The sequence below is a fragment of the Diospyros lotus genome, chromosome 5, assembly GCF_014633365.1.
Source record: "Diospyros lotus cultivar Yz01 chromosome 5, ASM1463336v1, whole genome shotgun sequence".
Lineage (NCBI taxonomy): Eukaryota > Viridiplantae > Streptophyta > Magnoliopsida > Ericales > Ebenaceae > Diospyros > Diospyros lotus.
In genome coordinates, this window is record NC_068342.1 from 28,903,898 (window position 1) to 29,192,255 (window position 288,358).

Sequence of the window (288,358 nt, forward strand, 5' to 3'; positions counted from 1 at the left end):
TGGAAGCTAAAGATAACTCGTACCCAAATGCAAAACTCATGCAAAGCATGACAACCAACCATACATCACATGTCCATGAATCTCATAACAGATATATAAATATGTCGCATAATAAAATATGTACATACTGGTCCTTGGGACCCACATAAGACACACGACACCTAAGTCCCTATCACAAACCTATCATTTCCCTGAAAGATAACTGTACTTGAATCGCGAGCCAAAGCTCTCTTGGGTGGGAGCGACCAGCACCCATCTCTATAACTGGAATTGAAACTTTAACTGGAGCCGAAGCCCAAACCGAAAAACATCCACACACATCCACACGACGATAGTAACCATGCAATGCACAAATATAATGTAGTGGCATAATAAGCATAAACGATGATACATAGCCCTTATAAGCCATGCATTAAGCTCTGCTTACCCATATAAGAAATCACATACGTTGGAGTGCTCGTGTTTAAGTATGATGTAGAGGCATAATGAGCATAAATGATGATACATAACGCTCATAAGCCATACATGAAGCCCTGTTTGCCCATATAGGAAATCACATATGATGCAGTATGCCCGTGGCCAAGCACACTAGTCACATAAGACCTCCAAATGCATATCCCAAGCCCTTGTATGCATATGAACTGACGATATACTGGAAATAAAAGAAAACACATGCAATTACTTTTGGCCACAACAAACCTAAACTAGGCACTACCAATGATGGCCTAGCTTCATTCCATGAAAGAAATGGAGAGTGAACAAACCCTCCCGAGCCAATGCAAAGACTCAATACATCATCTAGATTAATCCTCGAAGACATAAGAATGAACTAAAGAGGAAATCTCCCAAAATCACCTGTAAATCTCCACTGACCCAACCAAATCAATCCCAAACTGACAATCACCAAATTGAGAATTCAAAGATTGGCTACTGTCCAAAGTATACACAAAGACCCATTTTTACTTAATTTACCTGTTCATACCGAAAATAATTAAATACTTAATGTATAAAAATATATATATATATATACACCATAAATTGGACCCATAGGGTCTCGGCTATACATAGGGTCTTTAATATATCTACTAAATTTTTGTCTTTTTCATTACTCACCCTATTAATAGCCACTTGCATGCATAACCCAACCTTCTTCCACTTAACCCTAAACATATGTAGGCTCTCGGCCATATCCATATATATATATTTACATACATACAATCCTGCATAATAGAGAACTAGCCCCAAATTGGCATATACATAACCATATACATATCAGTGCATGCATAACAGATGACCAACCCCAAAATCGACATATATATATATATATACATATCCACACATGCATAATTGAGTATAGCCCGATCACCAAAAAAAGCTAACTTGGTAAGACTCAAAGAAGTCAAGAGAAGGGAAAAGGGAGAGAGGGCTTTCCTGAAGCAAATGATTCGTACCCTTTCTTCTTCTTCTTCTTCTTCACTGCGCACACCCTACCCTCTTTGTAAATTAATTTTATTCCCTCTTCTCTCAACACCCACTATTATATATGAGAGATAGATGGTAGTAGGGAATTATACATGGCAAGATGGAGAATAAATTCTCCAACATGCCTCTGAAAAGCCAGCTTCTAAATTGAGAAAGAAAGTGACATGTGTGCTGCTGAAAGTGGAGGATATCCGGATATGGAAAGAGTCATCCGGATGCAAGAGACAAGGCTGGGTCAAGCTGATGTGAGTAACATCCAGATGTAAGGAGGGGCTATTCGGATATGGGAGGCATACAATGAAAAAAATGGAAATTTTGGACAGATTCAACATTTTTTCGTATTCTAGGCCTAAATCGCTAGTTCGAGATCCGATTGAAGCGATTAAAGATTCTATGGAAAGAAAAGAGAAAGATCTACAACTTTAATTTTTTGAGTTTTTTGAGATTCTGACTAAATCTATGTCAAAATAGATTTACAAGGTGGAAACTGCATTGCTAAAACATGGTCATCCGAATGCAAAAGCTTATATCCGAATATTACCAAATCATATCCGGATGCTACAGTCCCATATCCGGATATTACTCAAAAGACCCAAAGAAACATCTGGATATGCCTTCATCCATCCATATATCACTCACAGAAACTCAAAGAAGCCATTCGGATGAGCTACTGAAGAATCCGGATATCACTCACATACTCTAGTCTCAATTTCAATTTTGACTTCTTGCATTCGGATGTCTCACCCCACATCCGAATGTTATTCAAAAAAAAATTAAAGAGACATCCGAACATGCCTCAAACCATCTAGATGCCTCACCACCACATTCGGATATCCCAACCCTCTATTCGAATAGAAATTAAATTCATCCGGATACTCCAAACATAAACACAACACTTAATTAATAATTGCCAAAAAGAACATATTACACCTCACGACTAACCTACACCTCACGACTAACCCACACAACCTCAAGAAAAAAATAAAATAGTGCATTACTAAATCTGGGTCGTTACATTTTCGTTCCCATGATTCAGTTCCAACAGCCATTTTCCCCTATGCCATATCCTATGGGTTATACTGTAGTCCCACCCACTTGAGATTGCACCACAATCTGTCTCCTCTCATAGATCTACTTTTCATCCCCTAGGAGGTTCATACCCATACTTATTTATGCCGACACCACATGCACATCATTCGCCCTCTTTTCCTGCGTAGAATGTTGAGCCAACTCCATCCGATCTAGTTGATACCGATCGAGTTGATTACCGAGTAAAGTTATCCTGCAATCAAAACTATGATCAATGAGTATCTTATATATATTATTTTTAGTTGATTGTTTGTAATTGTTATACACAGAAATGCATGTTCTTACTTGATAAATATTGGTTTTACAATTTTTTTTCCTGAGGTTGGCCCATCAGGTGTACAATCAAAGATTTGGAAAAGACAGTACACTGAAACTTGGCTTCATTGGAATGACGTGCCAGAATTAACACGACGGATGTGGCTGGAAGAATTTAGTGTTAGTATAATTACAATTCTTATTTATAGAAAGTTTCAATTTAAAATTTTATACATATTTATTCATTTTTAATTTCTTGTAGAAGGAGTTCAAGTGGCAACTTGATGAGAGTGATTATATATGGATCACTTGGAATAAATCTAGTCGGAGAAGTTTCAGAAATAATTTGAAGAAAATTAAAGGAGGTACTAATAAGGGTGAGTGGATGGATCCAATGGTGCGGCCAGCATTGCAGGCAAAGTGGGATGAAGACGAGTACAAGAAATGAGTAGAACAAAACAAAAAAAATGATGTCTTCGAGACTGGTGGGTCAATCCACACAGGCAGATCCATTCATTTCACTAAGAGCCGAAAAAGGGTGATAATTAGTTTTCCTCCTTAAATGTAAATTTTATAAACTTATATAATAGTTTATATTTTATTTTATTTACTTCATATATTTGTCCTGTAGGCAAAGGAATTAGACCGCGAGCCCAATGAATTTGAGATTTTTAGGAGAACCCACACTCAGAAGGATGATCAAGGACAAGAAGTGTAGGTTGATAATAGATGAAATGCCATCGCAAGAATTGTATTTATGTACAATTTAATTAACATTACAATTTAATGATTTTTTTATTAATTAACAACGTCAATGTTTTAATTTATATAGGAGGCATTCGAGAAATTAAGTACAGAGACATCTTCAGCATCAACCGACAGTAGTGAGTCGTCCTCTCTACCTACAGTCGATGAGCATCATATTTTTTTATCAGTCTGTCTCTAGTAGGAACAAGAAGGTTCGTGTCTAAGGTCTCGACTCTTAAGGTAGGCAGTCATACCTAGTTGGATCTGGTAGTAGCTCTAGTGGTTCATATGGGTTGTCGTCGAAATTAGAACAAATGAGAGTGAGGGTCACCTAGATGAACGAGGAGTTGCATTCCGCTTCGATCCAGGTAATCGAGGTGCAAAATGAGCTACATTCCGCTCAGACCCAGTGACAGAGATGCCAAAGAAGAATGTGTAGCTGCATTAGTGGCAGCAACAAATGATGGCATGACAAGAGTAGATGAATAGACAGATGATGACGTTATAATAATCTGGCCTGTCGACTCACCCTTATTAACAACTTGGACTGTCAACTCAACAAAATGATGATTTTAATGATGATGATTGTAACGATGATGATTGTAATTGAATATTTATGATTATATTTTATTAATTAAATTAATTGGTTTGAATTACATATTTAGTTTTGTTATTTTATAAATTTATATGAATTTTAATTTTTTATTTTCACATTAATGATTATATAGATATATTTTTAATTTCTATTTAATTAATTAAAATAAATTGTTAATTATCATCAATTTTATTTATATATAAAAAAATTATTTTTAAATAAATATAAAGTATAAACAATTTTTTGAATATTAATTAAATATGAATTTTTTATATTTAAATTTTTATTTATATAAATTTTTAATAATTTTATTTTTTATTTATGTTTAAAAATGTTAATTTTATTTTGTCTTTTAAATTTATTTATTTTAAAAATATACTTTTTAATTTTATTATTTTTTTGTTTGGCGATGGGGCTTGGCTCGTCGCTGAATTAGCGACGGGTCCTAACCTGTCACTAAAAGGCCCTGTTGTTAAATTCTAGAGATGTCATCTTTAGCGACGGAGAGGCTCTCGTCACTAAATCTATTGCTAAAAAATTTAACAACGGATTTTGATATTTTAGCGACGGAATTGTCCGTCGCTATAACTTTGATTTTTTATAGTGCGACTTGGGACATTTAATGATGTTTACAAATTGTGATGTATCATCTCACATCTTTATAGATTAATTATAGTATACATCATATGGACTTTTATTTAGTTTTATCAAGTTATTACAACAAGAAACTAATAGAATGACTTTTTCTGAAATTGAATAACTTCTTGTGAAATTGAATAACTTCTTATTCAATAATAAATATGATTACAATTGTTAGTGTAGAACATGCCCAATCTGATTGGGTATAAAACACCAACACCAACACCCATATTCATTAGGGTCTAAGAAACCATAAGAGGCCTTATCCTCTATAAATACCCCCTTAAGGGTTGCCCAAATTAACGAATTATTTTTTGTGATTTTTCAAGGGTTGAAAAATCATTATTTTTCGTTCATACACAAGCAACGAAAATGAGAGGGAGGTAACACGCCCATTTTGCTTTCCTCGCCAATGGACGTGTGCCGCGTATCATGAGTTAGAGGCCAGACACTTAGATGGATCTAATATGTAAATGACTCAGAAATTTAAATGTTAGATTTAATTTTATGTGAATGTTTTTATTTCGACGTTGATCCAATCACTCATGTATCTTATACCTGATGATCGAACACAACTTTCATGTTTCTCCTAGGATAGAGCTTTAGTCAAGGGATCTGCGACATTGTCATTCGTCGACACTTTCTCTATATATGTCACATTGGCTAATAATCTCCATTATCAAATGGTGATGCTGCAATACAAATTTGGTCTGTTGATGAAACCGTGGTTCATTCACTTGTGCGATGGCTCAATTGTTGTCACAATAACTGTTATTTGATTAACAATACTGGACACTACTTTAAGTTCATCAATGAACTTACGGATCCATACAACCTTTTTAGTTGCTTTGGAGACTTTTATATATTCGGCTTCAGTTGTTGAATCTGCCACTATCTCTTGTTAAAATACTTCCAACCATGGCCCCACCGTTTAGGAAAAATATGAATCCCAACTGTGACTTAAAATCATCAAGGTCAGACCGAAAACTAGCATCCGTGAACCCCTTCACAGTATGCTCTCCTTCTCCATATACCAAGAACATCTCCTTAGTCATTCTCAAGTACTTAAGGATGTTCTTCACTGCAATCTAGTGTTTCTCACATGGATTATCCTAATATATTCTACATATGCTCAAAGCATATGCGACATCAAATCTCGTACATAACATAGCATACATAATCAAGCCAATGGGTGAGGCATATGGTGCTCGACTTATTCTATCTCTCTCATCTTGTGTCTTCGGACACATAGTTTTGGAGAGATGTATTTCATGTGGTATGGGAAGATTTCCCTATTAGAATCTTCTATACTAAACATTTTTAGCACCTTGTCAATGTACGCTTTGGGAGAATCCTATCAACCTTCTGGATCTATCTCTATAGATCCTTATTCATAGAATATAGGCTGATTTTCTCGTAATGGACTCTACCTGTAACACTGGAGATGAATGATGTGTTTGAAAGGAGGAATAAGACCTTGTTGGACATAGTCCGGTCCATGATGAGTAATTCTCTTGCCTTCTAAACAGTGGATTGCAGTGAAGAACATTCTTAGTGATCCTCTTACCTTCTCATACTCAACTCATGGGTCATTAGTGATCTTAATAGTTTATCTATCAACAATTTTTCTAGGACTTGTGCTTCATGTATAGTGACCTTAGGATGCCATTCATGAGGTAAGCCTTATAAGATCTTTTCAACAATATCCTAATTTGATATACGTTTTCCTAAGTTCTTTAGGTTTGATACAATATTATTTAACCTAATATAAATATCCTTAATAGATTCTCTAGGTTGTATTAAAAATAATTCATAATCATATTTTAACATTCTTATTTTGGACCTCTTTACCTTAGGGGTTCTTTCATGATTAGTGGTTAATTTTGTAAAATGTTATTATAATTATACTCCTATTTTAATTTTAAAATTGGGTTTAATTAAATAGTTATGCACAATTTGTAGTTATATGCAAGTTTAGATGAAAATAAAATTTAAAGAGAAATTAGAGATAAATTAGAAATTTTAGAAAAAAAATATTTCTCTTTAATTTTTGACAAAAGAAATTAAATTGAAAAGAATATGCAATATATAATATATAATATAATATAATACATATACATATACATGCCATGCTATATATAAATATATATAATATTACATTTGAATGCAGCATGCGTAACATACATATATATTCAGATTATATAATACATTCTAATATATAACATTATATTTGCATGCGTGAAGCTTGGAGCCGCATGACCATCAGTCCAGCTAATTCAAGTGCAAATTGAGGCCCATTAAATTGGATTAGAAGCCCAGCCCAGCCACATGCGTGAAGCAGCAATTGTTTGAAGCCCAAAAATGAAGCAACCCAGCTCGTGGCCCCTTAGGCTGTAATTATACGCAATTTCAAGGGTAATTGGGGTGTGGGCATTATATATATATATATATATATATAAAATTCGGACAGCAGATGGGTATTTTCTCGGCCACAGCAAAAGCGCACAGTGAGGAGAGGAAATTGAGAGCGCTGGGAGAGGGAAGGAATTTCGCACAGTGGCTGAAACGGAGGCTGGAGAGAAATGAAGGCTCTGGGGATGCTGCACCGCAACACAGCAACACGGAGGGGAGGTCCTCTTTAATTTCCGCACAGTAGAAATGGTTTTTAATTTATGCATAGCAGTAGGGATTAGTCTTAATTTTCAGCTTCAAGAATATTGTTTCTTTAGTTTCTGTTATGCATTACTGATTACTGTTTCTATTTTTATTTTTTGTCGTTGCTTATAAATTTCTGTTGCTGCTTACATTTCGTTATAAATTTTTGTATTAGATTTACATTGATGCTCTATATTCTGTTTGTTTTTTTTTTTTTTTATTTCTGATGCTTTTATTTTCTGCTGTTATTAATTTCTGTTGACGCTTTACAATTTTTATTTATTGTAATTAATTTTTGTTCTTTAAATACTGTCATTTAATTCTTGTATTTTAATTTTAACATCTTTAATTTCTGTTATTTAGATTCTCGTCATTTACTTTATATCAATTAATTTTTAAATGAAGGTGTGTGACTAAGAAAGTCTTAAAAATTTTTATGAAAAATTTCTTCTACTTATCACTCTCTTTGATATTTTTGGATAGAAGTAATTTCAGGTGGACCAACTCGACATCCTACACTTGGGAGGATTATATGGCGGGAATACCTATCGGTGAAATCGGATTTCATCAAAGAGGTAACCTTTTTGTTTTTCCTTTAATTTGTTAAACTATAATTTTTGAAAAATGGGATACCTGCAAACTAAATCTTAATTTCGCTGCGCATATGATAAGATCTATGTAATCCCAACAATTCTTGCAATATATAACAAAATGTGTTTTTATATTTTGAGGTCATATCTTCATTTATAACTCTCAAATCATTATATAAGAATGAGTCTCTAGATTTCCTATTGAAGGTCTTATTTTTAAGTGTTAAGAATATGTAACAATTAACCTTTGTAATAAGGATATCTTAATGATAGTTTCTAGTCCTTAGACTTCTTAGAAGGGGACTATGATTAGTGGAGTACGGACTGGCACATGGGATCCTACATTTGATAAGTATGAGATGCTAATGATAAATGATGGTGAGTCGTATGCCATAATCCATGAGATGAATATAGTATATATGTGGGTAGGTGTTAGTGGAACACTTATTAAATGTGATGCACGTGATAGATCACATGACTGAGAAAGAATCTATGAACTATCACAGGCTTCGATTGTGTTACTGATTTTTTGACTGGAGGCAACACAGTTGTCTTGTGTGTTGGTGCTAGGAATTTGTTATTGCTAAGAATCATTTGGTTACGAGGTGGGAGATGCACTGCGTAGTCCCTGTGTAATGGCATATAGAGGCAGGTGATTGCTGATGAGATCCATTGACCTCTAGCGTGAGGTGAACATCCTATGTGATTAGTAGCCGTTTTGATTATAGAAACCCATGCCCAAGGTAAACTTGATTGGAAAGTGTTCCAATGTCGGAAAGAGTTTCGATGTGTCATCTCAATCTCACCATACTGATTTTGGCATAGTCATCGAGTCAGTGAGTTTGATAAGTCCATGACTCTCACTCGATCGGGATGATAATTGATGGTGAGATTATAGTACATGGGAATCAAAAGCCCAAATAGGTTTTATTCTGAAGTAAGACTTCATTACTAGTAGGATTGCCCTAACATAATGCTAGTTGTCACTCAGGGTCTTTCGGGGTACATCGAGGAGATGGATATATCCTCGTTGTAGACCAAAATGTTTGGTCAACATCAAAGAGTTTGACATGTCCTAATTGCTACTTAATAATGAGCCTAGAAGTTCACACTCATATCTGGGTGTGATGGTTGACTAAGCAATTAAGGCTGAAACTATCATTAAGAGTTAGTGAAGTTTACCATTAAGAGTTAATGGATCGGATTCAATGATCAAATTAATAAGGAGCAATTGTCAAGATTTGACGGGCATGCCATTAAGAGTTAACGGGGGGTCTCGATTTCATCATGAGATGGTGAAAGCGTTATTAAGTGTTTATAGCGGGGCTTGGATGCAATTTCTGGAAGTTTTGGATAAGGGGCTAAAACCGTCGACAATTTCTTTCTACCTCACTATCAGATCGCACAATCAATTTGTCGTCTTTTGCAATGGAAAGCTAGGGCACATGGTAATAGCGGACGAAAGGAGGATGACGTGTGTCCCTCTAGTTTCCTCTATGTCCCCATCACGATTTGCATGTCCCTTGTTCGTTATGAGGATGATTGGGCAACTCGGGTTTTATGTATTTGATATATAAGGCAAAAATGGGAATGCAACTGTTGCATTGAATTCTCAAAAACCTTGGCTCGCTTTCTTCTCCCCATCTTAGAGCTTAAACATTCTTTGATTTCCCTTCTTCCTCGACACCTTATTCTTTCATTGTTATAGTAACAGCCCAAGCAAAGCAGTGAGACTGTTTTGGTTATTAGGTGTTTCATTTTAAACCCACTTTCATTCCTAGCCTCGATCTCCCTTACTCTCTTTGCCTAGCACAAAGAGAGAGTAGTGGGATTCACCATCTTGTTGGAGTGTGGACTGACTAGGCCTCTCGTGTTTTCAGTAGTCGGTTCGCTCTAATTGAAAAGTTGTTCGGGAGCTATTTGGGGCAAAAAGTTGCTACTATAAGAGGATTTCAGCCTTTACATCAACCTTCAAGAGTTGAAAGGTATACCTACTAAACACCCTATTGCATGGTTTAGTTTTTGGATAGCATATGGACATAAAAACGAGTCTTACAAGGTGATTTTGGTTTATGTTTCTGCTGCCATTTTATTTGATTTTTGAAATTTTTTTGAAAATCTAGTTAAACCCTTGCATTGATACTCCAATAGTTGGCGTTCCTCATCAATATCACATGCTGAGATTCGATTGTATTCTTAAGGGCTAAGGGCACACTCCAGCATGTTCTTTGCTGCTACATTCAACTTGATCACCCTTATGTCATGTTCATTCCAATCTTTTTTAGGTTTTGGAATGATTGTGTTTCTCACAGCTACTGTTGGCATTTGAATCCAGACACGATGATCCTCCATGCTTCCATATTTCTTGAGAGGATAAAGGTCTTCATCTGGTTCTTCCAGTAAGCATAGTTGCTTCCATCAAAGTATGATGGCTTGTTGCAAGATTGGTTTTCTTGGAACATGCTGCTTGATGTGTTAGCCATTGATCTTTTCTCAAGGCTTGTTAAACTTGTTAAAGAGACCTGTTTTGATACTGCTTGTTGAAACAATTAGCTTAAGAGAAGGGTGAATAAAGCCTTTTTCACCATTTTTAAAACTTTAAAGAAAAAATGGAAGTAAAGTAAAAATATAGCACTAATGATTTAATGTGGTTTAGCTTTAAAGCCTAGTCGACTACCTCAGTTCCTCACTAAGAATTTTGGCAAACACAAGTTTTACCTTTGTAGCTTTTAAGCAGGCTTAACTACTTAATCTTTACAAGTTGGCTTTCAATACTTGGCTTAGCAATAACCAATGCCTTTTACAGGTTTAGTCTTAACATTTCCAAGTTTCACAAATAATGTGAAATGATTTCTCAAGAGAAAAATATAATATAATATAGATTACATATTTTTCTCTTAAAAGAAAGAGAGATACAAAATGTAAAAATTTGATACACTCTCTTAAAATTCTCACAAGGAGTAGACTTTGAAAGCATGAGAGTGGAAGATCAAAAAGCTCTTGAGTATTTGCTGATGTTTTACTCTTGTGTTGGTTTTGATGATGAAAAACATTTAATTTATATCTTAAGTCAAGTATATGATTTGGAAACAAAAATCAATTTCAAGTCCTTTGTGAAAACCAAATGATCTATGCAAAATGTTTTAAAGGCAAAAGATCATGTTGTTAAGCCCAAGAAATGTTATTTCTCTAAGTCTAGAAGATTAACACATTATAAGGAGACATATATGAAAATGTTTTCATTTTGAAAACTATCTCCCGGTATTTTGATAGCTAGTATTCATTGTTGTTAAAACGATTTTTAATGAATAGAAGGTATGTATTTTGAGAATGACAAATTGGCTAAATATCGAGTTTGTACTAAAACCAAAATTCTATTTTCTTATGATTATGGATTTTAATTTTTTAAATATTTTTATTGAATCCAAATAGGGGGTACTTTCTTATTTACATTCATGTATTAAATTAAATGGAAGGTAAAATATAAATTAAAAAAAATGAGGACATTTATTTAGACTAAAGAAATGGAAATATGTTGTAATGTATTGGATTGAAATTTCTCTTCATCTGTCGACTAAATGTTTAATCTATCGACTAAAGTCATTGTATTTGTCGACTATCTCTATGCTTCTGTCGACTAAACTTCTTCATCTGTCGACTATGCGCCATGTATCTATCGACTACGCCTAAGCATTTGTCGACTATCAAAATTTCTCTGTCGACTATTTGTGCGTATGATGTTATAAATTTTCTTCATATTTTTGATCTGTCGACTATGGGTATAGTTTTGTCGACCATGTCTTGTTTTGTTACTTGATTCCGTTGACTATCCATTCTATTTTCTCGACCAACTCTTTTGGCAGAAAGCCATAACGACTAGTTTTTCAAATTTCAATAGTCACAAAACAGCCAGTTTTGGGCAAGGCTCTTGGGATACATATATAACTCAAGGATGATCAAGAGAAGGCTAATGGACGGGAATGAGTTGATCTAAAGATTACGAATCTTTTTATTCGAGCTTACAGTGTTTGTGCTTTCATTGTTATATTTTTCTCTCCGAGGCTTAGTTCAATTATTGTTAATATATTCTTAAGCCTTGTACTTATTGTGAGAGAACTTGTAACTAAGAGTGTTAACTCTTAGCTTCTCTCTTTCATTTGTATTGTTTTTATTTTCCTAGCTTGTGTAGCTAGAGGGCCCATTTGAGTGGGAGGTTTTGTAATTTTCTTAGTCGCGGACTAGAGGGCCTACTTGTACAAGTAGGAGGTTGTATTTCCTAGCTTGTGTAGCTAGATGGCCTACTTGTGTAAGTAGGAGGTTTTAGTGAATTGGTTTCAAATCATTAGTAGGAGCTAAGGTAGTAGATTATGCTTGGTTTAAGCCGAACCACTATAAATCCTTTGTGTCATTTATTTTTCTTGCTTTACATTTGTCATTTCATATGTTCTATGTTTTAAATCACTAAAATCTCAATTGGGTCAAAAAGATTTCAAGTTCTATTGAGCATTTAAAATAACTAATTCACCCCCCTCTTGGTGTGTGCCATAGCACCTCCAAATTCTAACATTTGCAAGTTTCATTCAAGCTCTTGTAAAGTGGTTAACCTTCTTCAGCATGTTTCATCTCATATTTATATATTTTCTGCACTAAATGCTGCTAACAGTTTAATGAACAAATAGAATATTTTTTTTTGTCTCATAACTATCATATTTTGTCTCTGCAAACTTTAAACAAATGGTTAGTCAATCATAAAATATGTATATGTTGTCTGAAGAATATTTAATGCACTGAAAAGTAGAGATTGCCTTCATTAAATGCAGTTAGCGGCTATATTTTTCAAATTTTGACAAGTATTACTCAAGTATAAAATAGCATTACTCGACTAAGTTTGATCTTTACTCGACTATATATACTATGTAATCGATTAATTTTTATGCTTACTTGAGTATGAAGATACCATTACTGATTATTTTTAAGCCATAGAAAAATGTATTATCTACTCGATTACAAGGCAAAGTTTACTCGATTAAACACGATCCTTACTTGAGTACACAAATCATTACTCGATTAAATGTTAAGTCTAGAGACTTAGCCTATTTTCAGTTTATGTTTACTTGATTATAAAGGATATTCACTTGAGTATAGAAATAACATTCCTTGATTATACTTCACTAGAGTAAAAAGATACCCAAAAATTTTATCTTAAGATTACTCAATTACAAAGAAGATTCACTCAAGTACAACTAGCGTTGTGGGGTATTCATGTAGGAGAGAACTCGATCACCAACTACAAGTCCTTTTAGGGATTCACGTTTTCACTTTGAGAAGTGTGGGATTTGAAAAATTGAGTGGGAGGTACCATTTGGTTTGAGACCGAAACTAAATGGATTATGCAAGATTAAATCAAACTAACAATTGTTTATTTATTTACTGTAGTTTTGTTTTTAAAAAATGACAAGTATTTCAAACCCAACCTCGCGCTCATTGGATATAGTCCTTTTAAGTGGACCTAACTATGTGGATTGGCTAAGAAAATCAAAAGTTGTTTTAAATAAGAAGAATAACGGTGGTTCATTTGAGAGGTTTATTTCTGCCTTGTTGCCTGAGGGTGTAAGTGAGGGAAAGTGTGCCTAGTAGGAGCAAATGAGGGAGTTTTATGAAAAGAATGAAGGAACAACTAGATATGAGATATTTAAGTAGTTGTTCGAGTCTATAATGGCAAATGACACAGATGTAGATGACCACGTCCTTAAAATGATCAATTGGATCCATTAATATTCTGCATGGATGCTGACCTACAAGTAGACCTCATCCTCCAATCACTTTTAGATTCATTCACCTTGTTCATTTGGAACAAGGATGTGCACACATTTTTCAAGTTGTTAAAGAGTTTAACAACAACCTGAGCCTATGGAAAGGGAAAGGGGAAAGAAGGAGTTCTTGTTGGTGCTTCCTCTTCTAGAACTTCTATTAGAAAGAAGAGTTCTTTCAAGATAAAGAAGTTGGGCCTGGAAAGGAAAATCTCTAAGTCTAAGGAAAAGGGATTGAATGGAAAGTGTTTACATTGCTAAAGGGATGGACATCGAAAGAGGGATTTCCCGGTGCTTCTTCATAGCTTGAGATTAGGCAGGTGAGAACCAAGGGGCAAATGTATCATCTCTTCTTGTGATAGAAATGATTAATGCGATTGGTCATTCTCCTATTTCATGGATACTTGATTCAGGTGCAACCTCTCATATTTGTGTTTGCATGCAAGATCTAGAGGGGAGTAGGCCGTTTGAGAAGCGAGATGTTTCCCTTAGAGTAGGAAATGGTGCCACTATAGAACCCTTAGCTATAGGGATAATTTTTGTCACTCCACACTCTGGGCATGCGTTAACACTCAAAGACTTCTTATATTTACCAAATGCATTGCAGAATGTATTGTCCATTCCAAAGCTTGTAAAAGATGGTTATGAACTTTCTTTCTTGAGCAATGAATTCCATATTCATTATCGTAATGAGATTTTTGGCAATGGTATTATGGTAATGGTCTTTACATTTTAGAGTTGCATGAAAGTATCAAATAGAGGGATGTAAATGCTGCATCTAGTAATAGCGGAAAGTGTTCTCATGGCGACGACGTTAACATTAAACCATTATGGCATCATAGACTATGTCATATAAATGAGAAGAGGATAAGCAAATTAGCCAAAAGAGGATTGATTGATCTAGTAGGTTCTGAATCGGGACCAACTTGTGAATCCTATCTTCTTGAGAAAAAGGTCAAGTTACTCTTTGTTGGACAAAGTGGGAGAGCCAGTGAATTGTTAGAGTTAATCCACACAGATGTTTGTGGGCCGTTCTCTGTAATGGAAAGAGATGGTTATAACTATGTCATAACTTTTACCGATGACTTGTCATAGTATTGTTATGTGTACTTGATGAAGTACAAGTCTAAAGTCTTTGAAAAGTTCAAAGAGTTTAAAGCTGAAGTGGAGAACCAGACTGTAAAAAGTATTAAAATATTTCGATAAGATTGAGGTGGAGAATACTTAAGTACGAAATTCAATGACTACCCCAAGACCAATGGCATAACATCCAATTATCTCCTTCTCCTACTTTATAGTTGAATGGTGTTTTTAAGAGAAGAAACCATATCTTGTTGGACATAGTACGTTTAATGATCGCCTTTTTCAATCTGTAACGCCCCAGCCCCAACCCCTGGGGTCACTGTAACCCAAGGTTACACTAAAAGGTCTACTTTGGAGGCTGACAACGCCCTCACAATAGGGGAATAAAATAATATGGGTGCCCAAGGTGGGGTCCAAGCTTCGCAACCTCCGGCCATCGAGAACTCAAGGTCTAAGACTCATAAGCAACAGAAGGACGCTCGAGTCTCGCATCTAACTTGGCCTTATAAACAAGTTAATAAGCTGCAATTTAAATATATTTTTGTCTCACACACACAAAGTGTTCATTATTATAAAAATAAGCCCAACCGACAAGCATAAGTTATTGGTAGCGTTAACATACACAGACGGTGTTCGACACAACTATTTAACATAATAAAATATAAGCCATTTAACTCGTACCCCATCATGGATTGCCATCCTTATCAACTGGCTAGTTGTTAACACACACCACCTTTCCCTTACAGGACCTTGAGCTATTTGTGTGGTTAGTGGGGATAGAGGGGTGAGTCTTGGGATTCAGTAAAGGTAATATGCAATGCAATAAATTAATAAGTATGACATCATAGATATATATGAAGTGCAACATGCATGCAAACTTGTCTACTGCACCTATCTCAGACTCTTGGTGGCCCCTTATGGTTCATTCTAAGACCTTATCTTGAGACTCTCACGGTTCATTCTAAGACCCTTATGGTTCATTCTAAGACCTTATCTTGAGACTCTCACGGTTCATTCTAAGACCCTTATGGTTCATTCTAAGACCTTATCTTTGCAACATGCATGCAAACTTGTCTACTGCACCTATCTCAGACTCTTGGTGGCCCCTTATGGTTCATTCTAAGACCTTATCTTGAGACTCTCACGGTCAGAAATCCACATTCCTATGCCTAGGAACTCTCTCAACATCTTATGCAAGCCATGACAAAAATAATTTACATGTAAAGCATATTAACCCTTTCCTTAAAATATTTGCCGTCTGTTAACTCATTAGATATATCCAAAATTACCTTAACAAAATATTTTTAACATAAGGTTCAGAGATTAATTAAATACCCATATACTAAACCCACTAAACCGCCTTACTACTAAATTCACCAAATTAATTTACTAAATTAGTTCACTGAATTAATTCATTAACCCACTAAATACACTATTATTCTAAATTAATTAAATTAACTTATTACTAAACAAATTATTTCTCCTGAATTGTCCAATGAGAGTTATCTCACTATCAAAATCTCTTCCTCAAGCTCACAACCAACTTCTTCCAAAGTCCTCTCGGTCCTTGCTTCCCTTGATCTCAATTTCCTAGCCAACCCTCTTATTTATAGGCCTCGGCTGCCCCTGTTTCAATTTCACAATGGTTCAAATCCACCATTTCCATCTCCAAAACTCAAGGTTAATTATGCCTCCCATGATCCCAATGCACAGCTGGTATATGATTGAAATTAGTGAGGCTTGCATGGCTGGAAAATCAGCAAAGTGAAGGAGGAGTTAGCAGCTGGTGGCAAGGCTTTAGCAGCCAACATGTGGCTGCCATGTAGTAGCCTTTGGCTCCCGTTTGGGGTGCTTGGAACGGTGCTATTTGGCCCCTCATTTGTGCTGGAAAACTCCAGCTATTACTCCAGAAAATTTAGCTTACAATGCCCTCAAACCCACTAAATTCACCCTATTACGTCAATTGCCCTAAACTCAATTTCGTGGCCAGTTTACGGCCATAATTTTTCTGCAATTAGTTTTTTCCAAGGCCATCATTTGGCAGCCCATTACATTAATAATTTTAATCCCAATTCACGTGGCTGAGATCAGCGCCAAAATTTAAGAGAAAATGAAGCATGGTGGGCCAAGTTCCTCTTCTTCTAGTCAAATCCAATTTTGCTTCCATCTTTGCTTTACTGATTCTTGTTTCTTCTCCCACGAACATGCATATATATTGTATATTATATTATACATATTATATCTATATATAATATAAATAGGAAAATTCTCCAAATATTTTTCGTACTTTCATTTGGCATTTCTTTAATTGCTACTACACCCTTAAATATTGAATTAATATTCATTGAGATATTTAAGATACAAAATTAATAACTTAAAGTTACTTGATAAGTACAGTATCGTCTTTGCACCCTCATAGGACATTTGTTTCATCTTGAAACTACTTTAGGGTTGTTCTTTATGTAAAACTTGAACCCTTTCAGGGTTTCATTGACTTTCTGAAAGTCCCCTACGATTATTCAATTTTTCAAGATGTATCTTAGTTGTATCGAAAACTGTCCCTGCTCTGATTGCTTTCATTGTCATAAATCTTGTTTCAAGACATTCGTCAATCATATATGTAACCCCCCCTTCTCCTAGAATTGCCCGAGAAGAGGCGCTACGGAGAAATAACATAAAGCTAACTGATAAATTGAAGTCTGATACCATGACTGAACATCTCAATCAATTGAAATAAATACTCCAAGTCAATATAAACTGAAAACCATAAACTCTGATTAAGGAACAATTCTTCAACTGAAATATAAAATAATACTAAACTGACAAATACTATAAACTAATAAACTCCCAGACATCTTTAATCTTGAATTGCTTCAGGTACACGCACTATTGACCACTGCTGCTAGGCCCCACATTTGATACTTGTAACGCCCCGTTCCCACTCGCGGGTGTTACCGACGATAATCTCCTAGATTCCTCGCCCGAAAGCCCGGATTTGAAGGATAGACTATGTTTCATGACGAAACGCCCTAGGTGGGAACTAGGCTTCGTCTGACCCTTCGCTTACCTAGGATCCATAAACACCCTAGGACCTCGCGGTTACTTATGAACTAAGAAATAACCCGCTACACCGCCTAAGGGCCTCAAGATGCTTCTTAACATCGGGCTAGACTAAGGGGAAACTCATACTCAGAAAATCCTCCAATTTTCCAACATTTCATCACTCGGGGACTCCTTCGTGGAATTTTATAATTTTTTTTTATAGCCTAAAATCTCCCAAAATTGGGCTTAATTATTCCCCTAATTTCAGAATTTCCCCCCCTTTTTTTTTTCTCCCGCGCGGGCCCCACGGTCGACTGGGCCCTCCTTGGGCCCGGCCGCGCGCCTGCGTGCGGCTGGCAGCGCTTGGCGCGCCCGCGCGCCCCGGAGCCCGTGTGCCCGCGCGCCCCGGCGCCCGTGCGCCTCTGCGCCTGTTGTGGCCCCGGCGTGGCCACGCCTACTGCCGGCGGCCCCAACTTGACCCAAAATTATTTCTTGGGCATTTTTGCCCAAATTTTCCAGATTTCCTATACAACTTACATACATAAAAAATACCATTTTTTTTTCCAACAAAGCTTGTACAACCCTCTTGATGCTTAAATCCCCTTTTATTAAAAATATAGCTTTACAATATGTTTGCTACATCATACATCAATAAAAAAAAAAAATAATTTACAACATGCTTAGGCTTCCAAAAGCCAAGCTAAATTACATGAGTTCCCTAGGGTCTTCATTTCATCAAGCATGCTTAACCTTCCAAGATCCCTTCCTTCTTGCACATGAGATACCTACATGGTGAGGATAAAAACCTCATGAGCTATTAAGCTCAATAAGGGTGCAATAACAATAGTATGAACATGAAAATAAATGTGATGCCAATGCATGTATGCAACATGGTTAGGGCTTCCACATCCTCACAACCACCTTGGTTTGAGGCTTTAATCTACCCTACCCCACTCAACCTCATGGCCATAGGTTCTAGAACACAACAACATGCCAATGCACACATAGAAATTCATGAACCATACTTACATCCCTTGCTAGCCACCATCCCGTGGGGCTATCCCTTACCTTTTCCATTTCTTTTGAAGCTTTAAGAATTTCCTAGCTTCACTTCTAACTCTTCCCATTGAAAGAATCTAGCCATATAATGGATCACAAAGTATTAAAGAAATTTCAAGAAAGGAAATTTAGCCTTAAAATGGCCAAGACACATACTTTCTTACCTTTCTTTCTTCTTTATTCTTTCTTCTCAATGGAAGACTTCTTCATTGCTTTCTTTCTTCTTTCTCTTCAAATGGGGAAAAGTTTGAGAGAAAGGCTCTCCTTCTCCTTTTATAGGCAATTATTTCCTTTATTCATTTTGATTTAATTCTATGGCAAGAATAAATCCTAGCCCTTGGATTTAATGTGAGTTGGAAGAACCCATCCTAGCCATCCAAATAAAGCACAATCCATGTGCTCTTGTCTTCTTTAATCTCCACCATTAGATTTATTTTACTTTTGAAGACTAGATCTCAACCATTCAAATCCCTTTACATGTGGCAATCCATGCCACTTCTCTTGAATCATCTCAACCATTAGATTTTCAAGACTTAATCTCCACCCTTGGATCAAGTCTTCCATTCCATAAATAGATTTTTTTTCTATTTATTTAATTTGAGAAATTTTCATGCCATCAACCTTGAAAGACATAATTCAAGGCTTTTCCAATTTATTAAATCCCCATATTTTCAAGACTTGATCCCAACCATTGGATCATGTAGTCTTCCAATACCAAAATTAGCCATTTCTCATATATTTAATTTGACTAATTTCACCCCATCACATGAGTGACCACTTGAGAGATATGTATAATTTCTTTCCCATTTAATTTAATGGGACCATTTTCCATCATTAATGCTTGACCATTTTCCATTTCTTTTGCATTTTCCTTTTTTTTTGCAACATAATCATGTCTCCCATTAATTGCAAGAATGACCATATTCCAATTTCTTTTGCAATTAATTTAATCTTCCATTTATCTTGGACACCACTTTGCTAAGTGTCACTCCATGCCACCAACCTTGGCTTCCAAGACTAAATCTAAACCATCCATGTGGCACCCCCATATAAATACACCAATTTAGGAAAAATTAATTATTTTCACTCCCATAATTAATTTCCTCTTTTTCTCATAATTAATTCCTTTATGGAATTTCTCTCCAAAATTACCAAAACACCCTTTGTGAATTTTCAATCCCATTTATCTCCACATAATGCAAAATGGGAACTAATTCACTTCCATACTTAATTCCGCCTTGGAATTATCTCCAATTTACCAAATTACCCTTTATTGGACTTCAATATCCAAATTACCAAAATGCCCCTCTCATAGGGCACCATCATTCTCAACGATACTTCACTTTCTCAAGGGTATTTTTGGAAGTCTCTAACTTCCTTTTCTTATTCTCTTAACACCAGTAACACCGGGTGTTACAGTACTCCCCTACTAGGACCTGGAATGGTGAAGAGTACAAGATGAGCTACAAAGCTCAGCAAGTATAAGTTGGAAAGAATAACTGAAACTGAATCGGGAAATATCGATACTCATAAAAATACTAATTGTCCTTGCACTAAGAGATATAATAATCATTGTAAGGTTGCATTTATGAGATGCAATGCACATAAACTATAAAATAAATGCAGGTATGCAACTTTGGCTCATAGACCCACATAACTGTAATACATACCTGACTAATTTGAATCCTGCAAACATAAAAGTTGTAAGCATATACTATGGACAATATGCCCCTAGCCCCTTGGTGGCCACCAGACAGACAACTCATAAACTGAGCTGAAATTGAAATTAGTGGGATCCCTGTGGACTAGCCTAAAATTGATGGGATCCCCGCGAACTAGTCGCCTGGCGTGCATGCTGTAATGCAATGCTCATATATATACTAGCACACGATATGATGTACTCCACGTAATAACATGCTCTATGCTCACACAAGATGTATGCACATATATTTACATCATAGCAAAAATATGAAATGCACAAGTTGTATTCACTAATATTGGAATCCAACATTACTCGTATTTTTGCTTAAAATATAGAATTTATTGATATTTAATTAATTATTTATTTTGAGGGTTGTCCCGTGAGATTGTTGGACCCTTGACGCAATACAATGGCCACTTAAGAGGGGGGTGAATTGAGTGATTAAAAACTTATTGAACAGGTTCTTCCCTTTTTAAACTCTTGAGATTTTCTTATACACAAAATACACTTGTTATAAATATATATGTTGTTTGGAAATGATAGCAATATAAATACACAAACAACCACATTATAAACATAAGATATATAGTGGTTCGGTGTCTCCAACACCTACTCCACTCTCTCAAGGTCAACCCGACACTTGAGGTTCCACTAAAATCATAACACTAGGTTTCTCACAAGATCACCTAGCAAACTTGTACACCCCGAGGTTTTCCCCTTAGCTCACCTTGGAAACTAATACAACAATACAACAACAACAACAACAACAACAACAACATCTAGATTACAATAGGCTTTAGGATGCCACACCACAATCCAATGCAAATAAATCAATCCTATGTCCAACACACTTGGACTAAAATGGATATCAATATAAGAACAATATACAAGGCAAATGAAATAATACAAGTTACTAATAAGAAGAAAACTTCTTCTTTGCCTTGAGACTCTAATGGATAGATCTTTGAAGCTCCTTGGGCCTTGGATTGCTTTGATTGAGTGCTTGAGAGTGCCTTGAGAAAGATTGATCTTGGTTGTGCATTAGCTATCTCTAGATTTCTCCCTTCCATTTAATAGATTTGGCTTCCAACGGTTAGCAAGTCCTACCATTGGAGTCTAAGAGTTGACTTCTCTAAAACAGGAGTTGACTTCCATTTTAAGTGGGAGTCGACTCTAGTTATATAAGAGTCGACTTATCTAATACTAGAGTCGACTCTTCGAAAAACACCAATGCTGCCAGGTTGACTCTGCATAACATGCTCTCGGTTGGGTCGACTCTAACTTTGCAAGAGTCGACTTCAGCTTAAGGGGAGTCGACTCCGTTGAACCAAGAGTCGAATTTTGAGGCTAGATTTTACAAAAAATAGTTTTATACATATAACAATTGTTTGAAGATATAAACCATATAGCATGTATACATTATAAGATATTTACATGTTTAAAGTAAATGTCCTCATTTTATTTTATTTATATTTTACCTTTCATTTACTTTAATACATAAATGTAAATAAGAAAGTACTCCCCATTTGGATTTAATAAAAATATCTAAAAAATCAAAATCCAAAACAATAAGAAAGTAGAATTTTGGTTTTAGCACAAATTCATAATTTAGCAATTTTACCACCTCCAAAATATATACATTTTATTTATTGAAAAATTCATTAAAAATCATTTTAACAATAATGAATATTAGCTATCGGAATACCGAAAAATAGTTTTCCAAAATGAAAATAATTTTTTATATATTCCCTTATAGAGCACTAATATTCCAGACTTAGAGAAATAACATTTCTTGGATCATTTTGATACACAAAATACTATAATACTTAAGATATATAAAAAATCCATTAGGGGTTTTAAATATACCAAAAATAATCTTACTAAAATTATGTTTTGTCAAACATAAAAATACACAATAGGTTGATTAGAGCAATTTGGCTCAAGAAAGACTTCCTAGGGGGTTACCCATCCTATCATTACTCTCACCCGAACATGCTTAACTTTAGAGTTCTGGCTTTATTGGTTGCCATAAGGAATGTGGAGTATGGAGAATTTGGTGTGAGTGATTTGCACCTTAGTGCCATTCGAATGCCTCATAAATTCATTTGAATGAATTTGACAAATCTCAAGCATTTGAACGAGTAGAATGGAACACATTCGAATGCAATAGTACCCTATTCGAATGAATGAATGGAATACACATGGTCATTCGAATAACAGGGAATCTCATTCGAATGCTAGATGATGCAAAGCAAAGGCTTATTCGGATCTTACAAGGACTCAATCGAATGACACAATCAAAACTTTAAGAATACATTCGAATGATACGGTAAAACTGAGAACTCATTCAGATAACTGCCAAAACTCATTCGAATGACGTGATACACCAAGAACTCATTCGAATACCACATAACTCATTCGAATGACAAAAAGGCTCATTTGAATGTCTGAATCTCATACGAAACAAAGCTTACGATAATAGAGACCACATCTTGAATTAAAGACTTAACATTACTACACCGTTTCGAAAGAAGTCTTGGGAGAACAATCCCAATTGATATAGAATAACATCAAGGTGAATCAACAATCGCTTTGGGAAGGAAATGCCTGTGAGAAAAATTATTCATAGCTGATCATATCTCATTGTACACTAATATACTGCATGAATATTTATATATATATATATATGCACGAACATACTGTCTGATTAAACTGAGAACCAAAACAAAGAGTCTTGGTATTCTGAGATCACTGTAAACATGGATCCTGAGTTAAAAATTGCAAGAAAGTTACTTGCTCATGACTTCACTGTATACGCAATATATATAGATATATATAAACATATCTGTTTACTGATAAAATTTTGAAACTTGAAAGAAGAGTTATTGAATAACTTGTAAAATGAACTAACAAGAACTTGTAATGGAAGGGATTACTGGGAAGATACTTGCCTTGATAATTCTGATCGACTCAACGATTACAATGCAAAACTCCCATGGATTGCACTCTTGAACTCTCTAGTGCAACCTTCTCAACTCTCTATTCTTTACGGCGTGAAGAAAACTAAGTGCTACGAATCTATATATACAATGGAGAGGCATCCCTAAAGTTCCAGAGCATTCCCTATAGTTGATTCGGTCATTTATTAATTCAGTTCTTATATCGACTTTAGTTCTTTGAACCACTCAAGAGTTACTTGTAAAATCTTATTATCTGAATCCTTTCAACTCAAAGATTCCTAAAAAAAAACTTCCAAAATTAATTTCTTTTAATTTCTTGCATTACACTCCAGTGACTCTATCCCATATACTCTTCCCCACCACTTGCATGTGCAACCACTTGGTTGCCACCATGCTTGTTGCTTTCTTGCACAAAACAAATCCATTTCTCTCATTTTGCACGTAAAAATTTTAATGCCCTCAATTAAATTCCTCAAAGCTACAATTCATAATTAAATCATAAGTAAATCATTCCAACATACCAACTTCCTTATTATTATTTTTCCAAAATGCAGGGGTGTTACAGTCTCCCCTCCTTATAAAATTTCATCCTTGAAATTTGAATAGCCCTTGATATCACATGGACTTTTAGCACTAACCATAGCTTTCACTAACTTCTAGTATTTACTATGGCCTTCAAATAGGTAAGGATATTTCTTTTGCATTTCCTTCTCCATTTTCAAAGTTGCTTCTCACTCCAAATGCTAGCTCTATCGCACCTTTACCGTAGGGAGGACTTTTCGTCTTAGTTTGTGATTTTGATGTTCCAATATTTGCATTGGTTTCACCTCAAAAGTCGTATCAGGGTTATATATATGTTTCTGTAATTGAGAGACATGAAATACGTCGTGCAGTCCAGCTAATGCTTCTAGTAACTCCAAATGGTAGGCGACCGGTTCAACTCGATCCCTGATTCGGTATGACCCCAAATACATGGGCCCTAATTTTCCTCCTCACTGATGTCTAGATGTCGGACGTAAAGGAGTAGCTCGAAGATACACCAAATCTCCCTCTACAAACTCCAAAGGTCGAGTCCAACAGTCCGCATACTTTTTCTGTCGATCTTGGGCTACTTACGAACTACCCCTATTTGTTTCATTGCTTTATCCACAAGATTTGTCCGAGCAAGCTATTTCTCTTCTACTTCAAGCCAGCACACTGGTGATTAACATTATTGTCCATACAATGCTTCATATGGTGCTATTCCTATGCTTAGTTGATAGCTGCTGTTATAGGCAAGTTCTGCAAACATAAATATTCATCCCAATTGCCCCCAAAATCTCGCATACAAGCCCTAAGCATGTCTTCTAGAATTTGATTGGCGTGTTTGGTATGACTGTCTGCTTGGGGGTGATAGGCTGTGCTAAAATTCAGCTGAGTTCCTAGTTCTTCTTGCTTAGCTTTCAAGAATTTTAACATGAATTGACTATCTCTATCTGACACAATACTCACAGGAACCCCATGAAGTCGAACAATTTCCTGGATGTAAAGTCTAGCAACTTGTTCAGCACCCATTGTACTCCTTATAGACAAGAAATGCGCTGACTTTGTTAGTCGATCCACAATCACCCAAATAACATCATCATTCTTTGGAGTTTAGGGTAAACCCATGATAAAGTCTATCGTTACATGCTTTCATTTCCATTCGGGAATATCTAAGGGTTGCAAACTCCTTGATGGCTTTTGATGCTCGGCTTTTATTCGCTAACAAGTGTCACATTTTCTTACGAACTCCGTTACGTCTCTCTTCATTCCATGCCACCAATACACTTCTCGTAGATTATGATACATCTTGGTGGCTCCAAGGTGTATTGTATATGGTGTCCGATGTGCCTTGTTCAAAATTTCCTGTTATAGCTTGCCAAGGGTCGGCACATATACTTGTCCATTCATTCGAAGTATTCCATTACGATACTCAAATCCCAGTTGCTTGGGTTGTTTATTCTCATATATCCATTGTTCCAAATTCCTTTCCTAAGCCGTAGCCTGTTTAATTTCATCCCATAGGCTTACTTGCAATCGCACCTGCGCTATAATTGCCATTGTATCATATGGTTTTGTGTTGAGAGTCAATCCTACAAATTCCTCAATCAAAGTTTGTAAACTGATAGCCTAACATGCTCCCCACATAAAACTTTTCCAACTTAGTGCATTTGCCACCACATTCGCTCGCCCAGGTTGGTACTAGATGGTATAGTCGTAATCCTTCAAGAGTTCCATCCACTAACGTTGACAAAGGTTGAAATCCTGTTGGGAGAAGATATACTTTAAACTCTGATGATCCACATATATAATGAATTTTTCTCCGTTAGATAATGTCACTATAGTTTCATGGCATGTACAACAACTGCTAATTCCAAGTCATACACTGGGTTATTCTTTTCAAGAGGGTATAATTGTTGAGACCCATATGCAATCACCTTTTTGTGTTGTATCAGCATGCATCCTAACCCTATTCTTGAGGCATCTATATATACCTCATATCCTCTAGAACCTTCAGGTATCCTTAGAATCAGTGCTGTGGTCAATTTGAATTTAAGTTCCTAAAAGCTCTTTTCATAATGCTCATTCCAAACAAACTTGACCCCTTTTTGGGTTAATTGAGTCAGTGGAGTGACAACATTCGAGAATTTCTCAATGAACTTGGGATAATATTTTACCCATTTAGTCTTATCAACTTAGCTACTTACTGTAACGCCCCGCTCCCACTTACGGGTGTTACTCGTGAACAATCACCCGAATTGTCCACCTGCCCGGTCTTTGGCAAAGGGCGGACCATGTTTCAAGACGAAACGCTCTAGGTGGGAACTAGGCTCGTCCTTCCCTTCCCTGAACCCCAGGATTCATAATGAGAATTGGGCTTTAACCACACCGCATAGGCTATAAAGAAAATCTCCTTCAGACGCCCAATCGACATTTTCTCACTTTTATTTAATTCTTTTCCGACCAAGAATTTTACCGGGCTCCAAAAATCACCATTTAAACCAATCCATTGATGCATAACCAATTTTAGAGAAAAAACTCATCATTTTCAATTTTTCAAATTTTCGGCATTTTCTCCAAAAATGCCCGAAAAATCCATTTATTTTGAAAATTCCTCCGGGGACCAAAATTGATTTAGAAATGCCCCTTAATTTCCCAAAATTCCAATTTTTTAAAAAAATTTGGTCGGTAGGGCCCTCTGGCACGCTCGGGACCCGCGCGGGCTGGCCGCAACTGCTGCGCGCACACCCCCGCGCGCGCCTGCGCGGTAGCATGGCCTCCCGCACGCGGCCACATGTCCGCGTGCGCGGCTGCGCGCCTGCCCCCGCGCGCTGGCACGGCTGCCTGCCCGAGGTCGCGCGGCCGCCCATGTGGCCCTGCCCGCGCGCAGGCTGCAACCTGCTGCTTCCAACAGCCTCCTGCTACTCCTTCACTCCTTTTCTCTTTTTTTTTTTTTCCTTTTCTTTGGGCTATAAAACCCCAAATTTCCAGAAATTAAAAAGAATAAAAATACTTCACATGCTTTCAATTTTTTTTTTTTTGCCTATTATTCTCCATAATTAAGGCTTAAACAATATTCTTGATGCTTCCACAACATACATCAAACACCCACTAATTTTTCCAACAGAAATTCCTTTACTTACATCTTTGTTGCTTCTCACAACATACCCAACAATGAGGCTTTCACCCAACCTAGGCTTCAACATGCCTTAAGCCAATGCCTCATTTCAACATAAAATCAAGCATTACAAAAATGAAATACATTACATCTCATAAATCAAACACATCAACATAGGCTTCCATAAGCTATAACATACACTTGAATCTTCTTTCCATGCTTTCCCATGCCATTTCACTTGGCCTTGACTTGATCATGCTTTCACAACCTACATGTGAGGGTAAAAACCTCATGAGCTATTAAGCTCAATAAGGGTGCAATGCCAAATAAATATGAACATAACAAGTTATATGATGCCAAATGCATGCAAGTGTGGCTAGGTTTCTTTGCCCTCACAACCCTCCAAGGTTAGAGGCATCAACCCACCATTTCAACCATGTTCTCAAACTAACCTATGGCCATAAGTCTCATGAACACAAAGAACATGCCAAATGCAACATATACATTTATGAAACATATTTAAAAACTCATTGCAAGGCCACCCTCCCATGGGGCCATCCCTTACCTCTTCTTGAATAATTAATTTCCATTTCAAGAGAGCTTCCATCTTCATTTCTCCCATCTAAAATGGCATTCAACAAGCTACTTAATTTTTTTTTTGCATACAAGCACACCAAAAATAAAGAGGAGAAAGAATACTTGCCTTGATTTTCTTCATCATCTTCTTTCTTTCTTCACTTTTCCCTCCATGGAGACTTCTTTCTCTTTCTTTCTTTTCTTCCCTCTTCATTTCTACAAATGGCCAAAAGGGAGACAAGTCTCCCACACTTGCCATTTTATACTCCCCTTTCCCATTTTCAAGAATGCATCCTAGCCACTCACTCAAGGCACAATCCATGTGCTTAAGGGAAAACTAATCTCCACCACTCATTTCAAATAAACAAGACTTCTCTCTTGGAGAAAACACAAGAAGCACAATCCATGTGCTCCTTTCTTGATTAATCTCATCCATTGGATCACTTTCCCAATTCAAGAATTAATCTCATCCTTTGAATTATCATTTCTTTCCCATTTAAATTTAATGGGACTAATTTCATAACCATCATACTTGAGAGACATAAATAATTTATTTCCCATTTAATTTAATGGGACTAATTTTCACCATCACATGAGAGGCCACTTGAAAGACATAAATCCCTCATTTTCCATTTAAATAAATCACACCATTTTCCAAGCATTAATGGGTGACCATTTTCCCAATTTCCATTCCATTTATTTAATTCACCATAATTTCAAACATTAATGGTGACTATTTTCCCATTTCATTTGGATTTTCTTTAATCCAATACCATAATGCCTCTCATTAAATGCTTGAAAGACCAATTATCCTTTCTTTTTGCATTTAATTAATTCCTTCTCCAACTCATAAATCCACACACATATATATATATGCTCCCACATTTCTAATATATATAATTCCTCTCAAATTTCCAAGATTATGCCAAGTGTCACTCTAAGACACAAACTTGGCTTCCAATTCTTTATCTTGGTTATCCATGTGGCATTACCACATTAATTCACTAACTTAGGAAAAATTTAATTATTCTCCTCAAATAATTTATTATCCACCATTTTCCCTATTTCCAAAATTAATTTCCTTCATGGAATCACTCCAAAATTCTCAAATACTATTTGTGAATTTATTAATCCCACATATCTCTTCATAAATACCAAATTGGGATTTTTATTCACTTACACACCTAATTCCACATAGGAATTATTTTTAATTTATCAAAATACCCTTTTATTGGATTTCTCTATCCAAATTACCAAAATACCATTCTCATGGGCATTCTCAATCTCAAGGATCATCACTTCCTCAGGGGCATTTTTGGAAGTTTACTTACTTCCTTTCCTGATCTCTTAACACCGGTTACATTGGGTGTTACACTTACTTTCCATAGTCCAATTGAGCTTGATACCGGAACAAGAAGTCCATGCCTAGTATGATATCAAAATCCCAAATCTCCAATAAATTCAAATCCACTAGAAACACGATTTCTTTTATTAAAATCGGGCACTCCGGCACTACTCGGTGTGAATGAGACTAAGTCCCCATCGAAGTTTGCACGCTCATGGGCACACATGACTCCTTGGTACATAAATTTACACAATCTACTATGGCGTATGATATAAAAGAGTGCATAGCCCCTGAGTCTATCAATGCATGCATGCATTTATTTTGAACCAGGAGCGTACCTTCAATTACTCATGGGTTCATTGTCATGTAAATCTTCGTCAGGTTGAACATTCTTCTAGCAACCATTTGTACCTTTTCTCCAATCTGCTTCATTTGCTCAACCCTGCGACGTTGAGGCATTGGGAAGTGATATGCCCTGGCATGTTGCAATTAAAGCACACCACTGGCTTTCTTTAGGTGCCATTGGTCGGTGAAGTAGGCGTGGACTCTGTCATTTCTGTCCTCTTCAGGAAATTTCTTACAATGTGTCCCATCTCACCACTGTGATAGCATCCATTCGCAGCTCTTGCAGCCTTACATAGAGAATTCCATTGGTGAGGTTTGTGGTAATAAGGGCACACTCTCATTCCCTTCTTAAATTTGTTTTCCCTTGGACGGGCAAATTGATACCCGCCTCATTATTGCCTTTTTTTCCCCATCATTAGTTACTTCTTTCCCACGAGTAATCTCTCCATAATTCATTAGTTTCTTCTCAATATTCACTGCTTTCATGACCGCTTCCCAAAAGGTGTTCGTTTCCACATAACTCATCCCTCGTTGCATGTCAACACGTACTTCAATAACTTCACAAACTCATTCTCATACTGTGATACTATTAAATGAGACGACTGCTTCAACTCCATACAGTCTCGCTTCTTTTGAAGCTGCTAATCATGTGGATAATAATTCTCATTGAAGGCCTCTATAAATTGCTCTCAACCAATTGGACGTGGTTGTTCCCTAGGCCCTACCAATTGAGCATTATGTTCCATTAACATCTTGGCCATTGGCCACCACCACAGTCTGGCCTGCTCAGTTAACATGAAAGTAGCGCACCTCATCCATTGCTTTTTCGGGCAGTCCATATATTCTAACAATTGACGAACATCCTCCAACCAATACTTGGACACACTTGGGTTAGCTTCGAGTTGCCCCTTGAATGTCGGAGACCTCATGTCCATGAGTGCCTTTAGATAGCTAGCTGCTTTTGTGTCCACCCGTCAATCATTTGGTGGTTCTTCCTCCGCACGACGACTTTGAGCTTCTTCGGAATGTTCTTATACTTTTGTTGAGGGTCTCTGTGTAGCACTTCCTAACTGGGAGGCATTTGACATATGAGCATTTTTTCATGTCACCGATGCCATCTGCACACCGCAACCACTTTCTTTTTAATAACAACACAAATTTACTGAATGTAAAAGCAACCATTATCTGTTTCTGATAACCCAAATTTTACATTGTGGTAGTAACACCACTCGTTATACTAGTACATTACACTAGTTAGGTTAGTCTCCTGTGCCACAATGACATCCTGTCAACTATACAAATCAAAATTTGGCAGTATGCCTACTGTTCGCTTTTTCTTTCCCGCAAGTGAACGGAATCGTAACTAGTAATATAATGATGAATCAAGTATCTTCCCACGAGGATTAGCTTTTAATCCCTACTTTAACCACTATTAACTTTTAATAAGCCACACACAATTAAAAAATACTCAATGGAAGTTTTATATAAGTTAAAACTAATTCACCAAAAGGAAAACACAAAATAATTCTTTAGGTTTTTGAATGTAGAAATCTAATGCACTAGGGTTCATGAATCCACCATAGTTCTATAAATGGTTTAATCTTTCAGTGATTGGGTCTTATAATTCTTGCTTTGAACTGCAAATCGATGATTCTAATTTAATCAAAAGCCTCTCTCGATGGTTGATTGAATCTATGCTCACATATGAGACTAATTACCTCTAATTAATCTGCAAATATACAAACATGCATTTATCCACAATGATCATCAAAATAAGATTTCACAAGGCATAACGGTATCTCTACATGTTATCGAACCTTATGTCATTTATTATCAAGTTCTAATCTATATTGAATCTCTCAAAAGCAATATAAATCACAAACACATTCTAATGACGGCCAAACATCACAACGGAATTAGTGTATAATAAATGATCAACCCGAAAGACAAGAATATAATAAAACCCAAATACTTTTAATTAAACCAACATTGAACTAGGTTTCATCAATCACCCTAGCCACAAAGTACTTAGCCTAACATAGTTTCAACCAATGAAAGAATAATAAAAACAAAGTTCATGATGTTGTAGAGAAGAAAGAACAGAAAAATAAAATCAAAACCGAAGATCTACAAGAAAATCTCCTCATTTTTCCTTGACTTTCGTCTTCTCCTCCTTCCAAAAAAAACCCTTAATCTTTCTTAAATAAGTCTTTATATAGTTCTTTTTAGGTTATCAAAGTCCTGCACCTTGAAGGAGTCTATCTCTCTTTTATTTGGATTGAAACGGGCTTAAAACGGGCTTAAAACGAAGCTTTGAACCTTACCGCGGTATGCTTGTTGCTGCAGACCCGTGAGCTCCAGAAAGTAATTCCTAAAGCGGTCCTACAGCAGTTGCATTCCGCTGTAAGACCGTGAGCTCCAGAAACTAAGTCTTGTAGCGGTCCTACAGCGGTATGCATTCCGCTATAAGCCCGCTAACGTTCTTATTTGGCCTCTTACTTTATCATCTTCAACTTCTTACTCTTGATATTCTTTTGTTTTCTTTTAATTCGATACCCGACCATTCCTCCAAGCTTTATTTCACTCCCATCATGCACCAAAATCACTCTTTTTTGCTCCATGTCCACTTTGCATGTAATGTGTACCTATATTGACAAAATTAAACCCAAAATGAGTAGCAATCATGTTCATTGAATAATTAAATGCTAAGCTCGAACCACTAAATAATAGTGCAAATTATGTTGATCAAATACCCCCAAACTTAGCCTCTTGGTCATCCCGAACAAGATTATCACTCACTCACATATTGGATAGCCTTACCATTAGTCTCAGATTTTGGTATCTTTTAAAATTCACAATGAGTTATCATGTAATGCTCCACCATAGTTTTTTTTTTGGACTCATTCCATGCTTGATGTGTGTGTGTGCATAGTCGGATTCTTTATCATGCATTAGGTTGTTGCTACCGAACCCCTCAATGGTCATGTTTTCCTTTCCCTCTTATAACTTGCACACCACCCCCAAACTTAATACCTTTATTCAATCCCGAGGTATCTTATGGTTACTTTCATATATATATATATATATATTTTTAGTCTAGTTGGGTCCAGCTAGAGATAATGCTACCTCAGTTTGTGAAGATTCTTCTTAATTTTGAGTGTTTTGACATTCTAACCTCTACCAAGCAGTCAAACCCACTAGTTTTCTTCATCCCTCACAATATAAGTGTCAGCACAATCATCTTATTTTTTTTAGCAAAGCCTTTCCCCATTAAGCTTTCTAGAAGAACCTTGTAGCGAGCTTTTAGCCGATGACTCCCAAGTCAGATGACCTTAGGACACCAGGTGTTGAGACACCCCTACGGACTTAATCACCCAATTCAACTAGGCTACGAAGAGAGGTGCATAATAGATATACATGATGATTGATATAGTGTGCATGACATAATAATAGAGGAAAAAGATTTCTAGCCTTTGGTCATTGCTTAGCTTTTGTTAGTTTGTCTACACACTCCACACAAATTTTAAACATGCACGGAATCAACACATTCCTCAATAGACACTAACACAGCTTGACCTTTCCCAAACTTTTTTTTTTTATTTTTTTTATTTTTTATGTGAGCTCCAATACTAAGTCGAAGGGGAGAGTCCGCTAGTCATCTAGGTAAGTGTATTCAACCTATGCAATGAGTAACCCGACACATGTGCTCAATAGAAGTCATCACATGGACATATGAGTAATTCAAACACTATGAGGGGCATCACTATCAACTACTCTGTGAATCATAAAAATATCATGTAGTGTTCATCATTGATGGTAGAGCTATCCAACAAAAAATTTTATTTTATTTTATTTTATTTATTTATTTATTTATTTTTAAATGGCTACAAGCAAGTAGGCCAACACATCATGCATGATTGGTTCATCAAAAATCTTCCCCCAAACTTAAATTGAGCCATTGTCCCAAGGGCTCGAAAGGCATTAAAAAGGAAGGAAGGTACCTGGGCAGATGAATCGGTGCAGTGATGGCCGAAGTAAATCAATGGTCTTTAGGAGGCGGCGGTGGCTGGGACTGGAATAGCTGGGCAAACATGGATCTCACCTCCTCGCTCTGGGTACAAAGGTAGGCTCTGAGAACATCCAGGCCGGCTTGCAACATGTGGAATTGTCGATCTTACTCCTCTCGATTTTCTTATATTTGTGCTTGCATAGCCTCCAATGTGGGGCCGAAGTTGACCCCTGCAAGTCGGCGTCGAGGTGGTGGTCTCACTGCTGGGGGTGCTTTGGGTTCCATGTACTCCTCGGCTTCATCTTCTTCCTCAGCCTCTGCTTCTCTGTCTCGCATGCGAGCTGCATGTCGGTGTTGGGTAATCTGAGTATGTGATTGCCGGATAGTATATAGATTGATCAGTGCAGGCTTCGTCTTGTCGAGCTCAGATGTGGATGTAGAGACTTTGGCTTGTTTGCACAATGCCGAGATGAGCGCGGGAAAGTAAATCCTCTTCTTACTACCCTTGGCCAAGGTGAGGGTGACGATTTGTTGGAAGATACGCTCGCCAAAATTCAATTCATGTCCAGTAGCCAAGGCATAAAGAAGCTGCATCCATGGAGGGTATATCTCAGTCATGTGTGAAGATGGAGCGATGTTAGAAGATAATATGTAGTGGAACATCTTCGCCTTGAGGTTAAGCTTATTATGGAGCACCACATTATGGCGTGGCCACACGGGTGGAATATCTTCATTAAAGCAACAACGAGCCACTCGATTCCAGTCTTCTATGTCCGTGAGATCTGTCCCTGATGACACTTGATAAAAGTGCTGGATGACGTCAGGACTGAATGGTACCCATACTCCTCGCACATATGTATGGAAAGTGTGAGCATCCTCATCTTCATCGTCACCTCCAAGGATAGTATCATTGAAATTAGCCAGAAATTCTCGAACCACAGAGGGATAGATCTTGTGAGGTTTGGCACAAAGTTTGTGCCACTGCTTGGCATGAATTACTTTAGAAACTCCAGTGATCTCAATGCTAGCAAGGTTAACTTCTCGCTCCTTGTGGAGAGGCCATGACTGTATCACTCGGGCCCTTTCTTCAGCTTTGGTAGTGAGGTAGATTTGGTATGATGGAGGATCAGCCCACGGCCACTTGGAAGTGTTTGAACTCGTTGCAATGGCTTTACCCTTGTTTGCGGCTGGAGTGTAGCGAGTTTTGGGTGCCATCTTTGCTTGAGCTCGTTCCTAGAAGCACAAAATCAAAAATGAGAGTGAATAAGAGAAAGAATCAATTAATGTTTTGCTTGTTTGTTCTTTTTTTTTTATTTCATTTATTTATTTATTTTTTTCTTTATTAATTTTTTTCATTGATAAAGCCTAGGCTCTAAATGTTGAACTCTCCTAACCAATGCATTCTTTACCCTAGTACCCAACACTCTAGAACAAATGCAAAAAATAGAGAAAATAAAATAAACAATTAGTAAATAAAGATGAAAGTATAGGAAGTTGGGTTGCCTCCCAAAAAGCGCTTGTTTAGAGTCATTAGCTTGACTATGCGGCTGCTCATTCCAGATTGCTCAATTCGGTGGATGTCTTTTCCTTGGCAAATTCCTACCCAAGATATGGCTTGAGTCGTTGTCCATTTACCTTAAAAGTGCCCTTGGTGTCGTGAGTGACATCAACAGCGCCATGTGGATAAACTTTGGCAACAGTGAACGGCCTAGACCACCTTGAGCGCAACTTGCTTGGAAATAATTTAAGGCGTGAGTTGAATAACAACACTTTTTGTCCCACCTGAAACTGTTTTCGGTGTACATGCTGATCATGCCATTTCTTGGTCTTCTCCTTATATAACTTGGCATTCTCATAGGCTTCCAACCGAAACTCATCCATCTCATTTAACTACAGCAACCGTTTCTCACCAGCTTGCTTGAGATCAAAATTTAACTTTTTCATTGCCCAATATGCCCGGTGCTCTAGCTCAACAGGTAAGTGACATGCTTTGCCAAAAACAAGGCGATATGGGGACATACCAATCGAAGTTTTGAAGGCTGTTCTGTATGCCCATAATGCATCGTCCAACTTCTTAGCGCAATCTTTTCGAGAAGTACTCACTGTAAGCTCAAGGATCTTCTTTATCTCTCTATTCGAAATTTCCACTTGGCCACTCGTTTGGGGGTGATATGGTGTAGCAACTTTATGCCTTACCCCGTACTTTGCCAAAAGAGATTCAAAATGCCGGTTATAAAAATGCTTCCCCCCATCACTGATAATGGCCCTAGGAGTTCCAAAGCGAGTAAAGATGTTCGTTTTCAGAAAACTTACCACTGCTCAGCCATCGTTAGTAGGTAATGCTACTGCTTCGACCCACTTGGAGACATAATCCACTACCACTAGGATGTATAAATTGGAGAACGAGGATGGAAACGGCCCCATAAAGTCAATGCCCCATACGTCAAATAATTTAACCTCAAGAATGGCATGTAGTGGCATCTCTTGCTTCCTAGAGATGTTCCCCATTCTTTGGCATTTATCACACTTTTTTACCATGGTATGAGCATCCTTGAATAGAGTTGGCCAATAAAACCCAGATTGGAGTACCTTAGCTGCTGTTTTTGTTGCTCCAAAATGTCCACCATAGGGGGAGGCATGGCATTGCTCTAAGATCATCTCCATCTCATCTTCTGGAACACACATTCGAATTACTTGATCTGCTCCTCTCCGATAAAGGATGGGATCCTCCCAAAAATAGTATTTGAGCTCCGAAAAGAATTTTTTTCTTTGATGGTAATCATAATCATGAGGTACAATGTTACTTGCGAGGTAATTGACATAATCAGTATACCATGGTACCTCGGTTTCATTGCTTGCTCGTTCCACTCTTAGAAGCTGCTCATCTGGAAATTTTTCATTAATATCCCCTGTTTCAGATTGATTTTGTTGCTCCAATCTAGAGAGGTGGTCGGCTACCACATTCTTGCATCCTTTCTTATCTCAAATTTTCAAATCAAACTCTTGGAGAAGTAGGACCCAGCGGATTAGCCTTGGTTTTGCCTATTTTTTTGAAAGTAGATATTTTAGTGCGGTATGATCCGTATAAACAACCACCTTTGAACCAATGAGATATGATCAAAATTTTTCAAAAGCAAAGACCATTGCTAGGAGCTCTTTTTCTGTAGTAGCGTAATTCATTTGGGCATCATTGAGAGTCCGACTAGCATAATAAATCACATGTAAGACTTTGTCCATTCGTTGTCTCAAAACTGCCCCAAATGCATAGTCACTAGCATCACACATTACTTCGAACGGCAGATTCCAACCTGGTGCCACAATAACAGGTGCTGAAATTAACTTTTCCTTTAGAGTGGTAAATGACTTTAAGCACTCCTCAGAAAATTCAAATTTTGCATCCTTCTCTAACAAGTTGCATAAAGGCTTTGTAATATTGGAGAAATCCTTAATAAATCGTCTATAAAAGCCAGCATGCCCCAAGAAGCTGCGGATACCCTTGACTGATGTTGGCGGAGGAAGTTTCTCAATCACTTGAATTTTTGCCTTGTCAACTTCAATACCCCTAACTGAAATTCGGTGTCCCAATACAATTCCTTCTTGGACCATGAAGTGGCATTTCTCCCAATTGAGCACCAAGTTTGTTTCTTCACAGCGCTTCAAAACAAGTGTCAAATTTTTTAAGCATTCATCATATGAAGAACCAAAGATTGAAAAATCATCCATGAACATTCAATAAATCTTTCTACCATATCGAAGAAGATTGACATCATATAACGCTGAAAAGTGGCAGGGGTGTTGGACAAACCAAACGGCATCCGTCGGTAGGCGAATGTACCGTATGGACAAGTGAACGTTGTCTTCTCTTGGTTTTCTAGAGCTATTGGAATTTGATTATATCCCGAATAGCCATTAAGGAAACAATAGTGGGAATGACCTGCTAAGCGTTCCAACATTTGATCAATGAATGGTAGGGGAAAATGATCTTTTCACGTTGCATCATTCAACTTACGATAGTCAATGCAAACTCGCCATCTGGTAATAGGTTGAACTGGAATGAGCTCGTTGTTTTCGTTCTTTTCCACTGTAATACCTCCCTTTTTAGGCACCACTTGGACCGGACTAACCTAAGCACTATCTGAGATAGAATAGATAATCCCAGCATCCAGTAACTTTAGTACTTCAGCTCTAACCACCTCTTGAAGATGAGGGTTTAGTCGTCGCTGATGTTGCACTACCGGCTTGTAGGTGTCTTCCATTAATATCTTGTGCATGCAAAGAGATGGGCTAATCCCTTTTATATTAGCTATAGTCCATCCAAGAGCTGACTTATGTTCTCGAAGCACCTGGAGTAACTTATCCTCCTCTTCTTGGCTAATGGATTTAGCAATTATAACTGGAAGAGTAGAAGACTCACCCAAATAGGCATACCGAAGATGGGATGGCAGCTGCTTTAGCTCCAATTTTGGAGCATGTTGAATGGAAGGTAAAGGTCATGGAGGCCCCGAGTCCAATGCCTTGTATTACTTTCCCTTTTGAATAAGTTCAGATCCTTGCAAATATTTGACACATTTTTCAATCGTAGCAGAGTTGGTATCTTCAACTTGTGAGTGCATCACACGTGCTTCCCAAGGATCTGATGGTTGGTTCAAAGTGAAAATGTTTGCTATCTCTTTATCCACAATATCAATCTGAAAACAAGAATCTAAAGCAGTAGGAAATTTTAGTGCTTCAAACACATTAAAAGTGATTTGCTCCTCATTTAGCCTTAATATGAGTTGTCCTTTTTGCACATCAATAAGTGCTCATCCAGTAGCTAGGAAAGGCCTCCCCAAAATAAGAGGAATATCCCTATCTTCAGCCATATCCAAAATGATGAAATCTGCTGGAAATATAAACTTGTCCACTTTTACCAAAATATCTTCAACAATTCCACGGACCGATCCACTAGCTGTAATGATACTCTTGTAGGCTTTGCTTCGCCTAGCCCAAGTTTTTGAAAGATAGAAAATGGCATCAACTTAATGCTAGCACCAAAATCACATAAGGACCGTTCAAAATATAAGCTGCCAATGGTGCAAGGGATGGTGAAACTTCCTGGGTCTTTCAACTTTGGTAGTAATTTATTTTGTAAAATGGCACTACACTCCTCTGTTAGCATCACGGTTTCATGCTCCTCAAGCTTCCTCTTGTTCGATAGCATCTCCTTCATAAATTTTGCATAGTTGGGCATTTGAGATAAAGCTTCAGCAAATGGTATATTGATATGTAGCTTCTTGAACACCTCCAAAAATTTCTCAAATTGCTTATCCAACTTGTGCTTGCGCAATCTTTGAGGAAATGGAATAGGTGGAACATAAGGTTTGATTGGTGATGAAACCACTTCCTCTTGTTCAGCTATATCTTCGGGCTCTTTATTCTTAGTTGTTGTCTCATTTTCAGCATCAGTTTTCTTTTCCACACTTGGTTTTTTAACATGAATTTCTGGTAATTGCACCCCACTCCTTATAGTGATTGCATTCGCTTGCTCCTTGGGATTAACTTCAGTATTGCTTGGCCATGTGCCTTGTTGCCTCTCAGTAAGAATTTTAGCTAGCTGCCCAATTTGAGTCTCTATATTCTTGATGGCTGCATCGATTCGCTCACTTCGTTCTTGAAGTTTTGAAATTGCTTATTCCCATCTTCCTTTTTCCTCATGTGGTCTCCCTTGTTTTGGTGGATTTTGAATTCCATGATTGTTGCCATATGAAAAATTAGGATGGTTTCTCCAGCTGGGATTGTATGTTGGAGAAAATGGATTATTCTGTGGACGTTGGAAATTTTGTTGACGCGGGAATTTTTGCGCATAAGCAGCTTGTTCTGTGAGTGAATGGTCCCTAACGGTCAATGGGCATTCAGATGAGAGATGGTTCACCCCACAAGTTGTACACACTGAAAGAGATCCTTGCATCATATTAACTGATGAAAAGTATTTCAAGTTTTCCATCTGTTTTGAAAGAGCATCAATCTTGGCCAACATCAACGTATTCATATCCACTTCGTGTACTCCAGCTGTTCTCCTATGTGAACTCCTATCTGGCCACATTACAAATTGCTCACTCATTATTTCATAAAGATCATGTAACTCTCCAGCTGATTTGTTTCTAATAGAACCACCTGCTATAGAATCAACTGCCGAACGACTGTAAGGAGTTAACCCGGCATAGAAATAGTGATTTTGAGCTGGTAAAGAGAACCCATGATTCGGACACTTCCTTAGAAATTCTTTATACCGTTCCCACGCTTCATGAAAATTCTCAGTTTCAGCTTGCTGGAAAGTTGAAATTTCATGCTTTAATTTGCTGATTTTGGCTGGTGGAAAATACTTTAATGTGAACTTGTGAACCAAATCAGCCCATGTAGTGATGCTACCAGGTGTTAGTGAATCCAACCACTCCCGAGCTTTGTCTTTCAGAGTATGAGGAAAAAGTCGCATCCTCATTGCTTCTTCATTGATCCCTTGATACTTAAAGTTGCCACAATACTTCAGAAAACGAGAGAGATGGTAGTTTGGATTTTCATCACTTCTCCCATAGAATGGAATGTTGTTGGAGAACAAATTTATCACATCCGGCCTCAATTGGAAGTTATCGTGCCCATATGGAGGATAGACTATGCTCGTCCGGTTCTCAACAACAAGAGGCATCATGAAATCCCCCATTAAGATATCTCTCTCATTGATCTCAGCAATACGCTTTATTTGAACAAGCTGATTTTCGTTGTCGTCCATTGTGCTTTGTTGTTGTTCTCTTTTTGCTCTTTGTTCACGACGCATTTGATGAAAAGTTTGTTCAATCTCTGAATCAAACTCAACAAGATCAAGACACTTTGTTGTTGTTCTCTTTTTGCTCTTTGTTCATGACGCCTTTGATGAAAAGTTTGTTCAATCTCCGGATCAAACTCAACAAGATTAAGACGTTCTGAACGCCACATGCACTATTTCAATCCTACACAATAAAATTTGAAATAGTTCAGCGTAAAAAATAAAAGGAAGTAACACAAGTATTAAAGCTAATCTTAATTAAAGTAGTAATCAAAATAACCAATCCTGGGCAACGGCGCCAAAAACTTGTTTGCTTTTTCTTTCCGGCAAGTGAACGGAATCGTAACAAGTAATATAATGATGAATCAAGTATTGTTCCCACGGGGATTAGCTTTTAATCCCTACTTCAGCCACTATTAACTTTTAATAAGCCACACACAATTAAAAGAATACTCAATGGAAGTTTTATATAAGTTAAAACTAATTCACCAAAAGGAAAACACAAAATAATTCTTTAGGATTTTGAATGTAGAAATCTAATGCGCTAGGGTTCATGAATCCATTGTAGTTCTATAAATGGTTTAATCTTTCAGTGATTGGGTCTTATAATTCTTGTTTTGAACTGCAAATCGATGATTCTAATTTAATCAATAGCCTCTCTTGATAGTCGATTGAATCTATGCTCACATATGAGACTAATTACCTTTAATTAATCTGCAAATATACAAACATGCATTTATCCACAATGATCATCAAAATAAGATTTCACAAGGCATAATGGTATCTCTACCTGTTATCGAACCTTATGTCATTTATTATCAAGTGCTAATCTATATTGAATCTCTCGAAAGTAATATAAATCACAAACACGTTCTAATGACGGCCAAACATCAAAACGGAATTAGTGTATAATAAATGATCAACCCAAAAGACAAGAATATAATAAAACCCAAATACTTTTAATTAAACCAACATTGAACTAGGTTTCATCCATCACCCTAGCCACAAATTACTTAGCCTAACATAGTTTCAACCAATGAAAGAATAATAAAAACAAAGTTCATGATGTGGTAGAGAAGAAAGAACAGAAAAATAAAACCAAAACCGAAGATCTTCAAGAAAATCTCCTCATTTTTCCTTGACTTCCGTCTTCTCCTCCTTCCAAAAAAAACCCTTAATTATAGTTTTCTTTAGGTTATCAAAGTCCTGCACCTTGAAGGAGTCTATCTCTCTTTTATTTGGATTGAAACGGGCTTAAAATGGGCTTAAAACGAAGCTTTGAACCTTATCGCAGTATGCTTGTTGCTGCAGACCCGTGAGCTCCAGAAAGTAATTCATAAAACGGTCCTACAGCGGTATGTATTCCGCTGTAAAACCGTGAGCTCCAGAAACTAAGTCTTATAGCGGTCCTACAGCGGTATGCATTCCGCTATAGGCTCGCTAGCCTTCTTATTTAGCCTCTTGCTTTATCATCTTCAACTTCTTGCTCTTGATATTCTTTTGTTTTCTTTTAATTCGATACCCGACCATTTCTCTAAGCTTTATTTCACTCCCATCATGCACCAAAATCACTCTTTTTTGCTCCATGTCCACTTTGCATGTAATGTGTACCTATATTGATAAAATTAAACCCAAAAAGAGTAGCAATCATGTTCATTGAATAATTAAATGCTAAGCTCGAACCACTAAATAATAGTGCAAATTATGTTGATCACTTACTATCTATTATTCCCGAGGTCAGCCCGACACCATCGGCTAAGTAGTACTTGCGCCATCCCCCACGGCTTGTGATGTGGTTTTATTGGCTAAGGAGGTCAAGTCCTTATTACTTCCTCTACTAGAGTGGGTTCCCCCTGGCACTTCCTCAATGGGCCCCCATATAACTGCCTTAGCTGGTAGTACAGTGGGAGATACTCCGATCCCCATTACATCATGAGGTGATATGCTTATTCATTAGCTTGATGCTCGATCGGCTAAATGAACCTACCATAGTTGAAGAGAGAATTTACATCCCACACCTAACCATCAGTCAGCTGCCTCTATGCATCATTCATGTATTTTCTTGCAAATAAGATCTGCTTCTCAGGTAATCCCCATATGCCTACTTGTATTGTGTTCCAGAATATTTGGTTTATGTGGCATAACGAACTAATAACAGCCTCATTCTTATGCTATCCATCTCCCATTTGGGTGAGCAGCTCATATTCCCATTGCTGAAATAGTGGATCTAGGAGTAGAAGGGAGGGTTTAGGGTTTGCCATGCCAATACTTGATCCCCTAAAATCCATGAGGGTAATCTGCATACACAAAGTTAGGGATGAAGTCCATAACCCAAATAAGTCACCTTCCTGAAAGTAAAGCATGATCGCTACGGGGCAAACAACGTAGTTCAAAATTTTTGAACTTACCCCGATCCCGACGATTGGATCAACGTCGAAATCAAACCATTCACATACAAATAAATAAATCTAACCTTTAGATTATCGAGTCATTTGCGGATTCGAGCCGCCCAAGCGTCCGGCCTCGAACTCGTGATACGCTACACGCGTCCGTTGGCAAGGAGAGTGGAATAGGAGTGCTAGCTCCTTCTCCTTTGCGCGGCTTGTGTATGGATGGAAAAAGAACTCCCTCATTTCATATTGATGCCAAAAGAAATGGGGAAGAGTGAATGACAATACGTTTTTTCAACTCTTGAAAAATGACACCAAAAACTCACTTAATTTGGGCAACCCATAAATGGGTATTTATAAGGAGCTCTAGGGTTTCTTAAACCCTAATGGACATGGGCCGACCCATTTAATTTAGTCCAATTAGGAACTTAATTAAATGGGTTTATTCTAGTCCAACTAGGAATATAATTAAATGGCCCAATCCTTTTATAAGTCTAAATAAAATATTTTGGCCCAAATCTAATTTAAGCCCAAACATAATATTTAATATTTGGTCCAAATCTAATTTGGTCCAAACATAATATTTAATATTTAATATTTGGCCCAAATCTAATTTAGTCCAAATATAATATTTATTTTAATATTTGACCCAAATCTAATTTAGTCCAAATATTAACTTAAGCCCAACTATATTTTATTTCCTATTTGCCACTCCAACAAATAGAAAATTATTAAATTAAAAACTCCTTTCTAATTTAATCAATTGCCATTTTAGGAAACTCTTTCCATTATGACAATTCCTCATCATATCAACGTCATTACGTCTATTTGTTCTTTTTCCGTGAGAACCTACGACGACACAACTTCTTGCCGAAGTATCCCACTTAACCATACGTCCACTCTCCTAGTTTAAGCCAGGGACCGTGCCTATTGCGTATAACTCATTAGGCTTCCGAATATGTTGGCAATGTGTCGGTACAAACACATAAGACAAGATTGGCCTCTAGCAAGGCATCATGCCTACCCAATTATTCAGAAGGATTCATAATCCACAAATAACCTTTCACGAGCATGGTTACCATGTAATATGATCCTCTCGTCAATGTATCTTATGTGATCTCAAGAATGGCGATGTGTTGCTTGATAACGATCACATGAGTTTTCTTCGGTCTTCCGGATATCTTCACTTAATTAGAAAGTAAATCAATAACTCCTTATTGATCTCTTTCACCATGGCCATGGATTTAAAGTGAATATCCACCGAAGGTGCCTTAGATACATCATCCTCTATCAAGGGATAGACGAGTCCCATCTTGGTTATGCATCCATCTCCATAAGCCTCACGATATGCCCAACGATCGCCCATGTGCAGCCTTTATCTAGGCCCATCGAAACGATGTCAAAGCATATCGGTCTTCTTTTGAGATGATCGCGACAACTTCAGGTCCAAGGATTAGTTACACCCATCTCGTATGAGAATTCCATCAACATATAACCAAAATGGATTCTCATGGAGAGTCATGTCCAGTGACACGTTCTCCAACATTGGTCACCTATGTACTTGTCTAGGCATCCCCATGCCTATGGGTGTGAGACCCCCGTTGCTATCACATAGCAAAAACATAGCACATACAAGTCTTACAGCAATTGTCAATGTCCATTCTTGACATTGCTACGACTTGGGACGTTTAATGATGTCTAGAAACTGTGATGCATCATCTTACATCTTTACAGATTAATCATAGTATACATCATATGGACTTCTATCTAGTTTTATTCGGTTATTACAATAATAACAAGAAACTAATAGAATGACTTCTTGTGAATTTGAACAACTCCTTATTCAAATAATAAACATGATTACAATTATCAGTGTACAACATACCCAATCTGATTGGGTTTAGAGCACCTACACTAACACTTCCCCCCACAAAAGCCCAAATCCGAGAGACATACATCTCACTGCTTGCTATTCTGGGAAACACATTTTTCTAAGAAAGCCTATATGATGACACATGCCCATACCAGGGAAGTATTTCATTTCCAATTACAACCTACCCTACTCTAGGTATGCATTCATAATTCCAACACCCTCATCTCAAGATCATCAAATTTTACCAGCCTAATGACACCTTTCACTGCCCCCAACCTCACTTTGATACCACCTTGTAACGTCCCGACCCCAACCCCCTAGGGTCACCATAACCCAAGGTTACACCAAAAGGTCATACTCTGAAGGCCAGTTATGCCCTCACAATAGGGGAATAAAATAATGTGGGCGTTAGGGTGGGGTCCAAGCCTCGTTGCCTCCGGCCATCGAGAACTCAAGATCTAAGACTCATAAGCAGTGGAAGGACGCTTGAGTCTCGCATCTGACTTGGCCTTATAAGCAATTTAATAAGCAGCAATTTAAATATATTTTTGGCTTACACACACAAAGTGTTCATTATTATAAAAACAAGCCCAACTAACAAGCATAAGTTACTAGTAACGCTGACATACACAGACGACATTTGGCACAACAGTTTAACGTAATAATTACGAGCCACTTAACCCATACCCCATCATGGATTACCATCTTTATCAATTGGCTGGTCATCCACACACACTGCCTTTCCCTTATTGGACCTCGAGCCATCTATGTGGTTAGTAGGGATAGAGGGATAAGTCATGGGACTCATTAAAGATAATATGCAATGTAGTAAATTAATAAGCATGACATCATAGATATGTATGAAGTGCAGCGTGCATGTAGACCTGTCCACTGCACCTATCTCAGGCTCTTGCTGTCCCCTTAGTGGTTCATTCTATGACCCTATCTCAAGACTCCCACGGTCAGAAATCCACTATCCCATGCCTAGGAACTCTCTCAACATCTTATGCAAGTCATGACAAAAATAATTTACACACAAAGCATATTAACCCTTACCTTAAGATATTTGCCGCCTGTTGACTCGTTAGATATATTGTTAACGCACCCAAAATTCCCTTAACAAAATATTTATAACATAAGCTTCAGAGATTAATTAAATATCCATATACTAAACCCACTAAACTGCCTTGTTACTAAATTCACCAAATTAATTTACTAAATTAGTTCACTGAATTAATTCATTAACTCACTAAATCAACTATTGTTCTAAATTAATTAAATTAATTGATTACTAAACAAATTATTTCTCCTAAATTGTCTAATGAGAGTTACCACACTGCCGAAATCTCTTCCTCAAGCTCACGACCAACTTCTTCCAAAGTCCTCTCTGTCCTTGTTTCCCTTGATCTCAATTTCACAGGCAACCGTCTTATTTATAGTCCTTGACTCCCCTCTATTTCAATTTCACCATGGTTCAAATCCACCATTTCCATCACCAAAACTCAATTTTAATTATGCCTCTCATGATCCCAATGCATAGTTGGTATGTGATTGAAATTAGTGAGGCTTGCATGGCTGGAAAATCATCAGAATGAAGGAGGAGTTCGCAGCTGATAGCAATTCTTTAGCAGCCAACATGTGGCTACCATGCAGCAGCCTTTGGCTTCCATTTGGGTGCTTGGAACAGTGTCGTTTAGCCACTCATTTGTGCTAGAAAACTCCAGCTATTACTCTAGAAAATTCAGCTTACAATGACCTCAAACCTACTAAATTCACCCCATTATGTCAATTACCCTAAACTCAATTTCATGGTCAGTTTACAACCACAATTTTAATGCAATTAGTTTCCCCAAGGCCATCATTTGGAAGCCCATTACATTAATAATTTTAATCCCAATTCACGTGGCTGAGATCAACTCCAAAATTTAAGAGAAAATGAAGCTTGTAGGGCCAAGTTCCTCTACTTCTAGTCAAATCCAATTTTGCTTCCATCTTTGCTTCACTACTTCTTGTTTCTTCTTCCTCGCACATGTATATATATGGTATATTATATTATACTTATTATATCTATATATAATATAAATAAGAAAATTCCCCCCAATATTTTATGTACTTCCATTTGGCATTTCTTTAATTGTTATTACAACCTTAACATTGAATTAATATTCATTGAGATACTTAAAATCCAAAATTAATAATTTAAAGTTACTTGATAAGTACAGTTTCATCTTTGCGCCCTCACAGGACCTTTATTTTAACTCGAAACCACTTCAGGGTTGTTCCTTACGCAAAACCTGAACTCCCTCAGGGTTCCATTGACTTTTCGAAAGTCCCTTATGATCATTCAATTTTTCAGGCTGTATCTTAATCGTACATAAAACTGTCCCTATCTGATTACTTTCATTATCATAAATAAATCATTCCAACATACCAGTTTGGGCATGTTGTACACTGACAATTGCAACCATATTTATTATTGAATAAAAAGTTATTCAATTAGACAAGAAGTCGTTCTATTGGTTTCTTATTATTATTATAATAACTAGATGATACTAGATAGAAGTCCACATGATGTATATTGTGATTATCTATAAAGATATGAGATGATGCATCACAGTTTGTAGACATCATTAAATGTCCCAAGTCATAGCAATGTCAAGAATGGAAATTGACAATTACAGTAAGACTTGTATGTGCTATGCTTTTGCTATCTGATAGCATTGGGAGTCTCACACCCATAGGTATGGGGATGCCTAGACAAGTATATATGTGACCAATGTTGGAGAATGTGTCACTGGACATGACTTGCCATGAGAATCCATTTTGGTTATATGTTGATGGAATTCTCCTACGAGATGGGTGTACCTAATCCTTGGACATGAGATTGTCACAGTCATCTCATAAGAAGACTGGTATGCTTTGACATTGTTACGATAGGCCTAGACAAACGTTGCATATGGGTGATCGTTGGGCATATAGTGAGGCTTATGGCGATGGGTGCATAACCAAGATAGAACTCCTCTATCCCTTGAAAGAGGATGATGTATGTAAGGCGCCTTCGGTGGATATTTACTTTAAATCCATGTCCATGGTGAAAGAGATCAATAAGGAGTTATTAATTCACTTTCTATTGAGTGAGGATATTCGGAGGACTGAAGAAAACTCATGTGATCCTAATCAAGCAACACATTGCCAGACTTGAGATCACAGAAGACACATTGACGAGAGGATCAAATTACACTGTAACCATGCTTGTGAAAGGTTGTTTATAGATTATGAATCATTTTGAATAATTGGGTAGGCATGATGCCTTGCTAGAGGCCAATCTTGTCTTATGTGTTAGTACCTACACATTTCCAACATATTTAGAAACCTAATGAGTCATACGCAAAAGGTATGGTCCCTGGGATAAACCAGGACAAATAGACGCAATGATGTCATATTCACAAACATAATGAGTCATATGAGTCATGTGCCGTCATAGATTCTCACAAAAAAAGAACAAATAGACACAATGACGTCGATTTGACGAGGGGTCGTCATAAAGGAAGGGGTTTCCTAAAATAGAAATTGATTAAATTAGGAAAGAGTTTCTAATTTAATAATTTCCTATTTTTATTAGAGATACATTTCTTAATGTTTAATTCCCGGTCCTTAGATTTCTCAAAAGCGGGCTATGAGTAATCAATTACGGATCGACACATGGGTTAATACTTTTGATTAGTATGAGATACTAATAATAAAGGATGGCGAGTTGTATGCCATAATCTATAAAATGGATATAGTAGACATATGGGTAGATGTCACTGGTCCATAGACCGGAGGTAACACAATTATCTTGTATGTCGGTGCTTGAGATTTTTCTTTCATAAAAACCATCCTTTTACCAAGTGGGAGATGCTCTGTGTGGTCTAAGTGCAGTGGTATATGTTGGTTTTGGTGCCCTAATGTTAGATTTAGATGGCATATAGCATTTATTATTATTGGACTAATGATGTAATTCTTATAATATGTAATAAAATATGTTTTCATATTTTAAGGTCATATCTTCATTCATATCTCTCAAATCATTATATATAAATGAGTCTCTATATTTCCTGTTAAAGGTCTTATTCTTAAGTGTTAAGAATATGTGACTAAGGACCTTTGTATTAAGGATATCTTAAAGATAATTCCCAGTCCTTAGACTTCTCAAAAGGGGATTATGATTAGTCGAGTACAAATTGGCACATGAGATACTACATTTGACTAGTATAAGATGCTAATGATAAAGGATGGTGAGTCGCATGCCATAATCCATGAGATTGATATAGTATACATGTTGTAGATGTTAATGGAACATCTACTGAATGTGACGTAAATGATAGATCACATGGTTGAGAGGATCTATAATCTATCACAGACTTCGATTGTGTTATTGGTCCTTAGATCGGAGGCAACACGGACGTATATCGGTGCCAGGGATTTGCTTTTGCTAAGAACCATCCAGTTATCGGGTGGGAGATGCACTGTGTGGTCTTTGTGTAGTGGCATATGGAGGCAGGTGATTGCTAATGGGATCTATTGACCTCCAGCGTGAGGTCAACATCCTATGCGATTAGTGGTGGTCTTGATTATAGAAACCCCTGGGTAGGGTACACTTGATTGGAAAGTGTTCCAATGTCATAAAGAGTTCTAATGTGTCATCTCAATCTCACCACACTAATTTTAGCATAGTCATCGAGTTAGGGAGTTTGATCAGTCCATGACTTTCACTCGATCGAGATGATAACTGATGGAAGGATTATAGTACACGGGAATTGAAATCCCAAATAGGTTATATTCTAAAGTAAGACTTCATTGTTGGTAGGATCGCCCTAACAAAATGTTAGTAGTCGCTCATGGTCTTTCATGGTACATCGAGGAGATGGAGAGATCCTTATTGTTGACCAAAATGTTTGGTCAATGTCAAAGAGTTTGACATCTCCTGATTTCTACTTAGTAGTGAACCTAGAAGTTCACACGCATATTCGAGTGTGATGGTTGACTAAGCGATTAAGGCTAAAATCATCGTTAAGAGTTAATGACGTTGTCGTTATTAGTTAATGGATCAGGTTAAATGATTAATTAATAAGGAGCAATCATCAAAGAGTTGACATGCATGCCATTAAGAGTTCATTGGGGCCTTAGTGTCATTATGGGAGAATGAAAGTGCTATTAAGAGTTAATAGCAGACCTAGATGCAATTTTTGGAAGTTTGTTTAAAGGGCCAAAACGGTTGACAACCTTGGGAAACTGTCAACCATTTCGAGACTACCTATCGACAGCTCATTGCGAACTGTTGACAGTTCCTATCAATAATGATGGCAGAATGCACGGCTATTTGTCATCTTCTATAATAGAAAGGGGACGCATGGTGGCGTCGGACGATGGGAGGATGAGGAAGGACTGTGTGCATCCTTGGCACACCCTCTTCTTCTCTCTCTCTTGTCCCTTCCTAATTCCCTTGTAGGATTTTCCCTTTTTGTGTGTGCCCTAGGGTTTCTAATTTGAGAGATATATATGTTTGTGTTTGTGCTGAAAAATAAAAAGCTGATTTGTGTGTGCTAGCTCATTTTTCTCGACCATCCTTTCTATTAATCTCCTATTCAGAAACCCTAACTCCCATTGCTCCTCTTTCTTCCTCATAGGTATTGTAGCTCATTGTTCTTGATAGTGAGACTATCAAGTTTGAGAAGCCTCCTTTCATTTGAACCCATTCCATTTCCCAACCTTAATCTCCCTTTCTCTCTTTGTCTAGCATAAAGACAGAGTGTTCAGATTCACTATCTTGCTAGAGTATGGACTCGATAGGCCCCTTTTAATACGAAGGATGGTTTAATCTAACCGAAGAAGTTTCAAGAGCTATTTCGGGAGCAAGGAGTCGCTGCCATTGGTGGATTACAGCCTCCACATCGGTCTTCAAGTGTTGAAAGGTATACCTATTAAACTCCATTTGACATGGTTTAGTTTTAATTAGCATATGGACATTGCAAACGAGTCTTGCAAGGTGATTTTGGTTTATGTTTCCGTTTCCATTTTATTAGTTTTTTGAATTTTTTTTGAGAATCTGCTTAAACCTTTGCATTAGTACACCTACTAATGGTGTTTCTCATTGATTGATGCTAAAAAATTTGTTATATTTTTATTACCTCTTAATCCATTTAATCAGCTAAAAAATATCAAAGATTGCTTGTTGCAGCCCAAAGGAAGAAAAAGAGATTAAGGGTTGAATCAATTCTTCAAAGGCATGATCAAAAGAGGAAAAAGAAGCCAAGAAATAAAGACATTCTGACAAAGTCAAATTCATTCGAATGAAAGCTGAGTAATTCGAATGAGTCTTCAGAAGATATTCAAATATGGAGCAAATTGGATGGAAGCCAGTTAATCATTCAAATGAATCATTCAAACATTCGAATATGGAGACTATCGGGAATGTATTCGGATGAGCTTGGCCCAATTCGGATAAGATGCAGCAAATCAAGAACTCCAAGTAAAATTGTATATATTCCAATGTCTCCTAAGTCATTCGAATGAGCTGAGAATGAGAAGATATTTGGATGAGCATATCCTATGGAAATAATGAAGATATATCCGAATGAAGACCAAGTCATTCGAATGTAATTGAAGGAGGAAGAAGAACTATTTGAATGAAGGCTGAGTAATTCGAATAAGAAGCAACTCAAGAACTCAAGGTGATTCGTATTATCCTAAGAGCATTCAGATGAAAATAATAGCATTCGAATACTTCTCCAGTCATTCGAATGTTATGAGGAAGTAAAGAGGAAAATTAGAAATTCATTCGAATGAAAGTACTATTGCATTCGAATGATAGAAGAAATCACCGTGCAATGAACAGTAAAGTGTGAAATTCATTCAAATGAGGTTAGCATTCATTCGAATGATCCAAGAAGCCAAGCAAAACTAAGTGTACATTCGAATATCCCTGCTCGCACATTCGAATGAAGATCTGAAAAAAGCTCTGACATAAACAAATGAACACGGTGGCTCTAAGGTAAATTCAACGAACTCTTTAAACAACTTTTCACCAAGTGGTCCCTTCTTCCATGCTCGACAAGATTAAAAAGGAACCAACATTCTTTGGAATCAGGGGTGTGGAGAGTAGAGAATACTCATAAAAACACAAAAAGAAGAGGATCATTGGAAAGTTGCAAGTCTTTTCATTCTTTCTGTTTTATTAGTCTTAGTTCTTGTCTGTATTTTAAACTGGTAGCACTTCAGTTATTGTTCTTTGTTCCTAGTTCTGAACTTTTGCTCCAGATATATTACAAGTCCATTTATTTTCTTTTCAAGTTGTAGTTTGTTTTAGTAATCAATACAACAGTAGTTTATCTATTTCTTATTGTTTGTTGCCGTTTATTTTCTCTGTAAATCTCGCAATCATTTGTTGAGATTAGTTTTAGTCGTGCACTTCCCATGAAGATGTGTGGCTAATTCAATCCTTGGGTTAAGGCAAGGATAGTGCCCAAAGCCACTGATGAATCGATATAGCAAAACCTCAGATGTTCAAGTAACAAAAGAAAAAATAGTTTGAGAAATGTTCTTAATGAAAACCTCAGGCTTGGATTGGTTCGTATGCCTAACTTAGAGTTTCCATGCCACGTATGGGAATTGCTTGACCTGGAAACGTTCTCATACCCAAGCCCCGAGTAATTATTTTGTCAAAATGTTATTTATACACTGATTTATGATAGTTGCTTAACATAGAGTCACCATGCCATGTATGGAAGTTGCTTGAACAAAGAGTTATCATCATCTTAGTAGTATATTTAATGGTTAAGATCCAAGCTATTTGAGTTTTTAGTTACATCAAAGAAAGCTATATGGTGAATCAGTTAGGTTTGGCACCAGATTTGTCTTGACCCAAGACCTTTCCATATCCAGATTACAATAATATTGCATTTAGTTTGATCTCATCTTATTATCTTATTAATCAAGAGAACTGGTGTGGTTATCTCCTTCCATGAGTAATCTCCTTGTGAATCGACCCGGTCTTGCTCGGAAAAAAAATATGTAAATTTTTTGCTACAATCACACTCGTGCACTGGCGAGTCTAAACACCTCACCCTTTCTGTGAACATAAATAGCTGCTAAATAAGTTGAGTTAATGTAACACTCGGTGTTACCGGTGTTAAGAGAATGAGAAAGGAAGTAAGAAAACTTTCAAAAATACCCTTGAGAAGGTGTTGGATCCTTGAGAATGAGGGTGCCCTATGAGAGGGGCATTTTGGTAATTTGGATAGTGAAGTCCAATAAAAGGGTATTTTGGTAAATTAGAAATAATTCCTATGTGGAGTTAGGGATGTAAGTGAAGTAAATCCCAATTTTGTATTTATGTGGAGATATATGGGATTAATAAATTTAGAAAGGGTATTTTGGGAATTTTGGAATTAATTCCATAGAGGAATTTAATTATGAAAAATAGGAAAAATGGAGAATATTCAATTATTTGTGAAAATAATTAATTTTCCCTAAATTGGTGAATAAATGTGGAAATGCCACATGGATGGATGAGATGAGAACTTGGAAGCCAAGGTTAGTGTCTTGTTATGACACTTGGCATTTTGTGGTCCAAGTTAAATGGAGAGATTAAATTAAATGCAAAGGAAATTCAAATTAGTCTTTCAAGCTTTTAATGAGAGGCATTATGATGTTGGATTAAAGGAAAAATTCAAAAGAAAATAAATTAATCATGCATTAATGGTGGAAATGGTCCCATTAAATTAAATGGGAAGGAAATTAATTATGTCTCTCAAGTGTGATGGTTATGAAAATAGTCTCATTTAAGTAAATGAGAAATAATTGGGAAATTTAAGAGATTTAATGGGTGAGATGAATTCTTGAGAAAGAGAATAAATCCAATGGTTGAGATTCAAAGAGAGGAAATGGCATGGATTGTGCTTTCTCCAAGATAGGAGATTTGTTTATAGAAAATGGAAGGTGGAGATTTAATTCTCCTTAAGCACATGGATTGTGCTTTGAATGAATGGTGGGGATCTATTCTTGAAAATGGAGAAGAGTAGTATATAAGGGCAAGTGAGGAAGAATTGTTTCCCTTTGGCCATTTGAAGAAAGAAAGAAGAGAGATAGGAAGAAGTCTCTTATGGAGGAAAGAAATGGAGAAGAAAAGAAGAAGAAGTCAAGGTAAGCTTTATTCTTTCTTCTCCCTATTTTAGTATGCTTGTATGCAAAGTAAATTTCTTTTGGAATGCCATCTTAGATGGGAGAAGATTGTGATGGAAGCTCTCTTGAGATGAGAATTTAAAGCTTCAAAGAAAATAATGAGGTAAGGGATGGCCCCATGGGAGGGTGGCCTTGCAATGTGTAGTAAGTATGGTTCATAAATGTATATATTGCATTTGGCATGTTCTTTTGTGTTCATGAGACTTATGGCCATAGTTTAGTTTAGGAACATGTTTGAAATGGTGGGTTGATGCCTCTAACCTTGGTGGGTTGTGAGGGAAAAGAGACTTAGCCACACTTGCATGCATTTAGCATCATATAATCTTGTTATGTTCATATTTATTTTGCATTGCACCCTTATTGAGTTTAATAGCTCATGAGGTTTTTACCCTCACATGTAGGTTGTGAAAGCATTGTAAAGTAAAGGCAATGGTGGAATGGCATGTGGAAGCATGGAAAGAAGGTTCAAGAATAGTGTGTAGCATATGAAAGGCCTATGTTGTTGTGTTTAGTTCATGTCTTGTAATTTATTTAGTTGGAAATGGCTTTTTAAAGCCTAAGATCTTGTGTGTATTTTATATTTTGAGAATGTTTAATCTTATGGTGAAAATGAGATTGTGGCTTATGGCATGTTGAAGCCTAAGTTTTGGTGAAGGCCTTATTGTTGGTGTGTTGTGGGAAGCACCAAAGTAATTAAATCAAATGATTTTGTTGTGTAATGAGGCTTTTAGAATGAGAAAAATGGATGTTTTGATGCATGTATGAGGGGTAGGAATTCTGGAAAATTTGGGTTAGAAGGGCCCAAGGAAAGAAAAAAAAAAAGCTAAAAGCGAAGTGGTAGCAGCCGCGGCCCGCGTGTGGCCTGCAGAGGGCCACAGCGGGGGCAGCAGGCGCTGGGGCGCGCAGGCAGGTACGGGCGTGCGGCCTGCGCAGCTGGTGCATCGTAGGGCCCCGCGCGCACCAGCAAGCCCTGCCGGCTAATTTTTTTTTTTTTTAAATTCTGAAATTTTTGGGATTTATGGGGCATTTCTTAATTGATTTTGGGCCCTGGAGGAATTTTCAAATTAAAGGAATTTTTCGGGCATTTTGGAGAATAATGCCGAATTTTTGAAAAATCGAAAATTATGAGTTTTTCCTCCAAATTTGGTAAAAAAATCAATGGGTTGATTGAAATGGTGAAATTTATGGAGCCTAGGGCATTTCGTCTTGAAACATGGTCCACCCTTCACTTAAGGCTAGGCAGGTGGACAATTCGGGTAATTGTTCACGAGTAACACCCGTAAGTGGGAGCAGGGCGTTACAGTTTAGTATCAGAGCATGGTTAGAGCATAAAGTAGAGGATGCTTGGAGAAATGTGGTTGAAGGTTGATCAGAAGGCCTTGGAAGTAGAACCACAATTGATCGAGGACCCTAGGGGTTGGGTCAAGGCATTGAGGTCTATAGTGATGGAAATGGAGTGCTCGGATATTCCTGCTATAGGAAGGGGAAAATATTATGGTTTGAGATGATATTCCGTAAGAGATACACGGGACGAGCAAAGAAGAGTCAAATGCCCAAGTGTGGGTATTGGTATCAGGAACCCGAATATGAAAATTTAGGAGTAAGTGAAGCGTTTTAAGGATGAGATTTCCTTGTGATTGAAGTATTGAGGCTTGTGTGGGGACACGAAGCCGAATCATGACAAGAGTCATGAAAGGGCCTGGAGGGCTCGAGGTATATCTAATCCGGGAAGGGGTTAACGGAGTATCCCTATGTTGGGGATATGGTCAAGCCCGTATGAGGGAATGGAGTGGTTCCCATAGAGGTGGTGCGATAAGGGTTGTGTGCTTGAAATAGAGTGAGCTAAAGTGGGAATTAGCTTGAAGCCCAAGGAAAGAAGTCGTCAACGGGTTGTGTGACGAGCTCAGAAAGAGAGTAAGATGATGTTGCTCCAGTGAGGCTTTAGGTGGAGCGAGCATGTGAAGCATATGCTTGTCATTGCCAGGGTAGGCATGGCGTTGATATCTTGCTAAAAGACACCGAGGGGAGTCAGGTGTGTGTTATGTATGAAGGATACATATGGTGCCATGTGATTGTATCGCTATGGGGATCCCGGAGGGGACGTGCCTAGGGTATGAGTGGACCCTAGTTGGTTTCATGATGAAATGAGATATATCCTAAGAAAGGATAGGTGTGTGGCAAATGAACCCTAACAGGTGTTTGTATGAGATGGAAATCCCAAGTGAGTCGAGCTGGAATCCAGGGGAATCCAGATTTGGGATAAAGGAGTTGGGCATGCGTAGATATGCGCGTGGGAGCCATGGGATTGGAAGTCCTGGTTGGGAAAAACCAAGTGATCGTTCATGTGATTGATGGATGAGGGGCCAATCTAAACTCTCATTGACGCTTGGGGTCTGGTGGGATGCCTAAGGTTGGGAAATGAGAGGTGAATAGACCCTCATTGTGATGCCTGGGGTCGGGATGACACCTAAGGTCACGAGACCCTTGATGGGAGACGCGGAGGTCACCCAATGAAGGATATGAGCGGTGTGTGGGCCAAGGGTAATGAATTGTGGTAACAGGACATCCGTGGACTATGCATGCACAAGAAATGCCAACTTTGGATGCCAAGTGGGCAGGGGCATGATGAGTAATGTGGAGGCCCCAGAATTTTAGTTCCAAGTCATGGAAGACCGAGCGAAGCGTGCGGAAAGGCCAGGCTGGGCGTAGTGACTGAATGCATTCAGGAGGTGCAAGAAGAGACGAGAGGTCTCAATTTACCTAGAGGGTAACGGTGGGTACTCTATGGTTATGGGTACTGGAGCTTGAGGTAGGCTCAGTATGTCGGTTGTGGATTGAGATAGTTGATACTCGAGCTCTCGGATGAACTGGGTGGCGAAGTGAATCCGGTGGACTTGAGTCCATGGTTATGTAAAGTAGGGGCTTTCAAATGTTGAGTGAGAGCCGTGAGGTATGATCCTGTGGGGTAAGATCATAAGGCCTTAAGAGGTGGAGTGGTTTGAGAGTCTCTTAAGCGGTAAGAGATGTGGAGTCTTGAGGAGCGGGGCTCATGGTATGAGCTTGAGGTTATCAAGGCAAGGATAACCAAGTAAAATGGCTTTGGTAAGATGGTGGTGGAACCATCGTAGCTCGGGGAGGCTTTAAGTAGCCTTGATGCTAAGGGTGCAAGGCTCGATGTGACGGATCTGATATTATGGACCGTGTGGTAGAGGACTAATGAGTTGGCTCGCGTTGAGGGTAAGTGGCCCATGGGCCTGAGCAATTTAGTGAACTGCAGGTGACGGTCAAATGTCAAAGATCTGGAGCAACACCTTAGGAAATTGATCAGGTGAGACCGATAATCTCCCGTAAGGGATAAGACATCTAGAGTATTCCTAAGGAGGAAATGCGGAATGCGGTAATGATCCGATAAATTGTTGCAGAGTAGGACGCCTGGTAAGGATAATGGCTGCGAGCGTGGTGTGGTAGTCATGCCGAGTTCGATATCGGAGGTTGGATTGGAAGATTGAAAGTCACACTACGGGGTGCGAAGCAGATCAGAGTGGGACCTGAGCCATGCTGTAGGAAACTGTTGTTGGGACAGTGTAAGGGAGTAACACGGTAATAATGATTGGGTGTTGACTCTCCGAAGCACAGGGCAATACGATGGGGAACCAGTGTTGGGCCAGTGTATGGGAGTGACACATGATTGGGTGTTGACTCTCTGAAGCATAGGGCAACATGATGGGAAACCAGTGTTGGGCCAGTGTATGGGAGTGACACGATTATGATGACCAGGTGTTGGCTCGCCTAAAGAACAGGGTAACATAGTGACTATGCAGATGGTCAGGGACTAAAGATCGATGAGATACACGATAGGGGTGCGAAAGCTGTGGTCAGTTTCGCAACTCAGCTGCGAGTAATAAGTGGTGTTGAGGCGGTTTAGCGTCTCGAGATGTTTGAGAAAGAAACCCGGGGAAAAGAAACGGGTCTAGCGTTGGAATAACGCTACGGTTGACGCCTATCAGTGACGGGTCTAATGCTAGGGACCACTGGATACAGATGGTTAGTCCACAGGAGGGACTGGAGCCGTCTACGTGGAGTAACCCATCTGTAGTGGAGACGATTAGACGCCGAAGACTTGGGTAATGTTGTAGGTTATGCCTGAGCCAGACCTAAATTTTCGTGAGGGTTGAAGTATCGTGGTAATGCTGTTGTTGTAAGGGTAACAAAAGGTTGGTGAACCGATTGGGTGATATCTTGTGGAGTGATAACAAGATGGGTGGTGATGCTACTTGCTAAAGGATGCTAATGTAGTTGTGGTTAATTTGATCGAAGTTGATCTGGTAAATTGTGTTGATGGACCCAGTGTGATCTTGTAGTAATGCATGAAGACGGGATTGATTGGTCGAGTTAGTAAATGGCTCCTAGATGTAAAATAAGTGCTGTGGAGGGTGAGACTTACGAGTTGGAAGCCAACCATGAGATGGGAATATTAAAGCGTGTGAAAGTTTCAAGTAAAGGGATCTCAAATCCTATGATGTGAGTTGTGGTAGGTTGAACGTGTGGCTAAGGCACGGTTTGAAATCCGTGAAGGCTCGGAATGGCACAGTCTGGTGTTAGTCTTGGTTGTGTCGATACAAAATAAGGAAATATCCTCATGTGGCACTGGAGGGGTTTCTAGTTGATGACACATGATCAGTTGCCAGGTGGTAGCACCTGATGGCAATGATGGGAGCGTGAGGCTTGAGGACTGTGAAGCAAAGCCTCGTTGGGTGCCATGTATGCCTTTAGTATAAAGGTTCAGTGGGTCCTGGTGGTTAGACCAAGTGAATTTTGAGAAAGAAATCTAAGGTGATAAAAGATGGTTGGTCAGGGTAGAACTTGAGATGTTCTCCCAAGAGAAGTTGAGCATGGGGCAACTGTGTGGGACGGACTTCCTAAGGCGTTACAACTTTATATGGAGAGATCACTTGGGAAGAGCCAGCGTAATGGTGAATGCCTGAGTAGGAAGATGAGTCCTAAGGCATTAAGTGGAAGTGTGAATTTCATATGAATGGCAGTGGTGATTTCCAAAGGATGGAGTTTACATCGAAGTGGTAGTCGACGATTGCAGCTATAGTGCCTGGAGGAAGGTTGTGTTGGTTGTGAGCCGAGCGATCCGGCTAGAGTTAATCAAGTCGGCTAGATGGAAGAGGAAGGCGAGTTTAAGATGTCGCCAATAGGTGACAAGAGCTCGAAGGAAGAGCTTGTGGGACGAGATTGGTTTTCAGGAATGGTGTTGAGGTGATGAAATCGCCTAATGGCTGTGAGTGATACAGCTCGAGGGATGCCTTAGTGTGTGGGCAATTGATGAGAATTAACCTCGTGTCTAAGGTTAATGGTTGTGAAAGGAAATCGGCTAGTGAAGTTGTAACGACCCGTTAGTGGGTCTAGGTGTTATGGGTATTTTAGTTTGCACATTAGAGTTGTTGCCTTTATTAATTAATTGTTAAAAATATTATATGAGTTGGTAATGGGGGTAAATTAATGAAAATAATATTTGGTGTGAAAAAGTCTCAAAGTTGTGGGCTAAATGGGTTTGGGCCTTATTTGAATTAGACCATTGATAAATAATTAAATCTTAAGTGTAAATGAATTGGGTTGAACCCAAATCTCAAGAAAAGTCCATTGGGCCTTAGTTGGATTGGGCTATATATATATTTTGACTTGGGCTTGGGTTATATATATATTTTGACTTGGGCTTGGGCTATGGGCATAGAGAATGATATCTTAATTAAAAAGAAAAAAGATTAAGAAAATGGTAAAAAGACCAAAATGGGTAAGAGATATGTGAATTGTGTGTGTTAGTATGAAGGGCAAATTAGAGAAAATTAAAAGGGAGATGGATTGAAAGGAGTTGGGAGACAAGTCTCCCACATTTTTTTTCCTCCTTTTCTTCTTCTTACTTTCTTGTTCCCTTCTTCTTCTCCCTCTCCCGATTGTCTCTTCTTCCTCCATTGTTCTTCTTCATTAGAGCTTCAAGTGGAGAATTTCCAATTTGAAGGGTGTCTTCATCTCTTTGGATTTTTGCAACCATCTAAGGCAAGTTCCCTTTCTTCTTGTTTCATACGCAAGATCTTCTTCTTCTTCTTCTTCTTCTCCTTATGATTGTGTAAGTTCTTCTTCTCTTGTTTATCTTTTAATGCAAGTTCTTCAACCTTGTTTCCATCTTAGAAGGCTTGTTTCATTCATTTTTAAGTTGTTGCTCTTAAATTCTTATTCTCGGATTCACTGACCATGTTATGTTCTTTGGTCTATAACTCCTTGTGTTTATATCCAAATTGAGATCCGTTTGTTGGATTGTAAACTAGACATCTTAAGCTTCATTTTAGACACAAGAATCAAATTTTTTGACTAAGATTTGATCATGTTATAGCCTTGTAAATCCCTGCTAAGATCTGGAAATTTTACTGCTTTCGAGTAAACTGACCTTGTTGTACTCTTTAGGGTATAACTCTCTGTGGTTATATCCGATTCAAGATCCGTTTGTTTCTGTATAAACTAGACTTGATAATATTCATTTGGTAAATTTTTTAGAATTTTTGGCTGCGTTTTGAGCCTACAGTATCCTTGTAAATTCTTGCCCAGAATTTGGAAATCTTCTGCTCTGTTTTTGAATAATCTGTTCTTGCTTCGGTTTTTGGGGTATAATGCTCTGTGGTTATATCCAAATTGTGATCCATTTATTTTTCTATAAAATAGACATCATGGGCTTCGATTCGGTATAAGATTTGAAATTTTTGGTTATGATTTATACCCATAATAACCTTGTTGAATTCTATGTAGAATTCTGTAAATTACTGTTACAAATTCTGCCTTGTTTCGGTTTTTGTGGAATATCTCCTTGTGGTTATTTCCGATTTCAAATCCAGTTGATATTCCAGAAACTAGACTCATTAGGCTTTGATTTGGTATATCGTTTGTGGTATTTGGCCAAATATTGAGCCCGGATTGGATTTTTGAAAATATGCTTGAAATCTGGAAATTTCTGAAATATGTTGTTATTCAACTCTTCCTATGTAGTCTATCCTTCCTACATTTAAAATTATGATTTTTGTATAGTTCTTCCATTTTTTTTGAATTATTCTTGATAACCCTCATTTTTTGATAAAAGGGTTTTATTCTCCTTATTTCGATAAATCTTGCAATATTAATTCGTTTTCTTGATGAACATTGCTAAAATCTAAATAGGGTTTTTGTGTAACCCTACATTTCTTAAGGAATGACATTTATTCATTAGGGTCTAGTGTCATGCAAGATTTGGTGTTTTTTGCATGTATAAATTTTGATTCCTTGAGATTCTTATTGGGGTAAAAATATACCGTAAATATTGGTTGGGCATTTCTATAAGTATGAGTAAATAAATGTATTAAAAATTTACCCTGTGATCATAAGATAGTGCACACTTTAATTTATGTAATTGTGCATGTTAAGCATGATTTGAGATTTCTCTTAATCATTGAGGATTGACATGAAATGGGGATATGCATATGTGATGCATGATTATACTGATTTGCGCACCTATTATTTTGCGCGACGGCTAAGTCCGTGGATGAGAAAGAATATCCTATGAGCGCTTGACGCGGGTGAGGTGGCCATCAACCCAGAAGGCGTGGCTCAAATTATTATCATTTGTTGATGTATTTTCATGATGCATATATATTCATGAATGGATATATATATATATATATTGGCCGTGAGAGCCTTGAGAATTATGCGGAAAAATTCCCTACTATTGGTGTATATGCATGAGCATGGGAACGAGTACATAATATATGTAATAATCACGGCATGGGAAATTAATGTAAACGGAGAACTTATGAGTCGCGTTATACTAATATCTTCTCATAGAGTTGTTTATTCTATCTTGATTATCCCTGCCTTTGATTCTATATCTCCATGCTTTATAAATACACTTGCTGAGCCTTGTGGCTCACCTTGTTTACTCTCATGTCATTCCAGGTACAAGTAGAGCAGTGGTTGAGGGCGAGCCCAGTGGGGCTAAAGCCTAAGGTTAGAAGTGTACAGAGACCTTCCAAATTAGATGGTCTATGTTAGCATTTGTGATGAGGGCAAGTGTGAGGAAATTTTATGTTGTAAAATTTGTTAGTGCCCTTGTATTTCATTTTGTTTAGACTATGGTCTAAGATTTTGTAAACCTTTATGTTAGCTTCCGCTGAGTTTATCTAAGGATAGTATTATGGTGTTGTATGTTATTGTTCTATATCACACTTGTGATGACCTCCTTTCGGATATCCTATGCTAGCGGGACTATCCGGTAATGGGCCACTACAGAAGTTGTTGTGGTGATAGAGCCCTTGTGGTCGCTCACCGAGTGGTGTGAGCTGATTGTAGCAAAAGTTATAAGAAGTCTGGGAGAAGCTGGAGTCTCCCAGGGCATTAGCTAGCTGCTACAAGTATAGCAAAGTGATATGAGGAAGGCAGCCTAGGAGTGGGGTCGTGTTGGTTGCTATGACCAATGGAATTCGAGCAGAATTGAGTCTTTTAAGATGACATGGTGTTATCATCATCGCTGTCGGGGAAAAGAGGTTGTCAAGAAGGTCAAAGGTACCATGGTGCATGGTAGGACCTTGAAGCCGAGTGTGAATGGCCATGAAGGCTGGTGCCTGTGAAATTTGAGATGCAATGACCATGGGGGAGAAATTCATTGATGTTGTGGTGTTGTCCTTGCCGAGGAGGACAAAGGGAACCATTATGCATGGTTGAAGTCAGGTGTCTATTATTGAGAATGAACCTGATTTAGGATGGCTAGAAGTGTAGTGCCTTAAGAGTAAGAGGCTCTATTGAGAAATTGTAATACCCCAAGTTTTTCTAGGCATTGTTGTTCAAGAAGTACAACGTTTTCTTGGAAATCGAAGGATACGGTTAGTACATGTGAAGTTCTTAGGTAATCGCTGAGGAACAAATGAAGGATTTTTTGAAAAATCATGGAAACTATCACAAGGGGGCATTATCTAAGGTATTTTGGAGAAGTTTAAGGAGTTATAGGGCTCAAGGGATATAAGTGCAAAGAAGTTTTGTGCTAAAGAATTATTTGGAAGAAGTTCAAAAATATCTTGTGACTAGTTAGTTAAAGGAACCAAATAAGCTAACTTAGTTAGGAGACATAATCATGAGGAATCTTGAAAAAACTAATTAGCATGTGGTGGCACATGTTTCAAAGGACACGTGGCGCGTGAAAGTAAAGCAAGATTGCTACGCGACAAGCAGCATAGTTAAAAAATTTTGAACCTTACCCCGATCCTAGCGATTGGATCAACGTCGAAATCAAATCATTCACAAACAAATAAATAAATCTAACCTTTAGATTATCGAGTCATTCGCGGATTCGAGCTGTCTAAGCGTTCGACCTGTAACTCGTGATACGCGGCACGCGTTCGTTGGCAAGGAGAGCAGAATAGAAGTGCTAGATCCTTCTCATTTGCGCGGCTTGTGTATGGATGAAAAAAGAATGCCCTCGTTTCTTATTGGTGGCAAAAGAGATGGGGAAGAGTGAGCGGCAATACATTTTTCAACTCTTGAAAAACAACACCAAAAACCCCTTTAGTTTGGGCAACCCATAAATGGGTATTTATAAGGAGCTCTAGGGTTTCTTAAACCTTAATAGATATGGGCCGACTCATTTAATTTAGTCCAATTAGGAACTTAATTAAATGGGTTTATTCTAGTCCAACTAGGAATATAATTAAATGGCCCAATCATTTTATAAGTTTAAATAAAATATTTTGGCCCAAATCTAATTTAAGCCTAAACATAATATTTAATATTTGGTCTAAATCTAATTTGGTCCAAATATAATATTTAATATTTAATATTTGGTCCAAATCTAATTTAGTCCAAATATAATATTTATTTTAATATTTGGCCCAAATCCAATTTAGTACAAATATTAACTTAAGCCCAAATATATTTTATTTCCTATTTGCCACTCCAACAAATAGAAAATTATTAAATTAGAAACTCCTTCCTAATTTAATCAATTGCCATTTTAGAAAACTCTTTCCATTATGATGACTCCTCGTTATATCGATGTCATTACGTCTATTTGCTCTTTTTCCGTGAGAACCTACGACGGCACAATTTCTTGCCGAAGTGTCCCACTTAACCATACGTCCACTCTCTTGGTTTAAACCAAGGACCGTGCCTATTGCGTATGACTCATCGGGCTTCCGAATATGTTGGCAATGTGTCGGTACAAACATATAAGACAAGATTGGCCTCTAGCAAGGCATCATGCCTACCCAATTATTCAGAAGGATTCATAATACGCAAATAACCTTTCACGAGCATGGTTACCATGTAATTTGATCCTCTTGTCAATGTATCTTATGTGATTTCAAGTATGGCAATGTGTTGCTTGATAACGATCACATGAGTTTTCTTCGGTCTTCTAGATATCTTCACTTAATTAGAAAGTAAATCAATAACTCCTTATTGATCTCTTTCACCATGGCCGTGGATTTAAAGTGAATATCTACCGAAGGCACCTTAGATACATCATCCTCTATTAAGGGATAGATGAGTCCCATCTTGGTTATGCACCCATCTCCATAAGCCTCACGATATGCCCAACGATCGCCCACGTGCAGCCTTTATCTAGGTCCATCGAAACGATGTCAAAGCATATCGATCTTCTTATGAGATGACCGTGACAACCTCAGGTCCAAGGATTAGTTACACCCATCTCATATGAGAATTCCATCAACATATAACCAAAATGGATTCTCATGGCAAGTCATGTCCAGTGACACGTTCTCCAACATTGGTCACTTATGTACTTGTCTAGGCATCCCCATGCCTATGGGTGTGAGACCCCCTTTGCTATCACATAGCAAAAACATAGCATATACAAGTCTTACCGCAATTGTCAATGTCCATTCTTGACATTGCTACGACTTGGGACGTTTAATGATGTCTAGAAACTATGATGCATCATCTCACATCTTTACAGATTAATCACAGTATACATCATATGAACTTCTATCTAGTTTTATTCGGTTATTATAATAATAACAAGAAACTAATAGAATGATTTCTTGTGAATTTGAATAACTCCTCATTCAAATAATAAACATGATTACAATTGTCAGTGTACAACATACCCAATCTGATTAGGTCTAGAGCACCTACACTAACAATCTCTCACTTGCACTAGAGCCAATCACTCATGTATCTTATACTTGATGATCGAACATAACTTTCATGTTTCTCCTGGGACAGAGCTTTAGTCAAGGGATCTACAACATTGTCATCCGTCGATAGATAAAGAGAGATAATAAACAATGAAAGCAAAAAAAAAAAGGATAGATAAATACCCGATTTTAGAGCCAAACCTCTGATACCAACTGATGTGAACCCGTAATGGGATAAGGCCAAAGAACCCACAAAAGATTGAAACGAACCCCAGAAAAGCCAAAATCGGAAAGAAGGCAAAGAATTCTCGACCCGTTGATTCACGAACCAAGAACCTAAACTATATTAAAATCTAGACCTGTTGATTATACGAAAGCAAGAACCAAGAATTGTTGAACGCCACAAAGATTGCCCAGATCTTTGATAAGTTTGGGTTTTGAACGCCACAAAGGAATCACTCCATTGATAAGTTCGAAGTTTTGTTCATTGAAGAACAAGATAAAAGAGATAAATCTCTCAAATTCAAAAATTCATAATAATCTCTGTCTAATGTTTACAATGGAAAAGCCTTTAAATAGGCGAATAATTAAATCCTAATTCTACATGGAAATAAATAAAAATCCTAAATTACATAGAAAATAAATAAATGACTAGATCTGGTCAATCAATCAATCATTCCTTTTATATTCCAAGATCTTTTCAATCAATCAATCAGGCAATCAATCAATCATCCATTCTTGTTTATGCTCTCAAATCTTGTCAATCAATTAACCAATCAATCAATCAATCATGAGCCCAAATCTTGCAATCAACCATTCAATCAACAACCATTCCTTTTTATGTGCAAATCTTGTCAATCATCCAATTCCGACATGGTTGACTAGGTTGACTTGTCCGATTGCATCATTGTTAGTCGCCCCTCCATGATTCTCATCATGTATTTCATGTGACATGAGAAGACTTCTCCTCTTAGAATCTTCCATGTTAAACCTCTTTAGCACCCTGTCAATGTACGCGCTATGGGAAAGTGCTAGCAACCTCTTGGATCTATCTCTATAGATCCTTATTCCTAGAATATAGGCTGTTTCTCCCAAAACCTTCATGGAGAAAATATTTTGAAAGACATATTTTAACTAATTGCATCATGGGAACACCATTCCCTATGAGCAATATATTGTCCACATATAGGACTAAAAGGACCACCACGCTCCCACTAACCTTCTTGTAAACACAAGGATCAACTTCCCTTTTGTGAAAAATCAAACTTTTTAAAATTTTCATCAAAACATTGATTCTAACTCCGGGATGCTTGCCTTAGTCCATAAATGGACCTTTGCAAGTTGCAAATCTTATTTGCATGTTTATGAGTAACAAAATTGTCAGGCTGTGTCATATACACATCTTCGACCAGGTTTCCTTTAAGGAAAGCTGTTTTGTCATCCATCTGCCATAACCCAGAGTCAATGTCAAACATTGCCTCATCATAGGTAGTAGGCTCATCATTCTCAACTAGAAGCACATCTCCATGTGTCGAGATGAGAAATCCATATCTCTCTTGCTCGCGAGAACCCTCATCGACCTATGAGGTTCTTGTGTAGAAGGTTGGGGAGTTGACACAACTTCTTGTGTGTGATCTTTCTCAGGTTCTTGGAGGGGAGTATTTGTTTGTGGTTCGACTCAAATCTTATTCGAGCTTAACATTCCTCCCACTAGCCATAACATCTAAGAATTCATTCTCAAGGAATACCACATGCTTGGTAACAAAACTCCTTTTGTTCATATGGGTGGTAAAAGTAATATCCATTTGGATATCCAACAAACAAACATCTCATTGATTTGAGTTTTAACTTATTATTGTCAACACGCTTGACATAAGCTTCACAAGCCCAAATCTTAAGGAAAGATAGATTTAGCTTCTTTAATTTCCATATCTCATATGGAGTCTGAGTAATTGACTTACTTGGAACCCTGTTCAAAACAAAGATCGTGGTGAGGAGTGCGTATTCCCAAAATGAAATAGGGAGTTCAGTGCGACTCATTATGGACCAAACCATGTTCAACATGGTCCTATCCCTCCTTTCAGACACACCATTCATCTCTGGTGTTCCAGGTGGAGTCCATTATGAGAGAATCCCATTCTACTTCAGATGATCTAGAAACTCACTATTCAGGTATTCACCACCTCGATCTGATCGAAGTACTTTGATACTTTTCTCAGTTTGTTTCTCTACTTCAAATCTGAATTCTTTGAACTTTTCAAAAGCCTCAGATTTGTGTCTCATAAGATACACATAACCAAAACATGATCTATCATCAGTAAAGGTTATGAAGTAGACATATCCGCCTCTAGCTTGGGTGGACATGGGTTCACACACATTAATGTGCACAAACCCTAGCACTTATGTAGCCTCCTTTTACTTTAAAAAGAGACTTAGTCATCTTGCCAAGTAAACAAGATTCGCAAGCACCATATGATTCATAATCAAATGTGCTAATTTATCCATCTTTATGCAAGTTGGATATGCAAGTCTCATTTATATGGCTAAAACGACAATGCCATAAATAAGTGCTATTTAAATCACCTGATTTAAGTCGCTTAATATTTATGTTATTGATAGGAGTATCAACATTAAGGACATACAAATTGTTACGTACTGTTGTTTTACCAAAAAACAACTCATTTTTATCAAACGAACAACTATTGTCCTTAAATAAAAATGAATATCCATCCTTGTCAAACAAAAATTAGAAATTATATTCCTAGTCAAACTAGGATTGTAGTAATAGTTATGTAATTCCAATACAAGCCTTGTGGGCAATGTCAATAAATAGGTCCTTACAATTAATGGAACAACTTTTGATCCATTTACCACGTGTAGGTACACTTCTCCTATTATTAATCTCCTCGTACTCCTAAGCCCATACATGAAAGTGTAAATATGAGCATTAGATCCAGTATCTAATACTCATGTGGACTGATCAGAAGTAAATAGATTAATTCCAATAACATAAATACTTGAAGTGTCCTGAGTAGAACTCTTCTTACTCTACACCTCCCAATTTATTATAGTGGAGATAGATCGTATCCTCTTTGCTCTTTTGAGTTTTGTTTTTCTGGACTTTTCCAGATGCCGCTATGGAAGAACTCTCCTTCCTTTTAGCTTTCTTACTCTTGGACTTGCCCTTGTGCGCCTTGGGCCCTTCAACTAAGAGAACACTTCCCTTGGCCTATAATCAATTTTAGACTCGATCTCCCTTAGTATGGTCAACCATTCTCCAAGAGTCTTTTCCATAGCCGTTAGGGAGGGATTATAGCACTAAGTCTAGGGTAAGTTTTGGCATCCATACCCAAGTTCAGCTCTAGCAACCTATTGATAAAATGTATCATCTCCATGACATGCTTCTCAATAGATGATCCTTGAGCCTAGCCATGATCTCATAGGCATCATAACTCTTATGTTGCGACCTATGTTTCGGGGTCATGGCAGCCAAGACGATATACCAAGCGATGATCATATCACCTTTGTGCATCGCCCAGGCCTAATGTGCTACTATTTCCTTAATTGGATGCTTCATAAGAAAAGGTTTCTCTATCGCGTAGAGAATCTTTATCATGTGTGAGGACTATCCTCAAGATGATCTCCCAATTATAGAAATTAGTCCCGTTGAAGGTATTATTGCCCTCGAGTATCGATCTTATCGATATGTTTCCAGACATTCTGGATCAACAACTGAATAAAGATATTATTATAATCATATTGAATTACGAAATCATAAATTGCAAGAAGTAATATTTTATGATTGCTCCCACTATTTTCTACGAGTTTGCCACCCTCGAGACATAACTCGGGAAATCCTGTTGGAAGATTTCCTAGCGGGCTGGGATCCCATCTCCCCTTGCACAACCTTGAGTGACTCAACAAATTGTGCTAGGATCGATTAGGTAGGTACTTGCTACCAATTGCATCTCCATGCAACTCCTAGATTCATTGGGTTGACAACTCCTTGTCAAGCACATCTTATGTGACTCCCAATCTTTGCCTCTATACTCAGTAAGGCCTTGAGTGACTCAACAAACCCCACCTTTCTAGTTAAGTCAAACCCATCATTTAGGGACATCTCATGACCCATTAAGCATAGGAATCATAGGTGACACATGACCTTGAGTGACTCAACAAATCAAGCGCCAGCTAGAAACCTAATGCTTCATAATGATGGAAGGCAAGTTGGCTTAATATTTATGAGGGATTTATTATTTATTTATTTAGGTCTCATCACATACAATTAATCAAATTAATAATGCATAATCAACGACTCAAACCGGTGTATGGTATGGATAACTATGGTTAGCCCCCTCGAGCCATAGAAGGGAAGCTAGCAGGTCAAACCTAGATGAAGAATCACAACTTGCTTCTCAAGCACATTCTTCAAGCCTTCGTTAGTCTTCGAATCTTGTCTTCAATTTAGCTCCATCTCTAGCTTTTCATACAAACTACAACTATCATTACTCTATTCTATTCTACATACATTACATAGAATTAGAAACCCCGAGTTACATTCGGGGGGAGTGAGATGAGAAGAGAATGTACATCAGAGTTTAAGAGAGGCAGGACACGCAGGCCCTATTTCAAAAACAAAATTTACAAGCATTCATTCCCAACATAAAATAAATGGTCGACTCGATCCATACCATACACCCATGCAATCAATCATATTGATTCATGTAGATTATGTTAATTAATTGTCGCATCTATTTTAAACTTAATGAAACACTTTCAATAAATTGAAAATTTGTATAATTTTGGAAAAACAAAATTGTTTTAATTGTGTTGAGCTTGGGCTCCATCCATTAGTCTAACTAACAAAGCTCGACAGGCCTTGGATCAACCAATACATGTCAAACATACACTAGCAGCCTAATAATTAATAAATAATTCAATTAACGGCCCTGACCCAATTTTAATCACGGCCCATAAGTGTCATACACTCATGGATCGGATAAAAATAATAAAAAATAGCCAAACAATTTGGCTGGGCCCCATGTATGGGAATAGAACGCACTGGGCCACCGAAGGGTCGGCTCGGGTGCTTCACGTGAACTCTAGGGACGGGTTAAACTGAAGCCCATGGGAGCGGGAGGGGCCAGGAGGCTGCTGAGCAGCCTAAAAAGCCAAGGGGAGCGGTTGGGGCTGCATGGGGGGCGGCTGGCGTGCGCTGGGCGAGCTTGGGGGGGCAAGCGCTGCCCACTAGGGCTGCGCGGGTCAGCTGCGGCCTAGCGCGGGTCGCACCCGCGGGCTGCGTGCGGGTCGTCTGTGGGCATGCGGGTCACACCCGCGGGCCGTGGGTCGCGCTCGTGCCCGGCCGCCCCATGCGCGCGCGTGCGGGCCTGCCTGGACGCGTTAACGCGCGCGTCCGCTCCTGACAGCGCCCCAGCGCGCGCGGTCGCGCTTGGCCAGGTCCTGCGCGCGCCCAGGCTGCCCTAGGCTGTGCCCAGGGCGTACGGGCCCCGCTCGACCTCTTCTTTTGACCTTTTTTGCGTCATAGACGATCTTTTGCCCTTTACCCAAAAATATTTTGCAATCCAAAAAATACAAACGCAACAATTAATTAATTATTTCACAAATAACAACATAACTGAATTCGCACATAAGGAATTGAAATATTTCGACGATGGCTCTGATACCATTGAAAGTAAAGTAAGATCGCTACGGGACAAGCAGCGTAGTTCAAAAATTTTGAACCTTACCCCGATCCTAGCGATTGGATCAACGTCGAAATCAACTCATTCACAAACAAATAAATAAAACTAACCTTTAGATTATCGAGTCGTTCGCGGATTCGAGTCGTCCAAGCGTCCGGCCTCTAATTCGTGATATGCGGCACGCGTCCGTTGGTAAGGAGAGCGGAATAGGAGTGCTAGCTCCTTCTCCTTTGCGCGGCTTGTGTATGGACGGAAAAGGAACACCCTCGTTTCTTATTGATGCCAAAAGAGATGGGGAAGAGTGAGCGGCAATACGTTTTTCAACTCTTGAAAAACGACACAAAAAATCCCTTTAGTTTGGGCAACTCATAAATAGGTATTTATAAGGAGCTCTAGGGTTTCTTAAACCCTAATGGATATGGGTCGACCCATTTAATTTAGTCCAATTAGGAACTTAATTAAATGGTTTTATTCTAGTCCAACTAGGAATATAATTAAATGGTCCAATCCTTTTATAAGTTTAAATAAAATATTTTGGCCCAAATCTAATTTAAGCCCAAACATAATATTTAATATTTGGTCCAAATATAATATTTAATATTTGGCTCAAATCTAATTTAGTCCAAATATAATATTTATTTTAATATTTGGCCCAAATCTAATTTAGTCCAAATATTAACTTAAGCCCAAATATATTTTATTTCCTATTTGCCACTCCAACAAATAGAAAATTATTAAATTAGAAACTCGTTCCTAATTTAATCAATTGCCATTTTAGGAAACTCTTTCCATTATGACGACTCCTCGTCATATCGATGTCATTACGTCTATTTATTCTTTTTCTGTGAGAACCTACGACGGCATAATTTCTTGCCGAAGTGTCCCACGTAACCATACGTTCACTCTTCTTATTTAAGCCAAGGACCATGCCTATTGCGTATAACTCATCAGGCTTTCGAATATGTTGGCAATGTGTCGGTACAAACACATAAGACAAGATTGGCCTCTAGCAAGGCATCATGCCTACCCAATTATTCAGAAGGATTCATAATCTGCAAATAACCTTTCACGAGCATGGTTACCGTGTAATTCGATCCTCTTGTCAATGTATCTTATGTGATCTCAAGTATGGCGCTGTGTTGCTTGATAACGATCACATGAGTTTTCTTCGGTCTTCGGGATATCTTCACTTAATTAGAAAGTAAATCAATAACTTCTTATTGATCTCTTTCACCATGGCTATGGATTTAAAGTGAATATCCACCGAAGGCACCTTAGATACATCATCCTCTATCAAGGGATAGACGAGTCCCATCTTGGTTATGCACCCATCTCCATAAGCCTCACGATATACCCAACGATCGCCAACGTGCAGCCTTTATCTAGGCCCATTGAAACGATATCAAAGCATATCGGTCTTCTTATGAGATGACCGTGACAACCTTAGGTTCAAGGATTAGTTACACCCATCTCGTATGAGAATTCCATCAACATATAACCAAAATGGATTCTCATGGCAAGGTGATTGCAACACCTTGGCATTGTTACCACAGGGGTAGATTTCATAGTGACCATATTGCATCTGCACGCATGTACTTCATTGTTTGATTCACTCACTTAGATGTAATATGTAATTTGGGTTGATGCCCCTGGAACGTTCAACGTTCCAGGAATGTTGGAAGTGCCAGGTGTTTCAGGTTCCAGTTCGAGCATGAGCAAGGAGTTGATGCTTGGCTAGCTTTGGGGTTTATTTTTGAGTTATTACGTACCCATGTAATTGTACCATAATGATGTATTGTAATAACAGCTAGGGTACTCAAGATTGTAGGAGATGTGCGTATGTGGGTGTCCTACAGCTGTACCTATGATTTATGTGTTGAGTCACTTTTAGAGTATTGGATGTCATGAACTTTTCTTATACTTGTAAAGGAAATCTAGTAGAAACCCTTTTATTTAGCTTTGGTTAAGCTTTCAGCTTCGATCCAACGCTTCCATTGGTAAGGGTTCCATAATGCCTATAGGTGATGTCTGCTTATATTCCATGTTGTTGAGTATTTGGAAAAGTGGGGCGTTACAGAAATGGTGAGATTTGAAAGGTCCCAATGAAATTGAAGCCGGGAGAGTAAATTTAGCTAGAGGACCACTACAAGAATGGGGGTGTAACCGTGTTAACTTGTTGTGGTACGGACCAAAGGCACGAGTCATCCTATAGGTGCGATGCAATAAGTGATTGTGCAGATGGTAATAAGCTAATCACTTGTGCCACGCACCGTGGGTGATGACGAGGGTCGATTAATGGTTCCATGACCTTAAGCACAATGGTAGGATCCTTGACTCGCGGTAGGGTTTAACAGCCAAGGTAAGGCCTAGCATGGGGCATGATTATGAAAGCTGAATTGGGTGAAGTATTGAAGGGGGTTGCTCAGTGAAGAGTTCCCTGTTATGGGTATGAGACCCTTACTAGCGTGTGGTATCGGCTAGTAAGTATCTTTGTGTGCTTAATGCGAAGAACTCCTGGTTGGGAGAAGGTTGTGGCCCGAGTATGTTAAGCTCGAGGTGAGATTGTAATGGTGCGTGCATTGCCAAGCTTGAGGTGAACTCGAGTAATGCACGTACGATTGAAATGTATAAGTACCTGGCATGGTGTTGGGTAGGTCGATTATGCATAATTGTATCGATAAATGAGGATCGACTGGTCAAGGTAGAAGACCATGTATGAAATGGTCGAAGTTGGCAAGGTGGGCCAAATGGATGCTTTCCATGTAGTGCTAGTATAGTTAGTTGATCGGTAATGAGAGGTTGCCATGAGGATCGACACAAACTATGCATGCTTGTAATAAATGGTGGTATGCCATGGTGAAATGGGTGTCAGGGTGTCTTGTGGGTGATGTGGAAATTTATTCACACATTTATTGGTCACAATTAAATAGTGTTTTAAGTATTTTATATGTGTTTTATCTATAATTGTCTAGTATTTTGAGTTTCTTTTATACATGTTTAATTCTTAGTATTTTTTGTTATTTTACATGAATGTTACTTTGTGCTTGGGTTGAAAAAAATAAAAAAAGATATTATAAAGTTAATATTAGAAATTAATATTATAATATAAATAAAAAAATAAATATTATAAATGATTATAATTAATAGTATATTAAATATTAATATTATGTTTTATATTATATAGTATATTATGTTTATATATTATATTATATATATATATAAAGTGGCATGAATGCATGAGTGTGTGATCTGTGTGTGTATAATAATATATTATATAATAAATAGAGTCCATGCCCTAAGTATATATATATGATAGAATTGCAGAAGCTGGGGTGGCGGACTCAAGGGATTGGAGAAATTGAAGACCTAGTGCGGCGGAACAGTGAAGGCAATAGGGGAGATTGAAGGCAGTGAAAAGCAAGGAATTAATTGGAGAAGTAAGTCGCACACAAGTACAAGCCGCGCACAGCAACAAGCCGCAAGGCCAAAGCAGACGCATGCGCTGATTTTTTAACTCAGATCTGTTTTAGATCTGGGCTAGGGAATTTTCTCTTCTTCTTGATTTAATTAATTCTCTTATGCTTTTGTTGTTACTTTGGGCTTTAATTAATTCTGCCATGAACTAATTAGTTAAACTAAGGCCATGTATTGACTGAAACTATGATGATGCATTTTTTATAATTTTATGTGATTGAATAATTTGAGTTATGTCGAGTTGTGTGGTATTAGATTTAATACTTGTAAATAATTGGCCACTATTTACATGATTTGATGCCTAATCTTGAGATCGAAAGGAAATAGTTTGGGAATTGCATCGTAGGTATCATACACCATAAAGTAAAACTGACTAGAAATAGAATTCGGTTTCTTTGTGCGGCTTTTAATGATAAGCTAGGAATTTCACAATTTTTAATGCGTTTTCATTTAATTAAACTTTCATAGAAATATAAGAAGTTATTAGATGAAAATAGACTCGTTATAGCCTAGAAATAGGATAATGAATGCATTAGGAGATTTCGCCGTCACATATCAATTGACCAATTCATTCCCATAAAAATCTATTATTTGCATTGCATATCTAGGTTCATACATATGCCTTAGTTATTAAAATCCACTAATTTCTTGATTCAAGTTTCCTTCCAAATCAATTTTATTTTATTAATCTAATTTATTTATTTATTTTTCTGTTCTTTATTAAATCTGAAATTTTTATTATCTAAATAATACAGAAAGTTTATAAATTTGGTATTTGAAATCTTTCCTCGTGGGAACGATATTCTTACTTACTATTATATTAGTTGTTCAACCCGTACACTTGCGGTATATTTTAGGGTGATCAGTGGGCACTAGAAGTGACATTGCGGTGGGTGATCAGTGCTAAGACGTTGCTGGTTAGACCAGCGTAAAATCTTGGCCATGTGTGATTGGCTGTGGGAAACGTTGCCGTGTGTGATTGATCGGTGCTGTCGAACAACGATAGATTAGATGAAATATAGATTCAGATTTGCAATAAGGGTGCAACCCAAAGTCGTCTCCCAACGAACCTCAAACGGATCTGTCAAAACAAGACTAAACGAGGGGGATTGTGATGAAAACTGAAATATAAACGTTCAAGAATGAAACAACGATGAAGTAAAACATAACCCGCTACAAACCCTACCTCCTTACCACGGTAATCCTCGTCTCATTTATGAAAACAATCTGTTTTGGTTTGATTTTCTTTTGATTTGAAAAACTCTTCTACAACCGTAAAAGATTAAATCCAATCGAGCAATCGCTCATACAAATATACTGTTTCTTTCTAATCAAAGCCTCAACCGAGTACATCAATTAAAACCATCCAAAGATCATGCATGCATTCACACAATCGCGTAAAAGAAACATACATAAACTTAGAGAAGGAAAGAAACAGAATCATCAATTAAAACATGAAAATTGAGTTTCAAACTGGATTCAACAATATGACCGAGACTCAAACCGGGCAAGGGGTACGAGAATGTAGCGAATCAAAAACGAATTATCCTTCCATCTTCTTGGTTGAAATCGTGAGAATTTTTTCAAAATCGGCCACTTAATGTGCTTAAATAGAGCTTAGAAAGGAAACCCTAGGTTACCGCAACTTCATAGCCGATTTCGAATAGGATAAAGTGCATTCTGGGCTTCGGCCCCTTCATCAAAATTGTAGATCAGGAAGAGTATATGAATTTGGACTTTTAAATCACTTGATTTAGATGTCGGACGCCCAAGTTATGGCCTTTTAAAGATTCAACATCTGTGCAGCTTTCGTAATTTGACCCAACTTTCTGGTCCCGACTTTGAAGCGATGTTTGGAGGCCCAAACGAACTCGGATTTGGGTAAACCTTATCATTAAAGAAAGCCCAAGAAATCCTCTGCAATATCTCTGAAGACATCATTCACGTTATGGGATTATATCTTGGCCAAAAATTTGAAAGAAGCACAGAAGGTCAAATTTGTCAGCACATTGTCTCCAATCTCCTTGTTTCTCTTCTGTCCAAAATAAAATAAAATAGTGTGAAGCTCAATTCCTATAAAATAAAATAAAACAAAATCAAGATGAATAAAATGACACAACGAACGTGCAAAAAGACTAAATATGAGGGCTAAATAATATGAAAATATGTGCTCTATCAAATTCCCCCATACTTAGACTTTTGCACTCCTGGGAAAAACACTAGACACTAACACTAAATAAAAAAATGGATGTGAAAAAATGCAAAATGAGAGGCACGACAAGTTTTATAGGAATTCAACACTCAAAGATCATCTTTCTTACACTTCCCAGACAAATAAGTAGCATGGCAATTTTACTTGGCAAGACAGGTCAAAATAAGCAGACCCTCATAGAATAAGAATATGCTCTCAAGTTCCTCAAATGCTATGCCTCACTCCACTCAATCACAATTCCACTACCAGATATGCTCATCTTCTAAATCTCCACTCTCAATGCTTTTTGCATGCAAATCAAAAGGACTTTTATTCATGGCTCTGAAAAGGATAGGAAGATAACAATGAAAAGTAAAGTAAACCTTAGGAAGAAAACATTCAAGACAATCCAAGATCAATGAAGAACTATTAAGCAAGCAGAAAATAGACACATTTTTTTTTTTTGAGTGGTGGGTGCGTTTTACGCTCCATCCCAACCTTTGTGAGTGCGTTTTACGCTCCATCTCACCTTAGCGAGTGCGTTTTACGCTCCATCTCACCTTGGCCTTTGGCCTTTCTATCTATTTTTCTTTTGATTCCAAAGGACTTGCTTAATATGCTGCCATAATCAAGGGATGCAATGAATGTTCTTCAACCTAAAGAAGGGGAAAGATTTTTTTTTTTTTTTTTTAAATTGCGAGTAAAATGAAAGAATGCCTTAATCATCTTTTCACATGCACGAGCACTGATAGCTTCAATAAAGATTCAAAACAAGCTCTGGAGTGATACCCATAATTAGTGAATGCACGCATATCATAAGAAAGAACATGCATGAGCACAAATATCCTCACAAAGACTACCTCAATCAACCTACCAAGCCAAACTCATTGCCAATTTACTTGAGAGCCCAAAAAGATAAGATCAACTTTCTAATCATGCCAAATTCTTTCAAACTCAATTTGCCTCATTTTGCCAAAGATCTTTTTTTTTTTTTCTTTTGAAAAGAAACATCTATTCTAAAACTCCCCCCACACTCAAACATTACATTGTCCTCAATGTAAACATGCAGTATGCAGTAAGAATCAGGTATAGGACAAGTAAGAAAAGTAAGGAGAGAGAAACAACCTGATGTATCAAATGGAGGTGGCGTTGAGGAGATGCAGCTCCTCCACAATGTGCTCCTGAAAGTCCTCATGGAATGGCTTAAGGCGATGCCCGTTCACTGTGAATTGCTTCGCATTGGACGCATCCTTGATTTCAACTGCACCAAAGGGAAAAACATGAGTAACTATGAAAGGACCAGTCCAACGGGAACGTAACTTACCTGGCATCAACTTAAGACGGGAATTGTATAGCAGAACTTTCTGACCGACTTGAAACTCCTTCCTCATGATCAGCTTGTCATGTGCAACCTTTGTTTTCGCCTTGTAGATCTGTAACGCCCCGCTCCCACCTACGGGTGTTACTCACGAATAGCCAACTTACTATTCACACGCTAGGGCAAAGATGAAGAGACGGCTACATTTCAACGGGAAACGACCTAGGTGGGAACTAGGCTTTGCCCTCTCTTCGCTCCGCTCGAGGGTCCGGGAATTATCGATCGACCTATTAAACCCGAAACCTCGCAATCGTCACCCCTTCCTGAGCTCTTTAATGAAGGGCTAAGGGTGACTTACCAGGATCGAAAAGGAATTAAGCTAACTCTCTAGCTTAAAATAATTTATGGCATAACACCTTAATTATAAGAAAATAGGTTTTTCTTATCTTTGCCCCAAGCATTAACCCATTTATTTCATTTCTAATTCCTTAGGAAAATATTTGGATTAATCTTCCTTTAGAAAAATTTAAATAAAATTCTCCTCATTAAGGCTCAATTGATTTTCCCTTTAATTTATTTCAAAATTTCCATAATTTTTCAATCATTAGGAAAATAATTTTTGAAATATAGATCTCAAGCATCCTCATCCAATTTCAAAATTTAAGGAAAATAGCTCATTATTTAATTTCCCAAAATTTAGAAATTTTTCCCACAATTGCCTCAAATTTACATTAATTTAAAAAAAATTAATTTAGAGGCTAAATACTCATTTAATTATTTATTTATTTAAATTATTTCATAATTTCATAAATGTCAGAAATAATTAAATAACCCACAAAAAAAAATAATAAAATAATTAAAAAAAAAGGAACTTCTCAGCAGCACGGGGGGGGGGGGGGGGGGGGGCGCGCAGCAGCAGCCGCGCCCCCCAGCGCGCGCGCAGGTCCCGCGCGCGGGCCGCGCAGGCTGCGCGTGCGGGCCGCGCATGGCCGCGCGCGCGGGCCGCGCCTGCCCCGCGCGCGGCCGCGCCAGCCCGCCCAGGCGCGCCTTGGCTGCCCAGCCCACTGCCTGGCCATTTTTTTTCCAAAAAAAATATTTTTTTTTTTAAATAAAACCATAATTTCCAGAATGCATTTCCATATCAAGGGGCTTCCAAAACACTAATTTTTCCCCCTTTTTAACCACATTTACATACATTCCAAGTTTAACAAAATAATACAACACAAAATACAAATTACATAACCATTACACATAGTTTTCCTCTTTGCTTCAATACCTTCACCCTTGCAAAACTCCCTTTCCCTTGGATGTTTCTCCACCTACATTGAGGTCAAAGGACCTTATGAGCCAATGCTCAGTAAGGGTGCTATGCAAATGTAAATGAAGTATGAGAAACATAACATGTAATGCAATGCAATGCATATCAAGGGTAGTTCTCCATGCCCTCATAACCACTTAGGTTAAGGCACCAACCAACCCCTCACTCCCCTCACAAGTCCTCCTTATGGCCATAGGTCCACTTGGGCACAAAACATGCAAAGAACCATCACATGCAACTCATTCATACATGTACAAATGCAAGCAAAACCCCTCCACTTGGGGCTATCCCTTACCTTGTTTCCTTGAAGCTTTACACTCTCACAAGCCAAGAATCCCTCTTAGACTTTGAAGCTTCAACACCTCCACAAGCTAATACTCACCCTTAAAGAAAAATAATAAAAGAGACTTTAGCTCTTAAACACATGCCTTAAACTATAACAAAAGAGAAAACTAGATTACCTTTTGCTAGACTTTCTCTTCCTTCTCTAGACTTCCTTGCCTTCTTACTTGCCTTCTTGCTTCTCTACTTCACAAATGGGAAAAAGGTTGGAACTAATTTCTCACTTCCTATTTATAGAGTTTTCTTCTTAATCCATGCCAATTCTCAAGATCACATCCTAGCCATTGATTTTTTTCTTATTTCAAGAGACCTAATCTCTACCTTTGAACATTAGCACAATCCTTGTGCTTCTCCCAAGTTAAATCCTAACCCTTGATTTTAGGAGAACTCTTGCCTAGATACAAAGGAAACACAAATCCAAGAGACTTATCTTGTTAAATCTCCTCCATTGATCTCTCTTTGGAGACTAAATCTCCTCCCTTGGATCAATCCCAATTTTTCATAATTCTCCATTTTCCATTTAATTAAATCATGACTAATTTCCAAGATTGACTAATTTCCCAAATTTGCATTTAATTTAAATCCACAACTTTTCAAGCATTTAATGGAGACTTAAATAATTTCCTTTTTTATTTAAATTTAAAAGCTCTTGAAAGACATAATCTAATTTCTTTAGCATTTATTTAAATCCAACATTTTCCAACATTAATGCTTGACAAATTTCTTTTTATTATTGATTTTCTTTTTAATCTTCTCCATAATGGCTCTCATTAATGCTTGAGAGACTAATTTCTTTTTCCTTTTTCATTTATTAAATATCCCTCTTGATTCATAAGATCATGTCATGTGTCACCAAATTCTCTTAATTAAATAAATCTTTATTCTCCAAATTAAATTAAATCTCTTCCATAAGAACTTGCCAATTGTCATCAATCTAACCATACTTGGTTTTCCAATTTAATTCCTAATTATCTATGCACTTAATCAAGAATTAAATTCTCCAACATTTATTCTCCAATATAAATAATTTTCTCCAAAAATAATTTATCTTCCCTTTGGGATGAAATTCCAAATTACCATTTTGCCCCTCACAAGACATCCAATATTTCATGGCATTTTCTTTAATTCAAGGGCAATTTTGGAATTTTTCATAGACTAAAATTCTCTTAATTGACAAAATTTATCATGACTCTTTAAGGGTATTACAAGATCCTTGAGTTCTCATATGCTTCCAGTCGAATCTCTTCAAGTTCCTGGAGTTGGAGCTTCCTTTGGGACCTCGCTTGACTGATGTCCATATTGCATTGCTTCACCGCCCAATATGCCTTATGCTCCACTTCCACCGGCAAGTGACAGGCTTTTCCAAAAACCAACCTGTAGGGGGACATGCCAATGGGAGTCTTGAATGCGGTACGGTAAGCCCATAATGCATCCTCCAATCTCTTGGACCAATCTTTCCTATTGGGCTGGACTGTCTTCTCCAAGATGTGCTTGATCTCTCTGTTGGACACTTCAGCTTGCCCATTAGTCTGTGGATGATAAGGAGTCGCCACTTTGTGTATTACCCCATACTTACGAAGTAGGGTGTCCATCTTTCTATTGCAAAAGTGGGATCCTTGGTCGCTGATGATGGCCCTGGGCATGCCAAACCTGCAAAAAATATGAGATCTAACAAAATCTGCAACCATAGAAGAATCATCAGTCCTGGTGGCTTTAGCTTCCACCCACTTAGAAACATAATCCACAGCTAACAGAATGTACACATAACCAAATGACACAGGAAATGGACCCATGAAGTTAATGCCCCAAACATCAAAGATTTCACAAAACAATAAGGGTTGTTGAGGCATTTCATTCCTACGTGATATAGTGCCTGTGTGTTGGCAACGTGTACAATTCTTACAAAACTCATATGAATCCTTAAAGAGTGAAGGCCAATATAATCCAGAATCTAGGACTTTCCTAGCTGTACGTTGGGCACCAAAGTGACCACCATATGCAAGTGTGTGACAAAATTTTAAGACAGAAGCAAACTCATGGTTAGGCACACATCTCCTGATGACCTGGTCACTACACATGCGCCACAGATATGGATCATCCCACACATAGTGCCTAGCCTGACTTTTAAATTTATTTAGTTGTTCTTTCTTAAGATATGCAGGTAATTCAGAAGCAACTAAATAGTTTACCAAATCAGCATACCAAGGCTCAGCACCATGAATGTGGTAGAGTAACTCATCTGGAAAATCATCACTGATGGGTTGGGAGTCCATGACTGTGGAATCTGAAGAAGGGATGCGACTGAGGTGATCGGCTACCAAGTTCTCTACTCCACTTCTATCCTTGATCTCAATGTCAAATTCTTGGAGCAAAAGCATCCACCTTATCAAACGAGGTTTGGCATCAGGCTTCTTCAAGAGGTACCTAAGAGCTGCATGGTCAGAAAAGACAATAACTTTAGAACCAAGTAAATAGGATCTAAATTTATCTAATGCAAAAACAATAGACAAGAGCTCTTTTTCCGTAGTGGTATAATTAGCCTGTGCCGCATCCAATGTACGCAAAGCGTAGGCTATGACATAGGATTTCTTCTCTACACGCTGGAAAGGACGGCACCCACTACAAAGTTGGAGGCGTCGCACATCAACTCGAAGGGTAACTCCCAGTCGGGTGGCTGTATGATGGGTGGAGAAATCAATCGGCTCTTCAGTTTCTCAAATGCCCGCTTGCAGGGCTCATCGAAGTGGAAATTCACATCTTTCTGGAGTAGGTGGGAAAGTGGAAGTGCAACCTTGCTGAAATCCTTGATGAACCTTCGGTAGAATCCTGCATGTCCGAGGAAGGAACGCACCTCTCGTACAGCAGTGGGGTAAGGCAAAGAAGCAATAATATCAACCTTAGACCGATCCACTTCTATACCCTTCTTAGACAGAACATGCCCTAAAACAATTCCTTGTTCTACCATGAAATGACATTTTTCAAAATTTAAAACAAGGTTCTTTTCAACGCACCTCTCTAGGACTCTACCCAAGTTAACCAAGCAATCATCAAAAGATGAGCCATAAATTGAAAAATCATCCATGAACACTTCCATGCAATCCTCTAGAAAATCTGAAAATATACTTACCATGCATCGCTGAAAGGTACCTGGAGCATTACAAAGACCAAATGGCATCCTCCTATAGGCAAATGTGCCGAAGGGGCAGGTGAAGGTGGTCTTTTCCTGATCCTCCGGTGCTATGCAAATCTGAAAATATCCAGAGAAACCATCAAGAAAACAATAGTGTGACTTACCTGCCAGCCGCTCCAACATTTGGTCAATAAATGGGAGAGGGAAGTGATCCTTCTTCGTGGCGAGGTTGAGTCTCCTGTAATCAATGCACACTCTCCAACTATTTTGTACTCGCATCGGAACAAGCTCATTCCTCTCATTAGGCACCACTGTGATGCCCGTCTTCTTGGGAACTACCTGTACTGGACTCACCCACTGGCTATCAGAGATAGGATAAATGATACCAACTGAGAGTAGTTTACTTACCTCTTTCTTTACCACATCCAGGATGGTGGGGTTGAGTCTCCTTTGGGGCTGTCTCACAGGTTTAGCTCCTTCCTCTAGATGAATCCTATGCATGCATATGGAAGGGCTAATCCCAGGTATGTCTGCCAATGTTCAACTTATGGCCTGCTTGTTCCTCTTTAGCACATCCAATAACCTTTTCTCTTGGTCAGGCTACAAGTTATTGGCGATGATGACTGGCAGCTTCTCGCCATCCTCCAAGAATGCATACTTGAGATGCTCGAGCAAAGGCTTGCACTCAAGGGATGGTGGCTGCTGCAAAGAAGGGACTAACCTGCTTGCCTTTATCTCAAGGGTACTGTCTACCTGTTCAACATGGTTAACAGAAACACTATCCTCCCTATGAGATGTATAAGAATCAGATTGTGCATGCTCAATATGAATATCAGAATCATGGCTATTCAAAAATGCAGCAATCTCAGAACATGCATCACATGGATCACTCTCATTACTACAATCAGGACAGATGAAGGAATCTGGAAGGTCATGAATAGTGGGGAATGCATCAATTAAATCACAAGATTTAGTGCATGCTTCATCAACCAACAATTGAATCAAGTTAACTTGCAAAGTGGAATGATCTTCAGGGGACATTTCATGGCATCAAGTATGTTAAAATGAATGGTGCTACCAGCAAATTCCATGGAAAGTGTACCCTCATGCACATTGATAATAGTCCTTGCAATTTTCAAAAATGGCCTACCTAATATAAGAGGTGCATGCTTATGCAAATTATCATCTTCTATATTTAAAACATAAAAATTAGCAGGGAAGATACAATCCTTAACCTTAACCAAGACATCCTCTAAGACTCCAGAGGGGTAGGCTGTGCTTCTATTAGCTAGCTGGACAACCACTCCTGTTGGCTTCAAAGGATCACACTACAAAGAAGCATAGATAGAGTTAGGCATAACATTAATGGATGCACCTAAATCTAGCAAAGCATTACTAAATTGCATGTCTCCTATAGTACAAGGAATGGAAAACGTCCTTAGATCTTTGCACTTCGTTCCCTCTTAATCTCCTCTTGTGCGTACACAAATCTTTGAGAAATTTTGCATACTTGGGGATCTGTCTGATGGCTTCAAGGAGGGGTATATTGACTTCCACTTTCTGGAATGTCTCCAGAATCTCTTTATCTAATTCGGCCTCTACTCTTTTCTTGTTTTGTGTTACTTGATGTGGGAATGGCAGGGGCTGGTTGTTGGAAGGCTCTCCTTGTTCTTGATAGCTGGAGTTGGGCTACTTGGCTTCTTGGATTGAGGAGGGCTGCTGCTCATTGCTACCCTCTACATGCTGCTTCATATTTGATGATGGTGGAGGGGTTGGGACGATCACTTCTTTCCCACTTCGAAGCATGATGGCACTAACATTACCCCTCGGATTGGCAACTGGTTGTGAAGGAAGCTGCCCCGAACCTTGACTCCTTAACTCATTGATGTTTGTTGCTAGCTGGCCTATTCGGGTCTCCAAATTTTGAATTGTGGTTTCTATTTTTTGCTGGAATTGGATTGTATTGGCTGCTAGTTGCTTAACAAGATCATCCAAGCTAGGTTCTGACTTGGGCCTTGGTGGGGCATGGTTGCTGGAACTTGGACCTTGAGAATGATTTAATCTTTGTGGCTGCTGAAATTGTTGCTGCTGTAAGTTGTGATTCTGGTATGGATGCTGCTGGAATGACTGGTTTGAAGACCCTCCATATCTGAAATTTGGGTGATCCCTCCATCCAAGATTATATGTGGCTGAGTATGGATCATACTTATGTTGTGGCTGGTGCTGAAATAGTCTTCCAGGGAAGATTCCATTGCATGATTCTGTGTTATCCTGCAATTGTGAGCACTGATCAGTTACATATGAAGATAATGAACAAATGCCACATACTTGTTGGGGCTGGTTTCGATCAAGGGCTAACTGGCGAACCATTGAAGTGAGTTCCTCCAGCCTATTTTCTATTCTCCTTTGGTCCATAGGTGCAGCAAAACCAACCTCATTGACAGTCTTCATGGGAGTGTTCAACCTGGTACCAAATTGTTGTACATTTTGAGCCATCTTTGAAATTAAGTCCCGGGCTGCAGCTGGTGTCTTTTCCACTAAGGCTCCTCCAGATGCAGCATCCACTAAGTACCTATCCATGGGGAGCAAGCCTTCATAAAAATATTGAATGAGGAGCTGGTCACTTATCTGATGATGAGGGCAACTAGCACACAGCTTCTTGAATCTCTCCCAATACTCATGCAAGTTTTCTCCATCTATCTGTCGAATGCCACAAATGTCCTTCCGGATCGCTGCTGTTCTGGAAGCAGGGAAGAACTTCTCCAGAAATATTCTCCTCAGGCCATCCCAATTGGTAATGGCAGCAGGTGGCAAGTAATATAGCCAATCTTTGGCGGCTCCATCAAGAGAGAAAGGGAATGCCCTTAGCTTGATTTGTTCTTCATCAACCCCTTGCGGCCTCATGGTGGAGCATACCACACGAAACTCCTTCAGATGCTTGTGTGGATCTTCACCTGCAAGACCATGAAACTTAGGAAGCAAATGTATCAATCCAGATTTCAGTTTAAAGTTTGCCTCCAATTGAGGATACTGAATGCACAAGGGTTGATAATGCACATCAAGGGCAGCCAATTCTCTAATAGTTCTGTTAGCATTATTCCCATTATTCCTATTCTCATTGCCATTATTTTCATAGGCAGCCATATTGATCAGTTTAGGTTGAAACTCAAACACAGTATCAGAAACAATGGGAAAGACACTATTAGTCACTGCCCTATCTTGGGATCTAAGTTCTCTTGCTTGTCGCCTAAGGGTTCTATCAATTTCTGGATCTAAGTCAATTAGGTCACCCTTAGATGATCTGGTCATGCATTAAATATCAACAAGAACAAAAACAAAACAAAACACACAAGGAAAAATCACATAAACACACCAAGAAAACACAAAATGGCCCAAAAAGTGGTCTAAACATTGGAATTTGGCCAAAATACGCCCTTCTCACCACAAACCAGTGACTATTTCTCCCCACACCCCCATTCCTTTGGACACCAAAAATCAGGGCATTCCGAGATAGTCGTCGGCAGTGAACAATGCTGGTTGGCTGAAAACAGAAAACAGAAAAACCAAAAACAGAAAAGAAGAGAAGAACAAAGAAAACCAAAAAGGATGAACAAAGAAATAAAAGAACAGAGAAACAAAAGAAGCAAACACAAAGAACATAAAGAAAACCGAAAACAGAACAGCAAACACAAAGTACAGAACGAAAAAGACAAAAAACAGAAAACAAAGAAAACAAGAAATAGAAAAGAAGAGAACCGAAAAGAAAAACAAGAAGAATCAATAGAGAAACAAAAGGAAAGAGAAACCAATGAGCAAGACACAAAGAAGCAACAAAAGAAAGCAACAAAGAATGAAAGAGAATTAAAAAGAAAAAGAAAGACAGAAAACAAATCTTGTTATGGCAGAAAAGATTGACGGTTCCCCGGCAACGACGCCAAAATCTGATCGGTGCTGTCGAACAACGATAGATTAGATGAAATATAGATTCGGATTTGCAATAAGGGTGCAACCCAAAGTCATCTCCCAACGAACCTCAAACGGATCTGTCAAAACAAGACTAAACGAGGGGGGTTGTGATGAAAACTGAAATATAAACGTTCAAGAATGAAACAACGATGAAGTAAAACGTAACCCGCTACAAACCCTACCTCCTTACCATGGTAATCCTTGTCTCATTTATGAAAACAATCTGTTTTGGTTTGATTTTCTTTTGATTTGAAAAACTCTTCTACAACCGTAAAATATTAAATCCAATTGAGCAATCGCTCATACAAATATACTGTTTCTTTCTAATCAAAGCCTCAACTGAGTATGTCAATTAAAACCATCCAAATATCATGCATGCATTCACACAATCGCATAAAAGAAACATACATTAACTTAGAGAAGGAAAGAAACAAAATCATCAATTAAAACATGAAAATCGAGTTCCAAACCGGATTCAACAATATGACTGAGACTCAAATCGGGCAAGGGGTACGAGAATGTAGCGAATCACAAACGAATTAGCCTTCCATCTTCTTGGTTGAAATCGTGAGAATTGTTTCAAAATCGGCCACTTAATGTGCTTAAATAGAGCTTAGGGAGGAAACCCTAGGTTACCGTAACTTCACATCCAATTTCGAATAGGATAAAGTGTGTTATGGGATTTGTACCCTTCATAAAAATTGTATATCAGGAAGAGTAGATGAATTTGGGCTTTTAAATCACTTGATTTGGATATCGGACGCCCAAGTTATGGCCTTTTAAAGATTCAGCATCTATGCAGCTTTCCTAATTTGACCCAACTTTTTGGTCCTGACTTTGAAGCGATGTTTTGAGGCACAAACGAACTCGGATTTGGGTAAACATTATCATTCTAGAAATCCCAAGAAATCCTCTGCAATATCTCTGAAGACATCATTCACGTTCTAGGATTATATCTTGGCCAAAAATTTGAAAGAAGCACAGAAGGTCAAATCTATCAACACATTGTCTCCAATCTCCTTGTTTCTCTTCTGCCCAAAATAAAATAAAATAGTGTGAATCTCAATTCCTATAAAATAAAATAAAACAAAATCAAGATGAATAAAATAACACAACGAACGTGCAAAAAGACTAAATAATATGAAAATATGCGCTCTATCAGTGATCGGCGTAAAATCATGGTAAACTGATCAGTGACGCAATGTTAGTGACATATTGTTCGATCGATAGGGAAAATGGGAAGTGGAGTGCAAACTGATGTTTGAGGCAGAGAAAATCCATCCGGAGATGGACAGCGTTGCAGTAAGCGTGACCAGCGACCAAAGATGCGGTTTGGTGGGAGACCAAATGCGATGTTAGATTGTTGAATGTCCTCGAGAGTTGGGGGGAACCAAAAGCCTAAGCGAAGCCTCGAGGTGAGTATAGCTCGAGGTAAATGTAAGAAATGGATAGGCTATTAGATTCTCAAGCATGAGAATTTTCCCTATAGCCCGAGAATGTGATTATCTTGGGCAGGAGTTTATGGTAAAGTGAATTTCGAGGACGAAATTCTTTTAAGGGGGGTGGAATGTAACACCCGGTATTACTAGTATTAAGAGAATGAGAAAGGAAGTAAGAAAACTTCCAAAAATATCCTTGAGAAGGTGTTGGATCCTTGAGAATGAGCGTGCCCTATGAGGGGGGCATTTTGGTAATTTGGATAGTGAAGTCCAATAAAAGGATATTTTGGTAAATTGAAAATAATTCCTATGTGGAGTTAGGGATGTAAGTGAAGTAAATCCCAATTTTGTATTTATGTGGAGATATATGGGATTAACAAATTCACAAAGGGTATTTTAGGAATTTTGAAATTAATTCCATAGAGGAATTTAATTATGGAAAATGGGAAAAATGGAGAATATTCAATTGTTTGTGAAAATAATCAATTTTCCCTAAATTGGTGAATAAATGTGTAAATGCCACATGCATGGATGAGATGAGAACTTGGAAGCCAATGTTAGTTTCTTGTTGTGACACTTGGCATTTTGTGGTCCAAGTTAAATGGAGAGATTAAATTAAATGCAAATGAAATTCAAATTAATCTTTCAAGCATTTAATGAGAGGCATTATGGTGTTGGATTAAAGGAAAAATCCAAAAGAAAATAAATTAGTCATGCATTAATGGTGGAAATGGTCCCATTAAATTAAATGGGAAGAAAATTAATTATATCTCTCAAGTGTGATGGTTATGAAAATAGTTTCATTTAAGTAAATGAGAAATAAATGGGAAATTCAAGAGATTTAATGGGTAAGATTCTTGAGAAAGAGAATAAATCCAATGGTTGGGATTCAAAGAGAGGAAATGGCATGGATTGTGCTTTCTCCAAGAGAGGAGATTTGTTTATAAGAAATGGAATGTGGAGATTTAATTCTCCTTAAGCACATGGATTGTGCTTTGAATGAATGGTGGAGATCCATTCTTGAAAATGGAAAAGAGTAGTATATAAGGGAAAGTGAGGAGGACTTGTTTCCCTTTGGCCATTTGAAGAAAGAAAGAAGAGAGATAGGAAGAAGTCTCTCATGGAGGAAAGAAATGGAGAAGAAAAGAAGAAGAAGTCAAGGTAAGCTTTATTCTTTCTTCTCCCCATTTTAGTATGCTTGTATGCAAAGTAAATTTCTTTTGGAATGCCATCTTAGATGGGAGAAGATTGTGATGGAAGCTCTCTTGAGATGAGGATTTAAAGCTTCAAAGAAAATAATGAGGTAAGGGATGGCCCCATGGGAGGGTGGCCTTGCAATGTGTAGTAAGTATGGTTTATAAATGTATATGTTGCATTTGGCATGTTCTTTTGTGTTCATGAGACTTATGGCCATAGGTTAGTTTGGGAACATGTTTGAAATGGTGGGTTGTGAGGGCAAAGAGATCTAACCACACTTGCATGCATTTGACATCATATAATCTTGTTATGTTCATATTTATTTTGCATTGCACCCTTATTGAGCTTAATAGCTCATGAGGTTTTTACCCTCACATGTAGGTTTTGAAAGCATGGTAAAGTAAAGACAATGGTGGAATGGCATGTGGAAGTATGGAAAGAAGGTCCAAGAATAGTGTGTAGCATATGAAAGGCCTATGTTGTTATGTTTAGTTCATGTCTTGTAATTTATTTGGTTGGAAATGGCTTTTTAAAGCCTAAGGTCTTGCGTGTATTTTATATTTTGAGAATGTTTAATCTTATGGTGAAAATGAGATTGTGGCTTATGGCATGTTAAAGCCTAAGTTTTGGTGAAGGCCTTATTGTTGGTGTGTTGTGGGAAGCACCAAAGTAATTAAATCAAATGATTTTGTTGTGTAATGAGGCTTTTAGAATGAGAAAAGTGGATGTTTTGATGCATGTATAAGGGGTAGGAATTCTGGAAAATTTGGGTTAGAAGGGCCTAAGGAAAGAAAAAAAAATAAGGGAAAAGCGAAGTGGCAGCAGCTGGATGCAGCCGGGGCCGGCGTGTGGCTCGCAGGGGGCCACAGCGGGGGCAGCAGGCGCTCGGCTGCGCGGTGGCGCGTTGGGGTGAGCAGGGCCGCGCGAGCGCATGCTGGGCCACACGGGTGGGCAGCCACGCGGGCGCGTGGCCCACGCAGCTGGCGCACCGCGGGGCCTCGCGCGGGCCCGGGCATGCCAGTAAGCCCCGCTGGACAATTTTTTTTTTAAATTCTGAAATTTTTGGGATTTATGGGACATTTCTTAATTGATTTTGGGCCCCAAAGGAATTTTCAAATTAAAGGGTTTTTTCGAGCATTTTGGAGAATAATGCCGAATTTTTGGAAAATCGAAAATTATGAGTTTTTCCTCCAAATTTAGTAAAAAATCAATGGGTTGATTAAAATGGTGAAATTTATGGAGCCCGGTAAAATTCTTGGATGGAAGAAGAATTTAAAATAAATAAGAAAATGACGGTTTGGCATCTTCATGAGTTTTCTTTTCAACCAAATGCGGAGTGGTTGAAGCCCAATTCTGCTAGTGAATCCTGCGGTTGAGGGAAAGGAAGGACGAGCCTAGTTCCCACTTAGGGCGTTTCGTCTTGAAACATGGTCCACCCTTCACCTAAGGTCGGGCAGGTGGACAATTCGGGTAATTGTTCACGAGTGACACCCGTAAGTGGGAGCGGGCTATTACAGTTAATCCAAAAAGAATACAAAAAGTGACAAATGCCGGGGAGATTGAGGTAAGCCAAATAATCATCCCTAGTTTTTTTTTCTTTTTGTTTGTTTCTACTTTTTAGTTTCTCTTCTCTGTTAGTTTGGCTTGGTGTATGAGACTTAGATCCAGTAGAGTGGTGGAACAAGTGTTGCATTTAGAAAATACTCCTTCTGATTTTGAGTTTTCATTATCACACTCATTTATGGCCCAACCAAACAACATGTCTGAGCATGGGAGTGACCATGGTGATCTTGATCCCGTTGATCAGGAATTGATTATACCTCTTAGAGAGTACCTTCACCTTCCAAGACAAACAACACCCTCATGGATCATCCTTCCCATCAATCACCAGAGGTTTAATTTCAAACCTGGCACAATCCAATTGTTGCCAACATTCCATGGCATGGATTCTGAAAATCCATACATTGATATGAAATAATTCGAGGAAGTATGTAGCACTTGCATGGACCATACAGTAAATGAGGATGTTATAAGGTTAAAACTCTTTCCATTCTCACTGAAAGATAAGATAAAAATGTGGTTAGGTACTCTTCTGCCTAGATCTATAGGAACTTGGAGAGAGATGCAAGCAACTTTCTTAAAAAAAATACTTCCCTACCAATAGAACTGCCACTCTTCAAAGACAAATCATGAACTTCGCCTGTAAATCAAATGAAAACTTTGCCCAAGCATGGAAAGGTTCAAAGACCTTCTTCACACTTGTCCGCACCATGCCTTCGAGCAATGGAGAGTGGTCAGTTTCTTTTATGACTCACTCATGCCCCAATTGAAAATGTTAGTTTCTACAATGTGCAATGGAGAATTCTACGAGAAAACTCCAGAAGAAGCTTTTCACTTATTTGACACATTGGCTGAGAATACAAGAAACTGGGAAGTTGGCTTAACATCTTATCTTGATCTAAGAGAAAATCCACAACCTAGAGGGAGATATCAGTTGAGTGAGAATGATGATTTAAATGCAAGACTAACTGCCTTAACAAAAAAAGTTGAAAACATTGAGCCCAAAAATGTACAATTTGTTAAACAAGTGGAAGCGAAATGTGCTGTGTGTGAAGCAATAGATCATGCAACTAAAGAATGCCCTACTCTACTTGCTTTCAAGGAGGTATTGTATGGGTAGATTAATAACAACCATACACACAATTTTGAGGGGAGACAAAATCAAAATCAAAGTGGAACCTATTACGGGAACAATCAGAAATACAATTCATACCATCCCAATAATAGGAATCACTCCAATTTTTCTTGGAGACATGATTCTAGAAATCATTCTCAACCTCCATTCCCTGCACATCAACAATCCTTCTAACAAAATCAAGGTTCTTTGGAAGATACCTTGCTTCAGTTCATTCAAAATCAAATAGGCATCAACAATCAGGTTGCCCAGCTTACAAAAAATCAAGATCAAACAAATAGGGCCATGGAAGATATGAGAAGCCAGATAACAAAGTTGACCCAAACCCTAAGTGTGAGAGAACCTGGAAGATTTCCTTCTCAAACTAACCCTAACCCTATTAGGCAAACAAATCAGGTGGAATCTTCTAGTGGTGAAAATAATACACATGAATAAGTGCAATCAGTAACTATCCTAAGAAGTGGAAAGGTAATTGAAAAACTAGATGATCTTAGGATAAGCCAAACTGCTAATGAAAAAGAGAAAACAGAAGAGCGTGAGCCAATCATAGAAAAAAATGAAAACAGTGAAAAAGAAGAAAAAATCAAGAAAAAACAAAAAGAAGATGGAAAAGGTAAGAACATTGAAAGAGAAAGTCAATATCCTCCTAAACCTCTTTTTTCTCAAAGAATGAGTGTTACAAAAAAGGAACAACAAAATGCTGATATATATGAGGTGTTTAAACAAGTGAGAATCAATATCCCATTGTTAGATGCAATCAAACAGACACCCTTATATGCAAAATTCTTGAAAGATCTTTGCACTATAAAGAGAAAAGTAAATGTGCATGGAAAAGCATTTTTGACTGAGCAAGTGAGTTCCATTTTGCAATTTAAGACTCCTCCCAAATACAAGGATCTAGGCTGTCCAACCATCTCATGCATAATAGGAAGCCAGAAAGTTGATCAAGCATTCTTAGACTTAGGAGCAAGCGTAAATCTATTGCCTTACAGTGTTTATCAACAATTAGGTTTAGGAGAACTTAAACCTACTAGAGTCACTCTGCAACTAGAAGACAGATCAGTCAAAGTTCCAAGGGGTGTTGTGGAAGATGTCTTAGTTCAGGTGCACAAATTCTATTTTCCAGTAGACTTCATAGTTCTAGACACTCAACCCCACCATGGTCCCCAATCTCCTGTCCTAGTCATTCTTGGTAGACCATTCCTATCAACTTTCAATGCAATCATTAATTGTAGGAATGGAGTTTTGAAACTGTCGTTTGGAAATATGACTGTGGAGATGAATATTTTTAGAATTTCCAAACAACAGAACACTAAAAGTGAGATAGAAGAGGTAGATTTGATTCAAACTCTGTTTGAAGAGTATTTTGAGAAAGAATTTTTGAGTGGAGCTGTGGAGGAAGATAATAATTTGGAGAATAGCAAAAAGGAAAGTGATATACCTATGACTCAATGGATTCCTAAGCTAGAGCCTGTGGAGCCTTTGCATAAACCATCAACCTCTATGAGTCATCCACCCATTCCTGAAAAGAAGCCACTGCCGAATGAGTTAAAGTATGCCTTTCTAGGAGAAGGAGAGACATACCCAGTAGTCATTTCTTCCATCCTAACCACCCAACAAGAAGTGCAATTGATTGAAGTACTGAGAGCACACAAGAAGGCTTTTGGATGAACCATATCATACTTGCATGAAATTAGCCCTCTGATTTGCACCCATAGGATCTTCTTAAAAGAAAATGCAAAACCAGTGAGGCAAATGCAGAGAAGACTAAATCCCAATATGAAAGAAGTGGTTAGGAAATAAGTGCTCAAATTACTGGATGCATGTATCATTTATCCAATATCTGATTCAAAATGGGTTAATCCAACTCAGGTCGTTCCTAAATGGTCTGGAGTTACTGTGGTGAAAAATGAGAAAAATCAGTTAGTCCCAATTCGCCTCCAAACAGGTTGGCGTGTGTGTATAGACTACGGAAAACTCAATTCCATGACTAGGAATGACCATTTTCCTCTCCCATTTCTGGTTCAAACACTTGAAAGGATAGCAGGTCAAGGATTCTATTACTTTTTGGATGGATATTCAGGATATAATCAGATTGATGTAGCACTAGAAGATCAAGAGAAAACTACCTTCACGTGCCCTTTTGGGACATTTGCATATAAATGTATGCCATTTGGGTTGTGCAATGCTCCTACCACATTTCAAAGGTGCATGATGAGTATCTTTAGTGAAATGGCTGAACATATTGTGGAGGTGTTTACGGATGACTTCTCTGTCTATGGAAGTAGTTTTAACTTGTGTTTAAAGAATCTAGAGAAAGTTTTGATTCGATGTAAGGAGACTCATCTTGTGCTGAATTGGGAAAAATGTCACTTCATGGTTAACCAAGGCATTGTCTTAGGACACATAGTCTCATCTAGGGGTCTAGAAGTAGACAAAGCCAAAGTTGAAGCCATTCAGAAGCTTCCAGCCCCTAGAAATGTCAAGGACATTAGATGTTTTCTTGGTCATGCTAGTTTTTACAGGAGATTTATCGCCTCATTTAGCACAATAGCAATACCTTTGTGTTGTCTATTATCTCAGGATGTTCCATTTGAATGGACTTCAAATTGTCAAAGTGCCTTTGAGAAGCTGAAACATACACTTATCTCTACACCCATCATACAACCTCCTAACTGGACTTTACCTTTTGAATTAATGTGTGATGAAAGTGATTATGCCATAGGGGCCGTGCTAGGACAGAGCAAAGAGAAGAGGCCCCATGTCATTTACTATGCTAGCAGAACCTTAAATGAAGCTCAGAGAAATTACACCACCACAGAAAAAGAATTGTTGGTTATGGTATTTGCGTTGGATAAGTTTAGGTCATACTTGGTAGGATCAAAGGTGATTGTGTACACAGATCACGTTGCTTTGAAATACATGCTCACCAAGCAAAACACCAAACCACATCTCATTAGGTGGATTATGCTCCTCCAAGAGTTTCATATAGAAATTAAGGATAAAAAGGGAGTAGAAAATGTTGTAGTTGACCATCTGTATAGAATCCCAGGTCAAGATCTTACTGAGGGTCCCATTCATGATAATTTTCCTGATGAACATCTTCTTCATGTGAGCACATTGACTTCTGCCCCTTGGTATGCTGATATAGCCAATTATTTAGCTGTAGGTTCAGTTCCCAGTCATTAGACTAAGCTAGATAGACAAAAGTTTTTCAGGAAGGTCAGAACATTTTTTTGGGATGAATCATATCTGTTTAAATATTGTGCTGATCAGATCTTGCAAAAGTGCATTCCAAAACATGAGCAACATAGTGTAATGAACTTCTGTCACACCCTTGCCTGTGGAGGTCATTTCTCCACCTGAAAAACTATAGCAAAAATCCTTCAAAGTGGATTTTACTAGCCTACTATGTTTAGGGATGTACACTAGTTTTGTTTGTCATGTGATAGGTGTCAGAGGTTAAGAAGTCTGACCAAAAAGAGCATGATGCCTTTGCAACCCATTCTGGTTCTTGAAATTTTTTATTGTTGGGGAATGGATTTTATGAGCCCTTTTGTTAACTCACTTGGACACGAATACATCTTATTGGCTGTAGACCATGTCTCCAAGTGGGTTGAGGCAATCCCAACAAGGACAAACGATCACAAGATTGTAGTGAAATTATTGAAGGAAAACATTTTCAGTAGGTTTGGTATGCCTCGAGCCATCATAAGTGATGGGGGGTCTCATTTTTGTAACAAACCTATGGAAGATCTAATGAAAAAGTATGGGGTAGTTCATAAAGTCTCAACGCCATACCACCCTCAGACCAATGGCCAAGCAGAATTAGCAAATAAGGAGATCAAACGCATTTTAGAGAAAGCTCTAGGGCCTCAAAGAGGCAGAAAGGAAAAGAACCCGCTACCACCCCAACCATTGATTTGAATCCTCCATATTCCAATGTCAAGTTAATTAGCCCCACTGCTGAAAAGAATTATAGTGAGGGATATGCTAAAAGACCAGTGCTTTGTGAGAGGGGAATCATGTTGGAACGTTTTGAAGAGCCCCCGTGTGATTTGTTGTCATTAATTACTGCCAAAGGATGGCAGTCTTGGGTTAAGTTTCAACATAAGGCCATAGTTCCCCTAGTCAAAGAGTTTTACTCAAATGTAACTAGTGACAGAGATGACTCAGGAAATAGGTGCTTAGTTACTGAAGTGAGAAAGGTGAAAATAGAGTTAAAGCCCTCTGATATTGCTAAAACCTTCCAAATCCCAAGAGAGGCATCACCGAGGGACCTTGAGGAAGCAAGTGTGGACTTGAGGAAAGAAAACCTGGCTAGGATTTTAACAGAGAAAGAAGATGCTGTTTGGTTAGGTCCTACCCTCCCAAAGAAGAATTTGTCCCCTAAATGCATCATCTTGCATAGACTTCTTTGCTCTCATTTCATGCCCCACGCATTCACTGGCAATGTCTCGGTTAAGCAAGCCATGTTCATGGGAAAGATGATCCTACGAGTACACATAGACTTGGCTAAGCACATTTTTGATACTATAGACCTAGTGTCCAAGCATGCACATGGGGGTGGAGGACTACCCTTTGGAGGACTGATTACCTACTTTGTGTTGAGAAACGGGGTAAAAGAGAAGATAACTTTTGAAGTCATCAAGCCAATGGATAGGATCAGCCCAGCATCTACACGAAGAAGCAGTGGGCAGTTGAAGAGGCTTGAGGCAACAACACTCGAGAAAGGAGAGGCATCAGGTCGGCAAGCTAAAGGATAAGAAGAACCATCTCAGGAACTTCCACTGCAAGAGGACCAGATAGAGAGACAAGAGGGAGATCATTCACTTAGAGATTTATACGAGTTAGTCAAGGAAATGCAAGAAAGGCAAGAGAGACGTGAAACCTTAGTGGAGCAATCATTGAAGAAGATCCAGGAGAGACAAGAGGCCATTTTTGAGGAGCTACAGGTGAGGCAGAGAGTCATCTATTCAGGAGTGATGGCCATGAATGAATGTTACACTGTATTGAACCAGAAGGTAGGTCAGCTCCTGAGCACATCTATAGAGGAGCCACCACAGAAATCCTTAAATGCCAAGTTGGCTGATGCTGAGACTTGCATTCAGGAGACCATTGCAACTTATGCACCTTCCACATCAAGGACTCATCTACAGCCTGACCATGCTGCCCCTTCACACTTTGACATTCCATCCTCTTCCATTATTCCTCCTCCTGCCAAGCCTTTATCAAAGACCCTTTTTAGAGACTCCATTGAGGAGAACTCCACTTCTGATGATGCCACTGATGGCACTGAGTAGTCATATGATTTGGTTCTTCATGCTTAACTTCTGTACCTATGAACTACAAAGATTAATTATATTTTCCTTTTCCAATAAAAGTGACTTTGCTTACTCTGTGCTTCAGATTATTATGCTTGATGCTTTAGATTCACAACTGGTTATTTATATATAATCTTTTGTTTGAAAATAGAACTATATGAGATTTAGAACTAGGACTAGGACTACTTAGGATGCTTTATTTTTGTTCATTTGTTTGGATGGCATATAAAAATGGTAAAATGGTCAGCAAATTGCCCAAATTCTCAAATTAAGTGGAGATTTGTTACCCAAATGAGTGTTAGAGCTTCATAACTATTTATTTTGAGTGAAATAACACCTATTCATAAAATAAAATACTTTGTTGATTCTCTCATCTTTCAATAGCTTCAAAATGACATTTTGCTTTGAGTGTCTTTAATGATAACAGCTAAACTTAACTGACTCTAAGGTTGGAACCGGTTGAATGGATAGTACTATTTTATGGAACATCATAGAGGGATCATTTTCTTATCACTTGAGCCAATTGACCTATTACTTTTTGATCAATTTCCATTGAAGCTCTACATAACCATTTGAAAAATTTCTCATTGATTAGTTAGGTCCCGGGAATTATTCTGTAGGCTTAGTCTAAGTATATAAAAAAAAAAAATTGTCTGGGAATCTGACGTTAAAAGACCAATTTTCCATTTAAGATAAATAGTTGTCTCTAGGTCTGGGACATTAAAAACACCCCCGTAGCCATTGAGGGTGAAGCAATGGAGGCTTGGTCATTATCAATTGGAATAGCAGTTAGATTCAGGTTCGGATGCGACCAATTAAATTTAGATGTCCTGATATGATTTCAGCTATTGATGCATGAATGCATCACATGTGTATATTTATTTATAGTTTATCTAAAAAAAAAAAAAAAGAAGTTCAAAGTTATTTATCTGTTCTTAGCTGAGTTGAAAAATTCCCGAGACCTAAACACTCTTTTGATTTCCATCATTCCCTTTGCTATCCCACATCACCATTTGGCCCTATTACTTCCCAGTAAGATCCCTCTTGGTTCTATGAATCATGCATTTCAAGATATAATTTCAAGAGCAAGGAAATATGGTTAATTTTAGATGTTGTTCATTGAGACACTATTATGATCATGAAGCTATTTCAGGTCTTTTCCTTCCTTAATTGCATTCTTGATAATTGATGATACCTTTTTGAACTTGAATTACATGTAATGACCCGAATTTAGTTAATTAATGTCGTGTTGTATCTTGTGGTTGAATTGATTAGCCTGGATGTTTAATATGTTATTTTTAGTGTTTATTAATTTAGTGTTGCATATAAGTTTGGAGTATCGGAATTAATTTAATTGATATTCAAATAGGATAGCGAGTGTGATCTGAATTGAGAGAGAGTGATTCAAATTGGGTGTAGGTGATTCGGATCCGACAGAATGCATTTCTGGGAGCGAGTTCAGAGACCATTATCTTTTTTTTGATGTGGTGGTAGAGAATTTTGATGTGGTCAAGGCATGCATTTAGGCCATTAATTGCTGTCTCTTGCCTTGCCTCATATTTAGAGAGATTATAGAGAGATTGGGATGTTGTTGCAGAGAGTTATTGAGGAAGAGAAATTGCAGAAGTTACAGTGAGTTACCGAGATCTGGGAAGAAGAAGGAGTCGTTCGGCAGCCAGCTTCTAGAGAGATTTTCTTCTTCCATCAGGTAAGCTTCCCTCTTTTTTTTCTTCTCCTTGGGTCACTATTATTTTTCCAGTGAATGTGCGAGCTGCAAGCTATCCATTCCATGTAAACTCTATTATTTCTTATACATACCTATATATATATATATATATGCGGGTGTGCTGGTCCAGCCGTGAGTGTGCAACCTCCATCTTGTTGTTTCTCCTTTTGTTTCTTTGCTTCGGTAATGGCTTGCTAATGGCCTGGTTAATAGCCTGTTGCTGGATAAATGTAGCATGGATATGTATTTATGTATCGTAGCAGGTGGGTTGTGCAATAGGGGAACTTGTTGTAAGTGTATATGCGTGACCGTGGGTGAGGGACTCTACTGTGTGAGTGTTTGAGTGTGTGTTTAAAGCTAAAGAAAGTGTGGTGTGTGTGTGTGCTCAAATTAAAGAAATAGCCTCTGGCTGAGGGGCTTGCTGTGTTCGTGTGTGTGTGTATCCATCACCATGCGTAAGTTTATATATATGTCCAGGTGCACAGTGAGTATTTGAGTATGTGAGGAAGACTAAGTGGCCTTTGGCCGTGAGTGCAAGGGATGAATTGATCACTGTGTGTGTGTTCTAATATAATAATAATAACTATAGTGTGTATATATATATATATTCATATTTAATATTAAAAGTTGAGTGTTAGGCTACAGAAGATGGCCTTTGGCCGTGAGTGCAAGGATTGGGGGGATTTTATTAATAATTAATATTTTTATTATTATTACTACTACTATTGTTATTATTATTAATTATATTATTATTATTGTTATTATTTTGTTTCTTCTAATCCTCAATAATTGTTGATAAATTGTCCTTATCCTTATATGGTTAAACCACGATCGGTCGGGATAAGTTTTGATAAATAGTAACCGGGTCATGAATAGTAATTGGGTCGTGAATAGTAACTTAGCCGTGAATAGTAAACTGAGTCTTGTTCTTGTTTCAATGGAGAGTTAGTTTCCTCTCTTATTCTTTTGTTAATGAAGCTAGGTAGCTATGGGTAGGATCTTGTTAGAGGTGGTTGTGGCTGAGAGTATTTGCATGTGATTCTTTTATTTATAGTATCTTGTTAGTTCATATGCATGCACGGGCTTGGGATATGCATATGGGGGTTTCATGTGACTAGTGTGCTTGGACATGGGCATATTGTTGTATATTTGTCTTCCCTTCGAGGCGAGCAGGGCATGATGCATGGCTTATGGGGGTTATGTATCATCGTTTGTGTTCATTATGCCTCTGCATTACATGAGCACTGCATTGTATATGATTTCCTATATGAGCAAGCAGGGCTTGATGCATGGCTTATGGGGGCTATGTATCATCGTTTATGCTCATTATGCCACTGCATTATATTTGTGCATTGCATGGTTACTGGCGCTGTCTGTGTGTGTTGTGATGGGTTTACAGACGCAGATTGGCGTGCTGGATTTTACGGATGGTTATGCCATGCTGGGTTTATGGACGTTATTAGCATACCAGGTTCTTGGGTTTCGGTAACGCCGGCCTAAGAGAGCTTCGGCTCAGGATGTTTCTTATACTGCCTTTCAGGGCAGTGACAGGTTTGTGATAGGGACTTGGGTGCCGTGTGTCTTATGTGGGCCTTAAGGACCAGTATTTGCATATTTTATTATACGACATTTTTATATACCTATCATGTGATTCATGGACATGTGATGCATGGTTGGCTGTCATGTTACGGATGAGTTTTGCACTTGGGTGCGCGTTAATCTATTATCTCCCTTACTCTTATTAACCTTTCATTTCTTACATGCTTGCTGAGTCTTGTGACTCACTTTTGCTTCTCTTCATTCCAAGTAAGGGCAAGGCTAAGTATGGGGGCGAGGCTAGCAGTCATTGAGCTATTTTGATAGATGGTGTACAAGACAGTCCCAGTAAATCCTGTTTCGGTGTGTGTGCATCTAGTAGTGTTGTGCCATAGACGTTTTGCTTTTGAGTTCTTGGCACGATTTTGTTTATGTGCATGTTAATGCCATGTAACCTTGTGACCGGTTATCTTTTTATGCATGCTTAGGATGTATTATGCTTCCACTGTTGTTTCTTATGTATGTGTATGGATGATCCTAGTTGAGCATGCATGGCAGGTCAGGGTGGTTTTTATTCTGTTTCTTTATCCCTCGTGCGGGCTCTTGCTCGGGTTCTTCGGCTTGGCCGGGGCATCCGGGAAAGGGGTCTCACATTACATCTACTCCAAATTGAGGTACATCTTTTGAGAGCAACTTTGAGTTATCATTTTATTAAAGAGAGACATATCCAGTGAGGTTTGCAATCGAAGCTTAGAGAATTGAATGTAATATGTGATTGATGCTAAAAAAATGCAAAATTTGTTATGTTTTTATTACCTCCTAATCCATTTGATCGACTTAAAATCTCAAGAATTGCTTGTTGCAAACTAAAAGAAGGAAAAGAGATGAAAGAATGACTTATACTCTGCAAAGGCGTGATTGAAAGAGGAGGAAAAAGCTAAGAAATGAAGGTGTTCTAATAAAAGTCAAAGGCATTCGAATGAGTCTTCAAAGATATTCAAATATGGAGCAAATCAGAAGAAAGCTGCTCAATCATTCGAATAGATCATTTTTACATTCGAATATGCAAGATATCGGGTATGTATTCGGATAAGCTTGGCCTAATTCGAATAAGAAGTAACAAAAATCAAGATCTCCAGGTGAGATTGTGCATATTCGAATACTTCCCAAGTCATTCGAATGAGCCGAGCATGAGAAGAAATTCGGATAAGCACATCGTTTGGAAGCAGAGAAGATATATCCGAATAAAGTCCAAGTCATTCGAATGTGATTGAAAAAGAAAGGAAATCTATTCGAATGAAGGCTGAGTAATTCGAATAAGAAGCAACTCAAGGAATTCCAAATTCGAATACTTCCCAAGTCATCCGAATGCAATGAAGAAGTCAAGAGAAAAATTAGAAATTCATTCGAATGAAAGTACTGTTGGATTCGAATGACTGAGAAAATCGCCGTGTAAGGAACAGTAAAACGTGAAATTCATTCGAATAGGATTAAAATTCATTCGAATGACCCGAGCAGCCAAAAGAAACTCAGCGCACATTCGAATGTCTCTGCTAACATATTCAAATGAGCATCCGAACAAAAATCTGACATGCGCAAATAAACGCGGTGGCTCTGAGGTAAATTCAACCAACTTTTTGAACAACTTTTCAACAAGTGGTCCCCACTTCCATGCGCCGTAAGCTTAAAAAGGAACCAACATTCTTTGGAATCAGAGGTTAGTGAGAGCAGAGGATACTAAGAAAAACAATACAAAAAAAGACGAAGATCATTGGAAAGTGGAGAGTTCTTTTTTATATCTTTTGTCTGTTTCTCTCGTTTTGTTTTTGTCTGTATTTCTTTTCTTTTTGCGAATAGCACTTCAGTTACTCTAGTTGTTCTTGCTAGTTCTGAGCTTTGTATTACAAGTCCATCTCAATTTCTTCTTCAAGTTATAGTTCATTTCAGTAATTAATACAACAGTAGTTTATTCAATTCTTATCGTTTGTCTCAATTTATTTTCTTTGCGAATCTCGTATTCATCCGTTGAGATTAGTTTTAGTCATACACTTCCTATGAAGATGTGTGGCTAATTCGATTCTTGGGTTAAGGCAGAGACGGTGCCCAAAGCCACCGGTGAATCAATATAGCAGAACTCCATATGTCAAAGTAACCAAAGCAAAAGTAGTTTGGGAAATGTTATTAACCAAAATCTCAAGCTTGGATTGGTTCGTACGCCTAACTTAGAGTTCCCATGCCATGTATGGGGGCTGCTTGACCTGGAAACGTTCTCATACCCAAGCCCCGAGCAATTATTTGTCAAAACATTATTTATACACTGATTTATGATAGCTGCTTACCATAGAGTCTCCATGCCATATATGGAGGTTGTTTGAACAAAGAGTTATCATCATCTCAGTAGTACATTTAATGGTTGAAAACCCGAGCTATTTGAGCTGCTAGTTACATCACAGAAAGCTATATGGAAAATCAGTTGGGTTTGGCACCAGATCTGTCTTGACCCAAGACCTCTCCATATCCAGATTACAATCATATCACATTTAGTTTGATCTCATTTTATTATTCCGTTAATTAAAAGAACTAGTGTGGTTATCTCCTTCCATGAGTAATCTCCCTGTGAGTCGACCCGGTCTTACCCGAAAAAATTACATATAAATTTTCTACTACAATCACACTTGTGCACTGGCGAGTCTAATCGCCTCATCCTATCTGTGAACATAATTAGTTGCTAAATCAGCTGAATTAGTGAAAGAAAAATACAAAAAGTGATAAATGCAGGGTGAGCGAAGCAGCAATATGCTGATTGATTTAACTTAAAAATATGCCCTAAACAAAAGTTCAAATAATAAACATTTCTTTGAATGTCTAAAGTCCCTATGCTATTGATCATACATTTTTGCTTCACATACGAGATTTAACTTATCAATGAGTTTGTGAATGATGAAGTGTTCTTGCATTTAATTTGATTGCTAAGGGACTAGCAATGTTTAAGTTGGAGGGTGTGATTGATGCTAAAAATTTGTTATATTTTTATTACCTCTTAATCCATTTAATTAGCTAAAAAATATCAAAGATTGCTTGTTGCAGCCCAAAGGAAGGAAAAGAGATGAAGGGTTGAATCAATTCTTCAAAGGCATGATTAAAAGAGGGAAAAAAATCCAAGAAATGAAGATGTTTTAACGAAGTCAAATTCATTCGAATGAAAGCTGAGTAATTCGAATGAGTCTTCAGAAGATATTCAAAAATGGAGCAAATCGGATGGAAGCCAGTCAATCATTCGAATGAATCATTCAAACATAAATATGCAGACTATCGGGAATGTATTCGGATGAGCTTGGCCCAATTCGGATAAGAAGCAGCATATCAAGGACTCCAGGTAAAATTGTATATATTCGAATGTCTCCTAAGTCATTCGAATGAGCTGAGAATGAGAAGATATTCGGATGAGCATATCGTATGGAAATAATGAAGATATATCCGAATGAAGACCAAGTCATTAGAATGTAATTGAAGGAGGAAGAAGAACTATTCGAATGAAGGCTGAGTAATTCGAATAAGAAGCAACTCAAGAACTCAAGGTGATTCATATTATCCCAAGAGCATTCGGATGAAAATAATAGCATTCGAATATTTCTCCAGTCATTCGAATGTTATGAGGAAGTAAAGAGGAAAATTAGAAATTCATTCAAATGAAAGTATTGTTGCATTCGAATTACAGAAGAAATCATCGTGCAATGAACAGTTGTAACGGCCGGGGTCCACATAGCAACTTATTGTCCGGTTCAGGTCGCAACCAATCCCCGATTTTATCGCTCTGGGATTTAATCCCAAAACACGCGTCACTATGTAGAACACCCTTCGCACTTATATGCCTAGTTCCCCCCCTTTGCATGGCCGATGTGGGATTCGCCTAAGGTGCTTACACGATATAATACCCCGAGAGCCCAGAGAAGTTAGTATATATCGAGGATAGTGTAAGAAAGGAAACAACACCAGCTGGATACCTTTTGGGCTGAATGTTGGCAAAGAACTCCCAAGTTAAGCGTGCTTAACCTGGGGTAATCCAGGGATGGGTGACCCCCCTGGGAAGTTCGTGTAGGCCCATCAGGGTTAGTTGTTCCAGTCCTTCCTATCGCTCAATTGGGTCGTTACAAGTGGTATCAAAGCTGACCCCTGAGCCTCTGAGCGCGATGGTGGGGCAAACCTCAGCGAGGAGGCTGAGTCCCGAGAGGGGTGTGTGTAGGCCCCTATGGGGGGTACGTGTAGGTACCTTAGGCGAATCCCACATCGGCCATGCAAGGGGGGAGATCTGGGACCGGTTGTAAGGTCGCATGACGAGGACGTCATGTGCTTAAGGGGGGAGAATGTAATACTCCGAGAGCCCAGAGAAGTTAGTATATATTGAGGATAGTGTAAGAAAGGAAACAACACTAACTAGATACCTTTTGGGCTGAATGTTGGCAAAGAACTCCCAAGTTAAGCGTGCTTAACCTGGGGTAATCCAGGGATGGGTGACCCCCTGGGAAGTTCGTGTAGGCCCATCAGGGTAAGTTGTTCCAATCCTTCCTATTGCTCGATCGGGTCGTTACAACAGTAAGGTGTGAAATTCATTTGAATGAGGTTAGCATTCATTCGAATGACCCAAGCAGCCAAGCAAAACTAAGTGTACATTCGAATATCCCTACTCGCACATTCGAATGAAGCTTCGAAAAAAGCTCTGACATGCGCAAATGAACACAGTGGCTCTAAGGTAAATTCAACAAACTTTTTGAACAACTTTTCACCAAGTGGTCCCCTCTTCCATGCGCGACAAACTTAAAAAGGAACCAACATTCTTTAGAATCAAGGGTGTGGAGAGCAGAGAATACTTAGGAAAACACAAAAAGAAGAGGATCATTGGAAAGTTGCAAGTCTTTTCATTCTTTCTATTTTATTAGTCTTAGTTCTTGTTTGTATTTTAAACTGGTAGCACTTCAGTTATTGTTCTTTGTTCCTAGTTCTGAACTTTTGCTCCAGATATATTACAAGTCCATTTATTTTCTTTTCAAGTTGTAGTTCGTTTCAGTAATCAATACAATAGTAGTTTATCTATTTCTCATTGTTTGTTCCCGTTTATTTTCTCTGTAAATCTTGTAATCATCTGTTGAGATTAGTTTTAGTAGTGCACTTCCCATGAAGATGTGTGGCTAATTCAATCCTTAGGTTAAGGCAATGACGGTGCCCAAAGCCACTGATGAATCGATACAGCAAAACCTCAGATGTTCAAGTAACAAAAGCAAAATAGTTTGAGAAATGTTCTTAATGAAAACCTCAGGCTTGGATTGGTTCGTATGCCTAACTTAGAGTTTCCATGCCATGTATGGGAATTGCTTGACCTGGAAACATTCTCATACCCAAGCCCCGAGTAATTATTTTGTCAAAACATTATTTATACACTGATTTATGATAGCTGCTTAACATAGAGTCACCATGCCATGTGATAGAGCGCATATTTTCATATTATTTAGCCCTCATACTTAGTCTTTTTGCACATTAGTTGTGTCATTTTATTCATCTTGATTTTGTTTTATTTTATTTTATAGGAATTGGGCTTCGCACTATTTTATCTTATCTTGGACAGATTAGGGCTTCCTGGGTCATGAGGAATTTTGATGGCAAGAAGGGAAACAAGGAGATTGGAGACAAAGAAGCAAAAGTGTGCTCACAGATTTGACCTTCTGTGATTCTTTCGAGTTTTTGGCCAAGTTATAATCTCAGAACATGAATGATGTCTTCATAGATATTGTAGAGGACTTCTTGGAATTTCCAGAATGGTATGATTTGTCCAAATCCGAGTTCGTTTGGGCCTCCAAATATTGCATCAAGTTAGGGCCGAAAAGCTGGGCCAAATCCTAATTGGATTAGAATTCTACACAAACATGGAATCTTTAAAAGGCCATAACTTGAGCGTCCGATATCCAAATCAAGTTATTTAAAAGCCCAAATTCATCTAATCTTCCTGATCTACAATTTTGACGAAGGGGACGAAGCCCAGAGCGCACTTTATCCTATTCGAAATCAGCTGTGAAGTTGCGATAACCTAGGGTTTCCTCCCTAAGCTCTATTTAAGCACATTAAGTGGCCGATTTTGGGGGTGGCCGATTTTGGAAGAACTCTCACGATTTCAACCAAGAAGATGGAAGGATAATTCGTTTGTGATTCGCTACATTCTCGTACCTCTTGCTCGGTTTGAGTCTCGGTTATATTGTTGAATCCGGTTTGGAACTCGATTTTCATGTTTTAATTGATGATTCTGTTTCTTTCCTTCTCTAAGTTTATGTATGTTTCTTTTATGCGATTGTGTGAATGCATGCATGATCTTTGGATGATTTTAATTGATGTACTCGATTGAGGCTTTGATTAGAAAGAAACGGTATATTTATATGAGCGATTGCTCGATTGGATTTAATCTTTTACGGTTGTAGAAGAGTTTTTCAAATCAAAAGAAAATCAAACCAAAATAGATTGTTTTCATAAATGAGACAAGGATTACCGTGGTAAGGAGGTAGGGTTTATAGCGGGTTACATTTTACTTCATCGTTGTTTCATTCTTGAACATTTATATTTCAGTTTTCATCACAACCCCCCCCGTTTAGTATTGTTTTGACAGATTCGTTTGAGGTTCGTTGGGAGACGACTTTGGTTGCACCCTTATTGCAAATCCGAATCTATATTTCATCTAATCTAATCTATCGTTGTTCGACAGCACCGATCAGATTTTGGCGCCGTTGCCGGGGAACCGTCAAACTGTTCTGCCATAACAAGATTTGTTTTCTGTCTTTCTTTTTCTTTTTAGTTCTCTTTCATTCTTTGTTGCTTTCTTTTGTTGCTTCTTCGTATCTTGCTCTTTTGTTTCTCTTTTCTTTTATTTCCTTGTTGATTCTTTGTGTTTTCTTTGTTCATTCTTTGTGTTTTTCTTTTCGGTTTGCTTGTTTTCTGTTTTTTTTGCCATAAACAGCACTGTTCACTGCCGATGACTATCTCGGAATGCCCTGATTTTTGGTGTCCAAAGGAATGGGGGTGTGGGGAGAAATAATCACTCTTAGCAGTGAGTAGGGCATTTTTTGGCCAAATTCCTACGTTTAGACCACTTTTTGGGCCATTTTGTGTTTTCTTGGTGTGTTTATGTGATTTTTCCTTGTGTGTTTTGTTTTGTTTTTGTTCTTGTTGATACTTAATTCATGACCAGATCATCTAAGGGTGACTTAATTGATTTAGATCCAGAAATTGATAGAACCCTTAGGCGACAAGCAAGAGAACTTAGATCCCAAGATAGGGCAGTGACTAATAGTGTCTTTCCCATTGTTTCTGATACTGTGTTTGAGTTCCAACCTAAATTGATCAATATGGCCGCCAATGAAAACAATGGCAATGAGAATAGGAATAATGGGAATAATGCTAACAGAAGTATTAGAGAATTGGCTGCCCCTGATGTGCATTATCAACCCTTGTGTATTCAGTATCCCCAATTGGAGGCAAACTTTGAACTGAAATCTGGATTGATACATTTGCTTCCTAAGTTTCATGGTCTTGCAGGTGAAGATCCACACAAGCATTTGAAGGAGTTTCATGTTGTATGCTCCACCATGAGGCCGCAAGGGGTTGATGAAGAACAAATCAAGCTAAGGGCATTCCCTTTCTCTCTTGATGGAGCTTCCAAAGACTAGTTGTATTACTTACCACCTGCTGCTATTACCAATTGGGATGGCCTGAGGAGAATATTTCTGGAGAAGTTCTTCCCTGCTTCCAGAACAGCAGCCATCCGGAAGGACATTTGTGGCATTCGACAGATAGATGGAGAAACCTTGCATGAGTATTGGGAGAGATTCAAAAAGCTGTGTGCTAGTTGCCCTCATCATCAGATAAGTGACCAGCTCCTCATTCAATATTTTTATGAAGGCTTACTCCCCATGGACAGGTACTTAGTGGATGCTGCATCTGGAGGAGCCTTAGTGGAAAAGACACCAGCTGCAGCCCGGGACTTAATTTCAAAGATGGCTCAAAATGCACAACAATTTGGTACCAGGTTGAACACTCCCATCAAGACTGTCAATGAGGTTGGTTTTTCTGCACCTATGGACCAAAGGAGAATAGAAAATAAGCTGGAGGAGCTTACTTCAATGGTTCACCAGTTAGCCCTTGATCGAAACCAGCCCCAGCAGGTATGTGGCATTTGTTCATTATCTTCACATGTAACTGATCAGTGCCCACAACTGCAGGATAACACAGAATCATGCAATGGAATCTTCCTTGGAAGACCGTTTCAACACCAGCCACAACAGAGTAGATATGATCCCTATGCTCCCACCTACAATCTGGGCTGGAGAGACCATCCCAACTTCAGATATGGGGGTGCCTCAACTCAACCATTCCAACAGAGATTCAATGCACCAGGTCAAAGTAATGCCACACCAATGAAGCAACAAGCACAGACATTACCAAAGATCGAACCGAGCTTGAATGACATAGTGCAGCAATTGGCTGCCAATACTCTCAAATTCCAACAACGGACTGACACCACCATACAGAATTTGGAGACACAGATTGGGCAGTTAGCAACTAACATAAATGAGCTGAGGAGTCAAGGTTCGGGTCAGCTACCTCACAGCCAATATCCAATCAAAAGGGAAATGTGAGTGCGATCATGCTGCGTAGTGGTAAAGAAGTGAATGCTCCAGAGAAGGCACAAGAAGAAACTGGTATAACAGAAGAATCGCAGCCCCTCTCAATTCAAAGGGCCAAGCAGCATATCAACAATGATCAGGATAAGGTAGAACACCCCTACAACAATCCATTACCTTTTCCCCATAGAGCCACTCAAAACAAGAAGAGGGCAGAAGCTGAGTTGGATAAGGAGATCATTGAGACTTTCCAGAAGGTCGAAGTCATTATACCACTCTTGGAGGCCATCAGACAGATTCCCAAGTATGCCAAGTTTCTTGACTTAGACACAAACAGGTTGCTGCCTTCAATCCAACAATCACCTGCCTTGGAGTGCAAACCCTTACCTGACAACCTCAAGTATGCTTACTTGGAGGAGGGAGAGAAGTTGCCAATGCTCAATTGTTGGAAATGTATGCCCTAAAGACACGTTTTGTTTAATTTATGGCAATGATGTTTCTTTTAGTCAGTTTATGGCACATATATCATTTGCATTTTATTGTTGGAAAAGTGTCCATGCTATTAAGTAAGTGATTCATGTGATGGGTCGTTCTTCACAGTTAGGCATGAATCATGGGTACTTAATAAGCAAGAAAATATTACTCTTGTTCTTTTGATAGAACTGGGCATTCTATCATGATAAGATCATTGTGCAATAGATCCTAATGGAGGATGGCTTGCCTTAGTCAGTAAACAGTCCGTTTACTCCAATTGTACAAGCGCATTTGGAATGCCTAGAGTGGACCTGTGATAGAAGCTAATGACAAAGTACTAATTATCATGGAGCTAGTCTATCACTGCTACTACGTGGACGAGTACTCTAATACTTGAGTATTAGTTGGTGGTCTAGTGAACTTAGAGCTATATTCTTAGATTCACTGTAGGTGAGGTCTATCAAAGATCAATAACCTTTTGAGTTGGGAGTATGGTTTCTAATTAGCCAAGACAGACTGATACAAGATAGTTTCTGTGATTCACCCCCTTGTGATTGTCCAAGAATAATCAAATAATCCAGGGCCCTGGGAACGTGACTTAAGAGTGTGTGCTTCTGGGTAGCTCCCAGTGATAAGCAAGTACATTCGAGTAGTCACGGATTATTGGACTAGTGATCTAAGGATGGTAGAAATCATTTAGAGAGGTGTTAGTACATTATTCCTTTCTAAATGATGGGTGTTACGCAGAGGGGTATTTTTGTCATTACACTAGTAGGTCAAAGACATTGCATATGCAAAATTATTCGTGGGGTCAGTGTTACCATATGGTGATAGTTGGAACACTTAGAATGACAAAATATAGCTACTAGGTAGCAGGGATATTTTGGTCATTTTAGTAGCCGTGAATAATTTGTCTTTTGGTCCCCGGGGTAGCTCGATATAACTCATGTATTATTTAATACATTTGGCTTGTTGGGTGAATTACATAAAGAGAGAATTATTTTATTCAGAATAGTCCATAATTAATTGGGCTAGAATAAAACAATAGTTCATTAGTTTTAATTAATTAATTGGGCTAACCCAATTAGAAAATTAATTAAATGAACTTGGCCCACTAGGGTTTGGCCCACTAGGGTTTTAACCCTAAGATCCTCCCTATATATATTCTCTCTTTGTGAGTTTTTCATCTAGGGGTTTTATTTTACTCTTCTTCACCGAAAGAGAGGCCACGAGTTCGAGTCATACTTCGGAAGATCGAAAGAGAGCCTTTAAGTTCTGATGCGAAGGAGCCGAAGGATTGCAGGACAGCCGTCGTCTCCACCACGAGAAGAAGCTCCCGCCCATCCTCCGCCTGTCGCCTCATTCCGTCCGATAATCCGAAGGAAAAGTAAGTTTCCTAGATTCTAATCAATACGAGGAAAGTTTTTTTTTTAAAACTGCTTCCGTTGCATGCTATGTATCCTCGTTTATGGATCCTTCATCATAGCCAACAACCTCCACCCTGATCAAGAGAAGAGATTGCTGGACCTACTCAGGAGGAACAAACGAGCAATAGGCTGGACCTTGGCAGACATACCAGTGCAGGTTATCCCCAAGGAGACAGGTTTCACAGTGGTAGCTAATGAAAGAAATGAGCTAGTACCCATGAGAGTGCAGAACAGCTGGAGGGTCTGCATCGACTATAGGAAGCTCAACCAAGGAACCAAAAAGGATCACTTTCCGCTTCCATTCATCGACCAAATGTTGGAGAGGTTAGCAGGTAAATCTCATTATTGTTTTCTTGATGGCTTCTCTGGATATTTTCAAATTTACATAGCACCGGAGGATCAGGAGAAGACCACCTTCACTTGTCCTTTTGGCACTTTTGCCTACCGAAGGATGCCATTTAGCCTATGTAATGCTCCAGGTACGTTCCAGCGATGCATGATGAGTTTATTTTCTGAATTTCTTGAGCATTGTATGGAAGTATTCATGGATGACTTTTCTGTTTATGGCACCTCATTTGATGACTGCTTGGTTAGCTTGGGTAAAGTTTTGGAAAGGTGTGTTGAGAAAAACCTTGTTTTGAATTATGAAAAATGTCACTTCATGGTTGAGCAGGGCATAGTCTTAGGTCATGTGATCTCCAAACAAGGTATAGCAGTCGATAGTGCCAAGGTGGATGTCATTGCTTCTTTACCTTACCCCACGTCTGTGCGGGAAGTTCGCTCTTTCCTTGGCCATGCAGGGTTTTACAGGAGATTCATCCAAGACTTCAGTAAGATTGCAATTCCATTATCCCACCTCCTCCAAAAGGATGTGGATTTCAAGTTTGACAAACAATGCAAGCAAGCCTTCGAGGAACTTAAGAGGCGATTGACTTCTCCACCGATCATCCAGCCACCAAACTGGGAGTTACCCTTCGAGCTCATGTGTGATGCTTCCAACTTTGCAGTAGGCGCCGTTCTCTCTCAGCGAATGAATAAGAAGTCGCATGTCATTGCCTACGCCTCACGTACCCTGGACAGTGCTCAAGCCAATTACACCACGACTGAAAAAGAGCTCTTAGCCATTGTCTTTGCTTTAGATAAATTTCGATCATACTTATTGGGATCTAAAGTTATTGTGTTTTCTGATCATGCAGCCCTGAAATTCCTTCTGAAGAAGCCCGATACAAAACCTAGGCTTATCCGGTGGATGCTGCTACTCAGGAATTTGATATTGAGATCAAAGACAAAAGTGGAGTTGAAAACTTGGTCGCCGACCACCTAAGCCGGATACTTGCTTCTCCTGACTCGTCTGACATGGATCATTCCCCTATCAGAGATAATTTTCCAGATGAGTTACTTTATCACTTACATGGTACTGAACCTTGGTATGCTGACATGGTAAACTTTCTAGTTGCTTCTGAATTACCTGCACATTTTAAGAAAGCACAATTAAATAAATTTAAGAGTGAAGCTAAGTACTATGTATGGGATGATCCATATTTGTGGCGCTTGTGTAGTGACCAAGTCCTTAGGAGGTGTGTCCCTGATCATGAATTTGCATCTGTCCTACATTTCTGTCACACTCTTGCATGTGGTGGTCATTTTGGTCCGCAACGTACTGCTAGAAAGGTCTTAGATGCCGGGTTATATTTGCCATCCCTTTTTAGAGATGCATATGGATTCTGTAAGAACTGTACACGTTGCCAACACACAAGTTCAATTTCACGCAGAAATGAAATGCCTCAGAAACCTTTATTATTTTGTGAGATATTTGATGTATGGGGCATTGATTTCATGGGTCCTTTTCCTGTCTCTTTTGGTTTTGTGTACATTCTTTTGGCTGTGGATTATGTTTCGAAATGGGTGGAAGCTAAAGTCACCCGGACTGATGATTCTTCTGTGGTTGCAGATTTTGTTAGATCTCATATTTTCTGCAGGTTTGGCATTCCTAGGGCCATCATCAGTGATCAAGGATCCCACTTCTGTAACAGAACGATGCAATCCATGCTCCGAAAGTATGAAGTTTTACATAAAGTGGCGACGCCCTACCATCCACAGACCAATGGGCAGGCTGAGGTTTCAAACAAAGATATCAAGCAGATTCTAGAGAAGACAGTCCAGCCCAACAGGAAAGACTGGAGCCAAAGGTTGGAAGATGCACTTTGGGCCTACCGCATAGCTTACAAGACCCTGATTGGCCTGTCCCCATATCGACTGGTCTTTGGAAAAGCATGTCATCTGCCGGTAGAGATCGAGCATAAGGCCTATTGGGCGGTGAAGCAATGCAACATGGACATGAAAGAAGCTGGTTCCCAGCGGAAGCTTCAACTGCAAGAACTTGAGGAATTGAGGTTAGAGGCATATGAGAACTCCAGGATATACAAGGAAAAGACCAAAGCTGCACACGAAAAATTGATTGCCAAGAAGGAATTCAACATTGGCAATAAAGTCCTCCTCTACAATTCACGCCTAAAGCTGATGCCTGGTAAGTTGCGTTCTAGATGGGTTGGTCCTTTTGTGGTTACTCATGTTTTTCCCTATGGTGCAGTTGAGATCATGAACGAGTCAACTACGAAGAAATTCACAGTTAATGGGCAGAGGCTTAAACATTTCTATGAGAGCTTTACAGAACACACAGTGGAGGAGCTATCTCTCTTAGACCTTCCTCCGACTTGATACCACCAGGCTGTTTCTCTCTCCTTACTTTTCTTACTTGTCCTATACCTGATTCTTGCTGCATGCTTACATTGAGGACAATGTAATGTTTGAGTGTGGGAGGGAGTTTTCGAATAGATGTTTCTTTTCAAAAAAAAAAATATTTTTGGCAAAATGAGGCAAATTGAGTTTGAAAAAAATTGGCATGATTAGAAAGTCAATCTTATCTTTTTGGGCTCTCAAGTAAATTGGCAATGAATTTGGCTTGGTGGGTTGATTGAGGTAGTCTTTGTGAGGATATTTGTGCATGTTCTTTCTTATGATATGCGTGCTTTCACTAATTATGGGTATCACTCCAGAGCTTGTTTTGAATCTTTATTGAAGCTATCAATGCTCGTGCATGTGAAAAGATGATTAAGGCATTCTTTCATTTTACTCGCAATAAAAAAAAAAAAAAAATCTTTCCCCTTCTTTAGGTTGAAGAACATTCATTGCATCCCTTGATTATGGCAACATATTAAGCAAGTCCTTTGGAATCAAAAAGAAAAATAGATAGAAAGGCCAAAGGCGAAGGTGAGATGGAGCGTAAAACGCACTCACCAAAGTGAGATGGAGCGTAAAACGCACTCACAAAGGTTGGGATGGAGCGTAAAACGCACCCACCATTCAAAAAAAAAAAAAAAAGTTCTATTTTCTGCTTGCTTAATAGTTCTTCATTGATCTTGGATTGTCTTGAAAGTTTTCTTCCTAAGGTTTACTTTACTTTTCATTGCTATCTTCCTATCCTTTTCAGAGCCATGAATAAAAGTCCTTTTGATTTGCATGCAAAAAGCATTGAGAGTGGAGATTTAGAAGATGAGCATATCTGGTAGTGGAATTGTGATTGAGTGGAGTGAGGCATAGCATTTGAGGAACTTGAGAGCATATTCTTATTCTATGAGGGTCTGCTTATTTTGACTCGTCTTGCCAAGTAAAATTGCCATGCTACTTGTTTGTCTGAGAAGTGTAAGAAAGATGATCTTTGAGTGTTGAATTCCTATAAAACTTGCCGTGCCTCTCATTTTGCATTCTTCGCATCCTTTTTGTTTGAAAGAGTGAATGTTAGCATTTAGTGTTTTGCCCAGGAGTGCAAAAGTCTAAGTGTGGGGGAATTTGATAGAGCGCATATTTTCATATTATTTAGCCCTCATACTTAGTCTTTTTGCACATTAGTTGTGTCATTTTATTAATCTTGATTTTGTTTTATTTTATTTTATAGGAATTGGGCTTCACACTATTTTATCTTATCTTGGACAGATTAGGGCTTCCTGGGTCATGAGGAATTTTGATGGCAAGAAGGGAAACAAGGAGATTGGAGACAAAGAAGCAAAAGTGTGCTCACAGATTTGACCTTCTATGATTCTTTCGAGTTTTTGGCCAAGTTATAATCCCAGAACGTGAATGATGTCTTCATAGATATTGTAGAGGACTTCTTGGGATTCCTAGAATGGTATGATTTGTCCAAATCCGAGTTCGTTTGGGCCTCCAAATATTGCTTCAAGTTAGGGCCGAAAAGCTGGGCCAAATCCTAATTGGATTAGAATTCTGCACAAATATGGAATCTTTAAAAGGCCATAACTTGAGCGTCCGATATCCAAATCAAGTTATTTAAAAGCCCAAATTCATCTAATCTTCCTGATATACAATTTTTATGAAGGGGCCAAAGCCCAGAGCGCACTTTATCCTATTCGAAATTGGCTGTGAAGTTGCGGTAACCTAGGGTTTCCTCCCTAAGCTCTATTTAAGCACATTAAGTGGCCGATTTTGGGGGTGGCCGATTTTGGAAGAACTCTCATGATTTCAACCAAGAAGATGGAAGGCTAATTCGTTTGTGATTCGCTACATTCTCATACCTCTTACCCGGTTTGAGTCTCGGTTATATTGTTGAATCCGGTTTGGAACTCGATTTTCATGTTTTAATTGATGATTCTGTTTCTTTCCTTCTATAAGTTTATGTATGTTTCTTTTATGCGATTGTGTGAATGAATGCATGATCTTTGGATGATTTTAATTGATGTACTTGGTTGAGGCTTTGATTAGAAAGAAATGGTATATTTATATGAGCGATTGCTCGATTGGATTTAATCTTTTACGGTTGTAGAAGAGTTTTTCAAATCAAAAGAAAATCAAACCAAAACAGATTGTTATCATAAATGAGACAAGGATTACCGTGGTAAGGAGGTAGGGTTTGTAGCGGGTTACGTTTTACTTCATCGTTGTTTCATTCTTGAACATTTATATTTCAGTTTTCATCACAACCCCCCCCCCCGTTTAGTCTTGTTTTGACAGATCCGTTTGAGGTTCGTTGGGAGACGACTTTGGTTGCACCCTTATTGCAAATCCGAATCTATATTTCATCTAATCTAATCTATCGTTGTTCGACAGCACCGATCACCATGTATGGAGGTTGCTTGAACAAAGAGTTATCATCATCTTAGTAGTATATTTAATGGTTAAGATCCAAGCTATTTGAGCTTTTAGTTACATCAAAGAAAGCTATATGGTGAATCAGTTGGGTTTGGCACCAGATTTGTCTTGACCCAAGACCTCTCCATATCCAGATTATAGTAATATTGCATTTAGTTTGATCTAATCTTATTGTCTTATTAATCAAGAGAACTAGTGTGGTTATCTCCTTCCATGAGTAATCTCCCTGTGAATCGACTCAGTCTTTCCCGAAAAAAAAAATGTAAATTTTCTGCTACAATCACACTCGTGCACTGGCGAGTCTAAACGCGTCACCCTTTCTGTGAACATAAATAGTTGCTAAATAAGTTGAGTTAATCCAAAAAGAATACAAAAAATGACAAATGCAGGGTGAGTGATGCAGCACTCATCAGCATATGGAGGCAGGCGATTGCTAATGGGATTTGTCGACCTCCGGTGTGAGGTGAACATCTTATGTGATCAGTGCTACTTGTGGTTATATGAACCTCTGTCTAGAGGACACTTGATTGAAAAGTGTATCCATTGTTAGAAGGAGTTCCGACGTGTTATCTCGACCATACCACACTAAATCTTGGCATAGTTATCAAGTTAGTGAGCTTGATCAGTCCATGGCTCTCACTCGATCGGGATGTTAGTCAATAGAGGGATTATAGTACATGAGAATCGAAAGCCCAAATAGGTTCTCATTGAAATATGACTTCATTACTAGTAGGATTACTCTGACATAATGCTAGTTGTCACTTAAGGTCTTTTGGGGTACTTTGGGGAGATGGAGAGATCCTTCTTGTACACCAAAATGTTTGGTCGACGTTAAAGAGTTTGACGTGTCACGATTGCTACTTTGTGGTGAACCTAGAAAGTCACAGACATATCCAAGTGTGGTTGACTAAACGATATAAAGCTATAATTGATGATGATCATTAATGATGACACCGCTAAGAGTTAATGGACCAGGTTTGAATTTAATTAAAGTAACTGTCAAGAGTTGGAAGGCATGCCATTAAGAGGTAATAGGGGCCTTGGTTTCATAATGAGATGGTGAAAGGGTCATTAAGAGTTAATGACGAGCCTAGATGCGATTTGGAGAAACTTGGTGCAAAAAAGCAAAAACGATTGATTGGCCTTGGAGGTTGTCAACCATCTAGGTGGTTGAAACCAGTTGATAGATTGAGGAATTTGTTGATCGGTAATGTGAATCAGTCGATAATTTTCTTTGAACTATCAACTATTTCCAACAGCGAGGGTTGTGATTTGGCATGATTTCTTTATCGTTTCTGTAACTGATTGGATGATGCCTGGCTTAAGGATGATGACAAGAGGACGACATGCTTTCTTGGTGCTCTTCGGCTGTCTCTCCTCTCTTTCTAGCCATTTTTCCAATTATTGGGTGTTTAGGGTTTTGGGTGTCTATATTTAAAGGAAATAAGAGAAGAACAAGGTAGATGTTATGCATTTTGGTTGTAGCAATTGTTGCTACATTTCTCTCAACCATTGCTCTTCTTCTTCTCCAATTTTCAAAGACCCAAAGCCCATTCCATTGCTCCTTTGTTTATTCCATTGCTCCAAGTAGGAAATAACTGTGGAGTCCACTGCGAAAGCTAAATATGTTGCGGCATGAAATGCTGCAAAGGAGGCTGTTTGGATCAGAAAGTTCATTATTGAATTGAAGGTGGTTCCATCCATTGAGTTGCCGATATCTTTACATTGCGACAACAATGGGGCTATTACACAAACCAAGGAACCCAAGTCTCACCAGAAATCTAAGCACATCAAGTGACGATTCCATTTGATTCGAGAGATCATAGCACATGGAGACGTGCATCTGTAGAAGATTGCAGACCCATTAACTAAAGCACTATCACAGAGTCATCTTAATCTCAATCTTGAGAAGATGGGTATTAAATACCATGTGACGATGTAATGAGGACATGTAACTTGTTAATTAGCATTAGTGCAAGTGGAAGATTATTAGTGTTAGTGCCTTAATGCTAGATTTAGATGGCATCTAGCAATTGTTATTATGGGACTAATGATGTAATCTTACAAATATAATAAAATATGTTTTCATATTTTAAGCTCATATCTTCATTCATATCTTTACAATTTATATATATGAATGTGCCCTTAGATAAATTGATGATAGTCTTATTCTTAAGTGTTAAGAATATGTGACCAAGATTTTTAGATCAAGAATTTTATAAAGGTATTCCCAATCCTTAGATTTCTCAGAGAGGGCTATGATTATCAATTACGGACAGGCCCATGAGTTACTACCTTTGATTAGTGTGAGAGGGTCCTAGTATGGTTTCGTTTTAGGGTCTGAAGGCATCTCAGGCATGGATTGACTTGGTCTTCCACACGTAAGGAGGTAGGCCGGTCACTCGAAGATGTTGGTTGCTTGTGGGAGATCATCCGAACAGCAAAGAGGCAAGGCATCACATTGGACAACCGACATCGACCTTCCCGAAAGGTATACCGATAAAACCCCTTATGGCATGGTTTTATTTTAAAGCATATGGATGAGTTATATCGAGTCTTACAATGATCATTTTTGCTTCCACTTTGCACTTCTTTGATGTATGTTTTGGTTTTGAAAAATGTTTTAAAACCTATAGATCCACTTGTGGTTGGCTTTTGGCCTCGGACCACACTTGTCTTTCAATATATTCTTGGAATAACCCCGTGATTTTGAGTCTTACAATACCAATCAAGTGTGCAAGTTTAAGAGATCCATTTATGGTCTTAAGCAAGGCTCGAGATCTTGGAACACTCATTTTGATAGTAACATCAAAGAGTTTGATTTCATTAGAAATGCGGATGAGCATTGTATATACAAGAAAGTTAGTGGGAGCATACAAGCTTTCTTGATCTTGTATGTGGATGACATCCTCTTAATGGGGAACCATGTTGGCATGTTGATGTCAATAAAACATTGGTTGTCCAATAAATTCTCCATGAAGGATCTGGGAGATATGACTTATATCTTGAGAATCCGTGTCTATAGAGATAGAGTGAGGAGATTAGTAGGTCTCTCCTAGAGTTTGTACACATAAAAGATGCTAAAGAGGTTTAACATGGAGAATTCCAAGAAGGGTTTTATACCTTTTAGGTAAGGAGTTCATTACTCTAAGGGCATGTCTCCCAAGATACCCAAAGAGATATAGCATATGGAGAAGATTCCCTATGCCTCGGTTGTTGGGAGTCTGATGTATGCTATGCTATGTACTAGAGCTGATATTGCATATGTTGTGAGTGTCATGAGCAGGTATCAGCCCAATCTAGATTTGGAACACTAGACAACAGTAAAGTGTATCTTTAAGTACTTGAGAATGATTAAGGATTTGTTACTAGTGAATGGAGAGGGTGATCTTTGTGTTGATGGGTTCACATATTCATATTTCTAATCTGATATGGATGATAGAGAGTCTAGATTTGGGTTTGTGTTTATCTATTTAAAGAGGCAGTTAGCTAGAAGAGTTTCATGTAGGAAATAACTGCAGACTCCACTACGGAAGCCAAATATGTTGCAACATGCGATGTTGCAAAGGAGGCTGTTTGGATGAGAAAATTCATTGTTGAATTGGAAGTGGTTTCGTCCATTGAGTTGTTAATATTTTTATTTTACAGCAACAATGAGGGCTATTGCACAGGCTAGGGAACCCAGGTCTCACTAGAAATTCAAACACATAGAGTGGTGCTTCCATCTAATTCAAGAGATTGTGGCACATAGAGAGGTGCATATGCAAAAGATCGTGTCATTGGAGAATTTTGCGGACCCACTGACCAAAGCACTATCACAGGCTCACCTTGATTACCACTTGGAAATAATGTGTATTAGATACCAAGTGACTCTGTAATAGGTACCTGTAAGCTGTGAATCAACATTAGTACAAGTGGGAGATTGTTAGTGTTAGTGCCCTTAATGCTCTATTTAGATGACATCTAGCAGTTATATTTTGGGACCAATGATGTAAATCTTGTAATATAATAAAATATGTTTTCATACTTTAGGGTCATATCTTCATTCATACATCTCCAATCAATACATATGAATGAGCCCTTAGATTTCCTACTGAAAGTCTTTTCTTAAGTGTTAAGAATATGCATGAGAAAGACTTTGGGATTAATGACTTCTTAAATTGATTAACAGTCCTTAGGTTTCTTAGAAAATGACTATGATTAATCAATTACGGATTGGCACATGGGTTACTACATTCGATTAGTATGAGATACTATTAATAAATGATGGTGAGTCGCATGTCATGATCTATAAGATGGATATAATAGACATGTGGGTGAATGTTAGTTGAACATCCACTGAATGTGACGCAAGTGATAGATCACATGGTTGAGAGGATATATGATTTTTCACTAGCTTTGATTATGATATTGGTCCTTAGACTAGAGGTAACACAATTATCTTATATGTTGATACATAAGATTTGTCGTTGCTAAGAATCACCCGATTTTTGAGGTGGGAGATGCACTATGTGATCTCTATGTAGTAACGTATGGAGACAGGTGATTACATGAGATAAGTATCCTATGCGATCAATGGTGGTTGCGATTATATAAACCCTTGGTCAGGGTGCACTTGATTGGAAAGTTGTTTCTAATGTCAGAGGGAGTTCTGATGTGTCATATCGATCACACCATGCTAGATCTTGGCATAATTATCAAGTTAGTGACTTTGATCAGTCTATGACTCTCACTCGATTGGGATGTTAGTCGATGGAAGGATTATAGTACATGGGAATCGAAAGCTCAAATAGGTTTTCTTGAAGTATGACTTTATTATTAGTAGGATCGCCTTGACATAATGCTAGTTGTCACTCAAGGTCTTTCAGGGTGCATCGAGGAGATGGAGAGATCCTCGTTGTAGAACAAAGTGTTTGGTTAGTGTCAAAGTGTTTGACATGTCTCGATTGCTACTTAGTAGTGAATTTAGAAGGTCACACACATATCTGAGTGTAATGGTTAACTAAGTGATGAAACACTATAATTGTCATTTGTTGAGTTTCATGTCCTGAATGTTTTGATGATAACTGCATTATGCCAAAACTTTAATGTCCTCTTATATTATATTCTCTTAAGCTTATTAATATGCTTTGTATTATTTAGAATATTGATTAAGGATATGTTAAGGTTGTCTTGATTATGTGTAAGGTCAAGTATTATCTTTTAGTATGATATGCCTTGTTTTATCCTTATTTAGAATATTGCTTAAGGATAGGTTAATATATGTTGAGGTTGCCTTGAGAATATATAAGGAACCTTGATAGGTTTGATTTATCTAATTAATGCTCTCATATGTGCTAAAATTGTTTTAGCCATAAGTTGTATGTTTGTATCTTTTATGTTTCTCTTTAGGGTCATCCTAAAGATAATGCATGAGTGCTTTGTGGAGGCTCATGATATTTTAATTTCTATGACAACATTACTCAAAGTTTTAGAGTAATGTATTCTATATTTCATATTTGATGTTTAAGTGCTAGACATCAAGATTGTTAAATAAATGATCATACACTCAAGTGATAGTACTTTAGTTTTGATTTGTAGAAATTAAGTTACTTTATCCTTCAAGTTAAGGTTATGGTAATACCCTTACTATGTGTTAGTTGTGTTTAAGCTTGTTTTGTTTCTTATTTGTCAATATGCTTGATATGTTAATAAGTTGCTCTAGGATTCCAAGTGATATTCCATATATCCTCGTGACACTTAGAGTAAGCTTAAGATTGGGGAATATCTTAAGCACTCAAAATTTGTGGAAGCAATTTTCTTAATTCTAAGAGCAATATGCTTTATTTGATGTATAAGTATCTATTATCTATGCTCTTAAGTAGTTGTATAGGAAAGTGATTCTAAGCTCTAATTCATAGAGTATACATTGCCTATGTGATATTTGATATTAGCTAGTTGAATGTTGGTTGCCTTGATTAGATTTAAGCTTGTTGATTTCAGGCAACATTTTGTAAAGCTGTTGAAAATCCATCTTCTCTCCCTTAGTCGAGTGATGGTTAATCACTTGAATAAGAATGTAGATGCAATTCAATGGTGCTATCTTAAAGCATTAAGATATAGTCAATATATTTCTTGAAATGTTGTATGTTCCAAGCAATACTTCATAATGTTGCTCATGTTTAGGTTGAATGTATTTGAGTAATAGAATTCTAAAATTTCTATCTGTCAAGAATTACTCAAAGTATGCATTGCTAGAAATTGTGTATATATCTTAGATATGATTTATTTGTCTTATGTATACTCTTGTCTTGATAAATATAGATGAAATATCATGATAATCAAGCTAGGGCATCTTTGTGATATATGTTGTATTTTGAATATCATATAGTGTGCTTAATATATGTGTAATGTTCTATATATTTTAAGTAAATGTAAGTCACTTGACTTATGAATATTTCATGTGAGTATGTTTCATAAAGTTATCATGATACATCTTTATGTTACATGCTCTAATGTATAAGCCTTTTAGAATGATTCTCATCTGAATCTAGAAAAAGAAAGTCTTTTAAGTTGAGCAACTCATATTGTTTTTGAAGTATTACCCAATAAGGGTTGAATTGGGTGTTTTGGATAATTTTACAAATACTGAAAATATCTTTAGAAATTTATGATGTAGTAAAGTTATTTGATGAAATCAATTTTCTAAAACTACAACCAAGTGCAACAATGAATAAAATAAACATGAATGCATGCGTAGCTTAAAGGGTTTTTCATAAAAGGTAATTTGAGAAAGCTTACGATACATGCTAACTTTATATATGAAAACACTTATATGAGAAAGTAAGCATTTTAGAAAAATGTTCAGAAACCATTTTTGTGAAAAGAGAAATACCAACAAAATATTTTTAGAATGCTAGAGATCCATTTGAAATACATGAAGTGAAAACATGCATTTAGAGTTTACGTGAACCGTTTAGATGAAAGCTTTTTGAATATGTAATAAAACAACATTTGAAACACTTTTCATGCAAAGAATGGAAACTGAAATTGTAACAACCCGTTAGGGGGTCTAAGCGTTTTCAAGTATTTTATTTTGGCTTCAAAAAATTTTGCTTTAATTAATTGAGGGTTGAAAATATTCTCCTTTGTTTATTAGAATAAAGAGTAAGTGGAAATAAGAATTTAGTAGCCTATTTAAGTGGGATCCAATGATGTGGGGAAAGTCCAAATAAATTGGGCCATTGTGATGTGTTCAAAATTTTTAATTATATTATGAATTGGTTTGGATTATGATAATTTAATTGGGTTAATGAGTTGGGCCATGGAATGGCCCACGGTATGGGCTGAGCCCAATTGAGAAATGGGATTTGAAATTCTTAAAAGAAAATCATAATAAAATAAATTGGCCATCAAATGTCAATAGTGCCCTTGGTCTTCCTTTTAACCATTGTAAAGGTGAAGGGCAATTAGGTCATTTCGACCAAGTGGCAGGTGCAAACTGCGCATTTCCCTCTTCATGCTTCATCTGCACCAGTGACCTTTATTTGTTGTGTGCCTGCCTTTTTCCCTTTCTGCAACCCTTTCTTCCTACTTCTTCTTCTTCTTTCCTTTCTACCTTTTAATCCCATTTTCTTATTGGCCGAGAAGAGCTTCAGGAAGAGAGGATTTTTCTGCACAGCGAAGTCATCAGGCAAGTTCCCTTCGTTCACTCTTTCTTCATTCCTGCAAGTTCTTCTTGCACTCTCTCTTAATTTTCAGTGCGAGCTCCCTTGTTATTTATTTTCTCGTGCAAGTTCCCCTGTTAGTCTCTTCATTTTATTCACTGTGAGGGGTTATATATATAGACATGTATAAAATATATTTATACATTTGTTGCTACATATGGTTCACTCTCTGCTAGAGTTCATCGAGTTTTCAAATCTGGGTATCTGTTGGAGTCTTCTTGAGGTCTCGAAATGGGGTTTGTTTTCACCCCAAGCTTTCTTCGTGAATGGCATTTTATATAGTTAGGTGAGGATGAGAACCTCTGCTCGTTCTGCATCCAAAGAAGTAGTGTTAAATGTATGTATATATATATCTGTGTGTATATCACCTCTGTATGAGCTCGTTGTTCCAAATGCATCTTATAGTTGTATGTGTTATGTCGGAATGTAAAATACTAAGTCATCTGCCACTCATTCGAACGATTTTATTGAGGTATTCGAAGGTCTTGCATCAAACAGCAAAAGCTGAACTGAAAATATATATATGTTGTTCACCCATATATGAGACCCACTTGTAAATACATATATATAACATGCGTAACGAGCTGATACCCCTCAGAGATTTGTAAAGCTTATTAGAGCATGCCCTGCCTAGCTAATCCACCATATATTCATGCTTAAACAGTCATTCGAATGCCCTTGTTCTGTTCTGTTCGGCAAACACAGTTATATATATATATACACATTCAGCTTCATTGATGTTCTAGCGAGCTCGTTCCAGCTCTTTTCCACGAGCTCACACCTATATGCTCCCTGACCATAAGCTTAATTGTGAGCTCGTTCCCGCGAGCTCATTCCTCAAGCTCTTGGCCGCGAGCTCTTGCCGCGCGCCTGACCTCAAGCTCATCCAGCGAGCCCTTGCCCAACCCCTTGATCGCGAGCTCGTTCAGCGAACTGATGCTCACCTCATGACCTCGAGCTTGTTCGCTTGTCCTTCCTGCGAGCTCTCCTGAGCTCTCTCCATAAGCCACGAGCTCATGACCTCGAGCTGGTCCCGAGCTCATCCTATATGCCTTTGAATGGGAGCTATCAGCTCTCACCCTATTTATTTACCTTTCCTTAACTTGTAAATGTTTGCATTTTCTTTAATTTATATTTTACTTCATTTACTTTAATACATAAATGTAAATAAGAAAGTACCCCCATTTGGATTCAATAAAAATATCAAAAAAATCAAAATCCATAAAAATAAAAAGTTAGAATTTTGGTTTTAGTACAAATTCACGAATTTGCAATTTTACCACCATCGAAATACATAGTTTCCATTTCTTGAAAAATTCATTAAAAATCATTTTTACAACAATGAATGCTAGTTATCAAATTATCGGGAGTTAATTTTTCAAAATGAAGACATTTTCAAAATATGTTCTATTTGGTCCATTGCCTTAGAAAAATTTCAAATTTATGTTTGACCAAAATTTTGCGTGGTGTGCTCATTTGATTGCATGGGGACTAATCGTGAACTTGAGCTATGAGTACGAATGCAAGTAAATGCATAATATCACTAGTTAAATGAAATCACAACAATCATATGATGGGAAAAATAGTTATTAAATTTATAATACTCCTCTACTGGTGAATCGAGATTTGATATTAAGTAGCATGTCTCAAAACCTATTCCTATGTTATAAATTAGATCAAGCATTTCTATGTCATAAACTATATCTTGAATTTGGTAAACGTTATGAAGTAAGATATGTTGAATTTATCTGATGATGGAAAAAAAAAACCCGGTATGGGTAAGTAATGTTGAAAGTATGAATATCGCGGAAATAAAAATTTAAGTACACGTGGTTGGCAAATGCATACATGATGCATACATGTACATGTTACATATATATATATATGTTTTGCACACCTATTATTTTGCGCAGAGGGAGAAAGGGTACCTTAGAGCATCTGGCGCGGGACGAGGTGGCCATAGCCCGATAGGTTGGCTCCATATTTATTTGTGAGGTTTTATGAAACTTATGCACTTTTGCATGCATCGATTTGTGGCTTGTGAGCCAGGAAAATTGATATTGATAATGAAATGATGCACTCTTGCATGTATTGAATGATGGCTTGCGAGCCTGTGAAAATTGATAATGATATTGGAATTTTATGCACATTTTCATAGCGGTACATGGTGACATGATATATTAAGTTGAATTGATAAATTCACGAATTATGAATTTTGTATATAATTGTGGAGTCCTTGATTACTCTTCTTGGTGTCATCGTGTTCTTGGATCCTATCTATTATTTATTGTTTCTCGAACTTGTTGAGCCTTATGGCTCACTTGATCTTCTTTGCCATTCCAAGTAAACGAAAGACAGTTATTGGGGGTGAGTCCAGTAGGACTACAGCCAGGGATAGTGGTATACGGAGACGCGTCCTAGCTTTAAAGATTCTAGTTAGTGATTTGGGGAGGTTTGTAACAATGAGAATTTGTTATGTTATGGGCATTTGAGCCTCTTATTATTTTGTATGGCCATCGAGCCTAAAGTTATGAGATGTTGGGAATGTAATTAAATCTTATTTAAATTTTCGCTGCTAGAAATGAAATGAGTTGAGTTGAGTTCAATTTTGTTCTATATCATCTATGTAAGAACCTTCTTTCGAGTATTTGGAAGCGGGCCTTACAAAAATAGAACTATGCTGAAGGCAATTTCATGTGAAAACATAGTATAGATTAAATTAGATGTTTTTATGAATAACATAATGTGAAACATGTTTTATACAAATAGTTTTTATGTAAAGATGAAGAAGAATATTTGAAATGAGGAGTTTATAAAATAGTTTTGAAAATGCGAAAGAATCATGAGTTTTAAGATGACTTCAACCATGAGAACATTTTAATGATAGTTCAAATGATAAAACAATCTACCATATTTAAGAGAGAAAAACATATGCATAGCAGATAAAGAATAATACAGTTAAAAGAAGAAATGAAAAACATGAGCTACATGGACAACAATTTTTGAGTGGTTTGGCCAAGATACCTAGTCCACTACCTTAGCTCCTTACTAAGGATTTTGAAAACATCTACTAAGGATAGTAGTTTTTACAGGTTCAACTATAACCTCCACTTTTATGGGCTAAGTCGGAACCCCAACTTTTACAAGAGCAATTGTAACCTCTACTTTTACAAGCTAAGTAAGAACCCTTACACGAGGCTTTTTCATAAAAGGCTCAACCACAACCAAACATTATTTTTCAAGGTGCAATCATAACCTTTTACAAGTTTACACAAAACATGTATAAGGATACCTCAAGAGAAAAATATAAGATATACAATGATAACACTTTTCTCTTAGGCAAAAGAGAGTTAAAAAAAATGAATGAATGAAGCATTGAACTCTCTTATACAATCTAGTTTGGATGCAACCCGTTATTGGGTCTATGTCATGGTTAATGATTTTATTTTATTTTGGTGAATAGATATATTTTTATATATCTTTCCCTATTTCCCTCTCCTTTGTTTCCCTCTATTCTCTCTTTTCCTTCCACTTTTGAGAAGTCTCCCCTTTCTTGTTTTTCTTCATCTTCTTGACCATCTCTTTCATTTGAAGCTTCAAGGGTGAGTTTCAAGTTGGAAGACAAGTTCTTCTTGGTTTATCTCCATCTAAAGAGAGGCAAATTCTCTTACATCACCTTTTGTTATGCAAGATTTTATCTCTTCTTGAATTTATATGTAGATCTACTTGATCTCTCTTCAATTTTGAGCATATCTTGCTCACTTCCATGGTTATAAACTATCGTTTTATAAAAATGAAGTTTTCTTTTTAGTTTTAAAATTTTTGTAAAAATCCTTCAAAATTTATGGGTCTTGTTGATATGATCATTTGGGGCTTTATTTACTCCAAAATTCTTTAACAAATGACATATTTTTGGTTAGATTAGAGCAACATAATTATTTGTTGGGCTATTTTGCATTTTGTCCGTATGTTCGTTTTGGGTCATGGCAACCTACGCATGCTCTATTGTTTTTAACATAACTTTTAGTAAAAATATCCGATTCGAGATTCGTTTATTGCATTATAAACTAGGCTTGATGATTTTCGATTTGATATAGGGATTGAATTTTTTTGGCTTCGATTTGAGCTCCTAGTGGCCTTGTTAATTTTTGATAAAAAAATTCATAACTTACTACTCATGTAATTCGACCTTGCTTGGGTTTTTGTGATATAACTTTCTGTGGTTATATCCGATTTGCAATTTTTTTTTGTTTCTATGTATACTAAACATCATAGGCTTCATTGTGGTATAGGATTTGAAATTTTTGGTCATGATTCTTACCCATAACATCCTTGTTGAATTTTGCACATAATGCTATAATTTTACTGTAGCAATTCTGCCTTGTTTTGGTTTTTTGGCAATAACTCATTGTGATTATTTTTTATTTTGAATCCGATTATTATTCCAGAAACCAGAGATTTGAGAATTCAATTTAATATATCTTTTATGAAATTTGACTAAGAAACAAGCCCAAAATAGGCCTTTGAATTTACCCTTCAAATTTTGGAAATTTTTTTAAATTTTATCTAATTAATCCTTTTTGTATGGGATTTTTCTTAATCATTGATCATTGACATGAAATTGGGATATGTTTATGTGATGCATGATTATATTGATTTGCGCACCTAATATTTTGCATGACGGTTATGTCTGTGGGTAAGAAAATGATATCCTATGAGCGCCTAACGTAGGTGAGGTGGCCATCAATCTAGTAGGTGAGGCTCAAATTGTTATTTTTTGTTGATGTATTTTCATGGTGTATATATATTCATGTATGGATATATTGGCCGAGTGAGCCTTGGGAATTATGTGAAGAATTCCTTACTATTGGTGCATGTGCATGAGCCTGGAAATGAATACATGTATGTATAATGATCACGGTATGGAAATGGGTGTGAATAGGAAAACTTGTGAGTTGTGTCATGCTTACACATTTTCATAGAGTCGTTACTTACTCTATCTTGGTTATCCATGCCTTTGATTCTATCTCTCCATGCTTTTTATATATATTTGTTAAGCCTTGTGGCTCGCCTTGTGACTCACCTTTTTATACTCTCACGTCATTCCAGGTAAAGGTAAAGCGGTGGTTGAGGGCGAGTCCAGTAGGGCTAAAGCCCATGTCTAGAGGTGTATAGAGACCAATCTCAAACTAGAGGGTCCTTGTTAGTGGTTTGATGAGGGCATGTTGTGAGGAAATTTTATGCTATAAATTTCATTAATGACCTTGTATATATTATGTGTAGGCCATGGTACCAAGTGGATGTACATTGCTGATGTTGTAAACCCTTATGTTAGCTTCCGCTGATTTTATCTAAGGATAGTATTTAGGATGTTGAATGTTATTATTCTATATCATCCTTGTGATGACCTCTTTTCGGATATCTTATGCTAGCGGGACTATTCTAGAGTGGGCCAATACATTGGAAATATATACAATTAATCTCACCAGATAATTTCTTAAGAGTGATAGAAGATGAACTAGATAAGCACACACTTAAGCATAGAAGAATGGCCCAAAAAAAATTAGGCTCGCTATGATTGGATTTGCTCTATGTTGTTTGAACATTAGCGACCATGGCTATATTGATAGCATAATCTTTCTTTTGTGGCTCAACAGTAGCTTGCAGCTTGTTTGATCGCACATCTTAGCCTTATATAGAAGCTTGATGGTCGGATTTAACATTGAGACCTCCACAACTCACAACTTCTTTTGATTTGACCATTAACGGTCAAATTCATTAGAATCATATGTATAATATATATAGGAAGCATTAAGCACACTTGCATAAATATATTCTAACATTTTTTATAAGAGAACACAGTTAGATGCAAATGAATAAGCAAATAAAGTGCTAACAATGAAAATTGTCCTGTTTTTTGTTTTTAATTAACGGCTATAAATTTTGAATAAATATGTCATTTACTCGACTATATATTATACAAGCATTAAGCACTCGACTACTTGGGTAGGCTTTGCAAAGGTCTTACTTAAGTATGACAAAGTCATTACTTGACTGACTAAGAAGATACAGAGGCTTGGCATTAAGCACTCGACTACTTGGCTAGGCTCACTCGACTAATAGAAAGAAATACTCAAGTATAGACAGCTAATACTTGATTAAATTTTAAGCACAAAGACTTAACCAAACTTCATCCAATCTTTACTCGATTAGAACATATAGATAATCAATTATAAAAATACATTAGTTGATTCAGAGAAGGATATACTAGACTAAGGAGATTCTTGGAGTTTTGATACTGGAGAAATACTCAATTGAAAACATTCCTTACTCGATTAATTTTGAAAATACAGTGAGTTGGTATAAAATACTCGAGTAGGAACCTTAGTAGTCGATTGAAAGAAGGAGTTGCTAAAGCATTTAATCGACTAATTTGAAACATGCACAAAGAAATTCTCGACTAAAAATATGCTCAGATTTTACAAGTTACAAAAGTACTTGATTATACCATGCTCAATTATAGATTTGATATAACACATACTCGAGTAGGTTTTTGAGATATATGATTAAATTGAAAAACATGTAGTGCAATGTTTGATTGATAGAGCTATTTTTTGATTGAAGGCAGATGAAGAAGATTTAAAGGAATTTTTAAACACTTTGCCTTCAAAAGCTTCAAAAATGCATATAATTAGTTTAACAAAAGGGTTATTATACTTAGCCAAACTTTCAAAATATTTTCTCAAACATTTAACATCAAGCTTGATCATTACAAAACTGGATTTTTCAATTTTGAAGAATATAAGAATAAATGAGTCTGAAGTTCTCCAATTTTAAAGAAAAATATATTCAGAAGCTTCATACTCCTTTATCAACTAAAACTAATACTTAGTTATTTTGAAAGACACACATAAATATATGACCATGAGGTTTTTTACTATATAAAATATTTTGGAAATCATCTATAAACCAAATTTACTGAAAACATATTTTCCAAGATTATTTTCTCCATAAATCAAAATATAAATTTCTCAAGAATTCTCAACTTATTGTCAAAACCATGTGCTTTAAGAATATTTCATTTATCCTCTAAGGTTTTCTATGAAATCAAGTGGATATATTTGGAAAGTTAGTTTTAACCAACTTTCACAAACAACACTTGTGTTTGTTTGAGCTTAAGGTTTATATTATTTAGACGTTGATAGGAAAATTGAGTTTTATATTTAAGCTCAATGTTAATGACATCTTAGATGTTGTTTGAATGATAGTTGAGTAAAGTATTGAGTATAATCGTGTATGTTTGGGTACTACTCGAGTGAATGCTCTCATTAATCAAGTATGTATTGAAAGGATTCGGCTATATCAAAAGCAATCAATTGATCAAAGTGCTAGCCGAGTATTATGCCTCATTAATCGACTAAGTATTAAGCTTAATCGAGTATAATCTTATTGTTGTGCCCCAATAATCAGGAGGGAAAAGTCTAAGCATTGCGGGGAAGGAGCTTCGAAAGCTGCTGAGGAAGGAGCTTCGGAAGCTGCTGGGAAAGTTTCCTTCGAAAGCTCCCTTTGGAAGCCCCCTTCGGAAGCGGATGGGGAAGGTTCCTTTAGAAGGAATCCTTCGGAAGGGCCACATGTGCTCCCTGCTCGATCTCTATAAAAGAGCAGGTTCAACCCTCAGAAAGGGATCCGAACATCGGTATTTCTTCCCACTTTCCTTCTGAAATTTAGTATTTTTTTCCATTCCTCACGATTATTTTCCTTCCGTTACTAACTTGAGCATCAGAGGGCCTTTGCGGGAGGGAAATCTCACGAGCCTTCTAATCCATGTTTGTCCACTACAGTTCCTTCGAAAGGACCAAACACCCTTCCGAAGGACTAAAAACCCTTCAGAAGCTACTGGGGAAGACCTTCGGAAGCTGCAGGGAAGGACCTTTGGAAGCTGCAGGGAAGGACCTTTGGAAGCTACCGGAGAAGACCTTTGGAAGCTATTGGGGACGACCTTCAGAAGTTGCAGGGAAGGACCTTCGGAAGCTACTGGAGAAGACCTTCAGAAGCTGCTGGAGAAGGACCTTCGAAAGTTTCTTGGAAAGACCTTCGGAAGCTGCTGGGGAAGTTTCTCTCGGAAGCCCCCTTCGGAAGCTGCTGGGGAAGTTCCCTTCGGAAGCCTCATTCAGAAGCCTATCCCAAGCAACCCTTTGGAAGCCTATCCCAAGCCACCCTTCGGAAGCCCCCCTTAATTTTGCAGCCAAATCTTCGATCGAGTCCCGAGGCCAACGGCATCCACGTGCATCCCACTCTTAAAAATTCTAATTGTTGTATTTTGGCAACAACAATTTGGCATTGTCTGTGGGAAACACAACAAAAAGCCAATCTTAACGCAAGATGCTAAATGGGACCAGATCAGCTAGTTCGACGAACACGCATAACTCCACCCGAATGAGCGCTTGTATAGGACACAAGACACAAGAGGCCCCAATCGGGTGGACCCTGTGGTGCCAGAATTTTCAGAAGATCACCCTGACAATGAAGTGCGTTAAGAAAACTTTCCTACGCTCGAGGGAAACTAGACCACTGGACTGGGGGGCATGGAACGTTCAGAACAGGAAAAAGTACACATAGCTGGATTGAGGAGGCATGCGACAGAACGAGGGAAGCAAGTCCAGCATGCAGCACCCGCTAGTCAGGAACAACACTCATTTGGACAGTCTTCAATTCCAAATAGAGACCTCGTGGAGACTTTAGTACCTCTAGAACCCTTCGGGATAGCCCCACCCACGGTCCTGCTATCAGATTATGAACAACTACAGAAGAATTTTGAGGAACTAAAACAACAAAATGATGAACTCAAGACAAACAATGAGAAGAATATGAGAAGACTACAAGAAATCACTGCTTTGCTGCGTGAACTAATTCCCCACATGAGACAAGCCGATAAGGGGGGAGAGCACCGGAGATCCCTAGAAACCTCTCCAAGGATCACACAACATGGGGAAAGAGTTAGAACTCCATGGCTGAATAACCAAGTCCTAGAAATGACAGACTTGAGAAAGGAATGTGATATGAGGATAGGAAAAGCTCCCATGTATAAAGAGACAACGGGAAGCACCTACTCACGAGCTCCTTATGTCCCACCTCCTCACAAAAACGAAGCAAAATAGGAAACACTTAAGGCATCTGACATTGAGCGCCTCATAGAAGAGGTCCTAGAGCAGAAGCAGGTAATGATGACGCCTAATAAAATGCACCCGAAGGGGTTTCCATTATCTGAAGAACTCTAAAGGCAACCAGTGCAACAAGGATTCGAACTGCCGCAGCTTTCGGTATACTCGGGAAAGGAGGACCCAGAGAAGCACCTACGACACTTCGTTGCAGTGGCTGTGTTACATGGGTGGAATGAGGTCACTAGGTATAGAGCCTTCCCACTCTCCCTAGTAAGACCGGCTTAACAGTGGTTCACTAAGTTACCAACCGGACATGTCCGATCATTTGAACAGTTGAAGAAAGGGTTTCTGGAGGCGTTCGCTGCCTATGTCTCGAATAAGAGGAGTGTCATGTATTTGATGAGCTTGCACCAAATGAATCCTTAAAGCGATACATTGAGCGGTTTAGGGCTGCAACGCAAGAGGTGAGGGACCTCCCGATTAGTTTGGCAGCCTCTGCTTAATGGAACCGCCTATGCCCCGCTCAGAAGATCACTAGCATTTTTTGAGCCAGACTCAATGGCCGAATTGTTTGCCCGAGCCGAACAATTCATCATTCAAATAGAAATTTTAAAAGCATGGGAAGGGAAAAGAAGAGGGAGGCTGAACGACGTTGGGTCAGACACATCAGTGAAGTTGCCGAGAAAAGAATAGCCCCCATAAGATGCAATTCTAGAGCTTTGCTCCTTTCACTAAGCCAAGAGTCGCTATCCTTTCCTCCATCGCACATGGGCAGGGACATGGCACACTATAGAATAGTGTCAGGAGCTATGAAACCAGATTGAGCAGCTAATCAAAGATGGAAAACTCAATCGATTCATACTAGATAAACCAAAAAACCATCAAGGCCAGGGGAAAAGGTCCAGGAGAAACAATCAGAGAAGATGTGAAGAGCAAGACCTGGAACACTATGCACCATCAAAGGTATTTCCCTGCTCTATTGGTCGGGGCTAGCTATGAAAGATCTGAAGCACAAGACATGGAGATGCGTTCATTGCAAGAGGCACTACCCAACTCCGCTATGAGCCAGAATTATTTTTAAAATTTGTCATTGTAATAATATCCCCCAATACATAAAAGAATATACCCCCTGTATTCCCATGGAGTAGGCAAAACTATAAGACGAACCACGTAACCTATGCCTTGTGCATTTGTATGTATGGTGAAATGTAATGCAGGTGCAATAGCTCAGTGATGACCCTGATGAGATCACGTGACTCGGTAGAAATCAGGCACATATGACCCCAAGCCGGGTCAGGATCATCGGATGCTCCGATGATTGTGCCCGCAGACTCACTTGGATCCCTCAATTGAGTCCAATGCTATGCCCCTGAGCTAGACCCGACTCCTCAATTGATCTGGCACTTAGGTCTCCCAGTAAGCTCGGACACTCGGAAAGAATCCAGAACCGGACTAACTATTGAACCTGGATACACCGAGGACAGATTGACTCTCATGAGGGACAGAAGGTGGTGAAGCCGCTACATGGTAAGTTGAAAAGCATCCACACCGCGTGAGGCTTAAGTTATCTAGTTGCAATCTGGTTCCTATGACCTAAGACCATCTCGGGATCGTCGAATGCTCTGATGCTTGTGCCAGCAGACTCACCTAGATCTCTCGATTGAGTCCGGTACTATGCCCCTGAGCTAGACCCGACTCCTCGATTGATCTGGCGCTCAGGTCCCCGGTGAGCTCGGACACCCAGAAGGAATCTCAAACTAGATCGTTGGCCAACTCCAAATCCCCTGGGATAAACCAGACCTCAAAGAAGTAAGCCGTTATATGGTAAGTCGAAAGACACCCTCGCCATGCGAGGTTTATCTTGCCTAGGTGCGATACGGTGCTTATGACCTAAGACCAACTCAGGATCATTGGATACTTTGACGCCTGTGCCCGCAGACTCACCTAGATCCCTCGATTGAGTTCGGTGCTATGCCCCTAAGCTAGACCTGACTCCTCGATTGATCTGGCGCCTAGGTCTCCCAGCAAGCTCGAACACCCAGAAGGAATCTCTTTGGTCAAAGCCAAATCCCTTTGGATAAACCAGACCTCAAAGGGATGGACGAAGAAAATAAGAGACAAGATGCAACCCTTGAAGACCCAACCGCCAGGACTCAATTTAATGCCTATGATGATAGACCAACTCGGGATCATCGAATGCTCTGATGCCTATTGTAACGACCAGCTCCCACTTATGGGCGCCACCAATAAATAATCGACCAGATTACTCACCCGACGAACCACAACTGAAGGGTTGGACTATGTTTCAATAGGGAACGCCCTAGGTGGGAACTAGGCTTCGTCCTTCCCTTCGCTCCACTCAGGAATCGGTCCCAACTCAAATAAGAAAAACTCAGCTGACCGAGACCCGAAACCGGAGTGAGCTTCACCTCTCTTCAGCTCGCCTCATAGCAAGCCAGAGGTGACCCAGGCACAAAGCTAGCATAACAAACACTTCGCTGAGTATTGGGGATTTATGAGAACATACCTTGCTGATCTTTACTCGGTTCAAACTTGGCTTCCACAACTATAGCCACATATACATCACGCAAACACACAATCAGCTATCACACCATTATGATTACAACAACTAGATACCTCCAGTGCTCAATAACGCTCACATTAATCACATGAATACATATAAGAAAATACAGGAGAATACACATCCACACATCTCGGGCAACGATGCGAGTTGCCACAACAGCCTCCCGACACCATCCCTGCTTGCATATGGTCTTGCATCATCTACAACATGACGTAAAATCTCATGAGTCATAAAGACTCAGTAAGGGTGCAATGCATGGAAATATGAATATAACCATTTTTATCTATGCCAAATGCATGCAAAATGAGGCTAGGCCCATCCATCCTCACAACCCTCCAAGGTTTGAGGCGTTAACCTATCAACCTCCACAACACTAGTCCTCTTTATGGCCACATGTTCACTAGATCTCACATCACGCAAGATAACCACTACATGCAAATGCTTTATAAAAACATTATCAAACATATTTACCAACTTGCAAGGCCACCTCCACATGGGGCCATCCCTTACCTGGATTGAAGCTTCACCCCTGCCTCGGGCGAGAATGCCAGCCCAGACTCCGAGCTCTTCTAGGATCACTGCCTCCCCAGACGAACCTAGATGCAAACACACACAAACCCAACTCCATTAATATCCGACGTTAAACCAATGCCTTTAGCTTCGCCACACATCGCAAAACTTCCCAACAACAACTTCCAATTAACCCCACCCGAGGGTTCAATCCAACCAATACGACACAATTCATTATCTCACATAATGAAAATATTTTGAAAATAATTAAATTAATTACCTCGATTAATCTGGAGAAGAAGTTCGATCAAATGCCTACACCGGCAATACCTCTTTGGCTGCCATTTCGAATCCAAAATCCTAATTTTTGAGCTTCCGGCATGCTCCTCGGGCCCCAAATTAATTTCTAGAATTTTCCCCAATTTTTCTGGAATTTTTCCCTATTTTCCAAATTTTCCATATTTTCGTTTTCTTTTTTCTTTTCTTTTCTTTTCTTTTCTTTTCTTTTCTTTCTTCCTCCTTTCTTCTCTTCTTCCCACGCATGCCCGCTTCTTCTTCAACCTCCAGCGCGCCGCCTACCACCGCCGCGGCTCCGCCAGCCCACACTGTAGCTGTGGCCACCACTGCCAGCCGCTTCTGGTTGCTCTACAACCACTGCAAGCGATCGCTGCCGCCATGAGCAGCCACGAACCAGCTTCCCTTGCGCACAACTGGTTGCCATGGCCGACGCCAATCTCCACTGCTGCTCACGCGACCTCGTCGGCCGCCTCAGCTCGCTGTGACCCCGAGCGCGCCACCGCTGAGTCGCCGTCGCTGCTCCGTCGCCTTCGGCTGCCTCGTTGCGGGGGTGCTTCATCGTCGGCCATGGCAGCTACTACTGTGGCCGATCTTCTCCCTTTCTCGCTTCTTCATCCCTCTCACTCTTTCTCACGCATTGCTCTCTCTCTCGGCCATAGCTCCCTCGATCCGATTCTCTCTCCCTCGCGATCTCTCAGTCTCCTCTACTTCGGCCATTTCAAATATGGCTGATACAAACACTAGGAAGCTTCCTTGAAGCTTCATCACACACACACGCTATATATATATATATAATACACAAATTAAATTAATTCCCCAATTTCACATTAATCCCACTTAAAGAATTTTAATTACACTTGGGAATTTTCAATAATTGCTTTTGGGCCCTCCAAAGCTTTAAATTATTATCATCAACCCACCAAACTCTTGATTTCTCAAAAATTAATTACCGACTTTTACTCAGAAATACCGAGTTCGTCCCTGCGCTTGCGTGAACCTCTAATCGACTCGAAAACATTTCAGGGTTGCCTTATTCGCAAAACCGGACCACCCCTAGGGTCCCCTTAGCTTCCCAGAGGTCCCCTGTAACCATTCGGGACTGGCACCCATTCAAGCTTATACCAAAATTATTCCAAAAATTATTCCTGATCGGACTGCTTCCAGCGTTCTTATCCTTATCTCGGGACGCTTACCAATCTCTTGCCCTCTTCCCTGGACACCCAAGTCCCGAGGCACTCCCTAATGCCAATTCGATAATTTTATTAATTAACTTCTTGAAATCAACCTTCGAGCTTCCCGGACCACCCGAGGTCCTACCAAAATAATCAAACTTTATTTATTTTTCAATACCATGTAATACTGGGTATTACATTCCACCCCCTTAAAGAATTTCATCCTTGAAATTCACTTTATCATACTTTCCTGCCCAAGACAATCACATTCTCAGGCTACTCTCTGAATCCCCTGCTCGAGAATCTCGTAGCCGAACCATTTCTCACCCTTTACTTCGGGTTATTCCCACCTCAAGGCTTCACTTAGGCATTTGGTCCTCCGCCTCTTGAGGACATTCACCAACCAAATACCACCTTGGCCTCTAGCCAAATCGCACCACTAGTCGCTGGTTATGCTTACTGCAACGATATCCATCTCCGAATGGATTTCCTCTACCTCAAAGCATTGCTTTGCAATTTATTTCCCATTTCCCCTCAACCGAATTCAACACGCGTTAACATTGCATCACTGATTAGTCTACTACGATTTTACGCTGATCACACACGGCAACGTTTCCCATTGCCAAACACACATGGTCATGATTTTACGTTGGTCCAACCAGCAACGTTTTAGCACTAACCATACGTCGCAATGTCACTTCTAGTGCCAACAAGACACTCTGACACCTATGCCACCATGGCATACCGCCATTAATCACAAGCATGCATAATTTGAGTTGATCCTCATGGCAACCTCTCATCACCGATCAACCAACCATGCTAGCACTACATGGGAAGCAACCATTTGGCCCACGCAGCCAACTTTGACCATTTTATACATGGTCTACTACCTTGACCAGCTGATAGCATGCATATTTATACCATATTTTGGCATTTCACCTCATTCTTATTAGGCCATTTGAAGCAATTTTTGCTGATATTTCATTGTTTCTATTTTATTATGCTTCAAATTGTCCTTACACTATTTTCTATCTTACCTCTACTCTATGGATCCAGGCTTTAGGGAATATTGGATGGGCTAGAGAAGTAGCTCAACTAAAGGAGCTTGGGCCTACTAAAGGAGCTTGGGCCTACTTTCAAGGAGCTTGGGCCTACAATCAAGGAGCAGACTTGGGCTCACTTGTTTTCTGTTGGGCTAGGCCCAACCCTAGCCTCCCTAGCCTTTCCTTTCTTGGCCATGTATTTAAGGCCTCTTAGCATTAATTTTCAGAACATCATCATATAGATAGAGAGGAGAAAATAGAGAGGATTCTGCCCGTTTTTGTTGTTGTAGCACTTTCCTGTTTTTTACATCTTTTGTTCCATTTTGTTTTCCTTTCTGTAATGATAGGCTAGAGCATTTGTAACCGGTTGTGTGTCTTGAATCCATGTGGAATTTGAGTCCCGGATGAGCTGCAAGAATCTGGTTTGTTGTTTGTTTCTTATTCATTTCTATTTGGTTTAGTTTGAGCAGATTTGTGAATGCATGGAGTTCATGGCAGGTTTGTGTGAATTTGCATGGTTTCATATTCTGTTAAGTGCTTAAGAGAACAGAATGTTATAGCCGGTTGGTATAACATCTCGGAAATGAATATTATGTGCTTGAACGGTTGTTCTTGCATAGGTCCGGATAGGTTGAATAGAGAGTGAATGGTTGCATTTTGTTTACAAGAGATTTCTGTATCCATTTTGTTGTTCCAATCATTCTAATCCTTGGACGGTTGTTGGGGATACTTTGAGTTTGTTTTCCGGAGATCAAAGCATCTAGCAAACCAAGATATATAGAGTGGACAAGGAAGATTTCACATAGGAGACAAATACACAGCCGGTTGCACTCCTCTTATTGATTTTTCATCCATCTTCATCTTTCTGTTTTGCCAATTAGTTTTCTGTCAAAACAACCCCCCCCTAAACAAACTGTTATTGGTATTGGTTCTCTTTGTTGGTAGAAGAAGGTGAGGCTCCTTGTGAGAGATGACCTAGGGTGCACTTTGCTGCAAACTAGAGAAGAGATTCATAGATCTCTAATTCTGGAGCGGTTCGACAATCGCTGGTCAGAATTTTGGCGCCGTTGCCGGGGAGCCAAGTTTTTTCTTCTAAAAACATAGAGGACCGACCCTATTCTCTGTTTGTTTTGTTTTCTTGTTCGAGTGTTTTCTCTATTTTGTGTTCTTGGTGATAAGGTTATCAGTTTTTGTGTTCTTGGTGAAGAGAAATTCTGTTCTGTTCTTGAGATGAACTGATAGCAAGCAGCAACAGAAAAGCCTTATTTACCTTTTCGATCTTCTTTTTGTGTGTGTGTGTTTCCTTTTCTGTTTTCTTGTTTCTAGTATCATTTTTGAACAAAGAAGTGGCTGTTGGAGAGGGCTGCACGATCTGATCTTCTGAAAAAGCAACCCTGCAGCCCTGCAGCAACTGAAAAAGCACAAAACACCTGCAGTCCTTCTCTGATTTTCAGTAGCACACCTGCAGTCCTTCTCTGATCTTCATGTGCTCTGATAGGTGATAGCATGCATATTTATACCATATTTTGGCATTTCACCTCACTCTTATTAGGCCATTTGAAGCAATTTTTGCTGATATTTCATTGTTTCTATTTTATTATGCTTCAAATTGTCCTTACACTATTTTCTATCTTACCTCTACTCTATGGATCCAGGCTTTAGGGAATATTGGATGGGCTAAAGGAGCTTTGGCTCAACTAAAGGAGCTTGGGCCTACTAAAGGAGCTTGGGCCTACAATAAAGGAGCAGACTTGGGCTCACTTGTTTTCTGTTGGGCTAGGCCCAACCCTAGCCTCCCTAGCCTTTCCTTTCTTTCTTGGCCATGTATTTAAGGCCTCTTAGCATTAATTTTCAGATATCATCATAGAGAAAGAGAGGAGAAAATAGAGAGGATTCTACCCGTTTTTATCATTATAGCATTTTTCTGTTTTCTACATTTTTGTTCCATTCTGTTTTCCTTGCTGTAATGATAGGCTAGAACATTTTGTAACCGGTTGTGTGTCTTGAATCCATGTGGAATTTGAGTCCCAAATGAGCTACAAGAATCTGGTTTGTTGTTTGTTTCTTATTCAATTCTATTTGGTTTAGTTTGAGCAGATTTGTGAATGCATGGAGTTCATGGCAGGTTTGTGTGAGCTTGCATGGTTTCATTTTCTGTTAAATGCTTAAGAGAACAGAATGTTATAGCCGGTTGGTATAACATCTCGGAAATGAATATTGTGTGCTTGAACGGTTGTTCTTGCATAGGTCCGGATAGGTTGAATAGAGAGTGAATGGTTGCATGTTGTTTGCAAGAGATTTCTGCATTCATTTTGTTATTTCCAATCATTCTAATCCTTGGACGGTTGTTGGGGATGCTTGAGTTTGTTTTCCGGAGATCAAAGCATCTAGCAAACCAAGATATATAGAGTGGACAAGGAAGATTTCACATAGGAGACAAATACACAGCCGGTTGCACTCCTCTTATTGATTTTTTTCATCCATCTTCATATTTCTGTTTTGCCAATTAGTTTTCTGTCAAAACCCCCCCCCAAACAAACTGTTATTGGTTATGTTGGTTCTCCTTTGTTGGTAGAAGAAAGTGAGGCTCCTTGTGAGAGATGACCTAGGGTGCACTTTGCTGCAAACTAGAGAAGAGATGCAAACATAGATCTCTAATTCTGGAGCGGTTCGATAGCCGGTCAATAGGCACTGAAAAGCAAGCTTACACAGCAAGGGGAGACAACCCTGCAGCAGATCAGGAGCATAACCATTTTTAGCATGCTCTGAATCCCACTTTTCTGCCTCTGACAGCAGATCACCTGACCAAGAGGATATTCCATTTTTCTTTCTCACATTTTTCTTTTATTTTCTCTTTTAACACTCCATTCAACGTTGTCTTTACCTTCCACACTAATCTCCCTTTTCGTTTGGCAGATAGGCATCAGCAGCTGCAACCAAAAGAAAGCAACCAGCAGCAGCCTTCCATTCAGCAGCGGTTTTGACCATCTTCATGACAGATAGCATTATTTAAGGATTGAGCTCGAGATACCGGTGCTATCCTCTTCCTTTCTCATCCCTACTTGATATTCTTTCAAGTCCATATGCTTTCCTTGATGTTTTCTTGCATATAGAGTGGTTTCTAAGGCAAAATAAGAGTAGGTTTTGAGGGAAAAAAATCAGTTTCCCGGTTACTGTTCATAGCTTTTCACTTGCTCCGATTGAGCTGATTTTTGGTGTCCAAAGAAATGGGGGTGTGGGGATCAATAGTCACAATTTTGCTGTGAAAAGAGCCTTTTTTGGCCAAATTCCAACGTTTAGACCACTTTTTGGGCCATTTTGTGTTTCTTAGTGGCTAATTTGGTGTGGTTTTTAGTGTTTTTAGGTCCCTCAGTGTTTTTGTGTTGAAATTTTGTGAAAAATTGCATAAAAAAATCGTCTAAGGGCTTATTGTTTGACCTGTTTTTGTGTTTTTGTTTGTGTGTTTTTGTTTGTGTTTCTGTGTTCTTGGTATGCATAAGCCATTTTGTGTGCTGTTTTTGTGCTGATCTCTAGTGCATGACCAGGTCATCTAAGAAAACATTACTTGACTTGGATCTTGAATTAGAGAACACTCTTAGAAGGCAAGCTAGAGAGCTTAAGTCTCGGGATAGGATTGACCCTAATAGTGTGTCTAACACTTCATCCGAACCTATTCCAGAATTCATCAATATGGCAGATAATGGTAATGGAAATAATGGAAATAATGGTAATGGAAATAATGCAAATCATGGTCATTTGGATGGTAGAACCATTAGAGAGTTGGCTGCACCTGATGTGCATTACCAGCCCCTATGTATTCAATACCCACAGTTGGATGCTAACTTTGAACTAAAATCTGGACTAATCCACTTGTTGGCCAAGTTTCATGGTCTTGCAGGAGAGGATCCACACAAGCATCTGAAAGAATTTCATGTTGTTTGCTCAACCATGCGGCCACAAGGAGTAGATGAAGAGCAGATCAAGCTGAGAGTCTTCCCATTCTCACTTGATGGATCAGTCAAAGATTGGCTCTACTACCTGCCACCAGCTGCCATTACCAGCTGGGATGGATTGAAAAGGATCTTCCTGGAAAAATTCTTTCCAGCCTCCAGAACAGCATCAATAAGGAAGGAAATTTGTGGTATAAGGCAGATGAGTGGTGAGACTCTACATGAGTATTGGGAGAGGTTCAAGAAGTTGTGTTCCAGCTGCCCTCACCATCAGATAAGTGACCAACTCCTAATTCAATATCTCTATGAAGGTCTAATCCCCATGGACAGGTACTTGGTAGATGCTGCAAGTGGAGGAGCCTTGGCAGAGAAGACCCCAGCAGCTGCACAAGAGCTGATATCAAAGATGGCACAAAATGCCCAGCAGTTTGGCACCAGAATTAACACTCCTACAAAAGCCATAAATGAAGTCAATGTGGCTACCACTATGGACCAGCAAAGGATGGAAAACAAGCTTGAGGAATTGGCTTCCATGGTCAGGCAGTTGGCATTAGAGAGAAAGCAACCCCAGCAGCAGCTTTGTGGCATTTGCTCCTTGCCATCCCATACAACAGACCAATGCCCACAGTTGCAAGAAAATAATGAGACATGTGCAGGCATTTTTCCTGGAAGACCATTCCAGCACCAGCAGCACAGCCAACCACAACCTTCCAATAGGTATGACCCATACTCAGCCACCTACAATCCAGGTTGGAGAGACCATCCGAACCTCAGATATGGCAGCCCTTCCAATCAACATGTGCACCAGCAGCCATACCACCAGAATCAACCATTTCAGCAGAGGTTCCATCCTTCAATTTCAAGCAACCATGCTCCACCACCAAGGCAGAACCAAGCCATGCAGCAAGCACCACCATTACCCAAGTCAGAACCTACCTTGGATGATCTTGTCAAGCAACTAGCAGCCAACACACTCCAATTCCAACAGAAAACAGAAACCACAATTCAAAATTTGGAGACCCAAATAGGCCAGCTAGCCACAAACATCAATGAGTTAAGGAGTCAAGGTTCGGGGCAGCTTCCTTCACAACCAGTTGCCAATCCAAGGGGTAATGTTAGTGCCATCATGCTTCGAAGTGGGAAAGAAGTGATCATCCCAACCCCTCCACCATCATCAAACATGGAGTAACATGTAGAGGAGCAGAATGTAGAGGGTAGCAAAGAGCAGCAACCCCTCTCAGTCCAAGAAGCCAAGCAACCAAACTCCAGCTATCAAGAACAAGGAGAGTCTTCCAACATCCAGCCCCTACCATTCCCACATCGAGCAACACAAAACAAGAAAAGAGCAGAGGCTGAAGTGGATAAAGAGATTCTGGAAACATTCCAGAAAGTTGAAGTCAACATCCCCCTCCTTGAAGCCATTAGACAGATCCCCAAGTATGCAAAATTTCTCAAGGATTTGTGTACTCACAAGAGGAAGCTTATGGGGAATGAGAAGATCAACCTTGGGAGAAATGTCTCTGCCCTTATCCAACCTGCCATGCCAGCAAAGTGTAAAGATCCAGGGATGTTCTCCATTCCTTGTACTATAGGAGACATGCAATTTAGCAATGCTTTACTAGATTTAGGTGCATCCATTAATGTCATGCCTAACTCTATTTATGCTTCATTGCAGTGTGGTCCTTTGAAGCCAACAGGAGTGGTTGTCCAACTAGCCAATAGAAGTACTGCACACCCCACTGGAGTCCTAGAAGATGTGCTGGTTAAGGTTAAGGATTTAATCTTTCCAGCAGATTTTTATGTTTTGAATATGGAAGATAACAGCACACTTGAGCATGCACCCTTGATCCTAGGGAGACCATTCTTAAAAACTGCTAGAACTATTATCAATGTGCATGAGGGTACACTTTCCATGGAATTTGCTGGTAACACAATTAACTTCAAGATACTTGATGCCATGAAATTCCCTGCTGAGGATCATTCCACTTTTCAAGTAAATAGAGTTGACCTATTAGTGAATGAAGCATGTTCTGAGTCTTCTGATTTAATTGATAAATTCCCCACTGTGCATGAGTTCCCAGATACGATTATTTGCACTAATTGTAGTGATGGAGAGAGTCAATGTGCTGCATGCTTAGAGATTGCTGAATTTTTGCATAGCCATGAGTTTGATTTTGATGCTAACATTTCCCAAATGGAAGATAGTGCTGCTAACCTTGTTGAGCAGGTTGATAGTGCCTTGGAGTTAGAGTTCCAGTCAAATAGGTCAGCCCCCTCTTTGCAGCAGCCACCCACCATTCAGTGCAAGCCTTTGCCTCAGCACCTCAAGTATGCATTCTTGGAGAAAGATGAGAAGCTGCCAGTCATCATTGCAAACAACTTGCAGCCTGACCAAGAGAGAAAGTTGCTGGATGTGCTGAAAAATAATAAGAAAGCAATTGGGTGGACTTTAGCGGACATAACTGGAATCAGCCCATCTGTTTGCATGCACCGTATCTTATTGGAGGAATGAGCAAAACCAGCAAGGCAGCCTCAAAGAAGACTTAACCCAACCATCCTTGATGTGGTAAAACAGGAGGTAAGTAAATTACTTGCAGCCGGCATTATTTACCCTATTTCTGACAGCAAGTGGGTGAGTCCCGTGCAGGTTGTTCCAAAAAAGACGGGCATCACGGTGGTCCCAAATGAGCACAATGAGCTCATCCCCATGAGAGTGCAGAACAGTTGGAGAGTCTGCATTGATTATAGAAAGCTGAACCAAGCAACCAGAAAAGATCATTTCCCCCTCCCATTCATTGATCAGATGTTGGAGAGGTTGGCTGGTAAGTCACACTATTGTTTCCTTGACGGTTTTTCTGGATACTTTCAGATTTGCATAGCCCCAGAGGATCAAGAGAAGACCACCTTCACCTGCCCCTTTGGCACATTCGCTTATAGAAGAATGCCTTTCGGTCTATGTAATGCTCCAGGTACCTTTCAGCGATGCATGGTAAGTATATTTTCAGATTTTCTAGAGCATTGCATGGAAGTATTCATGGATGATTTTTCAGTTTATGGCACTTCTTTTGATGATTGCTTGGTTAGCTTGGGTAGAGTCCTAGAGAGATGCATTGAAAAGAACCTTGTTTTAAATTTTGAAAAATGTCATTTCATGGTAGAACAAGGAATTGTTTTAGGGCATGTTCTGTCTAAGAAGGGTATAGAAGTGGATCGGTCTAAGGTTGATGTTATTGCTTCATTGCCTTACCCCACCTCTGTGAAGGAGGTGCGTTCTTTCCTTGGCCATGCAGGATTTTACAGGAGGTTCATCAAGGATTCAGCAAGATTGCACTTCCACTTTCCCACCTTCTCCAGAAAGAAGTGACCTTCCACTTTGATGAGCAGTGCAAGCGAGCATTCGAGGAACTGAAGAGTCGATTGATTTCTCCACCCATCATACAGCCACCCGACTGGGAGTTGCCCTTCGAGCTGATGTGCGACGCCTCCAACTTTGCAGTGGGCGCCGTCCTTTCACAACGTGTGGAGAAGAAGTCACATGTCATTGCCTATGCCTCGCGCACCTTGGATGCTGCTCAAGCAAACTACACCACGACTGAGAAGGAGCTTTTAGCTATTGTGTTTGCTTTAGATAAATTTCGCTCCTATCTTCTGGGTTCTAATGTTATCGTGTTTTCTGACCATGCAGCCCTAAAATACTTATTGAAGAAGCCCGATGCTAAGCCCCGGTTGATACGGTGGATGCTCCTACTTCAGGAGTTCAATGTGGAGATAAAAGATAAGAGTGGGGCCGAGAACCTAGTAGCTGATCATTTGAGCCGGGTCCCTCCTTCTTCAGATTCCACAGTCATGGACTCCCAGCCTATCAGGGATGATTTCCCAGATGAGTTATTATACCACATTCATGGTGTTGAGCCCTGGTATGCTGATTTGGTAAATTATTTAGTTGCTTCTGAATTACCTGCATATTTTAAGAAGGAACAGCTAAATAAATTTAAGAGTCAGGCTCGGTATTATGTGTGGGATGATCCCTATCTGTGGCGCATGTGTAGTGACCAGGTCATTAGGAGATGTGTGCCTAACCATGAGTTTGCATCTGTCTTAAATTTTTGTCACACACTTGCATGTGGTGGTCACTTTGGTCCCCAACATACAGCTAGGAAAGTCCTAGATTCTGGATTATATTGGCCTTCACTCTTTAAGGATTCATATGAGTTCTGTAAGAATTGCACACGTTGTCAACACACAGGCACTATATCACGTAGGAATGAAATGCCTCAACAACCCTTATTGTTTTGTGAAATCTTTGATGTTTGGGGCATTGACTTCATGGGTCCATTTCCTGTGTCATTTGGTTATTTGTACATTCTGTTAGCTGTGGATTATGTTTCTAAATGGGTGGAAGCTAAAGCCACCAGGACTGATGATGCTTCTGTGGTTGCAGATTTTGTTCGTTCTCACATCTTTTGCAGGTTTGGCATGCCTAGGGCCATCATCAGCGACCAAGGATCCCACTTTTGCAACAGAAAGATGGACACCCTACTTCGTAAGTATGGGGTAATACACAAAGTGGCGACTCCTTATCATCCACAGACTAATGGGCAAGCTGAAGTCTCAAATAGGGAAATCAAGCAGATTTTGGAGAAGACTGTCCAGCCCAATAGGAAAGACTGGAGCACGAGATTAGAAGATGCACTTTGGGCCTACCGCACGGCCTACAAAACCCCCATCGGCATGTCCCCTTATAGGTTGGTTTTTGGAAAAGCGTGTCACTTGCCGGTGGAAATGGAGCATAAGGCATATTGGGCGGTGAAGCAATGCAATATGGACATCAGTCAATCGGGGTCCCAAAGAAAGCTCCAACTTCAAGAGCTTGAGGAGATTAGGATGGACGCATATGAGAACTCACGCATCTACAAGGAGAAGACCAAGGCTGTGCATGACAAGCTTATTGTGAAGAAAACATTCGAAGTTGGCCAAAAAGTTCTGCTATACAATTCCCGTCTCAAGTTGATGCCCGGTAAGTTACGTTCTCGTTGGACTGGTCCTTTCATAGTTATTCATGTTTTTCCCTTTGGTGCAGTTGCAATCAAGGACGAGTCCAATGCAAAGCAATTCACAGTGAACGGGCAGCGGCTTAAGCCATTCTACGAGAGCTTTCAGGAGCATATTGTGGAGGAGCTGCATCTCCTCAACGCCACCTACATTTGATACATCAGGCTGTTTCTCTCTCCCTAGTATTTTACATTTACTTGTCTTATTCTTGATTGGAATTGCATGTTTACATTGAGGGCAATGTAAAGTCTAAGTGTGGGGGGAGGCAGCATTCTTATTTTGGCAACATTTTCTTTATCTTTTCATATTTCTTTTTCCTTGGGTTTAGTTGAGTTTGTTTTGCGTGGAAATGCAAGTTAAGCAATTAAGTCTAAAAGAACCCATCATGATTAGAACTTCGATCTTATCTTCCTTAATTTCGAGTGACTTGGCAATGAGTTTAATTTGATAGATTGATTGGGTAGTCTACAGCCGTGAGGATTTTGAGCCTATTGTCTTTCTTGTGTGTGCATTCACCTATCATGATCTCCACTCTAGAACTTGTTTTGATTCTTGGTTGAGGCTATATTTGTTCATGCATGACTCAAACATGATTAAGGCATTCTTTCTTGTCCCCATTTAGCCATTTTGTTATACAAAAAAAAAAAAAAAAAAAAAAAAAATTCAATCAATCCCTTTCGCTTGCCACTTAGAGCCATCATTTTTACCCTTCATTCTCATACACCCTTTTTGGACCTTCCAACCTTAGGAAGAGGAATAGTAAGTGCATTCTAGTGAGAGAGATTGAATTCATTGAGCAAGTCATAAGGCCAAAGGCCATTTGCATCCATGAAAAAGAAAAAGAAAAGCAAGAAAAGGATAGAAGGGTGAGAAGGAGCGTAAAACGCACTCACCTCTTTCGAAAAAAAAAAAAAAAAAATTGATGAGAAAAAGAAGAAAGCAAAGTTGAGACAGAGCGTAAAACGCACTCAACCGAATAAAGATGCAATGTTCTTCATAACGCTTGGAAATTCTATCTCTTGATCTTAGAGTTGCATGAAATGTTTTCTCGACCTAAGGCATGTTTTCCTTCATTGTTGTCTTTCCATTTCTTTCTTCCCCACATTACAACCCTGAATAAGTCCTTTTGATTTGTGGCATGCATTTGACATGGATAGTGGAGATTGAGAAGATAAACAAGCTTATGGTAGTGGAATTGTGATTGGGTGAATTTGAGCGAAACAGTCACCACCACCTCTTGAGAGATTTTTGAGCATACACTTGCCCTGTGAGAGAGGCTTCCACTTTTGATTTGTCTTATTGGATGAATTGCCATGTCACTTGTTTTCTTGGAAGTAGAGGAAAGATGATCTTTGAATGATGAATTCTTGAAGACTTACCTACCTTGCATCTAATTTGTGTTTTTCCACATTTCTATTCTTGAGTCATAGAGTCTAGTGTTTTGCCCAGGAGTGCAAAAGTCTAAGTATGGGGGAATTGATAGCATGCATATTTATACCATATTTTGGCATTTCACCTCATTCTTATTAGGCCATTTGAAGCAATTTTTGCTGATATTTCATTGTTTCTATTTTATTATGCTTCAAATTGTCCTTACACTATTTTCTATCTTACCTCTACTCTATGGATCCAGGCTTTAGGGAATATTGGATGGGCTAGAGAAGTAGCTCAACTAAAGGAGCTTGGGCCTACTAAAGGAGCTTGGGCCTACTTTCAAGGAGCTTGGGCCTACAATCAAGGAGCAGACTTGGGCTCACTTGTTTTCTGTTGGGCTAGGCCCAACCCTAGCCTCCCTAGCCTTTCCTTTCTTGGCCATGTATTTAAGGCCTCTTAGCATTAATTTTCAGAACATCATCATATAGATAGAGAGGAGAAAATAGAGAGGATTCTGCCCGTTTTTGTTGTTGTAGCACTTTCCTGTTTTTTACATCTTTTGTTCCATTTTGTTTTCCTTTCTGTAATGATAGGCTAGAGCATTTGTAACCGGTTGTGTGTCTTGAATCCATGTGGAATTTGAGTCCCGGATGAGCTGCAAGAATCTGGTTTGTTGTTTGTTTCTTATTCATTTCTATTTGGTTTAGTTTGAGCAGATTTGTGAATGCATGGAGTTCATGGCAGGTTTGTGTGAATTTGCATGGTTTCATATTCTGTTAAGTGCTTAAGAGAACAGAATGTTATAGCCGGTTGGTATAACATCTCGGAAATGAATATTATGTGCTTGAACGGTTGTTCTTGCATAGGTCCGGATAGGTTGAATAGAGAGTGAATGGTTGCATTTTGTTTACAAGAGATTTCTGTATCCATTTTGTTGTTCCAATCATTCTAATCCTTGGACGGTTGTTGGGGATACTTTGAGTTTGTTTTCCGGAGATCAAAGCATCTAGCAAACCAAGATATATAGAGTGGACAAGGAAGATTTCACATAGGAGACAAATACACAGCCGGTTGCACTCCTCTTATTGATTTTTCATCCATCTTCATCTTTCTGTTTTGCCAATTAGTTTTCTGTCAAAACAACCCCCCCCTAAACAAACTGTTATTGGTATTGGTTCTCTTTGTTGGTAGAAGAAGGTGAGGCTCCTTGTGAGAGATGACCTAGGGTGCACTTTGCTGCAAACTAGAGAAGAGATTCATAGATCTCTAATTCTGGAGCGGTTCGACAATCGCTGGTCACCAGCCGACCCTCATTTATCGATTTAATCATGCATAATCAACATATCCAACACTATGCCAAGCTATTTCACATTTCAACCATACATTCACTACCCGAGCCCACCTCGTGTCTAGTGATGCACGCACCATTACAATCTCACCTCGAGCTTAACCATGCTCGGGCCACAACCTTCTCCCAACCAGGAGCTCTTCACATAAGCATACGGAGGTACTTTGGCCTTCCTTACTGGCCGACATCACGCTAGTAGGCATCTCATACCCATACTAGGGAACTCTTCATTGAGCAACCCCTCTTCAATTCTTCATTCAATTTCAGCTTTATTTACAATCATATCCCATGTTAGGCCTTACCTTGGCTGTTTAACCCTACCACAAGTCATGGATCCTACTATTGTGCTTAAAGACGTGGAACCATTCATGGACTCTCATCATCACCCACGGTGCGTGGCACAAGTGATCGGCTTATTACCATTTGCACAATCACTTATTACACCGCACCTGTAGGATGACTTGTGCCTTTCATCCACACCATAACAAGCTAACATGGTTACACTCCCACTCTTGTAGCGGTCTTCTAGCCAAATTCACTCGCCTAGCTTCAATTTCATTGGGACCTTTCAAATTCTGCCATTTCTCGACAGAGCCTTATATTCTAGATGCACGAAACTTTTCAGCCACCTTACATCAGGTTCATTCTTAACTCGCAATAGACACCTGACTTAAACCATGCATAATGGTTCCCCTGGTCCTTCTCAACAATGACATACCAGGCCAGCAACGAATTTCCTTCCACAGTCGTTGCACCTCCACTCTTACAGGTCAACTTGACCCATACAACCATAATCTTAGTTTAGCATTTCTCTACCAACTTGCCATTTCCCGGATGGCTTACTAATCCCTTGAAAACTCCGGCTTCTCCCAGATTCTTCTTATATCTTTTGCTTTAACTTGCTCACATCACTCGGTGAGCGACCACATTGGCTGCTATGCCACCATCATCAGCTAAGATGACCTCCTACCATCGCTTGGCACTACATCCAAACGCAACCGTGACTCCAGATCCAACAACGCCACTGACCAACTACTCTCATGACGCAGCACGACCCTGCCTAGCTATCGCTCACTGCTGCTGTTATCACCAATTAGCGTATTTGGTCGCCATCGGCTACCCCTAGCCGATCACTAATCGACTCCACTAACTGCTTTTTTTCACACCCATTAACCCCTAACCACGAGGTTAAATCTCATCAATTGCCCACACTCCAAGGCATCCTTCTAGCTGTATTACTCACAGCTTTCAGGTGATTTCATCACCTAAACACCATTCTTGGGAACCAATCTCGTCCCACTAGCTCTTCCTTCGAGCTCTTACCACCCATTGGCGACATCTTAAATTCGCCCTCATTTTCCATCTAACCAACTCGATTAGCTCTAGCCGAATCGCCTAGCTCACAACCAACACAACCTTCCTCCAGGCACTACACTTGCAATCATTAACTACCACTTCGATCTAAACTCCATCCATTGGAAATCACCCCTGCCATTCTTGTGGAACTCACACTTCCACTCAATGCCGTAGGACTTACATCCCTACTCAGGCACTTGCCATCACACTGGCTTTCCCTGGTGATCCATCTTGATAGAGTTGTAGCGCCTTAGGGAGTTTATCCCATGTTGTTGCCCCATGCTCAACCTTTCTTGGGAGAACATCACAAGTTCCACCCTGACCACATTTCAACACTACCATCTATAACCCTCGCTACTGAGTAACACTCCTTCAAATGCCACAATTCTGCTCCAACCAACCATCTTTTATCCCCTTAGATCTCTTTCTCAACACCCACCTGGTCTAACCACCAGGACCCGCTGAACCTTTATGGACATGGTCAATCAACAAGGCTTTACATCACAGTCCTCGAGCCTCACACTCCCATCATTGCCATCAAGTGCTACCACCGAGCAACTGATCCTGTGTCATCAACTGAAAATCCATCCAGTGCTTCATGAGGATACTTCCTTATTTTTTGCATCGACACATCAGGACTAACACTAGACTATGCAATTGCGAGCCTTCATGGATTTCGAACCGTGACTTATCCACTTGTTCAGCCTGCCACAACTCACATCACAGGATTAGAGATCCCCATACTTGAAACTTTTGCACGTGTCAATAATCCCATCTCATGGTTGGCTTCCAACTTGTAAGTCTCGCCTTCTACGGCACTTACGTAATATCCTGGAGCCATTTACCGACTTCTCCAATCAACCCATCTTCCTGCATCATCGCAAGGTCACACTGGGTCCATCATCTCAATTTACCCAATCCATTTCGATCGAATTCAACCACAACTGTGTTAGCATCCTTTAACAAGGAACATCACAATATCTTGTTATCACACCACAAGATATTACCCAATCGATTCACAAACCTTTTAACTGCCATGACAAACTAAAGGCACTACCACGATACTTCAACCCTCACGGAAATTTAGGTCTGGCCCAGACATAACCTACAACATACCCTAGGTCTTCGTGAAAGTAAAGCAAGATCGCTACGGGGCAAGCAGCGTAGTTCAAAATTTTTGAACCTTACCCCGATCCCGTCGATTGGATTAACGTCGAAATCAAATCATTCACAAACAAATAAATAAATCTAACCTTTAGATTATCTAGTCGTTCGCGGATTCGAGCCGTCCAAGTGTCCGGCCTCTAACTCGTGATACGCGACACGCGTCCGTTGGCAAGGAGAACGGAATAGGAGTGCTAGCTCCTTCTCCTTTGTGCGGCTTGTGTATAGACAAAAAAAGAACGCCGTCGTTTCGTATTGATGCCAAAAGAAACAAAGAAGAGTGAGCAGCAATACGTTTTTCAACTCTTGAAAAATGACACAAAAAACCCCTTAATTTTGGGCAACCCATAAAGGGATATTTATAAGGAAATATCCTAGGGTTTCTAAAACCCTAATGGATTGGGCTAGCCCATTAATTCTAATTTAATTAGAATCTTAAGTGGGCTTATTCTAGTCCAACTAGAAATATAATTAAATGGCCCAATCCTTTTATAGGTTAAATAAAATATTATGGCCCAAATCTAATTCAAGCCCAAATATATTTTATTTAATATTTGGCCCAAATCTAATTTGGTCCAAATATAATATTTAATATTTGGCCCAAATTTAATTTAGTCCAAATATAATATTTATTTTAATATTTGGTCCAAATCCAATTTAGTCCAAATATAATATTTAATTTAATATTTGGCCCAAATCTAATTTAGTCCAAATATTAACTTAAGCCCAAATATATTTTATTTCCTATTTGCCACCCAACAAATAGAAAATTTTTAAATTAGAAACTCCTTCCTAATTTAATCAATTGCCATTTTAGGAAACTATTTCCATTATGACGACCCCTCACCATATCGACGTCATTACGTCTATTTGTTCTTTTTCCGTGAGAACCTACGACGACACAACTTCTTGCCGAAGTGTCCCACTTAACCATACGTCCACTCTCCTGGTTTAAGCCAGGGACTGTGCCTATTACGTATGGCTCATTAGGCTTCCGAATATGTTGGCAATGTGTCGGTACAAACACATAAAACAAGATTGGCCTCTAGCAAGGCATCATGCCTACCCAATTATTCAGAAGGATTCATAATCCGCAAATAACCTTTCACGAGCATGGTTACCGTGTAATTCGATCCTCTCGTCAATGTATCTTATGTGATCTCAAGTATGGCGATGTGTTGCTTGATAACGATCACATGAGTTTTCTTCGGTCTTCCGGATATCTTCACTTAATTAGAAAGTAAATCAATAACTCCTTATTGATCTCTTTCACCATGGCCATGGATTTAAAGTGAATATGCACCGAAGGCGCCTTAGATACATCATCCTCTATCAAGGGATAGACGAGTCCCATCTTAGTTATACACCCATCTTCATAAGCCTCGCGATATACCCAATGATAACCCACGTGCAGCCTTTGTCTTAGGCCCATCAAAACGATGTCAAAGCATATCGGTCTTCTTATGAGATGACCGTGACAACCTCAGGTCCAAGGATTAGTTACACCCATCTCGTATGAGAATTCCATCAACATATAACCAAAATGGATTCTCATGGTGAGTCATGTCTAGTGACACGTTCTCCAACATTGGTCACCTATGTACTTGTCTAGGCATCCCCATGCCTATGGGTGTGAGACCCTCATTGCTATCACATAGAAAAAACATAGCACATACAAGTCTTACCGCAATTGTCAATGTCCATTCTTGACATTGCTACGACTTGGGACATTTAATGATGTCTAGAAACTGTGATGCATCATCTCACATCTTTATAGATTAATTACAGTATACATCATATGGACTTATATTTAGTTTCATTCGGTTATTAAAATAATAACAAGAAACTAATAGAATGACTTCTTGTGAATTTGAACAACTCCTTATTCAAATAATAAACATGATTACAATTGTCAGTGTACAACATGCCCAATCTGATTGGGTCTAGAGCACCTACACTAACACTTTGGCGTCTAATCGTCTCCACCACAGACGGGTTACTCCACATAGAGGGCTGCAGTCCCTCCTGTAAACTAACCATCTATTTCCAATGGTCCTTAGCATTAGACCCGTCAACGGTAGGCATCAATCGTAGCGTTATTCCCATGCTAGACCTGTTTCTTTTCCACTGGTTTCTTTCTCAAACATCTCGAGATGCTATAACGCCTTAACATTCGCTAAATCGCCTCAACACCGCTTATTACTTGCAGCTAATTTGTGGGACTGGCCACAACTTTCGTCACCCTTACTGTGCATCTCACAAATCTTTAACCCCTAACCACCTGCATAATCACTAAGTTGCCCTGTGCTTTAGGCGAGCCAACACCTAGTCATCATTACCGTGTCACTCCCATACACTAGACCAACACTGGTTCGCCCATCGTGTTACCCTGTGCTTCAGAGAGCCAACATAGAATCATCATTACCGTGTTGCTCCCTTACACTAGCCCAACAACAATTCCAAACAGCATGGCTCAGGTCCATCACTGATTTGCTTCGCACCCGTATCATGACTCTAAGCCTTCTGGTCCCACCTCTGATATCGGACCCGACATGGCTACCCCGCCATGCTCGCAACCATTCTTCCCACCAAGCTTCCTACTCGGCAGATAATCTATCGGATCATTACCGCGTTCAACGATTCCTCCTTAGGACTACTCTAGACGTGTAACGTCCCGCTCCCACTTACGAACGCCACTGGTAAATAATCGACCAGATTACTCACCTATCAAACCACAACTGAAGGGTTGGACTATGTTTCAAGAGAAACGCCCTAGGTGGGAACTAGGCTTCGTCCTCCCCTTCGCTCCACTCAGGAATCCGTCCCAACTCAATTAAGAAAAATCCAGCGGACTGAGACCCGAAACCCGAGTGAGCTTCACCTCTCTTCAGCTCGCCCCATAGCAAGCCAGAGGTGACCCAGGCACAAGCTAGCATACAAACACTTCGCTGAGTATTGGGGATTTATGAGAACGTACCTTGCTGATCTTTACTTGGTCCGAAACTCATCTTGGCCAACTAAGCCATATCCAAAGAACCAACTCACAATCATTTATCGCACTATGATGATTATAACAATTAAATACATCTAATGCTCAATATCGCTTACACTCAATTACATGAATACGTATAAAAATTTACATGGGAATACACAACAACACATCTCAGGCAACAAATTTAATTGCCACAACAGCCTCTCGGCGCCATCCTTGCTTGCCTCTGGACTTGCAATATCTACACATGAGATAAAACCTCATGAGTCATAAGACTCAGTAAGGGTGCAATGCATGTAAATATGAATATAAAGATGATTATGTATGCACAATGCATGCAAATGAGGCTAGGCCCACTTATCCTCACAACCCACTAAGGTTTGAGGCATCAACCTATCAGCCCCCACCACACTAGTCCTCCATATGGCCATAGGTCCACTAGGTCTTGAATCACACGAGTTAACCACTAGATCTTACATCACACAAGGTAACCACTACATGCAAATGCAACATAAAATCATTATCAAACACGTTTACCAACTTGCAAGGCCGCCTCCACATGGGGCTGTCCCTTACCTGGCTCGAAGCCTCATCCCAGTCTCGGCAGGAATTCCAGCCTGAATCTCAAGTTCCTCTAGGATCACTGCCTTCCCGGTCGAACCTAAAGGCAAAACACACAAAACCCCAACTCCATTAACATCCGACATTCAACCAATGCCCTCAACTACGCCGCACATCGCCAAAATCATCCATCAACAAGATTTCAAATAACCCCAACACAGGGTTTAATCCAATAATTAATTATTCTACATTAACTCGCTTAATGTAAATAATTTGGGAAGAAATATTAATTTACCTCGGACAATTTGGAAACGAAAATCGGCCAACTGCTCACACCGGCATTGCCTCTCGAGTTGCCACTTGCCTCAAAATCCCATTCTCGAGCTTCCAGTATGCTCCACGAGCCTCGAAATGATTTCTATAACCTTTTTGGAATTTTCGAGAATTTTCTCCTATTTTTCCCATTATTTCTTTATTTTCTTTTTATTTTTTTTTTCCTTCTTCCTCCTGCTTTCTTCTTCCCGCACGCGAGGGCTCCTGTTCATCTTCCTCATCGCGCCTGCCTGCGCGCATCACCGGCACTCGCTGCCAGGCCACCGCCGACCGCCGCTGCACCAGCTCGATCCGCCGCCAATCGTCGCACCATCATCGGCCCTCGGCACTTCCACCGCGAGCGGCCATGACCAGCCTGCATCGACGCCGCTGCATCGCCTCAAGCCGCGGCTGCCATGGTCAGCCTTCGAAGCTTCTGGTGCGCCACCGGTTGCCTCTGCCCCTACTTCAGGCCGCGACCGCTGCTGCCTTCTTCGTGTGTCGGCCATGGCTGCCCGATCATCCAGCTCTCTTATTCTCTGTTTCGGCCATCAAACGACAGCCATGGTTACTGCCTTCGGTTAGCACATCCGGCCAGCATCTCTCTCTCGCAAGCTCCAATCTCGCGATCTCTCTCTCAATCGCTCGATCTTTCTCTGCCAAGCTCTCTGGCTGATTTGCCCCTCTCGGCCATTTCAATTTGGCAGGGACGCACGAAGCTTCCTGGAAGCTTCCCATGCCTATATGTATATATATATATATATAAAAGCTAACCACATATAAACCCACTAATCACACTTAATTTCCATTTAAACAACTTACTAATTGCACTTTAGGAATTTACTAATTACACTTGGGCCCTCCCAATGCTTAAATTAATTATATTTAAGCCACTCAAAATCTTGAGAATACCGATCTTGAACCGGCGCCTGCACGAGACCTTTATTCAACCCGAAAGCATTTAAGGGTTGCTTTATTCGCAAAACTGGACCACCCCTAGGGTCCCCTCAGCTTCTAGGAGGTCCCCTGCAACCATTCGGTATTTGCACCCACTCAGGCTTATACAAAATTTATTCCGAAAATTACTCTCGGTCGGACCGTCAACAGCATCATTAATCTCATCTCGAGACGCTCATCAATCTCTTGCCCTCTTCCCTGGACATCCAAGTCCCGAGGCACTCCCAGCCGTCAATTCGGCAATTTTATTAATTAATTACTCGAAATTGACTTTTGGCCTTCCCGAACCACCTGAGGTCCTGCCAAATTAATAAAAATCTATTTATTTTCAATACCATGTAATACCGGGTATTACATTCCACCCTCCTTAAAGAATTTCGTCCTCGAAATTCACTTTACCTTAATCTCTTGCCCAGCTATTCTCTGAATCCCCTACTCGAGAATCTCGTAGCCGAACCATTTTTCGGCCTTTACTTCGGGCTATTCCCACCTCAAGGCTTCATTTAGGCATATTGTCCTCCGCTTCTCGAGGGCATTCACCAACTGAGTACCGCCTTGGCCTCTAGCCAAATCGCACCACTGGTCACTAGTCACGCTTACTGCGACGACATCCATCTCCTGATGGATTTCCTTTGCCTCCAAGCATCGCTTTTGCAGTCCACTTCCCATTTTCCCATCAAGTGAAAGAAGCTCTTGCTAACATTGCATTACTGATCAGTCTACCACGATTTTTACGCCGATCACATACGGCAACGTTTCTCATTGCCAATCACACATGGCCACGATTTTACGCTGGTCCAACCAGCAACGTTTTAGCACTGATCATCACCACAATGACTCTTTTAGTGTCCACAAGACACTTTGACACTCTTTCCACTATGGCACACTACCATTAATCACACGCATGCACAGCTTGAGTTGACCCTCATGGCAACTTCTCATTACCGATCAACTAACCATGCTAACACTACATGGCAAACAACCATTTGGCCCACCCAGCCAACTTCGACCATTTTATACATGGTCTTCTACTTTGACCAGCAGACCCTCATTCATCGATACGATTACGCAAAATCGATATACTAACACCATGACAGGTGATTACTCATTTCAACCATACGTGCATTACCCGAGTCCAACTCGAGCTTGGCAATGGACGCACCATTACAATCTCACCTCGAGCTTAACCATGCTCGGGCCCCAACCTTCTCCCAACCAGGAGCTCTTTGCATAAGCACACAAAGGTACTTACTAGCCGATATCACATGCTAGGAGGGGTCTCTTACCCATACAAGGGAACTCTTCACTGAGCAACCCCTATTCAATTTTCACCAATTCAGCTTTCACAATCATGCCCCATGCTAGGCCTTACCTTGGCTATTAAACCCTACCGCGAGTCAAGGATCCTACCATTGCGCTTAAGGTTGCAGAACCATTAATTAGCCCTCGTCATCACCCACGGTGCGTGGCACAAGTGATTGGCTTATTACCATCTGCACAACCCCTTATTGCAATGCACCCGTAGGATGACTCATGCCTTTGGTCCGCACCACAATAAGCTAACATGGTTATATCCCTCACTCTTGTAGCAGTCTTCTAGCTAAATTTACTCGCCCAGCTTCAATTTCATTGGGACCCCCTTTTTTTTTTTTTTTTTTTTTTTTTAAATCTCACATTTCTCAACAAAGCCTCTTACTCTTAAAGCACGAAACCTTTCGGCAATCCCAAAATCCGGTTTGTTCTCAATTTGCGATAAACACTTGATTTAAACCATGCATAATGGTTCCCTTTGTCCTCCTCGGCAAGGACAATCACCACAACAGCAACGAATTTCTCTCCACGGTCATTGCATCTCAAATTCCACAGGCACCAACCTTCATGGCCATTCACACTTGACTTCGAGGCCTTACCATGCAAAATGGTTATCTTTGACCTTCCTGACATCTTTTCCCTGGCAGCGACGATGACACTACCATGCCATCTCAAAAGACTCGCTGCTCCATGAATCTCACTGCTCAACGCAACCGGCACGACCCCACTCTTAGGCCGCCTTCCCCATCACTTTGCTATGCTTATAGCAGCTAGTCAATTCCCTGAGAGACTCTGGCTTCTCCCAGACTTCTTATAACTTTTTCTTCAATCAGCTCACATCATTCAGTGAGCGACTACATTAGCCCTAACGCCATCATCATTAGCTAAGACAATCTCTTGCCATCGCTTAGCGCCACATCCGATCGCAACCACGACTCATGAGCCACCCAAGCCACCGACGGACTACTCTCACGACGCCCCACGACCCTGGTCAACCGCTGCATTGCTGTTGTCGCTACCACCGGTCAGTGTCTTCGGTCGCCATCGGCTACCCCTAACTGATCGCCAATCAACTCCACTGGTTGATTTCCTTTCACAATCCTTAACCTTTAGCCACGAGGTTAATTTTTCATCAATTGCCCACACATCACGGTATCTCTAGCTATATAGCACCCACAGCTACCAGGTGATTTCATCACCTAGACACCATTTCTGGGGACCAATCTCGTCCCATAATTTTTTTTTTTTTTTCGAGCTCTCTTCACCCATTGGTGACATCTTAAGTTCGCCATCTACTTTCAGCTAACCAACTCAATTAGCTTTGTCGGATCGCCCGGCTCGACTAACACAACCCTCCTACAGGCACTACACTTGCAATCATCAACTATGACTTCGATTTAAACTCCACCCACTGGAAATCACCCATGTCCCTCCTGCGGAACTCACACTTCCACACGATGCCGTAGGACTCGCCTTCCTACTCAGGCACTTGCCATCACTATGGCTTTCTCCAGGTGATCCATTCTGGTAGAGTTATAGCGCCTTATGAAGTTTATCCCGTGTTGTTACCCTATGTTTAGCCTCTCTTGGAAGAACATCTCAAGTTCTACCTTGACCACATTTCAGCACTACCCTCTATAACTCCCGCTACGGAGTAGCACTCCTTCAAACGGCATAACTTTTCCTGGACCAACCATCTTTTATCACCTTGGATCTCTTTCTCAAAATTCGCCTGGTCTAACCACCAGGACCCACTGAATCTTTTTTGTACACGATCAATCAATAAGGCTTTTCATCACAGTCCTCGAGCCTCACGCTCCTATCATTGCCATCAAGTGCTACCACCTGGCAACTGATCCTGTGTCATTAACCGAAAATACATCCAGTGCTACATGAGGGTGCTTCCTCATTTTTTTCATCGACACATCAGGACTACTTCTAGACCGTGCAATTTCAAGCCGTCATGGATTTCAAACCGTGCCTTATTCACTTGTTTAGCCTGCCACAACTTACATCACAGGATTAGAGATCCCCATACTTGAGACTTTCGCACGCCTCAATATTCCCATCTCATGGTTGGCTTCTAACTCGTAAGTCTCGCCCTCCACGGCACTCACGTAACATTCTCGAGTCATTTACCGACTCCTCCAATCGACCCATCTTCTTGCAGTACCGCAAGGTCACACAAGGTCCACACTCCCAGTTTGCCTGATCAACTGCGATCAAATTAATCACAACTGCGTTGGCATCCTTCAGCAAGGAGCATCGCCACGCATCTCATTTTCATACCACAGGATGTCACCCAATCAATCCACAAATCTTCCTGCTGCCAAGACAACAAAAGGCACTACTGGGATTCTTCAACCCTCACGAAAATTTTTAGGTCTAGCCTAGACATAACCTACAGCATACCCCAAGTCTTCGGCGTCTAACCGTCTCCACCGCAGACAGGTTACTCCACATAGAGGGCTGCAGTCCCTCCCGTGAACTAACCGTCTATATCCAGTGGTCCTTAGCATTAGACCCGTCAACGATAGGCATCAACCGTAGCGTTATTCCCACGCTAGACCTGTTTCTTTTCCACAGGTTTCTTTCTCAACCATCTCGAAATGCTACAACACCCAAACATTCGCCAAACCACTTCGACGCTACTTATCGAAATAAAGGGCTTAACCCCTGACTCGGGTGCAACGCCCTAACCGCTCTTATTACTAGCAGCCGAGTTGTGGAACTGGCCACAACTTTCGTCACCCTACCGCAGTTCACAAATCTTTAACCCCTGACCATCTGCATAATCACTGTGTTGCCCTGTGCTTTAGGCGAGCCAACACCTGGTCACCATCATCGTGTCACTCCCATACACTGGCCCAACACTGGTTCCCCATCGTGTTGCCCTGTGCTTCAAAGAGTCAACACCCAATCATTATTACCGTGTGGCTCCCTTACACTGGCCCAACAACAGTTTCCAACAGCATGGCTCAGGTCCCACTCCAATCTATTTTGCACCCCGTAATGTGACTTTCAGCCTTCCAATCACACCTCTGATATCAAACCCGGCATGACTACCTCGCCACGCTCGCAACCACTATCTTTACCAGGCTTCCTACTCGGCAAAAATCTATCGGATCATTATCACGTTCCACGGTTCTTCCTCAGGACCACTTTAGGTGTCCTATCCTTTACAAGAGATTCTCGGTCTCACTTGACCAAATTTCCTAAGGTGCTGCTCCAGATCTTCAGCATCTAACCGTCATCTGCAGTTCACTAAATTGCTCAGGCCCATGGGCCACTTGCCCTCAATGCGAGCCAACTCATTAGTCCTCTGCCACACGGTCCATAGCATCAGATTCGTTACACCGAGCCTTACACCCTTAGCATCAAGGCTACTTAAAACCTTCCTGAGCTACAATGGTTCCGCCACCATTTTACCAAAGTCAACTTACTTGATTATCCTTGCCTTGATAACCTCAAGCTCATACCATGAGCCTCGCTTCTCAAGACTCTGCATCTCTTACTGCTTAAGAGACTCTCAAACTACTTCATCTCTTGAGGCCTCATAATCTTACCCCACAAGATCATACCTCTCGGCTCTCATTCAATATTTGAAATCTCCAACTTTCCATGACAATGGATCTATATCCATCCTGATTCATTTTGTCACCCAGCTCATCCTAGAGCTTGATTATCTACGATCTCTCAATCCACGACCGACAAGCTGAGCCTATCTCAAGCTCCGGCACTCATAACTATAGAGCACTTACCATTACCCTCCAGGTAAATCGAGACCTCATGTCTCTTCTTGCACACCCACAGTGCATTTAGTCACGATGCCCAGCTTGGCCTTCCAGCAGGCCTCTCTCAGGGTCCCATGACTTAGAATATAAAATTCGGGGCCTTCACATTGCTCGCCATGCCCTTACCCACTTGGCATCAAAAATTAGCATTTCTTGCGCGCGCATCGCCCACAGTTGTCCTATTGCCACAATTCACTACCCTCGGCCCACACACCGCTCATACCCTTCATTGGGTGACCTCCACGTCTCCCATCAAGGGTCTCAAGACCTTAGGCATCATCACAACCCCAGGCATCATAATGAGGGTCTATTCACCTCTCGTCTCCCGACCTTAGGCGTCCCACCAGACCCCCAAGCATTTTAATGAGAGTTTTGATTGGCCCCTCATCCATCGATCACATGAACGGTTACTTAGCCTTACTCAATCAGGACTTCAAACCCAATGGCCCTCACGCGTATATCAACACATGACCAACTCTTTACTACCCAATCTGGATTCCCCTAGATTCCAGTTCGACTCACTTAGGACTTCCATCTCTTGCAAACACCCGCTAGGGTCCACTTGCCACACGCCTATCATGCCCAAGGATAGACCTCGTCTCATCAAGAAGCCAACTAGGGTCCACTCATACCCTAGGCACATCCCCTCTGGGATTATCATAACAATACGATTACATCGCATAATATTTATTTAGCATCTTGACTCCCCTCAGAGTCCTTCTGGATTCTACTTACGCCATGCCTTCACTGGCCATGACATACAAATGTATTACATGCATACTCCCCACAGAGCTTTACTGTAAGCAACCTTATTCCTAGTAGCTCATCACATCACCTGATGTCGAATCTTTTCCTTGGGCCTCGAGCTAACACCCATTTTAGCTCATTTTACCTCAAGCGTTCATGCCTTACTGCATCACTTCCAAGGGACAACTCTATTCCCTCGAACATGCTCGGCAAATCCCTGACATAGGGACGCTCCACTAATCCCCTCCCAGACTAGTCATGCTTCGGTTTCGTGTCCCCACACGAGCCTCAACACTTCAATCTCAAGGAGTTCCCATTGTTTAAACACTTCATATCCTCGAAATGCCACATTCGAGTTTTCTTGACACCAACACCCACACTCGGGTTTTCGGTTCCTCATTACTCAACTCGTATACCTCTCACAGGTATATCTTCTCAATCCAGGGTACTTTCTCATCCCAAGAACAGGAATATCCAAACATGCCATTGCAGGCCTCAATGACTTTGACCCAATCCCTTAGGGTCCTCGGTCCACATGTCCAACTTTCAAGGTTATCGGACCAACCTTACATTGAAATCTCAAAATTTCAAATCAATGGTTCTCGACCCCAACTCAGTAGTTACGACATTTCGACTTGCATTCACATCATGCCAGACATCCTCTATTCCAAAACTCTGGCGATTTCTCACATTTATCACTTAACCGACCACACTTAACACTTAAGCACGTTAGCCTTCCTCACTTATATAGCTAGCCATGCTCTGATACCAACTGTAACGTCCCGCTCCCACTTACGAACGCCACTGGTAAATAATCGACCAGATTACTCACCTATCAAACCACAACTGAAGGGTTGGACTATGTTTCAAGAGAAACGCCCTAGGTGGGAACTAGGCTTCGTCCTCCCCTTCGCTCCACTCAGGAATCCGTCCCAACTCAATTAAGAAAAATCCAGCGGACTGAGACCCGAAACCCGAGTGAGCTTCACCTCTCTTCAGCTCGCCCCATAGCAAGCCAGAGGTGACCCAGGCACAAGCTAGCATACAAACACTTCGCTGAGTATTGGGGATTTATGAGAACGTACCTTGCTGATCTTTACTTGGTCCGAAACTCATCTTGGCCAACTAAGCCATATCCAAAGAACCAACTCACAATCATTTATCGCACTATGATGATTATAACAATTAAATACATCTAATGCTCAATATCGCTTACACTCAATTACATGAATACGTATAAAAATTTACATGGGAATACACAACAACACATCTCAGGCAACAAATTTAATTGCCACAACAGCCTCCCGGCGCCATCCTTGCTTGCCTCTGGACTTGCAATATCCACATATGAGGTAAAACCTCATGAGTCATTAGACTCAGTAAGGGTGCAATGCATGTAAATATGAATATAAAGATGATTATGTATGCACAATGCATGCAAATGAGGCTAGGCCCACTTATCCTCACAACCCACTAAGGTTTGAGGCATCAACCTATCAGCCCCCACCACACTAGTCCTCCATATGGCCATAGGTCCACTAGGTCTTGAATCACACGAGTTAACCACTAGATCTTACATCACACAAGATAACCACTACATGCAAATGCAACATAAAATCATTATCAAACACGTTTACCAACTTGCAAGGCTGCCTCCAAATGGGGCCGTCCCTTACCTGGCTCGAAGCCTCATCCCAGTCTCGGCAGGAATTCCAGCCTGAATCTCAAGTTCCTCTAGGATCACTGCCTTCCCGGTCGAACCTAAAGGCAAAACACACAAAACCCCAACTCCATTAACATCCGGCATTCAACCAATGCCCTCAACTACGCTGCACATCGCCAAAATCATCCATCAACAAGATTTCAAATAACCCCAACACAGGGTTTAATCCAATAATTAATTATTCTACATTAACTCGCTTAATGTAAATAATTTGGGAAGAAATATTAATTTACCTCGGACAATTTGGAAACGAAAATCGGCCAACCGCTCACACCGGCATTGCCTCTCGAGCTGCCACTTGCGCTCAAAATCCCATTCTCGAGCTTCCAGTATGCTCCACGAGCCTCGAAATGATTTCTAGAACCTTTTTGGAATTTTCGGGAATTTTCTCCTATTTTTCCCATTATTTCTTTATTTTCTTTTTATTTTATTTTTATTTGTTTTTCCTTCTTCCTCCTGCTTTCTTCTTCCCGCGCGCGAGGGCTCCTGTTCATCTTCCTCATCGCGCCTGCCTGCGCGCATCGCCGACACTCGCTGCTAGGCCACCGCCAACCGCCGCTGCACCAGCTCGATCCGCCGCCAATCGTCGCACCATCATCGGCCCTCGGCACTTCCACCGCGAGCGGCCATGACCAGCCTGCATCGACGCCGCTGCATCGCCTCAAGCTGCGGCTGCCATGGTCAGCCTTCGAAGCTTCTGGTGCGCCACCGGTTGCCTCTGCCCCTACTTCAGGCCGCGACCGCTGCTGCCTTCTTCGTGTGTCGGCCATGGCTGCCCGACCATCCAGCTCTCTCATTCTCTGTTTCGGCCATCAAACGGCAGCCATGGTTACTGCCTTCGGTTAGCACATCCGGCCAGCATCTCTCTCTCTCAAGCTCCAATCTCGCGATCTCTCTCTCAATCGCTCGATCTTTCTCTGCCAAGCTCTCTGGCTGATTTGCCCCTCTCGGCCATTTCAATTTGGCAGGGACGCACGAAGCTTCCTGGAAGCTTCCCATGCCTATATGTATATATATATATATATAAAAGCTAACCACATATAAACCCACTAATCACACTTAATTTCCACTTAAACAACTTACTAATTGCACTTTAGGAATTTACTAATTACACTTGGGCCCTCCCAATGCTTAAATTAATTATATTTAAGCCACTCAAAATCTCGAGAATACCGATCTTGAACCGGCGCCTGCACGGGACCTTTATTCAACCCAAAAGCACTTAAGGGTTGCTTTATTCGCAAAACTGGACCACCCCTAGGGTCCCCTCAGCTTCTAGGAGGTCCCCTGCAACCATTCGGTATTTGCACCCACTCAGACTTATACAAAATTTATTTCGAAAATTACTCTCGGTCGGACCGTCAACAGCATCATTAATCTCATCTCGAGACGCTCATCAATCTCTTGCCCTCTTCCCTGGACATCCAAGTCCCGAGGCACTCCCAGCCGTCAATTCGGCAATTTTATTAATTAATTACTCGAAATTGACTTTTGGCCTTCCCGAACCACCCGAGGTCCTGCCAAATTAATAAAAATCTATTTATTTTCAATACCATGTAATACCGGGTATTACAAGACGTCTTATCCCTTGCAAGAGACTCTCGGTCTCACCTGACCAAATTTCCTAAGGTGCTACTCCAGATCTTTGGCATCTAACTGTCACCTGCAGTTCACTAAATTGCTCAGGCCCATGGGCCACTTATCCTCAACGCAAGTCAACTCATTAGTCCTCTGTCACACGACCATAGCATCAGATCCGTCATATCGAGCCTTGCACCCATAGCATCAAAACTACTTAAAGCCTCCCCGAGCTACGATGATTCCACCACCATCTTACTAAAGCCATCTTACTTGGTTATCCTTGCCTTGATAACCTCAAGCTCATACCATGAGCCCCGCTTTTCAAGACTCTACATCTCTTACCGCTTAAGAGACTCTCAAACCACTCTACCTTTTGAGGCCACATGATCTTACCCCACAAGATCACACCTCATTACTTTCCATAAACATTTGAAAGCTCCAACTTTCCATGACAATGGATCCAAATCCATTATGATTCATTTCACCACCTAGCTCATCCCAAAGCTTGATTATCTATGATCTCTCAATTCACAACTGACACACTGAGTTTACCTCAAGCTCCGGTACCCATAACCCAAGGCACCTACCATTACCCTCCAAGTAAATCGAGACCTCCTGTCTCTTCTTACACACCCACGTATGCATTCAGTCACGATGTCCAGTTTGGCCTTCCAGCACGCCTCGCTCAGGCTCCCATGACTTGGAATATAAAATTTTGGGGCCTCCACAATGCTCACCATGCCCCTGCCCAATTGGCATCCAAAGTTGGCATTTCTTGCACGCGCATAGCCCACGGATGTCTTGTTGCCACAATTCACTGCCCTCGGCCCACACACCGCTCATACCCTTCATTGGGTGACTTTTGCGTCTCCCATCAAGGGTCTCGCAACCTCAGGCGTCATCCCGACCCCAAGCATCACAATGAAGGTCTATTCACCTCTCATCTCCCGACCTTAGGCGTCCCATCAGACCCCAAGCGTCATAATGAGAGTTTTTGATTGGCCCATCACCCATCAATCACATGCACGGTCACTTGGCCTTTCACAACCAGGACTCCTAGTCTAATGGCTCCCACACGCATATCAACGCATGCCTAATTCCTTAATCCCAAATCTGGATTCCCCTGGATTCCAGCTCGACCTACTTGGGATTTCCATCTCATACAAACACCCACTAAGGTCCACTTGCCACACATCTATCATTCCCAATGATAGACCTTGACTCATCATAAAACCAACTAGGGTCCACTCATACCCTAGGCATATCCCGTTCGGGATCATCATAGCAATACGATCACATTTCATCACATACATCTAGCATCCCGACTCCCCTCAGAGTCCTTCCAAATTCTACTTACGTCATGCCTTCATTGGCCATGACATACAAATGCATTACATGCTCACTCCCCATAGAGCCTCACTGCAATTAACCTTACCCTCTTCCTAGGGCTCGCCACCTAGCTCGCTGACGACTCATTTCCTTAAGCCTTGAGCTAACTCCTACTTTAGCTCACTCTATCACAAGCGCGTAAGCCTTACTACACCACTTCCAAGGGACAACTCTATTCCCTCGGACATGCTCGATAATTCCCTAACATAGGGACGCTCTACTAATCCCCTCTTGGACTAGTCATGTTTTGGCTTCGTGTCCCCACATGAGCCTCAACACTTCAATCTCAAGGAGTTCCCCTCCTTAAAACACTTCACATCCCCGAAATGCCACATTTGGGTTTTCTTGACACCAACACCCTATTAGTGTAGGTGCTCTAGACCCAATCAGATTGGGCATGTTGTACACTGACAATTGTAATCATGTTTATTATTTGAATAAGGAGTTGTTCAAATTCACAAGAAGTCATTCTATTAGTTTCTTGTTATTATTGTAATAACCGAATGAAACTAGATAGAAGTCCATATGATGTATACTGTGATTAATCTATAAAGATGTGAGATGATGCATCACAGTTTCTAGACATCATTAAATGTCCCAAGTCGTAGCAATGTCAAGAAATGGACATTGACCATTGCGGTAAGACTTGTATGTGCTATGTATTTGCTATGTGATAGCAATGGGTGTCTCACACCCATAGGCATGGGGATGCCTAGACAAGTACATAGGTGACCAATGTTGGAGAACATGTCACTGGACATGACTCGCCATGAGAATCCATTTTGGTTATATGTTGATGGTATTCTCATACGAGATGGGTGTAACTAATCCTTAGACCTGAGGTTGTCACGGTCATCTCATAAGAAGACCGATATGTTTTGACATCGTTTCGATTGGCCTAGACAAAGGCTGCACGTGGGCGATCGTTGGGTATATCACGAGACTTATGGAGATAGGTGCATAACCAAGATGGGACTCGTCTATCCCTTGATAGAGGATGATGTATCTAAGGCGCCTTCGGTAGATATTCACTTTAAATCCATGGCCATGGAAAAGAGATCAATAAGGAGTTATTGATTTACTTTCTATTAAGTGAAGATATCCAGAAGACCGAAGAAAACTCATGTGATCATTATCAAGCAACACATCGCCATACTTGAGATCACATAAGATACATTGACGAGAGGATCGAATTACACATGAATCCTTTTGAATAATTGGGTAGGCATGATGCCTTGCTAGAGGCCAATCTTGTCTTATGTGTTCATACCGACACATTGCCAACATATTCAAAAGCCTAATGAGTCATATGCAATAGGCACAGTCCCTGGCTTAAACCAGGAGAGTGGACGTATGGTTAAGTGGGATACTTAAGTAAGAAGTTATGCCGTCGTAGGTTCTCACGGAAAAAAAATAAATAGACGTAATGACGTCGATATGACGAGGAGTCGTCATAATGGAAAGAGTTTCCTAAAATGGCAATTGATTAAATTAGGAAAGAGTTTCTAATTAAATAATTTTCTATTTGTTGGAGTGGCAAATAGGAAATAAAATATTTTTGAGCTCAAGTTAATATTTGAACTAAATTAGATTTGGGCCAAATATTAAATTAAATATTATATTTGGACTAAATTGGATTTGGGCCAAATATTAAAATAAATATTATATTTGGACTAAATTAGATTTGGGTCAAATATTAAATATTATATTTGGACCAAATTAGATTTGGGCTAAATATTATTATTATATTTGGGCTTGAATTAGATTTGGGCCAAAATATTTTATTTAAACCTATAAAAGGATTTGGGCCATTTAATTATATTTCTAGTTTGACTAAAATAAGCCCACTTAATATTCTAATTAAATTAGAATTAATGGGCTAACCCAATCCATTAGGGTTTTAGAAACCCTAGGATATTTCATTATAAATATCCTTTTATAGGTTGCCCATAATTGTAGTGATTTTTGGAGTCATTTTTCAAGAGTTGAAAAACGTATTGCCATTCACTCTTCCCGTTTCTTTTTGGCATCGATTTGAAATGTGGGTGTTCTTTTACTGTCCATACACAAGCCGCGTAAAGGAGAAGGAGCTAGCACTCCTATTTCGCTCTCCTTGCCAACGGACGCGTGCCGCGTATCATGAGTTAGAAGCCAGACGCTTGGACGACTCGAATCCGCGAACGACTCGATAATCTAAAGGTTAGATTTATTTATTTGTTTGTGAATGATTTAATTTCGACGTTGATCCAATCGCCGGGATCGGGGTAAGTTCAAAATTTTTGAACTACGCTGTTTACCCCGTAGCGATCTTGCTTTACTTTCACACCCATACTTGGGTTTTCGGTTCTTCTTTGCTCGACCTGTATACCTCTCATGGGTATATCATCTCAATCCATGATATTTTCTTATCCCTAGAATAGGAATATCCAAACATACCATTCAAACCATCACATACCTCAGTGTCTCGACCTGATCCCTAGGGTCTTCAGACCATATGTCCTTACTTTCGAGGGCACCGAATCAACCTTACATTGAAATCTCAAAATTTCAAACCAATCATTCTCGACCCCAACTCAACAGCTAGTCAGGCTCTGATACCAACTGTAACGACCCGCTCCCACTTTGTAATGCCCTACTCCCACTTACGGGTGTTACTCGTGAACAATTACCCGAATTGTCCACGTGCCCGGCCTTTGGTGAAGGGTGGACCATGTTTCAAGACGAAACGCCCTAGGTGGGAACTAGGCTCGTCCTTCTCTTCCCTCAAACCCCAGGATTCATAGCAGAATTGGGCTTCAACCTCATCGCATTTGGTTGAAAGAAAAACTCATGAAGAAGCCCAACCACCATTTTCTTATTTATATTTAATTCTTTTCCATCCAAGAATTTTATCGGGCTCCATAAATCACCATTTAAAATCAATCCATTGATTAATTACCAATTTTGGAGGAAAAACTCAAATTTTCAATTTTCCAAAATTTCGGCATTTTCTCAAAAAATGCCCGAAAAATCCCTTTATTTTGAAAATTCCTCCGGGGCCCAAAATCAATTTAGAAATGACCCAAAAATACCCAAAATTTCCAATTTTTAAAAAAAATTGGCCGGCGGGGCCCACGGCGCACCCCTAGGCTTACACCGGGCCCAGCTGCACGCTGGCAGCACGCCCTGGCCGCACGCCCCTGCACGCCCTCGCGCCCGTGTGCCCGCTTGCGCCCGCCCACCCACGTGCGCGTGGCTGCCTGCACCATGCTGCTGCCCCTGCTCACTTCTTTTCCTCTTTCTTTTTTTTCTCTTGGGCTTTAAACCCCAAATTTTTTCAGAAATTTAATTAAATAAAAGACTTCACTTTCATCCAATTTTTGTCTCAATTTTCCAACAAAATCATTTTATTTCACTTCTTGGTTGCTTCTCATAACACACCCAACAATGAGACTTACACCACAACTTAGGCTTCAACATGCCATAAGCCAACATCTCATTTTAAAATAAAATCAAATACTCCCAAGATATGAAATACACACATGATCTTAGGCTTTAACAAGCCATTAACAACCAAATACATTACAAGGCATGAACTAATCACAATAACATAGGCCTTTCATATGCTACACACTATTCTTGGATCTTATTTCCATGCTTCCACATGCCATTCCACCATTGCCTTTACTTTACCATGCTTTCACAACCTACATGTGAGGGTAAAAACCTCATGAGCTATTAAGCTCAATAAGGGTGCAATGCAAAATAATTATGAACATAACAAGGTTATATGATGTCAAATGCATGTAAGTATGGCTAGGTTTCTTTTCCCTCACAACCCTCCAAAGTTAGAGGCATCAACCCACCATTTCAACCATGTTTCCAAACTAACCTATGGCCATAAGTCTCATGAACATAAAAGAACATGCCAAATGCAACATATACAATTTATGAAACATATTTACATTGCAAGGCTACCCTCCCATGGGGCCATCCCTTAACTCTTCTTGAATCTTCAAATCTTCATTTCAAGAGAGCTTCCATCAACATCTTCTCCCATCTAAGATAGCATTGAAACAAGAACTCACTTACTTTGCATACAAGAACACTAAATAAAGAGAAGAAGAATGCACTTACCTTGATTCATTTCTCTTCTTCTTCTTCTTCCTTTCCTCTCATCTCTTCTTTCTTTCATTCTTTCTACAAATAGCCAAAGGGAGACAAGTCTTCCACACTTGCCATTTTATACTAGCTCTCCATTTTTCAAGAATAAATCCTAGCCATTGGATTTATTTGGTGAGAATAAATCCTCACCCTCCAAACTAACACAATCATGGCATTAAGTCTTGCTTAAAATCCACCATTGGATCTTTTCTCACTTTACAAGACAAAATCTTAGCCATCCAAAGGAAGCACAATCCAAGTGCTTTGCTAGGTTTTAATCCTAGCCTTTGATCTAATTTGGAGATTAAATCTCTACCTTCCAAACATTTCTCTCTAAAATATCTCCACCCATTTAGCAATCCATGCCAACTTCTAAGACTTAATGATAGCCCTTAGATCACTTTCAAAATCCAAGAATTAATCTCATCCTTTGAATTATCATTTTTTTCCCATTTAAATTAATGGAACTATTTTCATATCCATCACATTTGAGAGACATAAATACTTTCTTATGTATTTAAATAAATCTCATATTTTCCAAGGCATTAATGGTGACCATTTACCATTTTCTTTTAGATTTTCTTTAATCCATATAATCATGCCTCTCATTAAATGCTTGAAAGACCAATTAGCATTTCTTTTGCAATTAATTAAATCACCCCATTTATACTTGAACAAGACTTTGCCAAGTGTCACCTTTAGACATTAACCTTGGCTTCCAAGCTTCCATCTCCACCATCCATGTGGCATCACCACATTAATCCATTATTTTAGGGAAAATTAATTACTCTCTCTCAAATAATTGAATATTTATCATTTTCCATATTTTCCATAATTAAATTCCTCTATGGAATAAATTCCAAATTTACCAAAATATCCTTTGTGAATTATTAATCCCATATATCTCCACATAATTACAAAAGTGGGATTAAATTCACTTACTCACCTAATTCCACATAAGAATTATTTTCAATTTACTAAAATACCCTTTATTGGATTTCACTATCCATATTACCCAAAATGCCCCTCTCATAGGGCACCCTCATTTTCAAGGATCCATCATCTTCTCAAGGGTATTTTTTTTTTTTTTTTGAAAATTTTACACTTCCATTCTCATTCTCTTAACACCGGGATTACTGGGTGTTACACACTTACGGGCGCCACCGGTAAATAATCGACTAGATTACTCACCCGACTCAACTGAAGGGTTGGACTATGTTTCAACAAGGAACGCCCTAGAAGGGAACTAGGCTTCGTCCTTCCATTCGCTCCACTCAGGAATCAATCCCAACTCAAACAAGAAAAACTTAGTGGACCGAGACCCGAAACTCGAGTGAGCTTCACCTCTCTTCAGCTTGCCTCATAGCAAGCCAGAGGTGACCCAGGCACAAAGCTAGCATAACAAACACTTCGCTAAGTATTGGGGATTTATGAGAACATACCTTGCTGATCTTTACTCGGTTCGAACTTGGCTTCCACAACTATAGCCACATATACATCACGCAGACGTACAATCATCTATCATACCATTATGATTACAACAACTAGATACCTCCAGTGCTCAATAACGCTTACATTAATCACATGAATACATATAAGAAAATACAGGAGAATACACATCCACACATCTCGGGTAACGATGCGAGCTGCCACAACAGCCTCCCGGCACCATCCTTGCTTGCATATGGTCTTGCATCATCTACAACATGAGGTAAAACCTCATGAGTCATAAAGACTCAGTAAGGGTGCAATGCATGTAAATATGAATATAACCATGTTTATGTATGCCAAATGCATGTAAAATAAGGCTAGGCCCATCCATCCTCACAACCCTCCAAGGTTTGAAGCGTTAACCTATCAACCTCTACAACACTTGTCCTCCTTATGGCCACATGTTCACTGGATCTCACATCACGCAAGATAACCACTACATGCAAATGCTTCATAAAAACATTATCAAACATATTTACCAACTTGCAAGGCCACCTCCACATGGGGCCATCCCTTACCTAGATTGAAGCTTCACCCCTGCCTTGGGCGAGAACGCCAGCCCGGACTTCGAGCTCTTCTAGGATCACCGTCTTCCCAGACGAACCTAGATGCAAACACACACAAACCCAACTCCATTAACATCCGGTATTAAACCAATACCCTCAACTTTTCCACACATCGCAAAACTCCCCGACAACAACTTCCAATCAACCTCACCCGAGGGTTCAATCCAACCAAGACGACACAATTTATTATCTCTCATAATGAAAATATTTTGAAAAGATTTAAATTAATTACCTTGATTAATCTGGAGAATAAGTTAGATCAAATGCCCACACCAGCGATACCTCTTTGGTTGCCATTTCGAGTCCAAAATCCCAATTTTTGAGCTTCTGGCACGCTCCTCGAGCCCCAAATTAATTTCTAGAACTCTCCCCAATTTTTCTAGAATTTTTCAGAATTTTTCCCTATTTTCCATATTTTCTTTTTCTTTTTTTTTTCTTTTCTTTTCTTCCTCCTTTCTTCTCTTCCTCTTGCGCATGCCCGCTTCTTCTTCAACCTCCAACGCGCACGCAGCGCCTGTGGGCGCCGCCTGCCATCGCTGTGGCTCCGCCAGCCCACGCTGCAGCTGCGGCCACCACTGCCAGCCGCTCTTGGATGCTCTGCAACCACCGTAGGCGATCGCTGCCGCGATGAGCATCCACGAACCAGCTTCCCCTGTGCGCAATCGGCTGCCATGGCCGACACTAGTCTTAGCCGCTGCTCACGCGACCCTGTCGGCCGCCTCAGCTCGCTGTGACCCCAAGCGCTCCACCACTGAGCCGCCACTGCTGCTCTGTCGCCTTCGGCCACCTCGCTGCCGGGGTGCTTCATCGTCGGCCATGGCAGCTACTACCATGGCCGATCTTCCCCCTTTCTCGCTTCTTCATCCCTCTCACTCTCTCTCGCGCATTGCTCTTTCTCTCGGCCATAGCTCCCTCAATCTGATTCTCTCTCCCTCATGATCTCTCATTCTCCTCTACTTCGGCCATTTCAAATATGGCAGATACAAACACTAGGATTCGTCACACACACACGCTATATATATATAATAGACAAATTAAATTAATTCCCCAATTTCACATTAATCCCACTTAAAGAATTTTAATTACACTTGGGAATTTTCAATAATTGCTCTTGGGCCCTCCAAAGCTTTAAATTATTATCATCAACCCACCAAACTCTTGATTTATCAAAAATTAATTATCGACTTTTACTCAGAAATACTGAGTTCGTCCCTGCACCTACGTGGGACCTCTATTTGACCCAAAATCACTTCAGGGTTACCTTATTCGCAAAACCAGACTACCCCTAGGGTCCCCTCAGTTTCTTGGAGGTCCCTTGTAACCATTCGGGACTGGCACCCATTCTGGCTTATACCGAAATTATTCCAAAAACTATTCCCGATCGGACTGCTTCTAGCGTCCTTATCCTCATCTCGAGACTCTTACCAATCTCTTGCCCTCTTCCCTGGACATCCAAGTCCTGAGGCACTCCCAGCAGCCAATTCGGCAATTTTATTAATTAACTTCTTGAAATCAACCTTTGGGCTTCCCGGACCACCCGAGGTCCTACCAAAATAATCAAACTTTATTTATTTTTCAATATCATGTAATATCGGGTATTACACCTATACCCGCAGACTCACCTAGATCATTTGACTGAGTCTGGTGTTACGCTCCTAAGCTAGACCAGACTCCTTGATCAATCTGGCGCTTAGGTCTCCCAATCAAACTTGGACGCTTGAGATGAATCCCACGTTGGATACTTGGCCCAATCCAGCTTTCCCATGGCAAACAAAACTGATGGAAAACAATAGGCACCATCGAGAAGTGTCCCCCATTAAAAAAAAAAAAAAGAGAAAAAAAAAAAGGATAGAACCACCCATAACGATAGATCAACTCGGGATCATCGGATGCTCCAATAGCTATGCCCGCAGACTCACCTAGATCACTCGATTGAGTCTGATGCTACGCTCCTAAGTTAAACCTGACTCCTCGGTCGATCTGGTGCCTAGGTCTCTTGGAAAATTCAGACGCTCGGGATGAATCCCGCGTTGGATCTTTAGCCCAATCTAGCTTCCCTTTGGCAAACGAAGGCCCCTCCCAAAAACTTTCGTGAAGGCCCGACAATCCCCAATCTTGACAAAAGCTGAGAGCTTGATGAATGTTGCATGAGTCTCGCAATCATGTCAGGGGCACGAGGCCTATCCCGAGTTTCCTAGGGCCAAAGAGCCTTGAAGAGAAGATGTAGACAGGAACAGACAAAAACTGAACTATTGTGGCTAATAAATCAAAGCATAAAGAGGTATGAATGCAAGTCGCATGACCAACAAGCAAATAATGGAAACATAATAGAATTACGTAGTGATTCAAATAAGGCAGTTACGTGAGGCACGTTGAAATGACCACCAAGAAACTACATTCATCCAAAGATGACAAAATGAAACGCAATAGCCAAAGAAATGCGTCAAAAATTCTAAGAAGAATGCTTTGAGATGAAACTAGTAAAATGATCGTTCCTTATAAGCCAGTTAAAAAATAATGTAAATTATAAATTCTGCACTAATCTTCGGCTAAGGGACGATCCACGTGACCTGAACCCACACTAGGGAGTAGATTCTGAGAAGCACCAGCACTAAGGTCCATCTCTAGGCCCTTCTCGATAATCTGAGTGGTGCTAAACATGCCGACACTTACTTCACCCTCCTCGAGCTCAAGAGCGTAAGAGCTCCACGAACATATCATTATCAAAAGTTACATCCGAGAAAGAGCCTGGGGAAGCAAGGTTCTTAAGGAAAATTCCTGGGGAAGCAAGGTTTCTAAGGAAAAATTCATGAGGAAATAAAGGTCCTTCGGAAGGGGCCTTTGGGGGTGTTCTTCGGGAAGAGCCGTTTCCGATTGATGGAGCCCTATGCTTAGAAAATACTCTTCATTTTGTATCTAAGAAAACCAAAACAAAGAGTAGGGGACAATTGTTGTGCCCCAATAATCGGGAGGGAGAAATCTAAGCATTGTGGGGAAGGAGCTTCGGAAGCTGCTGAGGAAGGAGCTTCGGAAGCTGCTGAGGAAGGAGCTTCGGAAGCTGTTGGGGAAGTTTCCTTCAGAAGCTCCCTTCAGAAGCCCCATTCGAAAGCGGCTGGGGAAGGTTTCTTCGGAAGGAATCCTTTGGAAGGGCCAAGTGTGCTCCCTGCTCGATCTCTATAAAAGGCCAGGTTCAACCCTTAGAAAGGGATCCAGACATCGATATTTCTCTCCCACTTTCCTTTCAAAATTTAGTCTTCTTTTCCATTCCTCGCGATTATTTTCCTTTCGTTACTGACTTGAGCATCGGAGGGCCTTCGCGGGAGGAAAATCCCGCGAGCCTTCTAATCCTTGTTTGTCCACTACAGTTCCTTCGGAAGGACCAAACACCCTTCGGAAGGACCAAAAACCCTTCAGAAGCTACTGGGGAAGACCTTCGGAAGCTGTAGGGAAGACCTTCAGAAGCTACAGGAAAGGACCTTCGGAAGCTACTGGGGAAGACCTTCGAAAACTGCAGGGAAGGACCTTCAGAAGCTACTGATAGAGCACATATTTTCATATTATTTAGCCCTTATATTTAGTCTTTTTTGCACATTAGTTGTGTCATTTTATTCATCTTGATTTTATTTCATTTTATTTTATAGGAATTGGGCTTCACACTATCTTACTTTATTTTTCTAGGTTTAGGGCTATGGGAGCATGAGATGGGGCATAAGACGTCTTGATGGCAATGAGATATCTTGGAAATTGGAGATAGAGAAGTAAGGGCAAATTTTGGCAGATTTAACCTCCTGCACTTCCTTCAGTATTTTGGAAAAGATAAAATTTCAGAATGAAGATCATGTCTTCAAAGATGCTGTAGAGGACTTCTTGGGCTTTCTGGAATGCTATGGTTTGTCCAAATCCGAGTTCGTTTGGGCCTTCAAACAGCGCTTCAAAGTCGGGGCTAGGAAGTTGGGTCAAATTAGGAAAGCTGCACAGATGCTGATTCTTTAAAAGGCCATATCTTGGGCGTCCGATATCCAAATCAAGTGATTCAAAAGCCAAAATTCATCTAATCTTCCTGATATACAATTATTATGAAGAGGCCGAAGCCCAGAACGCAATTTAACCTATCCGAAATCAGCTGTGAAGTGGCAGTAACCTAGGGTTTCCTCCTTAAGCTCTACTTAAGCACCTTAAGAGGCCATTAGGGCAGAATATATTCTTTTGAAGGGCATGAACTGAAAGTAAAGCAAGATCGCTACGGGGCAAGCAGCGTAGTTCAAAATTTTGAACCTTACCCCGATCCCGGCGATTGGATCAACGTCGAAATCAAATCATTCACAAACAAATAAATAAATCTAACCTTTAGATTATCGAGTCGTTCGCGGATTCGAGCCGTCCAAGCGTCTGGCCTCTAACTCGTGATACGCGGCACGCGTCCGTTGGCAAGGAGAGCGGAATAGGAGTGCTAGCTCCTTCTCCTTTGCGCGGCTTGTGTATGGACGGTAAAAGAACACCCACGTTTCAAATCGATGCCAAAAGAAACGGGGAAGAGTGAACGGCAATGCGTTTTTCAACTCTTGAAAAACGACACCAAAAATCACCTCAATAATGGGCAACCTATAAAAGGATATTTATAATGAAATATCCTAGGGTTTCTAAAACCCTAATGGATTGGGCTAGCCCATTAATTCTAATTTAATTAGAATCATAAGTGGGCTTATTCTAGTCCAACTAGAAATATAATTAAATGGCCCAATATTTTTATAGGTTAAATAAAATATTATGGCCCAAATCTAATTCAAGCCCAAATATATTTTATTTAATATTTGGCCCAAATCTAATTTGGTCCAAATATAATATTTAATATTTGGCCCAAATCTAATTTAGTCCAAATATAATATTTATTTTAATATTTGGCCCAAATCCAATTTAGTCCAAATATAATATTTAATTTAATATTTGGCCCAAATCTAATTTAGTCCAAATATTAACTTGAGCCCAAAAATATTTTATTTCCTATTTGCCACTCCAACAAATGGAAAATCATTAAATTAGAAACTCCTTCCTAATTTAATCAAATGCCATTTTTAGGAAACTCTTTCCATTACGACGACTCCTCGTCATATCGACGTCATTACGTCTATCTGTTCTTTTTACGTGAGAACCTACGACGGCACAACTTTTTGCCGAAGTGTCCCACTTAACCATACGTCCACTCTCCTGGTTTAAGCCAGGGACCGTGCCTATTGCGTATGACTCATTAGGCTTCCGAATATGTTGGCAATGTGTCGGTACGAACACATAAGACAAGATTGACCTCTAGCAAGGCGTCATGCCTACCCAATTATTCAGAAGGATTCATAATCCGCAAATAACCTTTCACGAGCATGGTTACCGTGTAATACGATCCTCTCGTCAATGCATCTTATGTGATCTCAAGTATGGCGATGTGTTGCTTGATAATGATCACATGAGTTTTCTTCGGTCTTTCGGATATCTTCACTTAATAGAAAGTGAATCAATAACTCCTTATTGATCTCTTTCACCATGGCCATGGATTTAAAGTGAATATCCATCGAATGCGCCTTAGATACATCATCCTCTATCAAGGGATAGACGAGTCCCATCTTGGCTATGCACCCATCTCCATAAGCCTCATGATATACCCAACGATCGCCCACGTGCAGCCTTTGTCTAGGCCCATCGAAACGATGTCAAAGCATACCGGTCTTCTTATGAGATGACCGTGACAACCTCAGGTCCAAGGATTAGTTACACCCATCTCGTATGAGAATTCCATCAACATTTAACCAAAATGGATTCTCATGGCGAGTCATGTCCAGTGACACGTTCTCCAACATTAGTCACCTATGTACTTGTCTAGGCATCCCCATGCCTATGGGTGTGAGACCCCCATTGCTATCACATAGCAAAAACATAGCACATACAAGTCTTACCGCAATTGTCAATGTCCATTCTTGACATTGCTACGACTTGGGACGTTTAATGATGTCTATAAACTGTGATGCATCATCTCACATCTTTATAGATTATTCACAGTATACATCATATGGACTTCTATCTAGTTTCATTCGGTTATTACAATAATAACAAGAAACTAATAGAATGACTTCTTGTGAATTTGAATAACTCCTTATTCAAATAATAACATGATTACAATTGTCAGTGTACAACATGCCCAATCTGATTGGGTCTAGAGCACCTACACTAACAATCTCCCACTTGCACTAGAGCCAATCATTCATGTATCTTATACCTGATGATCGAACATGACTTTCATGTTTCTCCTGGGACAGAGCTTTAGTCAAGGGATTTACGACATTGTCATCCGTCGATACTTTCTCTACATATGTCACCTCAGCTGATAATCTCCATTATCATATGGTGATGCCGCAATACAAGTTTGGTCCGTTGATGAGACCGTGGTTCCTTCGCTTATGCGATGGCTCCATTATTGTCCCAATAACTGTTATTGGATCATTAATGCTGGACACCACTTTAAGTTCATCAATGAACTTATGGATCCATACAACCTCCTTAGCTGCTTCAAAGGTTGTTATGTATTCGACTTCAGTTGTTGAATCTGCCACTATCTCTTGTTGGAACTCTTCCAACTCATGGCCCAGCCATATAGGCAGAATATGAATTTCTACTGTACGTGATTTAAAATCATCATGGTCAAATTGGAAACTGGCATCCATGAACCCCTTCATGGTATGCTCTTATTCTCCATATGGCAAAAAACATCTCTTTAGTGCTTCACAAGTACTTAAGAATGGTTTTCACAGCAATCCAGTGTTTCTAACCTGGATCAGCTTGATATCTACTACATATGCTCAAAGTATATGCGATATCAGGCCTCGTACATAACATGACATACATGATCGAGCCAATAGCCAAGGCATATTGCGCTCGACTCATCATATCTCTCTCATCTTGTGTCTTCAAACACATAGCCTTGGAGAGATGTATTCCATGTGACATGGGAAGACTTCTCCTCCTAGAATCTTCCATGCTAAACTTCTTTAGCACCCTGTCAATGTACGCGCTATGGGAGAGTGCTAGCAACCTCTTGGATCTATCTCTATAGATCTTTATTCCCAGAATATAGGCTGCTTCTCCCAAATTCTTCATGGAGAAAATACTTTGAAAGCCATATTTTAACTAATTGCATCATGGGAACACCATTCCCTATGAGCAATATATTGTCCACATATAGGACTAAAAGGACTACCACGCTCCCACTAACCTTCTTGTAAACACAAGGATCAACTTCCCTTTTGTGAAAAATCAAACTTTTTGATCTTTTCATCAAAACATTGATTCTAACTCCGGGATGCTTGCCTTAGTCCATAAATGGACCTTTGCAAGTTGCAAATCTTATTTGCATGTTTATGAGTAACAAAACCGTCAGGCTGTGTTATATACACATCCTCGACCAGGTTTCCTTTAAGGAAAGCTATTTTGTCATTCATCTGTCATAACCCAGAGTCAATGTCAGACATTGCCTCATCATAGGTAGTAGGCTCATCGTTCACAACCAGAAGTACATCTCCATGCGCCGAGATGAGAAATCCATATCTCTCTTGCTCGCAACGAACCCTCATCGACCTATGAGGTTCTTGTGTAGAAGGTTGGGGAGTTGACACAACTTCTTGTGTGTGATCTTTCTCGGGTTCTTGGAGGGGAGTATTTGTTTGTGGTTCGCCTCGAATCTTATTCGAGCTTAACATTCCTCCCACTAGCCACAGCATCTAAGAATTCCTTCTCAAGGAATACCACATGCTTGGCAACAAAACACCTTTTGTTCACATGGGTGGTAAAAGTAATATCCACTTGGATATCCCACAAATAGATATCTCGTCGATTTGGGTTGTAGCTTATTACTGTCAACACGTTTAACATAAATTTGACAACCCCAAATCTTAAGGAAAGACAAATTTGGCTTCTTTCCTTTCCATATCTTATATAGAGTCTGAGTAACTGATTTACTTGGAACCCTGTTCAAAACAAAGATCGCGGTGAGGAGTGCGTATCCCCAAAATGAAATAGGGAGTTCAGCGCGACTCATCATGGACCAGACCATGTCCAACAAGGTCTTATTCCTCCTTTAGACACACCATTCATCTCTGATGTTCTAGGTGGAGTCCATTGTGAGAGAATCACATTCTACTTCAGATGATCAAGAAACTCACTGTTCAAGTATTCACCACCTCGATCTGATCGAAGTACTTTGATACTTTTCTCAGTTTGTTTCTCTACTTCAAATCTGAATTCTTTGAACTTTTCAAAAGTCTCAGATTTGTGTCTTAAAAGATACACATAACCAAAACATGATCTATCATCAGTAAAGGTTATGAAGTAGATATACCCACCTCGAGCCTGGATGGATATGGGCCCACACACATCAATGTGCACAAGCTCTAGCACTTCTGTGGCCCTCTCTCCCTTTCCTTTAAAAGGAGATTTAGTCATCTTACCAAGTAAACAAGATTCGCAAGCACCATATGATTCATAATCAAATGTGCTAAGGTATCCATTTTTATACAAATTGGATATGCAAGTCTCATTTATATGGCCAAGGCGACAATGCCATAAATAAGTGCTATTTAAATCACCTGATTTCAGTCGCTTAATATTTATGTTATTAATAGGAGTATCAACATCAAGAATATACAAACCGTTACATATTGTTGCTTTACCATAAAACAACTCATTTTTATAAAATGAACAACTATTGTTCTTAAATAAAAAATGAATATCTATCATTGTCAAACAAGAATTAGAAATTATATTCCTAGTCAAACTAGGATTGTAGTAACAGTTATGTAACTCTAATACAAGTCCTGTGGGCAATGTCAATAAATAGGTCCCTACAACTAATGGAACAACTTTTGATCCATTTTCCACGTATAGGTACACTTCTCCTATTATTAATCTCCTCGTACTCCTAAGCCCATACACAAAGGTGTAAGTATGAGCATTGGATCCAGTATCTAATACTCATGTGGACTGATCAGAAGTAAATAGATTAATTTCAATAACATAAATACCTGAAGTGCCTTGAGTAGAACTCTTCTTACTCTGCACTTCTCGATTTATCACAGTGGAGATAGATTGCATCCTTTTTGCCTTTTGGGTTTTAGTCTTCTGGACTCTTCCAGATTGCGCTTGGAAGAACTCTTCTTCCTTTTTGGCTTTCTTACTCTTGGGCTTGCCCTTGTGCGCCATGGGCCCTCCAACTAAGAGAACACTTCCCTTAACCTATAATCAATTTTAGGTTCGGTCTCCCTTAGTATGGACAACCACTCTCCAAGAGTCTTTTCCATAACTTTTAGGGAGAGACTATAGCAGCGAATCTAAGGTAAGTTTCAGCATCCATACCCAAGTTCAGCTCTAGCAACCTATTGATAAAACATATCATCTCCATGACATGCTTCTCAACAGATGATCCTTGAGCCTAGCCATGATCTCATAGGCATCATAACTCTTATGTGGCGACCTATGTTTCGGGGTCATGGCAGCCAAGACGATATATCAAGCGATGATCATATCACCCATGTGCATCGTCCAGGCCTAATGTGCTATTATTTCTTTAACTGGTGGCTTCGTAAGAAGATAGCTCTTTATCACATAAAGAATCTTATCATACATGAGGACTATCCTCAAGATGATCTCCCAGTCATAGAAATTAGTCCGTTGAAGGTATTATTGCCCTCGAGTATCGATCTTATCGACATGTTTCCAGACATTCTGGATCAACAACTGAATAGAGATATTATTATAATCATATTGAATTACGAAATCATAAATTGCAAGAAGTAACATTTTATGATTGCTCCCACTATTTTCTACGAGTTTGCCACCCTCTAGACATAACTCGGGAAATCCCGTTAGAAGATTTCCTAGCAGGCTAGGATCCCATCTCCCCTCGCACAACCTTGAGTGACTCAACAAATTGTGTTAGGATCGATTAGGTAGGTACTTGCTACCAATTGCATCTCCATGCAACTCCTAGATTCATTGGGTTGACAACTCCTTGTCAAGCACATCTTATGTGACTCCCAATCTTTGCCTCTATACTCAGTAAGGCCTTGAGTGACTCAACAAACCCCACCTTTCTAGTTAAGTCGAACCCATCATTCAGGGACATCTCATGGCCCATGAAGCATAGGAATCATAGGTGACACATGACCTTGAGTGACTCAACAAATCAAGTGCCAGCTAGAAACCTAATGCTTCATAATGATGGAAGGCAAGTTGGCTTAATATTAATGAGGGATTTATTATTTATTTATTTAGGTCTCATCACATGCAATTAATCAAATTAATAATGCATAATAAACGACTCAAACCGGTGTATGGTATGGATAACTACGGCTAGTCCCCTCGAGCCATAGAAGGGAAGCTAGCGGGTCAAACCTAGGTGAAGAATCACATCTTGCTTCATAAGCACTTTTTCAAGCCTTCATTGGTGTTCGAATCTTGTCTCCAATTTGGCTCCATCTCTTGCTCTTCATACAAACTACAACTATCACTACTTTATTCTATTCTACATACATTACATAGAATCAGAAACCCCGAGTTACATTCGGGGGGAGTAAGATGAGAAGAGAATGTACATTAGAGTATAAGAGAGGCAGGACACGCAGGCCCTATTTTAAAAACCAAATTTACAAGCATTCATTCCCAACATAAAATAAATGGTCGACTCGATCCATACCATACACCCATGCAATCAATCACATTAATTCATATAAATTATGTTAATTAATTGTCGCATTTATTTCAATTTTAATGAAACACTTTCAATAAATTGAAAATTTGTATAATTTTGGAAAAACAAAATTGTTTTAATTGTGTTAGGCTTGGGCTCCATCCATTAGTCTAACTAACAAGGCTCAACAGGCCTTGGATCAACCAATGTATGTCAAACATACATTAGCAGCCCAATAATTAAAAATAACCCAATTAATGGCCCTAGCCCATTTTTAATCACGGCCCATAAGTGTCATACACTCATGGATCGGATAAAAATAATAAAATTAGCCAAACAATTTGGCCGAGCCCCACCAAAGAGAACGGAATGCACTGGGCCACCGAAGGGTCGGCCCGGGTGCTTCACGAGGATCCCCGGGAAGGATCAAACCGAAGCCCGAGGGAGCGGGAGGGGCCGGGAGGTGGCTGGGCAGCATGTCGAACATGCTGCCAGGCCGCAAGGCCCATGGGGCGCGCATGGGCCGCGCTGGGCGCGGCTGGGCCGCGTCTGGCGCGCGCTGGTCGCGCATGAGGCGCGCCTGGCGCGCGCTGTCGCGGCCCGTGCGGGCGGCAGGGGCCGCGCAAGGGCGCGCGCGGGCCGCTGGGGCTGCGCGGATCGGCCACGCCCGCGCGCGGGTCGCGGGTCGAACCCGCGGGCCGCGCGCGGGTCGCGGGTCGTGCCCGCGCCCGGCCGCGCGATGCGCGCGCGCGCGGCCACGCTTGGGGCCGCCTTGCGCGCGCGCGGCCGCGGCTGGGGCCGCCTGCGCGCGCGCGGCCGCGCCCCAGCGCGCAGGGCCGCGCCTGGCCGGGCCCTGCGCGCGCCCAGGCCGTGCCCAGCGCGCGCGGGCCCCCTTCGGCCGCGTCTTTCGACGCCTCAATGCATCCGTATGCACCCCGAACCCCGTTTCGCCCTTTTCCGTGTCATACACGATCTTTTGCCCTTTACCCAAAAACGTTTTGCAATCCAAAAAAATACAAACGCAACAATCATTTAATTATTTCACAAATAACAACATAACCGAATCCGCACATTATGAATTGAAATATTTCGATGATGGCTCTGATACCACTGAAAGTAAAGCAAGATCGCTACGGGGCAAGCAGCGTAGTTCAAAATTTTGAACCTTACCCCGATCCCGGCGATTGGATCAACGTCGAAATCAAATCATTCACAAACAAATAAATAAATCTAACCTTTAGATTATCGAGTCGTTCGCGGATTCGAGCCGTCCAAGCATCTGGCCTCTAACTCGTGATACGCGGCACGCGTCCGTTGGCAAGGAGAGCGGAATAGGAGTGCTAGCTCCTTCTCCTTTGCGCGGCTTGTGTATGGACGGTAAAAGAACACCCACGTTTCAAATCGATGCCAAAAGAAACGGGGAAGAGTGAACGGCAATGCGTTTTTCAACTCTTGAAAAACGACACCAAAAATCACCTCAATAATGGGCAACCTATAAAAGGATATTTATAATGAAATATCCTAGGGTTTCTAAAACCCTAATGGATTGGGCTAGCCCATTAATTCTAATTTAATTAGAATCATAAGTGGGCTTATTCTAGTCTAACTAGAAATATAATTAAATGGCCCAATATTTTTATAGGTTAAATAAAATATTATGGCCCAAATCTAATTCAAGCCCAAATATATTTTATTTAATATTTGGCCCAAATCTAATTTGGTCCAAATATAATATTTAATATTTGGCCCAAATCTAATTTAGTCCAAATATAATATTTATTTTAATATTTGGCCCAAATCCAATTTAGTCCAAATATAATATTTAATTTAATATTTGGCCCAAATCTAATTTAGTCCAAATATTAACTTGAGCCCAAAAATATTTTATTTCCTATTTGCCACTCCAACAAATAGAAAATCATTAAATTAGAAACTTCTTCCTAATTTAATCAAATGCCATTTTTAGGAAACTCTTTCCATTACGACGACTCCTCGTCATATCGACGTCATTACGTCTATCTGTTCTTTTTACGTGAGAACCTACGACGGCACAACTTTTTGCCGAAGTGTCCCACTTAACCATACGTCCACTCTCCTGGTTTAAGCCAGGGACCGTGCCTATTGCGTATGACTCATTAGGCTTCCGAATATGTTGGCAATGTGTCGGTACGAACACATAAGACAAGATTGACCTCTAGCAAGGCGTCATGCCTACCCAATTATTCAGAAGGATTCATAATCCGCAAATAACCTTTCACGAGCATGGTTACCGTGTAATACGATCCTCTCGTCAATGCATCTTATGTGATCTCAAGTATGGCGATGTGTTGCTTGATAATGATCACATGAGTTTTCTTCGGTCTTTCGGATATCTTCACTTAATAGAAAGTGAATCAATAACTCCTTATTGATCTCTTTCACCATGGCCATGGATTTAAAGTGAATATCCATCGAATGCGCCTTAGATACATCATCCTCTATCAAGGGATAGACGAGTCCCATCTTGGCTATGCACCCATCTCCATAAGCCTCATGATATACCCAACGATCGCCCACGTGCAGCCTTTGTCTAGGCCCATCGAAACGATGTCAAAGCATACCGGTCTTCTTATGAGATGACCGTGACAACCTCAGGTCCAAGGATTAGTTACACCCATCTCGTATGAGAATTCCATCAACATTTAACCAAAATGGATTCTCATGGCGAGTCATGTCCAGTGACACGTTCTCCAACATTAGTCACCTATGTACTTGTCTAGGCATCCCCATGCCTATGGGTGTGAGACCCCCATTGCTATCACATAGCAAAAACATAGCACATACAAGTCTTACCGCAATTGTCAATGTCCATTCTTGACATTGCTACGACTTGGGACGTTTAATGATGTCTATAAACTGTGATGCATCCTCTCACATCTTTATAGATTATTCACATTATACATCATATGGACTTCTATCTAGTTTCATTCGGTTATTACAATAATAACAAGAAACTAATAGAATGACTTCTTGTGAATTTGAATAACTCCTTATTCAAATAATAACATGATTACAATTGTCAGTGTACAACATGCCCAATCTGATTGGGTCTAGAGCACCTACACTAACATGAACAGTAGCCAACTTTCCCTCTCACCATTGTTCTTGTCAAGATGGAAGGCTAAGGATTCTGTAATCAGTTGCAATACCATCCTTGTTCCCGGTTTGAGTCTTTGGTTTTAATGGAAATCTATTTTTAGTTTTAACTTTATTGTTCTCTTGTTTCTGTTCTCTCTTAAATCTGTGTATGTGTTGATACCGGTTGGATGAATGCATGCATTGTCTTTGTTTGAGAATCCAAGGTTTTTGTGCTCGGTTGAGGCTTTAACTAGAAACAAGAACAACCTGTTTGAATGGTATTTCAATCAGTCTCAAATCTGTGCAATAAGGGGAATCAAAACTGATAGATTGAACTAAGAGGTTTTTGAAATCTGTTTATTGGTTTTCTTTCCAATCTTTAGCGGTTGTTAAAGAATTTTTCTGATTTTCGATTTGAGGATTAAAGCTAAACAAATTGTTTATTGAAAAGGCGATGAAAACTGGGATAGAAGGTTGGTTTGTAACTGATTGCATCTCGATTATTTGTGTTCTTGCTTATTTTGTTTTTTGTTTTATTCATCAAAACTTTCCCCCCCGTTTAACCTTGTTTTGACAGATCCGTTGGAGGTTCGTTGGGAGACGACTTAGGGTTGCACCCTTGCTGCAAATCAAAACCATCATTTATCTAATCTATCGGTGTTCGACAGCCCCGGTCAGATTTTGGCGCCGTTGCCGGGGAACCAATCTCGTTTCTGTCAAAAGAAGACTGATTCAAAAAAAAAAAAAAAATTATTCTTTGATAATCTAATAGCAAAGATTGTGGTTGCTACTTGGTATATAGGTTGGAAACTAGCTGGTTGCGGGCTACCGGTCCAAAGCGAGTTAACCATACTCGGCACTGCTAGATACAATGCCACGTACCAAGTTTATGCCATAAATCAAGAAGTGAACATGCCTTCAGGAATAGCTGCTGACAGAAAAATCTTATTCTCTGTTTTGTAGTGAGACTAGCAAGCTGCATCCAAGTGCAAGAGATAGCAAAATTCAGCAGTTTTAACAGAAAACTCAGCAAGTGCAAGACAGAAAACTCTTATTCAGCAGTTTTGACAGCCTCCATGACAGATAGCAAAATTTAAGGATTGAGAACAAGATACCGGTTCTATCCTCTTCCTTTCTCATCCTTACTTGATGTTCTTTCATGTCTTTATACCTCCCTTGATGTTTTCTTGCATTTAGAATGGTCTTTGAGGCAAAATAGGAGCTGATTTGATAAAAAAAACGATTTTGACAGTTACTGTTCACTGCTTCCTACTTTCTCCGTTTGAGCTGAAACTTGGTGTCCAAAGAAATGGGGTAGTGAGGATTATGAGTCACTTCTATGTAGTGAGGAGATCGTTTTTTGGCCAAATTCCAATGTTTAGACCACTTTTTGGTCCATTTTGTGTTTCTCAGTGGCTAATTTTGTGTGGTTTTTAGTGTTTTTAGGTCCCTCAGTGTTTTAGTGTTGAAATTTTGTGAAACATTGCATAAAAAAAATCATCTAAGGGCTTTTTGTTTGACCTGTTTTTGTGTTTTTGTGTTTGTGTGTTTTTTGTGTTTATTGAGTTTTTGGTGTGCATAGGCCAGTTTGTGTGCTGTTTGCTGTTTTTTGTGAGTCATTTTGAGTGTGTTTTTGTGCTGATCTTTAGTGCATGACCAGGTCTTCTAAGGACATACCAATTGACCTAGACCTTGAAATAGAAAGGACCCTTAGGAAGCAAAGGAAGGCTAGAGAGTTAGAGCTTCGGATAGCTGATAATCCTCCTGCCTCTTTTGCCACTGCATCTGATATTCCTTCTGTTTCTATACCTACCCCTGACTTAAACACAATGGCGAGTAATGGGAATAATGGAAATCATGTAAATCATGGTCATTTGGATGGTAGAACCATTAGAGAATTGGCTGCCCCTGATGTGCACTACCAGTCTTTATGCATTCAATATCCCCAATTGGATGCAACCTTTGAATTGAAATCTGGGCTAATCCATTTGCTTCCCAAGTTTCATGGCCTTGCAGGTGAAGATCCGCACAAGCACCTCAAGGAATTCCATGTTGTCTGCTCCACAATGAAGCCACAAGGAGTTGATGAGGAGCAGATAAAACTTAGGGCCTTCCCATTTTCATTGGATGGAGCTGCAAAGGATTGGTTATACTACCTACCACCTGCTGCCATCACAAGTTGGGATGGGCTAAAAAGAATCTTTTTGGAGAAGTTCTTTCCAGCATCCCGAACAGCCGCCATTCGGAAAGAAATTTGTGGCATAAGGCAGAATCATGGGGAGACATTACATGAGTATTGGGAGCAATTCAAGAAACTCTGTTCTAGTTGTCCACACCATCAAATCAGTGACCAGCTGCTGATCCAATACTTCTATGAAGGTCTTATTCCAATGGATAGATATTTGGTGGATGCAGCTAGTGGAGGAGCCCTCTCTGAAAAGACACCAGCAGCTGCTCAAGAGCTAATCTCCAAGATGGCACAGAATGCCCAACAGTTTGGTACCAGGTCAGCCACTCCCATGAGACAGGCCAATGAGATTGGTGTTGCTGCCTTCAATGACCAACAGAGGATAGAGAACAAACTGGAGGAATTGGCCTCCATGGTCAGACAGCTAGCCCTTGATAAAGGACAGTCCAAATCTCAGCAGGTATGTGGTATTTGTTCATTATCCTCCCATGGTACTGACCAATGTCCTCAACTGCAGGAGAATACAGAAGCCTGTGCTGGCATTTTTCCAAAAAGACCCTTCCAGCCACAGCATCAGCAGCCTCAGCAACACAGATATGATCCATATGCTGCCACCTATAATCCAGGGTGGAGAGATCATCCGAACTTGAGGTATGGAGGTCCTTCCAACCAGCCATTCCAGCCACAGCAGCAGCAACCTCAGCAGCACAGATTCAATGCACAAAGACCAAGTCAATCAATGCAGCAACCGCAACCAGTACCTAAATCCGAATCAAGCTTGGAAGATATCATGAAGCAACTCGTTGCCAACAATCTCCAGTTTTAGCAAAGGACCGACACTGCCATACAAAATTTGGAGACATAGATTGGACAGCTGGCAACCAACATCAGTGAGCTACGGAGTCAAGGTTCGGGTCAGTTGCCTTCACAGCCAGTTTCAAATCCAAGGGGCAATGTAAGTGCCATCGTTCTCCGTAGTGGCAAGGAGTTAAGCAGCCCACCCTCTCCACAACCAGAATTTGGGCAGCAACAAGAAAGCCAAAAGGAAGATCAGCCTCCTCCCATTCAAAAGGACAAGCAGCCCACCACCATTGATCAAGATAGAGGAGAGACTTCTTACAACCATCCACTGCCATTTCCTCACCGAGCCACTCAAAATAAAAAGAGGGCAGAAGCTGAGTTGGACAAGGAGATCATGGAAACTTTCAAAAAAGTTGAGGTGAACATACCACTCTTGGAGGCCATCAGACAGATTCCCAAGTATGCCAAGTTTCTCAAAGACTTGTGCACCCACAAAAGGAAACTGAAAGGAAATGAAAAAATCAACTTGGGAAGAAATGTGTCAGCATTGATTCAACCTGCCATGCCTCAGAAATGCAAAGATCTAGGGACTTTCACCATTCCTTGCACCATTGGAAATTTGCAATTTCATAATGCTATGTTGGATTTAGGAGCCTCTATTAATGTGATGCCTAAATCTGTGTATTCTTCTTTGCAGGCAGGTGCAGGCACATTGACATCTACAGGAGTGGTGGTTCAGTTGGCAAATAGGAGCACAGCATACCCTGAGGGAGTATTAGAGGATGTATTAGTAAAGGTAAAGGATTTCATATTCCCTACTGACTTCTATGTTTTGAATATGGAGGATGATCACACACCCGGACACGCACCACTTATTCTAGGTAGACCCTTCTTGAAAACTGCAAGGACAATAATTAATGTGCATGAGGGTACTTTATCTATGGAGTTCGCTGGTAACACCATTCAATTCAATATCATTGATGCCATGAAGTATCCCTTAGAAGATCATTCTGCCTTGCATGTTAACTTTATTGACTTAATGGTGGAGAAAGCATGTGTTGAGTTGTATAATCTTGAGTCTGAATTTCCCACCATCCATGATTTTCCTGATGATATGCATTGCCCTCAGTGTCATGACGGACTCAGTAAGTGTAGTGTTTGTTCTGAAATAGATGAGTTTTTGAGTATTGTTGAGAGTGCACCTTCTCATACTATATCCGATTCTCATGTGCCTCCCATAGAGGAAGTTTCTGTTGTTGAGAATGTAGTGCAGGTAGGTGGCAACATAAGCAGACTGGTGCCTTCAATTCAACATCCACCCACCTTGGAGTGTAAGCCCCTGCCCGAGAATCTGAAGTACGCCTACTTGGCGGATGGAGACAAGCTACTCGTGATCATCGCCGACAACCTTCAGCCTGACCAAGAGGAGAAGTTGCTGAATCTATTGAAGCAACATAAGAGAGCCATAGGTTGGTCACTTGCAGACATTCCCGGTATATCCCCTTCCTTATGCATGCATAGGATTCATTTAAAGGAAGAAGCTCGACCAGTGAGACAGCCCCAAAGGAGACTCAATCCAACCATTCTAGATGTGGTAAAGAAAGAGGTAAGTAAACTACTTTCGGCTGGCATTATTTATCCTATCTCTGATAGCAAGTGGGTGAGTCCAGTGCAGGTAGTTCCGAAGAAGACAGGATTCACAGTGGTAGCCAATGAGAGGAATGAGTTAGTGCCCATGCGAGTGCAGAACAGCTGGAGAGTCTGCATTGACTATAGGAGGCTCAACCAAGCTACCAGGAAGGATCATTTCCCACTCCCATTCATTGATCAGATGCTAGAGAGGTTAGCTGGAAAGTCCCATTACTGCTTTCTTGATGGTTTTTCCGGTTATTTTCAGATTTGCATAGCACCGGAGGATCAGGAGAAGACCACCTTCACCTGCCCCTTTGGCACTTTTGCATACCGGAGGATGCCATTTGGTCTATGTAATGCCCCAGGTACGTTCCAGCGATGCATGGTGAGTATATTTTCAGATTTACTTGAGCATTGCATGGAGGTTTTCATGGATGATTTTTCTGTTTATGGGACCTCCTTTGATGAGTGTCTAATCAGTTTGGGTAGAGTCCTAAAGAGATGTGTTGAGAAGAATCTTGTCCTAAATTTTAAAAAATGTCATTTCATGGTAGAGCAGGGGATTATTTTGGGTCATGTTGTGTCCAAGAGGGGTATAGAGGTTGATAAGTCCAAGGTCGATATCATTTCTTGTTTGCCTTACCCCGCGTCTGTGCGGGAGGTACGTTCTTTCCTTGGACATGCAGGATTCTACAGGAGATTCATCCAAGACTTCAGCAAGATTGCCCTTCCAATGTCCAACCTGCTTCAGAAGGATGTGGAATTCAAATTTGATGAGTCTTGCAAGATGGCCTTTGAGGAGCTCAAGAGGCGCTTGACTTCTCCACCCATCATCCAGCCACCCAACTGGGACTTGCCATTCGAGCTCATGTGTGATGCTTCCAATTATGCAGTTGGTGCCGTCCTTTCACAACGAGTGGAGAAGAAGTCACACGTCATTGCTTATGCCTCGCGCACTCTGGACAACGCCCAAGCAAACTACACCACTACTGAAAAGGAGCTTCTTGCCATTGTGTTTGCTTTAGATAAATTTCGCTCTTATCTCCTGGGTTCTAATGTTGTCATGTTTTCTGATCATACAGCTTTGAAATATCTCTTGAAGAAGCACGATGCCAAACCCAGGTTGATACGGTGGATGCTCCTGCTTCAAGAGTTCAATGTTGAGATCAAAGATAAGAGTGGAGCTGAGAATCTTGTGGCTGATCATTTAAGCAGGCTTCCTTCCTCTTCAGATGCCACTACCATGGACTGTCAGCCTATCAAAGATGACTTCCCAGATGAGTTACTCTATCACTTGCATGGTACTGAGCCCTGGTATGCTGACATTGTTAATTTTCTAGCTGCATCTAATATCCCTGCCCATCTTAAGAGAGATCAGCTAAGTAAATTTAAAAGTCAGGCCAAGTACTATGTATGAGATGATCCATATCTATGGCGCATGTGTAGTGACCAAGTCCTTAGGAGATGTGTGCCCGATATTGAGTTTGCTTCAGTCTTGCATTTTTGTCATTCACTTGCATGTGGTGGTCACTTTGGTCCTCAACGCACAGCTAGAAAGGTCCTAGACTCAGGTTTATATTGGCCATCCCTTTTTCGAGATGCTCATACATTTTGTAAGAATTGCACACGTTGCCAGCACACAGGATCAATATCACGTAGGAATGAAATGCCTCAGCAACCCTTACTATTTTGTGAGATCTTTGATGTTTGGGGCATTGATTTCATGGGTCCTTTTCCTGTCTCCTTTGGTTTTGTGTACATTCTTTTGGCTGTGGATTATGTTTCGAAATGGGTGGAAGCTAAAGCCATCAGGACTGATGATTCTTCTATGGTTGCAGATTTTGTTAGATCTCATATTTTCTGCAGGTTTGGCATTCCCAAGGCCATCATCAGTGATCAAGGATCCCACTTCTGTAACAGAACGATGCAATCCATGCTCCGAAAGTATGGAGTTTTACATAAAGTGGCGACGCCCTACCATCCACAGACCAATGGGCAAGCTGAGGTTTCAAACCGAGAGATCAAGCATATTCTAGAGAAGACAGTCCAGCCCAAGAGGAAAGACTAGAGCAAAAGGTTGGAAGATGCACTTTGGGCCTACCGCACGGCCTACAAGACTCCTATTGGCATGTCCCCATATCGACTGGTCTTTGGAAAAGCATGTCATCTACCGGTAGAGATCGAGCATAAGGCCTATTGGGCGGTAAAGCAATGCAACATGGATATGACAGAGGCTGGTTCCCAACGAAAGCTTCAATTGCAAGAGCTTGAGGAATTGAGATTGGAAGCATACGAGAACTCCAGAATTTACAAGGAAAAAACTAAGGCTGCTCATGACAAATTCATCAACAAGAAAGAGTTCAAAGTTGGCCAGAAAGTCCTCCTATACAACTCCCGTCTAAAACTAATGCCAGGTAAGTTGCGTTCTCGTTGGATTGGTCCTTTTGTGGTTACTCATGTTTTTCCTTATGGTGCAGTTGAGCTTATGGATGAGTCAACCACAAGGCGATTCACAGTCAACGGGCAGCAGCTTAAGCCATTCTACGAGAGCTTTCAGGAGCATACTATGGAGGAGCTGCATCTCCTCAATGCCGCCTACAATTGACAAAATCAGGCTGTTCCTCTCTCCTTATTTTTTTTTTTTTATTATTTACTTGTCCAATACTTGATTCTTGCTACATTCTTTCATTGAGGACAATGTAATGTTTAAGTGTGGGGGGAGGAGTTTTAGAAAATTGAATTAATAAAAAAAAATATATATATATATATATATATTCTTATTTTTGGCAAAATGAGGCAAATTGAGTTTGAAAGAATTTGGCATGATTAGAAAGTCGATCTTATCTTTTTGGGCTTTCAAGTAAATTGGAAATGAGTTTGGCTTGGTGAGTTGATTAAGGTAGCCTTTGTGGGAATATTTGTGCATGTTCTTGTCCTTTCTTATGCTATACCTGCATCCACTAATTATGGGTATCACTCTAGAGCTTGTTTTGAATCTTTATTGAAGCTATCAATGCTCATGCATGTGAAAAGATGATTAAGGCATTCTTTCATTTTACTCGTCATACAAAAAAAAAAAAAAAAAAAAAACTTTCCCCTTCTTTAGGTTGAAGAACATTCATTGCATCCCTTGATTATGGCAACATATTAAGCAAGTCCTTTGGAATCAAAAAGAAAAATAGATAGAAAGGCCAAAGGCCAAGGTGAGATGGAGCGTAAAACGCACTCGCCAAAGTGAGATGGAGCGTAAAACGCACTCACAAAGGTTGGGATGGAGCGTAAAACGCACCCACCATTCAAAAAAAAAAAAAAAGTTCTATTTTCTGCTTGCTTAATAGTTCTTCATTAATCTTGGATTGTCTTGAAAGTTTTCTTCCTAAGGTTTACTTTACTTTTCATTGCTATCTTCCTATCCTTTTCAGAGCCATGAATAAAAGTCCTTTTGATTTGCATGCAAAAAGCATTGAGAGTGGAGATTTAGAAGATGAGCATATCTGGTAGTGGAATTATGATTAGGAGGAGTTGGGCATAGCATTTGAGGAACTTGAAAGCATGTTCTTATTCTATGAGGGTCTGCTTATTTTGACTCGCCTTGCCAAGTAAAATTGCCATGCTACTTGTTTGTTTGGGAAGTGTAAGAAAGATGATCTTTGAGTGTTGAATTCCTATAAAACTTGCCGTGCCTCTCATTTTGCAATTTTTTGCATCCTTTTTTGTTTGAAAGAGTGAATGTTAGTGTTTAGTGTTTTGCCCAGGAGTGCAAAAGTCCAAGTGTGGGGGAATTTGATAGAGCACATATTTTCATATTATTTAGCCCTCATATTTAGTCTTTTTTGCACATTAGTTGTGTCATTTTATTCATCTTGATTTTATTTCATTTTATTTTATAGGAATTGGGCTTCACACTATCTTACTTTTTCCAGGTTTAGGGCTATGGGAGCATGAGATGGGGCATGAGACGTCTTGATGGCAATGAGATATCTTGGAAATTGGAGATAGAGAAGTAAGGGCAAATTTTGGCAGATTTAACCTCCTGCACTTCCTTCAGTATTTTGGCCAAGATAAAATTCCAGAATGAAGATGATGTCTTCAGAGATACTGTAGAGGACTTATTGGGCTTTCTGGAATACTATGGTTTGTCCAAATCAGAGTTCTTTTGGGCCTTCAAACAGCGCTTCAAAGTCGGGGCTAGGAAGTTGAGTCAAATTAGGAAAGCTGCACAGATGCTGATTCTTTAAAAGGCCATATCTTAGGCGTCCGATATCCAAATCAAGTGATTCAAAATCCAAAATTCATCTAATCTTCCTGATCTAAAATTATTATGAAGAGGCCAAAGCCCAGAACACAAGTTAACCTATCCGAAATCGGCTGTGAAGTGGCAGTAACCTAGGGTTTCCTCCTTAAGCTCTACTTAAGCACCTTAAGAGGCCATTAGGGCAGAATATATTCTTTTGAAGGGCGTGAACAGTAGCCAAATTTCCCTCTCGCCATTGTTCTTGTCAAGATGGAAGGCTAAGGATTTTGTAATCAGTTGCAATACCATCCTTGTTCTCGGTTTGAGTCTTTGGTTTTAATGGAAATCTATTTTTAGTTTTAACTTTATTGTTCTCTTGTTTCTGTTCTCTCTTAAATCTGTGTATGTGTTGATACCGGTTGGATGAATGCATACATTGTCTTTGTTTGAGAATCCAAGGTTTTTGTGCTCGGTTGAGGCTTTAACTAGAAACAAGAACAACCTGTTTGAATGGTATTTCAATCAGTCTCAAATCTGTGCAATAAGGGGAATCAAAACTGATAGATTGAACTAAGAGGATTCTGAAATCTGTTTATTGGTTTTCTTTCCAATCTTTGGCGGTTGTTAAAGAATTTTTCTGATTTTCGATTTGAGGATTAAAGCTAAACAAATTGTTTATTGAAAAGGCGATGAAAACTGGGATAGAAGGTTGGTTTGTAACTGATTGCATCTCGATTATTTGTGTTCTTGCTTATTTTGTTTTCTGTTTTATTCATCAAAACTTTCCCCCCCCCCCCCCGTTTAACCTTGTTTTGACAGATCCGTTGGAGGTTCGTTGGGAGACGACTTAGGGTTGCACCCTTGCTGCAAATCAAAACCATCATTTATCTAATCTATCGGTGTTCGACAGCCCCGGTCAGCTACTGGAGAAGACCTTCGAAAGCTACTGGAGAAGGACCTTCGGAAGCTGCTTGGAAAGACCTTCAGGAGCCCCTTTCGGAAGCTGCTGGGGAAGTTCCCTTCGGAAGCCTATCCCAAGAAACCCTTCAGAAGCCTATCCCAAGCCACCCTCAAGAAGCATCCTTCGGAAGGAACCCTTCGGAAGCCCCCCTTAGTTTTGCAACCAAATCTTCAATCGAGTCCCGAGGCTGACGTCATCCACATGCATCCCACTCCTAAAAATTCTAATTGTTGTATTTTGGCAACAAAACTTATATTAGTCGAGTATTATGATTCCATAGTTAAGTAATTATGTTTATGAGGTTTTAATCAAGTATTTTTAGTGATCAATCGAGTATAAATTGATGTATAATCAGCTATTAATGAGTGATAGTTAAGTAATTTTTGCAAGCTCTCTATATAATCGAGTATTGCTGAGCATAATCGACTATCTATTGAGTCTACTCATGTGCTGTCAAAGCTTACTCAAATAGAGGCCAAAGTTAGTCGAGTAAGAGTCATAATTACTCGATTAAATGTGTGCTGAAACTGACTTTTATAGCCGTTAAACTAACCATTGCAATTGCTTTTAATGCACAGTTTGGACCGTTAAGGCTTTAGAAAGGCTCTAATTTTTTCCTCAATCATTTGTCTTGATATTTGAATATTCTAATGATTTTTTATGGGAAAAAGAAGGATGTCCTTGCAGATATCACTCTCATTTCAGTACCTATAAAAGGAGATGAAAATAAAGGTCAAGGCTATTGCTCTAACACTTTCTACTTCTACTTTGAGCCAAGAAGATACTTCAAGTTCTCATCTTCAATCTCTCTTTTATTTTTGAGAAACTTATATTATTGCGTGTTCTCAATCATTGTAAGAGCTTCTCAAAAGTGTTTAAAATGTAATATTTGTTTATCTATCTTTGTGTGGTTACATCTAATCCATAGAAAGCAAAGGTTAGACCCGATCCTTCAAAAAAGTAGTGGTTACACCTCATCCTTTAAAATGCAGTGGTTTCGGTGTAGCCTTGAAAAACCAATTGTATTTGGTTACTGCTGAGCTTGTAAAAAGTAGATGTTATAGTTGCACATGTGAAAAACTGAGAATATAGTTGTGCCCACAAAAACTATAGTGGATTGTATCCTTGGTGAGGAGCCAACGAAGTTGAGTTGGCTGGTTCAGCCGAACCACTATAAATTTTGTGCGTTGCATTGTTTCGTCTCTTTTATTTCAGCACTGTCATTTTACTTTTAGCAGGTGTTATTTTTTCTTAGCAAACTTATTTTCAGTTTTAACACTCACAATGATAGCTTTCTAACAACACTAAGAGGTCCAATCTTCTAGCATAAAATTAATTCTACATTTACTACGTTTTATTTTTTGTTAAGATTAAATTTAGAGTATTAGTCTTTATTTGTAAAAAGTCTAAACTAATTTATCAAAGAATCCTTAAAATCAAGAAAGGTTTTTAAAAAACCAATTCACCCCCTCTTAGGTGTCTAGTTTTTCTCACATCATTAATAATCATTAAGAGTTAATGATGACACCGTTAAAAGTTAACAGGGGCTTTGGTTTCATTATGAGATAATGAAAGGGCTATTAAGTATTAATGGTGGGCCTAGATGCAAATTATAGAAACTTGGAACAAGAGAACATAACCGATCAACCGGCCTTGGAGGCAATCAACTGGATCATGGAAGAACCAGTTGATAGGTTAAGAACCAGTTAATCGAATCCTGCTGACTAGTGAAAATTGGTTGCCCAGTTCCCCGAAATCGATCAATCATTTTCTTGCAGTGAGGTCACGATTCGACACAATCTCTTATCATTTTCTATAACGGTTTGGGATGTGTAGTTGAGAAGGACGAGGGGAGGACAGACAAGGAGTATGGTGTGCATCCAACATGTCTCTCCATTGTCCCTTTTTTCTCTCTCCTTGTTATTTGTCAAATTTGGAGCGATTTAGGGTTTTATGGGTTCATATACAAGGCATGAATAAAGAAGAACGGGCAACACCTTTTTGCTTATTGCAATTTGATTACCTTAGCATTCTCTCTCGGTAACAGCTTTCTTCACTTCTTCCAAAGCCTTTGAATCCCTCTTAACCTGCTCCATTTTCTCCATTGATTCTTGTTGCTATTATAACAGTTCCAATCTAACAATGAGACTATTTTGGATTTGGAATCCTTTTTCTTTTAAACCTATTACAGCTCAAATCACCTACAAGAGGTTTGGCTAGCACATAGACTCTCTTATAGTTTCATCTACCATTTGAAGTGTGGACCAACTAGGGCCCTTGTAATTTTAAGGGTCAGACTAGTCATCAAAAAACTGTTCGGGAGCTGTGTGGTGAGGAATGATTGTTGCCCTAGGAGGATATTCAGCCTCTATATCAGAAACAAAACTCTCCAGTAAGGTATATCTCTAAATGTTCGGATGGTTTCATTTCGTATTGCATATAGGCACTGATAACGAGTCTTAAAAGGTGATTTTGATTTAATTTCTGCTGTGTTTTGTATGTCTTTTCAAAAATATTTTGAAAACTGGTACACCAAAAGTTGGCATAATCTTTCAAGCATATCCTTACCTCGAGGGTTGGCCACATTACTAAGGGGGAAGACATAATAGTGGGAGAAAAGTCTTGAAAGACTCATAATATTAGGAAAAAAGCCTAGCAAAAGCTCCTTGGTGCCTCCCAAGAGGGTTTGTTGCATGATTCATTGGGAGGGACTATAGACTTATGCGGGAGCGCTGTGGGGGGTTCCAGAGCTGAAATAACATCATTGGGCAAGTGAAACTAATAATTCTCACCATGGGAGATGACTTTTTGCTCGTTTCCCATAGACGACGCCAAATTGTTGTTTCCTAACTACAAAAATTAAATTTATTTGTCTTAGGGAACAGTGCGATAGAGTCTAGGCGAGTAGACAAGGTCCGTGGTACCAAATGGGGGTTAATGGGTGTCAGGCTCGATCCGCTGTCTAAGAGAGTGACTGCTCTTATCCCCACCTTATAATTTATATTATATAATTATTTTTTTATGCAAAATTGGTGGGGCGTTTATACTCACTAGTGCACGAGTGTAAGTATAGCATAAGTTTAATTTTCCAGATAGGTCTGGGTCGGTTCACTGGGAGATTTTTTGAAAGGAAAATAAGAACACCAGAATAATTTGGTTATCAATTATTTTTGGTTGTTTTGCTGGGAAAATTATATGCATGAAAAGAAATAGAATATAATAATGCATAAACTAATTTAACAACAACAAAATATATTAATGCGTATTTTTAATTAGCCAGAATGGAAAGTAAAAGTACTTGGGTCAAGACAAATTTAGTGTTAAAACCAACTAATTCTTAATTTAATAAAAAATATCAATAACATTCATCTGAATTAAGTTTTGTAGATCTGTCGGTAATTTTAGTTCAAGATAATGATAATTCTTGATTAAGCAATCTCCATATATGGCATGAAAATTCTAAGTTAAGCAATTATCATAAATTGAATTATATTTCACAGACAGAATTTATAGATATAGATTAATCATTTGGGTTTGGGTATGAAAACATTTATAAGTCTAGTAATCTCCATACATGACATGAAAATTCTAAATTAGGCTTATGCTCCAATCCAAACTCAAAGATACACTATATGCACACTGTTCAAATTAAATCAGATTAATATTACACATTTGAAGCGCAACTTTCTTTGGGAATCATTAGCGTTAGACATTATCCTTGCCTTAACCCAAGATTGGATTTAGCTAATAATCTTCATTTGAAAATAAATTGGTAGGAATTTAAATGACCAGAATTAAAATTGCAGAAATTAAAATACAATATTTAATCGACCATATAGGCGATGGATAATAAAGAGAAGGGAATAAAATTGTAAAAATTAAAAGATAATATTTAACCGACCATATAGGTGGTGGATAATAAAGAGACGGGGATAAAATTGCAGAAATTAAAATACAGTAATTAACCGGCCATATAGGGGGTGGATAATAAAAATAACAGAAAAAAATAACAAAACACAACTATATAAAAACTAAAGTTGAAGATTTGAGAGATAAATAATAGGATAAAACTATATAAAAACTAAAGTTGAAGATTTGAGAGAAAAATTCTAAGAACACAACTATATAAAAACTAAAGTTGAAGATTAGAGAGAGAAATTCTAAGAACACAACTATGCTTTGATTATAGAAAAATTGGATGGATACAAGTGCAACCAAATGAGTTATTTATAGCCCACAAGATGCAATGGAGACCACACAATTATCTAATTTAATAATACAAAATATCTAATTTAATAATAAAAATATTTAATTTAATAATACAAAGATAAAAAAAATATCTAAGAAACTTCCACAACTTGGGCCTTTAGTTTTGGGCTTAGGCTTTCCTTGTTTTGGGCTTGGGTTTTCATTTTTTGAAGCATGCAATCCATATATATTTTATATTCATTTTTTTATTTTATATGTTTTATATAAATATTTTTAAACTTGCACGCAATCACAAAATGTATATTAATATTCAATTTAAACTAATTTTAAGATCAAAATAAAGGTGAAATTATAACAAAAGTTTTACAAAATTGACCACTAATCACACCCCCAACTTAAACATTGTTAGTCCTATAGCAATTAGACTTTACACTAGCCAGTATTTATTCACAATAATCGCATGAATATAAAAATTTCAAATTCAAAACCAAAATGCATAGAACAGAATAAGTTATCTGACATACAGTCGAATATTCTAAATCAAATTTCTATCAAAGGTCATACAATCTTGGGAATGACAATCAGGGTGACTAACACACAAACTTACTCCCTCAAAGTTTCATCTTCAAACCTTACTATGGATTTTCCCTCCAATAAAAAAATGATTCCTTTGGTGTACACACAAGGGGGTGCACCATTATAAGAGTAAATGTAAAACAAGTTCAAACTCGGTGTCATCCCAAATGCAAAGAGCGTATTTTCATGAAAGAACAGGGAAATTAACATAGCTTCATGACTGGAATATTGCCCTAAATGAATAACATCTGAATTTAAACAGAATTCCCTACTCCGAACTCGAATCTTGAGATCACATGATTTATAGCATCAAGAGGGACTAGACCGGGTTGTAATGTGGCTATGAGGTTAATATGGGTTGTCAAAGAAAAGGGTAAAATGTGCAAATGGAGTGTCGGGATTTTTTCTTTATTTTTTTTTACACTAATATCAAACTGGACATATTGTTTTCTTCAGCATTTATTTTGAAACACTTGTGCTGAATAGCTAAGAGAACTTCCCCTTTTTTTTTCTTTTTTTATATGAAAATACCGAGATAGACTGATACCTAAAAACACACCAGGTTTGGACAAACTTCATGTGGTTACGGTTTAGATGAGGGTAAGAAAAGAAAATGTGCTAAGAACAACTCAAATGGGCTAGCAAGGGAGGTTAATGTAAAGAAAGAAAAAGGTTAATAGGCCCAAATTGAAAGAAATTGATCCTCTTTCATGTTTCTACAAAATGATGTTACTCAGTCAACTAATTCAGAGTTTGAAACCAGCTAAATTCATTCGCTATCATACTAGACATTCAAAGCAAATTGATATTTTGAAACTATTGAAAAGATGAGATCAACAATAAAGCACATTTAGAGTAAGTGTTGTTTTACTCAGAATCAACGGTTATTAGGCTCAAACACTCACTCAGGTAATAGTCTCCACTTCTGTTGAGGGATCATGCAGTGTGCTAATCAGCTAATTACCATTGCCTTTGACTTTATGACCGAAAAATCAATTTCTAATTATTGAACACCCGATGCATGCAAATCACTTATTATAATCCTATACATCTATGTTTTCAAATAAGAAATTAATGAATTCATTATTCATATTGCAAATTTAACTGGTTATCAGTGTATAACTCCAAAGCTTTAGGGATAGCATTATTTAAAGCACACACAATTTTTTTTTAAAATTTTTAATAAGAGGAGATAAAAATAAACTATTCACACAAAACTACAATCATGCAATTGCAAATTCACAGTTAAATATGGACTAGATAATTCATAAATATACCTTACTCCCCCCAACTTGAATTGCAGTAATAAAATAGGGTTGTTAGGAATACCTGTAACTCCACGAGTCCATATGTAATACCCTGAGAGTCCAGAGAGGGGTAGTATATATCGAGGATAAGTAAGGAAGGAAACAACATCAGCTGGATACCTTTTGGGCTGAATGTAGGCAAATAACTCTGGAGTTAAGCGTGCTTGACCTGGAGAAACTCAATGATGGGTGACCCCCTGGGAAGTTCCCATAAGCCCATCAGGGTAAGTTATTCCGAGCATTCCTATTGCTCGATGTCGGATGTTACAGGTGGTATCAAAGCTGACCCCCGAGTCTTTGAGAGCGGTGGTGGGGCAAACCTCAGCAAGGACGCTAAGTCCCTAAGGGGGGTGCATGTAGGCACCTTAGGCGAATCCCACATCGGCCATGCAAAAGGGGGAGATCTAGGACCGGTTGTAAGATCACATGACGAGGACGCCATGTGCTCAAAGGGGGATAATGTAATACCTAAGAACCCAGAGAAGGGTAGTATATATCGAGGATAAGTAAGGAAGGAAATAACACCAGCTGTATACCTTTTAGGCTGAATAGGCAAAAAACTCCCGGGTTAAGCGTGCTTGAGCTAGGGAAGTTCAAGGATGAGTGACCCCTAGGAAGTTCACCTAGGCCCATCAGGGTAAGTTGTTCCTGTCCTTCCTATTGCTCGATATGGGATGTTACGGGTGGTATCAGAGCCGACCCCCGAGTCTTTGAGCGTGGTGGTGGGGCAAACCTTAACGAGGAAGTTTAGTCCCTAAGGGGGGTGCATGTAGGCACCTTAGGCGAATCCCACATCGGCCATGCAAAGGGGAGGGATTTGGGACAGGTTGTAAGGTTGCATGACGAGGACGTCATGTGCTCAAGGGGGGGAGAATGTAATACCTCGAGAGCCTAGAGAAGGGTAGTATATATCGAGGATAAGTAATGAAATAAACAACACCAGCTGGATACCTTTTAGGCTAAATGTAGGTAAAAAAACTTTGGGGTTAAGCATGCTTGACTTGGGGAAACTCAAGGAAGGGTGACCTCTTGGCCTAGGAAGTTCGCGTAAGCCTATTAGAGTAAGTTGCTACGGGCCTTCTTATGGCTCAATGAGGGATGTTACACCATAAGTTCACTGTGAACTGTTAAAACTTCAACAAACAAGTGAGAATACCCTATATATATATATGTTTTTTCCACACCGAAATAAAGAAATTCATGCAAGTCATATAATAAATATATGTGTCTCAAGAGTACAAAAAATACTCTTTACTCAACCATTTTATTATAGACTCGCTTTACAGGGATAAATTTAAATTAATCAGACTCCTTTGACGCTTGCTTCCAATTGCCTTAGACCAGTCTATCTGAGGCTTGTAAGGATCGTGTTATGGAACATAAGTGTGTAATTTCTCTAGCAGCTCCTCAATGGTGGATACAGAAATTAGAATCTTTCTTGTTGAAAGAGAAATGAATTTCTGGTCCACAACCTGATCAAGAAAAGAGAGCAACCCATCGAAAAAATGGTTAACATTTAAAAGTCCAATGGGTTTGGTATGGAGATTGCTCTTGGACCAGGAGATTATATAAAAGATTTCTTCAAGTGTACCAAAACCTCCTGGTAGAGCAATGAAGGCGTCTGACTGACAAATATTACAAGCCATGCACTTAGACCTAGATGTTGTTCTTACACCTACCACATATGATTTTCCAAGATGCGTAGCTTGTGAAACACATCCATTTAATCCACAATTTTCCCCTCCATATACCAAATTAATTTTTTTTCTCCCAATTTTAGGCCAAGTTTGCTTGCTACAAGTGTGTAACAAATATCGCTCCCAAGTTTAGAGTCACATAGTACACATATGGTATTGATTCGATGAACTAGCTGGCCTTCCATTTATGTTAGTTCTTTATGTATGCCCTGAAAGTATAACTGGTTAAAGAGGTTTGGTGATTAAAAGTAGCTACACAGCAAATCAAGAAATAAACACAAACAAAAATCATGCGTATATACAAGTAGTTGTGATTGTGGCTCACATCTTCCCCTAGTTTACGTCCAGAAACGACTTAAATACCTTCTATGAAGTGGGGATAGGCTTCCCATCCAATTTTCTTAAAGATTGGTAAACAGGGTCATTTCTAGTCAGATTCCCAAGACTATAGAGTTGGTGGTCACTTCTGAACTGGGTTTATAAAGAAAGAAGTTCTTGTTGCACTATTCCACACGGATGCAACTCAAGGTCAATCGGATATCATCCAAAGACTCCTTACTCAGTCCATCCCTTATGAAACTAATTTTATCTTCTCGATTTATGGAAGTAAACCCCACATATTTGCATCGTGTGTTACAAGTCCATCGAGCACATTTGTGATAACCATTTAATCTTTTTGCTCTTCGTTTTTTCGAAAAACTATTCTTTCCCAATCTTGGAAAGTGCTTAAAACTAGATGAAGTTTCGCCAATAAATCGAACTTTTGCTTCAATCAACCAATGAATATCTTTAGGGATATTTTTACACATCAACAACCTAAGTCTTTCACACCTAGTGGCATAAATCTTTTTCAAATCATTTTGTGGGAGAGATGGATAGTACTTGCGAATTTTCGAGAGCTGAAGATCCATTTTTCTTTAAACACAACTATAGTAAGCGGAAAGTAAAACAAAACTATGAACCTTACAAAAGGGACGAGAGTACTTGATAGGAGAACAACACAAAAGAGAGAAAACTGAGCTCACAGAAGTGTGGCTTGCCTCATACAGATACGGGATCTCTTATAGGACAGTGGAAGTCACTATTCCAACAACCACACTTGGCTCGAGGCGTGCCATAAGTGCAGGGTCACGTCTGGTGTCTCATTTTTTCAACATTCGACATCTCTTTTTTCTTTATTAGGGTAGTGTGTCCTTTTTCTTTAGAGGGCAGTGTGATTGCACTGTCCAAGAAAAGTGGTTGCTATTAGCGTTAAGTCTGTCTTTCTCTTTTCTCTATCTTTTTTTTTTGTATATATATATATATTTTAAAAAAATAAAATTTTTATTTTATTATTATTTTTTTAGAGAGTTTTTTTCTCTTTTTTTTTTTCTAAGAACACTTATTATTGTTTTTGCATTATTTTATTTTTTTTCCTTTTCCATTTTAGTGTCAAATAAGTGGTCACTCATTGAATCAAAACATTAAGCATCAACCGTGAACCACTTATAAAATTATTTTCAACAAAGATGTAAATTGATTTTTCTAATTAAAGCACAAACATCGTTTGAAAACTCATAAAGAAGAGGTGTTTTTTTTTTATTAAATTTAAATATGGAATGTTAACTCTCATATCTTTAAACACCTCGGACATGTCTATTTTTATGTGATCCTCTCTAGATAGACTAGTCTAAAGGACATAAATTTAGGCTCAGTTTGGCTAGGCCCATGGTATCTTCATATTTCGGCTCTTAGGTTTTATCCTTTTCTTTTTCCCAAGCTTCTTATATTCTCACATCATTTTGGTCCAATTCTTCCTCTATGATTTCTTGTACTATCATAGGGTCGTCAAATCGCTCATTTGGTTCATCATTCCTAGGGATGGTGTAGATTGGACTGACTGTTTACCTATGGGTGCATTAAATGACGATTCCTCCCCAAGACATTGACTTACGAAATTTTGATTGGGTTGGTTTGGAAATTTTCCAAGTTCACTCACGCTCAAGGTCTGTGTAAACTCGGTTAATTGTTCTAAAATGTCACCTATGACCCTAGTGGTTTGTTCTTGAAGTTCAGCCACTTATGCATTAAAACTCATTTGACCTTGCATAAACTCCTGAAGGGTGTCCTCTAAAAATTTTTCATCCTAAGGTTGATAAGCATCAGATCTAACCCCTTGTTTTAACTTGAATTAGTGAGGTGTAGAGGAAAAGGTTCATGAGATTGGAACACATAGTCATTGCTCTAAGGATAATTCCAATAGTCATAGGAACTGGGGTAATCAGTGTAAAAATCTGGGTCGTAGCCCGATAGATAAGAATTCTCCCTCTGACTCTGGTTAAAAGAAAACCTCCCCTCACTGGGATTGAGATGACCAAATGCATTAGAAGACACAGACATGCTAAAATACTGAGACATAAAGAATATGAAAATGACAATTCAATAGCAGATAATGATGCTAATGAATCAATTAATGTTTCAATAATCATACCTGACTGTAGTCTCTTGCACTGTTTAGTAACTAAAAGTTATCTAAATATTTTTTTATCATTTTTTAATTTAATTTTTTTAATTATTTTTAATTTATATTTTTTATTATTTTATTTTTTTCAAATATATATACTTTATATATGTATATTTTTTTATTTTGAAAATAATTTTTTTAATTATTTTTAAAATTAATTTTTAAAACAACAACAATAACACACTAAGTAAAACAAGTTACCAATTATTTACTTACCTTAATCTCCCCGGCAACGACGCCAAAAACTAATTGCTCTTATCCCCACCTTATAATTTATATTATTTAATTATTTTTTTATGCAAAATTGGTGGGGTGTTTATACTCGTCAGTGCCCGAGTGTACATGTAGCATAAGTTTAATTTTCTAGATGGGTCCGGGTCGATTCACTGGGAGATTTTTTGAAAGGAAAATAAGAACACTAGAATAATTTGGTTATCAATTATTTTTGGTTCTTTTGCTGGGAAAATTATATGCATGAAAAGAAATAGAATATAATAATGCATAAACTAATTTAACAACAACAAAATATATTAATGCGTATTTTTAATTAGTCAGAATGGAAAGTAAAAGTACTTGGGTCAAGACAAATTTAGTATCAAAACCAATTAATTCCCAATTTAATAGAAAAGATCAGTAACATTCATCTGAATTAAATTTTGCATATTTGTTGGTAATTTTAGTTCAAGATAATGATAATTTTTGATTAAGCAATCTCTATACATGGCATGAAAATTCTAAGTTAAGCAATTATCATAAATTGAATTATATTTCACAGACAGAATTTATAGATATAGATTAATCATTTGGGTTTGGGTATGAAAATATTTCCAGGTCTAGCAATCTCCATATGTGGCATGAAAATTTTAAGTTAGGCTCATGCTCCAATCCAAACTCAAAGATACACTATGCGCACACTGCTCAAATTAAATCAGATTAATATTACACATTTGAAGCACAACTTTCTTTGAGAATCATTGGCGTTTGACACTATCTTTGTCTTAACTCAAGATTGGATTTAACTACTCATCTTTATTTGAAAATAAATTGGTAGAAATTTAAATGACGAAAATTAAATGACAAGAATTAAAATTACATAAATTAAAAGTCAATATTTAACTGACCATATAGGCGGTGGATAATAAAGAGGACGAGAATTAAAATTGCAAAAATTAAAAGATAATATTTAACCTACCATATAGGCGATGGATAATAAAGAGATGGGAATAAAATTGTAGAAATTAAAAGACATTAATTAACGGGCCATATAGGCGGTGGATAATAAAAAAAACAGAAAAAAATAACAAAACACAACTATATAAAAACTAAAGTTGAAGATTTGAGAGAGAAATTCTAAGAACACAACTATGCTTTGATTATAGAAAAATTGGATGGATACAAGTGCAGCCAAGTGAGCTATTTATAGCTCACAAGATGCAATGGAGACCACACAATTATCTAATTTAATAATACAAAATATCTAATTTAATAATAAAAATATTTAATTTAATAATACAAAGATAAACAAAATATTTAATAAAAAAATACAAAGATAAACAAAATATCTAAGAAACTTCCACAACTGGGCTTTTAGTTTTGAGCTTGGGCTTTCCTTATTTGAAGCATGCAATCCATATATTATATATATGTTATATTTATTTTATATATTATATATATTTTTATATTAATATTTTTAAGTTTGCATGTAATTACAAAATGCATATTAATATTCAATTTAAACTAATTTTATGATCAAAATAAGGATAAAATTATAACAAAATTTTTACAAAATTGACCACTAATCAGAGAGTTAAGAGGATACTTTTTGCACCAAATTAGTTTGCAACAAAGGAACAGTTAGAAGGCACATTGGGAGCTTCCCCCCGTGGGCCCTCTGATACCTAAGTCAGATGATTATACCATAGAGTAGAAGTATGTATGTATGTCTGTACATGGTGTATTCCAGATGAATGTCTTCTGATAGGTAGTCTCCCGAAGGGTTCAGGGTGGACTCGGGTTAAATTCTCCAGGTTTAAATCTGGGTCTATCTCCCCTTTTATGGTGTAGCAGTCAAGTATTTATAAATATTGGTGGTGGGGTTCACGTGACATGTGGAGTGCTAATGTGTGTCCCAACTTTTCGAGGGAAAATGCATTGGATAAGGTCGGAGGGCCTTGAGGTATCTTCGAGGATAGAGTGCCTCGATGAGTATCCTCTGGATGGGTTTGAAAACTCCTTGTAGTCATCGGGTGACTCGAGCCCGAAAGACCTTTTAGATGGAACATAGGCTTTTATGATGCTAAGGTCTGGCTCAGTCCAGAGACTCTTTGAAATCTCTGGAAGACTTTTGCCTAGAAGATTCTTTGCGGTCATTCGGGTCTTTGGCCTTCTTGGGATACTTCTTCGATTTTTGGGTTTTTTACCTTGATTTTCCTAGGGCACCCCACAATAATTACACAAACCAAACAATTGGTATCAGAGCTTGGTCCTTTTGTTCTCAATTTTAATCACCTAAGGAGGATCCTAAAATAGCACATTTCATTGGAGCTCAATAGTTTGAAAGCTAAAGCACATCAAGGCCACCATTATTCGACGGATACAACTATAGATATTGGAAGAAGAGGATTTCATGTTACTTGATACAAGACTTCAATGTTTATGATATCTATCATGAATGGAGCCACACTAGCTTCCATGGAGAAAATGAGGGAGTGGACTAAAGATAAGATGATCATGGGGAAGATAACGAACATCTTATTTTGTGTACTCAACTTGGAAGAATTCAATTGAGTATTCACATGCAAAATAGCCAAAGAGATTTTTGACAAGTTGGAAGTCACACATGAAGGAGAAGAATCAAATAAAAAGAAAGCTCTTGCAACTTGGAGTGAAGAAGATCAACCCACATCAAGCAATGAATCAAGTGATGAAGATGATAACAACATTTGGTTGATGGTTTAACATGGAAATCTTGAGGTAACATCTCAAAATTTTGATAGTTTAGAAGATAATTTCTCTTTTGAAAAATTGTAAGATGCCTTTGATGAATTAGCCCATAATTTTAAGAAATTAAGCTTGGAAAAAGCTTTGTTGAAAAAGAAAACTTTTTCTTTAAAAAATGAAGTAAATTTCTTGAAAAATGAGAATGAACTTTTGAAAACTCAAAATGATAAACATCAAGAGAAAAATCAAGGTTTAAAGGAATCTCTTAAAAATCTCAACAAAGAAGTGGAAGAATTGAAAAACACCTTTGATAATATAATCAAAGAAAATATTTTCATAAAAGAAGAAAAGGACAAAACAATTTTATAAAAAGAAAACAAAAATCATTTAGCTCACACTCTAATATAATTTGTGAGTACTATGAAAAAGTGTGGGCATTGTATCAACAAGTGCTTCATAAGAAAATATCCCAAAAGTTTTAAACAAATTTAGGCTCCAAAAGGTACTTTTTATGCTAATAGTGATATACCCAAAATCATTTGCATATCAAAATCTTGTGGATAGTTAAATTTTACAGGTATGCTAACTTCCAAATAGAGCTTCAAGGTTAAAGAATCAACAGAAAAATCAAGCATAAAGGAAAGAGGAAATTCATCCCTCAAATGAAATACTTTGATTGCCAACCAAGAGAAGTGTTTAAATTCAATCATGGATGGTATATCCCTATTTCTCAACTCTCTATGCATTTACATTAATTATGGTTATTTGTCTTGTGCTTGAGTTGATGTATTTTAATATCTGATAAGTGATTTTTTGTACATAAATCTTTGAATGCATTATTTTTCTAAATTTGAAATGAATTTTCAAACTTTTCTAAGAAAGGCATTACTTGCCAAAAGAAGAGATAATAACATTTTTTTTTTTTTATCAAATGATTGCACCTTGAGTCATCTTGTTTTGACGTGCATGTGATGTTTGGTGATATTTGATGATATGTGATCATTAAGTTGACTCATATACTTAACTCTATGATTTTGAGTTGTAAAACTACTTTTTAAATCTTCAAACATATTGGTTTTCACAATAAGGGGGAGTTACATGGATGATTGTCAAAATTGTCTTTTAAAATTTTTTAATTATGTTGAAAAAGAAGAGTTATTTTTTTTCCTTTTAAAAGTGAGTTATTGCTTACCTTTTTTATTATTATTAACAAAAAGAGGAGAAATGGGTGTTTAAAAATATTTTATAATATCTGTATTAAAGTTTTATCATGGTCAAAAAGAGAAATTATTGTATTAATTTTGATATTGTTTTAATAATAAATATTGATTTTAAAAAACTTTAAATAAGTAGCCTTGAAACACTCATTTTCAAAGTCAAATGTCAAAATTGTTGACTAGGTGATGTTACTTGTCGACCAATTATTATATCATTTTATTAAAGCTTTTCATAATTAAAACAGTCAACCAGTTTTTACAAATTGTCGATCAATTCTTAAAAACTATTAGTCATTCAACATAGGCTCTTGGTTGTTCGTTGTCGACCACCATTATAAATAATTTAGTTGAAAGTTTTATTAAACTATTGATGGGTTTGTCTATTCTATCAATCAAATTGTTAAAAAAATCAAAAATATGTCTACCAATTGCCAAAGTCAATCAATTGTTTTGTCGTAAAAATTTCTAACAACTAATTGTACTTAATCTTTACAAATTAATGTTTTATCCATGACAAGTATATATTTAAGAAGAGTCGACAAACCTTATAAGTAGAAGAAGATTTGAAGGTTAAAGAGACAAGGATTAATAATTGGACTTTAAAGTTTCATATTATACTTTTTAAAGTGTTCTTGTGCTTTATCTTTCACTCTTATTTCCAGCTAAAGCTATTTATCTCATTGTAAATTCTTTTCAAAGCCTTTTATTAGCTTGTAATCTTAAGAGTCGTCGTTCTCGTTATTTTTATTATAGTATATACTTCCTAGTGGCTTGTTCTAGAAAAACTAGTTTGGGAGATAGTTGGTGTAAGAGGTTATGATTTGAATTCTAAAGGTTTTATAATGAATTTCAAAATCTTTAATGGGCGAGTTAGAATAGGAGATGTAAATTGAGTTGAATCAAAGCACTCTTACATCTTATTGTCTCTCCTGTACTCTTTCTTTTTTGTTTTTTATTTTTTATTTTTTATCATTTCTTATTTCATTTCACAAGTTACTACTCTATTATTTTAAATTGATATTCATCTTCGAAGTTTCTCAAAACAATTTTTTTTTTTTTTTGAAACACGCAATTCTGTGTAGTGTTATTCTATTACACAAACATAATAACAAAGAATTATTTGTAAGGGTTATATATATATATATATATTTGAGATAAATGTACTTAATTAATTTATTTTTGAGTCAAAAGAAAAGTTCAGAATAAAAAAGATATTCATCTTATCAAAACTAATGATGTAAAAGATATTATTAAGTTCATTTTAGTTGTAGGTTCATTAGTTAAATGTCTTCAAATAATACAACATAATGTATAACACACATATAATTATATAATATTTGTTGCTATATAAGATTTAAATAGAAGTCTAATATTATATTATTTAGATTTTCTCTCTCTCTCTCTCTCTCTCTATTAAATTTTTAATAAAATCAAAAAGGAAATCAAGCTATATGAAATGTGTTAGTAAATTACAGTAAACTAATATATAATATAATTATTTAGTAAAATATAATTTGGAAACCAAAGAAGAAGGTCTAATTGAGCAACCGACTGAACAAATTTAGCTTCACTCCCTCAATTCCTCGATTAGATGTATCTCTCCGTCACCGCCGGATATGCCAAAGAAAAAAAAGGCAAATTGGAACGGAAGGCATCAAATAAAGTGTAGTGCAGAGTACTTCACTAAAATCAACTCATTAGGTGACAGACAGTTGTCCCACTAACAATTTCCCCTCATTTTCAACGGACAGAATTAGACAGACAGACAGAATATTATGGATAATAATTATCATTCACAGCCCTAAAAATTGCCCATGGAATGGGGCACATCGGCCAGTCACAGCAAAGTCTAATAGGAAACCGCGTCCGCGTGGACAAATGAGTGAGTCAAATTCAAAGCCCAGCCCACTGCCACATGCATTAGCTTAGTTGAAGGTAAATTCTATTTGTAATTATAATTTTTATATTTCGTGATTAATGTAAAATAAAATTTTAATTTTTGTTATTTACAATTAGAGTGATTTCTTTTGCCACCATCCATATTTCAAATATACCCTCCAAACATTCATCCCTCAAAAGATACATCCACGCACAACAAACCCACTATATTATTCAAATAGCAGCAACTATAGCTAAATAGATATAAGACATCAGAAAATTATTAATATTTTTAAAAATTAAAATATTTTTTTAATATTATCAAATAGCATGCATCTATATAATTTATATTTAAAAATAATATAATTTATAATATCAATTACTAGTTCAATAACATAATTTACATACTACAAATGAATTAAATCAATGAATTAAAAAGAAACACAACATATATATGTATGGCTATGTAATATGAAATCATTCTCACAGTATTTATAATATTATAATTATATATATATATATATATTATAACTTTATTTTATGAAAAAACTAAAATTTTATTATATATATACATATTATAATTATAATTATATATATAATTATATTAGATAAACTAATATATATAATATTAGATAAACTATTATATATATTATAATATATATATATATATATATTCTCCTGAACCTTGAGGTTCAGGAGAATTGAATTCTCCCGAATCTCAAGGTTCGGGAGAATTCATTTTCACCGAATTTATAAATTTAGAGTTTTATGAATCTCTCGAATTTTGGGGTTTGGGAGTTGAGGGATGTCCCGAATAACGGGGTTCGGGGGCTAGGAGATACCTCGAATTTCGAGGTTCTGGGAACCCCAAATTGCCCGAATCCCAAGGTTCGGGGCATCCCCTAGCCCCTGAACTTTGAGGTTCGGGGCTTTGGACAATTTTGGAGTTCAGGGGTTGAGGGATGCCCCGAACCCCAGGGTTCGGGAGCTGGGGATGTCCCGAACTCAGAGATTCGGAGAGCTCCAAATTGCTAGAACCCCAAGGTTCGGGGTACTTCCCAGCCCCCGAACCTTAGGATTCGGGGCTTGAAGGCACTCCCAAAAGATAATTTTTATTTTTTAATTAATCTTATTTTTTTAATTTATTTGTCGTGTATGTAAATTATGTGATTTAATTCATCCGTAGTGTATGTAAATTATGTGATTTAATTAGTGATCGATGTTATAAATTATGTTATTTTTAAAAATAAATTATATAAATGCATGTTATTTGATAATATTGAAAAATTATTTTAATTTTTAAAAATATTAATAATTTTCTACTGTCTTATATCGATATATTATAATTGTTGTTATTTGAATAATAGAATAAAATAAATGTGGCGATGGTAGGTGAGGAAGTGGGTGCACGCGTTTGAAGAATAATGGTGAATGATTGATCGAAAACAATTTAAATGAAGAGTAAATATGAGTTTTCATTTGAAGATATTTTAAAAATATTAAAAATAAGTTACGTAAAACAAAAATGATGGTTAAAAATAGAATTTCCATTAGCTGAATTCCCCACGTCTAAATAAGTAAAAGTGCCCGCCCCGGGGAGTGTGATGGGTTTAGCTTTCACTCTCACTCTCACTCTCACTTTCACTTTCACTTTCACTTTCACTGTCGCGTAGTAGTTAGTCCCTGCGACTGCGGCAAAAAGCAAAGGGCCACGTGATTGTTTGTACTCATCTGGTAGCATTGAAGAAGGGTTAGAAAAGTGAAAAATTACAAGTCATCTGTTATCTTTTATTGTTTTTAATTAACATTGTTTATTTATTATAATAAGCATATATTATTTTTATGACTAACTTATATAGATAGATAATAAACAAAAATTAATATTGAATGTAACGCATATTATTAAATATTTTTAGTAAATATTTTCAAAATATTATTCTAAAAATAAGAACATAATTATGAGGGCAGGGCAGAACAGAACATGGAGGAGAGTAGACAGCTCACACCTCGTCTCTGTTAGTCCTATCGCTGTTAACTGCAAGACAGGTGGAAAGCGACGCCTACAAATACTTGCCCACTGCTGACTACATCACATATAATTTACTCATTTATGGCCACCGCCCAGCCCAGCCCAGCCCTGCCCCGCCCCGCCCCCAGTCCAGCGGATAGAATTAACCATCACTCCTGTTCACCAACTTACCCGACAAACAAGACGAGAGACGGCAGCCTAACATCATCGCACAAACCGAGTTCTCAAACTTACTAGAAATTTAGTAAATTTTAATCTTTTTGATAACTGAAGTATTTTACGTTTAACTATTAATATTGATATAATTAACATTATTTAATAAACTAATAAGACATTAACACATCACTTGAACTTAAAAAACCCACTAAATTTCTCCATCACTGTCCAACCTCACCTCATCGCAAAGTGGGCAATCCACACCACATATACATTCAACAGCCCACACCGTGGTATAAATTAAAAATAAGAAATTGTTGAACATAAAATGCAACGGCTTACAATTTTAAATCCATTGGAAGACTTCCTTAAGAAAGAAAGTCTTTGGGAGACCCTCAGAGAATCTCTCGGGTAATTACGTCTCTCGGGACACTTTGGGTGACTCTCAAGAGAACACTTGCAGATTCTTTATGTTCATCTAAAAAAACTCATATGAATCACTTAGAAGAAATTCTTAAAAGACCAAATGACCTCTCTCGAGCCTTTCTCGGTGTCATTGAGAGACCCTTCCAGTAGACTCTCATGGGTCACTTAGGAGCCCTTTTTCTGATAAAGAAAGACTTTTTGTGGGGCTCTCATGGATCATTCGAACCCGGACTTGGCATCCTTTCTTCTAACATTGAAAGACCTTTTCGGGAGACCCTACGCTCCAAAGACTCAATCTCCATATGACTCTTTGTATTGCAAGGTTAAGAAGAATAAGTCAAGTTTACCTCCGATGTGATCACCTAAAAATTTGAAATAGTTATCTCGAGAGATGTGGATACTCTTATTTACTCATCAATCTCATCTCCTATAAATAGGAAACATCCCTTCGGTTGAGGTACACTTAGAACTCTAATTCTATTATTTTAACATTTTTACTCAAAGAAAGACTAACTTAAGCATTGAAGAGTTCACATAGGAGACACCCCACACCCCTAATTGCTTCATTTTTCGTAGGCCTCCAAGAGACTCAAGGCACGCAATAGACACTCAACCGCAATTATAAATTTATTATTGTATTTAGACAACAATAATTGGCACCATTTGTGAGAATATACCTTAGCAGAAATTCATAATGGAATATATGGTGAACACCTAGGCTCTAGGGCCTTAGCAGCAAAAATGCTATGAGCCGAATTCTTCTGGCCAACACTATACTAAAATGCCTTGAGAAAGGATAGGAAATGTGACAAATGTTAGAGGCATGCCCCAATTCAGTATGCTTCAATATCCAAACTACAAACCATATTTCAACCGATACCTTTTGCCCAATAGGGATTGAATATCTTAAGGCCTTTTCCTCAACCCTTGGGACAAATGAAATTCCTTTTGCTAGCAACAAATTATTTCACAAAATGGGTTGAAGCTGAAGTTCCAACTATAATTACTAAGAAAAATATGGAGTCCATGGTATAGAAGGACATCATATGCAGATTTTGTGTGCCTAGATTATCAACACTGACCATGGTAAGCAATTTGACTATGAGGCCTTTCAAAATTTCTATGAGACTCTAGGAATACAGTTGCAAATTGGCTCAGTGGCATATCCTCAAGAAAATGGACAAACATAAATTAATAACTGCACAATCCTATATGGTTTGAAAGCCTGCTTGAAGGAGGCAAAAAAGAGTGTTGGCAAATGAATTATTGACCATCTCACAGGCTTATCACACAATTGAAAGGTAGTGGCCAAAGGCACACCATATACACCAACCCGGTGTGGATCTATGCAAAGGTTTTATTTTCAAAGCATTTTTCAATAGAAAATAACACGACGAAAGCATAAAGCATACACAGTGAAAACCAAAATCAACCTTAGAAGACTTGGTTTCTATCACCTACAAGAAAAATAGAAATAAAGGGTTTTTTGGTATACCTTTTGGATGAAGTTCTATACCGGTTGCCTATGTGGTAGCCTCTTCTACTTGCTATCCCACTAGTTCCACCGTCCCTACAAGCACTTGGGTGACCAGCCCTCTTTCACAAATGTAGAGGACCTAGTCGATGCACGTCCAAATTGCCATGAAACCATCCAACGAAGTCGTGCTAGGACCCTCTTGATGGAGGTGATCCAGAGCTATATGTGGTCCATTCTTAGTTGTCTCTTGGCTGTCCAACAACCACTCTATAGGGAGAAGATGATGAAGGGAGATGCACCCACTTGTCTTAGAGAAAGAACAAAAAGAAGCCACAACTCTAGAGGAAGAAGAACGAGATAGAAAACAAGCAGATGGGAACAAAGGAAAAAGAGAAAGAAGAAAGAGGAGGAGAGGAGCTGGGCATTCAAAACCCTTTCCTCCTTAATCTAATCACCACTTTTATCCCTCATACCCTCTACCAAAATCCATGCACGCCTCTCCTTTCTCCATACCCATTTTTATCATTTGCATCATAGCATTTAAGGCTCTGATGAGAGAAAGTTTCGTCATATTTAATGGCAAAAATGCTCGACAACATGAGGCACCCGATCTACAGTTTTAAGGCAGTTGACTTTACTTGTGCATTGGTCGACATCATGTAACCACTTGACAGCATTTGAGTATCGATTGACTGTTCCGAGACAATCAATTGCTCCATGAACTTGTCGACCGATTCCTTCTACCAGTATCATCAGGGATTCATAATTTTGGACGTGGTCATTAGGATCACCCTTGCTTGAGTACATACTCATCTAAGGAATTTAAATTTCCTTAGTAGAGGATTATTTATGATACCTCGTGTGAAGGGGACTTTTTTCCTAGACTGATCATCAGGTGTGGGCAATAACTTTTTTTGTTCAACAAATTATGGATATCAAGTTAATGGAGAGAACCCCCCAAAATAGATCAAGGTTAGAGAATGAATTTGAAGGTGGCGAATGGAAAAAATAGCATTGGGAAGAGGAAGAAGCTCGAACAATGAGGATTGAAGAGATTAAGGAATGGCGAGAGACTCAAGTAGGGGCTCTAAAGATGCGAGAAACGACCTACATATAGAAAAAAGTGAGGCAAAGCTGTAATACACGAGATTTTGTAAAATTTATATATTTGAGGAAATATGATTTTCCCTAGGGTTTAGGGGCAAAATAATAATTTTGAAGTTTGGGTAAAAGTGTAGTTTTCAAAAAGTTTGGGGTAAGAGTGAAATCTTTGAAAGGTTTGAGTTAAGGTGCAATAACACAAAGGCCAAAGTATAATAGTACAAAACTTCGGGCCGTGGTATAATTGTTGAAAACCCATAACATAATCATTAAAGAAACAAATAGGTGGAACGAGCGATTCGAAATCATGAAGAGGCACGTAAATCAAGGTACATAGGTGGCGGGGTATGTGGTAGCAATCTATTGGCCAATTGGAATAAATGATGAAGCCTCATAAATGACCCCGAGGTGGCGAAACGTGATAGGCCGAAAAAGTTTATAAATAGGGGCCTTGGGTTGTTTACAAAGCATACCAAGTGAGTTTGAGGTAATTTTATGCCAAATTGAGGGAATCAAAGGTGAAGATCTTGTTCTTGAGATTGAGGGGGAAATTCTACAAAAAGAAGGAGTGAAATTGGTGGAGAAACAAGTTTTGTCAAAAAATTTAAAGCTTTGCTAGAATTTGGACAAAAATTATTGGAAAACAGTGAGGTAAATCTAATTAAGGTTTATATTCTAGTAGAGGGGAGAGAGAGGAGCATGTAGAAAAAAATAAGGGTTGAATCAGAGTTAAAACAAGGGAGATATGGCTGAAAAACTAAGCTACAACATTGTCATCGCTGGAGAAGAAGGCAGAGCATGTAGAACACGCGTTAGAAGGGGCTACGAGTACAGACACTTGGCCAGCCTTCTTGGGGCATGTGAGGGCACGTGGCTTGTCATTTTTACCTACAATTTCACAGAAAATTAGATTAAATTAAGTAGAACAATCCTATTTAAAAATATTTAGTGTTTTGTTTACAAAAGGCTGTGTTTACTACATAAAACCAAACCCGATAAGCGTGAACAGTACACCTGAAAGGTAAACAGTCAAGGTGAGTGGTTTCAAAAAAAATTATTTTCTACATGTTGGACATATTATTAAGCATGTTGATAGTGGCTACATGTGCATAACACATCCTTTGTTGGTAAGCATGTTTCTTTTCAGTATTTTCATCCACCACTACGTGTGGCTTGTGACTGGATGTGATTATAACGGGTGATGGGAGACTTCACTTGGTCATAGTGTGAGTAGTGATGTCAAAAGGGTCGGGCAGCCTGTGGGCTGCCCGGCCCGTTATTGTTCAAATGGGCAGGGCTAGGCCCAGGCCCCATAAGGGGGTCGGGCCGGGCCAAAGAATTTGGGCCCGCGGCCCTGCCCGTGGCCTACTAGGCCCGTCCCGTTGGGACCTTATGGGTCGGGCCCATGAGGTGCTTATGGGCCCGACTGGTTAGGCCCACTGGGCCCGACCCGTCATTGGGACCTTATGGGCCGGGCCCATGAGGTGTTTATGGGCCCGACCGATTAGGCCCACTGGGCTCGGCCCGTTGGGACCTTATGTTATTCCCAACGTTCTTTGCTCATTTATTTTTTTAACTATGTTATTTTTTTTTATTAATTATTGATATTGGATGCTAAAAAATTTACATTTTGCAATATATATAAATAATAACCATCAATATATTTAAAATTTTTAAGCTAAATTTTTTATATATTTAAATTATAAATAAACATTCTCTTTTCTATATGTGCATCATTTTTCATATCAATTTACAAGAAAAATTTACAAGGCATATAGAATTTTGAAATATAAAATAATGAAATAATATTTAAAAGTTAAGATAGAAAATTGTTTAAAAAGAAAAAAATTAATTTTTATATATGCATTATTTTGATATTTATATATATATTATTTTTTTAAAAAAATATTTAAAAAAAAGAAAAAGGGGTTGGGCTTAGTGGGCCTGACTTGCTAGGGACGGTGGGCCTACCCACTAAGCCCGGCCCGCTAGGCTCTGTGGGCTAAGGCCCACAGGCTAGCCCGACTTGGCCTCTATAGGGGGGCCATGGGTTGGGCTGGGCCCTACCCATGGTAAAAAGGGCCGGACTGGGCTCGACCCTTTTATTAAATGGGCCAGCCCAGCCGGTTTAAAAAGCCAGTGGGCTGACCCTTTTGACATCTCTTTTAACAAGGCATATAGAATTTTGAAATATAAAATAATGAAATAATATCTAAAAGTTAAGATAGAAAATTGTTTAAAAAGAAAAAAATTGATTTTTATATATGTATTATTTTAATATTTATATATATATTATTTAAAAAAAGAAAAAGGGGTTGGGTTCGGCGGGCCCGGCTTACCAGGGCATGTGGGCTAGGCCCACCAAGCCTTGCCCGCTAGGCCCTGTGGGCTAAGGCCCACGAGTTTGTTGGGCCCATGGGTTGGCCCGGCTCCCCTATAGGAAGGCCGTGGGCCAGGCTAGGCCCTACCCACAGTAAAAAGAGTCGGATTGGGCCTGACCCATTTAAAAAGCCTATGGGCCTACCCAGGCCGGGCCGGGCCGGCCCGACCCTTTTGACATCTCTAGGTGAGAGGCTGTGTTACATGATGTATCAAGAATGTGTGATTGCACACCCTGGCATCACTTCTACCTGGAGCATGCATCTTTGCATCTTTGCATTTACATGCACGAAACTAATTTTTGAACCCTCACTTGGATGTAATTATTTAACTTAGGTGTTTTATACCTCTGGAATATTCAACGTTCTAGGTATATCAAATGTGTCAGGTATCCTAGATTCTAATACAAGTAAAAGGCAAGAAGGTGGCGGACGATTAGTTTAAGCTTTCTTAAACTATTGTATGAATTTGTAATCCAAATGTTGTATTGTAAATAGCAGGCAGGATACTCAAGTTGTAAGGGTGTGTGGATGTCTTACATCTTTCTAAAATTTTGGGAAGTGTTGTATTGCCTTGTACTAAATTATTTGGTGGAAACCCATGTAAGACATGGATATATCTTTATTGTTCCTTAACTATTGTGGTGCTTGTACTTGTATAAAAGAGATGTGGTGGAAATCCTAGCTAATTAGCTACTCAGGTTCAATCTTTACTTCCGTTGATCAAGGATTTCCATAATGCCCGAGGTTGTAAATAACATGTATTGAATATCATAGTGAAATCAGAAATACTAGGCGTTACAAAAGCGATCTAGCCAAAGGTGAAAAGAAAAGAAAGAGTTGTAGGGACCCCTGTTTCTGTAAGGCGTTCGGCTTGAGTGAATGGCAATCGTGAGGAAGGCACCCAATGGCATGCTTGGGATGATTTATTGACTCCAAACAACAACTTGAGATAGTAAATGAGAGGGTGAGCAAGGAATTCAGTTTGGTGGCATCGAATATTCGGATTAGTTCTGTAATACCCCGAGAGCCCAGAAAAGTTAGTATATATCGAGGATAGTGTAAGAAAGGAAATAACACCAGCTGGATACCTTTTGGGCTGAATGTTGTGTTAGTGTAGGTGCTCTAGACCCAATCAGATTGGGCATGTTGTACACTGACAATTGTAATCATGTTTATTATTTGAATAAGGAGTTGTTCAAATTCACAAGAAGTCATTCTATTAGTTTCTTGTTATTATTGTAATAATCGAATGAAACTAGATAGAAGTCCATATGATGTATACTGTGATTAATCTGTAAAGATGTGAGATGATGCATCACAGTTTCTAGACATCATTAAACGTCCGAAGTCGTAGCAATGTCAAGAATGGACATTGACAATTGCGGTAAGACTTGTATGTGCTATGTTTTTTCTATGTGATAGCAACGGGGGTCTCACACCCATAGGTATGGGGATGCCTAGACAAGTACATAAGTGACTAATGTTGGAGAACGTGTCACTGGACATGACTCGCCATGAGAATCCATTTTGGTTATATGTTGATGGAATTCTCATACGAGATGGGTGTAACTAATCCTTGGACCTGAGGTTGTCACGGTCATCTCATAAGAAGATCGGTATGCTTTGACATCGTTTCGATGGGCCTAGACAAAGGCTGCATATGGGCGATCGTTGGGTATATCGTGAGGCTTATGGAGATGGGTGGATAACTAAGATGGGACTTGTCTATCCCTTGATAGAGGATGATGTATCTAAGGCGCCTTCGGTGGATATTCACTTTAAATCCATGGCCATGGTGAAAGAGATCAATAAGGAGTTATTGATTTACTTTCTAATTAAGTGAAGATATCCGGAAGACCGAAGAAAACTCATGTGATCGTTATCAAGCAACACATCACCATACTTGAGATCACATAAGATACATTGACGAGAGGATCGAATTACACTGTAACCATGCTCGTGAAAGGTTATTTGCGGATTATGAATCCTACTGAATAATTGGGTAGGCATGATGCCTTGTTAGAGGCCAATCTTGTCTTATGTGTTTGTACCGACACATTGCCAACATATTCAGAAGCCTAATGAGTCATACGCAATAGGCATGGTCCCTGGCTTAAACTAGGAGAGTGGGCGTATGGTTAAGTGGGACACTTCGGCAAGAAGTTGTGCCGTCGTAGGTTCTCATGGAAAAAGAACAAATAGACGTAATGACGTCGATATGACGAGGAGTCGTTATAATGGAAAGAGTTTCCTAAAAATGGCAATTGATTAAATTAGGAAGGCAAATAGGAAATAAAATATATTTGGGCTTAAGTTAATATTTGGACTAAATTGGATTTAGGCCAAATATTAAATTAAATATTATATTTGGACTAAATTGGATTTGGGCCAAATATTAAAATAAATATTATATTTGGACTAAATTAGATTTGGGCCAAATATTAAATATTATATTTGGATCAAACTAGATTTGGGCCAAATATTAAATAAAATATATTTGGGCTTGAATTAGATTTGGGCCATAATATTTTATTTAACCTATAAAAGGATTGGGCCATTTAATTATATTTCTAGTTGGACTAGAATAAGTCCACTTAATATTCTAATTAAATTAGAATTAATAGGTTAGCCCAATCCATTAGGGTTTTAGAAACCCTAGGATATTTTACTATAAATATCCCTTTATAGGTTGCCCAAAATTAAGTGATTTTTGGTGTCGTTTTTCAAGAGTTGAAAAACGTATTGCCGTTCACTCTTCCCGTTTCTTTTGGTATCGATTTCAAACGTGGGTGTTCTTTTACCGTCCATACACAAGCCGCGCAAAGGAGAAGGAGCTAGCACTCCTATTCCGCTCTCCTTGCCAACAGACGCGTGTTGCGTATCACGAGTTAGAGGCCGGACGCTTGGACGGCTCGAATCCACGAACGACTCGATAATCTAAAGGTTAGATTTATTTATTTGTTTGTGAATGATTTGATTTCGACGTTGATCCAATGGCCGAGATCGGGGTAAGTTCAAAAATTTTGAACTACGCTGTTTACCCCGTAGCGATCTTGCTTTCGTTTCAGTGGTATCATAGCCATCGTCGAAATATTTCAATTCCATACATGCGGATTCGGTTATGTTGTTATTTGTGAAAGAATCAAATAATTGTTGCGTTTGTATTTTTTTGGATTGCAAAACATTTTTGGTGAAAGGGCAAAAGTTCGTGTATGACACGAAAAAACGAAAAACGGGGTTCGGGGTGCATACGGATGCACCGGGGCATCAAAAGACGCAGCCAAGCGGGGCCCACGCGTGCGCAGGGCCTGGCCAGGCGCAACCTTGCATGCTGGGGCACGGGCGCGACCCACGACTCGCGGGTGCGACTCGCGACCCGCCAGCGGGCGCGGCTGACCCGCGCGCACCCCACGCGGCCTCCCTCCTCCCAGTGGCCCGCGCGGCCGGGGCCCTACGCTCCATGCGCGCTCCAGGTGCGCCCCATGCGGCCACATCCGCGGCCCAAGCGAGCCTAGTGCACCTAGCATGCCCCAGCCGTGCCCCTTGGCCTTTTTGGGCTGCCCAGCCGCCTCCCGCTCCCTCGGGCTTCAGTTTAACCCTTCCCCGGGGTTCACGTGAAGCACTCGGGCCGACCCTTCGGTGGCCCAGTGCGTTCCATTCCCTTAGGTGGGGCCCGACCAAATTGTTTGGCTATTTTTATTCGATCCATGAGTGTATGACACCTATGGGCCATGATTAAAAACGGGGTAGGCCCGTTAATTGGATTATTATTAATTAATGGGCTGCTAGTGTATGTTTGACATGCATTGGTTGATCCAAGGCCTGTTGAGCCTTGTTAGTTAGACTAATGGATGGAGCCCAAACCCAACACAATTAAAAGCCTACACTCGATTTCCACCAGATTTTCGACCATAGATAAGCTTTCATGCACCCTAAGCCTCGAATATGATCATTACAAGCCTTGAATCAAGCTAAATGGCAATGAAATGCCATCGAAATTTTTGGCTAGTTTATAAAAATTGATTCCCGTCAATACACCGTCGATCTCAGCCAATGGCTATGTTCATTTGATCCATCATGGCCTGGAGAGAATCCTGGTACCCTTTGGAAGTCCCGAAATGGCCACCGCAAAGTTGGCCAGTGATTTGTAGGTTTCACACTAGATTTTCGTTAATTGCACTTTCACCCCTCAACTTTTGATATTTCATGTTTCTACCCCTATATCTCAAATCATGGACTTTCCACTTATTCCATTCAACCCCACAAGTTTAGGATGTGTCACTACACCCTTGAAAGTCTATAAAAACCCTCATTTTAACCACCCTACATCATTTTTTAGATTATACAGTTTGGCCCGAATGCCCTAATCGAATAATTTTGACCTCAAACCTTCGTGAATCCCTTGATTTTGTCAAATCCTACTTATTTGGAAAATTTTACCTTCCTTAACCTGCTTTGACATGGACTCTCGCCTTTTGTTCATGTTTTGGATATTACACATTGGCTCGAAACTTTGATAAATTCCATTTTGACCCCACAATTTCCAAAAACACCTTTGATATTTAAATACAGGGTATTATAGAGAGGCTCAAAGGTGTGTCTCCTTCTTGTCATCCCTTGGTCCCCTCTCTCTCTCTCATATGGCCAATTTTTTGGATTTTCCTCTTTTGGGTGTACCCTAGGGCTTCCAATTCGGGAGATATATATATGCTTGTGTTTGTGCTATGAGAGATGGATGACCAGAGTGAGTATTTTCTCGTTTTCTCTCGGCCATTCTTGTTGTTCTTCTCTCTGTCCAAAAACCCTAACTCCCATTGCTCCTCATTGCTTCCCTCATAACTATAGTAACTTATTGTTCTTGATAGTGAGACTATCAAGCTTGAGAAGCCCTTTTGATTTGATACCATTTCATTTCTAGCCTTTATCTCTTTTGTTCTCTTTGTCTAGCACAAAGAGGGAGTAGTGGGACTCACCATCTTGCTAAACCATGGACCGAGTAGGCCTCTTGTGCTTTCGGGAGTCAGTTCGATCTAATCGAAAAGTTGTTCGGGAATTATTTGTAGCAAGGAGTTGCTATTATTGAAAGATTTCAGCCTCTTCATCGCCCTTAAAGAGTTGAAAGGTATATACTCTAAACCCCCTATGGCATGGTTTAGATTTGGATAGTATATGGACATCGAAACGAGTCTTGCAAGGGCATTTTTGGTTTATGTTTCCACTTCCATTTTATTGGTTTTTTGAAAAGTTTTGAAAATTTGGTCACATCCTTGCATTGATACTCTAATAGTTGGCGTTTCTCATCAGTGGTATCAGAGCCTCGGCTATTTTCATGTCCTATGCGATAGTTATTATGATGTGCATGGGTTTCCAATTGATATTTGCTCTCTATTTTGTAGGTTGCAGCTTTTGCCGATTGACAGCTTTACAACAACCATTTGACAGTATCGATATTGCCCTTGAGGAACTGTCAACCAGTTGCAGAAACTATAAATTACCTTGAGCAAAACCCAGAAATGGTCAATAGGTAGCTTGAAGTTGTCTACCGATTCTGAATCGATTGATAGCTTGTCTTAGACTAGTTGACAACTTCTTCAAACTGTCAACCGTTTTGGGCACTGTCAGAATGTTTTTGGTTTTTTCAATTATTGTTTTGATGCAATATGATTGCTATTGTACAAATCGATTAATGCTCGAGATATGAGATATCTGTGACCCAAAAAATGATGCATATTACATTAACATGGATATTTATTAAAATTGCCATAATATTCAATGAGATTGAATTGGGAGGGTGATCATGGACATATACAATGTGATTGTATGAATGTATGAATGAATGGATGTATGTTACAGGTATTCAATGGTCTATAAAATAATTTATTTCATTATGTTTTGGGAATGTAATGAAACATAAGTCTCTTTATATTTCATTTTAGTAGGAAAAATGTATAGTACAAATTTCTTGTGAAATGAAGGAGCCATCAAGAATTGGTGACCCAAGGAGCAAGAAGGCCGCAAGGAGATTTCCCATGAGATGGGTGCTGCCTGTTTTGTGCTTGATTCCCTAATGATGCTATTGATTAAGTCCAGAGGCTTGGATTAGATCAACTAGCTAAAAGTCCATGTGTAACACCCCCTCTCCTAGAACTGCCCGAGAAGAGGTGTTACTGGGGATAATAAAATAAACTGACGGACAACTGAATTCTGATACCAATACTGTATATATATCAATTAACTGTAATAAGACTCTGAGTCAACAAAAACTAGAATCATAATTGCATCTAAGGGAAATTCCCTAAACTAGAAAATAAAATGAAACTAAACTGATCAAGTACTAACTAACATACTAACAACTCCCAGACATCTTTGGTCTTGAGCGGCTCCACGTACACACACTACTGGACACTGCTGCTAGGCCCCACATCTGGTACTCCCCCACTAGGACCTGGAATGGTGAAGAGTACAAGGTGAGCTACAAAGCTCAGCAAGTAATAAACTAGAAAGAATAACTGAAGCTGAATCGAAGAATATCGATACTGATAAAAATACTTACTGAACTTGTACTGAGAGATATAATAATCACTGGATGGCATTTATAACATGTAATGCACATAAGCTGTAAACTAAATGCAGGTATGCAACTTTGGCCCATAGGCCCACATAACTGTAACACATACCTGACTGATCTGAGTCCTGCAAACATAAAAACTGTAAGCACATACTTTGGGCAATATGCCCCTAGCTCCCTGGTCAACATCAGGCGAGCAACTCATAACTGAGATATAATTGTACTGATACTAGTGGGATCCCCGCGGGCAAGCCGCCTGGCACGCATAATGTAATGCTCATATAAATGCTGGCACACGATATGTAGTGCTCCACATAAGTCATGCTCAATGCTCATACAATGTGTATGCACATAATCTCACAAAATAATGTTGACCATGTCATAATGAACTGCTAAACATGGTATATGATTTTTACTAGAAATATTGAGATTCAAATATTCTAAAATTTCTAAGTATAGGCATGGCATATTGGATTTTATGATATCTTGGCATAAAAATTCAATATCTAAATAATTGAATATTCATATTAAATTTAAAACTTGAATCAAGAATTTATTGGAAGCTATTTGGATGCCATTTGATACTATTTGGATGATTGAGAAGGTCTAAAGAGGTAATTTGAATGAAAAAGCAGCCTATTCGAATGAAAAAAAGGATTTTAGCAAGCTCATTCGAATGGCAGAAAACTCATTCGAATGACAGAGACTCATTCGAATGACAGAAGGCTCATTCGAATGATAGATGATATTTCAAGGCTATTCGGATCTGATCTGGGACTCATTCGAATGACTCTCAAATTCATTCGAATGAATTTTGAAAATTTCCAACATTTGAACTGGCAAAACTCGACTCATTCGAATGCAACAGTAACCTTATTCGAATCAATTTGAAGGTCATTCGAATGATAAGAAGGCTCATTCGAATGCTAAGCTATACAAAGCAACAACTTACTCACATCTTCAAGGGCTTATTCGAATGACAACAAGGCTCATTCGAATGACAGTCTAAAAACCTCAAAAATTCATACGAATGATATGATAACACATGACTCATTCGAATGACCCAAAAACTCATTCGAATGACTGGAATATTATAAGGGAAAAGCTTACGATAACACTGAAACTTATTTGGATGCTTTGGAACTCATTCGAATGACACAAGACTTATTCGAATGACTGGATTCTTATCAGATATAAAGCTTACGATAACAGAGATCATAACTTGAATCAAAACTTAGCTTCACTACACCATTCCAAAAGAAATCTTGGGAGAACAATCCCAATTGATATATTAAGAACTTGAGGGATGATTTACTAATCATAACTAATGTAAACGTTGCAAGGAATATGCATGAACTAGCTGGTACTCACTGTACGCATGTAAATACATATATAAACACGCATTGAACTGATATAACTCACTGTAACGCACATATATATATATACATGCACTGGAACTGATTCAATTCGGGAAATCTGATATCAAACTAAATCAAGACCTGTAAGAAAGGATTACAGGGGAAAGATACTTGCCTTATGATCTTCTTGATCGACTCAATAATCTCCCGAGAGCCTTCTATGCAAAGCTTGAACTCACTGTATATGCATGAAAAATATATATATACATACATACTACTGTATTAATCTGAATTACACTAAGAATCTTGAATCAACTGAGGGTATCATTGAACTATAATCCCGTAAGAATGGATTACAGGGATGGGATACTTGCCTTAGACTCTCTGATCGAACCCTAACGATCGCCAAAAGAGACTCTTATGCAAGACTTTGAATCTGCTACTGCTTCTTGGCTCCTCTGTTCTTCACGATTTTTCTCTCTTTCAGCGGCGTGAAGAGACTAAGGCTAATGAGGCTATACATATATACATATGTCTATAGGAAACCTAATGCCCTTCTCCCTCTCCTACTATATCCAGGAGACTCTAATCCCAATCCTCTCACGGATGGAATCACTAATCTCTTAATAACTCTTATTAACTAAATTAAATAAATAACAACTTCTTAAATGTCCTTTAAGTCCTTGCATTTAATTTCAAAAATAAATAAATAATTAAATGCTATTTACTCAATAAAAATCTAAATTGCCATATTAAATAATTAAATGGCAAATCCTCTTAATTAATTACTTCAATAATTAATTAACTAATTCTAAATAAATACTAGGCCCTCTAACGGGTCGTTACACCATGATCACCCCATTTTGTATGCTTAAATTTATTTGTGTATGAGATACATAAAGGGAAAATTTAATGTCATGCAAAGTGAAACCTCAAAAATAAATTATGAATTTTATTTTGAATGCATGAAGTTTATTTGTGTATTGTAATACCCAATATTACATGATGTTGGAAAATATAAGATTCCCAATTATTTTTAAAGGACCTTGAGTGGTTCGGAGAGCCCAAAAAGGTTAGTTTCGAGAAATGAATTAATAAAATTATCGAATCGATGGCAGGGAATGCCAAGGACTTGGATGTCCAGGAAAGAGGGCATAAGATTGATGAGCATCTTGAGGTGAGGCTAATGATGCTGAAAGAAATTAGATTGAAAATAGTTTTCAAAAAGTTTCTATATAAGCCCGAGTTGTTGACAAAATCGAATGGTCGTAAGAGACATTCGAGAAGTCTATGGGACCCTAAGGGTGGTTCGGTTTTGTAAGTGGGACAACTCTAAAGAGTATTCAGGTGGAATAAAGGTCTTGTGTGGGCACAGGGATGAAATTGATTATATCAAGGAAATATCGGTTACTAATTTCGAAGAAAATCAAGATTTTGAGTGGCTTGATGATAAATAATTAAGGCTTGGAGGGTTCAAGTGTAATTATTAAATTACTAAGTGGAATAAAAGGGATTTTGAAGTGGGGGTAAATGTGTAATTTGTGTATATATATATATGTATGTGTGTGTGAGAAGATTGGGGGCCAAGCATTCAACAGTGGCCATTTTTCTCTAAAAATTAAAATCAGAGAACAGAGAAAGAGAGAGGCAGAGCTTGGGCTGAGCAATGCGAGAGATGGAAGAGGCAGCCTACCGCGAGTTACCTTGTTGCAGCTTTCATGGAAATCTCCCCCTTTTTTTATTAAGTTTGACCTATTCGACAACTGCCACATGTCGACACCAGCCATCCTTGAGAATCGTGCCCTATAAGTACCCAGCTACAGGACATTAATGGGGACTTCCAACTTTGGTAAAATCTAGACACTTTGAATGCACTTTTATGATTTTCGTGAATAGTCATTAGGATTCGAGATTGACTTTGGCATTGGAGGGTCTTCGTAGGGGAAGATTCCCATGAGCCTTCTAACCCATTTTCTGAGCATCAACAGGGTGAAAAGATTACGGCGAACCTCACAGCGAAGGCAAAAGCTTACGGCAAGACCTAGTGGCGAGAGCTAGTGGCGAGAGCTTGTGGCTAGAGTTTATGGCGAGAGCTTGTGGCGAGAGCTTGTGGCAAGAGCTAGTGATGAGAGCTTATGGTAAGAGCTAGTGGCAAGAGCTAGTGGCGAGAGCTTGTGGCAAGATCTTGTGGCGAGAGCTTGTGGCAAGAGCTAGTGGAGAATCCTTGTGGCGAGCATCCTAACGGAAATCTCCCTTGAGGCGACATCTCTTACAGTAACCTAACTTCACTCGACACCGAGCTCGAGTAGACCCCACATCACAAATTTTAATTGTTGTATTTTGGCAATAACAATTTGGCGTCGTCTGTGGGAAATGCAACAAAAAACCAATTTTAGCCCAAGATGCCGAGAGGGACAATATCAGCCGGTTAGGCGAACCCGCCTGACGTCACTTGAAGGAGCGCTAGTACCAGGATGAGAGCCATGAAAGGCCCCCGCCAGGTGCATTCTACGGTACCAGAATTTTCGGTAGATCACCCTAACAACGAAGTGCGTTCCGGGAACTTTCTTGTGCTCGAATGCAACCATACCACCAGACTGGGCGGCATGGAGCATTCAAAGCAAGGAGAAGCACACATAGTTGGATTAAGGAGATACGCGACAGGGCAAGAGGAATAAGTCCCCCACATAGCGCCCGCTCGTCAGGAACAACACTCCTCTGGACAGTTTTCAATTCCACATTGAAACCTCATGAGGACTTCAAGAATAGCTCCACCCACGGTCTTACTCTCAGATTATGAACTATTAAGGAAGAATTTTGAGGAGTTGAAGAAATAGAATGATGAACTCAGGATGAACAATGAGGAGAATATGAGAAGACTACAGGAAGTCACTGCTTTGTTACATGAACTAATGCCAGATATTCACATTCCCCACATGGGACAAATTGATACGATGGCAGAACATCAGAGATCCCAAGACAACCCTCCAAGGACCCCTCGGCAGGGGATGAGAATCAGAACTCCAGGGCTGAATAGTCAAGTCCCAAAAGTAACAGACTCGAGAAGAAGAAATGGTAGGAGGGCAAGAAAATCTCCCATGTATAGAGAGACAGTAGAAAACACCTACTTAGGAGTCCCTTATGACTCATCTCTTTGATAAAATGAAGCGAAACAGGAAACACTCAGCGTATCTGACATCAAACGCCTCATAGAAGAGGTGCTAGAGCAAAAACAGGTGATGATGGTGCCAAAGGTAACTCCCCCAAAAGGGTTCCCTCTATTGGAGGAACTACAAAGGCAACCAGTGCAACCAGGGTTTGAACTGCCACAACTTTCGGTATACTCAAGAAGGGAGGACCCCAAGAAATACTTACAGCATTTTGTTGTAGTGATCGTGTTACATGGATGGAATGAGATCATTAGGTGCAAGGCTTTCCCACTCTCCCTAGCAGGACAAGCTTAACAGTGGTTCACTGAATTACGAGCAGGACATATACGGTCATTCGAACAGTTGAATAAAGAATTCTTAAATGCATTCTCTCTCTATCTCCCAAAGAAAAATAGTGTAATATATCTAATGAGTTTACAGCAGAAGTCGGATGAATCCTTAAAGCAATACATCGAGCGGTTTAGAGCCCGACGCAGGAAGTAAGGGATCTCCCAATTGGATTTGTAGCGTCAACCCTACTAAACGGAACTACATACGCCTCGCTTAGAAGATCCTTAGCCTTCTCTGAGCCAAATTCTATGATTGAGTTGTTCGACTGAGTAGAACAGTTTATCATCCAAATGGAAATTTTGAACGCAGGGGAAGGTAATAGAAGAGGAAGGGAAACTAACTCGAAGTGCGAAGGACCTTATAAAATTCAGAAGATGTTAGGCCCCAACATGTGCACATTACCAACACCACAAGGAGTGGTGATGGGAAAAGCTTGGAGCACCATGCACCTTGAGAGGTACTTCCCAGCTTTAACCCCAGGGGAAGGGATGAAGCGTGAGGCATAGAGTCAAGCCTGTCATCAGAAGCGTTACTTGACTCGACTAGAGGCCAAAACTATCTTTAATTTTCCATTGTAATAACATCCCCTAATAAATAAAAGAATATACCCCCTATATTCCCGTGGAGTAGGCAAAACCATAAGCCAAACCACGTAAAATCTTCATGGGTCCAGATTATTTGTATGTGTCATGTAGGTATGGAGGCTCAAGCACAGCTTGCTTCCAATGGTCAAATTGCCTAGCAATAATCTGGTGTCGATGACCACGGGTTGGCCCAGGATTACCAAAACATCCGATGCCTATGCCCGCAGACTCACCTAGATCCCTCGCTTGAGTTCGGTGCTATGCCTTTTTGGCTACACCCAACTCCTTGGTTGATCTGGCGCCTAGGTCTCCAGGAAAACTCGGATGTCTGGTAGGAATTTCGCGCCAGACCACTAGCCAAACCCAGATTCCTTGAGGAAGACTGGCCTTAGGAAGATAGAAAAGAAGTGAAGTGATCACCTGATAAGCTTTAGCATAAGACTGCTCTCGAAGGTCAAGTCGCCTAGTGGCAATCTGGTGCCGATGACCACGAGCTGGCCTGGGATCACCAGAGGATCCGATGCCTATGCCCATAGACTCACCCTGATCCCTCGTTTGAGTCCGATGCTATGCCTTCTTGGTTGATCTGATGCCTAGGTCTCCCTATAAACTCGGATGCCTGGTAGGAATCTTGCACCGGATCACTAACCAAACCCATATCCCCTGAGGTAAACTAGCCCAAGGAAGGCATGAAGAAACAGCAACCCTACGATAGTTCTGCCATGATCCCGCTTATCGAAGTTGAGTCACCCAGTTGCAATCTGGTGCCTATGACCACGAGTTAGCTCGGGATCACCAGAACATCTGATGCCTATGCCTGTAGACTCACCTAGATCCATCGCTTGAGTTAGGTACTATGCCTTGTTGGCTAGATTCAACTCCTTGGTAGATCTGGCGCCTAGGTCTCCCAGTAAACTTGGATGTCTGGCAAGAATCCCCGTGCCGGACCACTGTCCAAACCCAGATTCCTTAAAGTAGGTTAACCCCAAAAGACGGACATGGAGAACACAATAGCCAGTACGCTATGATCCATCATGGGATCACCGGACACTCTGGAGACTGTGCCCGTAGGCTTGTCGGGATCCCTTGATTGAGTCCGGTGCTATGCTCCCAAGTTAGACCCGACTCCTTGGCTGATCTGGCCCCTAGGCCTCCCGATAAGCTTGGACACCGAGCAAAAACTCTGCAGTGGAACCTATCTCTCAAGGGCATGGTTGCCTAGAGATAATCTGGTACCTAAAGCCTCTGGCTGATGTAAGATCTTTGGGAATCCTGAAAATTTTGATTGAATTCAGGTGCTAGACCTGGCTTTTTGGCTGATATTCTACTCTTCAATTTTGTCTAAAGACCAAACAAAAAAGTGGGGGCAATTGTTGTGACACAAAAAATGGGAAAAAAGGAAAATCTTTTTCCTAAAAATAAAGATTGGCCACAAGGGCCAACCGCACCAGCAGGTGCTCGCGGCAAGCTAGCTGTGAGCTAGCCACAAGGGCCAGCCTCGCAGCACCTTGTCGCGAAGTGGTTGCGGCTAGTAGGTGCTCGCGGCACCCTACCACGAGGTGGATGCGGCAAGCTAACCGCAAGGGCCAGCCTCGCTGCACCTTGCCGCAAGGTGGTCGCGACCAACAAGTGCTTGCGGTAAGCTAGCCGCAAGGGCTAGTCTCGTGGCACCCTACCACAAGGTGCACATGGCAAGTTGGCCATGAGAGTAAGCCTCGTGGCAGCTTGCCGCGAGCCAAAGCTGGTCGCAAGGGCCAGCCTCACGGCCAAGCTGGCAGGGAGGCTTGCTCTTGCGGCACCCTACCGTGAGTTGCTTCGTGGTGGCTTTCGTGGAAATCTCCCCCTTTCTTTTATTAAGTTTAACCCATTCGATAATTGCCACGTGTCAACACCAGCCACCCTTGAGAATCGTGCCCTATAAATACCCAACTATAGGACATTAATGGGGACTTCCAACTTCGGTAAAATCTAGACACTTTGAATGCACTTTTACGATTTTTGTGAATAGTCATTGGGATTCGAGACTGGCTTTGGCATCGGAGGGTATTAGTGGGGGAAGATTCCCATGAGCCTTCTAACCCATTTTCTTAGCATCAACAGGGTGAAAAGCTTGGGGCGAACCTCGCGGTAATGGAAAAAGCTTGCGGCGAGACCTCATGGCGAAGGCAAAAGCTTGTTGCGAGACCTAGTGGCAAGAGCTTGTGGCCAGAGCTTGTGGCAAGAGTTAGTGGCGAGAGCTTGTGGCAAGAGCTTGTGGCAAGAGCTAGTGGCGAGAGCTTGTGGCAAGAGCTAGTGGCGTGAGCTAGTGCCAAAAGCTAGTGGCAAGAGCTTGTGGCAAGAGGTAGTGGTGAATCCTTGCGACGAGCATCTTAACGATAATCTCCCTTGAGGCGACATCTCTTACGGTAACCTAACTTCACCCAACACTGAGCTCAAGTGGACCCCACATCACAAATTGTAATTGTTGTATTTTGGCAACAATAAATATGGATGATAGAACGTCTACATCTGGGTTTTTATTTTTCTATAATGGAGGAGCAGTTAGCTGGAAGAGTTCCAAGTAAGAAATAACTATAAACTCCACTACAAAAGTTGAATATATTGCGGCATGTGATGCTACAAAGGAAGCTGTTTGGATGAGGAAGTTCATTATTGAACTTGAAGTGGTCCTGTCCATTGAGTTGTCGATATCCTCATATTGAGACAACAATGGAGCCATTGCACAGGCAAGGGAGCCTAGGTCTCACCAGAAGTCCAAACACATAGAGCGACGCTTCCATTTGATCAGAGAGATTATAACACGTGAAGATGTGCAACTATAGAAGATAGTGTCATTAGAGAATGTCGTGGGTCCACTAACCAAAGCACTACCACAGAGTTATCTTGATCGTTATATTGAGAAGATGGGTACTAGATACCAATAGATGATATAATGAGGACATGTAGCTTGTAAATTAGCATTAGTGCAAGTGGGAGATTGTCAGTGTTGGTACCCTAATGCTAGATTTAGATGGCATCTAGCGTTTATAATTATGAGACTAATGATGTAATTCTTGCAATATGTAATAAAATATGTTTTCATATTTTAAGGTCATATCTTCATTCATAGCTCTCCAATTGTTATATATGAATGAGTCCCTAGATTTCCCGTTGAAGGTTTTATTCTTAAGTGTTAAAAATATGTGACAATTGACCATTGTAATAAGGATATCTTAATGATAATTTTTAGTCCTTATACTTCTCAAAAAGGGACAATAATTAGTCGATTACGAACTAGCACATGGGATACTATCTTTGATTAGTATGGGATGCTAATGATAAAGGATGGTGAGTCACATGCCATAATCCATGAGATAGATATAGTATAAATGTGGGTAGGTGTTAGTGGAACACTTACTGAATGTGGCACACGTGATAGATCACATGCTTGAGAGGATCTATGGTCTAGCACAGGTTTCAATTGTGTTACTGGTCCTTAGACCGGAGGCAACACAATTATCTTGTATGTTGGTGCCAGGGATTTGTCGTTGCTAAGAACTATCTGGTTATTAGGTGGGAGATGCACTGTGTGGTCCTTGTGTAGTGGCATATGGAGGCAGGTGATTGCTAATGGGGTCCATCGACCTCCAACGTGAGGTGAACATCTTATGCGATCAGTGGTGGTCTTGATTATAGAAACCACTGGCCAGGGTACACTTGATTGGAAAGTGTTCCAATGTTAGAAAGAGTTCCGATGTGTCCCAATCTCACCACACTTATCTTGGCATAGCCATCGAGTTAGTGAGTTTAATTAGTCTATGACTCTCAATCAATTGGGATGATAACTAATGGAGGGATTATAGTACACAGGAATCAAAAGACCAAATTGGTTCTATTCTAAAGTAAGACTTTATTACTAGTAGGATTGCCCTGACATAATACTAGTTGTCACTCAATGTCTTTCAGGGTACATCGAGTAGATAGAGAGATCCTCAATGTAGACCAAAACGTTTAGTTAACGTCAAAGAGTTTAGCATATCCTGATTGCTACTTAGTAGTGAACGTAGAAGGTCACACACATTTTTGGGTATGATGGTAGTCTAAGTGATTAAGGCTAAAATCGTCATTATGAGCTAATGACGTTTACCGTTAAGAGTTCACGAATCAGGTTCAATGATCAAATTAATAAGGAGCAATCATCAAGAATTGACGGGCATGCTGTTAAGAGTTAACAGGGGACTCGGTTTCATCATGAAATGGTGAAAGTGTCATTAAGTGTTTTTGGTGAGGCTTAAATGCAATTTCTAGAAGCTTTGGATAAGGGGTTAAAACAATTGACAACCTTAGGAAGCCATCGACCGGTTTCAAGAGAAATGGTCGATCGCTCCTGTTACACAGGGTCGCTTCGATTTGTTTATAGTTTGTGCAATGGATTTTGGGGCATGTGGCACGGGAGGACGATAGGAGGATGATAGGCTTGAAGGCGTGTGTCTTTCTTGTCGTCCATTGGTCCCCCCTCTCTCTCCTATGGCCATTTTTTTGATTTTACTCTTTTAGGTATGCCTTAGGGTTTTCAATTTGGGAGATATATATGCTTGTGTTTGTGCTGTGAGAGACAAACAAGTAGAGTGAGTGTTGGCTCATTTTCTCTTGGCTATTCTTGTTGTTCTTCTCCCTATCCAGAAACCCTAACTCCTATTGTTCATCCCTGCTTCCCTTATAGCTATAGTAGCTTATTGTTCTTGATAGTGAGACTATCAAGCTTGAGAAGCCCTTCTGATTTGAACCCATTTCATTTCCAGCCTTTATCTCCCTTATTCTCTTTGCTGGAGCGTGGACCAACTAAGCCTCCCATGCTTTCGGGAGTTAGTTCGATCTAACCAAAAAGTTGTTTAGGAGTTGTTTAGAGCAACGAGTTGATGCTACCATAGGATTTCAGCCTCTTCATCACCCTTCAAGAGTTGAAAGGTATATACTCTAAACCCCTTTGGCATTGTTTAGATTTGGATAGTATATGGACATCGAAATGAGTCTTGCAAGGGCGTTTTTGGTTTATGTTTTTGCTACCATTTTATTGGTTTTTCAAAAAAGTTTTGAAAATCTAGTTACACCCTTGCATTGATGCTCCAATAGTTGGCATTTCTCATCAGGACTGACTAGGCCTCTTGTGTTTTTAGGAGTCTGTTCGATCTAACTGAAAAGTTGGAGTTGTTTGGAGGGAGGAGTTTCTACTACTGGAGGATTTCAACCTCTTCATCAACCTTCATGTGTTAAAAGGTATACCTACTAAACCCCCTATGGCATGGTTTAGTTTCGATTAACATATGGACATCAAAATTAGTCTTGTAAGGGCATTTTTGGTTTATGTTTTCACTGTCATTTTATTGGTTTTTCAAAAATGTTTTGAAAATCCGATTAAACCCTTGCATTGATACTCAAATAGTTAGCATTTCTAATCATTGTTGTGATGCTGACCCCAATAATCCATAAAAACCAAGGGGCTGATGAGGAGGGGTTGGTGATGGGTGCTATAACAGTCAGGGAATGGTGGAGAAATGAGGCTTTAGGAGAAGAAGTGAGGCTAGAAAATGAGCAAGGGGTGGCCAAGGATGAAGAAAGAGGCCGCAAATGGAGCAAGAGGAAGGAAAAGGAAGCGATTTCCTTGACTGGTTCCTCGATGTTAACATTGCCAGCAATGGTTTCAGATGCGGAGGGGTTGTTGGCTTCCATCTCATCACTTCTCCATGCTGATGGAGGCATGGGTGCTCTGCCTCATGTGCCAAAAAGTGGTGTTGGGCCACACTACACCATTATTTATTCCTTAGCCCATAATGTGAGCCATGGTAGTGGGAAATGATATAATGATATTGTTTTTAAAGTTTTGATCATGAAAAAGGAAATTATGCTTTTCCCTAATCTATTGGTCAAGTGTATATCTTTACATATTTCAAAGTTCAAATAAATTTCAGATGAGATTCATATTCAAAATAAGATTAAATCATCAAATGAAATTAGAGGGCATATGCCAAGAAAATGGCAAGAAAATTTTGTTCCAAAATGTTTTGAGTATGTTTGAGGGTTAAGGTGAATTGATTTTTAAAGATGTTAAGAGTGTTAGTCGTCTAAGTATTCAGATATGTCACTTAATGGGCTAATATGTTTTTTATCGGTTGACTGATCTTTTTTTATCAGGCAACTAACAGAATGCAAATGGCCTATATCTGTCGACAAACTGTTTATCATTTGTCGACTAATAGTATGGGATGCTTCTATTTCTAAAAGTTTTTCAGTTTAAATCGATCGACTATCCATTTCTAATCTATCGCCTGATAGTGAGTATACGTTTCAAAGTTATAAATCTAATGTCTAAGTTAGTCGTCCATTATTCATTATCTATCGTCTGACAGATTGTATGTATCTTGTGAATCTTTGTTGAATAGCTTATATCGAGCGACTAATCATTTTCATCTGTCGCCTAGCAACATGTATGCATAGTGTTTCTATTGTGATCTATCGACCGACCATTTTCATCTATAGTCTGTTTTTTGAATTAATACCTTAATTTGTCGACAGGTGCTTTGCATCGGTCGACTGATTTTTTTACCGATTTCAAATAATGACTAGTTTTTGCTGCATTTAATGCTCATTAACTCCCTCAAATGATTAGATTTTTGGAAGCTAACACCATCAAGTAAAAATAGGTGGTTGGGTCTTCATTTAAAGCTCTTAGAGGATTCAACTACCAAGCTAGCAAGCATTTAAGAAAATTTATTGAGCTTACATTCTTTTCTCTCACTCATTTATTATAAAGGCTTGTAATCCATTTATTGTTTAATTCCTTTCAAGCCTTATTTTTCATTGAGAGAACTTGCAACTAAGAGGTCAAACTCTTAGAAATCTCTTTACTATTGTGTTAATTTGTTTCCAATCTTGTAGAGCTTGAGGGCCTATCTATTTGATAGGAGGTTGTACCTTCCTAGTCTTTCGACTAGAGGACCTACTTGGTTTAAGTAGGTGTTTTTAGTGGATTGGTTCTTAAAATCTTTAGTGAGGAGCTAGGGTAGTGGACTAGGCTTGGGAAAACTGACTCATTATAAATCTTTGTGTTCTTGTGTGCTAGCGTTATTCATTTTCTCTTTTAGTATTCATTCATTTTTCATTTGTTTATCATATCATTTTTTTCATTAGGAAATATTTTACGTTGTTTTTTTTTAAAAGACATTATTTTTTTAAATAACCAATTCACCCCCCTCTTGGTGTGTGCGTTAGCACTACATTTCTATCAATTAGTATCAGAGCATGTTCCCATTGTTTTTATTTAGGTTTAATCACCTAGGGAAAAGATCCACACAATGGCACACTTTGTTAGTTCTTCTGATCATGAAGGTCAAAGCACTACACATCCACCTTATTTTCATGGCCCTAATTTTAATTATTGGAATGCAAGAACGAATATCTATCTTATGCATGACAACAAGCCTTATGTAAGTTATTAGGAAAGGAATCACTTTGGCTGATATGGAAACAATGGAAAAATGGGGAGTTTAAGAAAAATTGAATATGGAGACAAATGCAAAAGCGATGAACACTTTAATTTGTGCTCTATGCCCCGAGGAGTTCAGCCGGATATCAACATGCAAGACTGCTAAAGAGGTTTGGGACAAAGTAGAGATAACTCATGAAGGTACAAGTTAGGTAAAGGAAACTAAAATTAATATGTTCATTCATGATTATGAATTGTTTTCAGTGAAAGAAGATGAATCCATCAAAGACATGTATACTAGGTTCAATGACATAGTTTTTGCATTAGAATCTCTAAGAAAGACCTACACAAATGGTGAAAAAGTGAGAAAAATACTTAGAAGCTTACCTAGGTCTTGGGATCCTAAAGTCACTTCCAATAACTGAAGTAAAAGAATTAGAAATGTAAGGGCCCACTCTCGAATATTCTCGCTAGCATAGGATATTCGAAAGGAGGACACCATAGAGATGATATAGAACAAACCATAATTAAGCAAACAACTCAGTTCATTCATTAGCAGCAGAAACTATGTTTAAGTTTAATTACACTTCCAATAGCTCAAGAGTTTAGGCTCAACGGCCATACAAAATAGATAAGAGATTTTAATGTTAACTAACAAAATAAGACTCATTTCATCTCAAGTCTCACCAAAATGCTAACAGGATCTTCAAGTTAGGACGTGTCCCCGTACACCACTATCCTTCGGCCTTAGTCCCACTGGACTCGCCCCCAATAATAACTTTCCCTTTACCTAGAATGGTAAAGAAGATCAAGTGAGCCACAAGGCTCAGCTAGTTCTAGGATAATAAACAATGATCATGAACCAAGAATAAGGTGACACCAAATAGAGTACTCCAGAACTCAACTGATGTATACAAGTATCACAATTTAAGACTTGATCAATTCCAAGTTAAATGTATCATGCCAACATGTACTATTATGCAAATGTGCATATAAATTTAATATCAGAATCAAATCTCATAGGCTCGCAAGCCATAAATCAACACATGCCAAAGTGTATCACATAGACAAAACCTCATAATAAATATGGAGCCAACCTGCCGGGCTATGGCCACCTCGTCCCATGTCAGGTGCTCTAGGGTACCCTTTCTCCCTCTGCGCAAAATAATAGGTGCGCAAAACATATATATATATGTAACATGTACATGTATGCATCATGTATGCATTTCCCAACCATATGTATTTAAATTCTTGAATCCGCGATGTTCAAACTTTTAACGTCACTTACCCACACCGGGTACTTTTCTATCATCAGATAAATTCAACATATCTTACCTCACAACGTTTACCATATTGAAGATGTAATTTATGACACAAAAATGCTTGATGTAATTTATAACACGGGAATGGTTTTTGAGAGATGCTGTTTAATATCAAATCTCGATTCACCAGCTGAAGAGTATTATAAATTTAATAACTAATTTTCCCATCATATGATTGTTGTGATTTCATTTAACTAGTGATAGTATGCATTTACTTGCATTCATGCTCATAGCTCAAATTCATGACTAGGCCTCATGTAATCAAATGACCACACCATGCGAAATTGCTGGCCGAACATAAACCTGAAATTTTTCTAAGGCAAAGGACCAATTAGAACATATTTTTAAAATGTCTTCATTTTGAAAAACTAACTCCCGGTAATTTGATAAATAGCATTCATTGTTGTAAAAATGATTTTTAATGAATTTTTCAAGAAACAGAAACTATGTATTTCGATGGTGGTAAAATTGCAAATCCGTGAATTTGTACTAAAACCAAAATTCTATCTTTTTATTGTTATGGATTTTGATTTTTTTGATATTTTTATTGAATCCAAATGGGGGATACTTTCTTATTTACATTTATGTATTAAAGTAAATGAAATTAAAATATAAATTAAGGAAAATGCAAACATTTACATAAGTTAAGGAAAGGTAAATAGGTAAATAGATAGGCTGTGAGCAGGTAGCTCCCATTCAAAGGCTTATGAGAAGAGTTCGGGACGAGCTCGAGGTCAAGGCATGGAACGAGCTCCAGCTCATGAGTTTGTGGCTTACGGAGAGAGCTTGGGAGAGCTCGCAGAAAGGACAAGCGAATGAGCTCGAATTCATGAGGTGAGCATCAGTTCGCTGAACGAGCTCGCGGTTAAGGGGTTGGATAAGAGCTTGCTGGATGAGCTTGAGGTCAGGCGCGCGACAAGAGCTCGCGGCCAAGAGCTTGAGAAATGAGCTCGCGGTTAAGGGGTTGGGTAAGAGCTCACGGCCAAGAGCTTGAGGAATGGTTAGGGAGCATATAGGTGTGAGCTCGCGGCAAAGAGCTGGAACGAGCTCGCGGAAAGAACTAGAACGAGCTCGCTAGAACATCAATGAACCTGAACGTGTACATATGTATAACTGGGTTTGTCAAATAGAACAAAATAGGGGCATTCGAATGACTGTTTAAGCATGGATATATGGTAGATTAGCTAGGCAGGGTATGCTCTAATAAGCTTTACAAATCTCTGAGGGGTATCAGCTCGTTACGCATGTATGCATATATGTATTTATAAGTAGGTCTCATATATAGGCGAACAATATATATATATTTTTAGGTGAGGCTTTTGTTGTTTGCTCCAAATACCTCAATGAAATCATTCAATGGTGACTTAGCATTTTACATTCAGTTATGGGGGGGAGCTTCCAAATGTGATGCAACATGTACATATATAAATGCCTGAACAGGGAGCAACGAGCTAAACAAAACCCAGTTGTAAGTAAGAAGAAAAGCCATTCACTGAACAAATATTAGGGTGAATCAAACCCTGCTTGAGACATCAAATGGACTTCACAGCAACTAGGAAATTTATACACAAAATAGACACAGTGAAAAACACTAACAACGAGGTGACACAATAAGCAACAGTTGCAAATCAAGGAAACTTGTAATGTAATATAGGATATATCTAAGAGAGAGCTCGCACTGAAAGATAACATGGAAGAGCAAGAGAACTTGCATTGGAATAAAAATAGGTAAGAGAACTTGCCTGTTGAGAATGCAAAATCAGAGAGAAGTTCCACCCACGCACATGAAGCAAACAACAATAGTAAACAGAAGTGATGGAATAGGATGGAGAAGGTGAAGAAGAAGAAGAGCACGGAGATGGACTAAATGAGCAATGGAACAGTGCATTCAAAAAGTGGGGATACACGTTGCACTAAAATAGGAGATTTGTGCACAGAGGCTGCTGGGAAAAAGGAGTGCATACAGGTCTACATGCTAGCTCCAGATTTTACTAAAATGACCCTCTTTTCATATTACAACCAAAAATATCCAGGGGCTTGATTGACAAATGCTACTTAATTTATTTTCTTTTCCCCATTTTCTTATTACACCATCAAACCCATCATTTCCAAATTATTTTTCACCATGGGCTTAAGCCCAAATCACATGTATCCCATATACATATTTTCCAAGCCCACCGAGCTAAATTTTCTACTTGGGTTAGACATCTCATTAACTATTTAATTGAGGCCCTTTCACTTAATTTCTGATTCCATGCACCATAAAATAAAATTATGCAATCTAAAATTATTTATGTGTCACCAAGGAAATTTATCATTAAGCATAAAAAAAAAAAAAATACTTAGACTTACATTTTAATTGCTATTACCCTAATGTCAAGTATTAAAACACCTAGACCCACTTTAGGGTCGTTACAAGAAACACTTCCATTTAAGAATCTATTAGGATCCTTAATGAGACATGAAATCATGATGAAGAGGAAAGATGTGATGAGGAACGTCAACTATTGGAGTATCAATGCAAGGGTTTAATCGAATTTTTAATTTTTTTTTCAAAAAACCAATAAAATGGTAGCGAAAGCATAAACCAAAAATGCCCTTGCAAGACTCATTTTGATGTCGATATGCTATTCAAAACTAAACCATGCCATAGGGGGTTTAGTAGGTATATCTTTCAACTCTTGAAAACTGATGTAGAGGCTGAAATACTCCTGGTGGTAGGAACTCCTTACTTCAAATAGCTCCCGAACAAATTTTAGTTAGACCAAAATTGTCCCCCGAAACTACAAGGGGCCTATAAAGTCCATGCTCTAGTGAGATGGTGAATCCCAACACTCTCTCTTTATGTAGACAGAGAGAGTAAGGGAGATTAGGGATGGATTTCAATTGGGTTCAAATCAAAAGGTTTCTCAAGCTTGATAGTCTCACTATCAAGAACAATAGCTACAATAACTATGAGGAAGCCAGAGGAGCAATGGAAGAAGGGCAAATCAGAAAGGGTTTAGGCTCTCTGGAAGGAAAGGAATTCAGGCTAGGGTTTTTGGGAGAACAACTCAATGTAACAGTTCTCACATTTTGTTTATATATCAAATATATAAACCCTAGAATCCTAAAACCTGCCCAATCGGACAAAACCGACTAGGAGAGAGAGATGACTAAGGGACGACAAGAAGGACACATGCCTTCGAGCCTCTCGTCCTTCTATGCCACGTGTCCCAATTTTCATTGCAAAAGACGACAAATCGATTATGTAGTTGCAACCTCTGCAACAGGACCATTCGACCGCTCGAAAGGAGCTGTCGACCATTTCTCTTGAAACTGGTCAATCGGTTCCCTAGCCTGTCAACTGTTTTCGCCCCTTTATCCAAAATTTTCAAAAATTGTATCTAGGCCCGCTATTAACTCTTAATAGCACTTTTATTATCTCATAATGTCACTAAGGCCCCTGTTAACTCTTAACGGCATGCCTGCCAACTCTTGATAATTGCTCCTGATTAATTAAATCATTGAACCCAACCCGTTAACTCTTAATGATAGTTTCAGCCTTAATCGCTTAGTCAACCATCACATCCGGATATGCATGTGATCTTCTAGGTTCACTACTATGTAGTAATCAGGACACATCAAACTCTTTGATGATGATCGAACACTTTTGGTCTACAACGAAGATCTCTCCATCTCCTCGAAGTACCCTGAAAGACCTTGAGTGACAACTAGCATTATGTCAGGGCGATCTTACTAGTAATGAGTCTTACTCCAAAATAGAACCATTGGGGCTTTCGATTCTCGTGTACTATAATCCCTCCATTCATTATCATCTCGATCAAGTAAGAGTCATGACTGATCAAATTCACTAACTCAATGAATATGCCAAAATCAATGTGGTGAGATTGAGACGACACATCAAAACTCTTTCTGACATTGGAACACTTTCCAATCAATTGTACCCTGACCAGGGGTTTCTATAATCAAGACCACCACTGATCGTACAGGAAGTTTACCTCACATCGAAGGTCAACGGATCCCATTAGCAATCACCAGCGTTCATATGCCACTGCACTGGGACCAAACAGTGCATCTCCCACTCGATAACTGGATGGTCCTTAGCAATGGCAAATCCTCGGCACCGACACATGAGATAATTGTGTTGCCTCCAGTCAAAGGACCAGTAACACAATTGAAGCCTGTGATAGATCATAGATCCTCTAAGCCATGTGATCTATCATGTGAGTTATGTTCAGTAAGTGTTCCACGAACACCTACCCACATGTATACTATATCCTTCTCATAGATTTTTGCATGTGACTCACCATCCTTTATCATTAGCATCTCATACTAATCAAAGGTAGTATCCCATGTGGCAGTTCATACTCGACTAATCATAGTCCTCATCTGAGAAGTCTAAGAACTGGGAATAACCATTAAGATATCCTTATTACAAAGGTCAATTGTCACATATTCTTAACACTTAAGAATACGACCTTTAATAGGAAATCTAAGGACTCATTCATATATAATGATTGGAGAGTTATGAATGAAGATATGACCTCAAATATGAAAACATATTTTATTACATATTGCAAGAATTATATCATTAGTCCCATAAATATAAATGCCAAATGCCATCTAAGTCTAACATTAGGGCACTAGCACTAACAAGATGTAGATGAGTTTAAGAAAAGAAAAAATGTAGCATTCAAGGTAGAAAATAAAGATAAGGAATCTCAAGATAGTGAGGATGATGATTTTTCCATGCTAGCTAGAAGGTTTAGTAGATTAATGAAAAAGGGAAGATTTAATCATAGAAAAAAACTTTAAGAAAGATAAGGAACAAAAGGATTCAAATTCTTCTAAGGAAATTCGATGTTATGAGTGTAAAAATCTAGGTCACATAAAGACTGAATGTCGTATGCTCAACAGGAAGGATAAGAGAGAAAATAAGAAGAAAAAGGCATTGGTAGCATGGAGTGAAGGTGAGTTGTCCTCAAGCGATGAATCACAAGAAGAGGAAACAACCAACATTTGTCTCATGACCAACTTTGAGGAAGAGGTATCATCAAACCTCCTACTTCCATCTCCAACTTTACTTTTGAAGAATTGCATGAAGTTTTCAATGAATTGATGTGTGAATTCGAACAAATAAATCTCAAGAACAATGACATGAAAAAGAAAATTAGTTCATTAGAAATAGAAACTAAAGCATTGAAACTTGAAAAAGAATTATAGAATGATGAGACAAAGGTTTTGATAGATGAAAAAGAAACCTTGCTTAAAGAAAATAAGGACATGAAAGATTCCCTAGAAAAACTAGTGGAAGGTAAAAAGAAGTTAGAAATAATTTTAGGTGCTCAAAGAAATTTCGAAAATAAACAAGGAATTGGATTTGATCTATTCCAAGCAAGTTCAAGCAAGACAATTTTCATAAAAGCCTCAAGTCAGAAATATATTCCAAGGAAACTATTTCAAAAATAATATGTTTCAAGAGGAAGAATTTCTTGTCACTATTGTGGTAGGATTAGTCATTCAATAAATAAATTCTTCATAAGAAACGATCCCTATAAATTTAAGCAGATTTGGGTTCCAAAGGATGTAGTTTCCACTAACATAAATGGACCCAAATAGGTTTAGGTACCAAAAGGAGCAACTTGGTTGATCCTTTTGTAGGTTGCAATGGCAGTTCATGATTTAAGAAGCAAATGGTTTCTTAATAGTGGGTGCTCAAAGAACATGATGGGAGATCAATGGCTTCTCGACAACATCATTTTCAAGGAAGGAGGTAAGGTATTTTATGGTGACAACTCTCGAGGTAAGATCATAGGTACGGGTTCTCTTAAATTTGAAAATCATATGTTTGGGTAATGTGTTTCTTGTTGATGGTCTTAAACATAATCTAATTAGCATCAATCAACTATGTGATATGAATTATAAGGTGTGTTTTGATTCTAATTCATGTGAGGTTTTCTACAACAAGTCAAATGAAGTGAAAGTAAAAGGAGAAAGAATATGAAACGTTTATATAACCTTTCACGAATCATCCTCATTAGAAGATTGTTTGGTGTCTAATGTTTCTCAAAACACTTGGTTATGACATAATAGACTATGACATGCTAGTATTGTTAGTGTAAGTGCTCTCGACCCAATCAGATTGGGCATGTTGTACACTGACAATTGTAATCATGTTTATTATTTGAATAAGGAGTTGTTCAAATTCACAAGAAGTCATTCTATTAGTTTCTTGTTATTATTGTAATAACCGAATGAAACTAGATAGAAGTCCATATGATGTATACTGTGATTAATCTATAAAGATGTGAGATGATGCATCACAGTTTCTAGACATAATTAAACGTCCCAAGTCGTAGCAATGTCAAGAATGGACATTGACAATTGCGGTAAGACTTGTATGTGCTATGTTTTTGCTATGTGATAGCAATGGGGGTCTCACACCCATAGGCATGGGGATGTCTAAACAAGTACATAGGTGACCAATGTTGGAGAACGTGTCACTGGACATGACTCGCCATGAGAATCCATTTTGGTTATATGTTGATGGAATTCTCATACGAGATGGGTGTAACTAATCCTTGGACTTGAGTTTGTCATAGTCATCTCATAAGAAGACCAGTATGCTTTGACATCGTTTCGATGGGCCTAAACAAAGGCTGCATATGGGCGATCGTTGGATATATCGTGAGGCTTATGGAGATGGGTGGATAGCCAAGATGGGACTCGTCTATCCCTTGATAGAGGATGATGTATCTAAGGTGCCTTTGGTGGATATTCAGTTTAAATCCATGGCCATGGTGAAAGAGATCAATAATGAGTTATTGATTCACTTTCTATTAAGTAAAGATATCCGAATAACCGAAGAAAAACTTATGTGATTATAATCAAGCAACACATTGCCAACTTGAGATCACATAGGATACATTGATGAGAGGATCGAATTACACGGTAACCATGCTCGTGAAAGGTTATTTGTGGATTATGAATCCTTCTGAATAATTGGGTAGGCATGATGCCTTGCTAGAGGCCAATCTTGTCTTATGTGTTCATACCGACACATTTCCAACATATTCAGGAGCCTGAGTCATACGCAATAGACACGGTCCTTGGCTTAAACCAAGAAAGCAGACGTATGGTTAAGTGGGACACTTTGGCAAGAAGTTGTGTCGTCGTAGGTTTTCACGGGAAAATAACAAACAGACGTAATGACGTCGATATGACGAGGGGTCATCATAAAGGAAAGAGTTTCCTAAAAATAACAATTGATTAAATTAGAAAAAAGTTTCTAATTTAATGATTAAATTAGAAAGAAGTTTCTAATTTAATAATTTTGGCTTAATTTAATACTTGGGTTAAATAAAGTATTTGGGTCAAATATTAAATTAAATTAAATATTTGGGCTAAATTAGATTTAGGTCAAATATTAAATTATGAATATTATATTTAGGCTAAATTAGATTTGGGCCAAATATTAAATATTAAATATTTGGGTTTGAATTAGATTTGGGCCACTTTAATTTCTAGTAGGATTAGGATTAATGGGCTAGCCCAATCCATGTCCATTAGGGTTTGGGAAACCCTAGGAGGTTGCTTCTCTATAAATAGCCCTTTATAGGATGCCCAAATTAAGCCTTTTCTTTTTGTTGGTTTTCAAGAGTTGAAAATCGATTCTTTTCCCGTCCATTCATAAGCCTTGTTAGGAGAAGGAGCTAACACTCCTATTCCGCTCTCCTCGCCAATAGACGCGCGCCGCGTATCACAAGTTAGAGGCCGGACACTTGGACAGCTCGAATCCGCAAATGACTCAATAATCTAAAGGTTAGATTTATTTATTTGTATGTGAATGATTTAATTTCGACATTGATCCAATCGTCGGGATCGGGGTAAGGTTCAAAATTTTTGAACTATGCTGCTTGCCCCGTAGCGATCTTGCTTTACTTTCAGTGGTATCAAAGCCATCGTCGAAATATTTCAGTTCCTTACGTGCGGATTCAGTTATGTTGTTATTTGTGAAATAATTAAATAATTGTTGCGTTTGTATTTTTTAAATTGCAAAACGTTTTTGGTGAAAGGGCAAAAGTTTGTGTATGACACGAAAAAGCGAAAAACGGGGTTTGGGGTGCATACGGATGCACCGGGGCGTCAAAAGACGTGGCCGAGCGGGGCTCGTGCGCGCTAGGCACGGCTTGGGCGTGGGCAGGGCCCCGACTAGGCGTGGCTGCGCGCGCTGGGGTGCAGCCAGGTGCGGCCGCGCACGAGCCCCGCACGCCCAGGCAAGGCCTCGTGCGGCCTCCTCGCCCCCCAGCGGCCCACGACCGTGCTCGCATGGCTCGCCCAGCCCGCGCCAGGAACGGCCCATGCGCGCCCCTGGCATGCCCAATGGCCCTTTTAACCTGGCAGCATGTGTGACATGCTGCCCAGCCACCTCCCGGCCCCTCCCACTCCCTCGGGCTTCAGTTTGACCCTACCCTTAGGTCCCCGTGAAGCACTTGCGTCGACCCTTTGGTGGCCCAATGCATTCCGTTCCCTTGGGTGGGGCCCGGCCAAATTGTTTGGCTATTTTTATTATTTTTATCCAATCCATGAGTGTATGAAACCTATGGGGTGTGATTAAAAATGGGCCGAGGTCGTTAATTAGGTTATTTATTAATTATTGGGCTGCAAGTGTATGTTTGACATGCATTGGTTGATCTAGGGCCTGTTGAGCCTTGTTAGTTAAACTAATGGATGGAGCCCAAATCCAACACAATTAAAATAATTTTGTTTTTCAAAATTATTCAAAATTTCAATTTATTGAAAGCGTTTCATTAATATTGAAACAGATGCGACGATTAATTAACATAATTGTGAATGAATCAATTAGATTGATTGCATGGGTGTATGGTATGGATTGAGTCGACCATTTATTTTATGTTGGGAATGAATGCTTGTAAATTTGGTTTTTGAAATAGGGCCTGCGTGTTCTGCCTCTCTTATACTCTGATGTACATTCTCTTCTCATCTCACTCCCCCCAAATGTAACTCGGGGTTTCTGATTCTATGTAATGTATGTAGAATAGAATAAAGTAGTGATAGTTGTAGTTTGTATGAAGAGCAAGAGATGGAGCCAAATTGAAGACAAGATTCGAAGACCAACGAAGGCTTGGAGAATGTGTTTGAGAAGCAAGTTGTGATTCTTCACCTAGGTTTGACCCGCTAGCTTCCCTTCTATGGCTCGAGGGGGCTAGCCATAGTTATCCATACCATACACCAGTTTGAGTCGTTTATTATGCATGATTAATTTGATTAATTGCATGTGATGAGACCTAATTAAATAAATAATAAATCCCTCATAAATATTAAGCCAACTTTCCTTCCATCATTATGAAGCATTAGGTTTCTAGCTGGCACTTGATTTGTTGAGTCACTCAAGGTTATGTGTCACCTATGATTCCTATGTTTCATGGGCCATGAGATGTCCCTGAATGATGGGTCTGACTTAATTAGAAAGGTGGGGTTTGTTGAGTCACTCAAGGCCTTACTGCGTATAGAGGCAAAGATTAGGAGTCACATAAGATGTGCTTGACAAGGAGTTGTCAATCCAATGAATCTAGGAGTTGCATGGAGATGCAATTGGTAGCAAGTACCTACCTAATCAATCCTAGCACAATTTATTGAGTCACTCAAGGTTGTGTGAGGGGAGATGGGATCCTAGCCCGCTAGGAAATCTTCCAACGGGATTTCCCGAGTTATGTATTGAGGGTGGCAAACTTGTAGAAAATAGTGGGAGCAATCATAAAATGTTACTTCTTGCAATTTATGATTTCGTAATTCAATATGATTATAATAATATCTCTATTTAGTTATTGATCCAAAATGTTTGGAAACATGTCGATAAGATCGATACTCGAGGGGCACTAATACCATCAACAAGACTAATTTCTATGATTGAGAGATCATCTTGAGGATAGTCCTCACACATGATAAAGATTCTCTATGAAATAGAGAGATCTCTTCTTATGAAGCATCCAAATTAAGGAAATAGTAGCACATTAGGCCTGGGTGATGCACAAGGGTGATATGATCATCGCTTGGTATATCGTCTTGGCTACCATGACCTCGAAACATAGGTCGCAACATAAGAGTTATGATGCCTATGAGATCATGGCTAGGCTCAAGGATCATCTATTGAGAATCATGTCATGGAGATGATAAGTTTTATCAATAGGTTGCTAGAGCTGAACTTGGGTATGGATGCCGAAACTTACCCTAGATTTGGTGCTACAATCCCTCCCTAACGGCTATGGAAAAGACTCTTGGAGAGTGGTTGTTCATACTTAGAGGGACCAAGCCTAAAATTGATTATAAGCCAAGGGAAGTGTTCTCTTAGTTGAAGGGCTCAAGGCGCACAGGGGCAAGTCCAAGAGTAAGAAAGCCAAAAGGAAGAAGAGTTCTTCCATAACGCAATCTGGAAAAGTCCAGAAGACCAAAACCCGAAAGGGCAAAGAGGATGCGATCTATCTCCACTATGATAAACCGGGAGGTGTAGAGTAAGAAGAGTTATACTCAGGGCACTTCAGGTATTTATGTTATTAGAATTAATCTATCCACTTCTGATCAGTTCACATGGGTATTAGATACTAGATCTAATACTCATATTTACACTTTTGTGTATGGGGAGTACGAGGAGATTAATAATAGGAGAAGTGTACCTATATGTGGCAAATGGATCAAAAGTTGTTCCATTACTTGTAGGGACCTATTTATTAACATTGCCTATAGGGCTTGTATTGGAGTTACATAACTATTACTACAATCCTAGTTTGACTAGAAATATAATTTCTAATTCTTGTTTGACAAGGATGGATATTCATTTTTATTTAAGAACAATAGTTGTTCGTTTTATAAAAAATGAGTTGTTTTATGGTAAAACAACAACATGTAACAGTTTGTATGTCCTTGATGTTGATACTCCTATCAATAACATAAATGTTAAGCGACTTAAATCAGTTGATTTATATAGCACTTATTTATTGCATTGTCGCCTTGACCATATAAATGAGACTTGCACATCCAACCTGTATAAAGTTGGATATCTTTGCACATTTGATTATGAATCATATGGTGCTTGCGAATCTTATTTACTTGGAAAAATGACTAAGTCTCTTTTTAAAGTAAAGGGAGGCTACATAAGTGCTAGGGTTTGTGCACAATGATGTGTGTGGGCCCATATCCACCCAAGCTCGAGGTGGGTATGTCTACTTTATAACCTTTACTGATGATAGATCATGTTTTGGTTATGTGTATGACTTGAGACATAAATTTGAGGCTTTTGAAAAGTTCAAAGAATTCAGATTTGAAGTAGAGAAACAAACTGAGAAAAGTATCAAAGTACTTCGATCTGATCGAGGTGATGAATACTTGAACAGTGAGTTTTAAGATCATCTAAAGAAGAATGAGATTCTCTCACAATGGACTCCACCTGGAACACCAAAGACGAATGGTGTGTCTGAAAGGAAGGATAGGACCTTGTTGGACATAGTCTGGTCCATAATGAGTCGCACTAAACTCCCCTTTCATTTTGGGGATACGCACTCTTCACCATGATCTTTGTTTTGAACAGGGTTCCAAGTAAGTTAGTTACTCAGACTTCATATGAGATATGGAAAGGAAAGAAGCCAAATTTGTCTTTCCTTAAGATTTGGGGTTGTGAAGGTTATGTTAAGTGTGTTGACAATAATAAGCTAAAACCCAAATCGATGAGATGTTTGTTTGTGGGATATCTAAATGGATATTACTTTTACCACCCATATGAACAAAAGGTGTTTTGTTGCCAAGCATGTGGTATTCCTTGAGAAAGAATTCTTAGATGCTGTGGCTAGTGGGAGGAATGTTAAGCTTGAATAAGATTCGAGGTGAACCACAAACAAATACTCCCCTCTAGGAACCCGAGAAAGATCAGACATAAGAAGTTGTGTCAACTTTCCAACCTTCTACACAAGAACCTCGTAGGTCGATGAGGGTTCGTCGCAAGCAAGAGAGATATGGATTTCTCATCTCGGCACATGGAGATGTGCTTCTAGCTGAGAACAATGAGCTTACGACCTATAATGAGGCAATGTCTGACATTGACTCTGGGTTATGGCAGATGGATGACAAAACAGCTTTCCTTAAAGGAAACCTGGTCGAGGATGTGTATATGACACAGCCTGACGGTTTTGTTACTCATAAACATGCAAATAAGATTTGCAACTTGCAAAGGTCCATTTATGGACTAAGGCAAGCATCTCAGAGTTAGAATCAATGTTTTGATGAAAAATCAAAAAGTTTGATTTTTCACAAAAGGGAAGTTAATCCTTGTGTTTACAAGAAGGTTAGTGGGAGTGTGGTAGTCCTTTTAGTCCTATATGTGGATAATATATTTCTCATAGGGAATGGTGTTCCCATGATGCAATTAGTTAAAATATGGCTTTCAAAATATTTTCTCTATGAAGGATTTGGGAGAAGCAACCTATATTCTGGGAATAAGGATCTATAGAGATAGATCCAGGAGGTTGCTAGCATTCTCCCATAGCATGTACATTGATAGGGTGCTAAAGAGCTTTAGCATGGAAGATTCTAGGAGGAGAAGTCTTCCCATGTCACATGGAATACATCTCTCCAAGGCTATGTGTTCGAAGACACAAGATGAGAGAGATAGGATGAGTTAAGCACCATATGCCTTGGCTATTGGCTCGATCATGTATGCCATGTTATGTACGAGGCCTAATATCGCATATACTTTGAGCATATGTAGTAGATATCAAGCTGATCCAGGTGAGAAACACTGGATTGCTGTGAAAAACATTCTTAAGTACTTGTGAAGCACTAAATATATGTTTTTTCTACATGGAGAATGAGAGCATACCATGAAAGGGTTCTTGGATGCCAGTTTCCAATTCGACCATGATGATTTTAAATGACGTACAGTCGAAATTCATATTCTGCCTATATGGCTGGGCCATGAGTTGGAAGAGTTCCAACAAGAGATAGTGGCAAATTCAACAACTGAAGTTGAATACATAACAACCTTCGAAGTAGCTAAGGAGGTTGTATGGATCTGTAAGTTCATTGATGAACTTAAAGTGGTGTCCAGCATTGTTGATCCAATAATAGTTATTGAGACAACAATGGAGCCATCTCGTAAGCGAAGGAACCACGGTCTTATCAACGGACCAAATTTGTATTGCGACATCACCATATGATAATGGAGATTATTAGCTGAGGTGACATATATAGAGAAAGTGTCGACGGATGACAATGTCGTAGATCCCCTGACTAAAGCTCTATCCTAGGAGAAACATGAAAGTCATGTTCGATCATCAGGTATAAGACACATGAGTGATTGGCTCTAGTGCAAGTGGGAGATTGTTAGTGTAGGTGCTCTAGACCCAATCAGATTGGGCATGTTGTACACTGACAATTGTAATCATGTTTATTATTTGAATAAGGAGTTGTTCAAATTCACAAGAAGTCATTCTATTAGTTTCTTGTTATTATTGTAATAACCGAATGAAACTAGATAGAAGTCCATATAATGTATACTGTGATTAATTTATAAAGATGTGAGATGATGCATCACAGTTTCTAGACATCATTAAACGTCCCAAGTCGTAGCAATGTCAAGAATGGACATTAACAATTGCGGTAAGACTTATATGTGCTATGTTTTTGCTATGTGATAGCAATGGGGGTCTCACACCCATAGGCATGGGGATGTCTAAACAAGTACATAGGTGACCAATGTTGGAGAACGTGTCACTGGACATGACTCGCCATGAGAATCCATTTTGGTTATATGTTGATGGAATTCTCATACGAGATGGGTGTAACTAATCCTTGGACCTGAGGTTGTCACGGTCATCTCATAAGAAGATCGGTATGCTTTGACATCATTTCGATGGGCCTAGACAAAGGCTGCATGTGGGTGATCGTTGGATATATCGTGAGGCTTATGGAGATGGGTGCATAGCCAAGATGGGACTCGTCTATCCCTTGATAGAGGATGATGTATCTAAGGTGCCTTTGGTGGATATTCAGTTTAAATCAATGGCCATGGTGAAAGAGATCAATAATGAGTTATTGATTTACTTTCTATTAAGTAAAGATATCCGAATAACCGAAGAAAAACTTATGTGATCATAATCAAGCAACACATTGCCAACTTGAGATCACATAGGATACATTGATGAGAGGATCGAATTACACGGTAACCATGCTCGTGAAAGGTTATTTGCGGATTATGAATCCTTCTGAATAATTAGGTAGGCATGATGCCTTGCTAGAGGCCAATCTTGTCTTATGTGTTCGTACCGACACATTGCCAACATATTCGGGAGCCTAATGAGTCATACGTAATAGGCACGGTCCCTGGCTTAAACCAGGAAAGCAGACGTATAGTTAAGTGGGACACTTCGACAAGAAGTTGTGCCGTCGTAGGTTCTCATGGGAAAAGAACAAACAGACGTAATGACGTCGATATGACGAGAGGTCGTCATAAAGAAAAGAGTTTTCTAAAAATAACAATTGATTAAATTAGAAAGAAGTTTCTAATTTAATAATTTGGGCTTAATTTAATACTTGGGCTAAATTAGATTTGGGTCAAATATTAAATAATGAATATTATATTTGGGCTAAATTAGATTTGAGCCAAATATTAAATATTAAATATTTGGGTTTGAATTAGATTTGGGCCAAATATTTTATAAATGGATTTGGGCCACTTTAATTTCTAGTAGGACTAGAATTAATGGGCTAGACCAATCCATGTCCATTAGGGTTTGGGAAACCCTAGGAGGTTGCTTCTCTATAAATAGCCCTTTATGGGATGCCAAAATTAAGCCTTTTATTTTTGTTGGTTTTCAAGAGTTGAAAATCGATTCTTTTCTCGTCCATTTATAAGCCTTGTTAGGAGAAGGAGCTAGTACTCCTATTCCGCTCTCCTTGCCAACGGACGCGCGCTGCGTATCAGAAGTTAGAAGCCGGACACTTAGACAGCTCGAATCCCCGAATGACTCAATAATTTAAAGGTTAGATTTATTTATTTTGTATGTGAATGATTTAATTTCGACGTTGATCCAATCGTCGGGATCGAGATAAGGTTCAAAAATTTTGAACTACGTTGCTTGCCCCGTAGTGATCTTGCTTTACTTTCAAGTATGAATCTAATCCATAAATTAGTTAAGCATGATCTTGTAAATGGATTGCCTAAGCTAAAGTATGAGAGATACCACATTTGTGGTGTATGTATGAAGGGAAAACAAATGAGTATATCCTTTAAGCTTACAAATGAAATATCAACCTCTAGACCTAACTCTTTTTCACTTAGATTTATTTGGTCCTATGAGACCTTTAAGCCTAGGAGGGAAACAATATGTATCAGTTATTATGGATGATTATTCCAGATATACTTGGGTAATTTTCCTTGCTTGAAAAGATGAAACCTTCAAATCATTTGAAATCTTCTGCAAAAGGGTCCAAGAGGAAAAAGGATTTTGTATTTCCAAAATTAGAAGTGATCATGGAGGAGAATTTGAAAATTAGTCATTCAAACAATTTTGTGAAGAAAATGGTATAGATCACAACTTTTCATGTGCTAGGACTCCTTAACAGAATGGAGTAATAGAGAGAGGAAAAATAGATCTCTACAAGAAATGGTTAGGACCATGTTGTGTGACAAAAACTTACCTAAATATCTTTGGGTTGAAGGAGTTAACATTGCATGCCATGTTTTAAATAGAGTTTCAATAAGATTTATCTTAAAGAAGACTCCTTATGAACTTTATAAAGGTAGGAAACCAAAAATAAGCTCTTTTCATGTTTTTGGTAGACCTTGTCACATATTAAACAATGGCAAAGACTTGTTAGTAAAGTTTGATGCCAAAAGTAATGAAGGGATTTTCTCAGGTTATTCATCTCGAACCAAAGGTTATAGAGTCTTTAATAAAAGAACCTTAGTTGTAGAGGAATCAATTCAAGTTATTGTTGATGATCTAAACATTGAGATTCCTAAACCAAAAGAGGATGGAGAAAATGATCTAAATCAAAATATGGAAAAACTTTTAGTAAATCAAAAGGATTCAAATACATTAGAAAATGATATATTGAATGAAGAAAGTGCAACCCATCAAGAGAAATAACCAACATTTCTGAGAGAAAGGAAATATGTCAAAGAAAATGAAATTATTGGAGATCCATTAAAAGGAATTAGAACAAGATCGTCCATAAGAAATGAATGTCAAAATGCTGCCTTCTTATCTCAAATTAAACCTAAAAATATTCAAGAAGCTTTAAAAGATGAAAGTTGGATCATTGTAATGCAAGAAGAATTGAATCAATTTGAAAGGAATGAAGTATGGACGTTAGTTCCAATACTAAAAGAGCATCCTACCATAGGAACAAAATGGGTATTTAGAAACAAGATGGATGAAAATGGTGTTGTAGTGAGAAACAAAGCAAGATTAGTGGCTTAAAGATATAACCAAGAAGAGGGTACTGACTGTGATGAAACTTATACCCCCGGTGCTAGATTAGAAGCCATAGGAATGTTATTAGCATTTTCTTGTCACAAAAATTTCAAACTTTATCAAATGGATGTTAAAAGTGCATTCTTAAATGGTTATATAAATAAGGATGTATATGTAGAACAACCTCCTAGTTTTGAGAATCCTAAATTTGAAGACCATGTGTTCAAACTTTCCAAAGTATTATATGGTCTAAAGAAAGCCCCTAGGGTATGGTACGAAAGATTAAGTAAATTCTTACTAGAAAAAGGATTTAGGAAAGGTTAAATTGATACAACTTTGTTCATTAAAACAAATGGCAAAAATATCTTACTTGTTCAAATCTATGTAGATGACATCATATTTGGATCTATAAACAAATCCCTATGTGATCAATTTGCAAATCTAATGCAAGGAGAATTTGAAATGAGTATGATGGGAGAACTAAAATATTTTTTAGGATTACAAATTACGCAAGAGGATGGAGGAATTTTCATATCTCAACAAAAATATATTAAATATCTTCTCAAGAGATTTAATATCAAAGATTGTAATCCATTAGCCACTCTTATGAGTAGTTCTCTAAGTCTAGACAAGGATGAAATAAGCCAAGCAGTGGACAACAAGCTATATAGAAGTATGATTGGATCATTGTTATATTTGACAGCAAGTAAGCCAACATAATGTTAAGTGTCTGCTTATGTGCTAGGTGTCGATCCAATCCTAAAGGGTCCCATCTCAAGGCCGTCAAGAGAATATTTAGATATCTTAAAGGTTCATCAAATTTAGAACTATTCTCTCAAATATCCAATGAGTTTAAGCTCTTAGCATATACTAATGTAGATTATGATGGATGTAAAATCGATAGAAAAAGCACTAGTGGTTCATGTCAATTTCTAGGAAATTGTCTTGTATCTTAGTTTAGTAGAAAGAAAAATACAGTGGCACTCCCCTCCACTGAAGTTGAATATATTGCAGCTGGAAGTTGTTATGCACAAATATTATGGATGAAACATCAGTTAAAAGACTATGGTATAAAACATCAAAACATTCCTATTAAGTGTGACAATACTAGTGCCATAGCATTAATGAAAAATCCTGTATTCCATGCTAGGACTAAGAATATCGAGGTTAAGCATCATTTCATAAGAGATCATGTTCAAAAAGGAGATGTTGAGATAGAATCCATTGATACAAATCACCAAGTAGCTGACATATTTACAAAACCATTAGATAAATCAAAATTTGAGTTCTTTAGAAGTGAGTTAGGAATGATCATTGTGTGAAATGTTTTTATACAAATTTATGTGTGAGTTCATGTTTAAAGTCTATTTGATGTGTTTAAAATTCAATTTTTGAAGTTCTACAAAGCCTAAAGTCAATCAGACGACTAAAGTAATCAAGACTGTCGACTAATTGAAAATGACCAAAATTGTCAACTGATTGAAGAAAGGCTAAGGCTATCTATCAACTAATCTATCGAGCTAAGGTCATCCCGAGGTAAGGTTCAATTTTTTTTAACTACGTTGCTTGCCCTGTAAGGTTTAAAATTTCTAGATGGCACTTGATTTGTTAAGTCACTCAAGGTTAAGCGTCACCTATAATACCTATGTTTCATGGCCCATGAGATATCCCTAAATGATGGGTTTAACTTAACTAGAAATGTGGGTTTGTTGAGTCACTCAAGGCTTACTGAGTATAGAGGCAAAGGTTAAGAGTCACATGTGATGTGCATGACAAGGAGTTGTCAACCCAATGTATCTAAGAGTTGCATGGAGATGTAATTGGTAGCAAGTACCTACCTAATCAATCCTAGCACAATTTGTTTAGTCACTCAAGGTTGTGCGAGGGGAGATGGGATCTTAACCTACTAGGAAATCTTCCAATGAGATTTCCCGGGTTACATCTTGAGGGTGGTAAACTCGTAAAAAATAGTGGGATTAATCATATAAAATTGTTACTTCTTACAATTTATGATTTTGTAATTCAATATGATTATAACTTTTATCTCAATAAATTCAGGTTGTTAATCCAGAATGTCTGGAAACGTGTCGATAAGATCGATACTCGAGGGCAACAATACCTTTAACGGGTCACATCTTGAGAACCAATGACAGCACAACTTCTTGTTGAAGTGTCCCACTTAACCATACGTCCGCTCTCCTGGTTTAAGCCAGGGACCATGCCTATTACGTATAACTCATTAGGCTTCTGAATATACTGGTAATGTGTCGGTACAAACATATAAGACAAGATTGGCCTCTAGCAAGGTGTCATGCCTACCCAATTATTTAGAAAGATTCATAATCCGCAAATAACCTTTCACGAGCATGGTTACCATGTAATTTGATCCTCTCATTAATGTATCCTATACGATCTCAAGTTGGTGATGTGTTACTTGATTATGACCACATAAGTTTTTTTTTTATCTTCCAGATATCCTCACTTAATAGAAAGTGAATCAATAACTTCTTATTAATCTCTTTCACCATGACCATGGATTTAAAATGAATATCCATCGAGGGTGCCTTAGATACATCATCATCTATCAAGGGATAGATGAGTCCCAACGATCGCCTATATGCTGGCTGCACTCCTCACCCTACAATTTAAATAGTCTTAATCAGTTTGGATGTTCGGTGTTGAAATAGTGAGGAGGTTTAAACTCACCAGTGTGTGAGTGTAGTTGTAGCACAAATATAAATTTCGGACAAGTCCGGGTCGATTCATTGGGAGGTTTATTTAACAAAAGAATTGTTCATTCAGGTTGATTTATCCAAAGAGAGCTAAGTTTTCTTGATTGTGAAAAGGTTTTTTTTTTTTGGAATATTAAAAAGGTCTTAGGTTGAGGCGAGTTCAGAACCAATGCCTAATAAATCTCTTATAGCAATTTAAACAACAACATTAATATGAAATAAACAGAGGATCGTTTGGTAGTTATAATTCAAGATACGAATGATTCTCAGCTAAGCAACCCTCATACATGATATGAGGGTTCTAGGTTAAGATGTCACTGTAAATTGTATTATACTACAGACTATGATTTGATCGTCTGAGCTTGGGTATATCTCATCTCCAATTCTAGCAACTCTCATACATGGCATGAGAGTTCTAAGTTAGGATGATGACCCAATCCAAACTCACAAAACCATTTACACACTCAACTCGAGTTTAACTCAAATAAATCTTGCATTCATCGAGGTTTGGCTTATCTTGAGATTCAAGAACATTGGACACTGTTCTCGCCTTAACCCAAGATTAGATTTAGCTACTCATTCCCATTTAAAAATTAATTGACAAGAATTTAAATGATGTAATTTAAATGACAGAATTTAATTGACAGGAATTAAAATAGCAGAAACTAACCGGCCATTTAGGCGGTGGATAATTTAAATGACAGGAATTAAAATTGCAGAAATTTAAAGGCAGAAATTAACCGGCCATTTAGGCGGTGGATAATAAAGTAACAATAAATGGCATAAGAATTTAAAAGAAGAAAGAAAGGAAGTAAGATTACAAGAGAAAACAAAAGAGAGAATAAAAGCAATTCTCTATGAGGAACTCTAAGAACAAAACAAAGAAAAGTCCACCACAAAGAATACAAAAGACTTTAGGTGATACAAAAGACTTTAGGTGGTGGACTTCTCATAAGAATACAAAAGACTTTAGGTGATAAAACACTTATAAAAATTCAAAACAAAGAAAAGTCTTTTACAAATTGGGCTTTGTTGGGCCTTTGATTGGTCTTGGGCCTTTCTTATGTTGGATTCTATTTGATAGTTGGGTCAAGTGCACTTGAAACATCCTCTAGTCTCCATAGTTGGCCCATGATTTTGAGCAACAATAATGGGTAATCCAACGTCTTCGATTTATGCCCCTAATTAATTGTAGAAGTCAGCTTCCTTGCTTCATCCTGCAATAATATGTAATGCAAATAATTAATTATTTTAAGCATAATTATAAAGTCAAAATGGGGATATAATTCATTAAGATTTAGGAAATATTAACCCCTCATCACACCCCCCAACTTGAATATTGCTAGTCCCTTAGCAATCGGATTATACACCAACCATGATCTAATCGCAATACTTGCATGAATATAAAAATTTCAAATTCGAAACCAAAATGCGTAGAGTAGAACATTCAAAATAAGTCGAACATTCAAAATTAGATTTATGGTTAAAGGTCATACAATCTTAGGAATTGTAATCAGGATGATCAATACACAGATTTACTCCCTTGAAGTTTTGACTTTAAACCTTACTGTGGATTTTCCCTCTAATAAAACGATTCCTCAGGTGTACACATAAGGGGGTGCACCGTTATAAGAGTAAATGTAGAACAAGTTCAAAATTGGTGTCATCCCAAATACAAGGAACGTATTGTCATGAAAGAACGGGAAAATTAACATAGCTTCATGACTGGAATAATGCCTTAGATAAATAACTTCTGAATTTAAACATAATTCCCTACTCCGAACTCGAATCCTGAGATCACATGATTTATAGCATCAAGAGGGACCAAACTGGGTTATAATAGGGTTATGAGGTTAATACAGGTTGTCAAAGAAAAGGATAGAGTATGCAAATGGTGTGCTGGGATTTTTTTTTTTTTTAACATTTGTTTTGAAACAATTGTATTGAATAGCTAAGAGAATTTTTTTTTTTTTCACTTTTTTTCTTCTTCTTTTTTTTCTCTTTTTTTTTTCTTCTTCTTCTTTTTTTTTTCTCTTTTTTTTTAACATGAAAATAGCTAGACAAACTAATTCCCAAAATCACACCAAGTTGGACAAAATTCATATGGTTATGGGTTAAACGATAGTAACGAAAGAAATTGTATTACAAATGGCTCACATGGGCTAGCAAGGGAGGTTAATGTAAAGAAAGAAAAATGTTAATAGGCCCAAATTGAAAGTAATTGATCCCCCTATCATACTTCTACAAAACAATGTTACTTAGTCAACTAATTCAGAGTTTAAAACCAGCTAAATTCATCCGCTATCATACTAGACATTCAAAGCAAATTGATGTTTTGAAGCTATTAAAAAGATGAGATAAACAATAAAGCGCATTTAGAGTAAGTGTTATTTCACTCAGAATTAACGATTATTAGGTTCAAACATTCACTCGGGTAATAGTCTCCACTTCTGTTGAGGGATCATGCAGTGTGCTAATCAGCTAATTACCATTGCCTTTGACTTTATGACCGATAAACCAATTTCTAATTATTGAACACCCGATGCATGCAAATCATCTATTCTAATTCCATACATATACGTTTTCAAATAAGAAATTAATGCATTCATGATTCAACTGGCTATCAGTGTATAATTCCAAAGCTTTAGGGATAGCATTATTTAAAGCACACACATTTTTTTTTTTTATTTCACACAAAACTATAAGCATGCAATTGCAAATTCACAATTAAATATAGACCAGATAATTCATAAATATACCTTACTCCCCCCAACTTGAATTGATGTAATAAAATAGGGTTGTTGGAAATACTTGTAACTCCATAAGTCCATAGATTTACTGTGAACTGCTAAAACAAACAAATGAGCATACCATATATATATTTTTATATTTTCATACTAAAATAAAAATTTCATGCAAGTCATAAGATAAACAAAATGTGTCTCAAGAGTACAAAAAGTACTCATTACTCAGCCATCTTATCATAGACTCGCCTAACAACATTCCACAATTTTTATTTTTTTTTTCAAAAACACAAGAAAAGAAATTTCGTACAAGTCATAGGAGATGCGTCTCAAGAGTACAAAAAGTACTCCTTAGTCAGCCATCTTATCATAGACTTGCCTTACAGGGATAAATCTAAATTAATCGAACCTTTTTGCCGCTTGTTTCTGATTACCTTAGACCAATCTATCTGAAGCTCATAAGGATCATGCTGTGGAACATAAGCATGTAATTTCTCTGGCAGTTCCTCAATGGTGGATGTAGAAATAAGAATCTTTCTTACTGAAGGAGAAATGAACTTTTGGTCCACAGCCTGATAAATAAAAGAAAGCAACCCATCGAAAAAATTGTTAACATTTAAAAGTCCAATGGGTTTGGTATGCAGATTGCTCTTGGCCCAAGAGATTATACAGAAGATTTCTTCAAGTGTACCAAAACCTCCTGGTAAAGCGATAAAAGCGTCTGACTGATAAATCTTATAAGTCGTGCGCTCAGACATAGAAGTCGTTTCTATAAGTTGACCGCGTGTAATCCCAGAAGTACGTGGTTCAGCCAAAGGGATTGGCATTACACCTACCACATATGATTTCCCAAAATGTGCAGCTTGTGAAACATAACCATTCAATCCACGACTTCCCCCTCCATATACCAAATTAATCTTTTTCTCTCCTAATTTTTGGCCTAGTTCGCTTGCTGTAAGTGCGTAACAAATATCGCTCCCAAATTGAGAGCCACAAAGTACACATATGGTTTTGATTCGACGAACTAACTGGCCTTCCATGTTTGTTCCTTTTGTCTGCCCTAGAAAGAGGTTTGGAGATCAAAAGTAGCTATACAACAATTCAACAAGAAATAAATACAAACAGAAATCATGCGTAAGTACAAGTAGTTGTGATTGTGGCTCACATCTTCCTCTGGTTTTACGTCCAGAAATGGCTTAAACACTTTCTATGAAGTGGGGATAGGCTTCCCATCCAATTTTCTTATAGATTGGCAAACATGGTCGTTTTTAGTCAGATTCCCAAGACTATAGCGTTGGTGGTCACTTATGAACTGGGTCCATAAAGCAAGAAGTTCTCTTTGCACTATTCCACATGGATGCGTCTCAAGAGTCAATCGGATATCATCCAATGACTCCTTACTCAGTCCATCCTTTATGAAACTAATTTTATCTTCTCGATTTATGGACGTAAATCCCACAGATTTGCATCGAGTGTTACAAGTCCAACGAGCACACTTGTGACAACTATTCACTCTTTTAGCTCTTCTTTTCTTCGCAAAACTACTCTTCCCTAAGCCCGGGAAGTGCTTAAAACTAGGTGAAGTTTCGCCAGCTAATCGAACTTTTGCTTCAATCAGCCAATGAATATCTTCAGGAATGTTATTACGCATCAAAAGCCCAAGTCTTTCACACCTAGCAGCATAAATTTTTTTCAAATCATTCTGCGAGAGAGATGGATAGTACTTGCAAATTTTTGAAAGATGAAGATCCATTTTTTTTTTTAATTAAAACACAACTATAATAAAATAAAACTAAAAACTATGAATCTTGCAAAATGAACGAGAATACATGATCGGAGAATAACACAAAGAAGAGAAGATTGAGCTCAAGAAGGGTGGCTTGCCTCATACAGATTTGGAGTCTCTTATAGAGCAATGGGTATCACTATTCGACACTCGACTCGAGGCATGCCATAATTACACCGTCAGGCTTGGTGTCGTTTAGCGTCTCATTTTTCAACATTTGGTAGTGTGCCTCTTTCTTTATAGGGCAGTGTGATTGCACTGCCCAAGAAGAATGGCTACCACCAACGTCAATTCTGTCTCTCTCAATAATTTTTTTTTTATTTTTTTTCTATTTATTTTATTTTTTATTATTTTTTTAAATTTTTTTTAGGGGCCCAATAAAATCATATATACCACACAAAACAATATTATTAAGTCAACCAAAATTATTTGCACAATGGATCAATTTCAAACACCAATAAATTCCTAAGTACACCTTACCCCCAACTTAAATTGCGCATTGTCCTCAATCGGCAATAAAAGGATAGAAAATAGACATAACTGATGGTCTTCAATGCATGAACTCGTATGCAAAATTTTTATTTAGACTGCACACAGAGAAACACTATTGAAGTAATGTAGAAAAGAAACAAATTTTTTATATTCTTTTTATTTATTTATTTATTTATTTTTTATTATTATTTTTATTATTATTATTATTATTATTAGTATTAGTATTATTATTATTATTATTATTATTATTATTATTATTATTATTATTATTATTATTATTATTATTATTATTATTATTATTATTTATATATCCGAATTCCAAAGACATCCATTTAACCTAAATGGAAATGTGGTCTTTTAATGTCAGATTCCCAGACGAATGTGTTCCTAAAGGTCACTTAACCACTGACGGTGGATCACCCAACTCCACCATCTCGTCATTTCCTTCAATAAAATCTTTCTCAGCTATGCCTAGATATGGTTTCAGCCTTTGACCATTAACTTTAAAACATTGTCTAGACTCTTTGATTTCAATTTCTATTGCCCCATATTCTGATATGGTCTTGATTGTATAGGGTCCTGTCCATTTTGATCTCAACTTCCCTGGGAACAAATGAAGCCTTGAGTTGTAGAGAAGCACCTGCTGACCAACATGAAACTTTTTTCTGTTGATGTGTTGTGTAACGACCCGTTAGAGGGCCTAGTATTTATTTAGAATTAGTTAATTAATTATTGAAATAATTAATTAAGAGGATTTGCCATTTAATTATTTATTTATTTTTGAAATTAAATACAAGGACTTGAGGGTCATTTAAGAAGTTGTTATTAATTTAATTAATTAATAAAAGTTATTATGAGAATGGGAAGTCCATCCGAGAAAGGGTTTTGGATTTATGGAGTCTCCTAGTTGTATTAAGAGAATGAGATGCCCTAGGGTTGCTCTCTTTCTCTCTCTATATATATATATCTTCCCATAGCATTGAGTTTCTTCACGCCGTGGAGATTAGAGATCGCATAGAAGAAGGAAATAAGCCAAGAGCTATTGCAGTAACAGTGAGTAGCATTCGAGTTCGATCGGAGAGTTTAAGGCAAGTATTCCATTCTTACGAGATTATAGTTCAGTGATACCCTCAGTTGATTCAAGATTCTTAGTGTAATTCAGATTAATACAGTCAGTATGTATGTATATATTTTTCATGCATATACAGTGAGTTCAAGCTTTGCATAGAAGGCTCTCGGGAGATTATTGAGTCAATTAAGAAGATCATAAGGCAAGTATCCTTCCCCTGTAATCCTTTCTTACAGGTCTTGATTTAGTTGATATCAGATTTCCAGAATTGAATCAGTTCCAGTGCATGTATATATATATATGTGCGTTACAGTGAGTTATTTCAGTTCAGTGCATGTTTATATATGTATTTACATGCGTACAGTGAGTACCAGCCAGTTCATGTATATTCCTTGCAATGTTTACATTAGTTATGATCAGTAAATCATCCCTCAAGTTGTTTATATATCAATTGGGATTGTTCTCCCAAGATTTCTTTTGGAATGGTGTAGTGAAGCTAAGTTTTGATTCAAGTTATGATCTCTGTTATCGTAAGCTTTATATCTGATAAGAATCCAGTCATTCGAATAAGCCTTGTGTCATTCAAATGAGTTTCAAAGCATCCGAATAAGTTTCAGTGTTATCGTAATGTTTTTCCCTTATAATGTATCAGTCATTCGCATGAGTGCCTTGTCATTCGAATGAGTCCTGAGATATCGTATCATTCGTATGAATTTTTGAGGTTTTTAGACTGTCATTCGAATGAGCCTTGTTGTCATTCGAATGAGCCCTTGAAGATGTGAGTAAGTTGTTGCTTTGTATAGCTTAGCATTCGAATGAGCCTTCTTGTCATTCGAATGATCTTCAAATTGATTCGAATAAGGTTACTGTTGCATTCGAATGAGTCGAGTTTTGCCAGTTCAAAAGTTGGAAAATTTCAAAATTCATTCGAATGAATTTGAGAGTCAGTCGAATGAGTCCCAGATCAGATCCGAATAGCCTTTGAATATCATCTATCATTCGAATGAGCTTGCTGAAATCCTTTTTTCATTCGAATGGGCTGCTTTTTCATTCAAATTACCCCCCTTAGACTTTCTCAATCACCCAAATAGTATCAAATGGCATCCAAATAGCTTCCAATAAACTCTTGATTCGAGTCTTAAATTTAATATGAATATTCAATTATTCAAATATTGAATTTTATGCCAAGATATCATAAAATCCAATATGCCATGCCTATACTTAGAAATTTCAGAATATTTGAATCTCAATATTTCTAGTAAAAATCATATACCATGTTTAGCAGTTCATTATGACATGGTCAGCATTATTTTGTGAGATTATGTGCATACACATTGTATGAGCATTGAGCATGACTTATGTGGAGCACTACATATCGTGTGCCAGCATTTATATGAGCATTGCATTATGTGCCCCAGGCGGCTTGTCTGCGTGGATCCCACTAGTATCAGTACAATTATATCTCACTTATGAGTTGCTCGCCTGATATCGACTAGGGAGCTAAGGGCATATTGCCCAAAGTATGTGCTTATAGTTTTTATGTTTGCAGGACTCAGATCAATCAGGTATGTGTTATAGTTATGTGGGCCTATGGGCCAAAGTTGCATACCTGCATTTAGTTTACAGCTTATGTGCATTACATCTTATAAATTCCATCCAGTGATTATTATATCTCTCAGTACAAGTTCAGTAAGTATTTTATCAGTATCGATATTCTTTGATTCAGCTTCAGTTTTTCTTCCCAGATTATTACTTGCTGAGCTTTGTAGCTCACCTTGTACTCTTCACCATTCCAGGTCCTAGCGGGGGAGTACCAGATGTGGGGCCTAGCAGCAGTGTCCAGTAGTGTGTGTACGTGGAGCCGCTCAAGACCAAAGATATCTGGGAGTTGTTAGTTTGTTAGTTAGTGCTTGATCAGTTTAGATTCATTTTATTTTCCAATTTAGGGAATTTCCCTTAGATGCAATTATGATTTCAGTTTTTGTTAACTCAGAGTCTTATTACAGTTAATTGATATATACAGTATTGGTATCAGAATTCAGTTATCAGTCAGTTTATTTTATTATCCCCAGTAGCACCTCTTCTCGGGCAGTTCTAGGAGAGGGGGGTGTTACAGTATTGGTATCAGAGCAGTGTTTTGAGGAGTCTCCAGTACACACATAGGATGTTGGGTAGAGTTAGGACTTGTGTCCGTCAGTTAGATACGTTAACCCAATTTATAGTATTCTAACCCTAAGTGGTGATGAAGGAAAATGAGTAATCAAAGAGGACGACCTCGTACTCGTAGCCAGGCTACTTCTACGCCAAGCGAGGTTCCAGTTCCCACACCAGGCTCACCAGGGGATTCTGGCAGTGACTTACGACCGGGTATGGCCGAGATGCGAGGCATGTTGGCAGGCTTGATGAGTGTAGTTGATACCCTAGTGACGAATCAGGTGAGGCAGCCGCAAGTACACCAAGAAGCAGGAGGCAGTGGAGGTGAACCGCTAGTCGCCCAACAACTCCAGTTGTAGCGACAGACACTGGGAGTCAATTATTGAAGGACTTCATGGTGTTCCGACCACCAGCATTCCATGGAGGTACAGATGCAGCAACAGCGGAGAATTGGATGCTATCAATAGAGAAGCATCTCCGATCTATTGGTTGTGCGGACGACCGACGAGTTCGACTTAGCACGTTCATGTTCAGAGGCGATGCCGAGAGATGGTGGGAGACTGCCCGCCAGAGGTTTGGTGATCGAGAGCCCACATGGGTTGAGTTTCAACAAGTGTTCAACGATGCTTATTGCCCAGCATGGGTCAAGGAGCAGAAAGTCTATGAGTTCGTGGAATTGGTACAAGGTACTAACACAGTGGCTCAGTACGAGACGGAGTTTACAGCATTGTCACGATATGCTCTGGAGTTGGTGTCCAGTGAAGCAAAGAAGGCCGCCAAATTTCAGAGAAGATTGCGTGCGGATATCCGACATGCTTTTGGAGGAGCTCTAAGCGTGGATTATGCCACGGTGGTCCAGCGAGCATATGCTATCGAGCGAGATCGCAATGAATGGAGAGCAACACAAGCAGCCAAGAAGGGCATAGGTACATCTCAGGGTTCGTCTAATAATAATAAGAAGAGGAAGTGGACAGCCGGACAAGGAAATAAAACGGAGAATAATCCACAATGTGGTCAGTGTGGAAGGAAGCACGGAGGACCGTGCCTAGCTGGGAAGAATGTTTGTTTCAAGTGTGGACAAGAGGGTCATAGAAAGAAAGATTGCCCGAGGAATCAAGCAGCACTCCCCGCACCAGAGGTCACTTGTTTCAGGTGCGGACAAAAAGGACACACAGCCAACCGGTGTACTCAACCGCCCCAAAATAGAGGTCAGCAGGCGAATCAGAGGCCACCAGCAGTTAGAGGGCCAGGAGCGGCACCAATACCAGCATTACCAGTAGCTCAGCATCCACCGCCCGTAGATAGACAGGTGCAGGGTAGAGTTTATGCCCTTACCACAGCTGAGGCAGAGCAGGACGACGGGACTATCCAAGGTATTCTATCCCTATATGGTCATGATGTGCGTGCATTATTTGATACTGGTTCTACACATTCTTTTATTGCACTGCGCACAGTATGTTATGTTCCCCACTCCCGGATTTCTTTGTCGTACCACTTGATTGTGTCTACGCCGGGAGATAAGATTATGATAGCTAGAGAAATGTTTGAGAATTGTGAGATCGAGGTCCATGATAAGAAGCTATTGGGAGATTTGGTAATTCTCGATGTTAAGGATTTTGATTTGATCCTTGGCATGGATTGGCTATCATGACATTATGCAAGAGTCGATTGTCGGCGAAAGATTATTGATTTTGAATTACCTCAACAGCCAATTCTTATTTATAGAGGAGTCAAGCCTATGTCTACGATTCCTATGATCTCGGTGATGAAAGTTGAAAAGCTAATGCATGATGGATGCGAGGCTTATCTAGCCTTTGTAACCACTGACGAAGGAAGCAAGAAGAATTTACCCGAGGTACCAGTAGTACGAGATTTCCAAGAAGTTTTCCCAGATGAGCTACCAGGATTACCTCCTCGGAGAGGATCAGAGTTTACTATTGAATTATTGCCTGGTACGCAGCCTATCTCTAAGGCTCCATATCGGATGGCACCTAATGAGCTAAAAGAGTTAATAGAAAAGGGTTTTATCCGACCCAGTTCATCCCCGTGGGGTGCACCAGTATTGTTCGTGAGGAAGAAAGATGGATCTTTGAGATTATGTATTGACTATCGTCAATTGAACCAGGTGACAATGAAGAATAAATATCCCTTACCTCGAGTGGATGACTTGTTAGATCATTGCGAGGAGCTAAGGTATTCTCGAAGATAGATTTGAGATCGGGGTACCATCAGGTGCGAGTTAGAGATGATGATATTCAGAAGACTGCTTTCAGGACTCGCTATGGACACTACGAGTTTGTGGTAATGCCATTTGGGTTGACGAATGCCCCAGCTATTTTCATGGATTTGATGAATCGAGTTCTACGTGAGTACCTAGATCGATTCATTATTGTCTTCATCGACGATATCCTAGTCTACTCACCTAATGTTGAGGAGCATACAGAGCATCTTACTCTAGTATTACAGAGACTCAAAGAAGAGCAACTGTACGCCAAGTTCAGCAAGTGTGAGTTCTGGCTCACTCAAATTGGATTTCTAGGTCATGTGGTGTCTGGAGATGGTATTTCAGTGGATCCAGACAAGACTAAAGCAGTTATGGTTTGGCCGAGACCTACGACAGTGACAGAGATACGTAGTTTTCTGGGTCTTGCAGGCTATTATAGACGATTCATTGAAGGGTTTGCTCGTTTATCCTCCCCCATGACTAAGCTAACAAGAAAAGGAGAAAAGTTTGAATGGAATGACGCGTGTGCACGTGCCTTCCAAGAATTAAAGCTAAAGTTAACTACTGCACCAGTTTTAGCCATTCCAAGAAGTGGAGAGAAATACTCCATCTACAGCGATGCATCCCATTCAGGTTTGGGTTGCGTATTGATGCAAGAGGGTCGAGTTAATGCTTATGCATCCAGACAATTGAAGAAACACGAAGTGAACTACCCTACTCATGATTTGGAGTTGGCAGCGGTAGTATTTGCTTTGAAGATATGGCGACACTATCTATATGGTGAGAAAGTTGAAATTTATACAGATCATAAGAGCTTACATTATCTTTTATCCCAGAAGGAATTGAACATGAGGCAGAGACGATGGGTCGAGTTATTTAAAGACTTCGACTGTGAGATTCTATATCATCCAGGAAAGGCTAATGTAGTAGCCGATGCTTTGAGTCGGCGAGGAACTTCTATGGCTACAATGATGGTTCAAGAATGGAGGTTATTAGAACAGTTGAGTGTCTTATCTATTTCAAACCTAGAAGATAAACCAGTTGTGAGTTGCGCTTATATGAGAGTATAACCCGAGCTATTTGAATTGCTCAAGACACAGCAATCGAAAGATATGAAGTTAGCACAAATCTTAGCAAATATTGAGAAATTTTCTCCTTTGGGATATACTCTACGGAGTGATGGTATACTTTTATTTCAGGGACGTATTTGTATACCCGATGGTGGAAATCTTAAGCAAGAGATTTTGAATGAAGCACACAAGAGTCGTTACACTATTCATCCAGGTGTTACGAAGATGTACCACGACCTTAAGCGACAGTATTGGTGGAGTGGTATGAAGAAAGATGTAGCCAGTTATATTTCACAATGTTTAGTATGCCAACAAGTTAAAGCGGAACATCAGAAACCTGTAGGTTTATTACTTCCATTACCCATTCCGGAGTGGAAATGGGATAATATTGCTATGGATTTTGTGATGGGTTTACCCAGGACTACTAGAGGCTACGATGGTATATGGGTGATTGTTGATCGTTTAACTAAATCAGCCCATTTTCTTCCTATTAAGAAGACTTATTCATTAAATAGATTTGCCAAAATTTACATTGAGGAGATCGTGAAGTTACACGGTGTCCCATCCAGCATTGTATCAGATCGAGATCCTCATTTTACTTCTCATTTTTGGGGAGCTTTACATGAGGCATTGGGATCTCAATTGAAGTTTAGCACGGCATTTCATCCGCAGACAAATGGCCAGTCAGAGAGGACTATTAGGTCTCTCGAGGACATGTTGAGAGCTTGTGTTTTAGATTTCCAAGGTAGTTGGGATGAGCATTTACCTTTGGTGGAATTTGCCTACAATAATAGTTTCCATTCAAGTATTGGAATGTCACCATATGAGGCTTTGTATGGGCGACCATGTCGATCGCCGATATGTTGGGAAGAGATTGGAGATAGGGCTTTATTAGGTCCTGAAATTGTTGAACAGACGACAGAAAAGATCCGAGTGATCAAGGCAAGAATGAAGACAGCACAAGACAGACAGAAGAGCTATGCAGACAAGCGATGACGAGACCTCGAGTTTGAGGTAGGCGACCATGTTTGGTTGAGAGTCATGCCTATTAAAGGTGTGCGAAGATTTGGCGTAACAGGAAAACTTAGTCCCCGTTACGTTGGTCCATTTGAGATTTTGAGACGGATAGGGACTTTGGCATATGAGTTAGCTTTGCCACCTCAGTTGTCCCATGTCCACAATGTATTCCATGTTTCGATGTTGAGGAAGTATGTACCAGATCCTCAGCATGTGATCGATTTTCAGACTCTTGAAGTTAAAGAAGACGTATCTTATGAAGAGATGCCTACCAGTATTTTAGAGCATAAAGAGAAAACTTTGAGGAATCGATCAATTCCTCTTGTGAAAGTACAATGGCAGCGTCACTCAGCAGAAGAGGCGACGTGGGAGCTAGAAGAAGAGATGAGGCGTCTTTACCCCTCATTATTCAAGTAACCAGTTACGAATTTGGAGGACCAAATTCTTTTAAGGAGGGGAGAAATTGTAACGACCCGTTAGAGGGCCTAGTATTTATTTAGAATTAGTTAATTAATTATTGAAGTAATTAATTAAGAGGATTTGCCATTTAATTATTTAATATGGCAATTTAGATTTTTATTGAGTAAATAGAATTTAATTATTTATTTATTTTTGAAATTAAATACAAGGACTTGAGGGTCATTTAAGAAGTTGTTATTAATTTAATTAATTAATAAAAGTTATTATGAGAATGGGAAGTCCATCCGAGAAAGGGTTTTGGATTTATGGAGTCTCCTAGTTGTATTAGGAGAATGAGATGCCCTAGGGTTGCTCTCTTTCTCTCTCTCTATATATATCTTCCCATAACATTGAGTTTCTTCACGCCGTGGAGATTAGAGATCGCATAGAAGAAGGAAATAAGCCAAGAGCTATTGCAGTAACAGTGAGTAGCATTCGAGTTCGATCGGAGAGTTTAAGGCAAGTATTCCATCCTTGTAATCTATTCTTACGAGATTATAGTTCAGTGATACCCTCAGTTGATTCAAGATTCTTAGTGTAATTCAGATTAATACAGTCAGTATGTATGTATATATTTTTCATGCATATACAGTGAGTTCAAGCTTTGCATAGAAGGCTCTCGGGAGATTATTGAGTCAATTAAGAAGATCATAAGGCAAGTATCCTTCCCCTGTAATCCTTTCTTACAGGTCTTGATTTAGTTGATATCAGATTTCTAGAATTGAATCAGTTCCAGTGCATGTATATATATATATATGTGTGCGTTACAGTGAGTTATTTCAGTTCAGTGCATGTTTATATATGTATTTACATGCGTACAGTGAGTACCAGCCAGTTCATGTATATTCCTTGCAATGTTTACATTAGTTATGATCAGTAAATCATCCCTCAAGTTGTTTATATATCAATTAGGATTGTTCTCCCAAGATTTCTTTTGGAATGGTGTAGTGAAGCTAAGTTTTGATTCAAGTTATGATCTCTGTTATCGTAAGCTTTATATCTGATAAGAATCCAGTCATTCGAATAAGCCTTGTGTCATTCAAATGAGTTTCAAAGCATCCGAATAAGTTTCAGTGTTATCGTAATGTTTTTCCCTTATAATGTATCAGTCATTCGCATGAGTGCCTTGTCATTCGAATGAGTCCTGAGATATCGTATCATTCGTATGAATTTTGAGGTTTTTAGACTGTCATTCGAATGAGCCTTCTTGTCATTCGAATGAGCCCTTGAAGATGTGAGTAAGTTGTTGCTTTGTATAGCTTAGCATTCGAATGAGCCTTCTTGTCATTCGAATGATCTTCAAATTGATTCGAATAAGGTTACTGTTGCATTCGAATGAGTCGAGTTTTGCCAGTTCAAAAGTTGGAAATTTTCAAAATTCATTCGAATGAATTTGAGAGTCAGTCGAATGAGTCCCAGATCAGATCCGAATAGCCTTTGAATATCATCTATCATTCGAATGAGCCTTCTGTCATTCGAATGAGTCTCTGTCATTCGAATGAGTTTTCTGCCATTCGAATGAGCTTGTTGAAATCCCTTTTTCATTCGAATGGGCTGCTTTTTCATTCAAATTACCCCCCTTAGACTTTCTCAATCACCCAAATAGTATCAAATGGCATCCAAATAGCTTCCAATAAACTCTTGATTCAAGTCTTAAATTTAATATGAATATTCAATTATTCAAATATTGAATTTTATGCCAAGATATCATAAAATCCAATATGCCATGCCTATACTTAGAAATTTCAGAATATTTGAATCTCAATATTTCTAGTAAAAATCATATACCATGTTTAGCAGTTCATTATGACATGGTCAGCATTATTTTGTGAGATTATGTGCATACACATTGTATGAGCATTGAGCATGACTTATGTGGAGCACTACATATCGTGTGCCAGCATTTATATGAGCATTGCATTATGCGTGCCAGGCGGCTTGTCCGCGGGGATCCCACTAGTATCAGTACAATTATATCTCAGTTATGAGTTGCTCGCCTGATGTCGACCAGGGAGCTAGGGGCATATTGCCCAAAGTATGTGCTTACAGTTTTTATGTTTGCAAGACTCAGATCAATCAGGTATGTGTTATAGTTATGTGGGCCTATGGGCCAAAGTTGCATACCTGCATTTAGTTTACAGCTTATGTGCATTACATCTTATAAATGCCATCCAGTGATTATTATATCTCTCAGTACAAGTTCAGTAAGTATTTTATCAGTATCGATATTCTTCGATTCAGCTTCAGTTATTCTTCCCAGATTATTACTTGCTGAGCTTTGTAGCTCACCTTGTACTCTTCACCATTCCAGGTCCTAGGAGGGGAGTACCAGATGTGGGGCCTAGCAACAGTGTCCAGTAGTGTGTGTACGTGGAGCCGCTCAAGACCAAAGATGTCTGGGAGTTGTTAGTTTGTTAGTTAGTGCTTGATCAGTTTAGATTCATTTTATTTTCCAGTTTAGGGAATTTCCCTTAGATGCAATTATGATTTCAGTTTTTGTTGACTCAGAGTCTTATTACAGTTAATTGATATATACAGTATTGGTATCAGAATTCAGTTATCAGTCAGTTTATTTTATTATCCCCAGTAGCACCTCTTCTCGGGCAATTCTAGGAGAGGGGGGTGTTATATGTTGGTCATGCAACTTTTTCATATGCAACTTAGATAATTTGGCATTTTCAAATGCCTCATCCCTAAGTTCTTCAAGTTCATTAAGTTGTAATTTCCTATTGAGGCTCACTTCTGTTGATTCCTCATTAATCTACCTAATGGCCCAGTAGGCTTTGTGCTCTATTTGAACTGGCAGATGACATGGCTTTCCATATACCAACCTATAGGGAGACATGCCTAGAATGGTCTTGTATGCAGTTCTATAGGCCCAAAGTGCATCAATCAACCTCAAGGACCAATCCTTGCAGTTAGAATTGACTGTTTTCTCTAAAATCCTTTTTATCTCCCTATTGGCCAATTCAGCTTGGCCATTGGTTTGAAGGTGATATGGGGTTGCAACCTTGTGGACTACGCCATATTTCCTCATTAATTCAGCCACTGGTTTGTTGTAGAAATTAGAACCTCCATCACTTATGATGGCCCTAGGCATTCCAAACCTACTAAAAATATTTTCTTTCAAAAACTTCATTACAACCCGATGATCGTTTGTTCTTGTTGGGATTGCTTCTACCCACTTGGACACATAGTCAACAGCTAACAAGATATACTCGTGTCCACCTGAATTAACAAATGGTCCCATGAAGTCTATTCCCCAACAATCAAAATTTTCTAACACTTGAATGGGTTGCAAGGGCATCATATTCCTCTTGGTTAGGCTTCCTAGCCTTTGGAATCTATCACATGAGCTACAGAACTGATGCACATCTTTAAACATGGTAGGCCAAAAGAATCCACTTTGTAAGATCTTGGCCAATGTTTTTCTTATGGAGAAATAACCTCCACAAGCAAGAGTATGACAAAAATTCAAAACACTCTGTTGCTCATGCTCGGGGATGCACCTTCTTAAAATTTGGTCAGCACAATACTTATACAAGTAAGGGTCATCCCAGAAATAAGTCCTAACCTTCCTAAAGAATTTTTGTTTATCTAGCTTGGTCCATTGATTTGGAATTAGACCGGTGGCTAGATAGTTGGCCAAATCTGCATACCGTGGTGTAACAGAGGTTGAGGTATCATTGATAAGGAAGAGCTGTTCATCTGGAAATGTGTCCCTGATTAGTTCTTTGTCTAGATTAAGGTCTTGGCATGGAAGTCTAGACAAATGGTCTTCCACCACATTTTCTACTCTCTTTTTATCTTTGATTTCTATGTTGAATTCTTGGAGAAACAAAATCCACCTAATAAGATGCAGTTTGGCATCTTGTTTGGTGAGCAAGTATTTCAAAGCAGCATGGTCAGTGAAAACAATGACCAATGACCCCACCAGATATGATCTGAACTTCTCTAATGCAAAAACTACTGCCAATAGTTCCTTCTCAGTTGTTGTGTAATTTTTTTGGGCTTCATTGAGGGTTTTACTGGCATAGTAGATGACATAAGATTTTTTATCTTTTCTTTACCCTAGGACTGCTCCTACAGCATAATCACTTGCATCACACATGAGTTCAAAGGGCAATGACCAATCTGGTGGTTGAATAATAGGGGCTGAGATGAGAGCATTTCTTAACCTCTCAAAAGAGGTTTGACAAGATGATGTCCACTCAAATGGGACATTCCGGGAGAGCAAATTACACAGAGGCCAGGGTATGCTGCTAAAAGATGCTATGAATCTCTTATAGAACCCAGCATGCCCCAGGAAAGACCTGATGTCCTTAACACTCTTAGGGACTGGTAATTTTTGGATGGCTTCTACTTTGGCTTTGTCCACCTCCATTCCCTTAGTAGAGACAATATGCCCTAGGACTATACCTTGTTTGACCATGAAATGACATTTTTCCCAGTTAAGCACAAGGTGGGTTTCTTCACAACGAGCTAGAACTCTCTCTAAATTCTCTAAACATGCCTCAAAACTAGCTCCATAGACAGAGAAATCATTCATAAAAACCTCCACAATGTGTTCTGTCATCTCACTAAAAATACTCATCACACACCTTTGGAAGGTGGCAGGGGCATTACATAGTCCAAAAGGTATACGTCTATAGGCAAATGTCCCAAATGGACATGTGAAAGTGGTCTTTTCCTGGTCCTCTAGGGCAATGTCAATCTGGTTATATCCTGAATAACCATCAAGGAAACAATAGAATGCTTGCCCAGCTATTCTTTCAAGGACTTGGTCCAAGAATGGAAATGGAAAATTATCTTTTCTAGTCATTGCATTGAGTTTTCTGTAATCGATGCACACTCTCCATCCGGTTTGGATGTGAGTAGGGATCAATTCATTCTTTTCATTTCTCACCACTGTGACTCCAGACCTTTTTGGGACCACTTGAGTAGGGTTGACCCACTTTGAATCCGAGACGGGGTACATAATACCCGCATCCAGCAACTTTAGCACTTCTTTCCTAACCACCTCTTTCATGTTAGGATTGAGTCTCCTCTGCATTTGCCTAACAGGTTTAGCATCCTCCTCTAGAAATATCCTATGAGTGCAAGTCAAAGGGCTAATTCCATGCAAGTTTGAGATGGTCCAACCTAAGGCTTTTTTATGAGCTCTCAGAATGTTTATCAGTTGAATTTCCTATTGGGATGTCAAACTTGAAGAGATGACTACGGGGAGTGTGTTCTCATCACCTAGAAATGCATATTTTAACTCACTTGGCAAAGGTTTCATTTCAGGTGTGGGTGAGGTATTATCAGATTATGACTCCTCATTGTTTAGAGAACCCAATGGTTCTGATTTGGGAATCCATTGAGCCACAGGCATTGCTTCTTGCTCCCTAGTGTTCTCCAATTCTTTTAACTCTCTCTCTTCTTGATCTTCTTCCATAGATTTGTTCAAAAATTCTTTTGCAAAATAGTCCTCAGCTAATGTTTGAACCAAATCTACTTCCTCCACCTCATTCTCAGCTATGTGTTGTTTGGAAACTCTAAAGACATTCATCTCTACAGTCATGTTTCCAAATGATAACTTAAGTATTCCACTCCTACAATTAATTATGGCATTTGAAGTTGCTAGGAATGGTCTACCAAGAATGACTGGAACAGGGGGTTGAGGGACTTGATGGGGTTGTGTGTCCAAGACTATAAAATCAACAGGGAAGTAAAATTTGTCCACCTGCACTAATACATCCTCCACTATCCCCCTAGGGGCTTTGATTGACCTATTAGCAAGCTGTAGGGTAACTCTTGTTAGCTTGAGTTCTCCTAAGCCCAATTGCTGATATACACTATAAGGAAGCAAGTTGACACTTGCTCCTAGATCTAAGAGTGCTTGGTCCACCCTCTGGCTTCCAATTATGCAAGAAATGGTTGGGCTACCAGGGTCTTTGTACTTAGGAGGTGTTTTAAGTTGCAGGATGGAACTCACCTGTTTAGTTAAGAATGCTTTCTCATGGATGTTGATCTTTCTTTTAACAGTACACAAGTCTTTTAAGAATTTTGCATAAGATGGTGTCTGTTTGATTGCATCAAGGAGAGGAATGTTAATCCTCACCTGCTTGAACACTTCATAAATATCAGCATTTTATTTTTCCCTCTTTGTTTGAGTAAGTCTTTGAGGGAATGGTGGTGTAGGGTTGCTCTTGAATTCTTCCACCTTATTTTTTTCTTTAGCTTCCTTTTTTTTGTTTTCAAGTTTTTCCTCCAAAGTTGGAGCATTGTCATTTTTTATATTTTCATTTTGTTCTTCTTCTTGTGCATTAGGTTGGCTTGTCCTAGGATCATCTGGTTTGTCAATTATTTTTCCATTCCTAAGGACAGTAATTGCTTGCACCTGCTCATGATTATTGTTCCCACTATTTGATGATTCCACTTGATTTGTTTGCCTCACGGGGTTGGGATTTGGTTGAGAAGGGAATTTCCCAGGTTCTCTCACAGTCAAAGTTTGAGTTAGCTTGGTTAGCTGACTCCTCATATCCTCAATTTCCCTATTTGTTTGCTCTTGGAATTTTACTACCTGAGCATTGTTCCCCATCTGCCCTTGCATAAATTGTTGTAGAGTATCCTCTAGGGATCTCTTATGCGGTGGCTGATATGAGCCAGATGGTCCTTGGTTAGGCTGGTAGGGCTGTGGCTGAGGTTGTGGCTGTGGTTGTATGGGAAATGGTTGGTGTGGCTGAGGCGCTGAGTAATTTCTCCAAGAGAAATTTGGGTGGTTCCTAGAATTTGGATGGTAAGTGTTTGAGTTTGGGTTGTACCCTTGATAATTTCCACCCTGGTGTTTGTTTTGGTATATCCTACCCTCTATTTTCCTTGGTTGTGAGTTTGAAGTTTGGCCATACAGCACTTCTTTGAAAGCAGGGAGAGTTGGACACTCCTCTGTTCTATGGCTATTGGCTTTACACACTACACAATGCACCTCTATCTCATTGACAGCCTTCATTTTTTTCATCTCCAATTCTTCCATTTTCTTTGTCAACAGAGCTAATCTAGCACTGATGTCATCAGTTTCATTTAATTGGAATTTTCCCTTTGGTTGTGGATTGTATTGGTCTCTCAAATCTCCCATGGTTAATGGCCCAACTTCCCAATTTCTAGAGTTTTTAGCTACATGGTCAAAGTATGCAACAGCCTCTTCAGGAGTTTTTTTCATAAAAATCACCATTACACATGGTGGACACCAGCATTTTCAAATTAGGAGTTAAGGCATTAAAGAAGAAACTAACTACCCGCCATTGCTCAAAGGCATGGTGTGGGCAAGAATGCAAGAGGTCCTTGAAACGTTCCCAAGTTTGAGCAAATGTTTCATTTGGTTTACAGACGAAATTCATCATTTGCCTTTGGAGTGATGCTGTTCTATTAGCTGGGAAGTATTTTTTTAGAAATTTTGTTTGCATCTCCCTCCAAGTTCCTATTGATCTAGGCTCTAGAGTCCCTAACCACATTTTTTCTTTATCCTTGAGTGAGAATGGGAAGAGCTTTAGTCTAACAGTGTCCTCATGTATATTTTGATCCCCACAGGCCACATACCTCTTCAAAATCCCTCATGTGTGTATATGGATTTTCAGAATCCATACCATGAAATGTGGGGAGCATTTGTATGGTACCTGGTTTAAGGACAAATCGATGATGGTTTATTGATAGGATTATGCAAGAGGGAGTGGTTTGCCTTGGAGGGTGCAAATAATCCCTGAGGGGTTTAATCTCATCACCATCCAAAGGATCATGTTCTCCATGATCACTCCCGTGAGCAGATAGGTTTTCATTTTGTTGAGACATTATGGATTGTAAAAGTGATATTTCAGTCTCTAATAAAGAATCTATAGAATGGTTTGACTCAGTTTGATGGCTTAAGATTCTACCAGATCTAGGTCTCATACAATTTGAATAATATGCAAACAGTTAAGAAAAAAAAAAAAACAATATTAAGAACAAAGTTACCTATGGAGTGAATTTTTTCTTCTATTGCACCTCCCCGGCAACGGCGCCAAAATTTGGCTGCACTCCTCACCCTACAATTTAAATAGCCTTAATCAGTTTGGATGTTCAGTGTTGAAATGGTGAGGAGGTTTAAACTCACCAGTGTGTGAGTGTAGCTGTAACACAAATATAAATTTCGGACAAGTCCGGGTCGATTCACTGGGAGGTTTATTTAACAAAAGAATTGTTCATTCGGGTTGATTTATCCAAAGAGAGCTAAGTTTTCTTGATTGTGAAAAGGTTTTTTTTTTTTTTTGAATATTAAAAAGGTCTTGGGTTGAGGTGAGTTCAGAACCAATGCCTAATAAATCTCTTATAGCAATTTAAACAGCAACATTAATCTGAAATAAACAGAGGATCGTTTGGTAGTTATAATTCAAGATACGAATGATTCTCAGCTAAGCAACCCTCATACATGATATGAGGGTTCTAGGTCAAGATGTCACTGTAAATTGTATTATATTACAGACTATGATTTGATCGTCTGAGCTTGGGTATATCTCATCTCCAATTCTAGCAACTCTCATACATGGCATGAGAGTTCTAAGTTAGGATGATGACCCAATCCAAACTCACAAAACCATTTACACACTCAACTCGAGTTTAACTCAGATAAATCTTGCATTCATCGAGGTTTGCCTTATCTTGAGATTCAAGAACATTGGACACTGTCCTCGCCTTAACCCAAAATTAGATTTAGCTACTCATTCCCATTTAAAAATTAATTGACAGGAATTTAAATGACGTAATTTAAATGACAGAATTTAATTGACAGGAATTAAAATAATAGAAACTAACCAACCATTTAGGCGGTTGATAATTTAAATGACAGGAATTAAAATTGCAAAAATTTAAAGGCAGAAATTAACCGGCCATTTAGGCAGTGGAAAATAAAGTAACAATAAATGGCAAAAGAATTTAAAAGAAGAAAGAAAGGAAGTAAGATTACAAGAGAAAACAAGAGAGAGAATAAGAGCAATTCTCTAAGAGGAACTCGAAGAATAAAACTAAACTTTGATTCAAGTAATAACCACCTTTTCACAAATGCACCAAAGTGAGCTATTTATAGCTCACAAGATGCAATACAAGCCACACAATTATTCAACAAAACATTCACCTAACTAGTGAAAGAAAATTAGGTAAAAGACAAAAATACAAAAGACTTTGTGTGGTGGACTTCTCATAAGAATACAAAAGACTTTAGGTGGTGGACTTCTCATAAGAATACAAAAGACTTTAGGTGATAAAACACTTATAAAAATTCAAAACAAAGAAAAGTCTTCTACAAATTGGGTTTTGTTGGGCCTTTCTTATGTTGGATTATATTTGATAGTTGGGCCAAGTGCACTTGAAACATCCTCTAGACTCCATAGTTGGCTCATGATTTTGAGCAACAATAATGGGTAATCCAACGTCTTCGATTTATGCCCCTAATTAATTATAGAAGTCAGCTTCTTTGCTTCATCCTGCAATAATATGTAATGCAAATAATTATTTATTTTAAGCATAATTATAAAGTCAAAATGGGGATATAATTCATTAAGATTTAGGAAATATTAACCCCTCATCACATGTAGCCTTTGTCTAGGACCATCGAAACGATGTCAAAGCATACCAATCTTCTTATGAGATAACTGTGATAACCTCAGGTCCAAGGATTAGTTACACCCATCTCGTATGAGAATTCCATCAACATATAACCAAAACGGATTCTCATGGCTAGTCATGTCCAGTGACACGTTCTCTAATATTGGTTACCTATGTACTTATCTAGACATCCCCATGTCTATGGGTGTGAGACCCCCGTAGCTATCACATAGCAAAAACATAGCACATACAAGTCTTACCGCAATTGTCAATGTCCATTCTTGACATTACTACTACTTGGGACATTTAATGATGTCTAGAAACTATTATCATCATCTCATATCTTTATAGATTAATCACAGTATACATCATATGGACTTCTATCTAGTTTCATCCGGTCATTACAATAATAGCAAGAAACTAATAGAACGATTTCTTATGAAATTGAATAACTCCTTATTCAATAATAAATATGATTGCAATTGTCAATGTATAACATGTTCAATCTGATTGGGTCCAGAGCACCTACATTAACAAATCTGATTGGGTCTAGAGCACCTATCTGATTGGGTTTTACCATCTGATAAGAGAAGTTATCAACCAGGGTGACATGCGTATAAAGTACTGACAGATGATAATGTCGCAGATCCCTTGACTAAAGCTCTATACCAAGAGAAACATGAGTTATGTTCGATCATCAGGTATGAGATACATGAGTGATTAACTCTAGTGCAAGTGGGAGATTGTTAGTGTAGGTGCTGTAGACCAAATCAGATTGGATAAATTGTACACTGACATTTGTAATCATATTTATTATTGAAAAGGAAGTTATTTAATTTCATAAGAAGTCATTCTATTAGTTTTTTGTTTTTATTGTAATGACCGGATGAAACTAGATTGAAGTCCATATGATGTATACTATGATTAATCTTTAAAGATGTGAGATGATGCATCACAGTTTCTAGACATCATTAAATGTCTCAAGTCGTAGCAATGTCAAGAATGAACATTAACAATTGTGATAAGACTTGTATGGCCTATGTTTTTGCTATGTGATAGCAATGGAGGTCTCACACCCATAGGCATGGGGATGCCTAGACAAGTACATAGGTGACTAATGTTGGAGAACGTGTCATTGGACATGACTCGTCATGAAAATCCATTTTGGTTATATGTTAATGGAATTCTCATACGAGATGGGTGTAACTAATCCATGGACCTAAGGTTGTCACAGTCATCTCATAAGAAGACCATTATGCTTTGACATTGTTTCTATAGGCTTAGACAAAAGTTGCATATGGGCGATCGTTGGGCATATCATGAGGCTTATTGAGATGGGTGTATAACCAAGATGGGACTCGTCTATCCATTAATAAAGGATGATGTATCTAAGGCACCTTCGGTGGATATTCACTTTAAATCCATAGCCATGGTGAAAGAGATCAATAAGGAGTTATTGATTCACTTTCTATTGAGTGAGGATATCTGGATGACCGAAGGGAACTCATGTGATCGTAATCAAGCAACACATCGTCAGGCTTGAGATCACATAAGATATATTGACGAGAGGATCAAATTACATGGTAACTATGCTCGTGAAAGGTTGTTTGTAGATTATGAATCCTTTTAAATAATTGGGTAGGCATGACGCCTTGTTAGAGGCTAATCTTGTCATTTGTGTTCATACCAACACATTGCCAACATATTTGGAAGTCTAATGAGTCATACGCAATAGGTACGGTCCCTGGATTAAATTAGGAAAGCGAACATATGGTTAAGTGGGACACTTCGGCAAGAAGTTGTGCCATCGTAGGTTCTCACAGAAAAAGAACAAATAGATGTAATGACCTCGATTTTATGAGGGGTCGTCATAAGGGAAAGAGTTTCCTAAAATGGCAATTGATTAAATTAAGAAGGGGTTTCTATTTTAATAATTTTTTATTTGTTGGAGTGGCAAATAGGAAATAAAAAATATTTGGGCTTAAATTAATATTTGGGCTAAATTAGATTTGGGTCAAATATTAAATTAAATATTATATTTGGGCTAAATATTAAATTGAATATTATATTTAGGATAAATTAGATTTATACCAAATATTTTATTTAAACTTATTATTAGATTTGGGCCACTTAATTAAGTTTATATTTGGATTAGGATAAACCCACGTAATTAAGATTCTAATTGGATTAGGATAAAGGAGTCGGCCCATATTCATTAGGGTTTAGGAGGCCTTGCTCCTCTATAAATACCCTTTTAGAGGTTACCCAAATTAAAAAATATTATTTTATGATTTTTCAAGAGTTGAAAATTTGTTCTTTTCCATCCATACATATTTCACAAAAGGAAAAGGAACTAACACTCCCATTTTGCTCTCCTCGCCAACGGATGCTTGCCGCGTATCACAAGTTAGAGGTCGGACGCTTGAACGGCTTGAATCCTCAAATAACTTATAAATCTAAAGATTAGATTTATTTTATTTTATATGTGAATGATTTGATTTTGACGTTGATCCAATCACCGGGATCAAGGTAAGGTTCAAAATTTTTGAACTATACTACTTGCCCCGTAGCAATCTTGCTTTACTTTCAGGTTATTCTCTATTTGTGGGGCTATTAAGATTACAAGAGAGTCTAAAGAATTCTAGTCTTGAAGGGAGCTGGGAAGTACTTCTTCAAGTTCATGGTGTTCCACGTCTTTCCAAATGTCTCTCCTTGCAATGTCTTTAGCACACGTGTCCCCAACATTTTCTAGATCTTGTAGGGCCCCTCCCAATTGAGTCGTAACTTCCTTTCTTCCCTGAGGGCATTAGTAATGGTAGATTTTCTGAGTACTAGATCACCTTCTTCAAGTTCCCTATGGAAAACCCTTTCGTTGTAGTAGCTAGAGTCCCTTCTTTGGTATGCTGTTAACCAAATAACTGTCTTTTCCCTTAGCTCATCTATCATATCTAGGTTCTCCCTTAGCTAATTAGAATACCCTTCTTCTTGGAATGCCATAACTCTAGGTGATTTGAGATCCACCTCTATGGGGATGAGAGCTTTCGTTATGAATACAAAACTAAATGGAGTCTCCCTTGTAGGTACATGGCTAGTTGTCCGATATGTCCATAGGACATTAGGGAGCTCGTCACCCATCTACCCTTAACCTTCTCCAATCAAGATTTAAATTTGTGCAGAATGGTCTTATTACTTGCCTTAGCTTGCCCATTTACCTTTGGATATGCCATGGATGCCATTTTCAAACTGATCCCCCATTGCTAGCAAAAAGCCCTGAATGCCCCAAAATCAAACTGTGTACAACGAGAGTTATGGAAACCCTTGCCAATAGAAGCATTGGATCGAACCTGAAGCTTAATCAAAGATAAATAAACGGGGTTTCCACTAGATTTCCTTTACAAGCACAAGAAAAGCATATGACCTTCAATACTCCAGAAAAACACAACACATCACTGTAGGTACAATTATAGGACACCCACACACACATCTCTTACAACTTTGAGTATCCTAACTGCTATTTACAAGACATCACTAGGGTTACAAAGGTACATAATGAAACCAAAAACCCAAAGCTAGCCAAGCATCACCTCCTTACCCACGCTTAAACTGGGACCTGAAACACCTAGCACTTCTGATATACTTGGAACGTTGAATGTTGTAACGCCCCGCTTTCCCGGGCGCGTTATGACTTGGGATAATAAATTTTTTTTTCCTT

The 288,358-nt window shown here is 38.9% G+C and overlaps 1 protein-coding gene, 1 long non-coding RNA gene, 2 other non-coding genes and 1 pseudogene across 4 annotated transcripts; 3 read left to right on the forward strand and 2 right to left on the reverse strand.

The window, feature by feature from the left end:
- Positions 1-39,853: 39,853 nt before the first annotated feature.
- On the forward strand, positions 39,854-39,960 carry LOC127802909 (small nucleolar RNA R71). Its single transcript, XR_008023366.1, has one exon. It is a non-coding gene; the product is annotated as a small nucleolar RNA R71 (small nucleolar RNA).
- Positions 39,961-79,026: 39,066 nt separating this feature from the next.
- Positions 79,027-79,918, reverse strand: LOC127801136 (uncharacterized). The gene is made up of 3 exons (XR_008022962.1): positions 79,546-79,918; positions 79,380-79,467; positions 79,027-79,085 (listed from the first exon to the last, which is right to left on the reverse strand). It is a non-coding gene; the product is annotated as an uncharacterized LOC127801136 (long non-coding RNA).
- Positions 79,919-94,550: 14,632 nt separating this feature from the next.
- Positions 94,551-195,389, forward strand: LOC127802183 (uncharacterized). The gene is given in 10 exon segments (XM_052337889.1): positions 94,551-94,990; positions 95,306-95,675; positions 112,220-112,256; positions 112,259-112,605; positions 112,732-113,490; positions 145,414-145,897; positions 145,900-146,137; positions 193,149-194,030; positions 194,124-194,222; positions 195,386-195,389. Coding segments are annotated over 10 exon segments (3,660 nt in total).
- LOC127802913 (small nucleolar RNA R71) lies at positions 142,758-142,862 on the reverse strand. Its single transcript, XR_008023369.1, has one exon. It is a non-coding gene; the product is annotated as a small nucleolar RNA R71 (small nucleolar RNA).
- Positions 195,390-282,321: 86,932 nt separating the features above from the next.
- LOC127802919 (small nucleolar RNA R71) lies at positions 282,322-282,421 on the forward strand (annotated as a pseudogene).
- Positions 282,422-288,358: the final 5,937 nt, after the last annotated feature.